Here is a 288,358-nt window from a genome sequence, read left to right as displayed (position 1 = left end):
TGGTACCACCGAGAACTGGAGTTATCTTCTCAGGTTTTTCCCATGCATAAAAAAGGCCGTTGGCGTTCGTTAGCTGGTGAGCGCTAAACTTTCCTATAACCGGTCTGAATTCCTCCTCCTGGCCGACCTGAGCGTTAAGATCACCGATGACGATTTTGACGTCATGGCTTGGGCAGCTGTCGTATTCCCGTTCCAGCTGCGCTTAAAAAGCGTATTTATCGTCAACGTCACTTGCTAAGTGAGGGCTGTGCACGTTGATTATGCTGACATTGAAGAAACGGCCTTTGATCCTCAACTTGCACATTCTGCTATCGATTGGCCACTACCCAATCACGCGCTTCTGCATTTCGCCCATCACGATGAAAGCTGTACCCCGCTCATGTGTATCGCCGCAGTTCTGGTAGATGGTATAACCATTAGACTGATGCAAAATTTGAAATTTTCGCTCCACAGTGCTCAAACGGTTTCAATTCAGTTCCTGATTAGCCTCCCAAAATTTAATCTCATTTGGTAAGAAACTGACTTGGCACAAACTATTCGAAGTTTATATGGAAATTAGTATGGGAAAACCAAACTTTTTGTTCATTGTCTTCTGCCCATTTTGAATATTGCTTTTTCGAAAATTTCTATGACTATTCTTACGGGAAATATTCTAAGCTACAACTTTACGGAACATCGTTTTTCAGCCAAATGTCAAATTAAATTGTTATTAATTGTTTAAGAGATTGATAATGTTATGGCATGATCAAGCAGCTGTTGTGTGGACAACACTGTATTCTGCAGTGTGACATAGTAGCCATGATATTTGTGATCTTTTCTTCGCACCAGAAACACCAATGTTGCCTGTTGGTCCCGGCGCGCATGTTTGCAACCAGGGTTCTGCATTTTCGAAACAAAGAGAAGAAAATGAACTATCCGCAGAATCGCTTCATTTCGAGCAATATCATTTTCGTGTAAGTCATCGTGTTTCTTGCTATCGAGTCACGATGAACATTCCTCTTTTCAAACATGACTGGACTATCACTTGTTTCGTTCGCCAAGTGCTTCAGTTCATTTCATTTAAAGCCAAGACCTGTTTCAATGGACGCAATGAATGACTCGAAAATTGCTTCCTTCGTTTTTTCCACTTTCACTTCAATTCGGGGCTCATTCGACTTGTCACGACCTGACGACGCAGGCATCAAAATATAGTATCCGGATTATATGTAGTAATAATATATTATTTTATATTAAACGAAAATTTAATTAACGAGGCCATTCTGGAGTCCAATATGGCAGCCCTCGGGGTCAGGAAATGTCTCAAATACGGGTATTTTCAGAACGGGGACGACGCAAGGTGCCGAAACTCGATATTCGACGTTATTTTGGAATCCAATATGGCGGCCATCAGGATTCAAAAAGTATCAACTATCCTACAATATGGGTATTTTCAGAACGGGGATGCCGACAATCGATATTCGACACCATTTTGGAATCCAAGATGGTAGCCATCAAGTTTCATAAAACGTGTCAAATACCCTAAGATATGGGAATTTTCGGAACGGAGACAACGCGTGGCTGCCGAAAATCGATATCCGATGCTATGTTGAACTCCAATATGACGGCCATAGGGTTTCAGAAAAAGTGTCAAATACCCTACAATATGGTTATTTTTGGGACAGATAATCGATATCAGATACCATTTTTGAATCCAATATGGCGACCATCAGCAGAGAGTGTCAAATATCGATTTTTGGCCTCTAGACGCCATCGTCGTCATCGACGTCGCATATAAATTTTCGATCTGTAGACATCATACCGATTGAGAAAATATCAATATTGATATCGAAGATGGCGGCTTCCGATTTGCAAAAAAGTGGAAATACAGTCATTTCATTTTTTTCGTAAATCGGAAGCCGCCATCTTCGATTTCAAAATGGCGTCGATTATCGATTTTAATCCTCTAGACATCATCGCTATACCCAGAATACCTTTATTGATAAGTATTTGACAGCATTTATCATTTTTCTTAAACTGGAAGCAGTTATCTTGGATTTCAAAATTGCGTCGCATATTAATTTTCGATCTCTAGTTCTTCTTCTTCTTCTTCTTCTTCTTCTTCTTCGCATTTCAAGCTTATTGCGTATGGCATTATTAGCTTATTGCGTGCTCTCAACTTAGTGTTCTAGATGCACTTCCACAGTTATTAATGGAGAGCTTTCGATGCCTGTACCATTTTTGCATTAGTATAATTGTGTGGCAGGTACAATCATACTCTATTATGCCCAGGGAAGTCGAGAAATTTTCCAACCCGAAAAATTCCTAGACCGGACCGGGAATCGAACCCAGCCACCTCCAGCATGGTCTTGCTTTGTAGCTGCGCCTTTACCGACTGAGCTAAGGGAGGCCCCTCTAGATGTCTTCCCTATTTAAAAAAATATCCATATTGATGTACAGATCTATGCGAGGGGGGCGACTCTATCTACGATGAAGGACATTTTTTGTTTTGCTTTGGTTAGCTGCGTGCACGCTGAGTAGATAGAAAGAAGATTGATGACGATTCAGAAGATATCCTGCAAAAAGATGAAGTGCGGTGCAAGTACATGCGAAAATGAAATAATTTTTTTTCGAAGATTGATTGGCTAGTGTGAGATTTTTGAGCATCTAGAATTGAGATTTAGATGTGTCGCCCCCCTCGGATCTATGCGCATACGCTTAAATGAACCGAGTGAACAAGCGACAAAAGTCATAAAAACTGCACGAATTTGGATCGAACAGCTTCGTTTCAATGCAAAAGTACGTTCATTTGAAAATAAAATAAGAAATGAACACGAGTCAAGCCAAAACAAATAGCATAAAAAATTGATCGAAATTGATTCTGTTTATGTTGACGGGGATCTGCTCGAAGAGAAGACATAATGACTTTCAATTGAAAGTGATGGTTGACAGCTTCACCGTCGCTTGACGATTTTCGATTGAAAGTGAATTTGTGGGGCCCTGTTTGCAACAATTTGGCGCACATGTGTCGTGTGAGCAAGTCTAAGGGAGCAAGCATGACGTCACGCAAAATGTAGGGTAAATCAACGCCCCTCTCATTTCGTCACGTTTTTAATTTACCTACTAATGCATTGATAGTCGCATATCTGTGAACCGCCCTCTCCCGCTTAGAGCGTGACGTACTTAATAAATGCTTCCTAACTGGGTTACAACAGAACGATTTTTAACTTACAGCCAGAAGTCCACTGTTGTGGCGGAGGTGTGGCATCTGCTAGCATGTTAAAACATCATGTCAACGCGAAGCACACGCCATACGACTTCGGCATGATGTTTTGACATGTTGCACACATCACCGCCACGCCAGTGGGCGCCCATCGTCGACAAATAAAAAAAAATTGTATGGACTATTGTCTACGCAGGGGGAGGGGGAGTCAAGAGTCCAAAGAACTGTCTTCGTAGCTAATGAACAGCCCCTAAGAACAATTCTAGACAAACCACTCGCTGTCAGTAAATTGTAAACGAAAGACTGACATTTTTATGCAATTGCTCAAGCGTAACTTCTTCTTATGAGTAGTCTTCATGGTACAAAATGTGTGCCAGGAACTCGTTAGTTTTTGCTTGTTCCCCACATTCTACATTCGCTTCTTCTTGTGAGCATTTTCGCTTGCACATGAGTTTGAACATTAGTGCGAGCCGAGGCTCGAGCTGAAGTTTGTACTTGTTCATTGTACTTGCGTTCAAACTTGTGTACATATCGGCTTGAACATAGTCGAACATAGAATGCGGAGAACAAGCGAGTTCAAAAACTAACGTGCACATCACACTCATGTTGTACCGTGAAGACTGCTAATAACCATCCCTATACGTATGTACCGACGATCCCTTCCAGCAAACCTCCTGCAGCGCTACGCTGTCGAACTTGCGGACCCTCAATAAATCGGAAAGAATGCGGGTACTTCCCAAGAAATTGAGAGACTTGCAGTTCCATGTTCCGGGTTTCCAATTGTTAGTCCGTTTCCGTTGCTTGGGTCTATGCCGATTGTTCCGGTCCTTATTTACATTGGTTGCTTCCTGTACTTTTGTTTTTTTTTACGGCTGGCTTGTAGGGCCTGCACCAACCCCCATTGTCTCGCTGGGGGACCATCGAGCACAGCACTGTTTAGAGTCCCACGCTGGCACCAGGACGTTGATCAGCCGCTCCTAACATGGAGAACAGACGCTGTTTTTAGCCGCACCTCCATGGTGAACAGACGCTCGAAGACTGCACTCTCCGGAGAGAGGCGGGAAGGTAGGGATAGGAGTTACTGGACAAGAGGCTAAGGACCGCTAGTGGGGTCTATTTTATACCTGCAGATACGCGAAGTATCAATGGTACGCATTGTCTAGCCGTTTACCAGCCTTAGCCTTAACTTTTTAGTAGAAACGTTAATTTGCCAAAACAAGTCCCTTTAGTTTTATTTATTCAGTTGTTGATCACCAGTAAATACATCCACTTAGAGATGAACTAGCCTTCGGCTAAAAATCTCTTAAATAAAGAATTAAACAAAATACATCCACTTGTATAAATTAATGAGTAAATTTTGGTATTAACTTGTTTTAGTTAACATTAAATCACTCCTTACTAGAGAGTTGTATAGATTTTTTCTCCCTTACTTTACTTAAATCTTTGGTTTTTATTAGTTCCGACACATTGTAGTTTCACTTTTTTACCTAGGAGATGAGTACTTAAGGGGGTTAGATTTTGATAAGTTCTTTAGTTGGAATGACACTGATGAAGACTGCACATTGTAGTCGGAATTCGTATCTGTCATAGATACCTAAATTAATTAAGTGGAACTAAATGGAAGATAACCCTTTTTTGCTGTTTTATTAATTCATTGCTTGAAGCAATATTTATGGCAACGCTTGATACAAATTAGTGGAGTCAAAGTGCTTTTCTTGGTGTTTTATTTCATTCACCTACATATAAATTTGAGAAGCAGGTTTTTATTAATTTCATGTATTCGAATGCGTGAAATTGTGAAATGTTACGAAGAACACAAGTAAGTAAATACACTGAAAGTGTTTCAACTCGGAAATTATGCCTGTAAAACCAGGATATACTTGCTTTACATTTTCAGATGACTAGTTTGTGGATGTATGTGTATAATAATTATGATGATTGAAGAATGTTTCAAAAGGAAGAAGAATATTAATTGAGTGACGGTTATTAAATTTTAATAACAAGTGTAGCACCATTATGATTGGAAATAAAATGTATATTTAGTCAAAAACAAGTCCTAATCGTGCTGAAATTTAGGCAATACTATACTCGGTCAATCTGTGCTTAAGAAATGTTTTTAGCAACAAGAGATGATATGATATGAGTTAAGATAAAAAAAAATAGATATAGGTTGGTAAAAACCACTATGAACAGAACATAAAATTTTTCCTGATGAAAAAAAAAAAAACATCAGTAATGAGCACGTTCGGTGCCAGTAGTACATCACAAAACCTCCGAACCTGTCAGCACAGTTCCATTATTTTTACCACTTGCATATTAGCGTAATAATTTCCTAACCGAAGCCACGAGCAATGGGCAGCATGTCATGCGGTAACAACCCAACAATATACATGAAAAAAAAACTTTCGTCTTGCGTGATTTACAATTTATGAGTTATTGCTTTACGCTATAGAGCGAGAGACAGCAGCCAACCAACTGGCCGGGAACTGTGTGTTACGACGACTGCTAAGGACCATGCTAGCAACAAAAAAAAAGGACCCGTTCACCCAGATAACTTCAACTCCGCAGCACGAACGAAGAGGACCCATTTTCGCGTTGGCTCGTTTTTATTTTCCGGAGATTTCTCCGGACGTGATTGTCCCTTTTTTATTTTGGATCCTGGCTCGACCAAGCAGGAGCGCGTGCCAGAAAAGTAGCGACATTATTATCCTTGCTTGTGGTGTTGTTTCATCTTTTACTGTGTATTCAGTCGAAAGTTCTTTTATTCGATTACACGATGGCATCACAACCGCGTATCATTGCAGCAAACTTTTGGACTTTGGAGACCTTACCGCAGATGATAATCGGTCATCAGCAGCACCAATCTCGTGTGATTCAATCTTGTCTTTTGTCCGACGTTAATAATTCCAATCACCAGCAGCAGAGCGAACACGGCGACACATTGCATCGCATCAGCATTATAGTAATTTGCTAAATTTCCATAATCAAACCGGGACTGTCCGCATCGCGACTGTGGTGGCCAGTCTCTCGGAGTCATACGGCATTAGTGTTGAATGTATTATGTATGTCCTCCGTGTGCGAGGAGTACACTGCGAAATCGCGTATCTTATCCGTTTTATTTATTGCATATCTTCAAACCGCATTTTATGTCGCATCGCTGAACAGACTTCAACGGCACTCAGAGCTCAGCTCGATGGACGGCGAGTTACATAACTACAGGGTGAGATATGTGTACGAACGCTAGTCGGAAAGGGGGTTGCAGCTGTTGGGGAATTGCTGATGACACTGCCTATTCGTGCTTTGATCAGCTTATGTGGCCCCTTTCCGTCACGCGAAAGGGTTGCTGGTTGGTCATCCGGCAGTGGCGACAGTTTCTGCGGGGTGTGAGGATGCCCCGCGAGGAACTGCCGTTGAAGTGCAGCAATTCCCTACTGTGCGCGGACGTTAGCGTGCATATGAACTGCGAAGAGTGCCATTGGCAGGGCAGGATTGACTCCAAAGCAGAAGGGGCATTCGAACTCGAGCAGGAGAATAGAATTAACTTATTAATTCCATATTTAGGGATGAAAATAGCAAAATTGGCAACCTAATACCCCGTACAGAAAATGGCTTATATCATGTAATATAGGCTGTCTTGCAATGAGCACTCATACATCTAGTTTTCACTGGAAATCCTATATATCTCACGTAACATTTGAAAAGGGCCTATGTCCAAAATGTAAACAATCCAGAAAATGAATTGTAAATTTATCCGCCAGTATTTAATTTCTATATAAATAAATTGAAGTATTTTAGGCATTTATATTGTTCACAATAACAATAGTAACTATATCTCAGTACACAACATCCAAAACATGCGAAACGTTTTCAAAAATACATGAAAATCGATGAAAATTTAATATCACAGTAATAAGCCTTTTTGTGAATCTTTAAATGGGTAGGCCCTTTTTGTTAGGCTGTTGTGCTTGTCATCATAAATTGTAGGCCCTTTGCTAAGCCTTTTCTTAACTTCAAATAAATCATCGGCCCTGCCTCAAGCAGTAAGGCCTAGTTTTGATTTGAAATTTTTCAATCATCGGCCCTTCTACGTCGCTAGGCTTATGAATGGAACCTCATCGAACGAAAAAAATATATGTTAGGCTCGAGGTTAGGCCGTTTTAGCATGAATGATTGGAAAAATTTCGTGGATCGGCCGTTTTTAAAATCAAGTTATTTTTAATGATTTTTATCGATAATGCGGAACATTCCTATACGACTGGTAGCTAATTACCAGTGCTACAGAATGGTATCAAAAATCGATTTGTTTACATTTTGATCATAGGCCCTATTCAAACGTTACGCGAGATATGTGCTTACATGATATAAGCCATTGTCTGTACGGGGTATAAGCACAAACGAAGTGACAGACGACTAACTGGCAAAGAAAACAATTAAAATAATGTGGTTCTCTGTAATAGAATTTTCTTAGAAGCTTGTGTCATCAGCCACCAGATGGGCTAGTATTTTTGGTTTGATTGAACAAAGTTGATTTTGTGTGCAATCAATCTTTGACAAGTGTGCAAAGAGTGTATCATTTTGTCATTTGGTTAATGCATTTCAGTTTTGAGTAGAGTGAAAGAGATAGAACCAAAACATTCTAGTACATTTGGTGATAATGCTAGTACTATCCAGTAGTAGTGTTGCCAACAATCAATACGAAACTAACGATTTTAAATTGGCTCACTACTTGACTAGCCTATTGGTCCCAAGCAAATCGATTAACGTACCCCATTCTAGTCAAAATTCTAGTACTACACAATGTTTGTTTTGATTAGCTATGAAAGTTTGACAGGAAAAATGAGGGGTTATCGTATTTTCCTATGTTTCGAGGGGTGAATCGATTAGCTTGGGACCGAAGATAGTACCAGAGCTGAGCCAAAAAATTGAGCACGTTTCTTCGGGACCTACTAGTCTTAGAGTTACCTCTATGGTGTTGCCGTGTGGTACAATCCAGTTTTAGTGGTGTTGCCTTGTGGTATGAAAAAAATGCAATAGCAGGTTCGTCACCAAAGTTTTCGAGCCGCTCCGTCTGTCACTTCGTTTGTGGTATAAGCAACAATCAATACGAAACTAACGATTTTAAATTGGCTCACCACTTTAGTAGCCTATTGGTCCCAAGCAAACGATTAACGTACCCTATTCTAGTTGAAATTCTATTACTACACTATGTTTGTTTTGATTCGCTATGAAAGTTTGACAGATAACATCAGGGGTGTGTGGATTCATGCAGAACATGCAGGGGTGAGTGAAATAGCTTGGGACTGCTTGGGAACGTTGTTCTGGTACTGAGTGAGCCAAAAATAATAATGATTTTCTTCCCTTAACCCTTCTTAGAGTTACCTCTATGGTGTTATTGTCTAAAAGCTGGAAGATCGCGTTTTGTTATTTTGAAAATCTTTTGGCGTGTTCTACGAAACTTATGTGCTTTTTTAGTGGTTTTATCGCACCAAAGATTACCTTAATCATCCAGCTTGAGGATTCATGAGAAATATTTGGAATTATGGTTATGTGAATAGGCGAATCCAATAGACATTAAGCAATCGTGTCATCCTCTGGTGGTGAATAGGGGAACCCTCAAAATAGTGATGGGGACTGTAAATTTCGCCTTGAAGTATTGGCAAATCAAAGTTGGCACTCGTGGAGAATAGATGAACTAAGAGTGTGATGATGGTTTCCAAATTTTACACGGTGAGGTATACGAGTGCAATCTTAAAATGCTTTTATTTTACAAATGAGGCATTTTATTTTAATCTGGTTATTGCTACGTCAGTAGAAAACTTAAGGACTACTCAAAAGACATATAATATAGAAAAAAATAATTTCAATTCAGATTTTTAGGTGTATACATAGATTTTAGCTTTTCTACCACTGTAGCAGCAACCAGAATTAAATAAAATGATTCATTTGCTAAATAAAAACATTTTAAGATTGAATTCGTATACCTCGCCGTGGAAAATTTTGAAACCATCATCACTTTCATAGTTCTTCTATTCTCCACAAGTGCCAACTTTGATTTGCCAAAAGGAATCCTCCTGATTAATTCATCCACTGCAGGTGCTAGAAATCGTCATCCACGTGGAATATTTTGTATTCTGTATCGATTTTGCTGGAGCTTCCACTTTGCTTTGTTGAGAAAAATGAAGATTTATTAAACTGTTCCTGCGGTTATGAACTTCTGGATTTTTATTGTGTGATTATTTGTCAGATCTGCAGATAATAGTTAAATGAAAATTTGCAAGATGTGCAATAACATATTCAATATTTTGAGTTATGAAATCCGTCATAGGCCTTTTTAATGCACCACCAACGTAAAGTGCGCCACGCGAGTTCGAGAAGAAACGTCAACCAAACCGTTTGTTTACATCAGAATAATTATTTTTCACAACGCAAATTAAGCATTTTTCATTCAACATCTTGCCAATTTCCATCGGTAATTGTCTTATTGTACGATTTTCCACAGATCTGAACTGATCTGTACCTTAACTATTCACACACAAGAAATCCGGAAGATCATAACCACTAAGGCACTTTTCTAACTATCCATTTTTCTCAACAAAAATGTTGCTGAACACCAGCAGGATCTTTGCAAAAACGATACAGAATTAAATTTTTCAACTGTAGATTAAGTTTTGAAGCATCTCAGATGAATAAATTTATAATGAAAAGTGAAGATGTTTTTTTTTATATCTTTATTAAGGAGACTTTCAGCCCTGCGCTGTCTCCGAAAAAGTTAAAAAGTGTGCCTCTTCCTATGGCTCACGGAAAAAAAAATCTGCTCACAACACTCTTTTTGACGTTGACCACCAGATGTTGATTCGATCGCTTGGTTTCTATTAAAAGGCCTATTATATTATAGGCGAATCAAATAGAAACTAAGCGATCGTTTCAGCCTGGTGTTCAATAGGAAAACCCTCAAAAGATTTATTAGGGTAGAAAATTTCACCATGAAGCATAGGAAGAGGACAATATTTTCACCTTTCCTGTTTAATTTATCTATAGCAGGTGCTTGAAATCGTCATCCACGTGGAATATTTTGTTTTCTGTATTGGTTTTACAGTGATCCGGTTGTTACATCCACTTATTTTTGTTTAGAAAAATGGATGACATTTCCTCTCAAAATCACATAGCGTACTCTACTTAAATGGTGCATCTAAAGAGCTTATTAATATATTCATATGTTACTAACTGAGTGTGCCCGGCCTTGCTCGGGATTCAATATAAGCTTGAGTTTACGAACCAATTAAAAAAAAAAGCTGTATTGTACGTAGCCTTCCTCCCCCTCTTATCTAAGGGGCTACCCCTTATGACCTGCACATGCTAAATTTTGTTCCATTTGCTTGATTAGTTCTCGAGTTATGCAGAAATTTCTGTTTCATTTGTATGGGAGCCCCCCTCCCTATAGGGGGGGAGGGGTCTTGAACCATCATAATAACCTTTTCCTGCCACAAAAACTCCTGCACACAAATTTTCACGCCGATCGGTCCAGTAATCCGAGTCAGACAGACAGACAGACAGACAGACAGACAGACAGACAGACAGACAGACAGACAGACAGACAGACAGACAGACAGACAGACAGACAGACAGACAGACAGACAGACAGACAGACAGACAGACAGACAGACAGACAGACAGACAGACAGACAGACAGACAAACAGACAGACAGACAGACAGACAGACAGACAGACAGACAGACAGACAGACAGACAGACAGACAGACAGACAGACAGACAGACAGACAGACAGACAGACAGACAGACAGACAGACAGACAGACAGACAGACAGACAGACAGACAGACAGACAGACAGACAGACAGACAGACAGACAGACAGACAGACAGACAGACAGACAGACAGACAGACAGACAGACAGACAGACAGACAGACAGACAGACAGACAGACAGACAGACAGACAGACAGACAGACAGACAGACAGACAGACAGACAGACAGACAGACAGACAGACAGACAGACAGACAGACAGACAGACAGACAGACAGACAGACAGACAGACAGACAGACAGACAGACAGACAGACAGACAGACAGACAGACAGACAGACAGACAGACAGACAGACAGACAGACAGACAGACAGACAGACAGACAGACAGACAGACAGACAGACAGACAGACAGACAGACAGACAGACAGACAGACAGACAGACAGACAGACAGACAGACAGACAGACAGACAGACAGACAGACAGACAGACAGACAGACAGACAGACAGACAGACAGACAGACAGACAGACAGACAGACAGACAGACAGACAGACAGACAGACAGACAGACAGACAGACAGACAGACAGACAGACAGACAGACAGACAGACAGACAGACAGACAGACAGACAGACAGACAGACAGACAGACAGACAGACAGACAGACAGACAGACAGACAGACAGACAGACAGACAGACAGACAGACAGACAGACAGACAGACAGACAGACAGACAGACAGACAGACAGACAGACAGACAGACAGACAGACAGACAGACAGACAGACAGACAGACAGACAGACAGACAGACAGACAGACAGACAGACAGACAGACAGACAGACAGACAGACAGACAGACAGACAGACAGACAGACAGACAGACAGACAGACAGACAGACAGACAGACAGACAGACAGACAGACAGACAGACAGACAGACAGACAGACAGACAGACAGACAGACAGACAGACAGACAGACAGACAGACAGACAGACAGACAGACAGACAGACAGACAGACAGACAGACAGACAGACAGACAGACAGACAGACAGACAGACAGACAGACAGACAGACAGACAGACAGACAGACAGACAGACAGACAGACAGACAGACAGACAGACAGACAGACAGACAGACAGACAGACAGACAGACAGCGAATCAAAACAAACATTGTGTAGTGCTAGAATTTTGACTAGAATGGGGTACGTTAATCGATTTACTTGGGACCAATAGGCTAGTCAAGTAGTGAGCCAATTTAAAATCGTTAATTGCCATCGGTTGATATAACTGTGCATTGGCGTAGCTAATGAGGGTGCCAGTCCCCTCCTGAATGATCTAGGTCCCCTCCAGAATTTTGTGAAGATTTATATAATTTAAATATTCGGTACACTCAGGTCTTTTTTTACACGGGGAATACGTACCGTGTAAAAAAAAAACGGTGTAAAAAAACCTACAAGATTTTGATTTTTCGCATTCTTAAATGTTTTTAAAAAATTGGATTTTGATGCCATTTGTAATAAAAGCATGATATGGTCCATATAGACATATTTAAAAAAATTCTGTATTTACACCAAAAATTGTGATTTTTTTAAGTATGCCATTCGCTTACTTATAGTTTGAAACGAATAATGTGATTGGAATCAAGTCGATAGATTGTATCGTTGTCGAGAAATCGTTAAAAACGTACCGTGTAAATCGTGCAAAACCGTGTAAAAAAAAACTGCGTAAAAAAAAACGTGTAAAAAAGACTTCAGTGTATTATAATCTCCAAAACAATCTGAAGGGGGCTTGGACCATTCTGGAGTGGGCCATGCACCCTAAGCATCCCCATGAAAGGGTGTCCACAGTTAAATTGCATCACTTAGAAGCAGTGGCGTTTCCTTAACCTCAATCAATCTGTGCACCAACTCTCGAAACATAAACAATTATCAAAATATTGCTTGCAATGGATAGATATCGTGTAAACTAGAAGATTAAGTGTATTTTTTTTAACAGATTCGAGTATGGTAAGTGAGGCTACTGGACGCCAATGCATAGAATTACTCGCCAAAAATAAGTCTCTCAACCGATTGGCATGAAATTTTAACGAAATGTAAAGGGTGTCCCACATCAAATTACATCACGAAAAAAACGCTGTAGAAAATTACCCATTGGGTATTTTCCATTGAAAATTTGGGTAGAAGTTGTTTAGGGTGTATTGTTTACACTGTATTTTTATCGTTGTCAGTTTTTGGAAAGTTGGAAAAAATGGCGTCACCCGAAAAACAACGTCACGAATTGATTTTGCACAAGCACCTGGAAAATCTTCAACTCTCTCATCGGGACATTGGAAAACAACTCGGAATCGTGCAGACAACGGTGAGTCGTGTGATTGAACGTTACTACGAAACTTTGAGCATCGAACGGAAGGATAAAGCGGTCAGAATGGATGTTCTATTAGTGATTAGGATCATAAGCGTGTCGTGAAAGCGTTTAAACGGAATCCCAATGCTTCGGTCAGGGATGTGGGCAAAAAGTTGAATCTATCCAAGTCTTTCGTTCAGAGAGCCAAGGACCGGGAGGGACTGCCGAAGGCTCCAAATCGTGACGAACGGCAAAATACGGTGGGAAAGTCACGGGCCCGGAAATTGTACATCCAGATGCTGACGAAGTCTTATTGTCCCATCATGGATGATGATACTTACGTCAAGGTGGACTTCCGGCAGCTTCCGGGGCTCCTGTTCTTCACCGCCCAGCACAAGTTTGATGTTCCGGAGGATGCAAGGAAGCAGCAACTTACAAAGTTTGCCAACAAATACATGATTCGGCAAGCGGTCTGCTCATGTGGCAAACGGAGTGCGCCGTTCGTGACTACCGGCACTGTAAACGGGGAGACCTACCTCAAGGAGTGTCTACAGGGCGTATACTTCCTCTGTTGAAGCAACACGAGGGCCCTACGATCTTCTGGCCAGATCTAGCTTCGTGCCACTATTCAAATGTTGTCCTGGAGTGGTACGAAGCCAACGGGGTCACTTTAGTACCCAAGGACATGAACCCCCCCAACGCACCGGAACTAAGGCCCATCGAAAAATACTGGGCTATTATGAAGCCCAAGGAGGTCAAATCTGAGGAAGACATGAAGAAAAAGTGGGTTTCCGTACAGAATAAGCTGCAGCCAGATGTTGTACAGAACCTAATGAGTGGAGTTAAGCGTAAGGTGCGAGCGTACGATCAACCGGTGGAAACTAACGGTTTTAAATTGGCTCACTACTTGACTAGCCTATTGGTCCCAAGCAAATCGATTAACATATCCCCAAGGTTGCAAATACTCATTTCAGCTAAAACAATGTTTTATGTGCCATATTTCGAATTGGTAGGATACAAGAAGAGGTTGCAAAGAATGTGTTTGACTTATTAAAACTGTTTATTTCACTTCATGAGAGTCACAAACAGCGATTTTTCACACACTCACTCACTCACTCAGCGATCAGAAAATCGCTGATTGTGACTCATAGAAAGCAAAATTTACAGGTTTTATGTTTCAAACGCATAGTTTGTAACTTCTTCTTGTAAGTTAAAGGTAAAACATGCCATCATGCCGTCTTTTGGTTTTATTATTCCGAAAAACATTATTTTAGCTGAAATGAGTATTTGCAATTTTGCATATCCCATTCTAGTTCGAAATTCTAGTACTACACTATGTTTTTTTTTTTTTTTTTTTTTTTTTATTAAAGAGACTTTTAGCCTTGGGCTGGTTTGTCTCTGGTGCTATACTATGTTTGTTTTGATTTGCTATGAAAGTTTCACAGATAAAATGAGGGGTTAGTGGATTTTCCTATGTTTCGCGGGGTGCATCGATTAGTTTGGGACCGAAGATAGTACCAGAGCTGAGCCACAAAGTTGAGCACGTTTCTTCGGGACCTTCTAGTCTTAGAGTTGCCTCTATGGTACGGTTATGATATTGAAGTTGGATGAAATAAATATGCCAAAAGCTTACTAATGGGTTATATTTTATTGTCTGAAAGTTTAAAAAGAATCGGTCAACTAAGTAATTTTCAACAGCGTTTTTTTCCGTGATGCAATTTGATGTGGGACACCCTTTTATACTGTATATATATAAGCTTGGTTTACGTAACTTTATTTCACTCTATTTCTTTACCAAATCCTTCTGCCCGAACTTTCTTCTTAATTCCACCCACAAGGTTTTGTACAACGGCTGGATCGACATTTTTTCTGCCTCCAATCATGATTTTAACATTTCCTGCTCCGTAGTAACAACATAAGGATGCTTACGGAGTTCGTGCTTCATTATAGCCCAGTATCTTTCGATCGGCCCTAACTCCGGTGGGGATAGTGATCCTCCGGCACGAAATTGACCCCATTCGTCTTGTACCACTCTAGAACGTCCTTGGAGTAATAACAAGAGGCTGGATCCGGCCAAAAAATGTAGGAATATTGAGTGATTTGAGAATCGGAAGCATTCCTTTCTTCATGCACTAATTTAGGCCATTTACGGTTGTAGTTAAATCATGAATTTCTTGGGGAACTTCGACACTTGCTGGGACTCTGAAACATCGAACTTGTCTTTCGCAGTCACATACTGGTCTCCCTGAATTTGTTTGAAGTTCGCTTTTACGTAGGGTAAATTATGGCTTCGGCACCCATTGACTGTTTTCGGCAACCGAAATTGAAACGTTAATTTCACTGTATTTTCCCATCAAAACTCTTCGCTGAATGTATAAAGTCGATTCCTTACCTTTTCAGCTTCAACTTGATTACATTTTTACGACTGTGCAATCCTGTTATGCCATATTTTTCTTTAAATGAAATATACACACTACAAAATACGGCTGATTTCGAGTTGCCGATAATAGAACAGCTGGTTAACACGCAGTTCAAATGGAAAGGGTGCCGAAGAAAAAGAGACTGCCGACAATAGTCTCACTCACCTGAGAAGTTTGGAGCGTTGTAAAAACATGTTCAACCCGTTTTGATCAATTCTGTCGATTGGAATTGGTAGAACAGAAAGCAGCAGATAAATGTCAACAAACAAACCTGTCATGTATGTGTGTGACGCTGAGAAATCGCTAATAGAAGTTCGGACGCTGCTTAGATTGACGAGAATACGTAAATTCCCCTATGTTTCATCGTCCCATGATACAGCAGTGTGGTTTTGTCAACATTTGGGTGTACAATTTACATGACCGCGTTCTAGCTTTCCTATTCCGTCATTCATTGCGGTTTGGTGCTTTCTGAACTTTGAATGAACGTAGTCCTGCTCTTTTCTTGACTTTCTGTACGAAACTTTTGGTCAGAGGCAGTTTTTTTCATGACATCCCGAACGGAATAGTTGGGTTTGAATTTGAAGGCAGAAACCACTCGCTGCCCTTCATCCAGTCACATGATAGTCCGGCGACATGTTGACCGGATCTTGCGAGTTGTCACTACAGTCGGGAAGTACAACAATCGTACAATGACAACAGAGTCCAGTTAGTTCTGAAAACCCTCAATCCGCCCAATTGTCGCCAATTTAGGCCCATAGAAAACTACTGGCAATTATGACGAATTGAAGGTAAAAGGTACAGTCATCAAAACGGCAGCTCAGATGAAAAATTGGTGGGATAAAATCGCCAAACCAGTAGACGAGACCGTTGAGCGCCGCTTGATGGGTCGTATTAAGGGAAAAGTTCGAGAATTCCTCCAAAACCGTGACGAATAATTCGTTTCGTATTTTTTTTTTCTTAAAATGTAAGGAATTGTATGCGCTTGAGTGAAAACCGTTTTAAAATCCATTAATTCAAATCCGAAATAAACCCAAATGATGCTGTTCCAGTACTATTTGGGCCATACTTTATGTGGTAGCAATACGAACTAATCAGAAACCACCAAACGCAGGCTCTTTGTAAACTAAACAACTTTGTCGAAGACTGCAAATCTGTATAATGCATACCAACCACGCTATAGTTTTTGGTCACGCTACCGGAATCTTTGCCCCACTGTGCATTGGTCGAATGCCGGATTTGTTGACCAGTTGACTGTCCTGGAAGATTACGTAGGTATTGCAGGCACATTGGATGTTTCCTCGTTTGAAATGTTGTTAATGAGTCAATCAATTATCGGCCGTGTGGCCTAATGGAGAAGGCGTCGGACTTCGGATCCGAAGATTGCAGGTTCGAGTCCTGTCACGGTCGACCAGGTTTTTTTTTTGTAGCGTTAATAAAGGAACTTAACGATGTTACTTATGGTTTGGCTTGAGATTTTTTTTAAATTTATTCTAAATAATCGTAAGTAGTGGAATGATGCATTAGGGTCTAATCTTATCTAATCTCTCACTAAGGCCTTCGTTACTTCAAAGCATTTCAAAAATGACACCATCATTTAATTGTAAATTTAATTCCCAGGTAACAAATTGATGCTTAACAAGTGTTCTTTCAACGATTTTAATTCAGTCTTAGTTTGAATAATTATTGTACATAGACCACTTTAACCTTTGTTCAGCTTTTAAACATCTAAATCTGGTGATTTTAATCAGCCCAAAGCTTTGCAACAATCTAAATTATAAGCTTTTCAATGCATTAACCAACAGTCTTTTCCAACCCTTGTTCAGCCTTAATTTTTTTTATTAAAAAAAATATAATGGAAGACCGCTTCTTATCTTATATTTTTTTATGAGACTGCTTTAGAATGTGTTTACTGGATTACAATAATTAGGATTTACATATTTATATTGTTATTATATGTCTAAAAATTACCTTTACATTTCGGGATTCGAACCGGCAGTCGCTGATTCACAGGCGTCAACTATACCCACTCGACCACATAAGCATATTTGAGGCTAAAGGTATGATCATTAACATGAAGCACGTCAAAATTAAGTTGAATAATAGCAACCGGAAGAGTATTATACAGCAATGCCGAATTATAAACAATAAATTGTGACAGTAAAACATTCCTCTCATTTCAAGTGCAGTAAACACAATGTGGACACAAGTGCGCGATGTATTTCGATGCTATTTTAGTGCTATTATTGAATTCTTTTTTTGAAATGCGGTATGAAAATTAAGTGCAATATAAAGTGGTGAACAGACAAAACACAGGAATACTAATGTTAATACTTCCGACGTCATCGCAGTCCACTTCTAGGTGGAACTATTCTTAAAAAGCTCGTCTTCCTTGTCAATTGTCTCTACTGCTGGTGCTGCTTGGGATTAGAAAGGTAGGCAGTGAATTTAGAATGACTAAAATGTCGGAAATGCAACTGACGACATTTAACAATATTGTGCAATAAATTCATATTATTCTATCAAGCTATCAGAATATTTGTAGCGTATTGCTGGTTTGTGGAGTAGTATTAAGCTTAAATTAGTCTTGTTCAGTCTTTATATCAGCTAACTTACTGAGGTTGAATTATGGGGATACAATTCGCTTCATGCACTACTAATCAACCGTATATTCAGCCTGGTGTTAATCAGCTTCGTACACCTTAAATCAACCAATAATCAACCTTTGTTCTTACAATTCAGCTTGAATTGTTACTTGGGTTGTTAACAGCCATGTCTATGCGACGATGATATTTGCGACGAAACTGTTGAGTGTAGCATTTTGATGTCTACTAGAATGTTTCTTCATTTTTAGAGTACTTTATTTGAGTAGTTCACTCAGCTAAAAAAAAACTTTTTAAGTCTTGTTCAAATTGATGGAAATCTATTGAAACATTGTAGAAGTAATTTTAAGGAACTTTGTCGAAAACGAAAATTTTCTATCGCTCAAGTGGACGATGTCATAGGGTGAAAATGGGGTACAAACGGTAGTACCAACCGGTGGAAACTAACGATTTTAAATTGGCTCACTACTTGACTAGCCTATTGGTCCCAAGCAAATCGATTAACGTACCCCATTCTAGTATAAACTCCAGTACTACACTATGTTTGTTTTAATTCGCTATGAAAGTTTGACAAATAAAATGAGGGGTTCGTGGATTTTCCTATGTTTCGAGGGGTGCATCGATTAGCTTGGGACCGAAGATAGTACCAGAGCTGAGCCAAAAAATTGAGCACATTTCTCCAGGACCTTCTGGTCTTAGAGTTACCTCTATGGTAGTTCCCTCTTAAAAACGTTTTTAACATAACTTTTTTGGATTGAATTTTACCATTTTTTCAACAAATTTTGAACGTGAAAATCCAATGCCGTTGAATGACAAGAAATTACTCAGAAAAATGTCTCGTTGTGGATGATGCAATTAACTTTCCTCTCACAAAATCTCACATTCCTGGAAATGGATGTGTGTGTGTGTGTGTGTGTGTGTGTGTGTATGTCTTTGTGTGTGTGTGTGTGTGTGTGTGTGTGTGTGTGTGTGTGTGTGTGTGTGTGTGTGTGTGTGTGTGTGTGTGTGTGTGTGTGTGTGTGTGTGTGTGTGTGTGTGTGTGTGTGTGTGTGTGTGTGTATATATTCCCTCTAACCCTCACTGGCCGGCAGTGTTATTATGGAAGAACTCTCTGATCTAAAGAACTCTCTTTATAATGTCGCGTTTATGGTCATTGTAGACAGCTTTAGTCCGGGAGTTGGAAGGTGATAGCTCTATTGCACATCCAGCCACCCATTTTAGAATGTCTAGTGAGTCACGCCCATTCCGAGGTTACTTTCACTAACAATAAGCCCCGCATGTATGTATCACCGTTATCAAATGAATATTGGTTATACACACTTCCAGGTTCGAAAATATTATTTTCAACCCTGGCTTTAGTTTAATTTTGATATTTAATTTGCCCAATAATTTGGACAGCTCTCCCCATATTCTGCTCTTCCGCCGCCGTTAATTGCTTCCTTTGGAATCCCTTGAACTTTTTCTCTAACGTGCTTCCGTTCATTCCGTGCTCACCGGCAATTTCCTTCCGTAGATCGTCCTTGGTTGGTTCTAACATGATTCCGCCTTTTCCGGGGTTTTCTTGTCTCGCTAGTTGGTGTGGTCGGTTTCATGTCAACTATCTGTCACTGAATTGCCATAGTGATCTGGGACGAGGCTCACGTCCAAGGTCGCTGGTCTATCGAGCGCTCCGAGTGTGAAAAGACAATGAAAGAAATACGAAAGGGATCAGTTTCAATAAGTGACAGTTTCATCAGATTCCCCAACTAACCATACTCAAGCAAAGTAAGAATATACAAGCTATGTTGCGACTATATGGTTATTTGGGTACTCATGTGGCTGTCAGAATGGTTAATCGGTTGCGAAGGGAAGTATTTCTGAAAGTGATGCGTTATATTTCTCAATGTTTTGATTTTATCCTAACGTTACCTCTTTTTTATATCACAGACAAACCCTACCGGCATCTGTTGTATACACTGTGATGGGCAATACACTCAACAGATGGCTGTAGTGTGTGAACGTTAAACGCAAGGGAATTGATTGTGTGCGCCACAAGTGGCGGTACTGCCAACTAAGAAACATTTAAATTGACCGTTAAAAGCGATTTTGATGAACATTTTAAGAGTGTACTGTCTGCTTGTATGTGATCATACCTTCACTATCGCAACTTCGGGTAATCCGCGAAAGTACTTGCATTTTTCTCAGGCACTTTTGATCTGAATGCAGTCACTTCTTCATACTCTAAATGTGCCACGACCAAATTGGCAGAACGACGCCCTAACCGCTCTCTGACCGAAGCACAGGGAAAAATCAAAATATCCTTTATGTACCAAAAAACCGCAATCCAACAAACTTGCCTCAGTGTCGGCCAATTGAAGATTATTTTTGAAATATGAGTTCGTTGGTGTACAAAAACAATTGGAAGGCCAATAATTGTAATCAGCTGATAAACCGAATTAAAAGTTGCATTCGTAAAATCGCAATAGTATAGCAGACAAGGAGTAGCAATTTCAAATTTGTATGTTTTGTGGAAGCTGACATTTGTGCCTGCAATGTTTCACGCTAAGGCTTCCTTAGAGTATCACTTTAAGGTGATACGATACGTCACGCTTTTTTTGCTTTTTTTCTCTAGTTTTTTTTTCGCGTTTTTTACGATGCAAATGATATTATTTAAGTAAATACCTATCATCTTTAAGAGTGAATTAACTTGAAAGTGCTTGTAGAAGTACGTGTCGTAAATGTTTTTAGTGTGGTTCTGAGAAGTGAATGCTAGTGAAAACAGTTATTTAAATTACATGCCCAGAGCAGAACAAAATGCGTGAATGAATTGGTAATATTTTGGTGGGAAAGTGTACAAATATGTATCCAGATCTTATTTATACAATTTTGGCCCATTTTTTAAGGTATGTAATTAGTAATTTACTATTTTGTAGGAAGATGTCTTTCGTACGCATACCAAAACACATTTATTTAATGATTGTGGGGACAGCCATTGTTGCATGACGTGCCGTATCACTTTAAATGCTGTACATCATTCATGTTCTCACATCATGACAAAGCTAGGTCAAAGGACCTTTTTCAAATGTTCATTAATTTTTTTTGTAGCAACGTGTCGTAGCTTCATTTGAAATAAATCGCTTTTTTTTCTCAAAAATGTATTTTTTCGTGAGCCCAAATGAAAATTCACATTTTTTAGTTATCACTCGTTATTGACGCAAAATCAAAAAAGTTGGATTTCATGTTTCAATATTTCCCCTCATTTTCCCCGTCTTATTGCCTATAGCAGCAGATGGGACCTGTTTCTCGGCAACTTCTGTCAAGGTGGTTGTGATTTTACTCGTATTATTGCATCGGATACAACAATGTTAGTGAAGACCTGGTATTGATGACCTTTCAAAAGTATTGGCATAACTATATTCACAGAAATATTGCTGAAACTTCTATCAAGTGGGGTGCACTTAAGGACTCGTATCATTTAAAATTTACTTCCTCTTATGAGAATTTGTTCCGAGTATTTTTGCATTGTTTGGAGGCCTTGTTCCATGGTTTTAGAAGTCTTTAATACTTTAGTAGATGCTATTTGTCGGTGAAGCAAAGAATTGTATATTTGACTATGGTGTTCCTTTTTAAAGTAGTTAACAGTTTGCTGCTTCGATATTTGTGTGATCGAACTGAAAGAGGAAGTGACTTTCATAGATATAATACCAGGAACGCGATTGAATAACAATAAGAACATCACATTTCTTGACTTGTGATCCACAAAATTCATTATATTTTAACGGAATAAATGTTTTCAATTCGTAATACTTATGAATATTTTAGGTGGACACAAAGGCGAACTAAGAGGTGGACGCCTGAGCTTTTCCACATTTTTATCGCTGTGAAGCAACTGTAAACTCTAGAGGGAATTTACATCTGTAACTGTAACCAGTTCTAAGAGATGAACTAGCCTCAGGCTAAAAATCTCTAAAATAAAGAAAAAAAAAAAAAAAAAAATGTAACCAGTTCATTCTTGTTTGTAAACCTAGTTAAATTGTCATTTTCAATTACCTTAAAGATACATCGTCCAGCTCAAACCTTTGTAGGGGTAAGAGGTAGGACGATCATCATCATCCATTTCGAAGCAAACATTTGTTTATAACTTATTTTCAATACAGTTCTTAAATATGTACCGATCTTTTTTTTGTTTGGGAGGGGAGTAAAACCACTGCGTCCATTATTTGAACTTTTGTGGTACCCCTATTTGCTGTTTGTATCATGCAAACCGACCACTATTTAACAAGTGGACGGGTAATTTCTTGGAGACATCTTTTCCCAGTCCGGTATAATATGGTTTATAAAACCAACTACCTTTCCAGGATTTGCAGGCCAAATATCACTAGGTTGTAAGCTAATACTTCCAAGAAATTTAGATGTACGCTTGTGAATGCACCACAACTGCAGAGCAGATGTTCTGAGGTTTCACGTTTCAAATTACAGAAACGACAGACTTTGATAATCACAGAATCAAGCTGAGCATTCCAATTCAACTTGGCGTCCAAAACTTCTAGGTATTTGACCTCCGTACCGATCATTTTGACTCCAGTAAATGAATGTGTAAACATCATTTATTCTTCCAAAAATAGAGCAAACATAGCCTTTTGTTCACCATATGTTTGATCTCAAATCCAATATTAGCACATTCGTAGGACATGACATATAATAAACGAAGACTTTTACTGACAGTCGTTGTTTGTATTTCGTTTCACTTTCGAGCATTCGATTATTTTCAATACCAGCACAATGGTAAACACAAAGATTAGCGACTCAGTTTTCAATTATCTATCATTGTGAACTAGAGTTAAACATTACCACACAAACTTTATAGTGACCAACACTACTATCGGCCGCCTTCGGATGATTCCATCGATGACGATGACTAGCTGATGGTTGCCGGTCGTTGAACTCCCGAAAATTTCGCGATTGAATTCCACGCTCGTAGCATGCACGCACACCAAAACATTGCCCACCGCCCGCGATCGATGCCGTTTGTCTGTCTTATTCGCTTTTGGCTAAGCATAGGCCATGGTTTATAGAGGTGGTAGTCGCGACACAGTGGACCACTTACTACTTCAAACCTGATCAAAATTATGTTGATATATTCTTCCATCACAAATGACCAAAGCATTTTTAACACATAAAATAGAACGATTTTAAAAGATTATTTGTACCGATTAATCCACCCCAGGTCCGCCGCGTTTAAACGCTTCCACAAACACGGTAAGGTCGGGGATTTCGAGCGGTACACCGACCTCGAGAAAACTTTTAAGGACTTGATTAAGGCCAAAAAACGCGGCTCCTGGCGTCGGTTCGTCGATGGTTTGTCGCGAGAGACTTCCATGAGAACACTCTGGAAAGTCGACCGGAGACTGCGAAACGCGTCATCTCCGGTTAACCTTTGCGTGCCTAACGTCTAAATTTGCATAAATTTCAAAATTCAATTAGCTCTAAAAACATAATTGCTCAATATTTTTCTTCACAACATTTTTTTGAGAGTCCATGGTCACACTAGCCCACTATCAGATATCAGGTGGTCAAAAATCAAAAAATTGACTTTCACTAATCCTTATTTCGTTATTTTTGGTCGATATTAAAAATTTCAACTAAGAGAATCTGAAAGTTTCAAACTTCTAGCAGTGTTAGTTTCTGAGATATCGGATGTCGAAGTCAAAAAAGAGTAAGAAAAGTACAAATTTTGCCGCAAAAATACACTACCACTAAAAAAAAATTTCATCCACTATTTATCATATAACTACCACATCATTATACATCGTTGGAAAGGTAATTTAATACGCTTTTCGAAAATAAAATTCATTTAGAAATTTGATGATGACAAAAAAATTTAAAAAAAAAAATTGAAAATTAATGAAAAAAATTAACTTTATTGATCACAAACTTTCGAGTCTCGAACATTCCCAGGCTAATTCTCAGCTCTGGATGAAGTTTTGAGTGTACTCTAACAAGTACTGAAGAGCTTGCCTGCCTCAACCTGCCCCATTGGAAATATAAGCGATTTGAAAATTTTCGGTTATTACATATGGGAGATTTCAAATTGTACAAGAGCCGGCTTGGAAACAAACTTTTTCAACAATTATTTTGCAACTTTTGGAGTTATATTCGGTTGGTATAGTCAAAATATATTGTTAAAGAACATTTTCTAATATTTCATGACGAACTTTTAAAAAGGGCTTAAGCTTTTGTACAAAAAGAAGTCATCATTATCATAAAGTTCACTGTTGGATGAACGTAAAAATACATTCGTTTATGCTTTATTCTAAAGTAAGTACCTGGGTTATGACGACTATAGAAGCATATGCGTAAGTATGTACCTACGCATATGCGCGGATGAGTTTAATTTATACCTAAGTCTGTACTTAACCTACTGTAGTGTCAATTTGAAGCCATAGTGTATTTTGTGTAGCTTTTATTTAAACTACTACAGTGTCATTCAAATTTACGGTTGAGACCAAGTGTGAGCATGGATAATAGAACCATTATTAATCTATTAGACGCAAAATCAAGCCATAGTGACAATGTTCACAGAACCATTGAATTCATTTGTGAAAATTATAACATCTCGGTGGAAAAACGTAAACGTCTCGATGAAAAGATCCATAAAATCGTTACTAAATACATCAACAAATGGCATGAAGCTAATCGCACGAAAGAGCGATTTGAGTCGTATTTTCGGAATTGGCTTGATGGAGAATTTGGCATCGAGGAATTTATAGAACAGGAGCAATGTGTTGCCTCAACCTCGGTCTCGGGAACAAAACGTGGACGACCTTCAAAACCTTTCTTGGATTTGAGTGAAAGAGGAAAACGTCGCGTCATCGATAAAGAAGCAGTTGATCCAAAATTCGATACCATCGAGAAAGCTTTGTTATTTGCAAAACGGACCGCTTATAATCGAAAGGATTTTAATTTAGTTAAAGTTATTGGGCATATTTTAAAAAACCAAAAAAGCTCTAAAACCATGCTGGCTCAACTAACTGATCAACGAGGAATGATGTCACCAGAAGAGGCTTTTAGTGTACTTATCGAGGCTGGATTGAGTAGATTTCAATACGAAGTAATACATAGTGAATCACCTTCAAGATTTCCACCTTACTATGTGATCGGAGCAGTGAAAAAAAAATATGCGCCCCTCCTAGTGAATTCATCGAAGAAAGTGCATTGAAAATAAGAGTGAAACTCCAGGCGCTGATGGAAAATACAGTGAAACGAATCGTCCAAATAATTGATGCAGAGCTCAACGAGTATATGGATAGCAACGATCTAGTTTCTACGGAACTGGTTCTTCTATGTAGCTGGGGTATGGACGGATCAACTGGATATTCGCAATATCATGAAGTGCTACCAGAAGGATGTCAGGACGATTCAGATGTATTTTCGTCCACTTTAACACCAATTCAGTTGTTCATGTACAATGATCGAAAGGAAATTATGTGGTTTAATCCCATGCCTCAAAGTATTCGATTTTGTAGGCCATTCATCCTTGAATTCATTAAAGAGAGTAAAGAAGTTATTCTGGCTAAAAAACAGGATGTAGAAAAAGAAATGAGTGAACTAACGCCAGTGAAAATTGAACTCTCAAACGACAAGTTTATTCTTGTTGATTTTGATTTTGTCCTCAGTATGATAGACGAAAAAGTCTTAACTTATATCACTGGAAATTCGTCGATGCAGAATTGTCCAATATGTGGGGCAACACCAAATGTAATGAATGATGCAGAGAAATTCGAGGAAGGATTTATATCAAACGAAGAAGCCTTGCATTACGGCATATCTCCACTTCATGCTTGGATAAGATTTTTCGAATGCCTTTTGCATATTGCATACAGAATGGATATCAAAAAAATGAAAGGTAACGAAACCGTTCAAAGAACTATATGAACAAAGAAAAAAACATGTGACGACACAGCTTTACGAAAAATTTGGAGTAAGAGTAGACCAACCACGATCGGGTGGAGCAAGTACCAGTACTACAGGAAACGTTTGTCGAAGAGCATTTGGAAATCCCAAGCTTTTAAGCTCCGTGCTGAACATTGATGAAGAGTTAATTTTCAGATTCCGGAATATATTAATTGCTATTAACTGCCAAGAGCCAATAAACCCGGAAAAATTTGATGCATATTGCAAGGAAACATATAGGCTCTATCTTAAATTGTATGATTGGTACAAAATTCCTGCAACCGTGCATAAAGTTCTCGCTCATGCCGGAGAAATAATCATACATTCACCAGCACCACTTGGTTCATTAGCGGAAGAGGCAGCAGAAAGTCAACATAAACAATTGAAAAAATATCGAACCCATCATGCAAGACAACGATCAAGAGTAGAAAATTTACATGATGTCTTTATTCGTGTCATTAATGAATCGGACCCACTGATCAGTTCCATTTGGATGGCAAAAAGACGACAGAAAAAAGTATCCCTGGATTATCCCGACATCGTGAAAAGTTTCATGATAATTGAAAATTCTGTAAGTGATTCAGTAGTCGATACTAATAACTTCAATGCCTTGGAGGAACTTATGAAAGCAGTCGATGAAATTGAAGAAGAATTTGTTCATGATGATATTGTAACAGAAGAATAAAAAGAAATTCGTTGAAACATATTTGATTTTGATTATTGTATCATGGCTTTTTGTATTTTTTTTACAGAAGATTTGTTGAGAAAAATAAACATATTTCCAAAAAAAAAGGTTTATTTTTTATTTTTTACGGTTTTCCCCCCAATAAAACCATGGTAGGTTGTCTTTGTTCAATAGATTTTATTCTCTGAAAACAAGCTTGAAACTGTAACCGTTATAAAATCGTAAAAATTAAATTTTAATTAATCAAAAGTTAGGCCCTTTTCGAAAGTTGGTCGTGAAAATGTTGAAAAGTGATAACGCACACCTTATATTGATGAAACAATGCAAGAATAATAGCAGAAATTGTGAAATTTTGGCCAGTAATGGCCTTATTGAGAGTCCATGAACACGTCAAAGAACGAATAGAAAGAACAGGATTGACAAATAATACAGTGGAAAAATCTAAAATATTTATATCCAGTTGCAAACGAATGTATGAAGAAGAGATTGCATTGACCAAAAGTTGCATTGAATGTTTGAGCAAATCTGGGGGCAGTGGAACATGTCTGGAAGGGCCAATTTAATGGGACTGTGGACTGACTGCGACCATTACTGGCCGTGCAAAATCATAAAGTTTGATATGTTGCACGACGGATTTTGGTTCTTGTCGATAATTGAAAATATACCCGGGGACACTGGATTGTGTGCTCTCAATAAGGCCATTACTGGCCTAGTTCAGCAGAATCATAAAGTTTGATATGTCACATGACGTGTTTTGGTTCTTGTGGAGAATCAGCCACTTGCCCGGGGGCAACAGAACATGCCTGGGAGGGCTAGTGTGACCATTGACTATCAATAAGGCCATTAATGGCCAATAGACTGATGCAATTTGACTTTTTCGCTCCACAGTGCTTACATGGTTTAAAATCGGGTCCTGATTAGCCTCTCAAAGTTACAACTCATTTGGTTAGAAACAGACTTCGCACAAGCCATTTGAAGTTTACATGTAAATTACTAGGGGAAATCTCAACTTTTTGTTCATTGCCTTCTAGTGTTTTTACATATTGAGCTGTGAAACAGTTCGATAGCCATTCTTATAGAAAATTTTCTCAGCTGCTGAAGACCGTTTCTATGTAAAACGAGACAGGAAAAAGTTATTAATTATTTAAGATTTGCTAAACTTATGACATGATCAAGCAGCTGCTCTGTAGGCAACACTGTATTTTGCAGTGTGACATAGTAGCCATGATTTGTGTGTCCTATTCAACGCCCCAGAAACACCAATGTTGCCTGCTGAGCAGTTGATTGAGCATGATCATAAGACATCAGCGCATTGAACCATTAATAACTTTCGATCCTTGCATTTAATCAAAAAGCGGTCTTGAGCAAAGTTGTAGCTGGAAAAATTTCTTACAAGTGAAGTTGAAAGTTTTTGAAACAGACCGATATGATGAATTATTAGATAGACATGAACAAAAATCTTGGTTTTACCATAGTAATTCCCATACAAACTTCAAATTGTTTGTGCCATCTCAGTTTCTCACCAAATGGGTTCAAATTTTGAGAGGTTAGTCAGGATCCGATTTAGAATCGTTTAAGTATTGTGGAGCGAAAATTTCTAATTTTGCATCACTCTAATGGCCAACATTTGTCAAATCATGAAGTTTGATATGTCGCACGATGGGTTTTAGTTTGTGTAGAGAATTGGCCCCTTCCCCGGTGGCACCGGAACATGTCTGGGAGGGCTAGTGTGACCATGGACTCTCAATAAGGCCATAACTGGCCAACATTTGTCAAATCTTGAAGACATATCATATATATCTTGCGACATATGATGGGTTCTGGTTCTTGTTGAGAATTGGCCACTACCCCGGTGGCACCAAAACATTTCTGGGATGCCCAATGTGATCGTGGACCGTCGGTATAGCTGCCATTGGTGCAATTACATTGTTTGAGAGAAAAAACATGATGTTCATCGTGTGTATACTTATTACAGAACAGCCGACTGCCGACCAAAAGTGAACCCAACGGGAACCGGAATAGCTCCGGAAACATGTTTTGATCTAAATATTTTCAGATGGATTCAAAAACTTCATAAGATTTTCGACAAAATGCAATTTGTTGTGAAGAAAAAGATTGAGAAATTATGTTTTTAGAGCTAATTGAATTTTGAAATCTATGCAAATTTAGACGTTAGGCACGCAAAGGTGAAAGAAGACAATGAGTACTCAGACAGTTGGATATTCAGCTTCGCACGGAAAGTTTGCCCGGATTAGGTGTCGTTTCAAACCAACGTTTGTTTTCGTCCGTCGGGTAGTTCCCCGTTTTCGATGGTGAAATTCTCACTGGCTCTCCTCTCATTTAACAACTCAGCTCCAGGAATGGATAGAATCAAGTTCAACTTCCTTAAAAATCTCCCAGATGTCTCGAAGAGACGCTTGTTGAACTTATTCAATCAGTTTCTGGAGCTCAACTGGAGGCAAGTAAGAGTTATCGCCATTCGAAAACTTGTTGTTTGAGAAATATATGAGCTTTTCTCATGGAAACTCGAAAACTTCACGAATTAGTTACATGGGTCTACCCCAGGGCTCATGTTTAAGCCCTCTTCTTTATAAATTTTCTGTAAAAGACATTGAAGGTAAGTTTTCAATCTAAACAATAAATATCGGCTCCGAAAAGCTAGGACAAATGAGCCTGGTGCATTATATAAATAAAAAAAATCCACCCCATAGCGATATAATTCGTTTTATCATCGAATTTATCATCCATTGAAATTTCAGAACTTTCCTCTATCTATTGACAACAATGCACCGTTGATACTAAGGCCGTAACTCTACCAAAATCTAATAAAAACCTATAATCGGAAATTTGCCCGCTTATATTGAAAAGTTTTTCTTTCTCTCTTTGTAACCAGAAAGAATCGCACTTCCATTGTATTTTTTAACCGGAAATGACCGGAAAGTAACCTTATCCCATTATTAGTCAATTGGTAAATATTTCATTGATAAATTGTATGCGAATGTTCAGACATTGTTTGGCAAATCAGATTACCTCATTTAACCATCTTCAACTATCTCCATATCAGAAGACAGCACATTGAAGAATTGACGTTCAATCACGATGATATGCGAGCGTTTCGTTAACACACAAACAAATGCTCCAATATAGTTGATTCCAACCACTTGCAATGAGAGCAAACAAAACTTTTGAATCACATTACGCTGTCAAACGATGAGATAAGCATCGCACTCTAAAATAAAACGGTGCACAACGAAATAAACTCATTTTATAAATTTGTACTTCTGAGCAGGTTTTTGTTTTATTTACTCCACTCTGAGTCGGTGGAAGACGCAGAGTTGATGATCTAAATTCTTTCAACATGCGCGTGCCCCAGGCCCATCTGACCAACCAAATGTCGTGTTTATGTTTTGATGTTGTTGTTGTTGTTGTTGTTACTGTTGGTGGTGGTGTCGTTAGTTTTCTGATTTTTTTTTTCACGCAACATTTTTCTCCCGCATAAAATATCGCTGTTCCGCATCGCGATCGTAACGACGACATGCACAGCAGATGGCGTGGCAAGAAAGATAGAGGGCTCTTCCGTACGGGTCAACCGATGACGAATGTTGTTGGTGTTGAGCTGGGGTGTTTATTTTTGCGTGTTCTGTGCAAATTTTTGAGTTTTCAAGGTTCTTTCGTTAACTATTGCCGTATGCGGGGGAGTGGACTGGGTGCGTATGCGTTGGGTGAACCGTTAGTCGGTGGAGCTGGTGGGAGGTTGTAGTAGTGGTGTAAGATGTACATACATAGATGGAAGATGGGATGGGAACTGGGAGGGACGAAGCGGGAGGGGGGGGGGGGGAGAAGGCGAAATAGAAAACGGGAATAGGCGAAAATAAACAGAGTGAACGCGTAGTATCTTGTCAAGGGCGTGCATTGAACTTCGTGGTCAAAGTGATGAGGATATTTATTGAGAGCAGCGTAGTTGTTCTTTTTTATTCGACGATGAGATGCGAAAAGAAGTTTTGATGGATGAAGTTTGATTTGAAATGATTCGTGGTGAGGGTATTTATTATGTTGATATCGCTGATTGGGTTGCGCATAAATTAAGCTTGCGAAAAAATGGTGAAGTCGGCCTTAGGGTTTATTGAAAGCGATTTATTACAATTTGTAGCACAATTCGGAATGACAAATTTGGAAAACGGAGGGAGTGCGTGATGTTGTGTACAATAAACATGATTGATAAACCTTGGACTGGAAAAAAAATCCATCTTAAAAACTGCGTGGTCTTAGGACATGAATTCTTTTCAATATAGGTACTGTACCAAAGTAAATTTTGAAGATTCTGATCCGAAAGGCGATTTTCCTTAGATCAGTGGTGCCCAAAAAGCGACCCGCCAACCCTCGGGCTTCTTCTTACACATGAAGAAAAAGGTGATGTTTATTGAAGAAATTGCTGTCAAGTTAACCCACACGACAGAAAAATTGTCAACATTTCCATCAATATTTTTACGTTCATATTATCAACAATAATTTTGGTGGGTCATCAATACATGGCTGGGTTTAAACAACTCAACATTTGCGTTGTTTTGTTTTTCTGTGTATGTTTGCGAGGAACTTCAAAATCTTGTTTACACTTTGAAGTATAGAGACTCATGTAATAGATTTGTAACATATTTTGTATTTCAATGAGCATATCCATACCATCCATACCACGACATCTGTAAAATCTATTACATGAGTATCTATACTTCGAATAAGCTGCTGTGTTTACCTTAATAGCATATTTTGCGATTTTTTCAAGTTTATTGTATTACTTACAGGATTTCCTGTCACCATAATCAATTCGGTTCCTCTGCAGCAGACGTCCACTGCTGACTCTTTTCTTCATCGAGCAGTAACCCATTCGCAAAATATCATTACTGTAGTTCCAACTTTAACAGATACATTAGAAACATCTTTACTGAGTGCAGGAACAGTTCCAAACATGGTTGATGAAGATCAAAACTACCATTCAGAAGATGTTCTGACTTCCCATGATGAGGAAAGTATGTCGTACGCTGAGGACCCGATTGACGAAATCGAAATCAAGCCTACTGAAGTGCAAGAAGAGAAAACAGAAGAATTTCTACTCTGCGAGCAACATCACAACGGATCTGAAGAACAACAGGAGAACACTTCCCCAAACATTGATTCAAAAAGGAAAATATCCGAGGATCTGGCATTACAAAAGAGCACGAAGAAGCATGCTTCTACTGAAATGAAATTTCGATCGTTCAAAGTGAACTGGTCAAAAATTAGTGATGGTTTACTTAAACGTTTGTCTGACCTTCAAAATTTTCGTGACAATAATCCGGCTCTGACTGTTCCGCGTTCGATTCAACTTTCAAAGTCCGATATGAGCAACCTTTGCAATGCAGTTGTCGACCAGCTTAGGTTAATCGATACTCGTATCAGTGCGTGCGTTATAGAAGTAGTAGCCAAACAAATCATAGCGAAGTTCCCATGTTTGAATTTTGTCGATGATGACGGCTACGGGAACGGTCAGAGTTTCGTTTTATGGAAGCATAAAATGATTAACAGAAGCACGTACCTGAATCGGTTCAAGGATCCAGATGTACCAGTACCATCTACTTCTGAAGTGAAAAGAAATCGGAACGTGAGAGCCGGAACATTGAAAGAGTATTGGGAGCATTCATCGAAGGAATGTGCCAAGGAGCTGATGTCTAAACTAATTCGGGACGAAGGATTTTTGGAACAATCACAATCCTACGTCCGCTTCCGATTTGATCAAGGAACCCTAAAGACGACACTTGATGGACTTCCCGTTCTCAGACGGCGACAATTGCTAAGCTTTCATTTTGAAAAAGCTACCGGCGTTGTAGCAGACTCTTTGGGAACGTTTTGCTGCAAAAAACGGAACAAGTTGATTGACTATTCAAGAAGTACATGTAAAAATCTACACTTGGAAGATGCAACCTCAGACTACGAGATCCTGAAATGTCTGTGTTCACTGTTGGGTGAAATCCTTTTGGATTTGATCGAACAGAAAGGGGTAATTTTGTGAAAATGTGTATATTGTAAAATAGTATATTAAAACAATGATTATTCGACAGATAGGAACTCCTCTGCTCCAAATCAGCACCAAAGGTCCAGGACCAGCAATCGTTGCCGTAGGTAAGGAATAGAAAAGATTTAGTTTTGAAGCCAACATTGGTTAAAATCGATACACATCAGATCAAGACTCGGATCAAGATTAGAGTAAAGTGGGACAAGATGGGCCGGTTTGTAATTTATTTTTTATTTTTTTTTCTTTGTCGATATCTACAGGTTTAATGCTTTCTCAAACCAGCATTGGGGTTATAAAGATCCTGTTGATGTTGACAAACAAAATAAACAAATAAAATGTATGATCCATCTTGCCCCGTGACCCATCCTACTCCACCTTACCCCACTAGTTATATGCTGTTTCAGGCGTAACATTTGATAACGGCACAAAAGCTTTTGTAAACAAAAGTTGTAACACCCTTTCCACGCGCACCGAATAACGCCCACGCAAACCAATACCACTATCGGTAAAGGGAGAAATTCCCCTACCCAATGATGTTGTTGGTTTGCCTGGGCGTACTTAGATTTGCATGTAAAAGGCCTTACAACATTTGTTTACAACAGCTTTTGTGTCGTTTTCAAATGTTACGCTAGATTTCATAGTTGACCCACCCTAATATACACGTTCCTTTTGTCAATTTAATTGAACGATTTTTGTTTCTTTACAATTGTTTGCAGATATAGGTAATGAGAAACTAATGTACTACGTCTTTGCCGAGCAAGTACGATTGACTGAAGGTACCGAGCGCATAATTATTGCCATCACCGATCTTATGTGTGTTCATTACGTGCATAACTTCATGTACATGAAATATTTATCCAAATTTCTGGAATTCGTGCAAGAGTATTTTTTGAAAATACTACCACTAACTGGGTCGAAGTCCAGAGCAACGCGAAAGAACCATCAGCAGCGAGTTGTCACCAGAGTCATCACAGCAATCGCCAATCATAATGTGAAGGAACTCAATCAATGACAATCATTTTAAACAAGATGTGCAATTAAATACTATTTTACCTTACGTCTAATTGATTACATGAATATATTTAATTTCATATGTAATAAAGTTATCTCTATACTCTACATGAGTTCAATAAAGAAAAGGCTAAAAGAAAATAACTTGAAGCATATTTTTTTTTTTGTGACAAAATTGAAACCGAAATGGAATATTACACACAGAGATTATTTTACTGCACACTAAAAAAATCTGAATTTTACTGGTGATGTAAACATCCATGCATGCAAACACTCATGCATGTAAACTTCCTTTTCACGTAAACTAGCAGCTTGCAAGAAATGTTGCAAACAAAGGTGGAAAGTTGCATACAATATATGGAATATTGCATGACATGTCTCATAAATTTACACGATTTATAATGTAAATTTGTATGATTTATGACGCTCCATTTATGTGCATCATAGTAACGGAAATTTACACTACTTTTTTTTAGCTGTGTGGGGTCAGTAATTTTTTACTGGGTTTTCAAACAGCTGAAAAAGTCAGTAAACTGAAAATAACGGTCACACGTAATGCAACGAACAATTTTAACATATTTTATTTTTATCATCAAATAAATGTAATAAGAACACAGTCTGTATAAATTTCAAGAAAAAATCACTTTTATACAATTTTTTACAATTTTTTTAAGTTTACTGACTTTTTCAGCTGTTCAAAAACCCAGTAAAAAATTACCGAACAGGGAGGCCGTGATTTTGTGTGTACATTTGCTTTGGCTCACAATGGGTATTAAATGGACAAAAATTACGTCAAAATGGAAATTACGATAGGATTTAAACTTACATCTATTAGTTTACGTTCGTTTTAAATTTACATAATATGTTTTAAAGGCCATGTAAATTTATAGCGTAACTGAATATTAAATACATTCAGCCGCTCCATTTGTGTGCATCTGATTAATCGTAAATTTACATGATTTTTTGTTAGTGTGTGGATTTAAGCTGTCTTTTGCACATTTCGATTTGTACATTTCGTAGGGGAATTTACGTATTCTCGGCAACCTAAGCAGCGACCTTCTTTCTATACACACTACCAAAAAGTCATATAAATTTCCGTGCCCTGAGACCGACACATGCAAGCAGCCCAAATGATATAAGAATAAGTTGAAAGAAACGAGAAAATAAATTCAATCAATCGTGTTTTCCGTCGAGTTGCGTATGTTTTTGTTTGGGAACACTTTATTTTACATGACATGTTTGTTTACGTTCCATAATATCCGCCAAAGATGGATTACTTTTCGTGTAAAAATAGCTATTTTTAAGAGTGTAGCCTTTTTCTCTATGGAACGCACACATATGTAGTATTGGTTTGTTTACAATCTTTTGCTGCCAGCTGCTCTAACAATTTCAATCGAAAGAATTGTCAAAAACTGTTTTGAAACGCTTTTACAAAGCTCCAATCTTCTCTAGTGAGAGCGAGTATTGTCGGCAACCAGTTTTTCTTCGGCAACCGTTCCATTTGAACTGCATGTAAATCTGCTGTTCTATTACCGGCAACTCGAAATCAGCTACAATTTGTACTGCGTGTGTTGCATTTCAAGAAAACCCTGCTAGATTGCTTTTTCTCAGTGGTAAAAATATAGTCAAATTGAAGCTGAAAGCATAAAGAATCGTTTGCATGCATTCAGCGAAGTGTTTTCGTAAGAAAATCCAGTGAAAATAGTGTTTCAATTTGGGTTGCCGAAAATAGTCTGTCATGCCGAAGCCGTCATTTCCCCTACATCTTTTCCACGTTCAGGTCACTTGACAAATACAGCTTTGATGACTTTTGCCTGCTGTAGTGGGACGTATAGGCTGGACATGATAGAATATGATACTCGATGTATGGCTTGGCTTCGATGCTGATCGGATTTCTATTACTATTATCACCTCGCTTATCGTCGGCACTGACTCCCGAGCCATCCAATTTCTTCATGTGGCCAAAAACTTCCCCTTGCACACTCGTACCATCCCACCGACTCCTGGAAGAAAATATCTTTCAGTGTATTCTCTTTTCGAATTGACAACCTAAAATAAAATGCAGAATAAAATTTAAAGCATAAAGGGTGATACGGTCAAAATTTGGTCAAGGGAAAACGCGTGTAAATCGGTGAAATCGTTTATTTAAAAAATCAAATTAAATTTCTTTTTCAAGTTCAATTAGTATAAAATTCAGGAAAAATATTCAGTTAGGCTTCCGCTTTTCCAAATCCGAATTGCCGGGCCTTACGCTTGACCCCTGCCATCAGATTTTGTACAGCCACCTTGTCCACCTTCTTCGCCGCAGAAAGCCAGTTTGCCTTGAACTGCTGCTTGCCCTTAGCAGTTTTTTTGGTCTTCTTTAGGTTCCACTTGACAATAGCCCAGTATTTCTCAATTGGGCGGAGCTCTGGCGTGTTGGGAGGGTTCTTGTCCTTGGGAACCACCTGCACGTTGTTGGCGGCGTACCACTCCATGGCCTTTTTACCGTAATGGCAAGATGCCAAATCCGGCCAAAACAGTACGGAACAACCGCGTTTCTTCAGGAAAGGCAGCAGACGTTTATTCAAACACTCTTTCACGTAAATTTCTTGGTTGACAGTCCCGGAAGCTATGAAAATGCTGCTTTTCAAGCCACAGGTACAGATGGCTTGCCAAACCAGATATTTCTTTGCGAACTTTGACAGTTTCATGTGCTTGAAAACATCTGCTACCTTTCCCCTTCCTTTTGCCGTATAAAACTCCTGTCCCGGAAGCTGCTTGTAGTCGGCTTTGACGTAGGTTTCGTCGTCCATTACCACGCAGTCAAACTTCGTCAGCATCGTCGTGTACAGCCTCCGGGATCGCGCTTTGGCCGTCGTATTTTGTTTATCATCGCGATTTGGAGTCACTACCTTCTTGTAAGTCGATAGTCCGGCTCGTTTTTTGGCTCGATGCACGGTTGTAGACGATACACCCAGCTTATTTGCGGCATCTCGGAGAGAGAGGTTAGGGTTTCGCTTGAAACTACTGGCAACTCTCTTTGTCGTCTCAGCGGCTTCCGGTTTTCGATTTCCCCCCGATCCAGACTTTAACATAATTTCGCCAATCCAGGGTTGAAGCCCAGATGGATCAGCAAAATAAAAAAAAAGGCGTTTGTTCAGAATGCCAAAATAAGCGTTTTGGCCAATTTTGACTCAAATCGGTGACATCGACCACAGGTGGTATATCCACATGAGCTGGAATGACCCATATTCATAACCAAAATTTAGTTTGAATAAAACATTAATAAATACCTGCGGAGTAATCAAACTGCTCGCATTTCTTTGGATCGTCAAAAGATTTTACATCAACGATATCTTCATCTTCGTTCCCAATCACCGATTATTTATTTATTCGTCAATCAAAAACGTCGACTACATAATAACATTATAACTTATGATCTAGGATTTCGCAGTGTTTGGAAATATTTTTTCAGTTTTAGGGGCGACATATTAAGGTCTATCATTTCACAGTGTAGATTATAAACACACATCATCCGATTTATCGGTCCATATTTCGCGTAGTTAGTGCGGTGACGATCTACCGCGAACAAACGTCGATTACGCAATTGACGAGAAGGTAAATAAAAATTGAGTCTTGATAATAAATAAGCTGAGTCAATGCGTTGCGATGCAATATTTTTCACGGAAGAGACCATAGCATAATCTCGACGCTCTTTCAATGACTGAATGTTGATTAACAATCAACGAGCTTCATAAGACGGGAGAGGAAATTCTGTCCATCCCAATTTACGTTGTGCATAAAATAAAAATTGCTTTTGGATTGACTCTATTCGTTCTTCATGCCTTTTCATATAAGGAGACCAAACAACACTTCAATATTCTAATATTGGCTTCACATAGGCAACATATAGTGTTTTAATTGTGCAAGGATCTTTAAAGTGTAAACCAAAACGCTTTATACAATTAACCTTATTGCCTGCTCTATGAATAATTGTGTTATAATGATCCACAAATGTTAGTTTAGCATTTAGAATAACTCCTAAATCTCTTATTTTATCACAACTTTGAACAATTGGTTACGATACGGCTCAAAGTATTCCTGTATCGAAAAATCATTCAGAAGATCAACGTCACCCACTTGTCCATCGCCATCTTCATCAAATCCAGGGGTCGCATTGCGCATCTCGAAACGAATTTTTTTCTTCATACAAGCGTTCGTACAAGATGTCTTTCGTTTCGAGATGCGCAATGTGCCCCCAGGAATTCAGTCCTCATCTGTGATTAGCGGAGCTTCCTTCTTCTGATGTGTTTCCGCTGATTTATTTGGACACAAATGAATACTATGAATGAAGTACCTGCACGACTGTTATCGTAAGTATCCGTGTTTCGAATTTGTTTATTTATCAATACGACAGACAAACAGACATAACTCTTAGAAGAAAATTCTTCAAAAAATATCTTCAAGCGTATTTTACATGCACACTAGCACCATCTATCATCCACATTCCCAAGCAATGTTTTGCAACTGGAGCATCCCTCGTGCATGTAATTTTTTCACTTGTTGCTTTTCCCTCGTTCTATCAACGCGTCAGCTGCGTTGAATAAAAACAAAACAGATGGAAATCAGTGATGTCGGTTCTATGAATTTTTCAGAAGATCTATAGAATTGATTGAATTCTGCAGAAATACGGATCTGTAGGAAAAAATCTCAGAAGCTAAGACTTTTTTGTTAGGGATTTGTTTTGTTTTCTTAGTGTGCTTTTTCTTTTGCAGGAACAAAGTTTTTAAATGAGGTAATGCATCACTTATTAGTGCCCTTTCTACCACCGCTCATCACTTGTACACAGAAGAAAAAAAATAATATGTATCAATCAATGATATTTAACGGCGCCGGTGGTGTAGTGGTAAGCGTGATTACCTCTCACCCCAGCAGGCCTGGGTTCAATCCCAGTCGGCGCCGCCGGGATGTTCTGAGGCATAACATCTCTGATCACGCCTTCCTTCGGATGGGAAGTAAAGCCGTTGGTCCCCGGTTCATGAGTTGATGGGTCGATAGGTAGGGTCCAGGTGTGGGAGCTGCCTTCCTGGCACGTCGGTAGCATTGGTGCTCAGCACGGAAAACAAGATCGACGGAAAAAACAAAACAAAGGAAAAAAAAAATCAATGATATTCATGGTGAAGTATTAACCATCAATAACTGATAAAATTTGATAGAATATTACAGTCATCAACATGATTTGTTCTCGAATGCTGTGTACAACGTAATGAATGATTAATGTGCAGTAGTTTTGATGTAATATTCAACAATTTTTTTTCTGTTTTCGTCAGATGTGGTATGTGAGACACATACTGGAGACCAGTGGGATGCCTTGACCACTTATCATTTTCAAGAGCTGAAATCTACTAACTAGACGTGAAAAAGAACTGGCATCACTGATAAGTTCGAAATGTGGTGGCTTGCTCAATGCTTCAGCCACCATGACAAATGCAAGCACATTCCCAACTAAAACATTATTTGCGATGAATGTGATTGGGAGTGTTATGTCTGTTTGTCTGTGTCAATACTGTGTGAGAACTGGTGATTGAAAGCCGAAGTATCGTGCATTGTATGCATTGGTTGGACCCGATACTGCCAGATATTCCCAGACTTGATGCCGTAGCGGTACAATGTGATGTGTTCATGTCCAGAGAGCGAGAGGACTACGAGCATATGCTTGCTGGATTCTGTTAACCGATTGATAGCATGTACTAGGCAATCTAGGAACGATTTTATTAACAGGAGCCAAATTTAGTGGAGCACAGTCATTCAGTGCCACAGATGTAGTACGTTCGTCACGACTGACAGGACCTAAGTCCAGTGGGGTGTAGAGTACACTACACGTCTCATTTCTCCTGAATGATAAATTGAGTGGTGCTTCTTCTATAAAGGACAGGGAAAGGTCTAGAGCTGGAAATATCACTGAGTCTCCAAATTCCCTAATTGGAGTTGAAGCAGCAATATTGGCGAAAGAGACACTCGAAGAATTTCCAGATGCCAGAAAACCTGTGAAAGTCACTTCCTCATACTGCGCTACGGTTGGTGTTTCACAAACAACACCGATATTGACATCACTGTCTTCCTTGAAGACAACTTCTGCCGCTTCTGGAATTGAATATTTTTACATGATGATATTCCAGAATTAAAAGTTGAAGGGTCTGTGCCACGAACGGAAGTTTGACGTAGGACCGCTAGTAGACGGAACAAACTTGTTCATTATTTAGTTCTTGACTGTTTCCGTTTTTGAATTGGTGGCCCTGAAAAGGGCCGGTTGTTTCTCAAATGGTGGCCAAACCAGTGCAAGTTGATACCGACCTGATGACGGCGGCCTAGTCATGCGGTCGGGAAGCATTTCCTCTGGTCGATGTGGGTGTTTTCGTCGTCGTCGTCGTCGATGCGTGCTGTTCCACTCATACGAAGAGCCCTCTAGTTAAAGTATGGACGACTGTCACAACAAAACTGAAAAAAGTTGTTCCAATCGAGCAAAGCGGTGTATTTTGACGGTTCGATTGGAACAACTTTTGACAGACGTCCATACTTTTACTGTAGGGCTTACTCATACGTCGTGTCCGATGCTTATCCGTCCGTTGCCAGAAAGCAAATGACGAAGAAAGCTTTTTTTTTGACTTTAAATGATCTTTATTTCTTGTGTTTGTGTGATTTACATGTATGAATTTTTCAAGTGACACAGATTCGTCTTTTCAACTTTAGTACATTTGAGATTTTAATTATTATTTACAGTTCCTAGTCCTATCAGGCCTATTTTAAAGTATGACCACCTTGGTGGGATTGGTTTGTTTTAAATTTGAAAAAGGAGACTACTTATAACTACTATTTACAACTACAACTAACCTACAACTACTATATACACCTAATCTACTATATACAAATTGCTTATCAAAGCATGTTCTGATAAAATACATTTTTGTGTACATTTAGTGCTAATTTCGTTAATTTTGGAATCTATTTTGGCAATGCCTGCCTCTTCGTGTAAATTTGTTATTCTAGTGTCGAAAGGACGATCAAGTACCATCCTCAGCACTCTATTCTGAGCGACCTGGATTTTGTTCCTGTGAGTCTGTGCACATGATTCCCACACCGGAGCTGCGTAGAGGATCGCAGGTGCTATGATTTGTTTGTAGACGGCCAGTTTGTTCACCCTTGAGAGGCGGGATCTGCGGCAAATCAGCGGATACAGACATCTAGCCAAGACAGAACACTTGACTACTGTTTTCTCCACATGCGAACGGAAGAGGAGCTTTTCATCGAACAACATCCCGAGATAGGTTACTTCGGCGGACCACTCAACCCTTGTGCCATCCATGATTACAGTTCAAGAGGGAGCCGGTTTTAGTTTGGGTGATTGTCGATGGAGGAACATGATTGTTTGTGTGTTGGAAGCATTGATTTTGATTTTCCACGTGGTGGCATAATCAGCAAAGGCGTTAAGGCATCGTTGAAGTTTGTTCGTTATTTCGTGAGGCATCCTTCCTTTGACGGTTATTGCGGTATCATCTGCGAACAGGAAAATCACGCAACCGTCTCCAAGGGGAGGAATGTCGGAAGTGTAAATGCTGTAAAGCAAGGGGCCCAGCAGACTGCCTTGCGGGACTCCTGCTGGGATGGAAAACGTGTCGGAAAGACAACCATTCAACGATACCTTAAACGACCTTTGCTGGAGGTAGTTACGGGTGATTTTAATAAGATGTAAAGGAAAGTTGAAGTTACAAAGCTTGTATACAAGCCCATTGTGCCAGACATTATCAAACGCTTTCTCAACGTCTAACAATGCCATGGCTGTGGACTTGGATACAGCTTTGTTACTTCGGATGTTATTCATCACCCGCACTAGCTGGTGATTGGTGGAGTGCCCCTTTTTGAACACAAACTGTTCCCGAAGGAGAATTTTATTTTCCTCGACAAACTTGAGCAAACGATTGAGAATGAGTTTCTCGAATAATTTGCTCAGCGCTGAAAGGAGGCTGATTGGTCTGTACCTTAAAGGCAATGTTGGATCCTTACCGGGCTTGCGGATTGGTATAATTTTTGCTACTTTCCAGATGCTTGGAAAGTAGTGCAGTTCCAAACATCTGTTGAAGATAGCGGTTAGAAGAGACTGCACTTTCATGCTGAGTCTCTTCAAGATCAAATTAAATATACCGTCAAACCCGGGAGCCTTCATGTTCTTGGTGCATTTCAGCGCTGAGCAAATCTGTTGTACTGTAATCATATCCGCCGGAGGCACGACACAAGGGGAGGCATCTAGGTTTTGAACGCATTGCTCAACCTGATCGTCGAGCGGACTTTGGAGTCCATTCTTGAAGCAATCTGCCTGTTCAGATCGGCCATTTCACGTTTTTTGCCCAGGTCTCCAGTCCTCCGAAACTGGCGTCTACGCACATTTCTCAATCGAATCAATAATTGGGTGTGGGAATCAATAGCAACAAACTTACCCCTCACAGGAACTCGTCGAACGCATGTCTCGTCAGCCTCGGATATGGCCTGTTGGAGTCCTTCCAACGCCCGGTCGATGTCATCTACGGTGTCGAGCAGTGGATTTTCATCGATGTTGCTGTCCACCATTCGACCGTACTGCACCCAGTTGATATGGTGCTAGTCTTTACGCAGGCAGCTTCTAGCAGGAACCACGTTGACACCGACTTCAGTCACCACCGGTTGGTGGTCGGAGCTGAGATCGTTGTGCGCCTCCGGCTTGGATAGTCCGATGTTCGACAGGAAGAAGTCCAGCGTGGAGGGATTTCCCGTCGGAGAGATGAAAGTTGGTTCGTCCGGAAATTGCACAGTGTACAGTCCATGTTGTGCGTGGTCGAACAATAGATATCCGTTCCGGTTCCGCTGGTAGTTCCGCCAAGCTTCATGGCGGGCGTTCAGGTCGCCCCCAACGATGAATCGGGAGCTAGTACGAGTGATGGCGGTCAGGTCGTTCTTGAATTGGATGTCTAGGCCGTTGCTTGTGGTACACTGACGAGGGCAGTAAACTGCTATAAACTGGACGTTTCCAGTTGGTGTTTCCACCTCCACACTAATGGCTTCGATGATAGAAGTGCGGATGTGGGGCAGAGTGCAAAACTTGATTCCCTTTTTGACGATGACCGCTACACCACCCCCCCTGGAGCTGGTGCGATCAAGCCGGATAATGTTGTGGTCAGGCAACCAGAAGCTGTCACCGGACTTTAGGTGGGTCTCGGTTAGAAGGCCCACGTCGATGCTATGCTTGCGGAGGAAGTCGGCAAGCTCAATCTGTTTAGCTCTTACAGAGCAAGCGTTCCAGGTAGCGATGGTTAGCGGTTTAGACACCATATTGGATGATGAACTTACCGAGCACTTGGATCTGTTCGGGCTTATTGCGGCACTTACGTAGAGCACCGGTCATGTTGATAAAAATCTCCATCAGTTCGTCTGCTGAGAACAGATCGGGATTGTTTGTTTGAGCTGTTGGTTGCCTCCAGAATCCAGGGGGGGATGGAGAGCTTTGTCCAGCAGAGGATCCAGACGTTTCTTGAGGGGGCGCGGATCGCACCCTGGGATTCGCTTGTCCACGAAGAGGTGGAAAGTCCTCTGTCCTGAAAGCCGGGGCCTTATCCTTCCTTCGTGCTGGTTGATTGTTGGTGGACGCTTGATTTCGGATGCGCTTGAAATCCTCGCGTTTAGGGTACTGCTTGTTGGATCCTTGGTGAGCACCACCACAGTTGGCGCATTTGAAAGGCCACAGCTTCATCCGCAGCACATTCGGAGGTGGCATGGTCTTGAGCGCAATTTCCGCAGCGTGGCTTAATGTTGCAGTTGCGGGTACCGTGTCCGAAGTTCAGACACCGCTGGCACTGCGTCACATCGCGATGGCCACCACGGTATGGCTCCCAGCGAACGATGATGGAATTGATGGACCGGATGGCTTTCAGTGCATTGAGCGTCACCGTTCCCTTCTGGAAGTGTACCAGGAAAAGGCTATCCGGGTACGCCTCCACATTCTCGTCTCTTCTTGTCATTCGGTACACGGCACTTGGGGCCAGCTTGTACCTGTCCCTGATTTCATGTTCGATAAACTTCGGGTCGAAATTTGGTAGGCCCCTGATGACGACCTTGAACGGTTTTTCACCGGGAATGTCGTGGGTGAAGAATTCCACCTTGGAAGTCCTCAGGTGGGCGATGACCAAGTCATACTCCGCTTTGGTACGGAGCACCACCTTGGTGCCGACTCTGCCCAATTTGAATTCGGCTTTGACGCCCAGCGACGCCAGATCCGCGATGAGCTCGTTGAGATGGGCATTTTTCACCACCAGCGGAGGTAGCTTCACTCTTGCCGCGCTCATGTCAGCAGCATTTTCTTTATCGGCAGCGTCACCGAAATCTCCGTTCGTCGCAGAGGCATCGTCTCGACCAATCGTGCCATCAGACTGGCCTCGGTTCTTCTTCCTTTTCTTGCTGCGTTTTTCCAACACAGCCGGCTGGATATTAACATCCATGGGGAGAGAGCGAGCTAACACCGAACTGAACTGCTTGACGATCAAGCAGAGAATGATCCGCGCGTTGAAGAAGAAAGCGATATGGCAAGCGTTTTTATTATCGCTGCTTTTCGCCTCCATCCTTTCATTGGTGAAATGGTGAGTGGTCAACCTAGCATTAAGCTCGCTCATGAGATCATGCGGAATGTATCATGTGTTCGATTTGCGCTCTATCGTTGCGTCTGTGTTTGGGATTTTTCGTTACATGTCTGAATTTTGAGTTTTTTAATGTGACCCCCAGGATAGAAATTAAAGACGACTTGCAATTAATTAGAAAAAATGCTGAAAGAAATGCAACAATAAAGCTGGGTTTAGATAGGGCAAGTCAATTGATCAAGTCAGTTGAATTCAACTGACTTGAACGCGAATTGAACGTGTAAACCATGCCATTCAACTGACTTGATCAACTCACTTGAATTGAAAAAAGTTGAACCAGGCTCAACTTTTCAAGCCAATTGAATTCAACTGAGTTGATCATTTGACTTGCCCTATCTAAACCCAGCTTAAGAGAAACCATATAAACAAATACTTTTAACATAAAAGCTTATCTCGTGAAAAGTTCCGATTCTAATTAGACAATTTTGCACTAAGGCCTTTTGTTTCAAAATAATTTTAATGTGTTTTTATGTATTTTAGTTTTTTTTTTTATTAATGGAAGCGTAAGATGCCTACGTTATCAAGCGAAATTCAAAAAAAGTTAGTTTACATTTTCGAGTTAGGCTCTTCTGACATGTTACTCCAGAATTGCTCACGTGAGCTTTCTAAGTCTGTACCAGTCGAGCATTTTTTTAAACCCGAAATATTCCTAAGCCAGATCGGGGGAAGTCGAACTCAGCCGCCTCCAGCATGGTCTTACTTTATAGCTGCGCCTTTACCGACTGAGCTAAGGGCCCCCATTAGCTACGCCAATGCAAACATAAACAACATTGCACACCAAACCGTCATCATGATCATGGTACTGCAATGCTTCGTGACTTATGATTCGACACCACCAACCAGCAACAGTAGCAGCAGCAGCACCAGTTAATAGGACTCAGTTCCTTCCTTACCCGGGGGAAAAATGACAAACGTCGTAGTGCCGGTAGGACATGCGAAGAAGAAATGTATTTGCGTTTGCTTTTAATTATTAACACCAACCACTGCAAGTATGATTCCCTCCCTTCCTTCCGTTCTTCACAGTTGTAACCATCCGACAGGCTTCCTTACATCACGCCAAATTTTTACGATCGTAACATTGCTGTAGGGAACGTTGGGCCTCACCGGAGCGAAGAAGATTTTTCTGCGAAATTGCAGACCAAGTTGCCCTAAAATCAACTACTGGGTTGGGGCTTTCTTCAATTGGCTCTCGTCGCACCAGCAGCAGTCTCGCATAGCAGCAGCTAATTACTTGAGATAAGACCGCATTTTTAGAATTTTATGGAGCATATTTTTTTTTGCTCCTGCACGACGTCCGCCATTCGTCCGTGCCAGTCGTCTTCTTTTTCACTCGTGATTTGTTCTCTGGCTCACCGACTGGCTGATAGCTCCTATTTTTTATGCCAGCTGGAAATTCATCACGTTCCAGTCGCTTTATGATTTGTACACCACCGACCACCTCTTTCACCACCCCAATTCTCGTCCAACAACCGGCGCGGTTCGGCGAGTGATGATGCTTTCCAATTCGATTCTGGTATGGATGGAGACGGCTTCTGCTGGTCTTGTTTGTGAAGTCTCAGAATTTATTGGTCCGTTAAGAGTCGAATAGAAATTAGTGCTTGCCGGTTCTGTGCAGGAGCAGACACATTTCGCCGAGAACAACGCCAACGGTTGACTCATCCCTCGGAATCCGATTGCTATCGGCTGCTGGTGATCTCTGAAAATTCAATGAATACAAATTTCTGTTAATTATATCAGCACTCTAATCAACTTTGAGTCACGAGTTTCTGCAGTCGCTGTAGGATATAGAGGACAATGCTGGCTGCGCTTTTCAACCTTGCCTGATTGATGCATATTTCTGAAGATTTAAAAAAAATCTAGATCATGTACATTGATAATTTATGTAGGTTTGAAACTTTCCTTTCAATTACAGATATGTCAAAAAAGAAACTTTAACTTATAGCAGCAATTTGAAACGACTAACCGAAAAACTTGTATCACTGCATTGCACTGACCGCGAACCGTTGCTGCTGCAGGCTTTTTGTAACTTCCGCGGAACGAATGCTTATTATTTGTTTTCCGTGTGTAATGGCACTTTTTAGCCCGTCCTAAGCCAACTTCTTCCCGTTTCCCATTTAGCCACGGCAATCGCTCCAAACACGAAAGTTCTGAAATTTCTCAAGTCTAAAACTTTTCCCCAGCGAGAGAGAGGCGCACCAGAGTGAGTAATTTAGTTCCTACACACAAAACAGCCCCATGGCCCTACCCACTGTCCGTCCGATGCCAATGTCATATACTCTGGCTGGCTGGCGAGATTGGCTCACCGCCACGCCACGGAAAAGAAAACACATTAAAAAGAAATTTTAATTGTGTACTTTTCGTGCGGCTTACTTTACAACTTTTACCACGTTAATGTGTGTTTGGTTCGAGGATATCTATCCGCTCTCATACCTATAGTTTTCCCTTATTAAATCACGTTAGTCACCGGTTGTCGTGCGAAGACGGCTCCCAAGGTCCTTAGCATATTTTCGCTTCCCTCATTGCGTACGATCGACGATGGCATTGTGGTAGGTTCCATTCCGGTCGTAAACTTTTACTGCGGTGTATCATTTAGGTATGTGTACAGCTGATGATTTACCTGGAAAGCATATGAATCCGAGCGAAACGGCAAATTAAATCTAGTCAGCTATCGTGGAAAGTGTAATCAATCTTTCTGTTTATGATTTGTCGTGGTGTTTGTTTGCTGTTATAGTTAAATTAATAGCTTACTAATTTATTTGATGCTCCGCATAATTGGTACTACTGGCGTACGCGATTTGGACTAACTGGTTCGTGGAAAAAGTCCATACTCTTAAAGGGAAACCATCCGAAATGCCAGAATAGTTTTCCTAGCAGCGGCTAAAGTTGCTAGAATTGAAAACGTGAGATCCTTTGCTCTCGAACGAAATGCAATAAAACCAAGCACTTGATTTACGACTTTTCCGTAGTGCTTTTCTTTGCTACCCAGTTTGTGGTACAGCACCAAAAAGAAAGAAAAAACAGCGAAAATCTTTTTGTTGCTGTCGTGCTTTTTCGGGAGATGTACTTACCACCATACGCACACAAACATCCGTAGGAAGTACAAACGTACCCAAATTCATATGTTGTAAAACAACCACCCATCGCCGCCTCACTCCTTTTGCGTCTATGAATAAGTGCTTCTAAACAAAAAGCTGTTTAACTCCGCCGCCGCCGCACAGTGGCACGAATATGAATAAAGACGGTCAAAAATATTTTCTACCCTTTTTCGACGTTTTAGAGACTGGGTGTATTGGGAGAAGTTGCTCAAAATTATAACTCGCATCTTTTGAAATACACACCTGAATAATCTTTAAGCTAGTATTACACATCCAAATTCTAACTTTTTCCAGTTACGAGATAATGGTTCCATGTCTTGGACAAAGTTGCAGAGCAGTTGATTTCATGAACATTTGCTAAAGACACCAAATTTCTACATCATAACTCTGTAGAGCTATAATTGATTTTCTTTTAAGACTACCTTAAAATTGGTTTTTTAAGTTAATTAGTGCTTTTTTCAAATTTGATCAATTTATCATGTTCTAAGAAATTGTTGGCATCACTAAAATATACAACTTTGCTGAATACACCAATGCTTTTCATTGACATCAATGTGATATACAGCCCATCAAGCGTTTTAGTGACGTCATATTCAACGGCTCTAAAAGAGAGTGGGCGGGCCCTGGCGGGGTCTAAAACTGGTTGTATTTTGAAGATTACCTTATAAAATAGTACTTCTGAAAATTTCAGCGTTGGGTACTGAGGGGTACCTAGCCAAATCTCGATTCGAAAATGTCAATATTATACACAGCCCATCGGACGGTTTTGTGACGCCTTATTGAACGGCCCGAAAAGATGGTAGGTGGCCCCTGGCAGGGTTTAAAACCGATTGAATTTCGAAGATTACATTATAAAATAGTGCTCCTGCAAAATTCAGCGTTGGGTATTGAGCTATGAATCAATGATTTTAACCTACACATGTTTGAACTTGCAAATTATTTAAATTATTAAGCTTAATCTGGAGATGTATTTAATGGGTTTGTTCTAAATGTGTTTGTTCTTCAGTGTACCTACACTGATATGTACATTCATTGCAATATTGATACTCATATGTTGATAGTTGGAAATATTATAATGCAAGCTAATAATATTGGTATATTCTTTGCCCTTTATTATATACAATATGGACTAAAATATCGGTATAACTTTCAAGAAAACTAGAATAAATGATAAAATTCTGACAACGGCTCTAAATGGTTCCAACTTTGGACCCACCCACCCCACCCTCTTTTCAGAACATGGAACGTGACTTCACAACAGATGTTTGAAACTTCCGCGTGCACATCGCTGAACACTGCTGCAGATGACTATTTTGCGCTTGACGTTTTGGCGATAGCAAAGAGCGATAGAGGTTATTTAATTATCTAGGTGTGATTTTTTTCACGAACAGTTGTGGTTCAAAATGAATTCATTCAATCTTTGTCGGATGGAATTGTTTAAAGTGTGGGCGGAGCAGATTCATGGAAATCGTCATGTCAAATATTATCGAAGATAGTCAGGTAAGGAGTAATTAAACCATATTTTTTTCAATATTGGCATACTCAAAGTATCAAAGTTCAGAATATGCAGTTGATGAACAAACCCATTGATTACATTTCAAGATAATGCATTTTTATATAGTTGTAAATTTTATCATAAGTAAGTAGCACACTCGTAGCACACATTGGTTTATAACTTGTACTAAATATATATAAACGAGATTTGACTAGGTACCCCTCGGTACCCAACGCTCAAATTTTTAGGAGTACTATTTTATAAGGTGATCTTCCAAATACAATCAGTTTTCGACTACATCAGGGCCCGCCTACCCTATTTTCGAGCCATTGAATATGACGCCACAAAAACGCATGATGGGGTACATATAACATTGACTATTTCGACTCGAGATTTGACTAGATACACCTGGAAACCCAGCACTGAACTTTTCAGGAGTACTGTTTTATAATGTAATCTTCGAAATTCAATCGGTTTTAAACCCTGCCAGGGGCCACCTACCATCTTTTCGGGCCGTTCAATATGGCGTCACAAAACCGTCCGATGGGCTGTATATGATATTGACATTTTCGAATCGAGATTTGGCTAGGTACCCCTCAATACCCAACGCTGAAATTTTCAGAAGTACTATTTTATAAGGTGATCTTTAAAATACAACCAGTTTTAGACCCCGCCAGGGCCCGCCCACCCTCTTTTCGAGCCGTTGAATATGACGTCACAAAAACGCTTGATGGGCTGTATATCACATTGATTTCAATGAAAAGCATTGGTGTATTCAGCAAAGTTGTATATTTTAATTATGCCAACAATTTCTTAGAACATGATAAATTGATCAAATTTGAAAAAAGCACTAATTAACTTAAAAAACCAATTTTAAGGTAGTCTTAAAAGAAAATCAATTATAGCTCTACAGAGTTATGATGTAGAAATTTGGTGTCTTTAGCAAATGTTCATGAAATCAACTGCTCTGCAACTTTGTCCAAGACATGGAACCATTATCTCGTAACTGGAAAAAGTTAGAATTTGGATGTGTAATACTAGCTTAAAGATTATTCAGGTGTGTATTTCAAAAGATGCGAGTTATAATTTTGAGCAACTTCTCCCAATACACCCAGTCTCTAAAACGTCGAAAAAGGGTAGAAAATATTTTTGACTGTCTTTATTCATATTCGTGCCACTGTGCGCCGCCGCCCTCCCTTGTCCTTCTTCCTTCTTTGGACCTTACCTTACCAGTCGAACATGCGCGCCCCAAGAGCCAAAGATCGCGAGGATAAAGTCTTTAACTTTGTAATAGTAAATTTGGGCTGCCATTTGAATAGCTGCCAAAAAAGCGTTTTGTTTCTGCCGTTGCCGGCCAAGTTTCGTTAAAGCACACACACACACACATACACACGCGCGCGTCAGAGGATCGAGATGAAGTGAACCAGAAGAAATGGTTCAGGGCGCATCGTGAGAGAACTTGTGCCGACTCCCGGTGGTGCTAAATAGATGGGATGGTCGAAGTTGTAAACTTTTTGTTTTGGGGTTTTATTTCCGTAATATAAGGGTTCACTCGCTTCCCTCTATGCTACGTTAAAATAGTTCGACAAATATTTGGCGATAAATTCCATACATGGGGCTTTAGAGAGAATCAGTTTTTTATTGAATATTTGGTTCCAACTAATGACCTTATACGGAAAGGAGGAAATTAAGAATTTATGACACAAACAGGTTTTCCAGATGATCCGGATTATCCATAAAAGTGGTCAACCACGCTTGCAACAACGTATGAAAAATCCGTGAATGGGTGTCTTCGGGAAAGTTTTCATATATTGTGTGGACAACTTTGCAGTGAACAGTTAGGAAGAACAAGCTGAACCTAAGTGCGTGAACTGTGATTCCAACCATCTGGGCAACGATAGGAGATGTCCCAAGCGAGCGGCCTTCATCCAGATTCGACAACAGGCTTCCACGAGGAACCAACATGGTCGCCACCGCAATAATCGTGCTCCTATTGTCGACAAGGACACGTTTCCTGTACTTCCGGCTCGTCGTATGGTCCCAAACCTAGCACCGCTTCCACTAAACCCGTCCCCCCCCCCCCCCCCCGTTGCGAATCCAACATCAGATCAAGCGGGTCCCAGCCACCGTTCAGTTCAGCATCGCCTCACTGATACTGCGGCCCAGCCGAGCCATGCCTCTACTGCCCCGGGATTATCGTACGCCCGTGCTGTGTCAGGTGAGTCAGAAGAAAATTCTCCACTCACAAGTGACGAATTAGTGATCCTCGTGACTGAGGTGATCATAATCTTGCGCACCACCAAGACACTACCTGAACAGCTTCGTGCAGTTATAACCCTCGTACAAAAATATGGACCGTGAAGCTATCAAAATAGCCAACTGGAACCAGAGTTGCGACCTATCACAATCACCATCATCAAACAGCTGATGGTAGTAACGTTTTTTTGCATTACTATCAATGTGCTCGTCGAAGCTCTCTCCATGACCATCCATCAAGTTGACGAAAGAAGTAAAAAGCAACTGGTGAATGTCGTCTTCTGTTGTGATCCATCACCGATCTGGTCATTCCCGACAATCACGACACTCATCTGTGCTCGTTTTGAAGCAGTTGCTGCTTTGCTTGCTTATTTGAGTGTGTTGGTGAGTGAGCCCAATAGCTTCCGTTTCATGTTGCCTGGTTTGTTTGTAACTCACACAGTCGCGCCTGCCGAGAGAAACTTGGAATGCGTAGGCATTGTTTTCATTTTCTTCTGTCGTTTCGCTTTTTCTCATGATCGTACTGCAGAAGTCTTCACTGCTTTCGTTGTGTTTTTCATTATCAGCAGCGAGTGTAACGTTTTGCTTGTGAGCAGCGACCATTACTGGTGATTGTTGTTTGCCATGGCTCTAACTCTCACTGAATAACAAAACAATCTGTCACCGATAGTCGGTTGATGCGAAGACGAGTGTCACGTGAGTGTCATGATATTTTGCATCTCTGACTGGAACGCTTGCTCGCTCAAGAGCAAAATCATTGAGTTAGTTGATTTCCTCAATGAACATAGCATAGACTTCACTGTCATCACCGAAACACACATGAAGCCGGAGATAAATGTTCACCTCCCCGATTTTCGGCTCGTAAGGCTAGACCGGACCAGCTCCTGCGGAGGAGGAGTGGCTATCGCATTAAGGAGAAATATTGGCTGTTGGCTGCTACCGAGTTTCCAGCTGAAGATGATCGAAGCGGTGGGTGTGGAAGTCGGCCCTATGACTATCATTGCGGCCTACTCTCCCAAACAAGTCACCATCAGGGACGGGTCGGCAGCAGACCTGCGGAGAGACATCATCAAACTAACTCGACGCCGTGAGAAGTACATCATCGCTGGCGACCTGAACGCCAAACACCAGGCTTGGGGCAACAGTCGACGCAACCAAAACGGCACAATCCTGAACGACGACCTGCAAGAGGCTCACTACACTATAATAGCGCTGGACTCTCCCACCCGCTTGAGCCGGTCTGGCGTTCACTCCACCATCGACATCTTCGTCAGTAACATGGCAGACAACATCTCACAACCTGTGACACACCAGGAGCTGAGTTCGGACCACTATCCGGTGGTGGCCGATGTGGGCTCATCCGTCAACCGTTTCCGAGCTTCCCGACGCAACTACCATCGCGTCAGCTGGGATCAGTTCCAATACTGTGTCGACTCCACTGTCGACTACGGTGTCCTTCCGGAGACGCCCGAAGACGTTGACCGGTGTCTGCATTCCATCAAGGAGGCGATATTCCGGGCCAGGGAACAACACGTGCTAGTATCCAGACAGTGAGCAATACTTTGAACCTTGACAGATCCACCAAATACCTTATAAGACTCCGTAACACCATCCGAAGGCAGTACCAACGCTCTGGTCTGCCTGTCCTTAAGACCCACTGTAATCGCCTAACAAAAATCATCTAAGCGAGGATGGTGGACCTCAGAAATCAGGACTTTGCTAACAGGATCCGCTTTCTCCCAGATTGTGCAAAGGCCTTTTGGAAACTTACCAAAATTCTTAAAAATAAGCCAAGACCCATTCCACCAGCCCCGGAATAGTCCCGGCGACTCAGTGGTTCATCTGATAACTCCTGAAAAGAAGGTTGCCGCGATAGGTCAACACTTCGTCAGCTCTCATAATCTCGGACAAAACATCGTCAACCCTCACGAAGCTGAGGTTGTTGAAAACGCAACCAACCTCCATCAGATTCCCAATATTTTTCCGAGGAATCCGAGATCACGGCTGACAAACTGTTGGCCTATATTAAATCATCTAAAAACATGAAGGCCCCAAGTTTCGACAGCATCCTGAATCTGGAACTCAAACACTTGAGTTCCAGATTCTACAACCATCTGGCACTGATTTTTAATCTGCGCCTCGGTCATAAAGTCATACCCATCCTCTCTTTCAAGTTATGGACCAATCAGCCTTCTCTCAGGGTTATCAAAACTGTTCGAAAGAGCAGGCTACCACCGGCTCCTAAAACATCTGCCGAAGAAAACAACTTGTTACTCGAGAAACAGTTTGGTTTTCGGAAAGGTCGTTCGACCGTCCACCAGCTGAATCGAGGAACAAACGTTCTCTGATGGAACAAATCTGTTTTTTTTATCTAGTTCGTTTATTTTTAAGGCTCAATTGCGTTAGCTTTACGGAGCCGATTGCCATGGCGTTGTTGGACGTTGAAAAAGCGTTCGACAATGTCTGGCATGATGGATTGGTGCTCAAATTGCAGCACTATGGTCTTCCAATCTTCAACAATAATTAACAACTACCTATTGAACTGTTTCAAACACACAGTTGGTACTTGAGCGGGTCGGTTTTCATCTCTTTTTGCCAGTGGTGGCGGGGGGGGGGGACACCCCTCACCATCCCTCTCCAAAGGGGGAGTTTGGTAAAGAGAGATGAAACAACCGATTTTTACCTTCTTTAAAAGTTGTCCTAGCTCGCTATTCTAATATCTATATGCAATCTTCACACTGCCGTACTCTAACGGAACTATCAACTCTATGCTTTCATCTACTCAATCTATCGTATAAAAATTACCACTACAGTCTGTTATTTGAAATTAGCATCTTCTACTATACTCAAATTAATTTCATCAGAAGGGGGATCAAGAGTTTGCCCCTTTCTTTTGCGTTTAGGCGCCATGGCGGCAGTAAATTTTTATCCAAATCGACTTCCAAGCAGATTACTATAAGAATCTGAAGGATCGAAGAGGAATTTTCCAAATCCAAGAAGGATTACCTCGGGTAGGGTCCAAACAAGGATCGAAGAGGAATAAAAGTTGAAAAAGGTAGACATTTTGTACAGGTTGAGCACCGAAAAGTGCTGTTTAAATTTGTTGTAGCTTTATGTAGTAGTAACACTTCCTTCAGCAAAAAGCAAATAGATCCGCACGGCAAGAGAGCACGATGCCGACTGAAAGCTTGTGTTTTATTTCTGTGTAGAAAGGAAGATAGAAACATTTATTTCAACTTCTCATCCAAATCGCTTCAATCGCTGGAACACGGCAGCTGATACCCTTAGGTGCTTCTTTATCATATCCGGATTTGAGTTCAATATCTATGTCATAACCCTGGATCCTGGAAATTTCACAGCGATTTTTAACCTTCTCTCATGGAGCTACAATGCATCTACATTTCCGCTCGGGCTTGTAGAAATAATAAAACTACCCATCTGTGAAAATCAATCATAATTAATAACTTTCGATGTGTCAAATTTCAATCAAAAGTTTAAAAAAAAATCTGCCAATTTGTTCATTGCTTGAGTACAGATCTCAACAGGTTCTCCACGCGGACGTATATTTTCAATTGAAGCTAAATTTAAAGGCCTTGAAATTTGGCAAGGTATGTCGCGAAGACGTCCAAACAAGAGGTAGTGTTAGCATGCAGAAGAGACGACAGACGTGATGGGATGGCGTAGAGAGGGCCAATCAGGGAGGCTCGACCACCAAATGTTGTACACACAAATTCTTCTTCAATGTATAGGTAATACACATAAGACTGAGCGTAGATATTCTATCGGTCTATCACGCACCGTTTACTCGAAAGAAACGAAAAAAACCCTGAATTTATCCACCTATGGTGAGATCTGACCCTTCCTACGTATTGATTTCATGAGTCGTATAATGGGTTTTAGCCCTTGAAAGGAACTGGTGTATTCGGGTGTGTCTAATGTGATCCTGGGCTCTTGATATAACCACTAGACCAATGCTACCGACGCCAGGGAGGCAGCTCCCACACCTAGACCCTACCTATCGACTCATCAACTCATGAACCGGGGACCAACGGCTTTACTTCCCTTCCGAAGGAAGACGTGATCGGAGATGTTATGCCTCAGAACATCCCGACAGCGCCAACTGGGATTGAAACCAGGCCTGCTGGGGTGAGAGGTAATCACGCTTACCAGTACACCACAGGCGCCGCTATTGGGTCCTGATTAGCCTCCCAAAATTTGAACTATTTTGGTAAGAAACTGAATGGCACAAACCATTTGTAGTTTATATGGAAATTACTATGGAAAGACCAAACTTTTTGTTCATTGTCTTCTAGCCTTTTTCCATATTGCACTGTTCAAAAATTCTATAGCTCTTCTTATGGAGTATTTTCTCAGCTACAATTTTACAGAAAATAGTTTTTAAACCAAAAGACAATTAAAATAGTTATTAATTGTTTAAGAGCTTGATAATCTTATAGCATGATCAAGCAGCTGTTTTGTGGGCAACACTGTATACTGCAGTGTGACATAGTAGCCGTGATGTTTGTGCTGTATTCTACGTGCCAGACACACCAATGTAGCCTACTGAACAGTTGATTGAGCATGGTCACAAGACATCAGTGGAATCATAAATGTTGATGCTTACATTCTATCGAAAAGTTAGGGCAGTTTCGAACCGCTTTGGATACGGGTTTGTTCTAAGTTTGCTCTCTGTTTTGTGCGTGCGTTCGCTTTCATAGTTTTCGGCTGCATTTGCCTGATTAGCTCTGGAGCTCTGCCTCCCGGACGGTTATATGTACGTGTGTAATTGGTGGTTTTCTCGCTTTCCGGGAAGTTTTAGAATCGAGAAAGAAAACGTTATTCATCATGTCACTATCTGCGTTGTTTGATTTTTCTCCCGGACTAGTGGAAACATTGGATTTATATGGTGAGACCTTTCCAATATTAACATCTGTTAACTTTATTGCTTCCATTAAAATAATTATTTATTATCTAAATTTGTAATTGATTATGATTCAAGTTGAAAAGACATAGAGGTTTTGTTTAAAATTATGTTCACTTACGCGGGTTTTCCCCTCAATCAATAAAAAAAAAATAAAACACAACATATTCCTTCCTTTTAATAAGCTATGAGTGTGACAACGATGGGGAGTTCACCAGGTTATATCTTCATTTTATTTCAGCAACCTTATCTTCCAGCAGACGCTATGGACTGCAATTTCAACATCTATAAAACAATCTACATTTGCCAGCAACTCTGACTGTGTGTATCCTATGGCTTACCTTCCCTACTAACATAATTCCTAAATTCCCGAGACATTTATGAGGGGTCGTAGAGTTCTCTGCATCTCTCTTAAGTAAATGGGACTAACATACCTTTCCTATCCCTACCAGTTGTAAGGACGTGACCAGGACAATCCTTAACTGTTGGAGCGGGATATGTCTTTATCTGGAAGATAGTAATTATTTCCTACTTACTATCTGTCCAGTAATAGATATCCGTCTTACTCTTAATAGTTTTGAATTCGTACCACCTGCAATTCGATATTGTGCAACTTGTTCGATGCTAATGCTAATGCTTACATTCGATCGAAAAGTAGTCTTGAACAAAGCTGTAGCTGAGAAAATTTGCTACGAGCTCAGTTATGATTTTTAAAACCAAAGCGATATAGTGAACTGTTGGATGGATATGAACAAAGTATTTGGTTTTTGCATAGCAATTTCCATATACACTTTAAACAAATGAATGATTTCAACGTTTGGGAGGGTAATCAGGACCCGATTTGAAACAGTTTGAGCACTGTGGAGCGAAAATGTTAAATTTTGCATCACTCCAATTACCACTATTGCACTTGTTTTTATTTGTATATGATTTTAGGAGCCGCATGACAGGTGTTGGCCCATGTCAGAAACTGGCCACTTCCATTTAACGGTTGTTGCGTCCAATTCGGTCCAGTGGTTGCTGAGAAACACGACTTACTTTATTTCGTCATATACACGCACACAAACACACAGATATTTTCCGATCTCGTCTAATTGAGTCGATTGGTATATGACACTCGGCCATCCGGGACTTGGATCATAAATCGGTTTTCAAAGTGGTATGTATACCCTTCTTTGTTAGAAGGGTAAAAAGAATTCCTAAAGTGGTATACTACAAACATAACACAGATATAGCACTCACTAGTCTGTAGGTGCGCTCGTCTCTTCACACTTGAATGGAGAAGTGCCTCGCGAAAGAGCACACTACCTAATAACAGCACACAACCCGCACCCGTGTAGCGTAGCGATTTGCCAAAACAACGACAGACGCGGGTTCATAAATTTAAAGACCTTGAAGTAGAACCGAATTTCTCGATGCGATTTTTTTTGTTTTGTTCAGTATCTCACTGTGACGTTTGTCTATACATTCACAATAATGCGAAGGTCTCTCCAAGCAACAAACTGTATGCAGATAGTCACCCAGTTGGAAGCGATTGTGAATTCTCTACTGCGGAAAAGAGGAACTTTTTTTTCGAATCTAAGGAACGCTATTTGAAACTTTGGATGATTAATTTGAAAAGCTTGAAATGTTTGTCGTTTTGATTAACATTTACGGGGTAGCTACTATTAAAAACATTAAGCTCAAAATAATCAGCCCTAACATCACCCGTCGTAAATTGCTATTTTTCTAGTCAAAACGAAATTGGCCTCGTTTCGGGAGCAGCACATGCGGTCACATGCCAGAGCTTACACAACCTGTGTCAGCTGGTCTGGTCAAGAAGAGGTTTGCTTAAAACATGATGGCATGTGTCGAGTTGGGGGACCGCGGCTTAACAACGGCTTACTTCACATTCCCAATCCATCAACGCTCTTCCTCCGTCTCGAACTACCTCGGGTTCGAACTACTTAGCAAGTCTGTCAACGTGCGAGCAACAAATGCCGTCCAATACCAATAGGGGGCTGTTCATAAGCTACGTAGACCGGTTTTGAGAGGATTTAGACAATTGTCCATACGCACTCGCCAAACACTCCCCGCCGTACCATAAAGTGTCAACGTACTTTTTGAATAGCCCCTAGGAGTAACGGATCTTCTGCATAGGTATGGCATATATGACGCACGTCCATCATCATCGTGGTTACCGTGGCTTTGGCACCGAATAGGGAAGGAATCAGTGCAGAAACCGTGAGAACGATCTCTTTTGTTTTTTCTAGGTGTTATCGTCGACTAAATAGGGTGACAACCGAACCAAGCTAACGAAAACAAACAATTGCAATTCTAATACTTTTGGAGAAAGATTTTTTTTTCGGAAATCGAAATAAAAACGTTAAGACGTTGCATCTGTTTTTGCTTGTTTTTTTGACAGTTTTTTTTTCCTGTAACTGAAAAAAAAATTAAAAGTAACCCTCACATATTATTGGAGTTTTAGAAATTACGATAAATTTCCAACACAGTCAGCAATTATATTATCGTGTTCGGTATTTTTTTTATCGAATTCTGAACGTTTGGTCTGAACAGCTAATCGTATGGTTGAACTTAATTGTAATTCCTTTTTTCTCAAAAATAATTTCAAAACACCTTCAACATTTTTTCGTATTGTAGTATTTAGCTTTGATACAATTTAATTGAACTGGCTAAATTTTACCGAATAGTTCAGCTCTCGGGATTTCGGTAAAAATTCGGAGATAATCTCTACGTGTGCGAATTGAATGTGAAAGAATTAACCAAGATTTCATGATTTGAGTAGATAAAAATGAGATCCTGAACAATTGTTATCAGAAATCTACCGCATTTTCTAGATCTGCAAAAATATTTTTTTCAGTTACAGTACAAAACCTATAAAAAACTCGACCTTCTCCGATTTGTATAACGCTTTGCATATTTGTGTGAAATGTGAAATCATTCACATTTTTGCAAAAATTCGGCCATTTTGGATCTACTGTTTTTTTTTTTCAAAATTACATGTTTGTCAATTTTCAATCTATTTTAGCATGAAACCATCACTTTTGATTGACATGACAAATTCTAAAGAGAAAAATAAAGTTTTACTGCGAAAGTAATACTCGTTTTTTTTTGTAGAATTTTTTCAAAGCTTTGTTAGCGACATTTAAATTGTGTTGTAATGATTTTGTATAAAAATTACAAAAATGTTTAAACAACTCAAAAAAACTATACCTTGAATTTAATTAATAAAAAAGTACATGAAACATGCAAACTTTTCCAGTATTTAAAACCATGGATACTTGAAAATTGACAAAAATTTCAGAATAAGAACTTTTGGTAAAGTTTTTGAAGTTTTTGTTAGTAGGCTTTTTTTATGAAATTGTGTATATAATATCTGAGATATTCTTAATCCTTTCCTAAGCAAAGATTATTTAAATAGGCTTGCTAACAACAAGTTTAAAAATATGACCTTAAGTTCTTGTTCTACAATTTTTGTCAATTTTAAAGTGCACAGGGTTTTGAATATTGCATTTTCCATGAAATTTTTTGTAAATAATTATAAATAAATAAGGTATACTTTTTGAGATATGTAAGTTTTTTTTTTCTCAAAATTACAAAAAAAAAAGATACATTCCTTTTCACTGCAAGTTTGTCTCAGACGTCATTTCGATCAAAAGTGACGTTTTCATGCTACAATTTATTGAAAAATGTCTAAGACTCCATTTGGGGAAAAACAAAATGGCCGATTTTTTGCTTAAATGTAAACGATTGCCTATAACACAATTACGCAGTGATTTATGTATATTGGAGAAGTTCGAGTGCATTTATTTTAATTTTTTGCTTTTTAAAGTGGAACTAGTTACGTATCAATATATTCACAATAATCGTATTGTCGATGTGTAACGGGAGTAGGAGAAGGAAAGGGTGGGTGCCGAATACAACCTTCACTTAAGCGCCAGGCAAGTGTCTTTTCCTTGCCGTGAAGGAGCGTGTATAGAATCTCTCTTTGAATCCCGTGCCCAGCTGGGAGACCTCAAGGCGAGTCCAAATCCTCAACCGTCGACCCACGACCGAAACTTTCCACACCAAACTTACGGAAGGAGTTACCGAAACAAAGCGGAACTTACAACAACTTAAGGGTAGACCCGGTTTCCTTTGAAGGTTTTCCAAGTCTAGAGCCTATACTAAAATAGCGAAACAAAAACCGTATCTGCATAAACCGATCTCATACATTTAAGCTAGGAAGTTACCTAGCGATCAAGAAAAACTATCATAATTTGATTTTCTACTTAATAGCGCTATTTGGTTTATTCTGCCCATGGACGGCATTTACGGAAATTCAGAACAGTGTATACGGGCAATTAATGCATTTTCTTACATGTTTTGTGCTTAACGTTAGGGTTAGTTTTGTACACATGGTTCGATTGTTTTTTTCAATTGTTTCTACTTGCTCTACTGCAACTCGTCGGTGGAGGCGTCCCTCGTAATCCCTCGCAGTCCAACGATGCGTCGACGTAAGTGCACTTGCTTGTGGGGGTGGCATGCGCGCTGATTCACCTAACACGTGTTTGCTTCGCTAGTGGTGGCCCTCTAGAGCCGAGCGAGGGTCCTACTATGGATAAAGCGAACAGTCAGCTAGTCCGCTGGGTGGTTCATCACTTGGCTACCGGAATTGATCGTTTCCACCAGTTGGCGCACACGTGTCACACAGCTCATGCAGACGTCGCACACGTGTCGCCCCGTTTCGTCGGATGTTGCACACGGCCAAAACGGTATGTTTCGGGAATGTATCCTGCTGTCGCACGTGGGTATCACTTCGACGTGTCCCGTGGAAGGTTTAACCTAGGGGTGGCACCTTCGTTTGAAGGAGTTCTTCGAACGAATTTCAAACAAAATTAGGTTCTGATATATATATATATATGTTGTCGCAGACCAGTTATAATTACCTGTAGTAATATAATTTGAGAACCACTGTTAATTCATATCAATCCACACCAAACATAAAAATAAACAGTCATAGAGGCCAACCGCCTTAAAAATGCATAGCACACGAAATAGGAAATTAATCAATTGCAACCATATCCGGAGTGATTTGAGATTTGGGCGTAATTGTATTTGTAAGCAAACAGGTCAATCGCCAATTTCTCGTGAATAAAAGCTCAATCTTATAAACAAACTATACCAAATGATAGAGGAATCATACCTCTTCCTCAAAGTGTTATTAGTTTTCAAAATTGAGCTTTTATTTGCGATAAATCGGCGATTGACTTGTTTGTTTACAAATACAATTACGCCCAAATCTCAAATCACTCCGGATATGTGTCAAAGGCAACATCATACACCGATAAGCGTTTCTTTTCCTTCTCTCCTTTCCACCCCGTGTGTGGCCGTACCGAAGAGCCCTCGATAGAGTGGCATCAAATTGCATAGCTCAATAATTCCAACAGTCCACCAAAATTCTGACGCAGCAGTCAAGAACCTTTTTGCCTGTCGGCACTCCAGTCGTCTCGCTCACCCATATGCAAACCATAGATTAAGAATCATTGTAAAACCATATATAAAAGAATGACTTTTGTGAATAAACCAATCTTTTGACCGAGAGCCAACTTGGGTAGTCGCTTGGTCCGAACCGGAGGTTACTCCTCAGAGCCCTCCCTAGTTCGGATACCATCTAGACTGAAAAGAAAGCCTTCTCCATACAAAAGACTCGGCGCCTCCCGTCACATACCTCTGCTTACAACTGTGTAGCTTTACAATTTTTATTGTTCTTCACAATGCCAACCGACACTCAGTCTTGGCGTAATTCTGTCTAGTCGAGGAAACAATAGTTGGTTGGGTAATTGTTCGCACAACTTCACAATGGCACTTACTTTTCAAAGGTATCACCTTCTGTATACACCACTGACCTACTCCACCTACTAGTACTTTTTTACCACTAACTTTAACTGCTGACTATTTATTCCTCACTTTAAAATAGCGTACGACCTGTTTGCTGAACAAATTAATAAAGAACGGCTCATGCAGATGAGGGTATGCTTTAACCTCAAGAACGAACCCAACGACCACTCATTCGGTAGTTTTCGTGTTTTAAATTGCGAGAAGAGTCATCTATGGACGACCCCTCCTTTTATCGAAAATCGAAAATCGCTGACAAAACCCCTTTGGCGTTTCGCAGCTTGGGTGGATTAGAGACTAAGAATGCGGACTCTTGCATGCAAGTGAAGGTTCTTTTCCAATTAGATATTTTTAGGGTAATATCGGAAATCTGTAGCCATGTTACAGATGTCACCTTCATTTTTTTTTCAATACATACAGTGTATATAAAAATTGGGCTACAAAATGGTGGGTTGACAACCTGGAAGGAGCGGAATACCTAGCCCTGGTCCTACTTCACGCCTCCTCGAGTCATATGATAACAAAAGACTACCAGCTGAAACATGGACACAGCTGGGTGGCGTAGCCTGGGCAATGTTGCCAGTCCGGCAATAGCAAAGTGAAGAGGTGCGACGCGAACACTGGCGCGGTAACCATAGTACGGTGATAGAGGAAATGCTTCACCGAACCCGAGCGTCTGTTCACCATGGAGGTGCGGCTCAAAACGGCGTCTGTTCTCCATGTTAGGAGTGGCTGATCACCGTCCTAGTGCCAGCGTGGGACTCTAAACAGAGCTGTGCACGATGGTCCACCGGCGACACAGGGGATTGGGGCAGGCCCAACAAGCCGCTCTGGAAAAAAACAAAGTTGCAAATACTGAAGAAAGAAATACGGATCGGAACAATCGGCACAGACCTACGCGACGAAATAAGGACTACGATTGGAAACTCGGAACATGGAACTGCAAATCGCTCGGCTTCCCGGGTTGCGATAGGTTAATCTATGACGAACTTCAACCACGCAACTTCGAAGTCGTAGCACTGCAGGAACTTTGCTGGACGGGACAAACGGTATGGAGAGCGACTATCGAGCGGCTACTTTCTACCAGAGCTGTGACACCACCAAAGAGCTGGGAAACGGCTTTGTAGTGCTGGGTAAGATGCGCCAACTCATGATTAGTTGGCAGCCGATCAACGCGAGGATGTGCAAGTTGAGGATTAAGGGCCGTTTCTTCAACTACAGCATCATCAACGTGCACTGCCCATACGAAGGGAGACCCGACGACGAGAAAGAAGCGTTCTATGCGCAGCTGGAGCAGGTGTACGACGGCTGTTCGCAACGGGACGTCAAAATCGTCATCGGTGACATGAACGCTCAGGTAGGACGGGAGGCAATGTATAGACCGGCAATCGGGCCAAACAGCCTGCATGCCGTATCAAACGACAACGGCCAACGATGCGTGAACTTTGCAGCCTCTCGGGGTATGGTAGTTCGAAGTACCTTTTTCCCCCGCAAGGATATCCACAAAGCCACCTGGAGATCACCTGACCAATACACAGAAAACCAAATCGATCACGTTCTAATCGACGGGAAATTCTTCTCCGACATTATCAACGTCCGCACGTACCGCAGTGCGAACATAGATTCGGACCACTACCTAGTTGCAGTATGCATGCGCTCAAAACTCTCAACGGGGCATAACACACGTCGAAGTCGAACGCCGCGACCCAACATTGAGCAACTACGGGACGCCGGAGTTGCCCAGGACTACGCGCAGCAGCTGGAAGTTGCACTACCCACGGAAGAGCAGCTTGGCGCAGCTTCTCTTGAAGATGGCTGGAGGGACATCCGTTCAGCAATAGGTAGTACTGCTGCAGCGGCACTAGGTACTGCAATCCCGGACCGAAGAAATGACTGGTTTGACGGCGAATGCAAACTGTTAGTAGAGGAGAAGAATGCAGCACGGGCGAGAATGCTGCAACACCGCACGAGATTGAATGTGGTGCGATACACACAAGCGCGGAACAGACAAAACTCGGTTTTCCGAAGGAAGAAGCGTCAGCAAGAAGACCGAGATCGTGAGACGATGGAAAATCTGTACCGCGTAAACGACACACGGAAGTTCTATGAGAAGCTAAATAGTTCACGCAAAGGCTACGTGCCGCAAGCCGATATGAGCAAGGACTTGCACGGTAACCTTCTCACGAACGAGTGTGAGGTAATTGAGAGGTGGAAGCAGTCCTATGACGAGCAACGGTGATACAGCAGAAAACGAAGGTGGCACGGCAACAGACCTTGGAGCACGCGCAGAAGACGACAGGCTACCGGCCCCTGATCCACCGACAAACCGACATGAATGACCATAGCAAAAGCAATAAAATTTCTGACCAAAGCACACTACTGACATCTGGCTCCGTGTTCGCGGGAAACATTTAGCTAAGCCATGAACCCGCATGCAAAAATCATGAATTGGTTCGTGTCTGATCTATTCTGAACAAATTATTTTTATCTAGATCAAAAAATCCTATGGTTTTGACAGTTTGGATCACTGCACATTTAGAACGACCGTTTAAGAATTTCGGGCATAAGTCAAAATTAAGTGTCATGTCGGTATGTCGGTGCCTGATCTTCAAGAAGTTGAGGAGGAGATCGGTCGGCTGAAGAACAACAAAGCAACTGGTGTAGATCAACTACCAAGTGAGCTATTAAAATACTGTGGTGAAGCACTGGCTAGAGCGCTGCACTGGGTGATTGCCAAGATTTGGGAGGAGGAGATATTACCGGAGGAGTGGATGGAAGGTGTCGTATGCCCAATCTACAAAAAGGGCGAAAAGTTGGATTGCTGCAACTACCGCGCGATCACACCGCCTACAAGGTACTCTCCCAAATTCTATGCCGCCGTCTGTCACCATTTGCAAGAGAGTTCGTGGGGCAATACCAGGCGGGATTCATGGGTGCCCGCGCTACCACGGACCAAATTTTCGCGATTCGGCAGGTTCTGCAGAAATGCCGCGAATACAACGTGCCCACACATCATTTGTTCATCGATTTCAAATTCGCATACGACACAATCGATCGAGATCAGTTATGGCAGATTATGGACGAGTACGGATTTCCGGATAAACTTACGCGATTGGTCAAGGCGACGATGGATCGAGTGATGTGCGTTGTTCGAGTATCGGGGACACTCTCGAGTCCCTTTGAATCTCGAAGGGGGCTACGGCAAGGTGATGGACTTTCGCGTCTGCTATTCAACATCGCTTTAGAAGGTGTGATCAGAAGAGCTGGGATAGACACGAGTGGCACGATCTTCAGGAAGTCCATCCAGCTTCTTGGCTTCGCCGATGACATTGACATCATGGCACGGAACTTTGAGACGATGGCGGAAACGTACATCAGGCTGAAGGCTGAAGCTAGGCGGATTGGACTTGCCATCAACGCATCAAAGACAAAATACATGAAAGGAAGAGGTTCTAGGAAAGATAATGTTAGCCTCCCACCCTGAGTTCAGATTGACGGTGACGAAATCGAGGTGCTCGATGAGTTCGTGTATTAGAGCTCACTGGTGACCGCCGAAAATGATACCAGCAGAGAAATTCAAAGACGCATTATGGCAGGGAATCGTGCCTACTTTGGACTCCGGAGGACGCTCCGGTCGAATAAAATTCGCCGCCGCACGAAGTTGACTGTCTACAAGACGCTGATTAGACCGGTGGTGCTCTAAGGCCACGAGACCTGGACTATGCTCGTGGAGGACCAACGCGCCCTTGGATGACGGAACGTGGAGGAGGCGAATGAACCACGAATTGCACCATCTGCTGGGAGAACCATCCATAGTCCACATTGCAAAAATTGGGCGACTACGGTGGGCTGGGCACGTCGTAAGAATGCCGCACGACGACCCAGTGAAAATGGTTCTAGAAAGCGACCCAACAGGAACAAGAAGAAAAGGCGCGCAGCGGGCAAGGTGGATCGACCAAGTAGAAGGCGACTTGCGGACCCTTCGCAGACTACGAGGTTGGCGAAGTGTGGCCATGGATCGAGTAGAGTGGAGACGACTTCTTCGGACAGCAGAGGACAACAAGGCCTTAGTCTGATTGGTAAGGTAAGTTTACTTACTCTACACGTCATCTCCTTTCCGAAAATACCCATATTGTAGCGTATTTGACAGTTTTTCTTGAACTGATGGCCGCCATCTTGGATTCAAAATGACGTCTGGCATCGATTTCCGGACTTTACACGTCAATTTTTTACCTAGTGGACGAATTTTAGTAAAATTAGTAGCAATTGATCTTTATTACGACTAAAAATGAGTAAAATTTCAAGAAGTAATGTTCTTTTCATTTCAAGAAAATAAGGTTTTTCAAGGAAAAGGCGTTTTTCTTAAATTGCTCTAACTTTCTGTAAACTCAACCAAATATGCCCAACACTGAGCCAATAATTGATAAATGTATACTGATTCAGTTGTCGAAAATTCAGAGACGTATCTTTTAAACTTGTGCTGTTGGAGTCGCTTTTCGAAAATTTAAGTACTGCTGTATGATTTATTTTGAGATACTACAATACTTAAATTAAATAACTAAGTTTGAAAAAAATGTATATATTGATGAGATTGAATTTTCCATTTTTTTCAGCAATGTTGCTTGAAATAAAATTATCTACAACTTTGTAGAAGCGAGTATTCCTTCAAACTTTAAAATTAAAAGTTATAAATTTTAATATTCAAAAAAGAGGACCACCCTAGTTACTACCTACACCAAAAGAAAGATCTGAAATCGTGAAATTTAGCGTTTTCGACCATAGCCAAGAAACAATTTTGGTTTTATTAGGGTCCTGTAAACCATGATTTAGACTTGTAGAATGCTTTAAAACCTCGATACAACATGCAATGTTACTTGGGTAGTGCATGTTTGAGCTCGGAGAGGGCCAGTTTACAAGAAAGGTTTCACGCACCGCCCCATAGCTGTGGTGAATCGATCTGCAATCTTTTACCACCATTAGAAGCGGAATTATTTTTTTCTAGCTCAGGCTTTGGTTAACCGATTCTGGAGTTTGAGATTTTTGGGTTTTTAATTTTACAAGGTCCAAAATGGCTGACCAATCACGGTCCTACGTCAACCTTCCGTTCATGTCCCCAGGCAGAGAGTAAGTTAATTTATCTGAATAGGCTCAATTGAATGAACTATTCAGAGCCAAGTTATCATTTGAAACAGTTTAGTTACAATGTCCTAGGTTTTAATTTGTGCATTTGTTTTAGGAAACTGTAGTGTTTTTTTTTAAAGTGTCAGTGTTGGGTTAGTAGGATTCTTAGGATTGTTGCTAAAATTTCTGTTAATTGAAAAATGTATAAATTTGTGTTAGTAGGATTAGATTGAAATTGATATTCTTATAAACTTAATTGGACGAGACAGTATCAAAAGGGTGTTGTGATCAACTGTGGTAGAAAAACTGAATAGGCGAAGGAGATGATATGGATGGGTGGTGATAAGCTACAAGGAAGGAAAATGGAGGAAATAAGGAACGAATTGAAAACTGGATGGGAAAAGGAGGGCTTTTAATAGCTGGGATGGTCAACTATTGCCCAGAAGTATACCGGCATTCGTAAATACAAGCCGTGAGTGGAGTCAATACTATAGTGAACCGAACAAAGTGCTTCAAAGTGCACTGAATAACCTCCACACTTAAAAATAACTATTTTTACACGAGACGTAATCCATCTTTGACGTAAATTATGGAACGTAAACAAACATGTCATGTAAAATTAAGTGTTCCCAAACCGAAACATACGCAACTCGACGAAAAGTACGATTGATTGAATTTATTTTCTCGTTTCTTTCAACTGATTCTTGTGTCATTTGGGCCACTTGCATGTGTCGTTCTCAGGGCACCGAAATTTACATGTATTTTTGGTAGTGTGTCCTTCTGTTCCGTTCAGGTAACTTAGTTTGACTAAATTTTATTTTGGCTTGATTTTAAACAACCATTTGTCCTTCAGGACCTTTTTTATTTGTTCCACGAATATCCTCACGATCAGCACGTTTCGACCAAGTCAGTCTCGACTGTCTTGGTCTAAGACTCAAGGACATTCCACTCTCTGGCTTGTAATTGCCAGAAAGGAGAGCATCCTCGGACTCGGAAGTCCTAATCGTTAAGGAGAAAGACCCTTCTCGGCTCGACAAAGGTGGCCTTGTCACGGTCAGCTGATATTTGCCAACGAAGGGAGACGCCGTTGCCAACAGAAAAGGCTGCTTCGGTAGCTGCACAGGGATCGCTACATTCCCTGGATGCGAAAAGTCATCGCAACGCTCAAACACAAGCCTCCGATCCGCCATTGTCGTGACCACAGCTCCAGTCACCAGGCGTCATCTTCCAGACCAGTTGAAGCCATCGATCCGCCATTGTCAACGTAGTGATCAAGCCACGGACCGCCATCGGCCTCAACACAATCACCACCCAGCGCCACGTCCAGCAAACACCACCGGTACACAGGAAAAAAAAATTGTTGAATATTACATCCAAACTGCTGCAACCAGGTCAATCCATCGGTTGTGTAATATAACGTTGTATACATCGATTTTGCGAACAAAATTACATCCATTGATGTAATATTGTATCTGCTTTTTGCTATTACATCATTATTTCATACGTCAGCTTGAATTACATTGATCGATATTCCATTTTTTTTTGCTGTGTACGTACCTAAGAAGCAAAAACCCAAAGAACACACCCCACAATAGCTCAATAAAACCATCCGCTCCAAAATACCATTTTAATAAATTTCTAGACTTTCAATTAATTTCACCATCACTAGAGAAATCCCACAGTTTTTGCATGCTTTGTTCTGCGTAGTCCCTCCAAATTACCCAGTAGCATGCCGGCCCTGTGACACAGTTCAGGGGTCTCATGCTACTGAGCTAGTTATCCGGGAGTCTTGGTTGAGCCACTAGGGTGAGTCTCATATAGTCTTACATTTGAGTTATACATAAATAATCTTAATCTTAAATCTATAGTTACACGAATTAAATCGACTACTCGCGGTCGTTTCAAAGTTATTCTTGGTGTGACGCTTAAACACCGATTCTAGTAAAACCAAGTTTCATCAACTGAGTGAAAAGTTATTAACAAAAGAGCAATTTGTGTGAAAAATGAGCATACCAACTCTTATCCGTCAGCAAATATTATACACTTTCATACAAAAAGGCACTTGCCAGCGGTAGGTGCATTAATCAGGGTTTGTTTATCAGTGTGAGAACTTTCTTATCAGTAAAGGTCAATCGATTCTAAATTATAAAACTTAATAAACAACACAGCTTACCTAACTTGGCTAGAATCCCAAATCAAGGCAAAAAAAAATGCAAATTCTCGTTTGAATAGGGTTTTTGATTTTTTTTTCCGTCCTACTAAGGACAACCACTGATTAACTTTTCGTTTTTGAACGGGTTTGAACAAAAAATGGAATATTTCAGTCGAAGATGACGTCTAAATTTATTCAGCTTTCCATACGTACCGTTGGATTTGATAAAGAGACACAAATTGTTGAGCTATTGTTTAAAACTCTAATACTGCTTCTTGATTCTAAATTCTTCCTACGAGTTTTAATTCCGTCCTAATGCATTGAAACGCCCTTAGATTTTCTTCGTCCTACGGATAAACGTTTCGGGGATTCGCAAGGAGCGCTTCTTTTGTTTTGAGAACAATGCTCGTTAATATTCATACAATGCGCTCTAACAGGATTTATGTTGTAGCTAATGAACAAACCTATTATTAATTGGTGCACGGTGCAAACATTGATATTATTGATCTTTTCAGCTCGATAGAACGGAAATGGGCGGTTACGACGAAGTAGCGCTCTACCCTACGAATATGTTTGAACTATTTTATTCAACCAGAGCAGGATCTTAATCATTAGCAACAATGTCGCAGTCAGTGGCAGACATTTCCAAACCAACAATTGACTTGGCTTCATGAACTATTGTAAACAAACGCCAACTATTCTCGAATCGAAGTGCACGAGGCGATGTATGGCTTTGCTGATCTCGTGATTCGAGCACCAATTTGTGAAAAATCCGAGTTGATAGTGTTATTTACAAAAGCTGTTAGGGCCATTTCAATTCAAGAACTCATCACTTCTTGGAAGCGTTAATTACATACATTGATATTCCGATTGAGCGTGCGATTTTTTGACGCATGCAATGCAAGGTTATAGCTGCACGAAATGATTTATGCTGTACGTCTACTGTGGGAACGAATAGTCGTTGACATGAATATTTAATCAATGTCTCCTCGCGTGAAACCTGGGTATACGAGCATAGAAGATTCTCACAGCCAGTGTTGCGACATTTACAGAGTACATATTCTGTTATGGTACAGCTTTTTAGACAATTTTCGATACAGAAATGTGCATTTCAAATTACAGATTTTTATAAACAATATATAGATTTACTCAGATTTTGGCATGTTTTAGTAGCTGTAAATTGAAAAATATTTGTGGAAATTTAAATATGGATGAAAAATGTGGCATCACTGCTCACAACTCACAAACGATGCAGGGTAAAACAGCGTGCTGCTGAGGCATTTTGATAAACACCTTGGGCTGAAAGTCTCCTTAATAAAGAAACAACAACAACAACAACAGCTTCGATAAACGCCCTATCAAGTGGGCTATAAAAACCTAATTCCGTTCGTATTTTTATCGCTTTCCAACGACTTAACCACAAACGAATTAATTTCATAAACCCTCCCCCGTCAACAGCATCTATTCTCGCACTTTGCTACGCATTTTTATTGAAAACAAAACGATCAATATAGACAAATTCCGCAGAAATCAACCTAAATTAGAGGCATTCATGTCAAAGTTCGTTGGAAAAACTGTTCGCCGCCTGTGACGGTGACTCCACCCCCATTAGGCTGCAAAATGCTTTGAAAGTCTCAGGCACGTAATTTTCCGCTGGTGACGATACGAAGTCACGTCTGAGTTGGCATGAGAATGTCTTCAAATCGCTTGTTGGTGGCAGGAATGCGCCAAGGAGAGCTGCACTTTTCTCTTTGGCAGAAAACAAAACGACTCAAGAAAGCATGTTCTCGAGTTTGAAAACATAACCGATATGGTATTGCTGATTGCATTTGAAACTGAACTGCCCCAAAAAATGCAAGAAGTGTGATAAAAGTGCACGTTTCCGTCAAATCGATTTGCTGTCTTCGATTGTATCATTAGGAATAAGTGCACCGAAGGCACCAAGACGATTAGACGAAAACGCGGTTTGGTGTTGAATGCACAACACCGCAATTCCGCACTCGAAGGAAGTGATCTTCTGCGCAGTAATTAGAATGCGAATCGAGTAAAAAATGAAACCGATCTATGCTGCCAAAGTAAAAAAGGCAGCTGTTTCGCGCCACTCCGATCAATTCCAAAGCAACGTCAACGCAACACACACTATTACCACCAAAGATCATGACGGTGCTGCTGATGATGATGGTCGATTATGGCAAAAATGTGTGCGAAATGGTCCGATGAGGGAAGCACTAAACAACCACCAAAAAGAAAAAAATCTAGCTAGGGTAAACATTTACTTCGGCCTATTCGCCCATTTTTGGTCTACCGAGCAGAAAAATTGATATGTATCAGTTAAAAAAAACCAGTGCGAATTTATGAGAAATATTATGCATATTAAAGGAGCGGCATATATCATCTATTTTTACATTAAAGATCGCGCAAAGTTATGGATCCTGCCCTTTAGTTCAATGAGTGTTAGGGCGCGTTCTGCTAGGTTGGACGAGGCAGATTTCATGTGTGAGTAAGTGATAAACATTGTTATGTGCAATTCATTTTAAAAGGTGCGCTTCATATTTCATCACATGTAGTTCCAAAGAGCTTGAACGAAATGTGGCGCTTGCGAAGGTTACTTGAAGACACGATATGACAGAACATTGATATTAATTGTATAAAACACAAGTAAATTCTTCCAGAAATTAGTTAAGATAACATGTTGAAAAATGTGTTAATTGCTAGTGAACAAATATAATGTTGCATTGAAATCTAGGGGGGTCTCATTTTAAGAATGCTCATTCAATTTGCATCTAATTAAAAAAGTGCATTTATTTTCATCGTTCGCGTTTAACTTAAACATTCATGGTGGTAAGCTTCGACTGGTGTTGTCCACGGATTAAATCACGATCAAGAATTCCCGGTTGCTTTGATGTCATCATCAGAGTTGATCAACATAACTTCAAGCAAACATTTTACAGGTCATCCAATCAGGGACGGTATTAGATATTAATACGATTTGAGGCTTATCAGTGGGAGCAAAACGTCAAAATAAAGCATGCACAGTTTACACCTATGCATATACACGATTTGTCTTAACTGCTAGCTTACCCATGCAATCTTACACCACCATAAGTTAGGGGATTTTCCCCTCTACCAGCTGGTGTTGTTAGATTGTGTGAGTGAGTTAGCATTTGCCACACATCGTCGATTGGAGTGATTGTTTACAAAATCAGATGCGATGATTTGAAAAGTTACACTTGAAGTGCGGATGATATTTGTTAGTTCCAAAGCTTGTTCCATCGAAAGTTTCTGTTATTTGCTGACTTTTAATTCAGAAATGGAAAATTCAGAAAGAAATCAAGTTATTGTAAGTTGGAGCAGGTTTTTTATCTGCTTGATCTTTAACGAAAATAATTATAAAGCTAGTAAGTACAACAAACACTTTACAGGAGCGGTTCTGGTCGCGCATTGAAGTGACGATTGGGTTGATACCATCTCTTGTGCAGAATATTCTCGACCTGCAGCAACGAGCTGGCTAGGTGACCTGACCGTTGCAGATATTGATACCCTGGAACTTGAATTAAAAACTAGGGGCGAGAACATTGTGGAGCGAGCAATTCTGGAGAACAACGAAGTGAAAGAGGACTATTTTGGTGACTTTGTTGATAATACGAAAGAATTCAGATTTTCTATGGCAGAGAAGAAATGCATTCAAGCTATAATATCAACAGTAAAACGTTTTGGTATCCACTAATTCATTGGAGAAAATAATACCACCATACAGAATAGCAATGAAAATGTTGAGAAAAATGAATCTCCTGCTGATAACACTGAAGAAAACGCTGTATTGGCTAGTAGAATAAGTAAATACTACGGCAAGTAAGACGACGACATGACAATAATTGTATACAAATGAACTACTCAATTTCATTCACTATTTCGGTTTTAGATCAAATCTTCTGGCAAGTTGTCTTTCAAGAGTCTCTTTGGTTGACATGCGAATTCGGAGCACAACAGATCCCGTTAAATTAATAGCCTTTGTCACGTGTCCGATTTGTGAAAAGGAAATAAAAGTAGTAAAATATTTGCCTCATTCGTGGCCGGTTTCAAATTTCATTCAGCACATGAATACACATGGAAGTAGTACGCGGAAATCACAGGATAAGAAACGACATACTTCTCGCTCATCACCGTCCAATTTTCCAAATGGTAGTTAGACTGCATTTCTATTAATTCTGATTGTTCACCTATTTGATTGGCACTTTAGAATCGTCAGAAATTTATACCGAAACATGCTACCAGCAACATGAAGACTCAGCTTGTATATTTTTGAATTCTGATGCAGGTACAGGTATGCATAAACATTATGGGCTATGCAAATTTACAATTTAAAATAAAGTTTGCTAAAAGCTTTGAAAATAATATTTTTAGATCACAATAGCGAAGAAGATATGAAGATCCGTCGCTCAATTTTGATGTATATAGGGTTTTTTTTTATCTAATTTCCGTCCTACTAAGCACAACCCGTGCTTTACTTCTCTTTTCTGCACGAGTTTAAACAAAAAATGGAATATTTCTGTCAAAGATGACTTGCAAATTTATTCACCTTCCCATAAGTACCGTTGGATTTGATAAAGTGTCACAAATTGATGAGATATTGTCTAAAATCTAACACTGCTTCTTGATTCTAAATTCGTTCTACGAGTTTCAATTCCGTCCTAACGCATTGAAATGCCATTAGATTTTCTTCGTCCTACAGATAAACGTAGAAAAAAAGGGATTCGCTAGGAGCGCTTCTTTTGTTTTGAGAACAATGAGCGTAACTGTTCAATGCGCTCTAACAGGATTTATGTTGTAGCTAATGAACAAACGCTTCGGAACAAACCTACTATTGATTTGTGCACGGTGAAATCATTGATATTATTGATCTTTTCTGATCGATAGAACGGAAATGGGCGATTAGGACGAAGTAGCGCTCTACCCTACGGATATAGAATCCGAAGAGTTGTCCGGACAAGAATCTAACCAAGGAAACTGTACAAATGGAACGATGCGGCCAATGGCCATACGTTCCATTCCATTTCATTCGGCCAATCATCCTTTATTGAACCAGTATAACAATATTCAAATCAACAACGCTAAAAGAAAAAAAAAATGTGGCGAGAGGTACACCAATGTACAAAAGGATATCGCCACTTATGAGCTTATTTCGACTGGAAATGCATGTCATTCATTTAAAAAAAAAGCCAAAATGCCCATTGCCAGCAGTACTACAATTTTGCGGCATATCTTCTCAAATACACGTAATGTACAAGAAGGTAACATTGAATAGATTTAAGGATACTGTAAAATATATTGCCAAACATTTGTCTAAACCAACAGGTGTAATCGATGTGACCGGTTTGAAAAACTTCCAGAGAATAACTACCCATTAGTAGTAACGTTGGTAGAAGATGGTACACGGGTTTTGCAGCAGGTGCAGTACGATGCAAGATCGGATTCGCTTACGGGATGTGTCCCTCCGTTAAGTGAGAATGTAGTGACATTCAACGTTTTTTTTGATGCCGCGGATGCATACATGTAGCAGATCATCTGAAATATTGTAAATTAGCTGACACAGCATATGTACAATTAGCATTACCAATGGCTGTAGGCGCAGCTCCATTTGTTTTATATTACGTTGGATAATACTTTTCGATTTACTGATGTTGTAAATCGCTGGAAATGTACGGAAAGACTTCTTGGAACCGAAGGTATCGCCGTGCTTGGCTACATCTCCGATGGAGATCCCAAACTAGTCAAAGCCATGATGTCACGAACACTTTTTTGTCACGTATGGAAATATCGAGATGGGGACAATGGTTCATAGTACGCAATGAAAACGAACCAATTTATGTGCCGTCGAACCGTCCACTTGTGTAACAAATCTCGAAACTGCATGCTCAAAAGAGACATGATGACTGGTTAGTTTGACTGTATTATTTTTCAGTATTTAGATTGGTTATCAAAATTTGCAATATCTTTATTCAGGTAACTCCTTAATCACCAAAACTTACTTGAATGATCTATTGGTATATTCAAAACACAAGCATGGTCTGACTGTTACAGATCTGAACCCACAAGACAAAATGAAATTCTCTCCGACTGGAAAAATTATGAATGAGACATTAGTTCAATTTATGGAGGCAAACGTTCCTGAAAGCAGTGGCACTGCATCGATACTGAAATGTATGCAAAATATTCACCAAGTATTTCCAGATGTCAACCTATCTCCATTAGAAAGAATTTTCAAAATTTGGTATGAGATTTATTTTGATGTTCTTCTTTTTTAAATTTTTGAACTCCATTCATATCATATTATGTACCTTATCTTCATAAGCTGTAATTGAACGAGGTATTAAGGCTTAGGTACAATGAATATAGCTTAGTATTTATGTTACGCTTTTTTTATTCGTGGTTGTCGGAACTGGGCTAAATCTTCACATGGGAATCTGAAGAACTGGAGATCTGTAATACATACGCTTTAATTTTACTGATGGTTAGATGCAAAGCACGCAATGCTCCAGAGCAGTTTTTAATATTAAATTTTTCGAGTCAACCTTCAGAAGAATTATTTCGAGAACTGAACAATGACTACAACACAGAATACGCAAGTAGATTTCACTTTGAAAGAGTTTGGAGAAAAACTTCGTCGAGTGCAAATGAAATTACGAGTAGCATATGGTAACAAAGATGTACTAAAGTTTCCTACATATGTCCGAATGGAATCAAAATATACACAAATTTTCCAATTACCATCAGACCAAGAAATAGTGGATACAATTGAGGACGCACTTGCATCTGCTTCAGACATGCGCGTTAGCGTTAGCGTTAGCGTTGTTATGATATACTCACGTCTCTTCTGAAATTCTCAGTTAGACTACTTTCAGGAATAATGCTGGGGAGTAAACATTGGTTCCAATCTAAACAAGAGTAACAGAGGCATGACTGTCGCTATTCCCGGCCACGCCCATCTTTACCATAACTAGGGATAGGGAAGGAAATATTGATGTAGTACTTACTTAACGAGAGGCCACCGACTTAGCGACACCCTCATAAGTTCTACGGAGTTGGAGAGTTGGGTAGGGTATTCGGTTAGGATTCACCTCAAGTTGGCGATGCAACCAAAAGTATGTATTGTTTATTTGTTGTTTATTTAATCTCTCGAAAGCCGGCTATCGAAAGAACATATTCATTTTGTTTAGTGATCATGAATTTTAAGAGTCATGACGGAGAGCCATGATTTTATGCTCAGTAAGCAAAAACGATCCCTCCAGGGTCATCGAGCATCTCAGAACTATAACGCTTCGCGACAATACAGGACTACGTTTTCGCTTGATATGCAAATAGTTTCCGAGGTTAATATTCAATATCAAATATACAAATGATGGTGGCGATTTATTGTGCTGTGGAAGAGGTTGGGGTTAAATCCATGATTTTTTGCTCAGTAAGCAAAATCGATCCCTCGAGCATCTCATAATCCACAGCGCTTCGCGTAAAAGTACGAATATATGGATGAACTATCTATTATTGAATAACTATTATTTAAGATAATTACATGCAAGAAATAAAATATAAACTACAAACAAAACGTCACTGCTATAATCTCAAAAAGATATTCTCACCAGGAACTTTAAAACCATTAGACGCTAAAATGATGCTCTGCACATGTTAGACACAAGAAGAGGCCAAAAAGCAAGCGTCTGACACACAAAACCCGCCAAATCCACTTGCAGTTATAATCAACGATTCTACGAATCGCGAGCGCTCACGAATCATAAAACCGCCGACTGCGGCACTCTGAAATCGAAATTGACAGGCTCTATGCGTCAAACACCCGCCCTACAATCTTCTCCCGCATCCAACAACACAAATCTCCATTACAACATCTAACGAATTCAAAACTCCGAAAATCACTCATCTATAGCAAGTGAGTGGAAGCAACCCTGCATGCAACCATTCTTCATGATACACTTTTTCTACCTATCTTTGTATTAGGCCTGTGGACATGCGTTAGCTTCGAAACTTCTAACCAAACTGGAAAAAATTTCAGATCACAAAAACAAACCTGAAAAAAAAACTTTCAATCACCAAGTAAAATACATATTGATTATTTTACGCAAAAACGAGGAACTAATATTGAATCTCTTTTATCGTATGCTAATGCTAATTGAGTGCAACAAAAATAATATGCTTGGATAAAATAAAATTTTAATAAAATGATTTGTAAAATTTACTAGGAAATCATTACTTTATTGGTGAGATGTTCCAATTCCTCTGTAAACAGAACAAATCTGATACTATAATCAGAATTGCTCAGTCTGCATGAAGCAGCCGATTTCATCAAGGAAGTTCTATTAACAACCAATAATTAATCGTTTGAGGCATACTGAAGCATTAACAAGGTGATATGTGTGACTATAGGAAATTAGCATCGTTGCAAATATAAAGAAATTAAACATAACCCTTTGCTTCAGTACCGTCAACCTCCATGTCCATGGGGAGGCGGTATGCAATTTCGGCCTCAGCGTTCTCAACTAAAACTCTTCAGACCCACCATGATCACAGATAAAGGGAACTTTAAAGTACAAAAACATCACTGAAGACATCAATAGTCTAAAACCAGAAACAAAAGCACTTGGATGACTATCTTGACGTTCCCACTCGATCTCAACATGTGAAAATTGTGCGCTCGACAAATTACAGCATGAACGTGGCTCTTTGAAAAGATGTCCAAGACAAAATTCTAGAAAACTGATAGATGGTATCGAAACAAGTGAACAAATAAACAGGAACGAACTCACCAAATGAACGATGGTTTGCACGTGAAGCCAATACTTGAAACACTGTTACATCTCCTAATTCTAGCTAAACATTTCACAACATTCCATCGGATCTTCAAAGAAGCTCTTGCAACTGCCTCCAATCAGAATCATCGGGCCAGATTGCCAATCGCCTAATAAAAGTTCTGATGAAAAGGATTATGATAAACGAAAACACTTTCGAATGCATTTCCAAACGATCACTTTCACTTTCTTGCACTAAAATTAGAAAACGCCAAGAAAAAATAAACCGTAAATTTGACACTCGGAAATTTTTCGCGTCCGTACAGAAGCAGAGCACACTTCGATCTCCAGGAGCAAAGTTCGATCTCTTCCATTCTGCATAATTAATGAACAATAACTTACCACCGACTCAAACTAGCGAAAGCTGTCGAAAGCATACTTGTGCGAAGCAACTATATGTGAAAAATGAAATTGTCGAACTCGAATAGGCAAAACATAATAACAAGATTATGAAAAAGTGGACCAAAAAGTGTTAAGCTGGAATAAATTGATGGAACAAAAGCGTACCTTTCCTGCGGTCTGTACAAATTACAATATAAGTGGTAGACGGGATGAAAAGAAAAAGATAAAATATTGTGTACTAAACATCAAAATAATATTGTTATCATCTGTAATATTGGTGTCGTGCCGTTTGTTTGGTGCTATATTATTAAGAAAAAAGGGTAGAGAACTAATTCGGCCTAATCGCCCATTTTGGGCCTATCGAGCAGAAAACTTCAAATAAATCCTTGATTTCAGAGTTAACAACTCAATTATGCATTTGGTATGATACTTTAGTTAATAAGCTACGGAACGAAGTCAATGGTAACGCGTGATATGAAGGTTTGCACCGATTATTCCCAAAAAGAAAAGAAGCGCTCCGACCGAATCAATTTTTATCTCCATCCGATAGGCCGAAGTGAATTCATTGGCGTTTCAATGCATTAGGCCGAGTTTAGAATCCGTAGGCCGAGTTTGGCGTCAAGAAGTAGTGTTAGACTTTTGACAATATTTCAACGATTGATTTTTCTTTATCAAATCTTACCGTACATACGGAAAGGTAAATAAATTTGAAAGCCATCAGTAATAATAACATTCTGTTTGATGCTAAACTGCGCTAGATTAAGAAAGACTAAGTGCGGGTTGTGCTTAATAGGCCGGAAATGGGGTAGTTAACCCTAATGTCCTGAATTTTGTGGTTGTAGCGCCCCCCTTTTGTCAGTCAAAATTGGATTCCTTAGCAACAAAATTAAAGAATGACACAGATAGTGACCATGCATCAGAAACCCTAGTCTTAACCACTTCAAACTAGGTAACAACGAATAGAAGATTAGGAATCACATAGGTGAAGCCTAACTAACTCATTTTTTCCTTGTTTCAAGATCATCTTCGGTCTAGGCAACCAGAGAACTTATCACTATCAACAAGGCATAAAAAGTAACAAGGACTAAGATGCGTTCCTTTGATTACTGAAAAATCCTGTTCCCCTAGATTGAAGTAGTCAAATCGGTGGTAGATCTTACATCCCGTAACGTACCACGAAAAGGTGATCTACCCACGTTACGGGGTACTTGCATCTGCTTCAGACATGCTGCAGAAACTAGGGTAGTTATATCACATCATTGCTAATAATGTAAACATCTATATCTTTTCCGGTACCATGGAGTCATCGAAATAAAAGAGAAAAAAGAGCTGCAAAATGGAGCACATGCGATACGACAATGGAGTGATGCTCGTTAAGAAAATACACGAAGACACTGTCCAGTTTCAGCATTGGTGTGACGTTTTTATAAGACGCAACTAGGAACTCAAGATCATCATACAAAGATAATGGACGTCGAAATATCGTAGAACACATAAGAAATAACATATGGGAGACTTTCGGGTGACTAGTAGCGACTAGCAGTTATGCAGAGAAGGACAACGAGTTCACAAATAGAAATTTTCCGTTTTCGGAAAAGTTGTTCAGTATGTCAAATACTGTCATTTAATATTATAAGATTAGTTCCATATCATGTGATCATCGGTGTAGTCTATCTTCACTAAATGAAATTTTAGAGAGTCGCCGTCTTCGGCAAAGTGGTTCAGTATTCAAATATTGTCATTTTACATTATCAGATTAGTTCCAGTTCATGCCACAAAGATAACAGTGTAGTCTACTGTGTGTGATGTTCTAGAGAGTTTTTGTTTTGGGCAATGTTGTTCAGTACATTCATTACTGACATTATCAGATTAGATCCAGATACGGATATTGTTTCAAGTTTTCAAAGTTTTAGTATACGATACAAATACAAAACTAACTGTTTTCGCAGCATATTCGGGTGCACGAAATATACAAAAGAAGTGGATTAAAACATAAAGTACCGTAAGACGGGGTTACATTGGGTCTAGAGGGTGACTTTGGGCCAAATTTTTTAAATATATGTTATTGATGCAAATATCTTGAATATACAGAAAATGATGACTAGAATATGTTCCTTCAACTTCTGGAGTAAAGGGTACAAAACATTAACCAGTTATTTTATTTAAATAGTGCTGTAAAAAAAATACGTTTTAAAAATGTCCACAGGCAAACAAAAGTTTGAACACACATTTATGAGAATCGATGAGGGTTACATGCGATCTTCAGCCATACATACGAAGTACATTGTACTCGTAACGAAGTTTACTCCTAATAAAGATTGTACCCGAACAAAATGCAACACTTTCTTTTGTGTATAACTTTTTATTGCATGGGTAAAAATTGATGAAATTTTGAACAAAACTAGTTTAAAGTGTAATTTTACATGTTCAAAATCTCGGCACAATCTGTCAAGTGGTTATCGAGATGACTTCCAAGCAAGAAGTGCTTCGACAAAAAAATATTGGAGCGGTCGTGGAAAATCTAGGCCAGTCACACAAGTGGATCGCGAAACAGTTTGGAATCCTTTCGATTCGAGACGTAGCCAAGAAGGTCAATTCTCACGTCTGGTTCGTCCAGCAGACAATGAAGCGGGCCGGATTTCATGTCTCCAAGGTAAGGAAGGCGCCTAATCGAACCGATAAACAGAATACGGTGGCCAGGAAGCTGCAGCCGAAATGCATCGTAATGGACGACGAAACGTACATTAAAGCGGACGCCAAGCAGATCCCCGGCCTGGAGTTTTCCGTCGGCAAGTCCTGCCTGGATGTTCCGGAAGAAGAAGGTCGACAAATTTGCCAAGAAGTACTTAGTGTGGCAGGTGATCTGTGGGTGCGGCAAATTCAGTAAGCCGTACATAACGATCGGCACCATCAACAGCCAAATATATAAAGAAAAATACCTCCAAAAGCGCCTGTTGTCCTTCCTCCGGTCAAGAAGGTGACACTTTGTTTTGGGCGGATCTGGCATCGTGCCATTACGTGAAACCGGTGATGAAGTGGTACAAAGCCAACTATATTGTTTTTGTGCCGAAGGAGGCAAATCTGCCAAACTCGCCAGAACTACGCCCAATAGAAAAATTCTGGGCGACTATGAAGGACAAGGTCCGGAAAACAGGAAAGATCTTCAAAAACGACAAGGATTTGAAGAAACAGAGTACGAAAGGGTGTAAGAAAGATAGCGCAAATGTTGCACAGGACTTGATGAGTAGCGTTAATACCAAGGTGTGAGCATTTAGCCTAGGTATGGAAGTTTAATAAACCAACTTTGCAAAAACATAACTAATATGTGTTTGTTTATTCCCTGAGATTTTCAAAAATATCCGACTTAAAATGAATTTTTGGGAATCATTTTTGTCTGTTGCATTCTTTTCGAGTACAGTCTTTAGATAATTTAAAATATTTTAACCAAGTTTGTGTTTTGACACAATGTCACTCCCCATGAGGTTTTTAATTGGTCAATTATTTATTTATTGTAGTAAAATGAGATATCAATTTCAATCAACCATTTCCATGACAGTCCTAAATATATCATTGATTAATATATTCACATGGTTAAAATTGTTGTCTTGCTAAAATATGAATATTGTAAGGTATGGAACGAAAGTTTTTGATTTTTTGGCCCATTGTCACTGTCACTTACATTGAATTGTATAACACCACATACGCGCAATTGCACTCACCCTTTAATACATCACATCCACACAAGAAGTGTAACCGATAACAACCCGTTGATTGAATTTGGAATCAAGAATCAGTAGGGCTTCCCTTAGCTCAGTCGGTAAAGGCGCAGCTACATAGCAAGACCATGCTGGAGGTGGCTGGGTTCAATTTCCCGGTCCGGTCTAGGAATTTTTCGGGTTGGAAAATTTCTCGACTTCGCCGGGCATAAAAGTATGATTGGACTTTTCACACAATTATACCAATGCAAAAATGGTACAGGCATCGAAAGCTTTCAATTAATAACTGTGGAAGTGCATCTAGAATACTAAGTTGAGAGCACGCAATAAGCTTAATATACGATATGCAATAAGCTTGAAATGCGAAGAAGAAGAAGAATGTGTATGTATTTGAAATAAAATATAAAGAATTTGTGAGTCTTTACCAAATACAACATATGGAAAGATAAATAAAATTAAAAGCCACCTCGGTAGTACAAACATTCCATTTTGTGTAGAACAAAATCCGTTCGAAAAAGAAGGATAAAGTGCGGGCTGTGCTTAATAGGCCAAAAATTAGATCTAAACCCTATTCGCAAATCTAGTTCTCTTCTTGTTTGCTTGTTTGTCTGTACGCGAATTTTGGTGCGAGCCTTTGCGTTCCAAGGTGGGGACCGAGCGACGGGGGGTTCGGGGTGACTTGAACTTCAACGTCAATGATAGATTCGCTGCCTCCATTTGGCCTTCACGGAGGTCTCACTAACGCAAACTGGCAACAGCACCAACCACCAGCCAACCAACCAACCAGCAGTCGTAGATAGTTGGGAATGGATGCGAGTGTGCAAGCGTGTGAGAATTGGTGGATTTGCGATTTTTTGCGTTGCTGCCTTTTTTTTTCACAAATAGATCCGGTCAGTTTGCTTCTATGAAATCGAACGACGGTGATGGTGGTGGCGTGCGTTCAGAAAGGTAGGTGGTAGAAGCAGGTAAGGAGCAGAAATCGGGGTCATTTTTTTTTTCGTGGGGATTTGATCGCGCTCTGGCAAAGGTATTTCAATGAAGTTTCAACTAGATCGGGGGTTGATCGATTGAGTTGATTCGGTCTAGAGTATGTGGTGAAAACATGTTTCCTTGTGTGGTTTCAAAGTTTGAGAAGCTGTATAAAAACTATATATTAAACATAGCTCAAGAAGCAAAAGAAAATATACAATAGATAACTAATTAATACTCCCCCCTACTATTTAGACAAATGATATGGGAAATGGATGTAATGTAGGCCTTATGCCCCTAAATTGGGCCCATACATAAATGCAGCAGTCGACTAAATTTTCAATAGCGACCAAAAATATCCATTAGTACCGTCTCAATGACGCGTTCATCTAGATAAAATTGATAAATAGCAGATTTTTAGCGATGGGCCCAATCTTAGATCCGTAGACTAACATTAGAGCCATTTCCCCTGTGTAATATATTATCATTTAAAGAGTGCCACCAAAATAAATGTGATGGCCTACGTTGGCAAGTTGATTAATTTAGATATTCTACTGACTTACTACTGAGCTTTGTATCAAATTAGTTAATTTAACGGATGTATCAATCAATTCAAGATTTCGCAACCGTACCGAACAAATTCTATACTACATAAGCTCTACCGAATTGAAAAATCACTTCTGTGAAAGCTCCCTAGACGTAGGCGCGTTGAATCCGACAGCCGCAAAAAGTTAAACATGCATCAATACCACATAAGGAAAGATCGATTTTACAGTCACGTAGGGTTTAGTTCATGGATTAACATTGACTGCTGTTTACAAATGTGAGTACTGGAACACAAAGAAGTTATTAGTTATCACATACATCTAATTTTACTTATTTCATTAAGTATTCCTCTCCTTGTTAATCTGCTTATTGCTATTGGTCTGCTTGCGTTTTCTTATTAAAGTTCCAGACTAAATAGGAAGCTTTATTCTACAAATTTAAAGGTTAGTTGGTTAAGTGGACCCCCGCATCCTAATTATTTTGTTAATCTACTTAATGTTATTAGAGCTTCTGAAGTTTCTTATTTAAGTTCATTTGATGATTATGATATCTCATTAGTCTAATTTAATAAATTATTGAAATCTATAATTCACCTAATCAAACAAAACCCATGCTTTATTAAGTACCTGAACTTGTGCTTGTAATCTAAAATTAAACGTGTTTCAAGTACTTTTGAATTTGACCTATATTTATTATGACTTACTTCGATCAATGTGACACCTTCAAGTGACTAAAATGCTTCACTTTGAAGTTAGTTTCCTAGCTGATTTTTAAATTATATAGGATATATGCTCCAACTATGCTCACACGCTTCCACTATGTCACACCACAAAAATACGTATGGGTATGTCGCAATAGAAGCCACAGTGGAAATCCCGAGCCATAGTTCAAACACTTATCCCAAATCAAAATGAAGCACATATAAGATTAGTTACAATACCATGTACAAAAATGGTGTTTAACATTGTTCCCTGAGTAATACTTCAATGAAAACAACAAAGAAAGCTTGTCATGCAAATAGAAGGAGCACTGTTGGGTACTTTCTGAAATATTTCTAAAGTATAATTCCCTTGCAAACCCAAATAAATCAATCTGCGTAAACATGAATAAAATAAGAGTGATTTGCGGCAAACCCCGCCAGTATCACACCCAACGTCAGTGCCTATACGTAAGCGTACTGCAACGCGGCTCTCAAACAAAGGAGTAACAAGTGTGATACTATCACTGCTAGCCTAGATCTTTGGTTCTCTCATGCAGTGGTTCATCAGGGGAGGGGAGGCTTAGTAATCCCCATTGCCTGTCCATGGCACCATTCTATCGCGGCATGAGCCAGCAACGCTGGCTATAAACCTACCGTCTCCAACACTCCATGAAATTAAGCCCGCCCACCAGCAGCAAGGTGCAAAAACCTGAACAATTTCTGATTGAAATGTAGGTCTTTAAAATAATTATACTTGAAGACATTGTCAATAATCTGGAATGAAGATAAATAATCATGATGTTGGGAATTGAACATTCACCAAGATCACAGATTTGAAAACAAAAATCAACCTACCAAGACAAATGTTCATGGAATTTGATTCGAATTTCTAAGGAACTCATTCCAAGGGATTTCTGGGAAGAATGTGAGAAAAATATCAAGTGAAATCTGCTTTTTAGGTATTTATGAGGTACTCCAGATTGCATGTGAAACCATTGGAGAATACCAAGGTAGTTCTGATCTCATCATCACAGTCGAGCCTCTGTGTTTGACTCCGGAAACGGGGTCTTCCAAAATCCAACCACAGGCAAGTATGATCGCTTTCTGAATAATTCCGTCCCTGAAACGATTATCACTTCTTGTCGAACTTCAACAATGAACTCCTTCGTGATTGACCCAAGTTGGACACCGGGACGCACGCCTGCCATATGTGTTATGGAACCCCTAATTCATCCATCACAGTCGAGTTATTCCAGCCGTCCCTGTCCTGTGTTTGGATTTGAAGAAGGGGTCTTCTAAAACCCTATCTCAGGCAAGTACGACTTTATTTCGAACAATCCACTTCCTGAAATGTATTATCCCTACAGCAGATCATTTCCGATAAAAGCACAACCTGCTTTATTCAACTGGACACTCGGACGCACACTTGAAACTAGCCTTGTGGAAGCCCCTGATCTTATCATCGCAGTCGAGCCTATGCTTCCAGCATTCAACAGTCGTCCCAGCCCTGCGTTTGAGTTAGGAGAGGGGGTCTTCCAAACTCCAACTGTAGGCAAGTACAATCAGCAAGCAGCAACTGCTCTTTCTGAAAAATTCTTGGTTTCCAGAGTGCCATTGTATATGTCTGCTCCTCTACAATTGTGGTCTGAAGATGACATTAACAGTATACCAGCCCCTCCATACCAGAAGCCGAGACGCTCCACAGAAAATTCACCGGAAGAAGCATCCAGATCCTCTGATTTAGTCCTGCCGAAGATTGACGACTTACTCGATTATGATGAATCAACTTCTGTTTGTTTACTGGGACGCACTGCCGTTGGCATCATGGAAGCCCCCGAGCCCCCCGCCATAGTCGAGCCATTCCCGCCAGCGACCTGCAGCCGTCCTGGCCCTGTGTGCGGGCCTGGTGAAAGGGTCTTCCAACCACTCGTTTACGGCAAGTATGAACTCGTCCATGTGAATTCAACTATTGATCCGCCACTTAGTTTCAGTTCATCTTCGGTTATGGCCACCACTTTGAGCCTTTCTACGCCAGGTGATCTTTCGCTGCCTGATAGTTCACCGTTCTCTCGTTTGGATCCTGGACAAGTTACCATTGACACGGCTCGCACCGAAACCTCTAGCGGTTTACGAGTCTACTATCAGAACACCAGGGGGTTCATGACTAAATTGGACGATGTTTATCTGGCTGCGCTTGACGGGGAATATGACGTTTATGTATTCACGGAAACTTGGCTCGATGGGAGGATCAATTCAGTGCAACTGTTTGGTGCAAAGGGCCAACGTGAAAAACTTCCATCCTGGGCGGCTGCTCGCTTTTGCCTTGACCTGGGCCCAGGTCAGATTCCTATCGACTTGCTTAATTTCCTTATTGAGGCTCCGCCGCCATGAGCCCCTGGGTATGGATCTGCTGCGATGTCCTGCCGTATTCCAATCCAGCGCTTGCTTGCAGATTTCGTTTCCGCCCCGTCGAAGTGTGTGGCCGACCCACCTCTACTTTCGCTCTCAAATTTCTGTTGCTATCGGCTTCTGATGACATCGACGATGGAGCTCGGCATTCGAGATCCAGTTGTGAGGCCACTAGGCATGAATTATATACCGCAGGCATCGGTTGATGAAGACCTGCAGCTTTTGAGTGTTCTCCGCTGATACACACCACGTCTCGCTGGCGTATAACAACACAGGTTTCACGATCGAGTTGAAAATTCGGATTTTGGTGCGTTGACTTAGCTTGTTGGATCTCCATACGTTTTGTAAACTCGCCATGGCAGCCCTAGCCTTCTTGATTCGAGCACCTTGGTCCCGGCTCCTGATGCTATTTGGCTGCCAAGATATTGGAAACTTTCGACCTTCTCCACTGCTGCCCCGATACCGTAAAGTTGGAAGGGTTGCCCGTGTTGATATCCAACGATTTGGTCTTGTTGACGTTGATGGAGAGAGGCTAGGTCATTGAGCTTACTCTGCATATCAGAGCGCCGTTGTGCTAGTAGAGCAACATCATCAGTCAAATCGAAGTCGTTGAGATGCTCCATGGTGATAGGCTGCCAAAGTAGCCCACGGTTCGGTACACAGTCAATTGCACCTACCATGATCTCGTCGATTACGATGAGAAACAGTAGCGGTGATAGTATACATCCTTGTCTCACACCAGCGACTACCCGGATAGGGTCGGACAAGGCTCCGTTACGCAGAACTCTGCACGTGAATGCCTCATACTGCGCTTCGATGAGGTTGACGATTTTATCTGGGACTCCCTTGCGTTTCAGGGCGTCCCACAGATTCTCGTGATTGAGACGGTTGAAAGCTTTTTCGTAATCAAAGAATACCAAATAAATCCTGCGTTATCGCCAACGAACTATTTACTACAATTGAAGCGGTTTGGGTTAAGGTCAGCCTCACTTCGCGGAACATCAGGCCAGGGTTATGCGTTTCCAGATCCGATTGCATCTTCAACTACTCCTGCCAGCCGCTTGCTTGTTGACGGCACGGCTTTTCATGGACTGAGCCAGATAAACCTTGTTCCCAATTTCCAGTTCTCATTTTTGTTAGCGAAAGTGCACTTCTGGACTGTGTCGTCGCTGAAGCGCCTGACGTCATCGTTCCTCTTGACAATTTCCACCCTGCTTTGGATATATCTATCGCGAACGGAACTCAAATTCGTTTTGATGAAACCATGACTACCACTCGGCTCAATTTCCGGAAGACCATTTTCCGTTTACTGAGGCGTCCCGGATTAACTGGAACGTGTTGAATGACCTTGATATCGATACAGTAGTCGCTCGCTATAATAGCCTTTTGCGCGACTGTGTTTGTGCTTCAGTACCGAAGTGCCTGCCTCCAAGAAAACCGCCTTGGTCTAACGTTACTCTCCGCAACCTGAAACGAGTGCGATCTGGAGCTCTCCGTGTTCTCACTCATCGACGATGTACCCTTACCAAGCGAAATTTTTCAATTACCAGCAATGATTATCGCCACTACAACAAGCTTCGTACTCAACATAATCTGCAATGCCACCCCAAGGGATTCTGGTCGTTTGTGAATACGAAGAGGAAGAAAACTGGGCTGCCGTTAAAAATGTTTCTCGGCATAGCATTGACAATTGAGGACAAATGCAGCCTATTTGCTAAGACACTTCTTAAGCGTCTTCTCGAATGACTCCCCATCGCAAGCAGAAATTGAGTGAGCCGTCCGTGATGTGCCAACCGACGTCGTAAACATGGATGTTTTTGCCGTAGATGTACAAATGGTTCTCTCTGTGATGAGTAAAACCAAATCATCATTTTCACCAGGTCCGAGTGTTATTCCATCTGCTGTCCTAAAAACTACAACGGAAAGCCCTATGGGGTAGTAAGCAATGGTGACGTAGGGCTACATGTCTTATATAAAGGGTGATACGGTCAAAATTTGGTCAATATCAACTTGACGTATTTCTTTCAATTTTGCATTTAAAAAACCTGAACACCCCTCATTTTGAAGGTGTGTGTGTGTAGAATGTTGCTCCTATTTTGATTTTGGAATTCACTCTTCAGTTGTCAAAATGCCGTCCAAGCAAGAAGAGCAACGTATCAAAATTTTGCTCGCGCTTCGCGAAAATCCGAGCTACTCGCACGCAAAGTTGGCAAAATCGCTAAAAGTTGCCAAATCAACCGTTACAAATGTAATTAAAGTGTTTGGGGAACGTTTGTCGACAGCCAGGAAGTCTGGATCGGAGGGAAATCGAAAACCGGAAGCCGCTGAGACGACAAAGAGAGTTGCCGGTAGTTTCAAGCGAAACCCTAACCTCTCTCTCCGAGATGCCGCAAATAAGCTGGGTGTATCGTCTACAACCGTGCATCGAGCCAAAAAACGAGCCGGACTATCGACTTACAAGAAGGTAGTGAAAATACGACGGCCAAAGCGCGATCCCGGAGGCTGTACACGACGATGCTGACGAAGTTTGACTGCGTGGTAATGGACGACGAAACCTACGTCAAAGCCGACTACAAGCAGCTTCCGGGACAGGAGTTTTATACGGCAAAAGGAAGGGGAAAGGTAGAAGATGTTTTCAAGCACATGAAACTGTCAAAGTTCGCAAAGAAATATCTGGTTTGGCAAGCCATCTGTACCTGTGGCTTGAAAAGCAGCATTTTCATAGCTTCCGGGACTGTCAACCAAGAAATTTACGTGAAAGAGTGTTTGAATAAACGTCTGCTGCCTTTCCTGAAGAAACACGGTTGTTCCGTACTGTTTTGGCCGGATTTGGCATCTTGCCATTACGGTAAAAAGGCCATGGAGTGGTACGCCGCCAACAACGTGCAGGTGGTTCCCAAGGAACCCTCCCAACACGCCAGAGCTCCGCCCAATTGAGAAATACTGGGCTATTGTCAAGCGGAACCTAAAGAAGACCAAAAAAACTGCTAAGGGCGAGCAGCAGTTCAAGGCAAACTGGCTTTCTGCGGCGAAGAAGGTGGACAAGGTGGCTGTACAAAATCTGATGGCAGGGGTCAAGCGTAAGGCCCGGCAATTCGGATTTGGAAAAGCGGAAGCCTAACTGAATATTTTTCCTGAATTTTATACTAATTGAACTTGAAAAAGAAATTTAATTTGATTTTTTAAATAAACGATTTCACCGATTTACACGCGTTTTCCCTTGACCAAATTTTGACCGTATCACCCTTTAATAAATCTTATTTGTTAACTACAGCAGGAGCTTGTGTTTTGTGTAGGAATTGGAATTTGAGCGGGGTTCTTTTTGTTTATATAACTCTTGAGTATGACCCGCTTGACATAGATGGCCCACAGCAACTCACGAAGAGCTTCTGATTCCGATCAATAGCGGTACGACTTCTTCCTCCTTCTATGGATACTTGCTGCTGTTCCAGCTGCTGCCGAAAACCACACACCACCACACACGGTGATTGGAACTGAATCCGATCAGCGGTTGAGACCAGCCTTGGTAGCTAGCTGCTTGTGGGGAGCCTTTCGTTGTGTACTGGAGAACACCACCACTCATCACGCGGTGATTGAATAACCGAATGGAATTCAACTTTGAAATCTGTGTTAGGGAAAAGTCTTAAATTTAAAAGATGCGTCGAAATATATCTGATCGATTGATGATAAAATTATTTAAATTGGTCCAGGGTCAGCTGAGTTATTAGTGTTCAAAACCTTTCATAATTTTGTTACATGTTCCATTTTCGGTTTTCACAAAGTGTACCCCTATATATAAATCACAGACGTAGTCCTACGTCAAAAAATGCTCCAATATCTTAGCTGCTCCGTAGTCCTTGCTCTTCAACCTGTCACTTCGTCGACAGAAATTTCCCGCGCTATGGAAACGCTCTACTATGTTCCCTGTTTTCAAGAAAGGATACAAACGCAATGTAGAAAACTATTGAATCTAAGTTGTTTGAGTCGCTGATAAATGAGAGATTGTTTGCTCCCTGCAAGCATTACATAAGTACATGTCAACATGGTTTCTTTCCTGGCCGCTCCGTGGAAACTAATCTCGTCAGCTTTACGTCGTTCTGTGTGGAAAATGTATGCAGGAAACTTCAAGTGGATGCCATCTACACTGATTTTAAAGCTGCGTTTGATAGAGTTGTGCACGACGTTCTTCTATCAAAGCTTGAAAAAATTGGATGTTCTGTTTCCTTCTGCAGCTGGCTTAAATCGATGTTACTGTATGCATTGGAAACTACTCATCGTACTGTTTCTCGAACAGATCAGGAGTTCCACAGGGTAGCACTTTGGGACCACTGCTCTTCGCTTTAAATATTTGTGAACGATGTAACGTTTATTCTACTACGTGGAGGTAAATTGTTTTTTGCCGATGACTTGAAGATTTATCTAGTCGTTCGAGGCTATGCCAACTGTTTAGAATTACAAAACCTTCTTGAAATCTTTAATGATTGATGTGAACGTAGTTTTATGGTCCAGTGCGTCACAAAGTGCTGCGTAATTAGTTTTCGTCGAACTAGGACTGCCGTTTTGTTTGATTATAACGTTGCTGGGACTGCAGTTCAACGTGTCGTTTACGTTAAAGACCTCGGTGTCATGTTGGATTAAAAGCTCACATACACTCGCCACTTCTCAAGCAAGATCGACAAAGCTAATCGTCAGCTTGGATTCATGTTCAAGATATCTAAGGAATTTCGTGATCCTCTCTGTTTCAAAGCCCTTTACTGTTCATTGGTACGCTCACTACTGGAATTCGCGTGTGTTGTCTGGAATCCCTACCAAGCAGTATGAAGTGGTCGATTCGAAGCTGTTCAACGCAAATTCGTCAGATATGCATTGCGCTATCTTCCATGGAGTGACCCGCTGAATTTACCACCGTATGCTGACCGCTGTCGTTTACTGGGTTGGATACTCTTGCTATACGACGAAACATATCGCAGGTCGTCTTCGTTGCTAAAGTTTTGCTCGCAGAATATGATGTTCCTGAGCTACTGGCCAAAATTAATCTGTATGCTCCTGCCCGAACACTCCACTCCATCCGAGAACCTTGCTACATGAAGTAGTACATGCAACCAACTATGCTGCAAACAGTTCCTTTGTCGCCATGATTCATCAATTCAACGAAGCCACTGACCAATTTGACTTTGACATCAATGCCTCCAGGTTTCGTCATCGTTTGCCGCCGGCCAATTTTTAATTTTTAATGAGTGACTACATTTAGATTTAAGTGTTTCATTGAGACTATCAAGTTAGATGGACTATAATAATAATAAACCGCCATTGAACACACACTAAGAAATAACTTATTTTACACGTGACGGAATCCATCTTTGACATAAAGGATGAGACGTAAACAAACATGTCATGTAAAATTAAGTGTTCCGAGACTGAAAAGCTCGAAAGTACGTTTGATTGAGCTGATTTTTGCGTATATTATGACTCAATTTTATGTCAAAATTGACGCTCGTATATGTCAGTCTCAGAGCACGTAATTTTACATCAGCTTTTCTAAGTGTGTAGAATTCTATGGATATTATAAATTGGATTCAATGGAAATTTTAACTAAGGTATTTTGAGAAAATTTGGAAGAGAATTCTGAAGATTGTTTTACGATAATTCTGATGAGAAATTCAAGGCAATTCAAAGGAGAAATCCACGAAAATTCTTCGAATAATTTGGAGATGTTATTAGATAAGAGACTAATAATCCAGAGCATAATGGTATGATAATTTTCGAAGAATACTAAGAGGATATGCAAAAAGAATGATAGTTATTGAATCTGAGAACAATTCAAATTAAATTTCAAAGGAATTCCAAGATAGTTCTGACATAACTGACAAACAAACATAGAGGAGAAACCTTTGAAAAATTGAGAGGTAATTTCTATAAAAATTCCAAATTCCGAGAATAGTTCCAATACAATTCTGATGAACATTTCTTAGAGGTTGATGTCACTATTTGGAACTTTACCCACAACGGCATTCAGTTGACTGAAAATTCTCCATGTCCTGTAGCTCGACAGCATCGATTGGCGCATTCAATTGGAATATGGGAAAAGGTTTCGAACCTGTGTTCTAAACCTGGCAACGATTATCCTCTCATTGAAAAATCAGCCAAAAAGGCTTGATTAAAATAACCTTAAGCGCCAAAATTGCTCTTTCTCCAACCAGCCTTCGAAACACAAAAATGGTTTCAAAAAGCCAGACCGCAAACGTAAAGGTGAATTCCGTTCTGTGCGATATTTCACGCGTGGGACGAGATTTTGTTATGGTACGAGAGAGAGAGAGAGAGAGAGAGAGATAGAGAGAGAGAGAAAAATACTAGTTCTCTCTCTCAAGCAAACGCAAATTTTGTTCCGCTCCGCCAATGCACGCTCAGATCTGAATACACCATAAATGATCGCCAACTAAGAAAAAACCTCTACATCTAAGGCTCCGCTGACATTCGTTTCTCTGTGCAGTTTGTTCAAATTCTTCAAAGTTAGGGTCAAACTTCAACTTCAATTGCTGTCTACATTACACGAAAAGAAGAAATATGATCAATTTCCTTTCCCCTCATTTTGGCAATAGATTCGCTAACCTAATGCCCGGTTTGCACTTGTGCTGGTAAGCTCACAATAATGGCTATTCGCATGAGGTAAACAGTTTTTCGAAGTTGATTACTACGAATTTTGCCGGTATACAAATAATGGTTATTCATCATCATGAACCAGCACTAGTGTAAACCGGGCTTAAATCCGAGCTGCCTGTGCTGATGGTGCTAGTGTTGCGTTGCGGCGTTCGTCGGTCGATGGTCAACGGAAGCGCAAATTGGTTTGGTTTTTATTTATGGATTTATTGATACCTTCGGTTGAGCTTCCATCGTTGCATTGAACAGCAATGGTGTGATTGCATAATAGGGTAGGAAAAAAAAAACATACGAAGATGATAGCCGAGCGTCCGATGTAAGCAACGGAATCCGAAAGCCTGTGCATGATATAGCCGGTAATCAGCATTGCTAACATTGTTTGTCCTTCAAAAATGGCTGTGGTCCGATCCAGAGACAACTTCGCGATTGAGGTGAGCTCGGATTGTTTTATTCAGCAATAGTTCATTTGGAAATCGTCTGATCCAGCAGCTTACCGTTTTGTATGAATATCCTGGATAGTTTAGCGACGAATCTGTTTGCATATATTCATACGATGGTCCGTTTCAAGGGCAGAGTTGAATAAATTAGCATGTTCATAGTGGAATTTGGCAAGAAGTTACTTTCATTTGACAAATTGATTCAAATTATAGGACATTCTCGTAAGCTTCAACTTCAACTGCTGCATTGCCATAAAGCAAAGTCATACTCTCGATGACCGATAGTGATCTACATTCATGTCTTCGCGCTAAGTGTCTTACGTTCCTACCTACAGATGCAGCACAGCTTGGCTCGATGATCTCATCCCCATCGACGATGGCGAGTAGAGCAGCCAGCCGCCATATGGGAGGCACTCACCGTCGTCTTGTAGTGGCGCCGCGTGAGTACCCACCCCATCGGTGAATGCGGAATAGGCCCTCTTTCTCTCTGAGTGCTCGCTCTTCCCCCAGCACACGGAATGGTTGTAGATGCATGAATGAAACTCGAATGGAGAAAGGTTGAATGCCTATCCCAGTAGGTAACCATGAAGGGTGATTATGACAAGAGATGCAAAGAAAGGCGCCAATGATCATACACGATAACGCCTATAATGGGTGTACTTAATCGGAAGGGTCCTCTTCTTGTTTCATTTACGAGACGAGTGTCCAGTTTAAGGGTTGCAAGAATGCAACTTGTCGTCTTTTGAAGGAAAATGTAAGGCAATTTTCTTTCAGTAAACAGAAGATTTCCTTCCAAATACCAGCGTGACATTCCATCTTCCAGATTGTTAATCCTTTTTGCTCGAACGTCCCCACCATGGCCTGGCTTTTTTTTTAAGTTGTACCTGATGGTATTTCAGGAATTTCGGCATACCTATACCTTCCACAGTTTGCCTGTCCGTTTGGCTGCTAAAAATTCAACTCGCACCAAATTTTGACTGTGGTCACGAATTGTTCAGTTCAGGTTTCTTCGTCTTAACTAAATCGTCGTTGTCGTTGTCGTTGTTCAAGCCGGTATATGCCGTACCGGTTAGAAAAGTGATGATTGTTGCCGGTTAGGTGATGGAAGGTGACGAAGAGCGTTTGACTGATTTGGCGCAGGTTAGCGTGTATGAGTTTTGAGCGCTGTTTGTTATTTTTTTGCCATTCTTGAACAGCGTGAATGTCACCCGCAGCGGTTATCTCATGCCACAAAAGTGTTCGATATTTGACCGTTTCTTGACGTAAGCTATCGTGATGATAATGAGGATGATAATGAGGATGATAATGGAGGTGATTGGTGGAGAGCATTTTAAATTAAGACCAGTTGAAAGTGGTGGTTAATACCGCTTCGATAAATCTATCGCTGGAAATGTAAATTGAAAATACGATAGCAATACATCAAAAGTAATGGTACTTTTTCGTTTTCATTGTCATTTTGCAGCATTTGGTGAGGCAATGGGAGCGCAATTCAATCCAAATCCTACTATAGGGTAGGGTTAATAGCTGTATAGTCTATGCCGGCCTCTTGAGCACCATTGGAAAATGAAGGGATTGAAGTGGTAGGCTATTGGGGGGTTTTTGAGGACATGACGCAGAGCAGGGCCGTCTTTACGGTAGTGCTAAGGTGTGCCCTGGTCCACCGACATCTATCTTAACATTCTCAATAATAATGTTCAAGAATTCAATTGTTGGCTAGTTTTGTTTTTCCGTGCATGGAACAAGGATGATTTGAAATATTTAAACAGTACATGGATGAATTTTCGATATGGTAGTCCAAAGTACCGTACCCCTGCCAGAATATCCATAAAGCCACCTGGAGATCATCCGACCAACGCACAGAAATCGATCACGTTCTAATCGACGGGAAATTCTTCTCCGACATTACCAACAGTGCTGTGTTCCCAAATTTTGAGCTAAGTAGTCGTTCCCAAAATTGACCTGCGCCCTTAAAATATAAATCTGCCTAAAATAACGATGCGCCCGCCTCTGACGTTGATGGCGTTGTTTCAAATAGTGTATTATCTAGCTTATATGGTACGTTGCAAAACATTTGCACTTTATCGAGCCATACCGTACTCTACAGGTGGCGAAAGTGGCATTTGCTACACAACAAAAACCCGAGGGGCGAAACATCTCTTTAATGTTCCTTGAATATTGTAACTTAAGAAGACTTCCCACCGTATTTGGTACGGACGTCTTCACTAGTCAGCCAGGCTAACTCACCTCTTTAATAATTCTCAGGCTCGACCAAACGCACTAGTTGAAACTCACCTGTCCCTTTTGCTGCCGAAAGCGAACCAAGCTGAAATCTATTTTCGGTGCACACAAGAAAACTATTTAAGGTGATACTCTAAGAAAGCCTTAGCGTGAAACTTTAAAGGCACAAATGTCAGCTTCCACAAAACATACAAATTTGAAATTGCTACTACTGCTTCCGGTTCCGACTTCGGTCGGAGGTGATCTTCACGGTGGATGGCCGTATGTTGACGGACGACCTTTGGCAAACCTGGACAGCGTTCATGTGCACACTTTCTTCAAGAGGAATTATTTTCGGTTTAGTTCACACTCGCGACAACTTGCAATTCCGGTCGGCTAACTTCACGGATAGTCTATGTGCCGACTTCTAGCGTCTCGACCCGTTTGCGACCTCTCACTCCACTACTGGCCTCAACGTTGGCGATATGGAGGACCAGGGCCACGTGGTAGCCTTACAAGTTACGCCGAAATCACTTTCCGCGAACCGTATTAACTGTTCGTGAACCAAACCACTATTTTCTAAAGCAAATCTTATTATCTTTAAACACGTGAATTTGAAAACGAAGTTTAGACTTTGCCAGCACAATTTACCTCAATTCACGCCTTGTCAAATATTCACCGACTTGATCTTCTCGCTATTCCAGGTATAAGAGACCGTCCCTGTGGGCCGGACGATCTTATATAGCATTCCTGGTCCCATGCTTACAAAAGGGATCGTACGATATATCACCAGGTCACATATAACGGATCACGTTCAGGGTGAATTGCGCCTTTTGTAGTAAAGTAGCCGCTGTAATAGTATTGGTCTTGCCTACTTAGACCAATTTCGTAGAGATGCGAGCAGAGACAATCCCTACGATAGCTATGTTCGAATTTCGAAGTCTACCTATGCTACTCTAGCTCCTGATTGGCCAACCGATTTGAGAGGGGTCTCATTTGACGACACATCGATGCTTTTTGTCGTGCTGCAAGCTTTCCGATTTATATTTTTTTCGGAAATTTGCGTGACAATCCAACTCAACACCGGCTGCCAGAAAATTAATATGTTTAAATTCAATAGGCGAAATTTGATTTCAATTCATTTGAATAATTATAGTTTATATAATTCGATCATTCTCTTGTGTTAAAATTTACATTTCCTCATCATATTTCAGGTTTAACTTATTATTAATTTCAAAACTATCACCAAGCATTAAATTTCAGCTTGTAAAATTTGGAAAAGGTTAAAATATCTACAAAGTCCCTTTCTCCTTTCTCCTTGAAATTATGATTAGTTTCTAAAATTGTCGTCAACATTTTCCAAGCACCATAATTTGTGTTGTCTTATTTATCTCATATCATACTTGACTTTTTCCTAATTTCAGGAAAAAAACCTTGAACAATTTCTAGAATTTTCCTAAACATTCGTGGGCAAAACAAAGTTCCCCAAACTACCAGTATGTTATCAAATCAAAACCTCCGCAGTATGAAGCCCTTACTGCGCTAACCAAAGCAATGGCGCAACGGACTTTTGTTTCGGTCCCCCTTGTTAAGTCACAAATAATAGGCTAAATAAGGGGAAGAATATGGATAAGATGATAGTTAAAATCAAAACACAAAACAATAAAGATACATAAATATGGATTCGCTTTATGCGTCTTACTCAGAATACCTCTGACGTTTTTCAAACCACTACCAATTTGGTTTCTACGATGCTGTTCAATTTATGCTGTAGGTGTTGGATTTGCGATATCTTGAGTAGTAATAAATTATGACTACTGTTAAGATAGCATATATCAATCGCCAGCATAAAAGAACAGCAACCATAAAAATATATGCAGAATAATGCAAAATGGCACATCCCATGTGGCTCTCGTACAAGAAACCTTACTTTCGTTAAGGAAAATTTTATTTAGGAAACCTCGTGAACCCAACCTTTGCTACGTTTAGCAACAGTGGAAGTGCCAATAACGCAATCGTCACTAGGCAAATCTTTGAAATAAGAACCAGAGATGATTGTGCTGTTATAGTTGATGTTACCTTTGGAAACCTTAATAGGCAATACGTTTACTGTTTCAGTGCCAGGTTTTTACGTAGATATCAGATTCTTGTTTTAGACGTTCCCAAGAACTCATGACATTACTGCCGAAAGTGTTAAATCAGTCCAGAACATTTAATACTTTCGGAAGTGAGTCTATTTTTGAGTGATTCAACATTTTGCCTACTGAACTCAAGATTTTCTGAAGTCATTGAATACGTTATTAGCAGACTACACGGATCCAAAGTTTCCAACTTTTCCGAAGTGATTTAAAACTTTTGTCAAGTTCAGTACTGTTCGAAGTTATTCTGTACGTGCTATTTTTTTTTCTGAAATGATCCAGTATTTTTCAAAGTGATATTAAGCATTTCTCAAGTTATTCAGTACTTTCTGAAGTGATTCTGATCTTTTCCAAACTTTCCTAATGTAATGCAATGTCAGTATTGACAGATCTCGTTTTTGGAAACGTGTAACTACAGTGCACTCGCTACAACTCGAGTTATAGAATTACCGAGTTATAGAATAACAATCCCATACAAATTCGCTATCGCAGTAGCCATGACACTTATTTTTATTATGGTTACATATCTCGATATGGAGCTAGTGGACATCGAGTTGTGGAGAGTTGGCTGTACTTCATCGATGTAGTCAAAATCGAGACCTTTTTCGATTTGTCACAATTGAGTGGCTTAGCGATAAGAATCAATACTCTCTTAAGTGAATCCTGTTGAAAACTATTGAAAATTTTGTGGAAATGAACAGGATATCTAGGTTTTTGGCGGTCTAATTGACCTACATTTGGAAGGGTTCGGCGCTATTATTGCCTATCTCAAAGTATGAGATCACCAGTTTTTACACATTGCAGATGCATGCTAGTCCAACGCATCGTTTGTTGCTTCTCTGTTAGGTGATCTGGTAATAACGGAGTAGCAACCGCGAGCGGTAAATCAATGCTCAATTATGTCTATACTATCAGTATGTGATTCAGTATTTTCTGAAGTTTTACTGCAGTAATTCAATACTTTTCAGACTGATTCCGAGATTTTCTTAAGTGATTCAGTACTTTCAGAAGAAATTTTGATCTTTTTTTAAATGTTTAAATCTTCTCCGTTACGGGGAAAGGAATGATATTGTTGATGTAACATCTACTTAACGGAAGGCCAGCGACTCACCGACGCCCCCATAGATACTACGGAGTTGGATAATTGGGTAGGAGATGGGTCAGGATTCGCTTAAGCAGGCGATGCGACCATAGTCATTGTTTTGTTTTGGTGAAGCTTGGGAATAAACCCACGATCTTATAATCAGTAAGCAAAAGCGGTAGCCATCAAGCTAGCTGAGCTCCTCAATTTTAATTCCAATCCAATAAAATAAAATGTAAACAAACGAAAAGGAAGGGTCTCACCCGAATGATCGAATTTACGGCAACTTGCAACTCCTTGACGCGAACACGAAGCGACCGCTCATAAAATCATACAAATCCGGCAAATGCAGCCGAATACTATGAAAGCGAACGCACGCACGAAACAAACTTACAACACAATCGTATCCAAAGGCGTTTGAAACTACACTCCGTGATTCAGAACTTTCGGAAGTGATTGCAAACTATCTGAAATGTTTCAGTAATTTTCGGAGTGATTCCAAACATTTCTGAAGTGATTCAGTACTTACAGGAGTGATTTCGAATTTTTCTGAAGTGATTCAGTACTTTCTGAAATGATTCAGTGCTTTCCGAAATGATTATGAACATTATGAAGCGATTCAGTTTTTGATTGATTGATTTTAAACGTTCCTAAAGTGATTCATGCATTTTTAACTGATTCAATTATTTTCGAAGTGATTCCGTTCTTGCGGAAATGATTACAAACTTTCTGGGATGATTCAATACTTTCCAAAGTGAATACGAAATTTTCTGAAGTGATTCAATATTATCCGAAGAGATTCAGAGCTTAAAGTGATTCAATACTTTCAGAAGTGATTCAGTGCTTTCTGAAATAATTCAGTACATTCCGAAGTGATCATGAACTTTTCCAAAGTGATTCCGAACATTCCTGAAGATATTCATTCGAACATTTCTGAAGTGATTCAGTGCATTTCTAAGTGATTTAATTATTCTCAAAGTGAACTTTCCGCAATGATTCAGTACTTTTCAAAGTGATTTATTAAGTGTTTCCAATCTTTTCTGAACTTATTTAATACTTTGTGAAGTGGCTCTTAACATTTCTGAAGTCATTCAGTACTTTCTGAAGTGATTCCAAACTGTTCTGAATCAATTCAGTACGTTCAGAAGTGATTCCGAACATTTCCAAAGTGATACAATACATTCCTAAGTGATTCAGTAGTTTCCGAAGTGATTGAAAACATTTCTGAAGTGATTCAGCACTTCTGAAGTGAGTTCAAACTTTTCTGAAGTTATTCAGTGCTTTCCGAAGTGATTATGATTTTTTTATAAAGTGATTAACTACCGAAGTGATTCAATTATTTTCTTTAGTGATTCAATACTTTTCGAAGTGATTCTTACGCCACTAAGTAGCGCTAAGTGTTTTCTGCCAATCAGGATTTGCACCGCTAGTGGTTACCTTCAATCAGATGAATTTTTTTATAGTTCAATGGTATTATTTAACTTTTTTTTTAAATTTTTCCCCGATCACGTTAGGTTAGGTTATCATTATTAGTGACACTTTCAGCCAGAGGCTAGTTCATCTCTCCCGATCAGGGGCACAGGTCACTTCAATTTTACCATTTTTAATTGATTGTCTCCGTAATATGTTTATCAGGGGTGCAAGCCATTTCAAGTTTAAGATTGTGTCAATTTTCTCCGAACATGTTTACCAGAGATGGAAGCCATTTCAAATTCAATATTAAAAAAAATATTTCTGAACACTACTACTACTAGCTAACTACTTCAAATTTTAAGTTTTTTCATCAATTTTAAAGAATAATTTTTTCGCTGAACATGTCTACCAGGAGGGGCGCTATCATAATATTTTTTTTTATTTTTCCTTGATGATATTTCCAAGGGGCGCAATATTCCGATAGTTATTAAGCCGATTGTTGAGAAATACAGTCAAGATTCCTATAGTACGGTTAATAGGGACCGCACTATAGGAACCGGCATTAACGAATACACGTAGCATATGGGAGTAGATTATTATTATTATTTAGCTTTATTAAGGAGGCTTTCAGCCTTGGGCTGGTTCGCCTCCAAGTATGGGAGTAGAGCTAATTGGGACCAAACACTGATTGTACGCCAATTTGAAGAGATAACTTCCTGATGTCTTTTGAGAAGTTGTTAAGCAGAAAGTTGGCCACCTTTTGGGATGATTCAGTTTCCAGTAGGACACAAGTCTGGTCCTGTGGAAGATCCGGAACATCCGTAAAAGTGGTCAATTCATGAAACTGATCCTAGAGCTACGCGGGTTTTGTCGAAACCACTCATAGACACCTTATCAGAATGAATTCGGAGTGTTGACCAGAATATGGACCCTGGGGACTACAGAATGGCCTACCGGAAGATCCAGAACATCCTTAAAAGAGGTCATTTCATGAAACTGATGCTAGGGCTCCACGGTCTTTTAGAAACCACTCATAGACTTCTTACCACAATAAAATCGGAGTTAGTTTTGACCAGACATTTTATACTGGGGACCTCGGGATAGTCTTTTAAAACATCCGGAACATCCGTAAAAGTGGTCAATTCATTTAACTGATCCTCGAGCTACGCGGGTTTTGTCGAAACCACTCATAGACATCTTAGGGGCTGTTCATAAACTACAGTTTAGTCACGGCCCATACAAATTTAAATTTTTTTTGTATGGATAATTGTCTACGCAGGGGGAGGGGGGATCAAGAATCCAAAAAATACGTCTACATAGTTATTGAACAGCCCCTTATCAGAACTCTCGGAGACGAACCAGCCCAGGGCTGAATGTCTCCTTACTAATGAATCTTATCAGCATGAATTCGGAGTTGAGTTCAGAATATGGATTCTGGAGACTACGGGATGGCCATCAAAAGATCCGGAACGTCCCTAAAAGTGCTCAATTCATGAAATTGATCCTAGAGCTCCACGATTTTTTAGAAAGCACTCATAGACATCTTATCACAATCAAATCGGAGTTTTGACCAGACAATTTATACTGGGGACCCCGGGATGGTCCATTAAAAGACCCGGAAGATTCTTAAAAGTGCTTAATTCATGTAACTGATCCTAGAGCTCCACGGTTGTTTTTTTTTTTCAAAACCACTGATAAATTAATATTAATAATAACTCACTAAGACGATGTTTTCAAATGGTTAATTAATTAAATTTTGATGTGATGAATTAAAAATATATACATTGAAGCAAGTCCCTCGTTAACTTGTAACTCTAAAGAAAGATCTCCAAGAAGTCAAGGGAAATAAGTCCATGAAATACAAGGAATAATATTCAAAAATTCCGTTAAAAGTGTCTAGAAGTTATTAAATACTTAAACACCACCTAAAAATCATCCATGATAATAAATAAAAAAAATATGTCTATGAGCAGTTCTAAAAAACCACAGAGCGCTTAGATCACTTTTCTTGAACTATCCACTTTAACGGATGTTCCGGATATTCCGGAGGACCATCCAATGGACCCTGTGGTCCATTTTCTAGTCACAACTCCGAGTTCATTCTGATGAGTTGTCTATTATTTTCCAGAGGAACGTTCATGGTCTCCAGGGTCTATTTTCTGATCATAACTCAGAATTCATAATTATAAGACGTCTATGAAAGCTTACGAAAAAAAAATCGGAGCTCTTGGATCAGTTCCATGAAATGACCTCTTTTACAAATGTTTCGGATTTTTCGGAGGTCCATCCACTGCAAAATGGTCCCAAAGCCGTATTTAGGAAGACAACAATGTCTACGCCCAAACCGTCAGTTTTAGGTATATAGTGTCTTCGGGAAAGTTTCTTCATATTGTTTGGCCGATATTTTTATGTTAGTGAAATTAGGATGGTCCACAAAATTGGAGATTTGAAAACACAAACTTTTTTTTTTTTATTATTTGAGATAGACCCATGCAGTGTTCTAAAAGTTGTAGAACAATCAATTTGAAGCAACTTTGCTCAATGTGTGTGTGTGTGTCATCCTCTATCCCTCACCCAGTCGGGGGCGTTGGACAAGTAGAACTGCGAATAATTTGATCAAATCTCATGCTCCGTAATGGTGCCCTTTATGTTGTGAAGACTAGTACTTCAAAAAGGGTAACTTTTGAGGCAAGACAGGGTGTCATCAACAAGTTAAGGGAACAGGATGCAGTAAATGTCCACAACAGGTACAGCAAAACATCACATAGACGCCCTTATTCACACTAACTACTCCGGGGGTAGAAGGTCAAGAAGAGCCACCGCCGCCAACTAAAGCTTGAACCGGGTACCTGGGACTCCCACGATATACCCGCGGCAATGGTCAGCAGACGATGCCCTGTGCGTATTTAGTATGTAATATGTTTTATTTGGATACACAAAATGTTTGAAGCCATGCGTCATCTAAACCATAATTTGCATCACCACAAATACACTTGTCAACAATCTTCAACTGGAACGTACTCACCAAATCACTTCACCCGGGAGCGCATTCCCGATGCTTCCACGCATATTTTTTTTTCCTCCACTCCAACCACACAACAACCAAATATCACTTTTCTTCACTTTTCTTTTTCAAGTCACTCCGTGCACAAAAGCAATGCACATCGCAAAACCCTGACAATAGATCAGCGCACTTCTCATCACCGCGTAAATAAACAGAAATTAAAATTTTCACTCGCGATGCCACAAATTTCTGGTCCGGGAGAAACAATCAAACCACGCCAATTTTGCAAACATGATGAATCATGTTTTCTTTCTTGATTCTAAAACTTCTCAGAAATCGAGAAACCTACACTCACACACGTATAACCGTCCGGGAGGCAGAGTGCCAGCGCTAATCCGGCAAATGCAGCCGAAAACTATGAAAGCGAATGCACGCACAAAACAGAGAACGAACTTAACACACAACCGTATCCAAAGGCGTTAGAAACTCGACTCAATTTGAAGCTCAAGACACTAAATTTCTATCTCTTATGGTTCATGAAAACAGATTTCTTCGAATATCTTTTCATATGTTCTTTTCTCGTAAAAACCTTGTTATGGTTACATTTAGAACTTATGATGACGCATATTTTTGCTGAAGCAACCAGGCTGCTATCTTTCTTATAATTCGAAAATTAATGGAGATTTTCTTCGAAAAAATTGTTCTATTAAAATGAGAATGGCTCTAAATGGAGCAAACCGATTTTCAAACTTTTGATTTCATTCAAAGGATTGTGTTTTTTAATTATTGGTGAAAAAACTATGAGAGCGTTTTTTGTTTACAGTATTTAATTTAATTTAATTTTTTTTATAATCAAAAACTAGCCATAACTATTAAAATAAAGGAGATATCAAATTAGTGACTTGCACAAACATATGCGTCATAAAAAGTTCTAAAAGTATGTAGAACAAAGTTCTTACGAGAGATTAGGGTGGCCCCTAGAAAATCGGCTTTCTTTAAATATTTTTTATACGTTGATCACCAATAAAAATATTAAAAGAAAGTCGATTTACTAGGGGCCACTCTAACCTACTCGTTTTAAATTATCATTAGTCATGAACCAAAGGAGATAAAAATTTGATGCCATCAGCAAAGTTGGTTCAAATTGATTGTTCTACAACTTTTTAGAACACTGTATTTGTCTATCTCAAGTAATAAAAAAGGTTGAATTTTCAATTAACCAATTTGAAGGACCACCCTAATTTCAAATTGTCAAAAAAGTACGAAGAAACTTTCCCCAAGACACCATATACCTAAAAGTGATGGTTTGGGTGCTAATATTTTTGTCTTCATATATACGGCTTTGGGACCATTGTGCATTGGTCCCCAGGGTCAATTTTCTGGTCATAACTCTAAATAATTCTGATAAGACGCCAATGGGTGGTTTCGAAAAAAGCGGACCTCTAAGCTCAGTCTCAAGAACTGAATTGTTTATAGGATGTTCAGGATCTTCCTGGTGAACCATCTTGTGGTCCCAATTTTTCGTCTAAGTGTTCATAGTCCGGTCACAACTCTAAATTCATTCTGATAAAACTTTTATGAGTAGTTTCGCAAAATTCGCGGAGCTCTATGATCAGTCTCATGAATCGACTACGGATGTTCCGGATCTTTCGGTGAACCATCCTGTAGTCCCCAGAGTCCAAATTCCAGTCAAAATTCCGAAATAATTGTAATAAGACGTCTGTGAACGGATTAGAAAAAAAAAACATGGAGCTCTAGGATCAGTTTCATGAATTGGCGGATGTTCCGGATCTTCTATTGAACCATCCTGTAGTCCCCAGGGTCCATATTCAGGTCACAACTCTGAATTCATTCTGAGCTCTAGTATCAGTCTCATGAATTGACCACTTTTACGGATGTTCCGGATCTTCCGGTGGACCATTTTGTAGTCCCTTGAGTCCATATTCCAGTCAAAGCTCCGAATTAATTGTTATAAGACGTCTTCGAGCGGTTTCGAAAAAACACGGATCTAGGATCCGTTTCATGAATTGACCACTTTTACGGATGTTCAGGATCTTCCACAGGACCAGACTTGTGTCCTACCGGAAACTGAATCGTCGCAAAAGGTGGCCAACTTTCTGCTTAACAACTTCTCAAAAGACATCAGGAAGTTATCTCTTCAAATTGGCGTACAATCAGTGTTTGATCCCAATTAGCTCTAATCCCATATTTATGCTACGTGTATTCGTTAATGCCGGATCGACCGTACTATAGGAATCCAGTGGCATCAGTACTATAGGAATCCGGAAAGAACGAATCCGCACTGTAGGAATCTTGAATGTAGTTACATCTGCTTCTAGCAGTGGGCATCATTGAGCACGTAACGGACGATATGGACGATGCATTTTATTCGGCGATTCTGGCCATACCTAATGGAAAGGACGATATTAGGCTAGTGATCGACCTTAGAGGTCCTAATAGCTACATTGAAAGATCTCCATTTGCCATGCCATCGAAATTTTTCTTCTTCAAAAAGCGGTACAGAGGAAAATCCTTGTATGCTGTAAGGACTTGAAGAACTATTTGGACGATCTGCTCATTTTCTCAAGACCCGACAAAAATCTAGATACAGTGATTACCTACCTACGTGAACACAACGTGAAAATCAATGCTTCCAAGTGCACCTTCAAGTGTCAATCCGTCAAGTTCTTAGGATTCAGGCTCACTTCGGATGGGTGGCAAATCGACGAAGCGAAAATAAGTGCCTATAGACGGGAAGCGGAACAAAAACGGATTTGAGGAACCATGAGAAGGCCAGATCTTTCGGTAAGTACTGTTGCTCGTAAAATAAAAATATCGCCAACTTTCGTGCATACCTCGAAGCATCGACAAAGAATGACGGTGAAAACTGTGCCATATCGCAATGATAAGCAGAATGTGATGGCCTAAGTACGTGCTCGTAACTTGTATTGCGAATATTTGACGAATTTGAATATTTGACGAAATGAAGCGAATGGAGTCCATGTTGTACCGATGGAGATTAATCCACCTAACTGCCAGGAGTTACGTGGTGTAGTGGTAAGCATGATTACCTTTCACCCCAGCAGGGCTGGGTTCAATCCCAGTCGGCGCCGCTGGGATGTTCTGAGGCATAACATCTCTGATCACGCCTTCCTTCGGAAGGGAAGTAAAGCCGTTGGTCCTTGGTTCATGAGCTGATGGGTCAATAGGTAGGGTCCAGGTGTGGGAGCTGCCTCCCTGGCGTCGGTAGCATTGGTGCTCAGCACGGAAAACAAATCAACGAAAAAAAATTGTTAATTAATTCCCTGAGAGTTTTAAAAAATCCGTCTTAAAATTAATGTTTGGTGATCATTTTTGCCTGTTGCATTTTTTTCGAGTACAGTCTTTAGATAACCCCGAGAGAAGGGTGATGGGTTGGTAACTTGAATAAGAGGACGGATCTTTCCCAGGCTTCCGGATGGGGATGACTTTAGCTGACTTCCAGCACGAGGGGAAGTAGCCAAGTCCAAGGCACTGTTTAGAAATCAGTGCCAGTTGGATGAAGAATCTTGAACTCAAGTGCTTTAGTTCCAGATTCAAAATTTGGTCGAAACATGGGGCCTTCATGTTTTTAGATGATTTGATATAGGCCAACAGCTTGTCAACCGTAATCTCGGTTTCCGCAGGAAAATTTTTAGGAATTTGATGGAGGTTGGTTGCATTTTCAGCAACCGCAGTATCATATGGACTAGCCATGTTCAGTCCGAGATTATGGGAGCTGACGAAGTGGTGAACTATAGCATCAGTTTTCTCTTCAGAGGTTATCAAATGGGCGACTGAATCATTGGGTTGATTCAACGGTACAAGTGGTGGAATGGTCCTGGCTTATTTTTTAGGGTTTTTGTTAGTTTCCAGAAGGGCTTTGCACAAATTGGGAGAAAACGGATCTTTTTGGAAAATCGGCCTGAATGATCTTTGTAAATCGATTACAATTGGTATTCCAGTTAGGCAGACCAGAACGCTGGTACTGCCTACGAATGGTGTTACGGAGTCTAATGAGGTCTTTAGTAGAGCTGTCAAGGTTCAGAGTGCTACTCACCTGTCTGGAAACTGGCACGTGTTGTTCCCTGGCCCGGGAAATCGCCTCCTCGATGGTATGTAGACACCGGTCAACATTTGCGGACGTCTATGGTTGGACATCGTAGTCGATGGTTGTGTCGACGCAGTGTTGATATTGATCCCAGTTGACACGATGATTGTTGCACCTGGAAGCTTCGAATCAGTTCACCGAGGAACCAACTAGTGGCCCGAGCTGAGTTCCTGGTAGGTGATCCGACTCAACTGAGTGGGAGTGTCCGGACTCAAGATGTTGTACTGCGCTTCCTGCAGGTCGTTGTTCAGGATGGTGCCGTTTTGATTGCGTCGACTGTTGCCCCAAGCTTCATGTTTGGCGTTCAGGTCGCCAGCGATGATGTATTTTTGCCGCCGAGTCAGCTTGATGACATCTCGTCGAAGGTCCGCTGCCGCCCCATCCCTGTTGTTGACATGTCTGGGGCAGTAAGCCTCACAGCAACGGCTACTACCCCTCCTCTCGTACTGGTTCTGTCGAGTATCAAGAGCCGAAACTCCGATAGGTAGATGTTCATTTCCGGCTTTCGATGGGTTTCGCTGATGATTACAATGTCGATCTCCTTGGCGTTGAGGAAGTCAAGCAGTTCGATATGCTTGTTCTTCAGCAAACAAGCGTTCCAATTCGCAATCTTTATAACTTCACGGTCCATACTTAGTGACAAGGGACAGGGCAGCATGAAGCTGTTCAGATCGGGTCTTGCAAGTGCGTGATGATGACCTCTGCCACGAGTGTCACAGGTTCTTCCGAGGTAAACGGGGAATCATCAACGGACTCACCTGACACAGCACTGGCATACGATAAACCACGATCTGTTGGAGAATACCCAGTGGGGGTGTTAAGGACTCGTTAATTGTTGAGGGGAGGCGGTGTTAGGTTCAGGACCAGTCGACGGGGCGGGAGTGCAGGGTACAGATCATCAGTGTTGGCTGGGGCGTACGATTGTTGCGGTGGTGACCGGTCTGGTTGACTGTTGCCGCGTTTTGCCGAATATGAATGAATTCCGCTCGCTTGGGGCAGTCACGAGTTGAGGCACGGTGGTTTTCATTGGCACGTTCGGTTTGACCACGGGACGCTGTCATATCGTGGCTTCATATGGTAATTTTTCATGCCTTGGCCGTAAGCGAGGCAGTTCGTGGACAGCGGAACATCACGGTGTTGAAGTCCGTATGACTGCCAATAGATGATGACCTGGAACAGATCCCGGATGTTGTCCTTCATCCCGGTAAGTGTGGTGGAGCCCTTCGTAAAGTGAACCAGGAATAACTGGTCCCGGTAGCTGGTGTTCGGCAAGGGTAACGGATTCTTCGGATACACTGCCTCTGGTCGTAGACCAAGCCGCTCCAACTCGACCTTAACAATGGCCGTCTCGAATGACGGCAAACCTCGCAAAACCATCTTCAGTGGCTTCAGCGACGGTAAACCATAGGTGTTAAAATCCACGTTGTTGTCCTTCAGGCTGGAGCACTTATTTTCGTACCGACGCTGCATAGCTAGAACCGAGGTTGTAGGTTGTGATCTTCCAACACAGTCCTAAGCTGGTCGACATACTTCATCGGAGCGAAGAGCGGGGGAATCCACTCTTTTTGACGTAGGACTACGTCTTTGATTTCTATATGGGGGTACACTTTGTGAAAACCGAAAATGGAACATGTAACGAAATTATGAAAGATTTTGAACGTTAATAACTCAGCTACCTCTCAACCAATTTCAATAATTTTATCACCAATCGATAAGAAATATTTCTATACATCGATAGCAATGCTGTCGACTGTTGATTCTTAACAAGGAACTATTGAACAAGTGGTAAATGTCAAGCATTGTCCAAAAGCGTTGAAATAACTAACAAATCCACCAATGCATATGCTGCTTCCCCAACACAGTCATCAGAGAATCATTTCTAGACGAAACATGGCGATGTAGTATTGCTGCTTCCCCAACACTGTCGTCAGAGAGTCGTTAGTAGACGAAACAATTCGAAGTGGCATTCGCCTCCGATCTTCGGGTGTGTGCGAATAGGTAGGCATTCAGCTTCAATTTGATTATATGTTTACCACTGAGAAAAGACAATCTAGCAGGGTTTTCTTGAAATGAAACACACGCACTACAAAATAGTCGTTCTCACTAGAGAAGATTGGAGCTATGTACAAGCGTTTCAAAACAGTTTTAACAATTCTTTCGACTGAAATTGTTAGAGCAGCTGGCAGCAAAAGATTGTAAACAAACCAATACTGCATATGTGTGCGTTCCTTAGATGGTGGCTATAGAAAGATGGTCACTGCTTAGGATGCCGAGAATACGTAAATTCCCCTATGCCTACAATTTAAAAACGGGAAGAGTTAAGATAATAGATGATCGATCAATTAAAAGAACTAAATGCTCTTCACATTTATTCCGTCCACTAGCGGTCCTGCGTCAAGCTTCCGTTCGTGCCCCTAGGCACAAACTTTTCTACTTTTTACCCTTCTTACAAAGAAGGGTATAGATATCACTTGAAAAACCGACTATCGATCCGAGGCCCGGAGGGCCGAGTGTCATATTCCATTCGACTCAGCTCGACGAGATCGGAAAATGTCTGTGTGTGTGTGTGTATGTGTGTGTGTGTGTATGTAACGAAATGAATGCGCTCACGTTTCTCAGCAACCGCTCAACCGATTTGGACAAACTCGGCGCCAAATGATAGGTCTTGGGGTCCCATTGAACGCTATTGAACGGTTTTGGAATCGGTGAACCGGTTCCGGAGATATGGCCGGAATAAGATCCGGTGAATATGGACCTTCACGCTGGATTTAACGGAAAACGTATCAAAACCATCATGCGACACATCAAATTACTACAGAATTCAAAAATAAGATCAATGCAAGTCGTGTTAAGTGTTCCAGACCACATTGGACACACTTGGACATGTTCCGGGTACCCCGGGGAAGTTGCTTGAATATGAAATGAATTAAAACCCATTAAATCGCATTAAAATACGATGATAAGGTGATGGATAGCCTCACCAAATAGACTACACCCGGATATATTCCGGGTACCCCCAGGCAGTGGCGTAGCGTCACTGGATGACACGGGGGTGGGGGGCTTGGTCACTGATAACGACAATAAAATAAATAAACTTGAATAAGTAAGAAGGGTCTGATCACACCATAGGTGGATAAATTCGGGTTTTTTGTGATGGCAACGGTCATCCCTGGCACTTACACTGGTGCTTTTTCATTGCTCATTTCGCTTTTTTTATTGATGATTAATTGTGCTGCCGTTTTGAATATTTCCTCCAATCTTCCTGAAGTGATCCCACTTCACTCGGACATAGAGCATAAGACTAGCTTTTTCTAAGGCCTTAAGGTTGTTTAGTTCACTACACTTGAAGTGAACTAAATAAAAATCATTAGAAATCCCGTTGCGTGAATCGCCAGGACAGGATTTCGTTCTCATTTCATGGCTGATTTCACAAGGCAAATTTTGCCTTGTAAAATCAGCCATGATAGCGGCCATTTGTGGATTCAATCAATCTTGTCCTTAAAAGTCACATTCAGTCTAACGAGCTTTTAGTCCATCGCCTCAGAGCTCTTTCCGTGAGGGGGGTCAACACAAGCAGCAGCAGCAGCAAGCCGGTCGGTCGGAGAAATTTTCACTCACCTTCTTACTCACACTCCTCACTCCCTTTCTCTCCTCTCTCTCTCTCTGGCGCTACGTTGCTGAACCTAGCTTCGCAGAGGAACGTAACCTACAACAGTAGGTAGGCAGAAGAAGCACGCGTCGCTCAAAAGTCATAAATCTTTCGCTTTTCGCTGCAGATATCGGACCCGGTTGGTCTACCGCCCCAAAATGTCCATATGCCAAGTCCCAACTCCACGCTCCACCGTCGTCGTCCGTACGGGGTGAGAGCGGTGAGATCCACCGGTGCGGTACTCTTTCTCTCGAAAAGAACGTGAAAAATAGTGGCGCACGCTCGCTCGCCAGTGGGGTAGGTTGGGGAGCACGTGGTGGCGAGTGGGAGGAAAACGCCGCATGTGCGCACGATCATCATCGTCATCGGAGTCACACACCAACAAAAGGCGAAGTGCAAACGAACTCCGGACGAACCAGAGCCGAATATTTCGCAAATCTTCGTCGGACCGCGAAACGAAGCACACAGTTGATTTTCGCAAGCTCCCGTTTTCGATGCTCATGGAGGGATTTCGATTGCTTTGCTGCAGCCAGAGACATGTGTGACTCGTTCGAGTGAGTATGGAAGTGGTGTTAGAAATTCGATCGAGTGTGACTGCTGCTGCTGCTGGAGAAGAGCAGGATTAGGTTTCTTCTTGTCGATGAGTGGAAAAATGCCGGTTGGTGATGGCGCTCACGGGATGTGCGCGAATTTTGGCGAGGTTTGGGCGCGCGTCGGCCGAATTTGGCGAGTACCGAGCTTCGTCGTCGGCGTCCTCGGATGTGTGGTCAGATTGTGCAAAGTGCCGAATTCGTTCGTTCGGGGGCTCTGTGTGTAGTGTGGGTCTACCAGCGTCAGTGGCTGGTTCATCACCGGCAGTCGCGCTCAGTCCGTGGAACAGTGTGGTGTTGACTCCTGCTCTCTTCCCAGAGACATTTTCCTGACAGGCATCAAGAGGTGAAGAGTGATGAAGAAGAGTACTGAGGAACAAAATTAAACCAAATTAGGAGGCCAAGTCCAAAAGTGCTGGTGTGTATGTTCATAAACAGTTGCTCCGGACAAGTGTAGACAGGCCCGATCTAAATAGCCTTCAGTTCTTGTGTTGTGTTTAGTGTGCGTTTGCGTGCTTGTTATGTTCAGTTCGGTTGGTTTGCGTTTTTTGGGTTGAGTTTTTTTTTTTTTTTTTGGGAGAAACAGACACGACCGGCTTGATATATTAGAACGAGTCAACGTGTGGAGTGGCGGCAACTCAAGTGTGGCAGAAGGAAGGCACAAATAATATATGTAATCTAATACTGGCGAACCCGGAACTGCGGCCGCTTTTAGCGAATTGACTTTTGCAAACGCTTGGAACGTCTGAAGGCCGAATCGAATCCGTGCGAGACTCAACCGTTTCACGCTGGCTGATTAAATTTATTGATCGAGTAATCTCCGCTTCTAATCCCATTACCCACGAGGACGGGTGGGTAGAGCTAATCCAGTACGCAGTGGCATTGCAGGTTCCATATTTAGACTGAACGTTCGAGTATAGCCATTTCCTGTCGTTCCTGATAAGCAATGCATACAGAGAAATGAAGTGGTACAAAGTACGCGGATTTTCCCCCCAGCAACAGCTGATTTCACCGCAAACTTCAGAAGCAATTAGACCGCCCTAATGAGTCTTGAGGGAAAGCCACTAAGCAGCACGGTGAATCAAATTTTCAACTAGACCTTCAACCCAGAGAACACCACCATTTTTTTTTTGCTGTTAAAAAACGAAGAGAACACACAGTAGATGAGCTAATATTTGCAAATGATTATCAACACCAACACACAACCGACGATGAAAGCAATCATCTGAATTTCGCAAACCTGCCACTGCCGGCCCGCCTGCCTGCTTGCCGATTTAGATTAGTTCGACGAATGAGCAGAAGCCTGGAGGAGGTGGCCAAGAAGTATGAGGAATCCCACAACTACCAGTGGAGCGAATCCGAAGCGATAAGTGTGCGACTCTTAGCTCATCTGTTTGGCAAAAGTCCTCTTGGTCTTCTTACCGTTGCTGCTTGCCTTGGCGAATGTGATCACACCAGCCGTATTATAACTTCCTATCAATTGCCTTACCCGGGAATGGAACTCGAAAAAATAGCGACCAACACACATCCAGAGAAAAGTTACCATCTTCAGAGCAAAAGTTTTCCGTTGTTTCATTATGTTTGCCATAAGTTCGGTTATGTCCTGCTGCCACGGAAAAAAGTGGAAAGTTTTGTGTTGTTTTTCAGTTTCCCAACAGCTGCCACATATTCTTGCGGCAGGAAAAGAAACTTCAAACTAGAAAACATTGTTGATTTTCATTATTCCGTTTCACACTCGTGACTTTTGAGTTTGAGGACTGCAGCGGCGAAAAAACCTCCGCACGAAATAATGGAGAAAAATCGGAAAAGTTCTTTCGTTGAAAGTAGTAGTTTAGTTTAGTTTTTTTTTATTCTGTTCCGTCCTATTCTGTTCTGTTTATTGTTTTTCGAGAAGAAAATGAGCAAAGTTTCGCCCCCGCCGGTGGAAACGAAAGACATATCCTCAAAACCCAAGTGACGGTTAAGAAGAACACACAATGATTGATCGTTAGTTTCGTAGCGGGGGTGGCAGGATATCGATGAAATCGATTCGAGCGCACGCATTTCGGTTCGGTTCGGTGGATTTAGCCGTAATTGGACAGCTGGTGGCTGGCGCTGACGACGATGATGACGATGATGATGATGTCAAACTCTGCGTGGTTCAGTGACTGCGGAACAAGCGACTACAAACCGAGAGTAGAAGGCGCCGAATGGCGCGCGATGAGGTAAGCGAAAACTTTTGGGAAAGTGAATTCGATCTCAATAATGTTACTCCTACGATCCTGTTTATAGGCCCACTGGGGGTGCTTGGGGGAAAGTTTTCACGTAATCAGTTGAATAATATGAGTCAGTTTCCAAGTTCAAAATTTTATCCGCACCCCGAAGGAAACTACTATCATCAATCATATATTTATCTGCAATGCTGAGAGTCATTGACCTTTCGCAACACGGACGGAAGGGAAGGGGGCTATTGGTTCTTAAGCTCTGGTGAACCAGTTTTTGCCGGACATGCGCAGTGCGTTGGCAAGCCTCGGCAGTCACACGATGGGAATAGTGCTTGGCGCACCGGTATGAGTCCTTGCTGGCTTTCTTGTGGCAGGGTGGCCAGCGAACCGGTAACACCGGAAATTTGTGAAGTAGCTGGGACTACCGGGAATTTGATGGGATATTCGGGAACAATCAGTAAACCTTATATCCGGTCACTTAATTGCTGGTTTTAGTTTTATTTCTTATGGATGTACAAGTTAAATCTACACAAACGTAGAGTTATGAGAATTATATTTAATGATTCGTAATGATTTCTGAATCAAACAGATTTCAACTTTATCTACTTACGAGTCCCATTTCCTATTGATTGTTTAATAGGAACCTTATTTTGAGATTTAATAAGCTCCCAACCTTTCAATATGGGTCATTCCAGCTCAAGTGGGTACACCACCTATGGTCGATGTCACCTATATGAGCCAAACTTGGCCTAAACGCTTATTTTGGCTCTCCGAACAAACGCCTTTTTTTGATTTCACTCTGAAGTGCCTAGATCCCTCTCGGCTACAACCCTGGATCATCTTTCAGAAGAGATTATTCAACATCCAAATAAGCTATTTGTGATCTTAAAACGTCAATTTGAAGGTTTTTTTTAATTTTAATTCTTATAAGTGAACCCACATTTTGTTTTTGTCATAGTAACTACAGTCAACATCACTGGCGTGCACAGGGTGGGGAAAGGTGGGACAATTGCCCCACCTTTAATAAATAAGATTTTAATTTTCACATTTACATGATAAAAAATATCTAGATTTCTTGATAACTTGATTTGAAGGTAAAATTGAAACCCTTTTATTGCGTCAATTCCTTTGAGGTGGTGCCTGAAAATTGGATGTAACAAGCTTCAATGAAATTTTTTGGTCAAAAAATTGCACCACATTGGTGAATACAAAAAAAAACTGGTGTAATTTTTTTTTAAAGATTGATCATGGAGGGTTAAAAGAAAAGGGTAAATTTTAGGGTTAAAACAATTCACCTTCGTGGTGGTAAATCGAAGAAAAAAGCTTTTTCTAAAATTGAATTGCACTAAAAATTTGGAGGTGCACATTTAACTGAAAATGTCTTGTGGAAAGTTCGCTACGCTGTGGTGAATGTAGAAGCAAGGTTTACTAATTTTTCTGGTGTATAATTCTGACGAATGCAAGCTTCATCGAAAATTTATGGTGGAAAATTTGCACCATTCTGCATGAGGAGGCACAGCCTGAAAATTGCACCCCAAAGGTGCATGGTGAAACAAACTTCACTGACAATTTTTGATGCACCGTTCTGGTGAATGGAGGAGCATGTTCTATTGAAAATTTCTGGTGCAAAATTTGCAGCGCTATGATAAATGAAATGAATAGAAAATTTCTGGTGGAAAACTTGCACTAGTCTGGTTAATGAAGGCACAAGCTTTATTTGAAATTAAACTAAACTTAAAACTTTTGGTGGGAAATCTGCACCGTTCTGGTGAACGGATGGGCAAGCTTTTCGGATTTTTGGTCTTAAATTATCTGAATAGCGAAACAAATTTTAATAGTAATTTCTGGTGTAAAATTTGCACCATTCTGATGATTGGACGGAAGCTGAGTACTGCGGAGTAAATCGATTGTATTTTGCAAGCCAATGGAAAACTGCTTGAAAATTTGTTCAAGTTTATTTTTTTTTGTTCTTTCTCAGTTGATTCCCGCCAAAAGCTCTGAGCCAGGAGTGCTCGAGCTCCCATGACTCTATCAAAGTTTGTTTAGATAAATGTTTCACCAAAGTATGTTTTACTGATATTGAAAACGCAGCTGAGTCATAAAAACTATGCTGGTTTTTATACTTTCATCATTGAGCCTGTTGGTTTTTGTCTTTGAGCTTACAATTAAGAATGTGTTATGAAAAAGTTTGAATCATTTTTATGAGATTGCAATGCTTGACGAGAGGTAAGAACAGTAACTGAGTTTGTTGCTTCTGAATGTTTGGCTCCCGTTTGACAGTTCTGACTGGCTCCCAAGTGAAGCACATTGAGTGAGTCCGCAGTACCCAGGAGGGAAGCTGCTTTACTCAAAGTTTATGATAAAAATAAAGCAATAGGAGCAAACGTTTATTTGAAAATTTCTGGTGGAAAATGGAAACAGGAGTTCGGCACCACTCAGAAGATTGGAGAAGAAATTTTAATTGAACATTAACGGTTGAAAATTTGCATCGTTCTGGTCAATTCAAATTTTCTGGTGTAAAATTTTCTGGGGGCAAGTTTGTATTTAAAATTTCTGGTGTATGATTTGCAACATACTGCTGCATGGAGGGGCAAGCTGAATTGAATATTCCTGATCTAAAAATTGCACAGTTCTCGTGAATGGAGGGGCAAGCTTTATTGAACATTTCTGGTAGAAAAACTACAACGTTTTGGTGAATGGACGGACAAATTAAACTTGATTTCCGAGAAGAACCTAAAGGGTATTAAGTTCTGAGAACAGTTCCAAAAGAAAAAAAATCTGAGGATGATTTCACGAAAATTCTGCGAATAATTTCTAGTGAATCCTGCAGATAGTTCCAAGATAATTTCGAAAAGAATACCGAGAAAATCAAATTTTGGATGAAATTTCAAATGGATTTTGAGGAAAATGTAAAGGGGATTACGAGAATAATTTCAAGCTAATTCTGGGAAGAATTTATGGAGAATACAGAGAAAATTCTTCTGTAACTTCAGGGGAATTTCAGTTCCAAGCTGTTCTGAGAAAAAAAAGTTCCAAAATATTCCGAAAAGAGCCTCAAGGATATTGAATTTTTAGGACAGTTCCAAAATATATCTGGGAAGAATTCAAAGAAAATTCTGCGGAAAATTTCTAGTGCATCCTACAGATAGTTCCAAGATAATTTCGAATAGAATACCGAGAAAATCAAATTTTGAGTGAAATTCCAAAGGGATTTTAAGCAAAATTTCAAGAGAATTCCGAGGATAATTTCTAGCTCATTCCAGGAAAAATTTCTGAAACTCTAAAGGAATTTCAGTTCCAAGGTTTTCTGAGAAAAAAAATATGAAGAGTTCTAAATATAGTTCCAGTGGACTTCTGAGAAGAATTTCAATATAGCTCTTTAGAGAGTTTTTAAAAAATCAGAGAAGAACCTCAAGAATATTGAATTCTGATGACAGTTCCAAAAGATTTCTGGGGAGTATTCCAAGAAAATTCTGCGAATAATTTTTAGTGAATCCTACAGATAGTTTCAAGATAATTCCGAAAAGAATACCGAGAAAATTAAATTTTGAGTGAATTCCAAAGGGATTTTGAGGAAAATTTCAAGGGAGTACCGATAATTTCTAGCTCATTCCGCGAATAATTTCTGGATAATACTGAGGAAATTCTTCTGAAACTCTAAGGGAATTTCAGTTCCAAGATGTTCTGAGTAAAAGTCAAGAAGAGTTCTAAAAATAATTCCAGAGGACTTCTGAGAAGAATTTCAAAAGAACTCATAGAGTTCTAAAAATTTCGAAAAGAACCTCAAGGAATTCTGAGGTTGGAATTTTTTTGCAACTATACAAAGTTTTAAGACAGCTTTTGAATTCCCTAATTGAAAAGTGGGTATTAGTTTGCCATTGAACCTTGGTCTATTGTTGTCGTACTAAAAATTCATCTAAGAATCTTCTCTGAAAATTTAAAGTCATCTGTTACCGCAATAAAAACATCTTTAAAACATGTTGAATGTTTGGCATCATTTTCTGTCACCCAGACTGGCGGTACTTTGGGACAGGGTTGAAATGCTCATTATTTCGCACAAGTCGTCATTCCGTTAACAATCCTGTACCCGCTTATCAAAATAGTTTTGTGCGCATTTGTTTGAATCGTTACAATTTTTTTAAACCTTTTTAATGATCTTGGCATTTAGGTCAAAATTTAAAAAAAAAATAGCACTTATTTCCATTGGCTGTCTGAAAGCAGTTTTCATTGAAGAAGATCAACCACCCCCGGAGCAAAAAATAAATTAAATTTTCTAAATAGAACAGTAGAAAAACAGTGGTGGGTGGACAGCACCATCCACCATGCACTTTGGAGTACTCCCCCATGCCCAGATTAAATGCATCAAAGAAAAAAAAATTGCCCCTCCTTAACGAGATTCCTGTACACGCTAGTGGTAAACATACTGATTACCGGCCCATTGTCAAAAATTGCATATTTTCATCATGGGCGGGATTCTTTATTTCTTCATATTTTGGGTTTTAATTTTCACCACACTTTGGAAAACTCCTCTACTAGATGTGTTTCCAAGGGCAAATGATTTGGACAAATAGTTTTTGAGATATGACCAGATGAGTAAGTACTTGTTTTGAGCTTTTCTGGTGGAAAATCAATGCTATTTAATTTATTTTTTATTTTTCTTGAATTTCTTCACACCGATGAATTTTTTCATCGCGATGTACAGTTTGGCTTTTTGCCGTTTTCGTACGCTTTTTTAATAGCTTCTCAAAAATTAATTTTAGGTATCTCAAAAACTATTTGTTCATATCATTTGCCCTTAAAAAATATCTTGTAGAGTTTTCCAAAGTGTTGTGCATATACATATGAGCCCAAAATATTAATAAATTAAAAAATCATGCCCATAGGTATGCCCATGCCATAGACCATTTTTGACAATTTGGATACCTTCCGGTAATCAGTCTGTTTACTGTAGTTACTATAACAAAAACAAAATGTGGGTACACCTATAATAATTAACATAAAAAAAAAACCTTCAAATTGACGTTCTAATATCACAAATAGCTTATTTGGTTTTGGAGTAATCTCTTCTGAAAATTGATTTTTTTTTTTTAAATCTCGGAAATCCAGGGTTGTAGCCGAGAAGACTCTAGGCACTTTAGAGCAAAATCAAAAAAAGGCGTTTGGTCAGAAAGCCAAAACAAGCCAAGTTTGGCTCAAATCGGTGACATCGACCACAACTTTTTCAAATTATGTACCCACTTGAGCTGGAATGACCCATATTGAATACAGATGTTGTATATGTATATAATATGATGTTGTATGTGTATGCATATAAAAATAGATTGACATTGAATCGGCTTGAAAAACATAAAATTCCCACAGTGGGTCGCGACTCACCAGATAGATAGAGATTGAGAAAAGCTGCTGTCATGTTCATGGTACTAAATGGTGAGGAGAGCAACTTTAAAGCTTCCTAGCCTAAACACAAAGTGGCCGCTGAACCGGGAAAACCGGGAATGCACCGAGAATCGAGCACAACCGGGAAAAATTGGGGAATAAACGAGAATTTGATTGAAACACAAACATAAATTTTTAACATGCAAAAATTAAATCTGAGATGGAAAAAATAGCTTTAATAACTTTAATAACTTTTTCTAAACCTAAGACAGGTAAATTTTTGTAAATTTTTGAAATTTTCAAATGTTTTTCGATGTCAGAATCTCTTGAATGCCTCTCAGATTTTTGACGTAGGACTACGTCTGTGATTTCTATATGGGGGTACGCTTTGTGAAAACCGAAAATGGAACATGAAACAAAATTGTGAAAGATTTTGAAAGTTAATAACTCAGTTGCCCCTGGTCCAATTTCAATAATTTTTTCACCAATCGATCAGAAATATGGCTACGCATCGATAACAATGCTTTCGAATGTCGATTTTCAACAAAAAAAACTATTGAAAAACTGGTAAATGTCCAGCATTGTCAAAAAGCGTCGAATTAACTAACAAATCCACCAATTACGTACATGCATATGCTGCTTCCACAACACAGTCATCAGAGAATCATTCCTAGACGAAACATGTCGATGTAGCATTACGACGAGGTTCGGTAGTTCAGTGGTTACCGTTTCTGCCTACTGAGCAAAAGGTAGGGAGTTCAATCCCAGGCCTGTCCCCTTCCATGCAATTTTTCACTTCGCCTTATTCTATCCCCACTAGATTTTAATAAAAACAAATTCTGCTTTAACCGATCGCATCACTTACCACAGTGAATCCTGATCTAAAAATAACCTACCTCACTAGCACAACTATCCTTCCCGAGACAGCCGTGGAGATGTAGAGGTATTCTCGGTCTCTAGTAACAACCGAACGTCGAACTAATCATCCTTCCCTCCCCAAAAGACCGTGAGGACGTGGCCGGCGCTGTGAATTGATCTATATATTGAATTAATGTGCTTGTACATTGAAGATGGGAAGCTTATCCCATGCACCATCTATGTAGTTCTTTGTGCAAGTGGATTAGTTCTGATCATTCACAGAGGAGCAACTACGAATTGGGGCCTCCCTTAGCTCAGTCGGTAAAGGCGCAGCTACAAAGCAAGACCATGCTGGAGGTGGCTGGGTTCAATTCCCGGTCCGGTCTAGGAATTTTTCGGATTTGGAAAATTTCTCGACTTCCCTGGGCATAGAAGTATGATTGGACTTGCCACACAATTATACCAATGCAAAAATGGTACAGGCATCGAAAGCTCTCAATTAATAACTGTGGAAGTGCATCTAGAACACTAAGTTGAGAGCACGCAATAAGCTAATTTGCGATATGCAATAAGCTTGAAATGCGAAGAAGAAGAAGAAGAAGAACTACGAATTGCACGGTCAGATAACGTTAACTCGACGGCAAATACATTCATTGATACGTTTGTTGTTGTAAATGATAGAAGAGCATAGCAGAAATAGTGCGAAATAGGAAGCCATGGTCTTCATAACAGAAGAAATCGATAAAAAGAATTGGCTTTCACCCTTTTGCTTCTAAGCCCCTTACAGTCATCGTCATAGCTTCGCACCGCTTTTGGTTCTAGGGCACTTGCTGGTTGTAATGTTTAGATCAGGATTCACTGTGATGCGATCAGTTGTAAGCAGCAGACATTTCCTTCCTTAGTGGCTTTGAAAAGGGCCGGTTTTGTTAGATTTCGACGGAGAAATTAAGAGCGTTCACCACAAATACGAAGAGCCAGCTGAATGTCCTTTGGCATAATTGTGACACGCTTGGTGTGGATGGCAAACAGACCGACCAGGTGGGCCTCGCTGGATTCCTGTAGGGTCATTAACGACTGAGCTCTGGAAGCGCAGGTCGATCTTGAAGTCCTGGGCGATTTCACGGACTAGATGCTGGAAAGGCAACTTACAGAAAATTGGAATTTCTTGTCGCATTCGTTTCAACCTTACCCGAAGAAACATCAACAGCATAAACAATGACTGGACGTGGCAAGTGAGGCAAAGGACTCGGCAAAGGAGGAGTCAGTTGTGTTGCATGATAACTTACAGGGTATTACCAAGTCCGCCGTCCATCGTCTGGCTCGTCGTGGTGATGTCAAGCGAATCTCCGGTCTGATCTAAACCCGAGTGTGCTCAAGGTACGGTGATGCTGGAAAACGTCATTCGTGGCGCTGTTACCTGAAGCGTCAGGGACGCACCTGAGGTTAAGCTTCATTAATTTTCCCTATCCGAAACGGCCCTGTTCAGGGCCACTAACTAATTTGAAAAGAGATTGTTTAGAAATTCTACTAATCTTCTAATCCTGAAGCAACTGGGCTCTCTGAGTGCCCATTTCTCGTAGCGATGAAGGCTAGCGCTACCTTTCCAACCACCGGGTCAACCCGTGTCCAGCGTAGCCGTACAAAGAAGTATTTATGGTGATTTTATTTGATTGACACCGAACTGCCTTATTGCATTGAGAAGATAGAAATTGAAATAGCCAGAAAATTTTTGTGACCCTGAAAAGGGCCGTTTGATTTGTCAGATAAGTTCTGATGAACACAGCATGGCTTTGCTGTTGGCTCACACTCCGGTACGGTGCAGATTGGCAACGATGATAAACGCCCTGAGTTAAGAGCCTAGAACTCGAAAAGTGGCAAATTTGATTTAACGTGTAAGAGTTTTACTTTTTACTGTCAAGGCGGACGTTGCGAACGAAAATTAAGTCCACTCACGATCCATGTCCAGTAGACTGATGCAAAATTTGAAATTTTCGCTCCACAGTGCTCAAACGGTTTCAAATCAGGTCCTGATTTGCCTACCAAAATTTAAACTCATTTGGTAAGAAACTGATTTAGCACAAACTATTCGAAGTTTATATGGAAATTACTATGGGGAAACCAAACTTTTTGTTCATTGTCTTCTACCCATTTTCTATATCGGTTTTTCGAAAATTTATTATAAATTATCTTACGGGAAATTTTCTAAGCTACAACTTTGCCGAATTTTGTTTTTCAGCCAAATGTCAAATTAAATTGTTATTAATTGTTTAAGAGATTGATAATCTTATGGCATGATCAAGCAGCTGTTCTGTGGGCAACACTGTATTCTGCAGTGTGACATAGTAGCCATGATATTTGTGCTCTATTCTATGCACCAGAAACACCAATGTTGCCTGCTGAACAGTTGAATGAGCATAATCATAAGACATCAGTGGCTTGAATCATTAATAATTTTTGTTCCTTACATTTGATTGAAAAGTGGTTTTCAACAAAGTTGTAGGTGAGAACATTTGCTACAATCACTGTTATAATTTTCAAAAACATAATGATTTGGTGAATTGTTAGATATATATGAACAAAAACATAAGTTTTCCCATAGTAATTCCCATATAAACTTGAAATGGTTTGTGCCAAGTCAGTTTTTTTACTAAAGTAGTTCAAATCTTGGGAAGCTAAGCAGCCGTTTGAACACTGTGGAGCGAAAATTTCAAATTTTGCATCAATCTAATGTCCAGGTGCAAATATTTCTTCATGAACTGGACGAGGTTCAAGTTCCCTTCGTTCATGAGGTCCATGTTAAAATTACCCAGCACTTTCATGGGCATTGGCTCCAAGCAGTATTTCGTCAGCTTCCGAGCACAAAAGTATTGCTTCTGCTTGTACGACAAATCTGTACGATAGTAAATAGAACAGAAAATCAAAATATAAAAATGAGGCAAGGAAAATAATTAAAATATGGTTCAGATTAATACCTGGCTCAATAAAGATACACATTACCATTTATTATATAAGACCACGTAGTCCTACGTCATCATTGCGTACAACCCCATAGGGCTGTCCCTTGTAGTTTTTTTTTTGGAAATAATGCTAAAAATTCGGTCTGAAGTATCTCTTTGAAAGCCTCCCAGAAATAGATTTAAATTCTCTCAAAATCCTTGTGAACTATCTTAGCAATTCCCTCGCAGCTTGAAATCATGCAAATTGTATTCGGCCTTAGATTTTCTTAGATTTATCCTCGATGTTCTCTTGGAGCTCTCTCCAGAAATCTCTTTGAATAATTGATGGATTAACATTTAAGATATTTTCCAGATGATCATTAGAGGTATGGATGTATTTGTATCTCATATCCTGGCACTAGAATTATGGATAAAATCTCCCAGCAATCGTGCCCTAGGACTGCAAGAAGCTTGAATCCGGGAGTTAGAAGGTGACAGCTCTACTGAAGATCCAACAACCCATTTCAGGAACGCAAGCATTTCGAAGCTATTTCTTCAAGTGATATTTCCTGTCGCAATACATTATCGATGCTAATACCCCGTTCACATTACAGCGTATATCACGTGATATACGCGGTCTTGCAATGGGCACTCCTACATCTAGTTTTCACTGGAAATCCAATGTATGAGTGCTCATTGCAAGACATCCTATATTACGTGATATAGGCTGTAATGTGAACGGGGTATAATAAACCATTGATAATGTATTGAAACTTTCAATCAAGCAGATGGGCCATTCTTGATTGACGTGTATTTAACGAACATCAGTTAATTGGTTGTTTTTTATTTGATATAACTTAGCTGGGCTTGGAACAAATTACTGACTTCCAAAACATCACTATTCGCCAGCAACTGAAAGGAATCGGACTCCTTGTGGTAACTGTCCAGCAATCCACTTTCAATTCCACTAAACAGTGTTTACAATTCCGCCTGATCGCGCACGGATAGGACCCGATTTGTACGTTGTGTGATAATTAATTTAAACGAGAACTATTATTTGACCGTCCTGCCATGGCGGAGGTATGAGAACTATAAACGTTTATTTATTGTAACATAACAAGGAAACTACATAAGCAATGACAATGATACGGGGACAAGTGGTGACATCTATGAGTAGGTACAGTAGTTACTTTATGTTAAGGGTAGAGGCAGTAGTAGTCGCCTGCACGAACACCGCCTGATAGGGGAAATGGATGTAATGTCGGCCTAAATGCCCCTAATTTGGGCCCATACAAAAATTCAGCAATCGACTAAATTTTCAATAGCCTGCAGTTCTTTTCTGGACGAAAATAGTTTGCACCTATTTTTATACATAGGTATTGTTATGGTATTGCATTATCATAATTTGGAATTTGAATGGTATTATGGGAACATTTTTTTTTGGTATTTTACCTCTTATGTCAGGCTCATCCATACCAATTTAAGGTATCGAGATATTCGTTCCTGCTCAGGAGGTTATAGCTCTATCCCGAGCAGGAACGAATATCGCGATACCTTAAATTGGTATGGATGAGCCTGACATAATCTAATCTAATCTAATCTAATCTAATACAAACGCAGCCAGTGCGAGAAAGCATCCTGGAAAATGATTTGATTAGATGAGGTCTAATCATTTTTCTTGTCTAATTGATGTTTACAGCATATCTGAGATATGATATAAACATCAATACGGCCAGGCCTACTGCGTTGTATTTGCCGCAAAGATGATTCTTGGAAATGAATGGGAACGTTTCTTGAATCTACAGGGGTGGAAGGATACGTGGACATACCGTACCAAACGCTCAAACCTAAAAGAGTTATTGAATTGGTATTAGAAAACCTTCAAAATAACAAACTATGGTATTCTGGCGTCTAAAAAAGCGACTGTTATCCGTCTGTTATTGCAATAACTAAATTATTTATTCGTTCGTTATTCATAGATCATTTTTGAGGTACTATTTTTGGTATTTTACCTCTTATGTCAGCCTCACTTATACCATATTTAGGTTGCCAGTTATGCTATTTCCATACCTGAATTTGGTATTAATAAGTTATTTTTTCCTGCTCGATAAAACCTGCCATGTTACTTGGGTTGCGAATTTCTTTCTTTGTATCCAGCCCATAGAAGGGTTTTCATTTTCTTTGATCATTTTACCAGCGGTTGAGCATAACATCGATAGTATCGATATTTTACGAAAGCTCCAGGAGTTTCTGTTGCTTCGAATGCTCTTTACTGCAGTAATGAAAGTTTCCAAAGCTTCGAGAGTGTTCAACGTTCTGGATGTTCTGAACGCTTCTAAGTTTACTGGAGTATCGAAAGTTTATGAAGTTGCCCGGAGTCCCAAGAGCTAATAAAATATCGACAAGTGTCCGGTTAAGCTTTCTCAACAGATAGTGCTCGAAATTCCTATGGTTTCTGAACTTCCAATAGCTTTATGGGGAGTTGTTCGAGTTGTTGAAGCGTCTAGGAATACCAGCAATCTCGGTAACAGGTTTTACGAGAATTCCTATAATTTCTAGTTGATATGCTTGCAGACTTGTGTGCTTTTGTTCGTAGTGCGCTGAATGATGGCTTTTAAACTCCTCTCGATATTTCTAAAACTGCTAGAGCATTCAGAAATCCGAAGATTTTTTCTTCAATTAATCTTGTTACCATGCTTCTGCGTTAATTTTCCTTCGAAAGTCACTGCTGTTCTTAATTGTGACATGTATCGGGTGTTACGCATACACTTAGTTCCGCTAATTGGTAAAAGAGGGCGGTGTGGTTAAAACATGTATGGTACCTCTATACATGCATCTAGAATAACATCTGGAGTCCCTCCTTTTTACACAGTCTCCGAAAAAACGTTTGCCAGGCTCAGATTTAAACATTTTGTCGGGGCTGGGTACTATATTTTGTAGTCTGTGAAAGGGAAATCACGTATCGTGTGGTATTTATAAGCAATGGCCTACTATTTTTTAGTAATCTTTATAATTTATTTATAATCTGCTGATTTTTAAATGTTGAATGTTTAAATGAAACTTTGCGGAGCCTAAAGATTTTAAAACAATTCCGGACCGGTGTCGGATGGGGGTCGTAAGGAAATCTTCTGATGATTCCTGTTTGGTGATTTACCATGTACTTCCTCCTGTGCCCACATCTTTATTTCTTCCATCCATTTGTCCTTCAGCAATGTGAGCCGCTCGGTCTCGTTCCATTATTTTCTCCGACTTTTCTGTCCAGTACATACATACATTTATTTGTACAATACCACATTTAAGATAATACATAATCAACAATAGTACGCCACAATACTCGGTTTGCGGCTGCCGCTCTCCATCCTCGGTCATGCCCAATGCTCGCTAGATCACGCTCTACCTGGTCCGTCCATCGTGCTCTCTGCGCTCCACGCCTTCTTGTGCCAACCGGATCAGTAGCGAACACCAACTTTGCAGGATTGTTGTCCGGCATTCTTGCAACATGCCCTGCTCACCGCATCCTTCCGTCTTTGGCCACCTTCCGGATGCTGGGTTCGCCGTAGAGTGCAGCGAGCTCGTGGTTCATTCTTCGCCGCCACTCACCGTTCTCCTGCACACCGCCGAAGATCGTCCTTAGCACACGTCGCTCGAAAACTCCGAGTGCTTGCAGGTCCTCCTTGAGCATAGTCCATGTCTCGTGTCCATAGAGGACCACCGGTCTTATTAGCGTTCTGTACATGGTACATTTGGTGCGGGGGTGAATCTTTTTTGACTCTAGTTTCTTCTGGAGCCTTCGTATTTCACGACTCACATTGTTGTCAGCCGTCAGTAAGGATCCAAGGTAAACGAATTCCTCCACTACCTTAAAAAGTATCCCCGTCTATTGTGTCATTACTTCCTAGACGAATCCTGTTATGATTGGTTCCGCCTACTAGCATGTACTTTGTTTTTGACGCACTCACCACCAGTACGACCTTTGCTGCTTCGTGTTTCAGGCGGGTGTGTAGTTCTGCCACCGTTCCACATGTTCTTGCGATAATGTCCATGTCGTCCGAAAAGCACACAAATTGACCGGATTTCGTGAAAATCGTACCCCGGCTGTTGAACCCGGCTCGTCGCATTACACCTTCTAGAGCGATGTTGAAGAGTAGGCATGAGAGCCCGTCACCTTGTCGCAGTCCCCGGCGAGATTCGAATGAACTGGATAATTCACTCGAAACCCTTACGCAGTTTTGCACACCGTCCATCGCTGCTTTGATCAGTCTGATCAGCTTCCCAGGAAAGTCGTTCTCGCCCATGATTTTCCATAGCTTTGTGCGGTGTATACTGTCGTATGCCGCCTTAAAGTCGATGAACAAATGATGCGTTGGGACCTGGTATTCACGGCATTTCTGGAGGATTCGCCGTACGGTGAAGATCTGGTCCGTTGTCGATCGGCCGTCGATGAAGCCGGCTTGACAACTTCCCACGAACTCGGTCATTTTAGGTGATAGACGACGGAAGATGATCTGGGATAGCACTTTGTAGGCGGCATTCCAAATGGTCGCCTTTCTTGTGAATGGGGCAGATTACCCCCTTCTCCGGTAGCTGTTCTGTTTCCCAGATCCTGACTATCATCCGGTGCAGGCAGGTGGCCAATTTTTCTGGGCCCATCTTGATGAGTTCGGCTGCGATACCATCCTTACCAGCTGCTTTGTTGTTTTTGAGCTGCTGAATGGTATCCTTAATTTTCCTCAGCGTGGGAGTTGGGTCAGTTCCGCCCTCTGCTGCACTGACGTAGTCGTTTCCTCCATTGCGCTGGTCTCCCGTGCCTACGTTTGTGCTGCTTCCACCTTTCAATCACCTCACGTCCGTCCATCAAGAGGCTCCCATCCTTATCCTTGCACATTTCAGCTCGCGGCACGAAGCCGTTACGGGATGCGTTGAGCTTCTGGTAGAACTTCCGTGTTTCTTGGGAACGACACAGCAGTTCCATTTCCTCGTACTCCGCTTCTTCCAGGCGGCGTTTTTTTCTCCCGTAAGATGCGGGTCTGCTGTTTCCGCTTCAGTTTATACCGTTCCACGTTCTGTCGGGTTCCATGCTACAGCATTACCGCCCGCGCTGCGTTCTTCTCCTCCAAAATCGCTCTGCACTCCTCGTCAAACCATTCATTCCGTCGACTTCTTTCCACGTACCCGATGGTACTCTCGGCTGCGTCGGTGATGGCTGCTTTTACTGCACTCCAGCAGTCCTCTTGAGGGGGCACATCGAGCTCGCCCTCCTCTGGCAACGCTGCCTCGAGATTCTACACGTATGCTAAGGCTACATCCGGTTGCTTCAGTCGCTCTAGGTTGTACCGTGGCGGGCGTCGGTACCGTACATTGTTGATGACGGAAAATTTTGGGCGCAGTTTGACCATCACCAGGTAGTGATCAGAGTCGATGTTAGCGCAACGATAGGTCCTGACGTAGATAATGTCGGAGAAGTGCCATCCATCAATCAGAACGTGGTCGATTTGCGATTCCGTCTGCTGTGGTGATCTCCAGGTGTAACGATAGGGGAGGTGGTGTTGGAAGAAGGTGCTACGTATGGCCATGTTCTTGGAGGCGGCGAAATCGATGAGTCGTAGGCCGTTCCCACTCGTCAGCTGGTGGGCGCTGAACTTTCCAATCGTCGGTCTGAAATCCTCCTCCTGGCCTACCTGAACGTTTAGGTTTCCTATGATGATCTTGACGTCGTGGTTTGGGCAGCGATCGTACTCGCGGTCGAGCTGCGCGTAAAATGCGTCCTTGTCATCATCAGTGGTTCCGGAGTGAGGGCTGTGCACGTTGATTATGCTAATGTTGAAGAATCGGCCCTTGATCCTCAACCTGCACATTCTTTCGTCGATCGGCCACCAACCGATCACGCGCTTCTGCATTTTGCCCATCACGATGAAAGCTGTTCCCAGCTCGCGTGTGTTGCCGCAACTCTGGTAGATGGTATAATTACCTCTAAACGTTCGCACCATGGATCCTGTTCTACACACCTCCTGCAGCGCTTAGATGCCGAATCCGCGGTCCTTCAGTAGATTGGCGAGTATTCGGGTGCTCCCGATGAAATTGAGAGATCGACAGTTCCACGTGCCGAGTTTCCAATCGCAAATCCTATTTCGTCACTGGAGTTGCCGTTGGTCTCCGTTCGTATTCCTCTGTTGCTGATTTTCCGTTGCTATGCTTTTTTTACGGCTGGCTGGGCCTGACACCAACCCCCTAACTTTCCGGAGGACCAGGGAGCACAGTTGTGCTTAGAGTCCTTAACAGTTCACGGCCGGTACCACCGGGAGGTAGGGATAGGAATTGCTGGGAAGAGGCTAGTGATCTCAATGGGATCTGTATTGCGCATTACCCAGCATTTAACGACCTTTTCTGTCCAGTATATGATTCCAAACTTGTAGAAGCGAAACGCATTCTTTGGGTCCTTGAATATCGGTGGCTACTGTTCTGGGAATCGCTCACTTTCATTTCACAGTTCTTCTTGGCATCCGGGGTTTTCACGACTATTTTCAATACTTTTTCATCAAGCACTTCTATCTCTTCCTTTGTTACATTATCGTTGATGTCCGCCGATCCTCCACTTGCCACTATACCAGCGTACGTACTGCTACGGGTGTGATTTTCGTCCTGTCTTTGTTTTGCCTCTTCCAGCTGCTTCTGGACCTTCCACTTGAGGAATGCAATTCATTCGGTACCCCTCCATCTTGTACAAGAAACACTTGTTTTTAAACCCAAAGGCGACATGCGTACCTCCATTACCGGCAGCATTGGCTCTTCAGACTTGAATTTTAATGAAAAGTGCTTTCTCCTCTGCAATCCGATAAGTTGCTTCCATCTGAACGGGATTCGCATTCGATAACTTTACGAAATGCTCGATTTTGCCCATGGTGTGTTTCTCACTTCCATTTATGAAACTCTACTTGATGGCAACGAAAAAGCTTATTTTTCCTTATATGAACCGTATATGAAGTCAATCAAGCACCTCACCGCAGAAATATATTGATAACTTACCCGGCTTCGATATTCGTCTGCTGCAGCTCAATTTCAGTTATTTTGCCGCCATTTGAAAAATCACCTTTTCTGCTGACACTTTGAAATTTCATCAGGAATTGTGCAGCCTCGTTGGCCGCTTCCGTTATGTCTATCTTCTGGATGGTGTCGGCTCCTGGAAGCTTGCATCAATTACAGGACACACCAAAACTCTTTTTGATAGGTTTAAGACCCCCCCCCCTCCTGCGTGTACAATCGTTCATATACATTTTTGTAAACTGCAAGTGTAAGTGTCTACGTGGTTATGAACAACCCCGACCCCAAAGATAATGTTGCATACTGACAAAGTTTCTACTAGCTTTCACATTTTCGCCGTTAGGCAAGGTTAAGGAATTAACCATAAACTATTCCTACGAACCTGAATTATGGCTTCGAAAAATCATGTACCTTTCAAATAAATTGCTAGTTCAGTCCTGTTTTCATGATTAGATCGAGCCCGTCAGTCCTGAACCTGAAGACATGAAAAACCAAAAGAACGATGCTCGACGGTCACGCTTTAACAATTATGTGCTAAACCCTACTGCTGCTCCCGCCTAGCTGTCGTCTAAATATAAAAAAAATACCAAGCCATGATGGGTTGGCTGAATTAATTTACGATACGAACGCGCGTGCCTCTAATTGGCGACCATAAAATCGCGCCGATCCTACTGTTAAAAATGCTACGGTTTCTGATTCGGAGATTTTCGTTACGAATTCTGAAGAGTCATTACTGGACATTCGGTCCTTGTTGTCACATTCACGGATAATACGATTTAGATGGCATAATTAAGGGTGTGTTCCTACCCACCCAATTTGCCTGCGAGCTAATTTCATGAACCATGGACCAGCAGGGTGGGGTAAGCACTTTTCTGTAATTAACACATTCCAGTTCAATGAGTTTCAAAATTTACACATTGCTTTTTTTCTCGCATTTTCCCGTATGGTAACTTCATCATCTAAGCTGTACGTGTATGTGTTGTTTGGAATCTGTGTATAATTTAGCGTAAGCTTTTTTCCTGGTCCACTCCCACACACGTTTGATAACAGCTTCGTCTCCCACTCATTGGGTCGCAACAAGCAATTACCAATTCAACGAGAGCTTATTTGATGTTAATTAAATTTATGTTTCAAGCTGTTAATGGCGGGGGGAACCCGGCGAGGGTTAGGGTAAGTACAAATTAGGAGATCATTCTGCCTACCCTGATTATGAGCTACGATAACGAAAGATGCTAGGTACATACCTTGCGGCTAATCAGCAGCGAAGTGAATCACAATTAATTATACTTTAAATGGAATGGAAATTGGTTCAGCGATTTTCGATGACCATAGATGGGGCGTTTATCAATTTATTCCGGGGTAATATTTCTCTATGCATGGGTGGTAATCCACTTTTGCCGATGATGGCACTATCGAAAGCGGCTGTAACCTGCACCTTTGCGATACCGATTGGGTAATCAAATGGTCATTATTTTGGTTATTGGCATGTTCTCAAAACACACAATTCTGATTGTTGGTTTATCTCGGATTAAGCGAAATTGAAACAAGTCAGATGGACAGTTGAGTTGTTTCAATGTCAAAGTTATCACGTCGGTTCTAGGAGAGTAATTAAAAGGTGGTTAAGATGGACGTGGGCTAGCTCGGCATTCACAAAATAAGCGGTGCTAGATATTTTGATATAATATTTATCTCGAGAGTCCGATTAGTGAGTATTTGCTTAATTCAGCTTTTTCAATTGATTTATTGGATGGTAAAATATCTCTTAGAAACCATAAGCAGTTCAAAACCATAAATCACCATCAATACAGCACTGCTAAGGAAGGCTATAATCATCACTGTTGATACCGTAGGTTATTTTTCCTAGTGCAACGTCATTCGATAAGACTTTCCTTCGATTATGATGTAACATTTGTTATCTACACTACGAACACGATGCCTCCGGTAAAATGTGTTACGGTAAATTGGCAATGTTTGAAAAATCATCGCATCATTGATCGTATCCAAGACATGACCATAGATTTAACGTAGGATTACGTGCTCGGTATCAATATTCAGCGACTGTGTTAGGGAAATCTATTTTTCTCATCACGGAAACGCCTCATTTTCTGATGACAAAATTACGCATTTTCGTGCACAAACCGCACGGAATTTTGGTTTATTCAATAGATAGTAAAAAAGCGAACATTGATTTCTTGCTAAGATTTTGCAATCACGAGATATTCGCTTTTGCTTTTTTTCTAGCGTCCTGGAGAAAACCTTGCCTTAATTCGAAGTGTTTCTGGTTAAAAGTTAAGGTCATGTGGTATTCGGTCATTGCATGAATTTTGATATACCACTTCAATACTGTAATGCATTTGACCACATACGTTTGGTTAGTGAGTAAATCATCAAAGAGCTTCGGGTGATGCGGCGAGCGAACGTTCAATGAACATTAACTGTTAAATAACAATAATTTATGGTGATCCTGAAAATAACCGCTTTGTCGTGAGTAATGCTGAGCTTTTAGGGTGTTCAACACGGATGAGGCTGGCGAGCTGTATGTTGTTTGAATCGAGGGTGACGCGCTTGGCATAGATGGTCCACAGCGACTCACGACGAGCTACTGGATCCGATCAGTAGAGGTGTGGCTTCTTCCTTCTTCTTCCGTGAATGAAGGGCTCTTGAGGGCAGCCTTTATAGCTGGCTGCTTACCTGGAGCCTTTCGTTGTGTACTGGAGAAAAGTGTACAACGTCACGCGCCGAAAGCACTGGTGTTGCCACATTCAAATCTGTATTGTCAAGACAACAAATTTTTTCCATCGGTAAATCAAAATCAAAAATCTGTATTTTGAATTAAAGATCTAGATATGGAGAGAATAATGATTAATGAAAAACTAGAAGCATTTTATGAATGTGGAATGATTAGAAAGTTGTCAGTCCTTTTCCATTGGTCGTCAAATTGGTGGTGATTGCGTGGCTGGGCGTTTCTAGTGGTTACGATTACAGAGATTTCCGTTCCAGGTGTTTCAACTTTCATTTCGAAATTGATTGCTTCGCTTCTGGTCGCAGATTGCACCACGTATGCCGCATCGTGGCCAAAGGTACGTGTGGCTTTTGCAAGTTCATGGTTACCCTTGAGCAACTGGGATCTTACGAACTGGGTTTGATCTTCGACACTGTACTTACATAGATTCAGCTTTTTTCGTATAAAAGCCATCCGTAAATTTATTATTCCGTGACCCCGTGATAAATTAGCTTCCTTGAAGCATATTCGTTCGTGTGAAAATCAGTTTATGAGTGTTTAGTGATACATTTCGAACGTTTTTGGTTTTCGTCATGCGTGGTGATTGTTTCCATTGTACTACTGTACTACCGTGACACTTTCGAAATCTGCATCTACTTAGCTGGTTACCGCCCAAGCTTTTTGCTCGTCGATCAACTTGAAAGCATATCATACGGTCTAAGCAAAGGCGCATTACCATGGCAAAACACTGCGCTAAGTGCTCTGATGCTATTACGGGCATCGATTCGTAACATCGTAGTCTACCGTGGCTACTGTGGAGCGATGTTTCATATGAACGCTTGTTCAGGAGTAACACGTGCGTTGCAATCGTACTTCACGTCCACAAAAAAAAAACCTTTTCTAGATGTGTGACAAATGTGCTAAGTTATTCGAAAACTCTCATTTCCGTGCGATCTCGTGTCAGGCCGATGATAAATCTCCTCTTTGCACGCTTACGACTGCAATTACTGAACTGCGGTCCGAGATAAAGCAAATGAACTCAAAGCCCGTAGCCCAGTTTTCACCAGCTGCAAACATTCGCTGGCCTGCGGCTGACCAACGTAGAGCTACTAAGCGACCTCGTGAGTTCAATGTCGGTGCACGGGACCCTGAAAATTGCCGAGTGGGAAGTAAAAAGGCACTGGGAAACGTTGTTGCGATCCCAATTTGTAGCAATGACACAGATCAAAAGTTTTGGCTATACCTGTCGAGAATTCGCCCTGATATCGCCGCAGAATCCGTATCTGCTATGGTCAAAGCCAATCTGGAGATTGACAGTGATCTTGCCGTGGTGAAGCTCGACCCGAAAGGCAAGGAATTGGATTTCCTTTCTTTCGTGTCTTTCAAAATTGGGCTCGACCCCTCGCTTAAAGGAAAACCACTGGATCTATCAACATGGCCTGAGGGATGCGGTTTCGGGAATTTGAGGACTACGGATCTCAAAAATTTCGGGTTCCACTGAAAGTAAAGAAGCTAGTGACACCGCTGCTCCCACCAGAAGCTTTGTCATCCCCAATTACGCCTGTTATGGATTTGAGTTAAACTCTTCCAGCCCGGGACGCATCAGGTTAAGCCATTTGGAAGCCCCTTATCGCCCCATCACAGTCGTGTCTTTCCCGCCAGCGCACAGCAGTCGTCCCGGACCTGTGTTTGGGTATGGAAACGGGGTCTTCCAGTCCGTCCCTACAGACAAGTACAGTTCCTTTGAATACAATTACGTACCTGATACTCGATACGTTTCTAGCCAAATTTCGTCACCAAACAATTCACCATCATATAGTCATCACCTATCCGGTCATCAAAGTTTGCAGATAACGGAATGCACGTTAAACAGCATGATGGAAGCCTCTAAGCCACCCGACACAGTCGCGAACTGCTGCTTTTCTGCTGACTATTCCTGCCATCCAAGCCGTTCCGTTCCTGTGTTCGGAGTTGGTGAGGGGGTCTTCCAAGTTGCTAACCTAGGCAAGTACGATAATATTACCGCTTTGTCGCTTCCTGAAATCTGTCTCATTGACAGCGCCGCTTTTATGAATGGAGTGGTTGATACTGTACCACGCTCAGATGCTCAGTCGTTACCAGTCATCGAACCAGAGCAAACAGCATCAGCATTCCTTCCAGCCAGTTGACCCAATGCCACTGCTTGCGCATCCTTCCTGACTTCTTACTCCGTTACTGATTTCGATGGCATTCCAGATCTTCGTCCAGGTAACGCTAGAAATAGTATATATCCAGCCGACGCTGTGAATGGTACTACACGACAATCAAGTAGATCAAATTTCCAGAACGATTCTTCTGTGCCTACTCCCGTTACCCTTGCTTGCAACGAACCGGTCTCAGATACTAATAACAAACTAAGGGTGTACTCCCAGAATGTTCGAGGAGTGCGTACGAAAATTGACGACGTTTTCTTGGCTGTTTCGTCATGTCATTATGACGCTATAGTGCTTACGGAAACATGGCTTGATGACAAAATATTTTCACCACAGCTTTTCGGAGATTCCTACACCGTTTACAGAACAGATCGCAGCAATATTAACAGTCATAAATCACGTGGCGGTGGAGTGTTGATCGCTATGTCAACTAATTTCAACGGGTTCATTGATCCCACTCCGGTAAATGTATCTCTAGAACAGCTTTGGGTTAAGTTGAAACTGCAGCAATGTTCAGTTATTATTGGTGTAATTTAGTTTCCACCTGATCGCAAGAAGGATTTACTTAGCGTGAATAACCATATCGAGTCTATCGAAGCGATACATTCACACCTTGGGAATAACGATCATGCTATTCTTCTTGGCGATTATAATCAATCGGGACTTGTCTGGAACACACCAAGCATATGATCGCCCTTCCGTAGATGCATTGCAGTCTCACATCTTTGTTGCTTGCGCCTCGTTACTCGTTGGCTTCAATCTGCATGGTCTGTATCAAGTTAACTATATTACTAATCAGAACATGCGAATCTTGGATTTCGCTTTGGTGAATAAAGCAACGCTCTCTCGATGCCACATTGAAGCAGCTGTAGATCCACTCTCTTTTCTTGATGCCGATCATCCCGCTTTTGAAGTAACTATTAGTCTCGCACAGCCTACTGAATTTGAGAGTTTCCCGGACGAACCTGGACTTGACTTTCACCGCGCTGATTTTCGAGGATTACTTGAAGCGCATCGCCAAACTAACTGGCACATCCTTGAATCCGCTGAAAATATTGACATTGCTGTAGAGTACTTCACCAGTGTGTTGAAGAGTTACTTGGTTGATTTTGTTCCACTGCGCAGGCCATCTTCGAAACCACCTTGGTGAAATATACATTTACTACGACTCAAACGTCTAAGATCCAAAGCACTCCGAACCTACTGCCAGTCTCGTTGTCCTTTTTCCAAGCAACATTTCGCACGTGCTAGTAACAATTATCACACGTATAACCGTTATCTGTACAAACGCTACTGCAAACGAACTCAGGAAAATCTACGCAGACATCCACGACATTTTTGGAAATTTGTCGACTCTAAACGGAAGGAGAATGGGTTACTCGTTGAGATGTTTCTGGGCGATGAAGTCGCCACCTCCGCTTTGGAAAAGTGCAATTTGTTTGCCACTAACTTTAGAAGGGCATTTAATGATTCTATGTCGTCTGCACGTCAAATCACAGAAGCTAGTGGGGTCTGTTCTCTGAGAAGCTTTGCGATCACGTCGAATCAGGTGGACTCCGCAATAAACAAATTGAAATACTCTGTGTCCAGTCTAGATGGCATACCGTCATGCATCCTGAAAAAAAATGCGGCGAAGAGTTGATTTTCCCTCTTACGACACTTTTCAACATATCATTACGGAAGCGTAGTTTTCCCACAAGCTGGAAAACATCGGTCAAGTTCCCCGTGTTTAAAAAGGGGGATCGACAGAACATCGAGTATTACAGAGGAATAACTTCGTTGTGTGCTTGTTCGAAGGTTTTCGAAATCATAATAAATGATGTACTTTTCGACTCCTGCAAGAATTATATTTCTACGGATCAGCACGGTTTCTACCCTAAAAGATTAACATCTACCAATCTCGTCCAGTTTACTTCGTTTTGCATACGCAACATTGATGCTGGTGCTCAGATCGACACCGCATACACTGATTTGAAATCAGCTTTAGATAGAGTTGACCACGGAATATTACTGAAACGTCTAGGAAGAATTGGTGTCTCTGCGGATTTGTTAGCTGGTTTGGATCATACCTTACGGATCGTGGCCTCACTGTTAATATCGGATTTGAATCTTCGGAACAATTTTCATACTTATCTGGCGTGCCACAGGGTAGCAACCTGGGTCCTTTGTTATTCTCACTCTTCATCAACGAGCTTGCTCTCGTACTACCATCTGGCTGCCGTGTGTTTTACGCTGATGACGTCAACATATACATGATCATTAAAGGTATCGAGGGCTGCTATGCTCTACAATTGCTGCTGAATAGTTTTGCTGATTGGTGCACCAGGAACATGCTGACGTTGAGCATCCACACAAATGTAACGTTATATCGTTTCATCGCAAGCTCAACCCGATTACGTATGATTATTCAATTAATGGTCAGTCCCTTGAGCGTTGTCTTCAAGTTCGTGATCTTGGTGTCATCCTGGTCAGCGCTGACCTTCCGATCGCACTACAACGATATAATCTGTAGAGCCAACCGACAGCTGGGATTTATGTTCAAAATATCCTGCGAATTTACCGATCCTCTCTGCCTCCGGTCTCTGTACTGCGCACGAACGATTCTGGAATCCAACTCTGTAGTATGGTGCCCGTACTAGTCAACCTGGACTGGTAGGATCGAAGCAATTCAGAAAAAATGTGAGATATGCCCTACGACGCCTTCCGTGGCGAGATCCGTTAAACCTACCACAATATGGAGATCGATGCAGATTATTGGGACTGCAGACGCTTGAGCAGAGACGGAATGATGCCCAAGCGGTGTGTGTAGCTAAACTTCTCACTGGAGAAACTGACGCACCGGAGTTACTAGGTCAACTTAACCTTTACGTTCCTGAACGATTACTTCGTCAACGGAACTTTTTGCTACTTGAGCCCCGCAACTCCTGGTACGGCCTTCATGATCCTGTCCGTTTTATGTCGACTAGGTTTAACGAAGTCTACATCCTCTTCGACTTCAACTCTACTGTGGCAACATTTAAGCGTAGACTGACTGAATTGCATTAATGGATCGAGTGAGATTCGTTATTGTGAAAGATGATGGATGTCCAATGGAGCTGATAGAATTATATTTTTTTTATGTTTTTGACTACAGTTGATATTTGAAGCCATGTTCACTTTATGTTATGTTCACGGATGTGCTTGTTTTGTAATGTTTGTACTGTATTGTGAAAAGATATGGGGTTTTTATGCCATTTAAATTGGCTTTTCCCCATCAAATTCATTAAGACGACAAAAAGTCAGATGAATAAATGAAAATAAATAAATAGCTCCATTTTGGTGCGCATGAAAGTCTACCGTTGATTCACCTGGTCCTTGCTTCATATTCCAAAAGTGTTCAGGCTCGACAGCCGTGTCCGTCCGGAGATATTGGAAACCATTCTACGATAGCAACCTTCTTCTTGAAGACTTGATCGAAGTCCTGCTGCATGAACGATGGACTGTAGATCGTCCCCGATTGCGAGGTAGAGCTGCTTACCTTATCTGGCAGGTTCCATGATGTTGTTTAGCGACATGGCAATCTCGAACATTTCAATGAAGCGACTGAATGCCTCCGACACTTCGCTTGCAGGAATATGCTTCGGAAAAGCCGGGATACTTTCGAGACGGAGCATCGACGGGGCTTCGGTTCCTGGCGTCAGAACACTTAACCCGCCCAAGCGGTTGAGTCTTTAGCAGGCGATGACTCGCCTGTCGGCATCTCCCCTGATTTTCTCAAGATCGCTTGCTCCAGGTCTGCTATTGTCCTCTCCAATACTGCGCGTCTATCGTCAGCAGCGGTTGATGCATATTCGACAACCTCCATCATGACCTTGGGTACGAAAGTAACCCCGTTGGCTAAGTCCCACTCCAGGACAACAATTGAATAGTGGCACGAAGCTAAATTCGGCCAGAAGATCGTAGGGCCCTCGTGTTGCTTCAACAGAGGAAGTAGACGCCCTGTAGACACTCCTTGAGGTAGATCTCCCCGTTTACAGTCCCGGTAGTCACGAACGGCGCACTTCGTTTGCCGCATGAGCAGATCGTTTGCCAAATCATCTATTTCTTGGCCAACTTTGGCCTCCGGAACATCAAACTTGTGCTGGGCGGTGAAGAACAGCAGCTCTGGAAGCTGCCGGAGGTCCGCCTTGACGTAAGTCTCTTCATCCATGATGAGATAATGAGGCTTCAAAAGCATCTGGGTGTACAGTTTCCTAGCTCGTGACTTTCCCACCGTATTTTGCCGTTCGTCACGATTTGGAGCCTCCTGCACTTTGAACGAAAGGCTTGGACAGATTCAACTTTTTGGCCACATCCCTGACCGAAGCATTGGGATTCCGCGTAAACGCTTTCACGACACGCTTGTGATCCTGATCACTAATAGAACATCCATTGTGACCGCATTTCTCCTTCCGTTCCATGTTCAGAGTTTCGTAGTAACGTTTAATCACACGACACACCGTTGACTGAACGATTCCGAGTTGTTCTCCGATGTCCCGATGAGAGAGTTGAGGATTTTCCAGGTGCTTGCGCTAAATCAATTCGCGACGTTGCTTTTCGGGTGACGCCATTTTTTTCCAACTTTCGAAAAACAATAAAAATACAGTGTCAACAATACACTCTTAACTACTTCTACACAAATTTTCAAGAGAAAATACCCAATTGCTAATTTTTAACAGCGTTTTTTTTTGTGATACAATTTGATGTGGGACACTCTTTAGGAGCAGAGGACGCTGATCAGTGTTTGAATTTGTTGCTATTAGATAGATGACAAACATTCCTGACATGTCAAGTGGGAGGAAATGGCGTAAAACATGCCAGTGGGGTAATATGACCAGCAGAAATTTTTCATGAACTTTCCAAACAAAATTTAATGGTTTTTCAACCAGAACTGCTAAGAGGGCTGCTGATGTAGCATTTGGTGAAATCTTCATGTAAATTTATGCTTTAACAGTAGTTTAATAAAAATATCGATGTTCATATTCAACCGCTGAAGCATATTACATCCAGTCTCTCCAAGACCTAAAAAAAATGGGCTAGAACAAAATTAAGGATAGAACTTTCGTTAGATCTGACGACGACGACCGACTCTGCAAAGGCACTGGGTGGTACCGATGACTGCCAGTCAGTTGGTGACGGTGCCTACAACTTTGGTTATTGCTGCAGTAATTTAAAGTAGATAAAAAACAAAGAACTAAAACCAGAGACCAGAGATAGAGAAAGAACAATAAAATAACGTCAGCAGCACAACCATGGTGGAGTTTGAGTTTCGCAGTAAATGGCTGTCAGTTGTGGTTAGTGGGTTGGGTCGTTCGCTTTCAAAGAGCTCCGTGCTCTATTCAATGCACAGTGGGTCAGGAATGAGATCTATCAGGAAAAAAATAATACCGCTCTGGGATTGCATCCAATTGAGTTGATATTTTCAGGGAAGTTTCTTTAATTAGTTAGGACTACAATATGGTGATTAAACGTAGTCCAAATTTTGGCCGCAAAGATGGCGCAGCGATACAATTTTTTGTTTTGCAAGATAGAGGTTTGCTGTCTTTAGCAAAGCTGTACATCTCTAAAAAAAATGGGATATACGACAAGGGATGTTCAACTCTGCACATCGCAATCTGTGCCGAGTACTTTATCTGTGCCGAAAGCTAGGTCAACCGATGTGCCGAACGTGCCAAAGTGTGGCAATCAAGCTATCAGTCTCAGTAACCCATGAGTTTGGCAACCCTCCACTTATGACTTTTGAGATTGTGTGTTCACATTTTCAAGTCAAGGACGGAAAAAAGTCGTGAAACTTAATCCCAAGATAATATTCAACGAGCTGGTTACCGGTCATCTGGTTCAAGGAAGTGGCCCTCGAAGATTAACCCCTCCGCGAGAAGGAGAAGGGTAGTTACCTTCACAATTCTGTTAGCAGCATCTTTCTTAATGTTGCTGCTGCCATCGGTGATATGAACAGTTGCGAAACAGCGTCAACACAGTCAATCGAATCCGAGTTCAGTCCATAGAATGAGCTGTACGGCTGACTGATTGGTGAACCATCAATCGAACCGGGGTGTTCTGCGGGAAAACAGCTGTGATTGCAGATACATCTGAAGAATGGTAGGATCGTTCGGCACTGGGGTGTTGATAACACCGTACATTATCGCTTTAATGCTTCTTATCCATACAATTGACTCTTGGTCCGGATCCTATGGCCATCAAGTTAATACTTGATTTTAATTAATTCTGGCCTATTCTGCGGGGCGTGATGACTCTGACAAGTTCGTTTGGACTTCCCTGAAACTATAGACATCTCTCAAAAACTGTGTGGACTTTTTGTAGAGGTTCAACCCTCAGAAGGCATGAGGACAAAGAGAGTCTCGTCAATTATGCAATCTCTTATTATGATTGGGGACAATTTCGCTGGAAAATGGCACTGACAAAATAATCCCTTTCCCCCTTGTCGTATCCGCCGTCCATTTTATCAAGCAAGCGAATCTTTCAGAACTGAAAGCTGAAAGAGAACGCAAAGTACGTCCGTTCTCGTCTACGTACGTCCAAAAACTGACCCGTTTTCCTGCTCGTTTCGGATAAATTGTGAAGGAAGCCGTGTCTCGATACTCTCTCTCCCTCTCTCTCTCTCTCTCTCTCTCTCTCTCTCTCTCTCTCTCTCTCTCTCTCTCTCATAAGTATCATGGATTCTCTCAGATCATACAATGCAACGATCAGCTCGACAGCGGATCGGTTCTACACTCTCACCAACTTGCACGCATCTCATAAGCCGGTCATCTGGTTCGTGCTGAAAGATGAACGATCACTAATACATACTCGTATTGTATTGCATCTCTACGGTTGGAACAGCCATGCCATCACGTCTGATTTTCTCACTCACATCCAAAAGGCATTCTCACACGCAGACCAACGAATAAGCGCTATGTATCGATACTGTCGTACAGCAGAGAAAGGAACTGAACCGTTATGATTCTACTGTTGTAGTTTAGATTACACTGAAGCAAACGATTTATTTCAATTCAATTTATTTTCTGATCAATCCACCTAATCTGTCCTATTCCCTACATTCACCCCCTCTCCTACTCTACCGATAAATGTGGTACAAAAACATATTCCTCAGTCTCTCTGGTTTTCTGATTGTTCTTCTGGGTCTCTCGTCACTACTTCCTGGTATTTCATCCCCTGGAGGAGCAGAATCTTCTTCTTCGGGGTCTTTTGCACTGGATGTTGACACCTTTTCCAACGACAAGCCCGGGTTTAAAGCACGTTTAACATCGGCGACATTTCGGGCATATTGTACGCCCTGCTCATTCTGAATGACAACCTTTGCTCCTTGACGTGTTAGTACTGTGTACTGTTCAGTGGAAAAAACTGCATCCGTCTTATTTTTCTTTGGGATCATAAGTACCACTTTATCACCCACAGCGATGTCAGAGTCTTTTGCCCCTCGGCGATGGTCTGCGTATTTCTTACTCACCAATTTCGCAACCGCATCCTGATCTCGCACATCAGATCTATCCAATTCCTTGGTTAGCTTAGACTCCCACAAACTCGGAAAGAAGCCACGGTATCGCCACCCCACCAATAACTCGAAGGGCGTAATGCCAAGGCGTGCATGTGGCTTGATAGTGTTGTGTGCATGTACATATGCTTGTAGCGAATCCTTCCAGTTACAACCGTCTTGTTTGGCACCAGCCAAGGCTTTAATGATGCCCTGATTTTGACGTTCGACGGCACCGTTGGACTGCGGGTTCAGAGGGATCGATTTGTTGACCTTCACGCCCTTTTCTTCCCATCTTTCGATAAACTCACTGCTTTGAAATGGTGGTCCATTGTCGCTCTGTATGGTCAACGGCAATCCCCAGGTCAAAAGGATTCGATTGAGTGCCATGTTAGTACTCTTTGCATCAGTACTTTTCATCTCCACGACAGCGATATACCTTGAATAGGTATCGACCACGACTAAAAATTCCCCTGATCCACAACCTGGTACGGACAAAAAGTCAATCTGTAGCACTTGCCATGGTCCATCGGGCAAAGAGCGATTCGTTAGAGGTACTGGTGGATTCTTTCTCGAGATAGCCAGACATGTTGCGCAGCCCTTTACAAACAACTCCACATCCTTACTCATATTTGGCCACCAAAAGTACTCTCTCATAATGCGTTTCATCGCCGCGCATCCAATATGGCCTTGATGAGCCGTCGTCAATACCTTTGTACGAAGAACAGTAGCAGGTACAATCTTATCATCCTTGAAAATTATTGATCCCAACAAACGCAGAGATTTCGATTCGGCCTCATATCTTCGGAGATTGTCTGGCCAACACCGAGATCCTATGGACATTTTTACTGCGAGAAGCTCTGTGTCACTTTCCGAGGTCTGCTCTATATCCTTCCAAGTGACACTCATCAGTCCGCCATCCAACGTATATAGAAGGTGCTTTTCATCATCTTCATCAAACGGTTCGTCTTGGCGAGTTTGAGCTATCAAACGCGATAGGACATCTGCCACGTTTAGATGACCCGGTATACGCTTTACGACGAAATCAAATGCCTGTAGCCTTAAGGCCCACGACTCAGCCCGAGTAACCGCCCGTTTACTTGTTCTGTGTCCGTCACCGAAAATGAACTCGTTTGCCTCAGAGTCAGTCCGGATGGCAAACGATTTTCCTGTCAAGTAAAACGCAAAACGTTCCACTCCCCATACGATCGCCAGTGCTTCTCTCTGGGTTTGCGGGTACTTTTTTTCTGTCTGCGTCAAAGCCTTCGAAGCGCATGAAATAATTCGGGGTGCTCCCTCCGGGTCAAATTGAACCAAAACCGCACCTAGGCCAACGGGAGATGCATCCACGTAAAGTTCGGTCTCGTTCTCGTAATTAAAATAGCCTAGCCGGGAAATCGACTTCAGGGCTTCGTGCTTTAGAAACATGAACTCATCTTCTTCTTCCCGGGACCAGTAAAACAAGTCGGACTTTGCTAGCTCCCTCAAGTGCTTGGTTTTGTCTGCCCGCATATAAATGAACCGCTCCGAAAAATTCATAAACCCCAAAAAACTCTTTACTTCATGCACGGTCTCTGGTCTACGGAAGTTCTTAATTGCTTTCAATTTCTCATCTTCGACGCGCAGGCCTTCATTGGAAATTGAAAACCCTATGAACTTAACTTTCTGCAGACCGATCACGCACTTGTCCATATTGATCCGCACATTATGTTCGTGAAGCCGACAGAGCACAGCGTTCAGGTTTTCGTCGTGTTCCTCTTTTGTTGCACCGTGCACTATAACATCGTCTAGATAGCACTTCTGACCTCGGCATCCTGCTAGTACCTTCGTCTGCAATATTTCCTGAAATATATCAGGAGCATTGCAGAGTCCAAAAGGTAATCGTTTGAAACGGTACGTAGCGTCACCCGCAAAGAAATTGGTCAAATGCCGCGACTGTTCAGCAACTTCCACGTGGAAGAAGGCACTGGTCAAATCGATAGTGGAAAACCACTTGGCGCCATGGAGATCAGAAAGAATTTCTTCCAGCGTAGGCATTCTGAAAGGCGTTCGTATGATGCACTTATTGGGCCCTCTGAGGTCCACCACGAGTCGAATATCGTCTTTGCCCTTAGGCACAACTAACAACGATGAGCAGAAAGACCTATCCATGGAATCCGTAACATGTTCTATTATGCCAGATGCCAAGAGATCTCCCAGTCTTCGCTGTGCTTCTGCTCGAAATGGCAAGGGGATATTCGTGAAAACGTTGCGAGACGCGGGTCTGCTTGCATCATACATTAATACCACCGGTGGAACATTAAACTTAGGGAACTCGTCAGATGTCGTTACAGCAAGAATCTCACCAGGGAACCATCTGAAGGAGTTACTGCAAGATAACGTCCTCTCAACGGGTACGCCCAGCCCAATCTGTAAGACACTGTATCGGAGTGCGGTATCCTTGCCCAGCAACGGTCTAGCATTTTTTATGACGTAATTTTTTTCGAAAGAACAAGGTCGGTCCTCGGAAACGAACAACTCAGAAACGAATGGAGTGGTTTGTCTGTACCTCTCGAAACACTGAACAGTTGCTCCTTGGAACGCTCGTCGCTCATAAGTGTATTGAAAATATCCTCGTCAACCGTATTGACTTCTGCACCGGAATCAATTAAAAAAACCACGGTTACGTTCGCAATACGACCGAGAATGCTTCCTTCCTGGTTATCCAAATCGTAGCATCTATTAACGGATACCGACTCTTGTGTCACGCTCTGTAAATAACCATCAATAAATTTAGCTACCACCAGCATACTTGCAAATTTAGCTACCACAGCTCGAGCAACAGTTTTCAGCTGGTGTTAATTTAAAGTCTAGGGAAATTTTGAACTCACAATTAAAACAAGATAATCAAAACAATCCTGTTATTTATTCAAGTTCAGTTTCCAACAGGTAGTCAAAATTAACATAGAGAAAAAAATTGCAGCTTAGCCGTCAGATCGCTGCTTTTAGTTTATGTCGAATAATTACTTACATCGCTCGTTTCCTCATTTTTGTCCTCTTCCTTTGACACGATAGCAATTTTCTTGGGCTTGGTCGAACTCTCTCCTTCATCACTGATCCGGCGTTTGGGTGCAATCGGTGTTGGCATCTTACGACAGGCACGTTCGATATGACCAACGGTCTGGCAGTTACGGCACACTTTCTCCATTGCATGGCAGTTGGTTGGAGAATGAAAGCGGCTGGTACATCTCCAGCATGGTACACCCTCGGTGCCAGCTCTTGCGTCGTTCCGGCGACGGTAACCGCTAGTACCTCCAAAATTCTGCCAGTTTCCTACTCGTCCTGGATAGCTATGGTTCCTTCCTCGTAATCCTTTAGACGGTCCACTTTGGTACTGTGAACGCTGATGATAGCTTGTTCCTGCCTGCCCATGCGTAATAGCTGCTACAATGGCTTCTACGGTGGGGGGGTGCGTCTTCGCAAAAATTTCCTCGTTTGTCTTGTCCAACTCATACCCGCGAATTTTATCGACGAACTCTGTCAACGATCCTCCCTTACGAAGTATCTTACGACCAGCTTCTCGCACCTTAATGTTGAATGCGTGCAACTGTACTACTTCCGCTACACTTTCCGTTAACTTGTCGCCATCAAAGTCACACAATTTAGCCGCCGCAATTACTCGCTTCACGTATTTCGTATCGGATTCATCCGGTACCTGTACCATCGCTCTTAACTTCTGTCGTTGCATAAGGCTGTACTCGCGAGATCCAAAGAACTCCTTCAATCGTTTCATAGCGTTCGAGTAAGGTTCGTTCACTACATCCGGTGACGTTTGCGGGGGAGTGCCCTCAAGAACTTCCAACAGTTTGAATCCGGCCTTCACCTTCAGTACGTTCATCTTAGTGACTTCGTCGGTTATGCCAACCAGATCCATTGACGCTTCTAGTAATCCCTTCCAGGTCTCGAATGATTTTCGGTCGATTTCATCATCATTCTCTGCCGGTTTGCATTCCGGTATGTTTAGCGAAGCGACTGAAAGTGTGTTCATGGATGTCATTAGCAGTGAATTGCTTTGATTGCTCGCAAAATCATCGTGCATTGTTGAGTGTCCAGGCATAGCAGCAGTGTCCTCGTTGAATCGCGACCTGAGTTCACGAAGCTGCTTGTTGTCGGCTCGTACGTGTTTCAATTTTACGGACAAATTAGAACTTCGCTTCATCTCGGCTGCCAGAGCCTTTTCCAGTTCCTTTTTTGTAGGCCGCATGGTTTTCCTAAAAAGACCACATGTACGGAATGGCATTATTTCAATGCAAATACTCTTTTAACTGTGATATAAGTACAAATCAAATAAATCACCAAATCGCATCAAGCGTCTTATTTTTTCTCTTCAAGGGCTTTCCCAAAAGGCGCTAAACACATGAACGTATTTAAAACGTCCCTCTTTGGGCAGCTAGACGAAAAAATGCAGCTTTCTCAGAAGCACTTGAAAAAAAAAAATCAAACACACACAAGCGTTTTTTTTAGCTCCCCAGGCTCTCTCAAACCACGCACACGAGCGTATTTTTATATTTGCCATTAGATCTTATTCTGCACGCACACTGGCATACTGAAAATCAACCTTCGCAGAGGCACATTAGTTGACGAAACAGAGGCACACAAGCGTATTCTTCTTGCTCTACTAGGGTCTTCCCAAAGCCGCTAAACACATGAACATATCGAAAACGTCCCTCTTAAGGGAGCTAGATGAAAAATACAGCTTTCCCAGAAGCACTTGAAAAAGTCAAAACGCACACAAGCGTTTTTAGGGCCTCCTCAGGCTCTCTCGAATCACGCACGCAAGCTGATTTTTATATTTTTCTTTTGATCTTATCCTGCACGCATACTGGCGTACTGATAACCAACCTTCGCAGAGGCACATGCAAAGAAACAGACGCACTCGATTCATATTCTTCATCTTTCTCTACTAGACCTTCAGAAAGGCGTTAAACCGACGAATGTTAAAAAAAACAGATTTATCAGAAGCACATGCAAAAATCAACGCACACAATCGCTATATTCGCAAGTCTTTCGCACAAAAGCTTTTTTCTAAGCAAGCACAAAAATTAGGCGCTCTCAAACGTGCAGATTTAAGACCGTACATGACCCAATCATTATTAATCACTGCAATGGATTGCCAAATTTCACTTTATTCACATTCAAATTAACCCCTCTTCAACAGAACACACCGCCATTTTGTTTTCAATAGCTACCACTGACTACCAGCGCTATTTTTCTTTTTTTATATTATCACATCTATTATCAAAACACGTTTAAAATTTCTAATTTAGCATAGATCGAGCTTTCCATTTTTTATTTCGACCACTATACTTACATTTTGGGAGCGCGATTTGCGCCATTGTCGTATCCGCCGTCCATTTTATCAAGCAAGCGAATCTTTCAGAGCTGAAAGAGAACGCAAAGTACGTCCGTTCTCGTCTACGTACGTCCAAAAACTGACCCGTTTTCCTGCTCGTTTCGGATAAATTGTGAAGGAAGCCGTGTCTCGATACTCTCTCTCCCTCTCTCTCTCTCTCTCTCTCTCTCTCTCTCTCTCTCTCTCTCTCTCTCTCTCTCTCTCTCTCTCTCTCTCTCTCTCTCTCTCTCTCTCTCTCTCTCTCTCTCTCTCTCTCTCTCTCTCTCTCTCTCTCTCTCTCTCTCTCTCTCTCTCTCTCTCTCTCTCTCTCTCTCTCTCTCTCTCTCTCTCTCTCTCTCTCTCTCTCTCTCTCTCTCTCTCTCTCTCTCTCTCTCTCTCTCTCTCTCTCTCTCTCTCTCTCTCTCTCATAAGTATCATGGATTCTCTCAGCAGTGATGTCACATTTTTTCGAAGTTCAATCTGTATTTTCATCGCAAAAAAATCTTTTTAATCTGTATCTGGCTGACAAAAATCTGTAAAAAATCTGTATAATTTCTACATTATGGTCTCAGTGCGGATTTACGCAAATCTCTATTGAGCAAATTCATAGTTTAGAAGGAGTTTGTTCAATGTTTAGAATCATGCAAAATTACTAAAGTTTGCTTTCTAAAGAATTTGTCTATTTTAAAAATCATGAAATCCTACAATCTTGATTTTTTAAAGTATTTTGTATCTCTTCTACTGTCTGAAAACACGAAACATTACGTACCAGTTATAAGAGACAAATCTGTTTCCGACTGAACATTTTCTTAATGAAGTAACTATCACAATTCCCTAGAATTTGATTTATTTATGTCTCAGATTACGCAAACCTTTATCTGGAAATTGGACATAACACAGATCTTTTACATGAAGTTTAGTCCAATTGCATACAATATTCTTTGTTTCTGTAATTACGCTTTTTAAATATAAAAATATCCAGTTGATTCTTCGACTCACAAACTGTAATCAACCACGTTGTGGGTTTTCTAAAATGGCTTGTTTACCGGGTTGGCAAAAATATATTTCATTAACCTTCATATCTGTCACCATGTGACAAAGGTAATTAAACAAATAGAAAGGAAAACTAATATTCCTTCCAACGAACATCTGTACATCAGAAGTCCATTCGAAAGATTCCAAGTCCATTCGAAGCTAAAACAATAATAATTTATGTAGTTAAAAATACTATTTGGGTTTGATGTGAGGGGGGCGACGCATCTAAATCTTAATTTTAGATGCTCAATAAATCTCACACTAGCGAATAAATCTTCGAAAAATCTTCTTTCATTTCTCGCATCTACTTGCATCGCGCATCATTTTTTTGCAGGAAATCTTCAAAATCGTGATAAATCTAATTTCTATCTACTCAGCGTACGCGCAGCTAGCCACAGCAAAACACAATATTTCCTGCATCGTAGATAGAGTCGCCCCCCTCGGTTTGATGCTCAGATTGAATTCAAGCTGCTCAAAAGGAAGAAACGATTTATTACCGGAATCAATAAATATAAAAAAAAAACAATACAAAATATATTCCCTTTATTTGAAAAATCTGAAAAATCTGTATATTTTTCAAAAATCTGTAATCTGTATATACAGATATCTGTATCAAAATATTAAAAAAAATCTGTATGATTACAGATAAATCTGTATATGTGGCATCACTGTCTCTCAGATCATACAATGCAACGATCAGCTCGACAGCGGATCGGTTCTACACTCTCACCAACTTGCACGCATCTCATAAGCCGGTCATCTGGTTCGTGCTGAAAGATGAACGATCACTAATACATACTCGTATTGTATTGCATCTCTACGGTTGGAACAGCCATGCCATCCAGAGATGCCAGATTTTTTTTCTATGCAATTCCGTAGACTTATTAAAATCTACGGATTTCTACGGATTTTTTTTTTGTCGAAGCTGTTATTTTTTTAGCTCTAATGTGATACTTTACGTTAAATGATAAATCGATGAAAGAACTTTTGAAAAAAAAATACTAGAGGTAGCCCTCTGGGGTTGTACGAATGGTGACGTCGGACTACGTAGTCTCTATATAAAAAATGTTATTTGTTAACTGCAGCAGAACTTGTGTTTTGTGTAGGAATAGGAATTTGAGTGGGGTTCTCTCTGTTTATACTCTTTAGTATGAATATGATTGTCCTGAAAAGAAGCTTTTGATATGAATTTAAGTTGGGACATGTTCAGAAATTTAGCTCTTTTGGGAAATCTTGGTGGCCCTGAAAAGGGCCGATAGTAGTACTGGCATGAATAGCATGATACTGTTGCACCTGTAGTTTTTGGCATACTTTTACTGATTGCTTCCCGGGGATCCTTGTTCAGCCATAGCAAGATGTGCGCGTGAGGACTTCCACGGTGCTGAAATTCAATCGTGTCAACCAGCTTGTTGAATTACACGCAGCACGTGACTGGATCATCATTCATCAGAGTTGCTCTTTGTAGTGCAGTCAATTCCTGGATAGGATCTATTAAGTCATTGCCATTGTGTCCTTCTGACAATCGATGTAGGAGATTCAACAAATGGGGCCACTTCATCTCACTTGCACTGAGTGTGATGAAGATCGTAGGCTTTCCCAATTGTCGTATCATGGTGAACAAATTTCTCTTCCTTTGTTGCCAATACTGTACTGAATTCGGTATTGATTTGAGGACGGATAGATTTCGCTAAATGCACTGCTCCATGAATAAGGCGGTCCTTAAGGTCCACGTGTAATGTTTGCGGTTGCCGTGCATTTAAAAGTACATTGCAAGCCTTCGGAAACTCTAAGCCGGAGAACTTTCATTGTCATACACAACAAATGTGGTTTGGCCACACGCCTGTCTTGACGACGAGTTTCACTGGATGCCATCATGAAATATGTCACCCGAACCACTGGCTTGAATTTCCGTAGATGGCCGAAACAAATGGCAGGAAAAGCTATCTTTTCGCCGTGCTCGTCATAAATTAAAGACAGAGGAACCCTGTTTTGCGCGCGAGCGATCTCCAGGCATGTGTTCTCATTCTAAAGGAGCGTTTCCTGTTGCCCAAGCAGCGATTCTGTCTCATTATCCACGGCAATGGTTTCCAGCTCAATTTGAGGATCCACTACAGGGGGGTTTCAAGACCATCTATGGCGATCTGATCAATTGTGATCCCGTAGCGGTGGTACAGTGCTGTCGTACTCTAATAAGAAAGCCACGCTTTAATCGTAGTTTCCTTTATAAAGCCGGACAAGTACGACGACTTATGGATTACATGCTTTTTGATGAACACGTTGAAGGCCTGATCATCATCGAGCTGACGGGGAAGAGAGCGTCGTCTCTCTTACATAACGCAAACGGTAGAACAACATTCGAGCAAAAAGAAAATTATCAAATGACTATTCTATGACATATACGATTTCGTTCTAATTCCTCAATTTGGTGTAAATTAAACCATTTCTGATCAAAAAAGGTTATTACTATGACATCGTTGCTTGCACAAGCAAAACATCAGCAGCTCTTATTATGAGAAAAACTAAAATACTTACATCCGTGATGGTCTTCGGCGACAGTGTCGTATGACATTTTAGTTTGGTACTGTAATTTGAAAGCTTGTTTTGCAAGTGTCGGAAGCAAAGGCAGTCGATTATCACAGAAAATGTGTCGACTACGGTGACCGCTTACAAGACTGGTCTCGACATGACTTTTATTCGCCTTCACACGGCACCGTCGAAAATGTTTCTCTTCATGCAAAGATTGACTGTATATTACAGGCCAGTGACAAGGCCTATATCAACAGCAGCGTTTGACAGTAGGCAGCATGTCCCGGGCTCAAATAATTTATTTTGCTGTTTTGGGCCCGCTGTCACGGTATAACATGCTGCCTACGCGCCTGCCACTGGGCTGGTATATTATGAGAACTTTCGACGGAGTGAAGAGATAGTACGAAGGCCGCCATGTTTCACGCACAGTCTGACGTTTGTTTACTCAAAAAGCGGATAAGTGACTTCTCGACGCAACATCTCACTTATACAACCTAGCTAGCGCAGCCCTGTAAATCGGTTTGTTTATTATTTTCAACCACGAAATCAGCTGTCAAAGTGTTCGACTGACAGCGGATTGTTTTTTTATTTTCAACCAGTAAAATGCATGTATTAGTGAAACTTCTCACTAATACTAACGGAGGTAGAGAACTCTAGTGAGCAAGAAAACGGTTGACAAGTTGTAGGGTTTATATTATTTTATGCTTCTTTGCCTTCAGAATCAGATTGTAAAATTCGATTCTGAAGGGAAACGTACACTGAAGAAAAAATCCGTAGAAACTGTACCGAATTCCGTAGATTTTACCTACGGATCCGTATTTCCGCAAAAAATTGTAAAATCCGTAGATCTACGGAGATTTCCGTAGATCTGGCATCTCTGATGCCATCACGTCTGATTTTCTCACTCACATCCAAAAGGCATTCTCACACGCAGACCAACGAATAAGCGCTATGTATCGATACTGTCGTACAGCAGAGAAAGGAACTGAACCGTTATGATTCTACTGTTGTAGTTTAGATTACACTGAAGCAAACGATTTATTTCAATTCAATTTATTTTCTGATCAATCCACCTAATCTGTCCTATTCCCTACACCCCTTACTTTGAAGTAAACAAAGAAGTAAACCTTAGCAACCATTGGAAAAATGTCAACACAAAACAGTGATGCCATTTTATATTATATTTTGTGTCATACTTGTCGTCGTGTGCCACGATGTGTTTCGGCACAATGTGCAGAGTTGATTACCCCTTGATATACGAAGTATTATTAAATTTGCCTAAAATTCACGTTTTAGTATTGTATTATTAAGTATTATATCACATTAAATTTAAAAAAATACATAACTTTATGAATGATTTTCCTGAAAAATGCGCAAGTGAACGCAAAATGTCACCAGTTATCCAAAATATAAATCAAACAGACTTTAATTCTTCAATATATCTCAGAGGTATATTGAGATATATTTAAAAATAATCCAAATATATCCAATTCATCTCAATATATCTTTGATACATTTTGAAGAATTGAAGTCTATTTGATGAGCATTTTGAAAAATTTATGATATTTTGCAGTCACTTGCGGATGCTTTTGAAAACTTATTATAGGAAAGCGTGTATTTTTTTTTAAATTCATGTGATATAGGTATATATTGTTCAGTGCTCTAAAAATTTGATCTGGAAAAGATGTGACTGATCAGTACCTGTCGAGGAAAAATGATAAAAGTATTCTTTTGAACGACTGATTTCAAGCAAATTTTATAAAATTTCGTTTATCGCAGTTGTTTGAAGATGTGCAGCTTTTATGTGTTGTTCATCTTTTCACAAAACTTTTTGGTCTACAGCAAACCTCTATCTTGCGAAATAATAAAAGTTGTCTCGCTGCGCCATATTTGCGGCCTAAACATGAACTATTTTTATTCACAAAATTGGATGCAGTCCCAGAGCGTTATAATTACTATTTTTTTTTAATTTGATATCATTCCTGGCCCACTGTGCAATGTTCCAAAATATGTGCATTGCATCCTGCCCGGAAAGTCGTGTAGGAGTGTAGGAGTCAAAATATTCAGAAAGCACCCAGAAAAAAATCTGTTGTTTTGCGCCCGAATGGATCCAATTTAAAAATTTTAGTCATGTTCGCCTTGTTCGATCGCATGACACGAATTCAATATATTTTTTTTTTTCGGGAGTGTCAGATCACAAACAGTGTTCAGAACAGGGTTGAAAAAATCATGAAAAAATCACCAGCATTCACTATGAAATGAATTTTTCATCCATAGTGAACTTTGATGAATTTTAGTGATTTTTTTCAGCCCTGGTTCAGAATAGGCAACCACTTTTTGAAGATTCGACCGGGACTTTCGACGGGTGTGGGTGGGATGGGTTTGCCACGCCAATCTACTGCTAGTTATCTGAATGATTTTTTTGGTGTGTCCTCATCATCATCATCATCATCTTCCTTCAATTTAATCAAATGCAATCGCAAACTCACAAAACACGTCGCACGCGGGTGGTGGGCGTCATTTGATTGATTTGGATTGAACCAATTTGCATTGGCCTCGGAGGGAGTAACTCGATTGTGCTTCCAATTACTGGTGGCATATTTGAGCAGGTTCGCGAATATTTGAGCGGTATGTCGAGTGAATAGTTGGAATAATGCTAGCCAGTCACTAGGGCTAGCATTATGAATGGGAAGATAATTAAACAAAGCTATTGTTCATATTTGTAATCCTTTACTATGCAGTTACCGGATGATATATAGCCGTTAATAGGCCTGGTGCAGTTCTGCAATAAAAACAAATTCATCAATCCCGTCATTCTTCCGCTCCGAACAGGACGACTTCAACCTCCAAACACGGGAAGCGATAATATGATTTCCGCAGTTTTATCCCAACACTGCTCGCACAAATCACTCGACATCCTGAAGATTGATTCTGCTTCCCGAGCAATTTATCGCCTTTGCACCCATGTTCCTTTATGTGAGAGTGTGTGTGTTAGTACGATCCCAATAAAGCCACTTCTGCTTCTTCCACTGCTATTTGGAGCCCCCAATTTGACAGCTTCATCCACTGTACACACCGTGCAGCGAGCAGCAGAAGCGAAAAAAGACCCGGAGTGGATCAAAATGATTACCACCGTGGAAACTTTTCCGAAGGCAATAAATTTTATTGATGGATCGTCAAGCAGCAGCACACTTCGTTCATCTTGGTGGAACTTTTTTCAGTTCAGGGTAAAAGAAGCAAACTAAACAAATATGCAAACACTTGTTCAAATTATTTCTGCACCAATGCGCGTAAGTCCACTTCCTGAAGAGGAGGAGGAGGAGGGAGGGGGAAAGAAGTTTGCTCTTGGTTGTTTGCCTTGATGTTATTTTTTCGCCGATTTACGTAGGCGGACAGGTCTATCAAGCTATTAGCAACATTGGGTAATACAATTTGCCAAAGTTTTATTATCGTAAAAAAAAAACAAATCGTGGGGTCCCAGTTGGAGTTGGCGAGGGGTTTGAGGCGACTTCAGTGGAGGGCACTTAAATTGGTGCTTTGATTTGGTTGTGGTTCATAAAATGGGGCTTCATCTGATCTTTTGTGTTGCCTGGTATGTACGTCAAATATACCGAAGGTAAATTTTCTAAGAAGCATAATTATGGATTTAGGGAGAACAGCATGGAGGGTTGCATATACACTCCCGATAAGTTTAAGGACACCCCCAAAAAAACATGACAAATTTGTTATGTTCATATCTCTGTCATGTTACGTCCAATTTTTGTTCTCTTTAGATCACTTGAAAGCAAATTGTTCAATTAAATTTTCAAATTTTGTGTGCTAAAAGTTCACCCAAAGTTACAATTTTTTTGAAAATTTACTCTGAAGAATCGTGACTGATTTTCTCAGAATTGGGTTGGCCAAATTTTGAAATAAAAGTAGTAGTAGTAGTAGTAGAGCACTTATGCTATACCATTCATACCAGTCAAATAACCTTTGGAAATCGAAAATAGAACGTAAAATTAGAGAACATTGAACAAAACATATATGCATGGTTTTTTGGGGTATCCTTAAACTTATGATCGGTAGTGTATGAAAATAAGAAACTCCAAAATAACTACATATTTTTTTGGTCATGCACTTTTCTTGGTGTGTAGTTGTTGTATGTCTCGTTATGTTAGTCAGGACAAACTACTGAAGGATTCGTTTGGGTTCTAGCTCATATTATTACTCTACATTTTTCAAGGCTAATGCAGCTTGATCCTTATTTTATCTATTCTTGTATTTCATAAACAAAATCTTGTACTCTCGCAGGAATGAACTTGTCATACTTTAAGCAGCAAAACTAGTTATAAAGAAATTCAAAATACTGTTTAATGACGAATATCATTAATATAGTTGAAGATGCTAGAGTGGCAATTTGTATTCAATAAATGAGGAAATGAAAGTAGAGAGTTGATAGCTTGGTTGATAGTTCCGTTAGAGCACGGCAGTGTGAAAATTGTATAGAGAGAGAGAGTAGAAAGCGAGAGAGGACAACTTTTTAGGAAGGTACAAATCGGTTGATCATCTCTCTTTACCAAACTCTCCCGTTGGAGAGGGATGGTGAGGGGTATTCCCCCTGCCACCACTGGCAAAAAGAGATGATCGCCGACTCACTAAACTCACCGACCTGAGTGCGGTAAAAATCGATAGAACTGATCGGATTCTACTGAATTTTTTGCGAGTAAATAAAACACACGCGGCTGCGAGACTGCACTTTCATTTACAAATAGACGTGAAAGAGCATTTTAAATCGTGCAGCACATTTCATTCTTCTTGTGTTGGAGAGCTGCCGCTCCAACGGTGTTAAGTCTCTTACTCTCTCTCGTTTTGTTTCTCCGACAGTGTACTTTCTCTATAACCACAGACAAACAGACGTAACTCTTTGAAAAAGTTTTTCTTGAAAACATAGTATCTCAAAACATAGGACCTCAGTAGCGACATCTTTCAGGCTTCTCGCGGAAAACAAGCTTGCTCGCTAACTCGCAAACAATATTGCATAAAAGTTCTATAGAATGTATAGAAACGTCAAAGTGATCCGATGCCAGCGCTGCGGCGAGTAGTTCGCGGAACTGATAATATTCAAATCAACCGTTAAATGCGTGAACGAAGATACACAATGAAGAGTTACGTCTGTTTGTCTGTGCTATAACTGTAGCGTTGTAGGAAAGCTAGCATCAGTGCAGTTAATTTTCATATCATTTGATTGAAGATGAACCAATACAACTTTTCAATTGATTTTGTGAAAAAAATTCTCTCGTGCCCATCATTTGAAGAGCCTCTTTCTCATTCGAACCTCATCGTCACTGTCAATTGAGTTACTCACTTTCATTTCAATGTCGGGTTGATCTCGGGTCAATGTTGGGTGTATGTCGGATCAAAATTGGTTTGCGGTTTGATAGAAGTCAGGTTAGGGTCGGGTTGGCTTAGATTTTTCGCCGAAATGTCGACCAGCGCCAACCCCCTTGTGAAGAAAATTACACATCGATCTGAAAAAAAAATCTCTTTAGGAGAAGTATCAAAATTTGCATTTTTCTACGCTTTTTAATACCATACAGTCACTGCAACATATATTATATGAGTGTCAGAATATTATGCACCCAGCCTCAAATATGCAGTCTTTCATGTAAATTTCTAAGCCACGTCTCTCCTGATTGAAAAGTGCTATTCCCGTCATAACACCGTGCACTACTCGATTGTGTTATGCGCAAGTAGCACCTGAGCTGTCCAACTACTCTCTCCTAAATATGAAATCTCTCTCTTTAGTCTCTTTCTCCTTCCAAATGTAAAGGACGCGCTCCCTCATTTTAGAGTAGCACCAATGTTTTTTGTACCACTCTGAGTTTTTAGTCGATCACTGGGTAGGAACAACACATTCTCCTGCAACAGTCAGTTCGTCATAAAGAGGTTTTGACAAACAGTAGAAGCGCAAGCTTAAAGGCACAATGTAACTTGATAGAACTTTCAACACCTTCATATCAACTTGCACTTTTCATTTCTAGAAATAAATACAAAATCACACACTTAAAAGGCGCAAGTGGCGGAGCTTATAAAACTGATGGTAGTGTTAGCATGCGTTGGCGAGCTACCAGTTACGATCAAATGCATTGTTTACAACAGCTGATTGAAAAAGTAGTCGAGAATTAACTAAATTAATGGGGCTTGGAGTAGGCAATAAATTCATATGAATCAGCATTTTTCAGATCAATAGCGGCCTTGGCCACGTCCTTACGATCATCTGGGAAGAGAAATATTGTTAGTATGAGACCACTAGGGAGCATGAACACCTCGGAAAGGTAGTAGATAAGGGCTCACCATGAGAAGTGATGTGATCGTTTGATTGCATTGTGACCCTAACCACTCTACATGACGAAGGAGGGAATGAACCCATGATCTTCTGCTCAGTAAGCAAAAACGGTCACCACCAGAACACCCAGCTCCTTGATATTTACACATGGTTGGCGTTAAGTCAGAGGAGACAGTAATTTTCCATAATCATAAAATGAGAACAGAGGGTTACAGGGAGAATGCAACCCCTACTACAGTAGCTTCATACATTTTCAGAATGTTCATACATTTTGGAAGCTTTTGAAACATTTTATAACTTTAGGTACCTACTAGAATTTTCATCTTTTTATGTTCGCGATCTCCAAAGTCCAGAGACTTTCATTGAAATTGTTCGAAGTCTGTGAACGCTACTGGGATAAATGCGTGCCATAAACATCAATTTTACTTAAAAAAGGAATATAGTTTGAAATTGAATTAATTGAATTAATCCGTGACAAATTTGTATGTTTTGATTGATTGAATAATCTTCAAGACTATGAGATTTAATGCAAATTTCAAATTCATGAGTTAGATTTCTCAGATTCTGAATAGAGATAATTTTATCGGGCTGAGGAAAATTTTCAATTCCTGGAACTTAGAAAAAGAATAATCCAAGCTTGATTATATTTTCAAGATTTTGAAACGAAGATTCAGATTTCGGATCTTGAAATGTTTTCCAAGATCCCAGATTTGAAAAAAAAAATAGGGGAAATGGATGTAATGTCGTCCTAAATAACTTGGGCCCACACAAAAATTCAGCAATCGACTAAATTTTCAATAGCGACCAAAAATATGCATTAGTACCGTCCCAATGACGGGTTCGTCTAGATAAAATTGATAAATAGCAGATTCTTAGCGATGGACCCAATTTTAGATCCATAGGCCAACATTAGAGTCATTCCCCCTATTAATATAATTGATCTTAGAAAATTTACAAGGCTCATGGGCTTGTGTAAAATATTAATGATTCTGGAATTTTGAAGCGAACTTAAATGGAATTCTAATGACTATTCTAACTCTGGAATACCATTTTAGTTTTGAGGAGAACTTCAAGCAAAATGTATGGAATGCTTCCAAGATAATTCTGAGGACCTCTTGATTCATATTCCTGGTAAATACACAGGAGGTTTCCAAGGAAGTTCTGAGAAGAATTCAAATGAGAAGAGCTTCAATTTTGTTCTAAGTATAATACCTAAGTGTTAAACATAATTACTAAGCTGATGTGAGAATAATTTCAAGGGGATTCTCAGATGATACCAATTGAATGCTGAAGAGAAATTCAACGGATGAACGAAGCATTATTCCACGAAAAAAGAGGAGAAAACTTAATTAATGCCGTGGAATATTGGCTAGGAATTGTGTTGGGTAATACCTCGTTTTGCACTACGTTCGCGAATAGCTAGTTCGGATTATGCACTTTAACAACTGTGTAACACCGGTGTGATACGATCACTAACTAACAAGTTTATTCTACGCACCACTAAACGCATTTATTATTCTAAACAAGTGGACTGTATTTAAACAACGCAATCGAACTAAATCGATACCGATACCGTCGGCGGTCGGGAGCTAACTATCCTATCTCTATTTACAAGTGGTGCTGCGAGAGCACATCACTGATAGCCTATCGAGCCTATCTCTCGTGTAGGTAGGTAGAGTGTGATCTGCATACAGGCAGACGATCGTGGTCATTCATTTCTCCTGGATTCCAAGATCTACAGTGATGCACACAATTATGTATCCTAGTTTCCCTAACAAATTGCGAGGAATTTTACAGGTGAATTTTAGCAAGACTTTTCAAATAATTCCGAAGAGAATTCCAAGGAAGTTCTGGCTATAATTTAATGAGATTTATTAGAAAAATTCTATGGAAGTTCTGAGGATAAATCCAGATTTATTTCAAGGGGTTGCTCATTAACTGCATGGACAATTATTTTATATTCTTGACCCTCCCCCTCCCCCTGCGTAGACAATTGTCCATACACAATTTTTAAAATTTGTATGGGTCGTGTATAATTGTCAACCCCCCCCCCTCCCCCTTTGTCTGTCTACGTAGTTAATTAAAATCCCCTAAGGTGTAATTCTAAGGAACTCTGAGGAGATTTCCAAGGTAATTCTCAGGAAAGCCTGAAAGGAATTCCATGAAGTATTCCAATGCAATCCCTTTGAGTATTTCATAGAAAATAAAAGTGAAATTCCAAGAGCGTTATGAAGCATATTTTGAGGAATTCCTGAGCAATTTAATGAATAATTCTTTCGAAGTTTTACAGGAATACTAACAAAATGGACTAATTTAAAATAAATCACATGTCTCAGGCTTCTGAGATTTTGAAATTGGCACACATTTTAAATTTCAGACCTTTTATTCGAGACTCGGATACTATGAATCCGAATCCATTCGAAGCAGATTTCTATACATTTGAAATTTATTTGATCTCTTCATTCGAGATTTTGTCCCCTCTATTTTGAAACCTGATTACCGCCTTGCTCATAATAACGATTTTTAGAAGATGTTTAGATATGGAGCAAACATCTACTTCATTGTACTTTAATCTCCAAGTGTCTTCATATGACTTCAAAAGTCTTCATTAGACATGAAATGTCTTCATATGATGGAATAATTTGGGATTAGCCTTAAACATAATCACGATTTTTTTTTAAATTATATAACTCGAGTCCCTTATATATCGAGTTATGGAGAGTTGGCTGTGTTTCCAAAATGGAGCCTTTGAAATTTTTCAATTAAAAAAAATGCTACAATTTGAGGAAACATTTCAATTCCCCTCTCTAATCATGTGAGCTATGCAACGGAGTGCGTATTTGATTAGTATTGTAGCATCAATGACTTTTCGCTCAATTTAAACTTCTGTTCAATGTTCATACTGTCGTACTCTAGCGGAACTATCAATCTATTCTCTTCAGAACTTTCTCTAGCTAATAAATTATCGCACTAAAGATTAATATTTATAGCATTTCCACCCAACTCTGAAAATCATAAATTTCACGTTCGACGTAACAACACACTTGAATGAATTGAGTTGTTAAACAGCATTTGAAACATTCCATGTTTCCTAATTGTCATGACCGTCAATATGACCCTATATGGTATATGTCACATACGTACTCATAGACTATCAGAAATTTACACTGGTTACTTTGAATTGTACCGGTTTATGACTCATTGATGAGCCCGAATACAGCCCCAACTTTATTCCCAAAAAGGAAGTCATCCACTGTGGATAACTCGTAAACCTTATCACTTTCCTCGTTAAACCGCGAAAAACTTTTAAAATTAAGAAAACTCACACGAAAAGCCAAGCTTGGTTCAATTTTCATGGTGCTTTCTTTCAACCAGCCAACCAACCATCGCAAAACGTACCAAGTTCCCAGCTGACGAACAAGAAGACAGCCTTCATAACGAATAGAAGAAGATCGTCGGGGGAAAAAGTCCCGCAACGAATGAAAATTTTTCCCCAAATAACTATAATTAAGTTATGAAAACGTTGTTTCATTCATAAAAACAACCAGTTGAGGGAAGCCTCAGGGGGAAAAGTTTAGCGCTACGCCCTGCCTTCTCGAGCATCACATTCTAGAGGTCCTCGAAGAGAGCCTCGGTTTCTACTGTTTTTTTCTTCTTCTTGCGAGCCACTTGTGCGGAGATATTTTCCAGTGGGAAAAGTGTAAATTGATCTTAAATACAGACGGCAAAATTAGATTTAGATAGAAATTCCAAAATTTTCTATACCATTCTACTCCGAATTCGCTGCGGCACGTTTAAAGAAAAACTACTAACAATCTCAACTCTTTCAACTGTTTGCTCTCGGTCTGTCTTCGATCTCGTTTCATTTTCGCCTCCGTCACACAGTGGAGCAAGTAGGTCAAAAACCTGGCCAAAATGGGTAAATGTTGTTTTGAGTGATATTATGGCATCAATATTATAGGTATCAATTGATGTTGAGTGAAATAGTGAAATTTTCCAAACATGTTCCAAAATGGTGAAAAACACACAGTCTCCAAATGGAGGTTTGTAGTCATTACGAACTGTTTATATTTAAACTCACAGAGCGACCACACGATCAACTTTTTCAAGTATTTGAATTTTGACCAAGTTTTTGCTCTAATTACTCCTCTGTGCGCATCGTCATCATCATCGCCATCGCGAAAGTAGGATTTAATTTTGGAAATTAAATTAAAAATCTGTCCTCAGCTCTGCGGCATGCAGCAGTCCGGGTGTCGTGTCTGTGTTCTTCCCGATTCCTGTTCCTGTTCTTGGGGTTCTTTTTTTTTTATTCCCGTGGAAAAAGGCCACCACTGACTGCTGTGAAGTGATACATGATAGTTTTGTCGTTTTATTTCACCGGACCGGAATAATGCCGTTTCCGGGATTCCGTTTTATGGGGCCTTATGTTTGCCTGCTGTCCCGTTTATGTTCGTGATAAAAAAAAAACAGAACCGAACTGCGCCTCCTACCTAGCTACGGCTACGACTGCAACGCTACGGCGGGTGATAATTTTGCGGAAGTTTTCGCTATCTTGCTTTTGTTGGCCCGGCGTTATGAGTGCGCGGGGAAAGCTGCTGCACGGAAACGGGTTGGAAAATGTTTCCACTCGGGAAAGATTTTCTTGGCTGTAGTTTGAACTCATTATCCGCTGACACTTGCAGTTGAGTTTAAATATTTGTTTGTTGAAACGAAGTTACGCGCTGTGTGTTGGAAATGTTGCGAATGTTGAACTTGACAGTAGTATTTAATCGGATATTTTTCTCTTGTTTCTTTCAGATTGTGAACCGGTTGTGAAATGAGAATCTACTGCCTAGGTAATTATGCGACTACAGTTTTACTCACAATTCATAATGATTTCTTGAGGTGAAAATAGTATGAATAGTGGGGGAAGGAGGGGACTTCGGCTTGTGTGTGTGTGTGTGTGTGTATATGTATTCAATCTAACCCCCACTGGTCAGCAGTGGTGGAAGAAATTTGCTTAAACAATCCTTGATGTAATAAGTTAAAGCAAGTTTAGTCCGAGTTAGAGTTAGAAAGCGATAGCTCTACTTCAGATTTAGTAACCCATTTTAGAATGTCTGGTAATTCACATCCATTCCGAGGTTACTTTAACATACAATAAGCCCAGGGGTGATAGCGATCAATGCTGACACAAATAGTGTTTTTAGTGACCATGTTGAAGAAATAAGTGACCAAATAGTGACTTATAGTTGTAAAAAAGTGACTAAAACGTGACCTAAGGGAAGCATAGCAAATAAATGTCTAATTCTAATAATTATGCAATTAGATTCTCATAAACACTTTGTAAATAGATCGTAAATGATAGCACTCCATAAATCTGATTTTCTGGTTGGTTCGTTGCTAAAAACAGATTTGAGATTTTTGCTGCTCCATTTAGTAAAACATTAGTTACAAAATAAATGATTATTTAATTGAACGCTTAAATGAACAATTCATTATTATTATATATTTTTTTAATTGGGCGGCTATTGTATAAATCCTCCAATTAAGATTCAATTTTTAAAATTAGAAAGTCAGTTCCTTTAATATCCATATTAGGGTCCAAACAAGTTGACTCAACTATTGGAAACTTACTTATTCTAGTCATGGCAAAACAACTTCAGAAATCCTCACCTGGCATCACAAATCTTTATGTTGCAGATTTATGACAGACAAGTGGCTTTCAACTAACACTTATTAAATTTACTTAAATTCAGTTTATCTTTACGTGTGTTAGTTTTCATAACTGTCCTATTTTCTTTCCAGAACGATAGGAACCTTTAAAGCGAAAGATTCAATTGAAATTTTATGACTAAACCTCCAAGCTGCTACTACCTGGAAAACATTGAAAACCGAGAATTCGCAGGGAATCTTATTTTTCCTGAAAATACCTCAGGAAATTTAATAATTTTCTTATAAGAATGCATTTTAAAATAAAAACATTTAATATTTCTAATTATTTTCATTCATTTATTGAACTTTATAGATTCAGAATGGATTAATCTTCAGTAACAAATAGGAGAAAATAAATTTATAAATTCTGAACTGAAAAGTTATAATACTTCAAGAAATTTTCAAGAATCTGGAGTAAAATTCCTTGCAAAATTTTAAGGCTAAGTTCCCAAAATATTCCAGAATTTAATTAAACTGCCTTGAATTTCTTTTGTAGTTTGAGAAACTAACCTGATGCTCACAATATTTCTTATCATTTCTTTTACCTTCTCTAAACTTTTTCAGACTTCCTAAAGTTTCCACAATTTTCCTAACGATCATGAATCTTCTCTAAAGTGTTAACAACTCACTGAATTTCTCGAAACTTTTTTAAAAGTTATGTAATTTCCCTGCTCTGGAATATTTTTCCTCTGATGATATCCGTCCTTTCTTGAAGTTTTTTTTTTTGTTTAGAGCTTTATTAGCGAGATCAATATCTTTCTCCAAGTTCTCGAAACTTCTCTTAAGTGTTTGCAGTTCTCATGAAGCTTGTTATACTACCATGAATTTAATTGAACCTCAATAATTTTCTTAACATCTCTAAAATTCTCTGAAAAGCTGGGAACTTCTTGAAATTTCCCGATTTTTTAGTGAAACTAATGGAACTGAACTCCCCTGAAATTCCCTTTGTTTTTGGAGCTTTACTAAACTTATTTGAGATGCTCGCGAAATATCCATAAAAGTTCTCGGATCTTCCCTTAGGATCCATAGACTTTTATGAAGTTCTCGAAATGTTTCTGAAGATCTCTGTACTTCTGTGAAATTTTTGAAGTTATTCTTAAATTTCAGAAACTTCTTTAGACTTCCGCTCCTCAACGAAATAATTAATATATTTCTATGATTTCCACTGAAGTTCTCAAGATTTGTCTGCAGTTTAACTTAACATAACTTCGTCAATAGTCTAGAGTTTCCTGATGTTTTTAAAACTAATAAAATATTTCTCAATTTCCTTAAAATTTTCTAGACTGCCCTGCCTTAGTATTTTTTTAAAAGAACCCACCATTTTACTGGAATTGATTTAATTGCCTTTGAGTTCTACAATTTTCCTTAAGTTTTATAAAGTTTATAAACGCTCACGGAACTTTGCATTAAATCACTCATTTTCCCTGCTAAAAGTTTTCTTAATTTGAATCAATAATTAATTTATCTTAATTCATCAAATGTTCCGGTAAATTTTCTGATATATATTTATAATTCCCTGAAGCTTCTAAAGTTTTCGGAATCATAAAATTCTCGGAATATCTCATAATTCTAAGGAGCTCCTTGTAAGTCGCTGCAAATTTTCCTAAATTAATGGGATTTTTCTGATGTTATCTAATCGTCCTCGAAGTAGTCGGAACTTCACTGAATATAATGAACAATCAAAAATATCTAAATTTCTTAGAAGTTCTCTGGAATTTCTTGAAAATATCGGTGCTTGTTAAAAGCTCTCACCTTTTTTCTAATTAACGCTACTTCGTTGATGTTCTCTAATCAACTTAGTTAAATTTTCGAATTTTCTATAGATCTTGAAATTTTCGTGATATAACACCATTGAAATACTCTCACGTTTTCCGGATGTTCAAATAATTTTTATTACGTTCCAAAAAAATTCTCTGAGCAAATTCCGGTTTCTGCAATTTCCTTGTTTTTTTTTAACTTCCCTATAATTATCTGATCTATCTTCATGTTCCCGGAGCTTCCCTTAAACTCTCAAGTCTAATGAAGATCTCAGTTCTGCTTTAAAATAAATTGAATTCTCGTAAACACCTTTAATCTTCTCTGGAATTCTCTGGATTTCTGTGAAGTTCCTGAAACGTTTTCATACATTCTGAAGGTCTCTATACTGAATCTCTCGGAACATATTAAGGGTTCTCGATTTTATTTCAGCACCTCATGGAACTATCCTGAATTTGGCTAAACTCGAGTTTATAGATTTTTAAACCAATTCAATAGTCTGGGCTAAAATTTCGGGAACTCTATGGAATTCCCCCAAAGATCTCTAGATCTAGCTTTTCTAAGATCAAAAGAACTTCATTAAAGTCTCCACTTTTTTGATAGTACGAAACGTCAAGACATTAAAAATGTTATGATCTTAGAATTACTAAAATGAAGTAAGTGTTCTAGGTCAATATTTAATGGATTTTAGCTAAAGTTTCTTTAAAACTTAAAAACGTTTGCGGTAGAAACATATTTTTAACGCATTTCATAAATAGCATTCTCATTATAATCCTTTAAGTTATGAAAAAACCTGAAAAACTCAGGGAAATTGATTTAGCCACCCTGTAGATAGAGAAGAACGATTAAACGTAAGAAAAAACTCTATACCAGGTCGTCAACACAAGGCTTATCCAGAAGAATGATCAATCTTGAAACAAATTCACGTTTAAAAAAGTTTGAAATAGTGACTTATTACAAGAAAAAGTGACTTTAGTGACTTGGCCTTGAAAAAAGAGACTTTTTAGTGACTGGCTTGAAAAAAGTGACCAAGTTACTAAAAAGTGACTCGCTACCAGCCCTGTAAGCTCCGCGTGTAAACACTACCGTTGTCATATGAATAATAGTACTGCAACACACACTTTTGTTTCGAAATCTGGCGCGTATTTAGTAATATTTGGAAATATGTATTTATGATTGATTTATAATCAGATGGATCTCGCCAAATTCTGCCTCCGAAAATGCACCGGTTTGTTCACTCGCGGTAATCGAAAAAAATTATCCGCGTTGTTTTTACTACCGAACTCAACATTTTGAATCACATGCGAAGTTTTTCATTTGCACTAAATTTTTGCCTAACACCTCATTCGCATGCATCCTCCGGAAGGCAGAACGCAAGCAACCTGGTCTATACAAGGTGTGGAATTGTAGACCTGAATCAGCGTTGCCAGAATGTTTTAAAGCACTCGGTATTTTCTGTATTAATTAATTTTATATTTTTGCCGTTGTTGAAACCGAAAATTTTAACTTTTGGACTATGATCGGAAAATTCCGGAAAAAAAACTCCGAGGAATGCTTGAATAAGCTTCTGCAGGAAGCTGAAAACAACATCCAGAGAAAGAAGAAAGAAGCTCTTCTGGAGAAAATTTGAGGAAAGTTCTGAGAGAAGTCGGAAAAACATCCGCGGAATTTCACATTCAAAGGAAGACAGAAAAGATTTGGAAATCTGATATAAATTCCAGAAGTAGCCATTTCCAGGGGAAGCCAGAAGAAACTCGGACAAACTTTCCAAAGGAAGTAAAAAAACCAACTGGACAAAATTCCAGAATTAGACGAATGAAATTTCTGGGAGAAGTTTAATTGAACTTCCTGGATAAGACCGAAGAAACATCCTGGAGACGCTGACAGAAACTTCCTAAAACAGATTGGAAAAAAAAATCTGGAGAAAGGCGGAAGCCAGAGCGCTTACGGAACAGGCGAAAGAAACAAGGACATAATTCCGGAAGAAACAGCTCTTGGGGGATGTTCTAATGATCTAGAAAATTTTCCAAATGGTCATAAAACATCCCTGAAGACCCCGCAATGCCCCTGAAGTTTTTGGAACATTCCTGAAATGTACTTAGGAATATTCCATATTTCCTCGGGATGTTTTGGAGTACTCTGATCATCTTTGAAATATTTGGAACTTCCCTGATTATAATGAAACTACCGGAATATCTCTAATCAACTTTGAAGGTTTCTAGAGTTTCTTGAAGATTACGAAATTTCTTAAGTGCTCTCACAATTTTCTTGAATTTATTGTAACATCAGCATTGAAGTTCTCTGATCTTCCCGATTTTTCTAATTTTTAAAAGTGATCGACAATGCCATTGATAAGCACGAAACTTCCTATAAAATGTTCTCACAATGTGCTAATGTTCGTGTAACTTCCCTTACGTTTCTTAAATTTGCATGAGCCCCTCGGAACATTGCTGAAGTTTTCGGAAATTGCCTGAGTTTCTCAGAACTCCTTTAAAATTTACGATTTCCTTGAAATTTATTGATCTGATCTGATTGTCCTGTTGTTCTCGGAGCTTTCTAAAGTTCTCTTAATTCTCCTGAAAATAATGGAACTGTTCTGAAAACCATTAAATTTTCCAGAAGTTCTTTGCACTTGTGAAGTATCCAACATATTTATGATGTTTCCTTAAGTTCACAGTTACTCAAAAGTCTGGACTTTTCTGAAGTTTCCGCAGTGGATCCGCAATCAAAATCTAGAAGCATCCCTAAAGTTCCGGGAAGAATCATTCGAGCGAAGGCTTAAGAAGCTTCCAAAGGAAGTCGAAATAAGTTTCCGAGAAGAATCGTAAATAGAAAATTCCAGAGGAAAGTTGGAAGAAAATCCAGGAAGTTTAATAATGTTTAAAAAGTATTTCTCGATTCCCCCGAAATTACCATAAAGAGTCATCGACTATTTATCGATTCACGGAAGAGTATCCATTAGACTGATGCAAAGTTTGAAATTTTCGCTCCACAGTATTCAAACGGCTTCAAATCGGGTCCTGATTAGCCTCCGAAAGTTTAAACTCATTTGATAAGAAACTGACTTGGCACAAACCATTTGAAGTTTATATGGAAATTACTATGGGAAAACAAAACTTTTTGATCATTGTCTTCAAGCCTTTTCACATATTAACAAATTCTATTACTATTCTTATGGGAATTTTTATCAGCTACAACTTTGCAGAAAATCGTTTTTCAGCCAAACGTCAAATGAAATAGTTATTAATTGTTTAAGAGATTGATAATCTTATGGCAAGATCAAGCAACTGAATCGTGGGCAACATTGTATTCTGCAGTGTGACGTAGTAGCCATGATTTTTGTCCTCTCCAAGTCAGTTTCTCACTAAATGAGTTCAAATTTTGGGAGGATAATCAGGCCCAATTTGGATTCGTTTGAGCACTGTGGAGCGACAATTTCAAATTTTGCATCAGTCTAGTATTCGTACGACATTTTTGAAAATGATTTTTTTTTTTATTTGAAAGACTCAAAAAATTTGAGATATTCAAAAAGATACAAGTCTCACACAATAATTTTCTCCCAAATTCTTAGCGCTGGCAGGCAATAATCATTTTGATTATTTATAAAAAAAATCGGTGGAACATCTCAAAAATCGGGATTCTGAGGAACCTTTTCTGTATATCGGTATCTGGTTCGGAAATCGGTATAAATACCGATAAATCGGTATATCTGGCAACGCTGGCCTGAATGGTGGGTGCACTTCGTTTTTCACTCGGCTTTCATTCCGCTTAGCACGATTCGTTTCTTTCGTTCACTCATTACCCTTGTAGTGACGTCATAACGTTGGTTTCGATCGGCGCTTGCATAGGAAATTTAATATGGATTATAGAATTTATATATTTTACCAAAATTTATGAATGGTCTGCCACTAAATGTTGAGATAATTTAATGATTATTGAATTATCATACTGTATACCATAAAAAAGCAGCCTGTTTGTGAGTTTTTGGCTGTTTTCAAGTAAGGAGTTATGATAAAAAACAAATTGCCAACTGATCACGCTATGTCTGAAGGCACTTTTTTGTAACATTCATGTACCTCATATTTTTCTTAACAAGATGTTAGCATTCATCCTAACAATCAAATCTGTGTTGGTTTTAAAATATTTCATCTTGGGTTTTTAGAAAAAAAGGTGTTTTGAAGTATACTTAGTCGTTTACAAAGGCGTATACGAACTATTGATTATACAAAACTGTTACGGATCGAAACAAATTCCGCTGAAAATGATTCAAAATGGGACTAAAGTTGTCAAAATACTGGTAAAGTAAGATTTCCTTTTCGGTACCGTAAGATATCGTAAAATAAAATACTTAAACAATTGTGTAGTCTCTAAATTTACTATTATTCAGCCATTCTATTGCAAAACGATATAGTGATTCTCAGAATTTGGTAAAAAAATGTAATTTTATTCCTTATCGCAAAATATTTTTATTTTATTTAATGTCATCAGGGGGACCATTTCAACGTTAGAGTAGTCCAAAAAATCGTTTATTTTTTATTTTATTTTTTAAATGCCTCTTTTTTAAATTTATAACTTTTGAACTATTGGGCTGATTTTTAAGATCAAAAAGGTAATTAAAAATTCGTGTAAATAATGTTATTAAAAAACTGGGATTTTATATTGAAAAACATTGATTGTATTCGTTTATTATAGTTTTCATGGTTTCAATAAGTTTTTTTTTATATTTTTCCTTAAAGATTGGGTTTTTTTACACAACATATCAAAAAATCAGCACCTACAATGGCGACCAGCGAATCCAAATTGCGTATGCCGAGTCGGCAGTCACGCAATTGCGTTGTCTTTCCTCATAGCTGATTTGAGGCAAGGCTGGATTGTTTGACAGCCGGTATATCTCATACGTTTAGCCATTTTTTAGCGTCTGTAATATAACAAAAGTATAGTGTAAAGTTTTGTAAAATATAAAGTTATAAAGATAACTGTTACACACTGAACCTATTAGCACTCAGATTAAGATCTTTCTTAAAGCTGAGTAAATCTTCGTGAGAAACCTTAGATTTTTTTCCCGACTGTTTCAAATGTAAACCTATTGGTGAATTTTTTTTTCCTGCGGTTTTTTTTCTAACAAATATCTACAAACTCGCACATATTTGACTGTCGAGTTTGGTTTGAACTTCTTGTTAACATCTTGCTTCTGGATATTTGTGAACCTCAATTTTCATAAACTGCTCCCTTTTTATACCGGTAAACGGCAATGTAACATGCGTGAGTCGTACTCACGATATTTTTTTAGGTGGCGAACTCGCATTTTTACCCTGTTCATGTCCTCGATCACATTTCATAATGGAAGCGTAAAAGAGAACGAGAGATCACAAGCAATTCTTTCTACTATACTTCTTTTCTAAGACATAGAGTTGGAGTTGTTCAACCAACGACCCGATGAAACAGCTTATAGAAGTTACATTCAAATTCAAAGCCCTGTTTTTCCTTGACTTCCTTCGAACTTTCTTGATGTTCTTTGGCCATCTCTGAGTTTGGTTTTTTTCCCTGAAATTCTCAGATATTTCTTAAAGTTCACAGTACTTTCCTAATGTTATTAAATTTTTTCAGTGGTTCACATACCATCCTAAAGTTTGCCAAAATTTCTTCACGGTTAAAAAGCTTTTTGCAGAGCATCATTGAAATTCATATAATGTTGCTATAGTTCACAGTTATAGTTGCTCTTTTGAAGTTCGTAGAATGAACATTGAACTTCCCAGAAGCTCACAAAACAAATCTATTAATTTTTAAAAATCCAAGCAATTTTTCCGCCCCTCAGGATGATTTAGTGGTAAATACCACCTTCGCCAGCTGCTGATTACAAGACACAAAACTTTCGGATACCTACTATCTCCTTTACTGAACTCCGGTAAAAATCTTTCAACGATCGTCGCTACTAAAGTGGCTTCATTTTTTTACAGAGTCGCTTTTCGAAGCACGACAAGCGAGCTCTCTATTTTCTTCATGAGATTTTTTGTATTTTTTCCAGATTTTCTACACGATACATTCATAAAAAAATACTCGAAATAGGACGAAAATCAATGCCTACTATGACTACGTGGCTGTCTCGGACAGTCCTGCTCGCTTCTTTCTCTTTTGCTATTATGAGGGAAGCGAAATTAAGCAGGATATTGTGCTACGAACAAATATTAATTGATTTATCACAAAGTCGACAAAATCAATATGGATCTTACTTGAGAGTCAAAGAAAACTTCTTTAATGCCATTTGGATATATGCAATCATCTTTTGAACCTTATATGACTGCATTTGTTCAATTCGTAACAGTTGTATCACAGACAAACAAACGTAACTCTTCATTGTGTATCTTCGTTCATGCATTTAACGGTTGATTTGAATATTATCAGTTCCGCGAACTACTCGCCGCAGCGCTGGCATCAGATCACTTTGACGTTTCTATATATTCTATAGAAATTTCATGCAACATTGTTTACGAGTTAGCGAGCAAGCTTGTTTTCCACGAGAAGCCAGATAGATGTCGTTACTGAGGTTATATGTTTTGAGATACTATGTTTTCAAGAACAAGTTTTTCAAAGAGTTACGTCTGTTTGTCTGTGGTTGTATCGTCAATAGTCCATATACGCCTTCATAATCGGCTTTGTAAACTTCAAAACGCTTGTTCTCAAAAAACCCAAGATGAAATATTTTAAAACCATCACAGATTTGATTGTTAGGATCAATACTAACATCCTGTGAAGAAAAATCTGAGGTACATGAATGTTGCAAAAAAAGTGCCTTCAGACATAGCGTGGATATTTCTCGGCGACTTTACAAAAATAATATAATCAAGCAAAATCATCATGCAAAAATATCTAAGATTTGTTTTACTTCTTATTTCGCAAGTTAGAGTGTTATGACGTCGCCACCATCGTCTACCGCAAAGTTTACATTTTTTCCTCTACCAACACATACGTCAGGGCTAGATCTCCATACCTTGTATAGACCAGGTTGGAACGCAAACACCAAGAAAAGAATAAAATACCAAGTGAAACTCTTCCTGGGAGGGAGGCAAAGCATCAAAAACAAGCGAAAAGAGAAACCGACCTACGCGACACCACAGCTACTCAAAACAAATTATTGTCCCACGTTGATAACAATATCACTAAAAGCTTATTAAAACGTGATTTACGCTTATGCACTTGCGTAAACTAATATTTTATGACTTGATACAATTAAAAAATATTCGGAAAACCGATGAAATCAGCGCCAGCGAAAACAAACCCAACCGTTCGCGGGCAGAGCCTACTGCGTTCTTCGGGAAGGAGGGGACTTCGGCTTGTATATTTAAAATATGTAAAACAAAAATTGGAAACTGGTACAAACGAATGCATTTGGAGTCCTCAAAGATGTGTCCTAAGTGACCATTTGTAGAGTGACCTCACGGACAAACCCAAAGCACTTCGTGAGAAGGTGCTGTTGGAATTTTTAGGAAATGGAAACTTTTAAACTGTTTAAATTAATAATGACGAATATAACCGAAAATCACGCCAAACAGACACCAAAGCCCTTATCGTTGAAGCGCTTAAATTTGAATCTGTACCCCAAATCAATATCAAACTTCCAAAATTCCCGGCCGCAAACTCATCTCGCACAGGATCGCTATTTAACTCAGTGAAACTGTTTTTGTTTGCGTATTAAATAACAGTATAAACAGACCCGTCGCGGTTGGAGGCAGAAGCGACACACTCCTCCCATGGCAAGATAGATAACCCACGCTAGACAGCGTCAACAAAGCGACTACCAACCGTCCTACCACGGTTATATACATAGTCTCATCAGTTCGCTATCATCATCGCCACGCAGCACGGTCTGAAAGGTGCCATAATTTGTCTTTCATTTGAATCGAAATTAATTGGACGGGGACATTCGTGGCAGTGGCAGCCCAACTTCCCAACCGAACCATTCATCACGCTACTATCACCGAGGTTTGGTTTTGGTCAACCAACTAACCTTTCTCGTCTTTGTAGACCCGGTGAAGCCAAACTGCTGTGGAGGGATGTTGTTTGATGACACGTGAATCCTTTCTGAATTTGAGAGCTTGCCCTGAACCAGTCTAACTCACACGCAAACGGAGTGCTACTGGAAATGACAATCGAAAGAACTGGAAGAACTTCACCCACCAGTTGGTGGATTGCCCCGTGTGGGCCGGGGGTTATCAGCCGTCATTATTGTTTGGTGATTTTTCCACTTGATGTCAAAGTCGAAACCAACGACGGTGACCGTTAGCAGCCGGCGGACCGGCTGAACTGAATGAATGATTAATTATAGCAATTTTCCGCCCATTTTCGACACCCCCGTGGGCCAGGACGGACCGTCGGGGTCGGTAGGGCAGGGTGGTGGTTTATTTCACTTCTGATTTGGGGTCGTTCACGACGCTTGATTGCCCATTATTCGATAGGAGAACAAATTGGTGACGAGGTCGTAAACATTTTTATGCCGGCAAAGCAAGGGGAGTGAGATCGGGAAGGTCTTGAAAATTTGGTTAGTTCAAGATCATGAAAATGTGCTATGTGCAATTTCTAAAATTTAACGAGTCAAGCATTGTTTATGGCGTTTATGGCGTTCTTAGATTTCAATCAGTGAAAGCATTATTGGTCATTTGACCAATTCTACACTGAACGCCTCCAGAAATGCTGCTGGTTCAAAATTGACATAAAATATATATTCCAGTGTCTCACTATTTCTCAGTCTCAGTATAAACGCTTTTAAATCTCCCGCAAGCTAGGCCCTGCATGGTCCATAAAGTCCAATCTTGCCTTTGAGTGCATCTTTTATGGAATTTTAACTGCTGACTGAAAATTACAAAACAAACCAACCATCTTTGCATTCGAGTGATAAACTTGAGGCTCAACAAAAATGCCAGTCATGTACCCCCTGAACTGATAACGGGATTCAACCTTGAACCTCAATTGCCAAGATTTTTGCCAAATTCGTCTGTCAACCCTCACCGTTGTTGTTGAAAAATGGGTCAAATATGAATGTCCCACTGGCACACTGATAAGGCAAGCAGAGTACAAATTATTGCCATCACGACTCGGCAAAGACATTGGACAACCTTGTACCAAGAAAAGACACTCGCAAACAGCAACACCTAATGTTACTATTATTGTTATTATAAGTACGATGATTATTTTTTATTCCTGTCCCACCACCGATTGCTACAAAGTGCTCCGTAGATAAGGCTGCTCACTTTCCAAACAACTTTCTTGAGCTAATCTAATTCCTATACACTTGCAGGAATGAGTGTAGGTACACATGTCCCATTGATAAAGCATGCCGCTTGAAGTGGAAGTATGGAACCTGCCAACCCCCCGCCCCGCCTCCCCCGGGGGGAAATGAAATTAAATTAGCACATTTACATTCGCGAAATAATGCGATGATAACTACGTTCGCAGAGACACACCCACACAGACAAAGAGACACGGTATACATTTTAATATGTGCTCAAAATTGCGGAACATTGCGGGGGTGCACAAGAAGGTTTGGGCCATATTTTCCGTTCGTGCTACCTTGGCATGAACTTTGCACCGGGTCGGTCGAGGTGGAAACACCAGAGCCACTCGGTTCCTTCACAGTTCTCTCCGGTTCGGTTATCTCATTTATTACCTCGAGTATCGCGCGAGTGGCTTTGAAACAGAAGAAGCACCTTCGGTTCACGAATGGGACAGACCACCACCGGAGGGTGGGCTGGAATGTTCCCGTTTGTTCATTCGTGGCAATTTTGCTGCATAAACCCCGACCGATTTGAACGAAGAATTAACAGACTCGTCGCTGGCGGTGGGAAATATTGAAGCGACGACGACGACGACGACGACTATCATCACCTAGTTCGAATCACTTAAGAGACAAACGGTGCGGTGCTCGGTGGTTGAAGCATTTGGAAGTGTAATAGTTGGAAACTGAGTTGGAATATGTAATCGAGGGGAAATTTCTCGAAAAAGAAGAATTAATTTTCAAGATTCGCTAGCGTTCAATGTTGGGAAGTTTTTACAAGATCCAGCAGTTCTCTATTTTGGTTACATCCAACAGTGTTTGAAATTGATATTGATGAACCGATCACCAATTGACTGATGTTTTGGTTATGCATAGACCAAGGGTTGTCATCTGATCATTCAATGAGCGCAATGCGCTGATTTTCTGAAATCCACTAGGTTAGAATCAAATAAATCCTCTCACCCCAGCAGGTTCTTCGAAATTAAATCGGTTTTAAACCCTGCCAGGGGCCGCCTACCATCTTTTCGGGTCGTTCAATATGGCGTCACAAAACCGTCCGATGGGCTGTATTGACATTTTCGAATCGAGATTTGGCTAGGTACCCCTCAGTACCCAACGCTGAAATTTTCAGAAGTACTATTTTATAAGGTAATCTTCAAAATACAACCAGTTTTAGACCCCGCCAAGGCCCGCCCACCCTCTTTTCGAGCCGTTGAATATGACGTCACAAAAACGCTTGATGGGCTGTATATCACATTGATGTCAATGAAAAGCATTGGTGTATTCAGCAAAGTGGTATATTTTAATGATGCCAACAATTTCTTAGAATATGAAAAATTGATCAAATTTGAAAAAAAGCACTGATAAACTCAAAAAACCAATATTAAGGTAGTCTTAAAAGAAAATCTATTATAGCTCTACAGAGTTATGATGTAGAAATTTGGTGTCTTCAGCAAATGTTCATAAAATCAACTGCTTTGTAACTTTGTATAAAACATGGAACCATTATCTCGTAACTGAAAAAAGTTAGAATTTGGATGTGTAATACTAGCTTAAAGATTATTCAGGTGTGTATTTCAAAAGATGCGCGATATAATTTGTAGCAACTTCTCCCAAGACACCCAGTCTCTAAAACGTCGAAAAAGGGTAGAAAATATTTTTTACCGTCTTTATTCATATTTGTGCCACTGTGCGTCGGTAGCATTGGTGGTCAGCACGTAAAACAAAATCAACGGAAAACAAATCAAGGAAAAAAAAAAAAGAATAAAATAAACACAAAGTTAGCTAGTCTGCGTATTTATAGAGCAGCGGAGAAGAGAAGAAAGACACATACCCATAAATAAAAAAATACATTCATATACGGAACGTTCATAAAAGTTTTCAGTTCATGAAACTGATCCTAAAGTTCCGCGAATTTTTAGAAACCACTTTTAAAAGTTTTATCAGAATTAATTCGGAGCTGTGAACGAAATATGGACTCTGGGGACTACGGGATGGTATACAGGAAGATCCGGAACATCCGTAAAAGTGGTCAATTCATGAAAATGATCCTAGAGCGCCATGTTTTGACGTAGACTACGTCTTACGGGAAGGTACTGGGGGTAAATCGAAAATCTAAAATTGCGGCCGTCACGAAAAGGTGTAATTTTTTGAACGCTATAAGCTTTGTCATTTATAGATGAAATTAAAATCCGAATACACCAATCGATAGGAAATACCTTTCGTAAGGCCTGTACTCGAAAAAAATGCACCAGACAAAAGTGTTCGCCAAAATTTTTTTTTAACGTCGGATTTTCTTAAAACTTTGAGGGAATGAACTAATACATATGAATTATGTTTCGGCATAATTACTTTATTCAATTTCCTTTCCATTGCTGGAATTGTCCACTTTCTTCTTCCTTATGTCTTCCGGAACATCAAACCGTGATTTGGCAACGTAAAACTCCAGCCCCGGTATCTGCTTTGCGTCTGCCTTGATGTAGGTTTCGTCATCCATAACCACACATATCGGTTTCGTTAACCACTCTCTATACAGCTTCCTTGCGCGGGATTTGGCCGCCGTGTTTTATTGATCACGCCGGTTCGGTGCCTTCCGGACCTTGAATACACGAAGCCCAGCTCATTTCATGGTTTGCTGAACGAACCAGGTGGAACACTTTGCCTTCAGAGCCGCGTCGCGAATCGAAAGGTTTGGATTACGCTTGAAATAATCCAACACCTTCCGGGCCTTCACAGGGTCAGCTGTCTTCGATCTTCTTCCACTTTCAGCCCGCCGCTCGGTCGTCTGGGACTCCTTAAACGATTTTACCGACCGAGACACAGTTGTATGGGTGATTCCGAGTTGTCTTCCGATCCATCTCATGGTCGCAGTCGGATTTTCCATGACGGCGCGCAAAATTCTCCGGAGATTTTCTTCATGTTTCGATGACATCTCAATAACCACAGAACCGATTGTTATGAAATTTTACACATATAAACAATTCACAACAAAATAGTTATACCCAGATTTTCATCAATTTTTTTGAAGTACAAGCCTAAAGCTGTTGCAATAAACTTTTTTTCAATTTTCATAAAAAAAAAAGTTTTAAATATGGACAAATAAAAAGAGATGCCTTGAACTTTGCGCGTCGTTCCCGTCGAGATCATTGGCTGCTGGTAGCGGCGTCGCCTCGATGGCGCAAGCACTCCTTGCCTGAATGATAGCTACAAATCTCGATTACTTTTCGGAAGGACATATCAGCTTTTGTAAACAACGCATTTTATCGTCGGTTTGGAATAACTAATAGCTCGCCCCACATACTAACACCGCTAACAGGTTGGGAAAGTTTTCCCCTATCTGATGGTAGTACTAGTATGCGTGGGCGAGCTACCAGTTACGCCAAATCGACGATCAAATGCGTTGTTTACAAAAGCTGATACGTTCCTTCGAAAAAGTAATCGAGAAATACTTCTTGGGCTGTGTACCAATTGCCGAGTTAAATTTAACTCATGGTTAAACGTGACATTTCGTGAGTTATTTTCAATGTTCGAAAATGCCGGAAATTGATCAGTTTTCACACAGAACTCAGCCACGGTTATTCGATAAATCATCTGTCACTTTTAACCACGAGTTAAATCAAACTCACCCATTACGACACAGCCTTGGAAGTAATCCATAAGTTAATTAAAAACACGATCTTTCAAATGAAATCAAAAATTTTAAAATCGGTTTGCGCCTTTTATAGATATTGAGAATTAAAACATTTTTTTTTAAATTAAATCTCCATTAACTTTTTATTAATAAACAAAATATCAACCTGGTTGCTCAAGCCAAAATATGCGTCATCGCGTCATCATAAGCTATAAATGTGTACAAAACAATTACAAGAAATGATCCTATGAAAAGATATTCAACGAAATCTGTTTTTTAGGGGCCACATCAACAAGTAGGTTACTTGTTTAAAAAAATCATAGCTCGTGAACCATAAGAGATACAAATTTAGTGTCTTAATCAATTTGATTCGAATTGATTGTTCTACAACTTTTTAGAACATTGCATTGAGCTATCTCAAATATTTTTTTATTATTATTATTATTATTATAGTCACTTTAACACTCTTGGGTCATTAGTGACTTGTCCGGGGTGAGATTTGAACTCTTGACTTTGGCGTGAGAGGTATGGATGCTAATCACTACGCCGAGGTCGCCCCCAGTATCTCAAATAATGAAAAGTTTGTATTTTAAAATCACCAATTTTGTGGACCACTGTAATTTCACTAACATAAAAAGATTGACCAACAAATATGAAGAAACTTTCCCGGAGACACTATTTACCTAAAACTGGCGGTTTGGGCGCAAACATTTTTGTCTTCCTAAATACGGCTTTGGACCATTGTGCAGTGGATGGTTCTCCAAAAGATTCGAAACATTGTTAAAGTGGTCAATTTATTAAACTGATTCAAGAACTCCGTATTTTTTTTCTTTCGAAAACACTCATGGACGCCTTATAATTATGAATTCGAAGAAGATATCTATTACTGGACAGATAGTAAGTAGGAAATAATAACTATCTTCCAGATAAGACATATCCCGCTACAACAGTTAAGGATTGTCCTGGCCACGTCCTTACAACTGGTAGGGATAGGAAAGGTATGTTAATCCAACATTTACTATAGAGAGATGCAGAGAACTCTACGACCCCTCATAAATGTCTCGGGAATTTAGGAATTATGTTAGTAGGGAAGGTAAGCCATAGGATGCACCCAGTGAGTGTTGCTGACAAATTTAAATTTTTTGTTATAAATGTTGAAATTGCTGTCCAGAGCGTCTGCTGGAAGATAAGGTTGCTGAAATAAGCTAAATATATAACATATCACACCCGTAGCTAATTAAAAGGAAGGAATTATGTGTTTTATCATTTTTTTTATTGATTGAAGGCAAAAACCGCAGGAGTGAAAATAAATTTACTACCTCTTCTCCCGTTGGCCCAAAACCTCTTTGTTTTTTTTTTTCAATTTGAATCATAATCAATTAAGGTTCAAATTACTTTCATGCTTTTTGGAAAATTTCAAAAGCAGCCTTTTCCGACGCATCACTTCAGATTGCAAAAAGCTCGCACTATTCGATTCCTTTTGATATTGTACACAAAATGACACGAGCTTTTTGCAATCTAAAACAACGCGTCGAAAAAAACTGCTTTTGAACTTTAAAAAAAATGCATCAAAGTATATTGTGATGTATTCAAATTATACGAAATCTATGTCGTTTTTGTTTTTGCGGTGTAGGTACCGGTGCAACTCTGCCGTACACCGAAATAATTTAGGGTTTAGATATAGGATACACCTTTGCTTAAAAACAAATGATGTTGAGCTGTCAAAGACTCGCGCTTATTCCTGCTTACACTACACCGGTGCTACACTGCAAAAACGAAAACGATACAACTGGAACAAGCTCACCAAATACAATAACCATGGCAGAGCCAATACAACCAAGTTTTGTAAAATTTCTAAAAGAAAAGGGGGGAAACAGCATACACGGGGAAAAATACTACCCAAAATTTGAGTTCTTTTACTCAATATTGAGTTCAGCCTCTCACTTGCACTCTTTATTGTTGTCAAAAAAGGAACGATATAGTTCAACCCTATAAGTTACTTAGTCTAAGATTTTGTGACAAGCAATGTATAAGGTATAGGAAAAACGTCACGATAGGGGGGGGGGGGAGGTACCTGACCGACCTGACCGAGGTTTCTGGCCATGGCTACACGAACAAGCGATGCAGGTCCCACGGCTGCGGCTGCTTCCAATGCTGCTGCTGGTCCGTTTTTCTGACGAATTTTAGAGGAGACGGACCAGCAGAAGGAACAGCAGCAGCATTGGAAGTAGAAGCAGCCGTGGGAGCTGCATTGCTAATTCGTGTAGCCGCGGCTGACGCTGGAAATCTTAGGCCGGTCACGGCCGGAAAATCAACAATCAAACAAAAACTATACCATCCGACCATTCGATGCTCAAATACATACGGTGGCTGCTACACCAACCATTCCATCCTCCAATATATAATGTTGGAGGACCGTCTTGGCAAAATCTCAAATAGTTCTGCAAATTATTTTTACTCTCCTGCCTTTTTGCACTTCCAACTAACACAATAAGAAATTAAAATTACGAATCATAACATTAACTACACAGAAAAAAGGAAAACCCTTTCTTTCTTTTCTCAGAAAAAGAAGCTTCCGCTCTTTGCTTCTTTCCTTTATTTAACGTCGGTCTCTGTTCCGCAATCTAGTGCCAATCACCGACGGACATCGATTGCCTTCCATTGACGGAAATCGAATGTGAAGGAAGGCAGCTTCCACACCTGCGTAGGATATCGCACCCATTCAACAACACACATGGGCCGGGACCAACGGCTTTACTTCCCTTCCGATGGAAGACGTGACCAGAGATTTTTATGCCTCAGAAAAATCCCACCGACCTCGACTAGGATTGAACCCAGACCCATTGGGGTGAGAAAGCAGTCACGCTGACCACTACACCACCGGCGTCGGCCTTTCGCTCTTTCCAAGCTTACGGGTTTTTGATGTTCTCGTTGCTCCACGTACCGTTCCTAGGCTTGGAAGAGGAAAAGCACAGCTTCATAATGAACGGGAATTTTGTGCCTTTGTGATCGATCGCGCTGTGGCTGCACTTCATGATGACGTACACCACCAGGGCTTCACTCGGGAACTCGATCAATCCGAAGGAGGAACATTCTGATTTCAGCGGGAACATTCGCAATTGCGATGGTTGGTAGTCCTTGGTGGTGAATGCAGTCAGAAGCAGATCCTCGGACATACCGGGTGGGGTATTGAAGAAGTGGAGAAGTGGAGAAGCTTGCTCGAGAATGGAAGCGATTATTCTTGGAGGTGCAGCACACCTTGAAGATGATCGAATTGTCCGGCAGAGTGTACTCTGACAAGTAGTTCTGCTTGGAACATGCAATTTGAATTTTTTCTACCATCATTTCCATTAATTCAATGTTGTTCAAGTGCTGGATGCTGCGTTCGACTGGTTCGACTGCGATGGCGTCTCCCATCTGGACCATGGCGGTACCGAGTCCGTAGACCATCATAACTACGCCCTGTTGCTGTGTCGGTTGGCTGGTTCGTTTCGGGTCATCGGGTCGGGCCCTTCATCAGTCCGACGTGTGGTCCGGCCGGTGTTGGTTTCCAGTTTTCCGACGGATGATACTCGGGCGGTAAAAAAATCGGTGCAAATCCGTTTCCTTATCCGGCTCCCAGAAGGGCTGGTTGAATAATGATTGACGTTAGTTGTGCGGGGTCGGCATTCCGCCGAAGATGGAAGAATCGTGTAGCAACAGAGCTCGTCCGTTGCAGGCATCCTTGGAGACGGATGCATCCAGTGTGTAGTCCCAACTGGAGTCCGTGTCGTTTTTGAAAACATTGAAAAACAAAACAAAAACAAGAGCTGTTAAAATACCGGGTTGCCAAACAAGGCATTATTCACAAGCAAATAAAAGTCAGATCAATGGCTTCTTGGCACTGCCTGTACCTGGGGGGGGGGGGGGTCAAATAAGCCTACTGATCATTCTTGTATGAAACTGGTTCCAAACGTAAAAAAACGCTGTAGGTTTCTTATGGCTTGTTTACGTTTGGAACCAGCTATGCGAGGTAGGCGACGATTGTTCGTATTTGACAGCCACCTCTCCCCCTTGGCCTGTACAGTTGCGGCACACTGAGGTACACTGAGAAAAATGTTGGCACAAAATAAGTGTGTAGAGAGACCACCCCTTGATCAATCACTAATACTTGTTTTCTTTTGTTTTCATTACAGATCAAGCAAAGATTAATAGGTATGTATTCTTATATCCGTCATATGTATACTGGTAATCATTGAAGCGCAACCGCTTGAAAAAAAAATTAAAGAGTTGTGTCCTAGACACGACCGCAGTATGACGTAGAACTACGCAAAATTGATGTATGTCATGCATTTTAAAATTTTCAAGTATTTGCATGCATTAAATTTTTCAAGTATTTCAATGTTTCCGTTATGGTTCAAAACTTGCGACAATTCATGTTAGCATAATCAGACCACGGTTCATCTTACGCATGAGATAATGTATTTCAATTTAATGTAATGGTTAAGAATTGACAGAATTTCCCCTACATAATTACCTTGGGTTGATCAATGTTGAGTTATTTTGCTGTGATCAATGTACACTAAATTTGACATCGACATCGACTACAATAGGAACTGACACTATATCGTCACACATTTTTTTGTTGATTTGCACCTCAGTATAGTACACAAAAACGCTATGCATGTTGTGGGATAAAACAATTGCCAAAAATGCATTATTTTTTTTCAGTAGCTCCATCATTATTTTAAAATTAGGTTTCTGAAGCAGAGAAGAAAGTGAAGATTGCATTTTATGATAACGCAACAGGCAGAGTTGTTTTACCTGTCAGAAGACGGTACTTTAAATATTGAACACAATGTTGGTTCATATGTCAACGAAGTAGGGGAGGAAGGGGTATAACGATCATACGGGGTTTAAACACCTCTTTGTTCTTCAATTTGGAGAACAACCCTAACATAAAATTACCATGCATCATAATTCTGTACTTTACAGTGTGTTCGTAGAATGATTGCAAAATAGAATACTGTGACTTTTCTCAAATTAAACGTTTGGTTTCCAATAAGTAGGTGCTTAGTACAACATTTATTGAAAATTGGGGGATTCAGCTATTGAATTTTAAAGTCAGAGCAAAAGCTCGTATACAGGTTCTCCACCTGTTTAATGTTTTGATAGTAAACATCATAGTTAAGGTACGCCGATGCAAGTTGAAACAGTACGCACACTAATCGAGTCAGTACGGTTTTACTGAGTTTTTGAATTGCGGAACTGTTCGGTAAAAGTTTAAAAATTTGTGGGAAATTTATTAATGAGAAAATTTGTTCTGAACTTGTGCATACTTAGTTCTGTTAACCCCATTTAATTATAGAAAATAAAATTGGTCGATTTAATTGATTCCTTACGGATAACGGTCATTTGAATTTTTACCGACTTTTTCAGCAATTCAAAAACCCAGTAAAAAAATACTGACTCCTGTAAAAAAATCTTAGTGTGCGTGTATCTCTTAGTGGAAGTTTTTTATTATTTTTTTTATTATTATTATTATTATTATATTAACTTTAACACTCTCGGGTCATTCGTGACTTGTCTGGGGGTGAGATTTTAACTCGTAGCTTTGGCGTGAGAGGTATGGATGTCAACCACTACACCGGGGTCGCCCCCACCTCTTAGTGGAAGTGAATATTCACTGTAATTATTTTTGAGAGGCATTGTGTACTACCGCAAACTATATTAGAAATGATCTCAATGATTATTTACTTCCGCTTAAAGCTACATCTATCGTTTCAACTTCCCCACGCGTTTCTACACGGATAGAAATTTCCTTATACCTTTTGGCAAATTTCTATTGCTGATTATTCATAAAATGTATAAGTCAACTAATAAGCAGACGCCTTGCAAAAAGTTATTGAAGATCATGTGTCAAATGAAATGTATAAGCGGTCACACATACCATTTATGCATTATTATAGGACCTATGTGGTATGTCTTATGAAATGTATAAGGCTGTTGTTTTGGCAAAAATGTACAAGTGAAACATATGAATAAAATAATTGATTTTCGTTTCGTGTACTTGCCCAGGTGTAGGGTAATGGATTTTGGTTGGACCTATTCATGTCATTTTCGCACTGCGTGTCTAAATGTATGCCGTGTTTTTGTATGAATATTATATATGGACATGAAAAAGGTGTGTTTGGTGAAAAAGTCCAACTTTCTAGTTTCTAATAACACTAAAGAATGAACAATCTTATCAAAATAGGATTTTATTGAAACGCGGGTTCCTAATCACACAAGCATTCCTGAGTAATTTCGATAATTGGAAACAGCTTCTTTCTCTACGATGCACGGTATATGCATTTGGGTTAACATCCGACGTCCCTCCTCCTTTACATATTCTGCACAAAAAATACTTTCTAAGCCCCGCCCCTGGCAGGATTTCCCACCGTTTTTTTATGAATGGGGCGGGGCAGAAAGTATCTTTTGTGCACAATATGTAAAAAAGGATGGACTTCGGATGTTTATCTAATTGCATATATAGAGGTACCAGATATGTTTTACAGTCAGTTGGTGGTAAATAACCCACAGAATAACATCAAAATATTGTGAGCGTTTTTTTTTCTCAAATTCAAAACTCTCTGGGCAGTAGTTGGGTAAAAAAATTAACGGAATTAAAATTTTGTTTACTACATTGTAGTTCAGGCTCAGGTTGTCGTTATAGGGGAGGGGGTGGGGGTTTTTTTGCATGTTATTTTCCGCGTTTCGTATTAGGGGCTGTTCATTAACTACGTAGACAATTTTTGGGACTCTTGCCCACCTACCTCCCCCTCGTAGTTAATGAACAGCCTTTTAGTTGAACCGGACCCAAATCACCTTTAACCACTGACTTGCTCCTGCTTACTGCAGGACCAAGCGCCACGCCGTCCGAAGCGGTAATGAGCAGAAGCGTGACAGCAGCGCTGTTTTATATCTTCTCAGAACGATGTGCAACGAAGTGGTACTCGATTATGATGACTGGGTTTGGCGAAAACGCTTATTTCATGAAAACAGTGATGAAATAATCATTTGTACATTTTTCAAAAGTTTTATTACTAAAAATTTGAAAACAAATTATTTCAGCAGGTTTGTAATGTAATATCCTATCGATTGGTGTATTTGAATTTTAATTTCATCTATAAATGACAAAGTTACAAGCGTTCAAAACCTAACACTATTTCACCACACATATTTTTCGATTTGCACTCCAGTATAGTCGACAAAGACGTAGTTCTACGTCAAAAATGAAATCTGTATGTATGTATGTATTTACAATCCAACTTCCACTGTCCGGCAGTGTTTTGATGGATGAGAAATGTTTGCCATATATACTATTATTATGCTTTGTAGATGGCACGTATGTAGTATGATGCATTTTATATTTTTATATCTAGTTGTAATCAGTTAGATCTTCCCGGTTATGTATTGTGTCCTTGCTGTTGAATCTTTGTCATCTCGATTCTCGTTGAGTCCTGTTGAATAATCGGCATCTGTAGTTGAATCAAGGGGTAGGTCACTCCGCACACCAATTTTGGGTCATCTTTTTTGTCAGTGTGCCGCAAGTATGCTGATTGTGCCGGTATTAGAGCAAGCTGCGATTGTTTGTAAAATACCCCTCCCGGAGACCCAGTATTTCTGACACCTTGAATGTTTTGGTTTGAAATCGCAAGGATAAATCGGATTAAGGATGACACGGGAAGTGGCGGGTGTGCGAAACTTCGATGTTTTGTGTTCCATAGGGTAATAAAAGTCCTGTGTTTTAGTGTTTTATAATGCCATCAAAGGCCGACCAGAAACCTAGTCGGAAAGAGTTGGAACCGGTGGGGAGCATTGTTGGAGACCGACTATAGAGGGTGATGAATAGACTTCTTTAGTTTGTTTTGTGTGAGTTGCAGCAGTATTTGAATTAAGGGTACTAATGAGGTCTGATTAACTGCCTCTTTCTCTTGAGTTCACTCTAGAAACTAAATTTCGTATTTAGATCTATAAGTGAACTGCTGGTCTGAGTTTCTCTGGTATATTCAATTAGAAGATGTTCCTGAACATACAGTCAAACAGCACGTAATGTTCTGAACAACTTCAATGACAGTTGTCCAGCAGTACTCCCATTTTATTTACACCAATCTAATGCCTACGAGATTGTGCCGAAGGTATGCCGAAAATGTGCCGATTGATGTGCCCAAGCTGTGTAGAATATAATTCCGGTACAATGTGCTGAGTGACTTACCCCCTGAGTTGAATACTCTTCTCTCTCACTTTCTCTTTCACTTTTCGATGTTTTTCGTTTATCTTCTTGAATATTGTAACCTTATGGCTTCTAGTTGAGTCTCCTTTTGCTCCTTCATTATTCTCTTTTGGTTGTGTCTGTTTTGCTTAGTTATAATAGATTTGTATTTAAAATGCTTATATACAGCAAGAAGCATCTGTAATGCAAATATGGGGTTGATGTGTGTACCGTTCGAAAAATTCATGTAAATTTCTGCGAGATACAGCGCACATAAAATTAACGCTAGATTTGGCATAAATTTACACAATATTTCGTGTAAATTTAAGCGCAATATCACATAAATTAGCAATATTGTATGCAACCTTGTAAATTGTTTGAGAACCCCTGCTAGATAATTGCAAGTGCTTTTTTATTGTCCCACAATTTTTCGCACGTTTTAAGTGAAATCGCTATATAAATTCGCGAGTGACTGATAAACGGTGCGACTAAGTGGTGTACTATCTAGAAAGACTGCAATAAGGTAGGGTATGTATCATTTGATGTTAATCATCATTAATTAGTGCTAACAAAAGTACTCAGCAAGAGTACTTCCAACGAAAACAAAGAACAAGCGGACCAGATGGCATACCATATCTGGAAATAAAGCCCGCCTTGCATGCAAGCTCCCTCTTTTACTTGTCTCTGGTATAACGAGAAGCTGTGTGAGACTGTGTTCACTATTTATTGTATATACATTGATATGGGTACAGAATTGTAGAAACGTTCTTGCGACGCAAATGGTTTATTCTTGAGTCGTTTCACATATGCAAGAGTATAATAAGGAAATAAAAGTGTGCGGGAAATACCTAAAGAGGAATAAATCCCTGTGAAATGGTGTTAAACATTGCTTTGGAATCCTTCACTCATACGCAAATTGAATTGAATTACTGTTGATAAACAAGCCACTGCTCGTTGTAATGGTAAAGTGGGATGGTATGCAGTAGCGGAAAAAAGAGTTAAAGTTTAAGATTATTTAAGGCAATCCTGGTATAATTGCCGAATAAGTAGTTTAGTATTCAGCCTAACGTTAGATATCAAATATACTTATTTTCCTTCTCAACATAGATAATTAATTCTTCGCTTTGATAATATCATCATCATTACTGTAGATCTCTTAATAAATATCCTAGTGAAAGAAGCAACTATGATTTCTTTGATCTAAAACTAAAGGGAATCGAAACATGTTTTTCTCCCTGTTATTACAGAGCAAAAGTTCGTATCGAGATGGAGGTTGATAGAGAAATCAACGATGTAGAGGATCAGTTGCGAAATAATTCGCTGGAGGAAATAGAGTCATGTTCCCCGTCAATCCTCGATTCACCCAGGCGTGATGATGTCGACGATGTTTACGATGATGACGACGATTATGAGGACGGTATTAACGTTACTCTGTTGTCGGTATCTGCTGCTGCTAAGTCCCACGAGGAAATTTATGGAAGTAAGAAGATGCGAAAGGAGTTCAATGCTCCTACGGCAGTTGCTGCTGCTATTGATGCTAATGCTGCTACTGCTGCTAATGCTGTTACTGCTGACAATTCTGCTCAGCTCAATTCCAAGGGCCCTGGAACACCCACGGAGGTTGTGACCCTATCCGATAAAAAGGCTAAACGCCTTAATGGAGCCGGAAAAAAGAGGTTCAAATACTTGATATCTCATGGTCATAGCCATGATGAGGCTCGGGTACTGGCTGCGAAGCCTTTTAAAGTACCATATTCTGATCCGAACAAGCGTCGTAGAAATGCGGAGCTGAGCGAGTCTAACTCGAGCGAAACCAATCCACCGAAAAGGGTTGCTCTCGATTCTGATAGAGGAAATGCATCTCAAGCGAAGTCCTCGGTACAGTCAAGGCTGGACACAGCTAGAAGAGGAGATGTTAGACAATCGTCTACTCCTAAGCAGGCCACTAATGTCTCCAATAAAGCATCTTATAGCGAGGTATTAAACTCTATCAGGATTGGAATTTTGCCCGATGGTTATCCTCATGTAGAACTTACAACACAACAATTAGTTGCTACCCAAAAGGCAATACTAAGAAAAGTAGCAGAGCAAAGAAAGGAAAAAACCAAACCAAAGTTTGGCAATTGCTTTTTCAGACCAGGGCATATGATCATCATTTGTAAAAACCAGGATACGGTTGACTGGTTGAAGGCTACAACTCCCAGCATTAAGCCATGGGAAGAAGCATGCCTCATTGCCATTGAAGAAAAAGACATACCTAGGCCGGAAGTGTAGAGGACACAAATGAGGATATCCTTGCCTTCGTGGAAAGCCATTGAAGGATTTATGGTTGACGCTTGGAAGATCCTTAAAAGATATACAGTTAAACAGTATCACGTTGAACTTGTCTTGACTGTTGATGCTGTTTCCATGGAGACTTTAGAAAAATGCGATTTCACTTTGGATTATAAATTCGGAGTTGCTTATCTAAGAAAAAAATCCTCAAGGAAATCAGGAAATAATGAGGAATCACAACAACTCGGTGGCAAAAAGGAAAAGGGCGATTCAGAACAGTCCAATACAAGTTCTAGAATTCACAAAATTTTCGAGGATGCTGAGATGCGTGAGACAAATCAACGAGGTACAGAAGCTAGCGGCATCACTAACAGTGAACCTGATGAAAGCTGCAATGCTACTGCAAATGTTGAGGGATGTTTTCACAATGCTCATGAGTGTCCTCAAGAAAGTAGTGGAACAAAGAATATTGGAAATTCTGCGTTGCCCGCCTTATGCTCCGAATCAAATTCGAGTTTGAATAAAGATGATCGTCTTGGACATCGACCGAAACTAGAATAAAGGCAGTTAGAAATGCCCTTCAAGATATATCAAGCTCACAAAAATGACTGGAACAAGCATTAAGTTTATACAAGAAAACCTTCATCACGCAAAGGCAGCTTCAGCTATTCTCAGTAAAACATTTATCAAAGGAAAACTGGATGTAGCCTTACTTCAAGAGCCTTGGACTTATAAAAGCAGGATCTTAGGAATGCCTACACAACCGTGTAAGTTAATATATGACAATTCTCAGCTCATGCCAAGAGCTGCAATTCTTGTCAATATTAATGCCAAAATTACACCAATTACAGAATTCATCAATAGAGATATTGCTGCAGTTTCACTAGAGGTGCCAACGACAAAAGGAAAAACGATGCTCTACGTGGCATCCGCATATTTTCCTGGCGATATTGAAGATGCACCTCCTCCAGAAGTTGCAGCGTTTGTCTCTCATTGCAGAAACCAAAATAAGGCTTTTATCATCGGATGTGATGCAAACGCCCATCATACGATATGGAGCAGCTCCGGAATCAACAAAAGGGGTGAGTGTCTATTTGATTTCATTTCACAACATAATATTGACATATGTAACAAAGGGAACTCCCCGACATTTGTTAATGCGATAAGGGAAGAAGTTTTGGACCTTACTCTTTGTAGTTCAATACTTTCTGATCGAATAGTAAATTGGCATGTATCAGACGAAATTTCTTTATCTGATCATAAACAAATTATGTTTGAATTTAAGGCTAATGATATACTGAAGGAGGTTTATAAAGATCCTCGTAAAACAAATTGGGAACTATATAGCACAATTATGAAGAGTCAACATGAACCCATTTTCAATAATATTGATACCATTACAAAGCTAGAAAAAGTTGCTAATGACTTAATAACTAACATGAATCAGGCTTACAATGCCAGTTGTCCTACAAAGGAGCGCTCGACTAATAGAGATGTTTCCTGGTGGAATGATAGATTAGAAAAATTACGGAAAAAAGCTAGGAAACTATTCAACCGTGCAAAATTTACTTCAAACTGGTCTCAATATAAAGAGGCGTTAACTGAATATAACAGAGAAATAAGAAGATCCAAGCGGAAAGATTGGAGACACATGTGTGAAAACATAGAAAACACTTCTGAAACTGCAAGACTTCAAAAAGTTCTCTCAAAAGATCATTCTAACGGTCTTGGAACTCTCAAAAAGACTGACGGACATTTTACTGAAAACTCAAAAGAAACTCTGGAACTGATGATGCAAACCCATTATCCAGGGTCCCTTCCTACTGATGATCAACTACAAAATCATGATTGCACGCAAAATGCCACATCTTCAGACCGTGGTGAACGTGATAGATCTACCGAAACAAATGTCTCACTATGTGGGCTAGAAATGTCAAATGAAGAGGCTGAAAACTTTGCCATTAGAATATTTACAAACTCAAGAATTGAATGGGCGATAGATTCTTTTAGTTCTTTCAAATCGCCTGGCCCAGATGGAATTTTTCCAGCACATATTCAAAATTGTAAATCTTTAATAATTCCTGTTTTAGTTAAATTGTTCAAGTCTAGTTTCTTATTGAGATACATCCCAAAAAAATGGAGACAAGTCCGAGTGGTATTCATACCAAAGGCGAACAAAAGAGATAAATCTTCACCAAAATCATTTAGACCAATAAGCCTGTCATCAATATTTTTGAAATTAATGGAAAAACTCATAGATGAATATGTCAAATCAGAAATACTTCTTAATAAACCATTATGTAAGACACAATTTGCTTACCAGTCAGGCAAGTCAACAATAACAGCTCTTCATACTCTTATTAATAAAATAGAAAAATCCTTTGCGGCTAAGGACATTCTACTAGCAACGTTTCTTGATATTGAAGGTGCATTTGATAATGCATCTTTCACGTCGATGATAAGCGCCATGAGAAATCGTGGTTTTAATAAAAACATAATTCACTGGGTTGTAGAAATGCTATCCAAAAGAGAAATATCAGCCAATCTAGGAAATTCAGTAGTGAAAGTAACAGCTGTAAAAGGCTGTCCTCAAGGAGGTGTTCTTTCTCCCCTTCTGTGGTTCCTAGTTGTTGATGACCTTCTTATAAAACTAAAGCACCAAGGATTCGAAATAATTGGGTTTGCGGATGACATTGTCATTATAGTCCGTGGAAAATTCGATAAAGTTGTTTCCGAAAGAATGCGAAAAGCATTAAAATTCACGCTATCGTGGTGCAAAGATGAGGGATTGAATATCAATCCTACAAAAACAACTATTGTACCTTTTACTAAAAGACGTAAAATCTCTATCAATGATCTTAAACTAGGAGACGTAAAACTGTCACTATCTTTAGAAGTAAAATTTTTAGGAGTAACTTTAGATAGTAAACTCTGCTGGAACAAACATATTGATCAACAAATAGGAAAAGCAACAAATGCGTTTTGGACCTGCAAAAGAACGTTTGAAAAAAAAATGGGGTCTGAAGCCAAATATGATACACTGGATATACTCGGCTATAGTTAAACCCAGGATTACCTACGCCTCACTTATATGGTGGCCGAAAACTAAGCAACAAACGGCACAAGTCAAACTAAACAAGCTACAAAGGCTTGCTACTATTTCCATAACTGGAGCAATGCGTAGTACTCCCTCTACAGCCTTGGATGCTTTACTCAATATCCTTCCTCTTCATCAATTTATTCAACTGGATGCAGAGAAAAGTGCTCTAAGGCTCAAACGGTCCATGAATTTCTTCGATGGAGATCTTATTGGACATTTGAGCATTCTAAAAGAGTTTAAGATAAGTCCATTAATATTGATGAACGAAGATTGCATGCTAAAGCGACATTATTTCAACCATAATTTCCAAGTTCCAAGTTGTTGCTGCTTGTTTATCACATTCTAGACACACTGGCGGTGTTGCTATTTATGTCAAAGAATCAGTTCAATTCAACCTTCGTACCAACGAAGTTATTGATGGCAACTGGTTCTTGGGCATTACAGTTGTACGTGGCATGAAGATGGGTAATTATGGTGTTTTGTATCATTCTCCCAGTTCTAGTGACCAGCGTTTTGTTGAAGTTTTAGAGAACTGGTTTGAGACATTCCTTGATTCTAGTAAATTAAATATATTGGCTGGTGATTTTAATATTAATTGGCGTGATAACCATAATTCGAATCATTTGAAGCGTTTAGCTGAGTTTTTTAATTTAAAGCAAACGGTAAATGAGTATACGCGTATTTCCAGGCACAGTAGAACTTTAATTGACCACGTTTATTCCAATTTTGATTCCATTTGTTCAGTTACGGATACTGATTTGAAAATAACCGATCATGAGACTTTAGTGATTAATGTCTTAGACCATGTTAACGATAACGATAATTTTGTAAAATTGAAGTGCTGGAGGAAATATTCGAAGCAAGCTGTTTCGAATCTTGTTGAGAGAAGCCTGGATTTTCCATTCGCGGCCGGTAGCTTAGATGAATCTACAGCTGTTCTTAATAACGCTTTGAAAACGTGTACCAATCAACTAGTTGAGCAAAAGTTTGTTTCTTTGAAAAACTCGAACAGCTGGTACAATTTGGATCTTTTGCGTCTTAAACGGAAAAGGGACAAATTGTACAAAAAGTTTTGTAGATCTAATAATGACAATCATTGGACTAGGTACACAATCGCGCGTAATAAGTATTCACAATCGATAAAGAAAACTCGTTGTGAATATGTTCAAAGGAAGATTGATCAGCATCAAAACAACAGCAAAGAGTTATGGAAAATTTTGAAATCTTTATTAAAACCTAGTAATTGCAAACCGCGGTCCATAACTTTTAATGGCACATTAGAACAGTCAGAACAAGTAATTGCAGCTAAGTTTAATGATTATTTCGTAGATAGCGTTTCATTGATTAATCAATCTATTGAATTGGTCGATGAACCTGACGAAATAAAACAGCCAGTTAATAGTAGTTGTAGATTTGAAGTTTTTCACCCAATCACATTAGATGAACTTAGAGTTATTTGTTTTTCATTAGGAAAATCGGCTGGAGTAGATAATGTTAATGCTAGAGTTATTCAAGATTGCTTTCATGTCATTGGCCACATCTTGCTGGACCTTATTAATGAATCATTACAAACTGGACATGTGCCACAAATTTGGAAGGAATCCTTAGTGATTCCTATTCAAAAAGTTGCTGGAACGATTAAAGCCGAAGAGTTTCGTCCCATCAACATGTTGCACACATTAGAGAAAATTTTAGAACTTGTTGTTAAAGGCCAGCTGTTGGAGTATTTAAATAGTAATAGTTTGTTGATACCAGAACAATCGGGATATCGGGAAGGTCATTCTTGTGAAACCGCGTTGAATTTGGTATTAGCGAAGTGGAAAAATAACTTGGAGTGTAAAGATACGATTGTTGCTGTTTTTTTGGATCTTAAACGCGCTTTTGAAACAATTTCTAGGCCCTTATTGTTAAGATCAATCAAGCGCTTTGGAATTACGAGTACTGCATATAAATGGTTTGAAAGCTATTTGTCTGACAGAACTCAACGGACTGTTTTTAATGATTCTGTTTCCAGTCCCGTGGGGAATAACCTTGGAGTGCCCCAGGGAAGTGTATTAGGGCCCCTGTTATTTATTATGTATATTAATGACTTGCGACGTGTTTTACGATTTTGCGACATTAATCTTTTTGCAGATGATACTGTGTTATTCATTGCAGCTAAGGATTTAGATGATGCCGTTTTACACTTGAATGAAGATTTGCGTTCTCTAAGTAGATGGTTGAAGTATAAGCAGTTAAAATTGAATACAAGTAAAACTAAATTTATGGTAATTTCGCGGAATCGAGTAAATGAGAACGTCTCTGTTGTAATTGATGATGAGACTATTGATCGCGTTCGGGAGATTAAATATCTTGGCGTGATTATTGATGACACACTTAAGTTCAACTCTCACATTGACAATGTCATCAAGAAAATTGCCAAGAAGTATGGAATTCTATGTCGACTGAAAAACGATTTAACTATTGCCAGTAAAATACAGCTATACAAATCAATCATCTCTCCTCATCTTGACTTTTGCCCTTCCATTTTATTTCTGGCCAATGCAACACAAATATCGAGATTACAGCGCTTGCAGAATAAAATAATGCGTTTGATTTTGAGATGTAATAGATTCACTTCCTCAACTTTGATGTTAGACGCCTTACAATGGTTGTCGGTGAAGCAAAGAATTGTATATTTGACTATGGTGTTCATTTTTAAAGTAGTTAACGGTTTGCTGCCTCGATATTTGTGTGATCGAATTGAAAGAGGAAGTGACTTTCATAGATATAATACTAGAAACGCGGTTGAAATAAGAACACCACATTTCTTGACTTGTGCTTCACAAAATTCATTATATTATAAAGGAATAAATGTTTTCAATTCGATGCCTAGACATATCAAACGTTCAGCAACACTTACAGAATTTAAAAGACATTGCATTTCACACGTTAAAACTGTCTTTTGAACAGTTATCCAGTGATTTTTTTTATGAATTGACAAATTATGTATCTTGACGAAGTTATCTCTAACGGATTATTTTATATGGATAGCTGTCATAACGACTTTTTAATAATTATTGTAGCACTGCAAAAACAATTTCTGTTCGCCACGAGGGTGATGATGGATTTTTAATATATGATTTTATAGTAGATTAATTAAAAAAAAAAAGTAGTCTACAAAGGTCTGAGCCTCGCGCGCGTATTACGGATATAGAGGACTGAATTTAACATTTGATAAAAAAAAAATGCAATTTTGAAGCTTATTTGGAAGATACTTTGAGTTAGTAGTAAGTTTTCTGGCAAATGTTGGGGGTTCGTGAGCATTCCTGACATTGCTGAAAATTATGATAGCATCAGATTGCGGGGTTACTAGTGTAATAGGATGCTTTGTTGATTGTTCATTAACTCTTGATTGCTTGTAATACTTATGAATATTTTAGGTGGACAAAAAGGCGAACTAAGAGGTGGACGCCTGAGCTTTTCCACATTTATATCGCTGTGAAGCAACTGTAAACTTGAGAGGGAATCTATATCTGTAACTGAAACCAGTTCGATTTTGTTTGCCAACCTGGTTAAAATGTCATATTCAATTATCTTAAAGATAAATCGTCCAGCTCAAACCTTTGTAGGGGTAAGAGGTGGGGCCATCATCATCAATAAAAATGGAGCTAAAAAAGTGGGAAAAAACAAAGGTACAGTACAACTGGACCAGTACCTTAAATTCTCGGCAATCTAAACGTTTTATAAAGCCGAACGCTTTTCATACACAAAAGTTACTTAATCTTTCAAAAAAAGATTTGAGTACATACACTGGTTTAACAGGACACTGTCCTTGTAAATATCACCTGAAAATCATTGGTAAACTTCATGAGGATAAATGTCGCTTTTGTAACTTAAAGAGTGAAAGCTCTGAACATTTGCTGTGTGACTGTGTTGCACTATTTCATAAACGATGCAGATATCTTGATAAGGGTCTGATGAGACCTTGGGAAATCTGGGCTGCTGCTCCCAATCAGGTAATAAATTTCATAAGGAATGTATTACCTGCTTGGGATGATTGCTTACAACAGTAGTGGTAGTTACTCAAACAATAGTGGCTTACCGCTACGTTATGGCATAAATAAAAAGAGGATACACCACAATAGATCAAAGTAATGGTCGCGGTGGTATTATGTTCCCAACATAGGAAAAAAAAACCTTGTAAACGGTTTCGCTGATTATGCCAAGTATAGCTCAACAATAAACTAAGGGGGATTTTACGTGATAGTTAAAATTCAGAATTTTTTACTGTGTGTGTGGACTTAGAAGGTGAAAGCTCTACTGCTGATTCAGCAACCCATTTCAGAATGTCTGGAGAGTAACGCCCCCCCTTTCGTGGTTACTTTCATTTACAATAAGACCCGCATGTAAACACTGCCGTTATAATATGGATAATGGTACTGCAAACACACTTCCAGATTTTGAAACGTGAAGTTTCCAAATCTGGCACGTATTTAGTAGTATATGGAAATTAGATTTTAAATTAATTTATAATCAGATTGATCTCACCAAACTCTGCATCCGCAATACCACCAAGTGCTCGTGGTGATCGTAACAGCTATAGTAAACATTTCTTTCCGGCCACCATGCACTATTATCCGGAAGGTTCACTGTAAATTTGTCTTTGAATCATTCTCCTGCTTGTTCCCTCGGAAATCTCTCCTCACACCAAAGACATGTTTTTATTCTTCCTCTTTGTCTGCATTAACCTTCCACCGTTCAATCAGTAGCGCTCAACCACCCGGCAAAATCCGCGAGTCCTAATCAGAAACGCTGTCTATTCTCGCAAAGTTCCAATAAATCACACTATGACCACAGACAAACAGACGTAACTCTTCATTGTGTATCTTCGTTCACGCATTTAACTGTTGATTTGAATATTATCAGTTCCGCGAACTACTCGCCGCAGCGCTGGCATCGGATCACTTTGACGTTTCTATACATTCTATAGAACTTTTATACAATATTCTTTGCGAGTTAGCGAGCAAGCTTGTTTTCCGCGAGAAGCCAGAGAGATGTCGTTACTGAGGGCCTATGTTTTGAGATACTATGTTTTCAAGAACAACTTTTTCAAAGAGTTACGTCTGTTTGTCTGTGCTATGACGTAAACGACCACTCCCGAATCACCAATAATAACGACAAATTCTCATCACGCTTTTTGGAAAAGAAATAAAAATAATGGAACAAATTGACGTGAGAAAAAAAAACACATCCGTTTACGAGCACAGCACACTTGGATGTTTCTTTCGAAAATAATGAAATCTCATTCAAAATTCAGTTTGCAACACACAGTGCTAGGCAATATCAACTGATACCCGTCCACACGAAACTTAATCCCATCCAATCGAGATAAACGTGAGAAAATCTCATTACTTAAAACGTCCGATTAACTCGAAAAACTTTCCTCCTCTTCATAAAAGTATGAACTAGTATAGGTATAGCTATCGCAGCAGCAAAAACAGTCAAATTCCCATGCCGAGCGAGCGTGGCATCCCAGGAAGAAAAACCCATCCAAATCCGATAATCGAATCCAAATACAAATCAATTAGCGTCGAGCGATAGTATGGGAACTGAATCTCACGCTTCGAAAATGAGCTCCTTCTTCCGGAGTGCAAACCGCACACATCCGGCTAGGATCCACTCGGAAAACAAAGAACGCAAATACCGAAGCTCTTTCCCCGGTATTTTTTTCCAGCAACCCACCGCGCGCTAACTTAATTGGAACTAAATTGAAGAAAAATAATGATTCTAAGATATTGGCTGCAATTTCCCGCATGCCACCCGCAAAAACCGGCAAAATTGGAAATTGATTTCCATCCGAACGAAGCATTGTCTGTTTGTGCTCTGCGCCGTTCTGCGGTTCGTCGGTTGTTCGGGGCTAGGGGTTGGAAAAAAGGAAGCCTGTTTTTGCGGGTTTTGGTTTGGACACGGAACGCTTCGTTCGTCAATCTGTCTTGTCATTTCAATCAGTCGGAAAAGTGAACCCAGCCCTACCCCAAAACAGCAATTCAGTCCCATTCCCCTCGCACCGCTGTTTCTCCCTGTTTTTTGACGATATGTCACAGTGGGGACGTTGGTGCGGATTGTGGGAAGGGGTGGAGGTGGCTCGTTTTGGAAATGAAACACGGAAAAGCCTCGGCTCGGTTCTGGTCATTTGCGAGCTCGGCCACCGCCACCCGCTGCATGGAGTCTATTCTGTTTGTCGGTGGCGGTTCGCCGAAAGTTGGGTCGACGTGCTAATCAGCTTAAAATTTATTGACCAACATAAATCTGTCGGCACATGTTAGGTTGGGGGTTTTCCGGTTCGTCGTATAATATCGTATTTTTTGTCAAGACACATTCATTTTGATGTGATAGCATACGTTTCTTGTTTTAGGAGAGCCTGCCGGGCTGGGCAGCAAAGGTGGAGCAGGCTTTTATTCAGGAAAAATTAAGTTAAAGCGAGTAGAATAGCTTCGGCACTACTTCACTTTGAGTCATATTAAGGCAAGGCCCTTTTGGTCGTGGATTCTTCGCATTTCATCAGTGAGTTTATAACCTGAGATTTCACGCTGCTACACTGTATAATTAAGTTTTACTTTTTAAAGCGAAAAATAGGGGGTTAGAATTCTTGTGTAATCCATTCCTGGAATAATGGAAGGTTTCGTGTTCTTGTTTTGCAGTGATGTGGGAAATGGGGATCAAAAAATTCAAGGCTAGAGCGTGCAGTAACGTTATTCTAATTTGCATTTTTGTGAGTGATTACCACAGTTGCGATTACAGATCGTCCAGTTTGGTGTGCAGTTTGATTAGTAGGGGACAGAATTAAATGGTACAGAGTTTAGCTACGTGAAGTCTACGATGGGGAAAATAAAGATTAATATCTCAGTTTCAACCAGGGGATGTAAGATTTGCTTACGATAATGAGGGATTCACCATCGCAGGATGTTGGTGAAGATCGCTTGAACGGAGATATACCGAGCTGTGGTACAATGCAAGATGGAGATGGGCCCCTGGATGTTCTTAAAATTCAGCTACACATGCTATGCTCAACATTTGTGTTTTCGGCGCAACTTTCGAACTTCTTAGAGGAAAAAATATGACAGAAGAAGAAGAAGAAACCGCACCACCGGCTGACGGTGCAACGCTGAAGCTTGAAAACCTGGTTGAGGAGTGCAACCGCATTATCAACCCTAAGCAGGATACGAAGATGATCGAGAAAGGTTGCTCAGATAGATCTATCGTTAATGCAATATCTCGACATTCAGCCACACTCTGAACCTTGACAGCCCTACCAAAGATCTCATTAGACTCCGTAACACCATTCGTAGGCAGTACCAGCGTACTGGCCTGCCTAACTTGAAGTCCAATTGTAATCGATTAACAAAGATCATTCAGGCCAGGATGGTGGATCTCAGAAATAACGATTTTGCTAGTAAGATCCGCTCTCTCCCAGATTGTGCTAAGCCCTTCTGGAAACTTACAAAAAATCTTAAAAACAAGCCTAGGCCCATTCCACCACTGACCCCACTGGATCGCCCCGGCAACCCAGTGGTTCATCTGATAACTCCTGAAGAGAAGGCTGCCGCGATAGGTCAACACTTCGTCAGCTCCCATAATCTCGGACAAAACATCGTCAGCCCTCATGAATCTTAGGTTGCTGAGAATGCAACCAATCTTCTTCAGATTCCTAACATTTTTCCAGAGGAATCCGAGATTACGGCTGACGAACTGTTGGCCTATATAAAATCATCTAAAAACATGAAGGCCCCAGGTTTCGACAACATCCTGAATCTGGAACTCAAACACTTGAGTTCCAGGTTCTACAACCATCTGGCACTGATTTTTAATCAGACTTGGCTACTTCCCCTCGTGTTGGAAGTCAGCTAAAGTCATACCCATCCGGAAACCTGGGAAGGATCCGTCCTCTCCTTTAAGTTATCGACCAATCAGCCTTCTCTCAGGGTTATCAAAATTGTTCGAAAGAGCACTGTACCACCGGCTCCTAACATCTGCCGATGAAAACAACTTGTTACTAGAGGAACAGTTTGGTTTTCGGAAAGGTCGTTCGACCGCCCACCAGCTGACTCGAGTAACAAACATTCTCAGACGGAACAAGTCTGTTTCGAAAACATCTGCCATGGCGTTGTTGGACGTTGAAAAAGCATTCGACAATGTCTGGCAGTTGGTGTTCAAATTGCAGCAGTACGGTCTTCCAATCTTCCTAGTGAAGATCATAAACAACTATCTATCAGACAGGACATTGCGAGTCTCTCTGAATGGCATCTCATCGGATGCTTTCAACATCGGTGCCGGGGTTCCACAAGGAAGCATTCTTGGCCCCATCCTATTCAACCTGTTCACCTCCGATATGCCGGCTCTCCCTGATGTTGGATCGTTGTCTCTGTTCGCAGATGACACATCCATCGTCTACAAGGGTAGGGTCATCGGAGCTCTGACTGCCAAACTTCAGAGAGGCCTGGACGTTCTGTCTGAATATTTCAACAGCTGGAAGATCCGTATCAACGCAGCAAAGACCCAGGTCATTATCTTTCCACACTCTAAATCTCCTAGGCTTGTTCCGTCGGAGAATAACAAGATCTGCCTGAACGGCACAGTGGTGGATTGCCAAAGAGGTCGTGTACCTCGGGCTAACACTAGACAGCAAGCTTCTTTTCAGGGAGCACGTTGAAAAAACAAAAACCAAGTGCAACATCTTGATAAGATCGTTGTATCCACTTATCAACAGGAAGTCAACCCTGTCCCTGAAAAATAAGCTTGCTGTCTACAAACAAATCATCCTTCCTGTAATCGAGTACGGTATGCCAATCTGGGAGAGTTGCGCAAAATGCCATCACCTTAAACTCCAAAGGATCCATAACAAGATCCTTAGGATGGTCCTAAACAGTCCCCCGCGGACTAGAAATTCTGAGATCCACTTCCTGGCTGGAATTCAAACATTAGAAGAACGGAGAGTATTCATCCTGGAAAGGTTCAGAGACACCTGTCTGAGATCAAATCATCAGATCATACGTGATCTAGCACGTTAGGTTAAGTTATACTCGTAGCTAGGTAGGTTATCACTTTTTTCAATTCAAATAAAACACATCCCCAAAGGGATATTCTGTAAACTAGTTGAAAAACGCAAATATTAAATTAGAATATCAAATTAAACAAAGATGAAGAGCCAAGTAGGCTAATCAATTAAAATGATAAATCAATGTACTACCATAATCAACAGAAATAAACATAATTTTACTACTACTACTACAATCGATTGCCACCAGGAGTCAAATCTGCGCCTGGAGCGTTTCAGAGGATCATTGACAGTATCGTTGCTGGCATTCCAGGTGTCAAGCCATACCTGGACGACATCTTGATCGCTGGAAAAACTCAACAGGATCATGATCGCAGCCTGAACGCTGTGCTTCACCGGATTCGTGAGTATGGCTCTCTCTTCCGCAGATCAAGTTTCTGTGTCACATAATCGATAATGATGGTCTCCGCCCAGATCCTGCTAAACCAACGCTATGTCCGAGATGCCTCCACCGATGAATGTATCGCAACTACGTTCGTACCTTGGTGCGATCAACTATTACGGACGATTCGTTGGCCAAATGAAGGAACTTCGAGCGCCGCTTGACCGTCTACTAAAGAAGGATGCTCCTTGGATGCTTTCAAAATCATCCTGGTCTCCGATCTCCTGCTGACTCACTTCGACCCCAACAAGGAAATCATCGTCGCTGGAGACGCTTCCAAGAATGGTTTGGGTGCTGTAATCCTACATAGTTTCTCCAACGGCTCCGTCAAAGCCGTCGCTCACGTTTCAAGGTCGCTGACACCTGCAGAAGAAAACTATGGTCAAATTGAGAAGAAAGCGCTCGCGTTGGTATTTGCTGTCACCCGTTTTCACAAGATGATATTCGGACGAAAATTCGTGCAGCAGACCGACCACAAACCGCTCCTTAAAATTTTTGGCAGCAAGAACGGCATTCCCGTTTACACCGCCGATCGTCTTCAGCGTTGGGCGCTAACGATGCTGCTGTATGATTTCGACATCCACTTCATCCCAACGGCTAGTTTTGGACATGCCGACGTGTTGTCCCACCTGATGAGCTGTCACAGCAAACCAGACGAGGAATACGTGATTGCTGCTCTCCAAACGGAATCTGACGTGAAGGCAATTCTTGCAGACTCAATATCCAGCTTGCCGGTCACATCCGATATGATCTCCAAGGAAACGCAAGACAACCTGGTCCTACAAGAGGTAATCAACTATATCCGCAATGGCTGGCCAACAGCTGTTCGTCAGTTCTATTCCCGACGAGAGAGCCTCCAGGTCACCCAAGACTGCGTCATGTTCGCTGACAGAGTTGCAGTTCCAGAACGATTCCGCAAGCGTATCATCCGACAACTCCACCGTGGACACCCCGGAATAGACCGAATGAAGTCACTCGCAAGAAGTTTCGTATTCTGGCCCAACATTGACGACGATGATGACACGTTTGTGCGCCAGTGCAACCCTGTGCTCTTGCAGCAAAATCGCCCCGTAAGACTACCCTTGAATCGTGGCCGATACCAACGAAACCGTGGGAGAGGATCCACTTCGACTAAGCAGGTCCAGTTGATGGTTATCACGAAGTGGCCGGAAATCTTCAGGTCCCGTAGTACAACTACTACAGCGACATTGGAAATTCTGCAAGAAACTTTCGCAAGGTACGGCAACCCACACACCCTCGTTTCCAACACCGGTACCCAGTTTGTAAGTGCTCGATTCAAGCAATTCTGTGAAGAAAATGGGATCCACCACCTGACGACAGCCCTTACAACCCACAATCGAATGGACAAGCTGAACGCTTTGTCGATACCCTTAAGAGAGGACTGAAGAAACTCACCTAAGGGGAAACCATGGTAACATTCCAGCATCTCCAGACGTTCCTCTCAGTTTTCCGGTCAACTCCAAATAGAAGCGCTCTGGATGGTAAGACACCTGCCCATATATTTTTAGGAAGACCAATACGAACAACGCTGGACCTATTAACCTGTGTTCAGAGTCCAACCTTGGATAACAAGAAGCAGAACGCTGAATTCAACAGACGGCATGGCACAGTGAAGAAATCATTCGATCCGGATGATTTGATCTACGCTCAGGTCCATCGTCGCAACGCAATCGATTGGATTCCAGGACAGGTAATCCGCAGGCGCAAGGGCAAAGTGAACTACACTGTTTTGCTCTAACATGGATGCTTGATTCGAGCACACACCAACCAGCTAAAACAACGATATCCGGATGAAAATGATGCCGATCAATCTCCAAATCCACGCAATCAACTTCCCTTGGCCTTGCTAGTTGACGTTGGTCCCAGCAGTGTTGAATCAATTCCAGATGATGAACTGATTCCTGGTGATGACGAGCCCGATGATGTAATGACGGATGACGAATCTGTTGTTCCTGCTAACAGCGTGAATATTCAAGAACCAGTTCAACAGCGTGAAGAAAGAACCCGTAGACTTCCAGTTTGACTGGCACCCTACGGTGCCTTTAAAAAAAAAGGAGATGTACCATCGGCATACACATCAGAAGAATGTGTTGCCTGGTAGGCCATGATTTGTAGCCATGGTACGAAAGTAACAAACTGAAAATATTTTGTCAGTTTAGTTCCAACCACCGAAGAGACAAGTCGAAATATAATTAGCTCTTAAACCTAAAACTAGTTTCCTTCTCTTTGAGAACACAACACTAGGTAATTTCAAAGCAGCGACGTCGACGTAGCGGCGGGGCAGTCAAGGACATCCAGCAAATGCGGGCAAAATGAAAGAAATGCGCTGATTCCGTGTCCGTTTGCACTGTGCGGGCGGTGATGGGCTCCATTAAGAGAAAGGTTCAAGATTTCGTTCGAACTGGAGAAATGTAACCATCTAATGCTGTAACTTTGAAGTTTTAATAAAAGTACTGTAAAGCAACCGTTAATGAACTTCCGTTATTTCGACAATTTTGGACATTCCTTGTCATTTACCCCTTTTTTTCAACAGTTAACTTTCAAAATTCAACATTGCTATCGATTTGCAGAAATATTTATGATCGATTGGTGATAAAATTAAAGAAATTGGTCCAGGGGCAGCAGAGTTATTAACGTTCAAAATCTTTCATAATTTCGTTACAAGTTCCATTTTCGGTTTTCACAAAGAGTAAAGTGAAAATACAGACGTAATCCTACATCAAAAATTGCACAGTGTTTCCAGGCCAAAACTGTCCCCAATGCACTAGGAAGGTTAAAGAGGTTTTCAGGCTTGGGCTAGTTCACCTCAACTGCCGGTAAACTCAGAAAAAACTTTCCGTTGAAATTGGAAGACACAGGCACAGGGAATCTAGGAAGCCTGAAGAAATTTTCAGATGAATTCAAAATAATTTTCCGTGGGAAGTCAGAAGCAATTTCCGGGTGAAATTCCCCTTGGAAGAAACTTATCCCAAGCAACAATTTTTGTTTTATTTAAGTTTTATAGCAGTTGATATAACCAAATTATAAAACCTTCACTGACGACCACATTGCTTTAACAATCTCCTGAGAACCGCAATACAGCCATGTCATGGCCAATTGGCCCAGTTTTAATGCAGTCATTAAAACTTGATATGCGAACTACTTTAGGAGCATAGGATTTATGTCAGTTTTATCACACTCTAGACGTGATTGTTAAAAATGAAAACATAAAACCTCCTCCAGGTCAGAAAGTTTTAACAGCCTTCTAATGACTACCATAAAACTATATTACAACCGCATAAATCGCTCCTGAAGAAGTTGATAAAACATGATACGCAAAACATTTTGACAGCTTTGAAGGTTTTAAGTTGGGGTTTTTGGATGATAGTTAATATTGAGAAATATTTTATTGTGGTTTTATTCTTTCGATGTTTGATGTGAAATCATGATCCTTGTCAGTTGGTAATAATGGCTGATATTATTGTACATTGAAAATAAGACGACTTTATTATAATTTTAAACCAATCTGTATATGCTTCACAGGGGGTGACCCCGGCGTAGTGGTTAACATCCATACCTCTCACGCCAAAGTCACGAGTTCAAATCTCACCTCCGGACAAGTCACAAATAACCCAAGAGTGTTAAAATGACTATAAAAAAAAAAAAAAAAAAAAAAAAAAAAAAATATATATATATATATATATATATGCTTCACAGCATGCCGTGCAATATTTATGGTGATTATTATACCAAATAGGAGCATAAATTTAGTGCGCCATATGAATACTAAAATATAGGGATATTTTTAATTTGTCTGCATTAGCACCATGCATTAAAGAGTCATTCAAAGATTATCTATTTAGTACAAAACTGTTACTACTGTTGAGCAATAACCAGTCACATATTATTTAATTATACATAGATGTATGAAAGTGTTTTATTTTCTATCAATTAAAGCGTAATTATTCATACTGTGTGAAATTTGTTCATACGGCGACATTTTTTTTCGTTATAACTTGCTACTCCTTAAAAATACCTCAATATAATATATTCTCCTAGATTGGAATTCTATAGCATAACATAAACCTAATGGTTGTATCTTAGCATTTCGTAGTCCAAATTGAGAGCGTTAAGTTATATTTAAGCTATATAACTAGCTTGCTGGTTTTATTCGGTACAGCGAATCAAAACAAAACAAAAACCATGACCACCTGTCAAAAAGTCAACATTCCAAGCGATCCTCCTATTTTCGCTTGTAATCAAGATGTAAGAAATGCTTATTGGATCCACTAAAAGCTTTTTCAATATAAGGTTTAAAGCCGTGATGTCAATACTGGCCATCTCCAAACGGATTTAGTGAAACTGTCGGCGTTGCTTTAAGAAGGGTTCGTGGATCTTTAGGAAGTGTATCGGAAAGCCGCTTGTTCAATATTTTTAAGAGCTCCTTCACCGCACTGTGCCTTATGTAGGGATCGTATAACTGTAGTTCCTCCAGGAGTTTCATATTGTCGATCGTCTCATCTTCATCGTGTTCAGAAGCACTGAAGGGGTTTTCATTTCATATATCTGAATAGATTTGTTTTTTATAATGACAAAAAATTTCAGAGTATTTTTTGTTGTAGCAGTATATTTCTTATCTGTGAATCTTAGGCCTCTGATAAAGATGATAGTTGTAATGAAGCTTTAATGAAGGTCTAAGACTGCTTCAAGTTTTATATCGGTCATAAAAAGTGTACCATAAAACATAATTGTATGTTTTGTTTTGGTTTTATTCTTCAGTTATAAGTAGTGATGCAGAACCACCTTACAGCTACCGTTAAAACTATGAAGTCTGAGTTTTAATTTAGTAGTCATAAAACAGTTTTATAAATTTTTTTTTTTTTTTTCCTTTATTTACAAGGCTTTCAGCCATTGGCTGGTTCGCCTTGGGGATCGTTTTATAGATGACTTGACGGCCTGATTTTATGACAAGCACACAAAACCGTAATACAACCACAGGCTGTAAGGGATGCTATGATAAAACAATGATAAAATAAGAATAAATCTTCCAAGCATTTAGATTGTTACTTGGGATTATTACTGATGGCTTTCAAATTTATTTACCTTTCTGTATGTACCGTAAGATTTGATAAAGAGAAACCAATCGTTGAGATATTTTCAAAAGTCTGATATATTGTATTCTTGATGCCAAACTCGGCCTACGGATTCTAAACTCGGCCTAACGCATTGAAACGCCATTGGAACGCCAATGAATCCTCGGCCTATCGGATGAGGATAAAATTATGTCAGAGCGCTTCTTTTGTTTTTGTGAATTATGGGTGCAAACCTTCATATTACGCGTTCTCATTGACGTCGTTCGGTAGCTTCCCAAGTAACAATTTTGGTTTTATGAGGGTTCTGTAGACCATGATTTAAACTTGTAGCATACCTTAAAACCACTATAAACTTGCAATGCTACTTGGGTTATTAAGGGGAAGCTCACCGGCCCAAAAATAAAAAAAAATTTTCGGTACGTTTTTATTTTTCTAAAAATATTGGGAAAAATTATCAAAAATCCAAGAAAATCAGTTTCTTCCTTAGATTTTTGTCAAAAATTACATGCAAAAAAAAATTTTCTATCCCATCATGAAAAAAAATTGGACTCTCAGAAAAACCGAAAAGTTGATGTTTTGTGGTTTTTTGAGTCCAACTCTATGCCATAATGACTTATAAAACATGTTTTTGTACGTGAATTTTCTTTAAGAAATTAGAAAAAATGTGATTTTTTTAGATTGTTGATACTTTTTTTCAATATTTTTAGAAAAATTAAAACGTATTTTTTTTTTCGGAGCGGTCTGCTTTTCCTTAACTATAGTATTGTACCAAACGCATAATTGACTTGTTAACGCCGAAATCATGGATTTATTTGAAGTTTACTGCTCGATAGGCCCAAAATAGGCGATTAGGCCGAAATAGTTCTCTACCATAACACAATTTATTGAAACATGTTTTGTGCTTCATAAGTTCACCAGCAGAAGTTCTAATTGGAATAAATAATTATCGAAAATTATATCTGGTCCCTGAATAAGCATATTTCTCGATTCCCGGAAAGATCCATCAGCTGTTTCCAGACTCCCGGATAGCCTGAAATAGCCTAAGGGCCCATTCAAATATTACGTAACGCAAGAAAGAGTGGGGAGGGGGGCTAGTCTGGCAATTAGTTAAACGCCATGTATTTAATAACAATAATAATACTTAGTATAGGAAAAGTTATTGTGGTACGTAATATTTTAACGGACCCTAACCACTTCGAACTTTGAACAATTACTCGCCTCAGTTATAAAAGTTAGTTCCGTTTTGCCGGGGATAGATAACCAACTTTGCCACATAATCACATACCTCTCTACAATTGCGCCAGTTAATTGCATTTTCCCTGCACGGTCGTGAACTATGGTGACCACTAAACGACTAACTTTTAAGCCAAGTTAATCCAGCTTCCCTTCGTCACACGTGAACTACCCGGAGCAAATCAATTGATGATAACGACGGCAAAGAAGTTCCCGGTGTCGTGGCCCCATCTCGGGTCCAGTATCCACAGGAGACCGATGCCATCGGTGGTACCCAAAGTGAGATATGTATTGGTAAAAATTCGTTCCGAAGCTAATTTATGACTGCATCCGGTTGGATTCGATCTGTTGACGGTGATAACTTTTTCCCCTTCAGCAAAAATATGGACTCGTGGTCGATGGCAGATGTTTGCTCCTGATGTTGCCACCTTGTGTGCGATGCCGGTCGTCGGTGGTCATCATCGATTGTCTTTGAGTACTATGGGAGAGAGTGCCAACCGTAGAGGTGATTTGTCACAGGTTCAATTTTTAGATTCCGATGCTCTCTAGGAGGAGACACCGTTCCTAAAAACAGGACACAACCACCTTTGTGCGGGTGACACCGGCTGAGGCTAGTGTCCCTCAAGTTTGTTCCAAACCCAGTCCTGGCACAGTGTGTGTGTGTTTTTGTATGTGACAGACCCGTTTAAAGGGAAGACAAATGATCCCAGCAGCCGAAACAGTTCAAGTGGTACCATGATTTATCCCACACCAGAAGCCGGACCTCGTAGCCATCCGCAACGATTGGTGGTGGTGGTCATCGTCATCATCATCATCATTATCATCATCGATGAGCAACGAGGAACGGAGAAAAATTGCAAACCATGCGAGGCCATCAGGGGTCACTATAAATTAATTTCAAATTTTTGGTTTACCACTCTCGCCCTAGGAACGGGGGCAGTTTTCCTGAGCCAAGCCGGGAACATGTGTGTGAACATGATCCGGAAAAAGTTTCGGTTTTAGAGGGTTGGAAGCGAGCAGCGAGGCACTATATGCTGGAGGAGTTTCATAATGGAGATAACGAGAGGGAATTGTTTGACTATGCATAGGAAGGAGATGGCTGTTTTAACATTGAAAGTTTAATTGAATTCAATTTAAATTCTCTGCTCAGGGATTGCCATGCACAGGCCATGGTCCGATGGTGGTTGATTTATGGCTGCAGGCCTAGGGCTAGGAACAGTTTAATCAAATTGCTGGAGCAAATAGTTCGGAACTGTTGTAAACTTGTACCTTCAAAGCCAGTTGGAGTGTGCTCTACCACTGAACGAACTAGTTTCCGATGAATAAGTCAACACTCGTTTGCACTGCACGATTGAAGGTGTTAAAGCTTCTTCGAAGAAGCAGATTCACAAGACAAATAATTTCCTTGGGCATTCCCAATGTTTTCAATTGTCTCATAAGCTTGCAAATTATACAAAAAACAACAACACAATTCATGCAAGTTGACATAGCCACAAGCGTAAACATGTGTCCCAAGCTCTGCATGTACTCTCAGTCTGTAGCTGTCGTCCTGCAACTTTTTCTATTGCCCTCTTCAGACAGACGGCTACGGACTAACCCAAAAGTCCTTAAAAGAGTACCACAATGAGACACACACACGCACACACACACACACACACACACCAAGTGCGCACTAGCTCTGCCTCACCAATTTTTTGTTTGTCATTGCTGCTTCTACTTCTATGGCTGCTGCTGCTGCTGCTGCCTCTGCTCCAGTATTTATTATTCAATGAATAAATGAATTATTATGCAGCTTCTCGGCTTAGGGAAAAGTTGATCCTCTTTCCATTCCGGGTTTTCCCGGAGCCGGAGCTGAATGGATATTATTATTATTTTTTGCCTCAGCAGATTGCTTTATCGGCATCATTCCCTGCTGATGGTCTAGCCAAGCTTGGAAAGGTAGCTCGCACACATAGATACATAGACCAAAGCACTTTTATCGTCATCAACAACCGAGTGGGGTGGGTGGGACAATGCGCTATCTATGTGGTTGTCTCCATATGGGAGTGGTTTTCAAGGATCAGGTCTGTATCTGCTACTACCTGACAAAAAGGAGCATCATTGCCTTAAATCTCGTTTAGGATGTCACACAGATGGAGAAAGTGGAGGTGGCAATTAAAGTTCAATCATGATCAATTTCGACAGGTTATATTATTCAAAAAGTATAGATAAGGTGCCAGTGTTGCTTGCAATTAGGTTGGTCAAGATCTAAACAGTCAAAATTTATTCGGTGCAATCGTCAATATGGCACTTTGTTTAGACATGTATGTAGGATCTTAGTGCCTTTAAGAACTTATCCATGGTTCTTTATTTGAAAAAAAAAATCCAATACGTGGGAGCTATTTCAATAGCCGTTATCCGCTAGGTAAGTGGTAGCTACCCTAACTGCACTCTTGTCACTGAACCATAATGGTTACTTGTGTGCAACTTATTCCAGTCACAATGCTCTGCTGACGGCATTCCAGGTAATCTGCTCTCGACAAATTTCTTCGATGACATTCTCCGCGCTAAGGGCGAGCATCTCCTCTCGCACAGCATCATATCTAGGGCATTCAAAGACCACGTACTCTTGTGATTCTTCCAGATTACCACACTCCGGACAGAAGGATGACGTTGTGTGTCCGAACCGATGCAGGCACTTCCTGAAGTAGCCATGAGCAGACAGGAACTGCGTCAAGTGGAAGTTGACTTCTACGTGCTTTCTGTCGCATCAAATACCACGCGCAATTTGGTGCTGCTACTCGATGGCTTCAGGACGGAATGGTGAGGCAAATAATATGTCTGGATATCTGCTGGATCTTCGTCCTCTTTTATCTCGCGACAATGATCAAGGGTCTTATATTCTTCGATAAAGGCTGCGTATTGAGTTTTCAGATCAGGATTTCTCGCCAATTTCTTCTCCAATAGCACGAACCGTTTCAAGGCTAACGACCTGGAATTTCCTAGTTGGTTCACAGATTCACGAAAGGGTAGCTGGACTACAAATCGTCCATTTTCATTGCGACGGTAAGTTCGCTGATAATGTTCTTCGAAACGCTGTTCCTCGCTGGTCATAATAGCGGCTTCGGTAATTTCCTCCTGGTCGAAAAATCGTTGCATACACGCCTCCAAACCATCGGTCATAGCAATGTTAGCACACACTGGATTATGTTCCTCTGGCTCCTCGTATGAACCGGCTACAACCCAATCGAACTGAGTCTCGTACAACGTCGGCAATCGATTGGGCATCTTTATCTGGCCTTGCATTAGGATGTGGAAAAATAATTCAGCTCCAATCAGCATGTCTATTTCACCTGGACTGCAGAATGAAGCATCAGCCAGTAGAATACCGGGAGGGATGTTCCAAGAATCAATGTTCACACGTGCAGACGGAATGGGGCCTGTCACTCGGAGTAACGAGACATTCGACGTTGGTGGCAAAATCACTATAGCTGGATGTCATTCATACCACTACCTTGTGACGGATATGGGATCTGCTACCTCCAACACCGATAACAGGTACATTGGTCGAATACTTTGGAAGTTTCAGTCGTTGCACAACATGTTTAGCAAGTAGATTTATCTGCAATCCGGAATCCATTAATGCTCGTACTTGTTGAGTTTGTCCGTTATTCGATGTCAAACACACCATCGCTGTCATCAGGAACACTTGCTTGTGTGGATAACCGCTGCTAGAACAGGTTGCATGCACAGGTTGCTCAACCGTTGGCGCTTTGTTCTCCTCGGGTACCTTCAGTGTTTCACTGGAAATCAGTTCCGGCTTCTCACGCTGTTCAAAATGAACCAATGTGTGATGTTTCCTGGAGCACTTCGTACATGATTTGTTACTGGAACACACTGCACTGCGATGGCCTTTTCGATGGCCTCTGTTCTGTGGTCATCTTCTGGAATGTTGGACACTTATAGTTTTGATGTTGCTCTCAACAGAAGTCGCACGAATATAGTGATGTCACTGACGCTGGATGTGAAGCTTTGAATGGCATAACCTTAGGGAACGATGTCTTCTGGGCCATCATCTTAATACTTGACGACTCTGGAGTACTCTTCTCGCACCGTTCCAGGATAACGCAACGCTGCTTCAGAAAAACGATCGTTGGCTCGTATTCAGGGAGCTGTGTTTGATCGATGGAAGCTTCCCACAATTCACGGGTCTGGTCATCCAACGCTCGAGTCAACACAGTCACTACGAATAGCTCGGACATCCCAGTAAGCTGTTGGTTGAGCTTAACTAGATTCTCAACATGGCGGGAACACTCATCGACGAGGTTCCGGAGGTCCTTCGAAGACTTTTTCGTCATCTTTTTCAGATTCAGGAGGCCTAGAATATGCGATTCTAAGATCAGGCGTTGGTTGCCCAATCTTTCCTCCAGGATATCCCAGGCACGTTGGTAGTTATTGTTCTGCAAAGTTTCCAGGTCAACGGCACCAACTGCAATACCCTTCAAAGAATTCTCGAGATGATAGAGTTTCACTGCATCAGACTCCGTGGAATGACGCATTAGATCCTGAAACATAGCCTTGAATCTAGGCCATGCTTCGTACCGTCCATCAAACGTTGGTAAGGGTGTTCGGAAAGATTGCGGCTGAAGATAACAGGTTGATTCGCTATTTGGTTCACTACAGATGACGATGATGGCATGGGCATGGCTGCATTCGCTCGGTTCTCCTTCTCAATGACATCGATCAACGTCTCGATCATGATATAGGTTCCGTTGTACAGGTTCTCGAACTCTTCATACTTGTCTTCCTGGGTCTTGACACTATCTTCGGATACGGATGCGATGACCATATCGTGGTTATCGTTGTATTCCTTGTAGATTACTGCTAGGTTCTTGGCATGAACTCGGAGTTGAGGTAAAGATGGCCTTTCCCTGCTCTCCTTTGCTGCCGTTAACGCGTTGTGAATCCGTGTCAGCTTAGCCTTCACTTGGCCTCGCTTGTGGATCAGCAACTTCAATTCTTCCTGGATGCCCATCTTCTTGGTTGGTGGGTGGGGTAGCACAATGTTTCGAACTAAAAATCACTGTTACCCGACGGAATGATATTTCAGGTTTGTCGCGACGGTGGATAACGTTCGAAAGTGATTCTCCTGAATACAGCACCGCTGGATTCAGCTATTGCTGCTGCTAGTCTGCTTCCGGTTTCTTCTGTTTCTGCTTCTGATTTTAATGTCACTTATAGACTACTGGTTTACTAATAAACGATACGCGTGAACAGGCCCGGTATATATACACACTCGCGACCCGACCAAACACCAATCACACAAGCCGTCGTAAGGAAAAAATATTCTTCTTCTTCTTTGCATGGAATGTTCTAGAAACAAATTGCGTCGTAGGAAATTTTAGGATCGCGGACAATCACTTCTGTTTTGAGGTGGGCTATCTGCAGCTTCGCTCCTTGCATCCAGTTCCCAATCGTATCTATCGCCTCGGCCGCCAACTTTGCACTTCTTCCAGGATCTCACCTGTTACCGTCAAGACGACATCGTCCGCAAAGCCAACGATCTCGACTCTTTCGGGCAGCTTGAGCGTCAGCACGCCGTGGTACATCCCGTTCTACAGCGTGGGACCTAGAATAGGGCCTAGTGGAACTCCCGCCGTGATCCTAATCGATTTCTGCCTCGTGTCTGTCTCGTAGACCAGAATTCGGTTCTGAAAGTAACTACTTAGAATCCTGCAGAGGTAGTCTGGGACCCTCATTCAATGGAGCACCTCGGAGATGGCCTCCCAGCTAGCGCTATTGAATGTATTCTTCAGATCAATCGTAATCACGGCGCAGTAGCGATCTCCTCTTCACTTGTGTTGGGACGTCTTCTCGGCTCTTTCGACCACTGTCTGAATTGCATCCACCGTTGATCTCCCTTTCCGGAATCCGAACTGCTTCTCCGACAATCCATGTTCACTCTCGGTGTATTTCGTCAGCCTGTTCAGGACAATCAACTCCAAGAGTTTTCCGATTGTATCCAACTGGCATATAGGCCTATACGATGTTGGATCCCCCGGCGGTTTTTCTGGTTTCGTCAGCAACACTAGCTTCTGTATCTTCCACCTCTCAGAGAACTGACCCTCGTCCTGGCATTTCTGCAACACCGGGAACGCCTGGATCACCGCCTTCAACGCCACGTTGGGGATTCCATCCGGATCGGGAGCTTTCTTCACCTTCAATCCTTTTCTTCACTGCTACAAGTTCCTCGTTCGTGACTTCAACGCTATCTCCCTCTCCGTGCGGTGTAGCTGGTCAGGTCGTTGGATCGTGCTGCGGGAAAAGTCCCTCCAAGATTACTTTCAGCTTGTTGGACCTCTGATCTTCGCCATTGCGACTCGGTACGCGGCGCCCTAGGGGTTGGCATCGGCAAAGCTCTTCGAAACTGTTTGACTTGCTTAGCTGTATATTTCGTTTTAGTGCAGTCCAGCTCAATCACCCTGTCCAGTCCACCCTGCGCTCCTCTCTGTCTGCATCAGTTCTTGCTCTCTGAATGCGCCTTCTGGCCAGAAGACAACTAGGCGTCGCCTGTTCGTTGGCTCCAGTTTTCTCGGCATAGTTGTGTCACATGCCCTTGCTAACGATTCGGTCAACTCGTTTGCGCTTAGGCCCGGGACGCTGCTGTATATCCTTAGAGCTTCGATGAAGAGATCCTCATTGAATGCCTGCGTCCGTCGTCCTCTTCCGCTCGCTTACTTTCGTCCTCCGCATTTTTACTGGTGTCCGCTTGGTGATACTATACCGGATCGTCTGATGAGAACTATGGGTGTACTCCTCGCCCACTCTCCAGTCCATACTTGCCACTATCGACGGATTTCAGAAGTTGACGTCGATAATGGATTCCCTACCATCTGATGGTTCCTAAGCTGGCCAGACTGACGTTCAACTTTTCCAGAGCTTCCAGCAAGCTATACCCTCTTGCGTTGGTACATCTGCTCCCCCAATCCACTGCCCAAGCATTGAAATCTCCTGCGATGACGACTGGTCTCCATCCAATGAGCTCTCCGGTGAGCCCATCTAGCATCTGGTGGAACTGCTCAATTGTCCATCTCGGGCGTGCGTAGCAGCTACATAAAAAGTTTCCATTGACTTTGGTGATCACGAAACGTTCATATGAACCCGCCACCACTCGTTGAATGGGATACTTACCCATGACTTGTATTGCCACCATTCCTGCTCTATCCGCCACCCAGTTAACGTTATCGAGAGGGACTCGATACGGCTCTGCAATGATTGCAATGTTGCATTTCGTTGCCGTTGTCGACTGCCACAACAGTTGCTGCACTGTGTTGCAATGATTGAGATTTATTTGGGTTACCGTCATTACTGTTGGCCCACGATGCATCGCCTTTTTGAACTCTGGGCAGCTGAAACTTCCCGTCAAATGGCCGTTTCCGTTCTCGTTTTTGCAGCACATGCACCTCGGTTGCTTCGTACAGTCTTTTGCAACGTGCCCCTTCTCTCCGCATTTTTTGCACCGTTCATATTTGTCAGGGCCTTTGCAGTTTCTCGCCTGGGGACCGAAGCCCATGCATTTAAAGCATCTCAAGCATAGCTATTCAAATCGATGTATCTGATTTTGTAAATAAACACTTCAATCGACGATTTGTAGTACTGCTAGCTCACTCACAGAAACTAACAACACCAGCTTGTAGGGGAAAGATTCCCCTACCTGATGATGGTATTTGTTTGCCTGGGTGAGTTAACCGTCGATTGAAATGATTTACAAAAGCAGATACGTCGATTTGAATAATTACGCTTGAATCTCTCCATTTTCTTAGACACCGGAGGAATGGCTTTCAGTGGACACACTGACCACCCAACCTTAATTTGGCTTATCTTCAGCAGCTCGTTAGCGGCGTCCAAAGAAAATCGTATCGACGCCTAATCCGAATTGCCATCGGCACGTTTCCCAAGTTTCATTGCACCTTCAGCGCACTTTTCTGTTCGTCTTCTATTGGGATCTCGTCCAGATCCCTGCACTCGACCACTGACTCCTGTGATAAAACTCTTACGTTCGCCTTCTCGATAAGAGATTTTTTGATGAGCTTCTTAAAAGCTACGCTCTTAAACGTAGGGTCCCTTTTCAGCTCGAATAGCATCTCACCTTTCTGGGTTCGCCTGGTTTTCACCACGTTCTCGCCTAGTTGCTTCAACTCCGAATTCTCTCTCTCTTTCCGGAGGAGTGCTGCGTATGACGTTTTGTCCTACGAGGCTAGGCTTCTCCTTGTTCTTCCTGTCTTCCTTCTTCCTTCTGTTTATTCCTCTTCTCCTTCTGGATCTTCCTATCTACTTGATGCCTTCCTCGTCGTCCCTGCGTTTTTGGGCTCCTCCTCATCTCTTGGCGTGTGGATTTGTGGGTCCCTTCGGCGTCTCATGTGCTTCAGCCAGCCTTATGCTCTCCTTGGCCTCCAGCCGAGCCTTTTCGGCATTTTCGGCTCTTTTTCTCCACTCTTTGAATTTACGATCTGCCACTGTTATGCCGGATTTGTAACCGGTCACAAGTTGCTTGATCTCTATGTGTACGTTGTTTTTCTATTTTACGAATACATAGAGTTCACCGATCTTCTTCCTGACCTCCGTCGTTTTGGTTTTCCCAAGCTGCAGTTCTAGAGATTTGCTGCTGCTGGGCATCGGTATGAATGTCTGACTTAGTCCAGCGCCTGGCTGCTCTTCTTGGAAACCTTGGGGTCCTTGCTGCTCACCGTGGGGCTTACTGCTGCTGCTGAAACTCGCTGTGGCCACCAGGCTTAACACTAGTGATCTCTGCAACATCCCGCTCCTTGCGAACAAGTTCGCACCTCCGTTTTCATTGTTTGGCGTCTTGCCGTCGTCCTTCATATTTTTTTTTTTGTTTTTTCGTTTCCTTTATTTTTGTTTTCTTCTCCGTTTTTCTCCATTCTGTTGGGTCTCCCCTTCAGGCCGCTATCTCCACTTATTGTATGTAGTCGCCTATCGTGATCCCATGGTTATCTATGCAAGCAGGGAGGCCATGCTAGGGCGTAAGTCAGAAATGTTGCATCTAAGCCTACTATTCACCAACCATCAATTGGTGACGAGTTTTGAACGCATCTGGAGGCCTGCCAAGGTTTTACCGGGACGGGGGCAGTCACAACATTACCCCACTTGCCATTTCAAGAAGGTGTCAACCTTCTTTACTCTAGGAGCAGAATAGCACGTCTGTCAGCCCTGTAGCGTGGTATCCAATCTTCTGTGCCGTGTCGTGTCCATTATTCCAGTTCAGTATGCCGTAATTAAGATCTTACTGGCGTCGATCCCAATGTACAGGTTGACACTCCGCAGGGACAGAAAAATGCGTATCTGTCAAGTATAAGCAAATAAGGTAGTGGATTTAAATGGAAATTACTAATCCTTCTATCTTTCTTTATAACTTTGATGGTATTTTTCACTTCCACACTGCCACTAATCTTCATTTTTTGTAACAACAACAACCAAACATGACCGAGTTGCGGAAAGAGACAATGCGATTAACAACCAATGCCCTGTTTGAGAAAACATCTGTCGATAGCACTATCGATACCGATAACCAACTGCTGTTCACAGCTGATGCTGGAGCACCTAGGTTAAAATCCCGTTCTCATTACGCTCTAGATCACATGATTTAATGCGATTCGTGATATAGCAGCTGTATCACATTCTATATTACGTGATATCCCATTCAAACGACCTGTCAATCTATATCACGAAAAATGCATGATATAGCTCATTTCATGTTCTGTACATACTATAAACCCAAAAAGTAGCTGCTGGCAACCCGGCCGCAACAGAGCTGGTCGGAATTTTTCAGCTACAAATGTCACTTTCCGTAAAGTCCAAAACAAAAATGAAAATCATCGTTGTTTGTTTATTACCACTACATCACCAACAAAATCCTCCGCCAGAAGTACGACGATGCACCGTTGTTGGATTGTTTGTATTCTTCACTCCTGACCTTGCGGTTGTTCCTGAGATTCCCGAGAATTACTCTGCGTCTTCTTGAAGTTATTCCAGACGCTTTCAGTGACCATTCCTGCGAGGATTACAGATATGACCAATTTCGGTCGGAACAGTATTTTAAGGAGATACCAGGCATATCAGAACTATTCCCTGACAAAAATTTCCCACGCTCCTGGCTGCGATTCTGGATAATTCCCGACGAAAGTTGCAGCAGTTCCTGACCGCGCCCCTTGACATACCCGATGATTCTAACAGTTCCTGATTGACGATTTGCTATTAAATCTTTCAGTTACCCATTAATATTCTAGAGTTTAACGCTTCCAAAGTTATTTTTTAACTCTCTCGACGTGGATTCCAGATATTCTCAATGAGAACACTAGCTGTACCTGAAGGAGTTTTTCGTCGTTTCACGGGTCCCGAGCTACTTTTTCGGGAGAAGTGCTCTAACTCAGCCAGAACTAGTCCGATCTTCAATGATTTTGCACCAAATAATGCTAGAAAAATGTTAACTCTCAATCTGTATTTATTTTTTTTTTATGTTGAGCTGGTTTACGAGATACCGTAAGAAAAATTAGGAAAAGTGGGTCCCGGGTACCCCAAAACATGACATTCGAAAATCTCCCTAAGATCCAATAAGGGTCTTAGCGAGCTGAAACTCTGGTTGTAGGTAGAAACAAAATCCGAAATTTTTATATTTTTGAGTGAGGTTGGCCTCTGGGAGGGCTGATTTAAAATAAAGGTCTTACGTGGCGTGCCATAACTCGGGCCGTATTCAACCGATTTTTGATCCAATTACACAATTCAACGCGTAATTAACTTTTCTATCGACACTTTCCATGCGTCAAGTGACCAGTTGGTCATCCCTAGGTTCAATGGGCCACGTCAGAGGTTCTAGCTCTAGAACGATAAAAGTTTGTAAAGCCACCGAGGTATATGAACCGTGCAGAAAGAGTAGCGAGCTTTCCCTGAAATTATTCAGTACCTTCTATGCACATGTACCTAGAAGATGTTCAGGGAGAGGTAGAGGTAAGAGTTTTGACAATGCAGGCAAAATTTATACGAGGACATAATTCTGATGGAAATCTCCCCACTAGTCATGGGAAGTTTGCAACGCTCTTGAGAAGTCCAATGGGCTTTCCCGAGAATTCCAATCGATATCGCAAGCCGTATGAACTTCTGCTGGAAGTTCCAATCAGTTTGGTCTATTTTGGCTAGATCCATTCTATTTAGGCTAATCTATACATTTTGATGACTGTTAAACAATTTGATGGAATAGGATTTTTTTAAATTTCCGCAGGAGCTGTCCTGTCTTCGATTATTTGTTTTTAAATTAATATGAAATATGAATGCAGCCCACAAAGAAATCAAAGGAACTTGGCTGTCTTTGCAGTCTCAGTTCGAAATAAAAGCTGATAATGGAAAAAAAAGTCTTTCACATTGTCCATGTTGTCCCTATTCACTCAACGTGTCACAAAGATTATTCCATAGAGAAGTTATACTGGACACCTCACAGCATATTTGCGAAAAGATTTATTCAGATGTAAGTTATCGATTGAAATAAGCGATTAATTATCACTTATTGAATGAATTCCGAAGATTTAATTCTAGAAAATAATACATAAAAGTTCAAATTTACTTCATTTATGCTTTGGTTCAAATGAATCTGAAGCATGTTTGGTTTTAATTATGATCTGGCATAAACGTCATGCTATATCACGGCAGCGGACTGTGCGCACCTCCAGTTTATATCGATATTATCTCGCTATATCAAGTGATATAGAGCGGGGTATAAAACATGAATTTAGGGCTACGGGATGTCATGTCAGCCTAGCCCCTCACTTCGGCCTATCAAGCAAATAACTCATTAATTCGGCAAAAATACACAATAGTAATGAAAAACTAATACAACATCTGCTGTAAAGTTCTTCTTTCCTTTATTTAACGTCGGTCTCTGTTCCGCAATCTAGTGCCAATCACCGACGGACATCGATTGCCATCCATTGACGGCAATCGAATGTGCAGGAAGGCAGCTTCCACACCTGCGTAGGATATCGCTCCAAAAGAAGACGTGACCAGTGATTTTTATGTCTCTGAAAAATCCCACCGACCTCGGCTGGGATTGAACCCAGACCCATTGAGGTGAGAAAGCAGTCACGCTTACCACTACACCACCGGCGCTGGCCTGCTGTAAAATTGTAATCCGTATTGCTCTTTTTCAAAGGAAAGTTTAGCGAAATTTACTTGATTTTCGATTTCTAGGTGCCATGATCTTGCCGTATTATTGCACTAACAAAAGTCTACAGAGCTGTGGTCATCAAAAAACCTGATAATTTCATGAATCAATATCCCACTTTTCACTCTTACTACAAATATAAAAGATTTAACGCTTTTAGCGCTTTATAACTATGAACCGAACATTAGGGACGTAGTTTTGATGCTTGTTCCTAATTATGGCCTACGAACTTTATTTGATAATTTTGTTTTGGTATTGGTGAAACCATTCGCGTAGACGATGACTCTGCAACTCCATAAGCAAATGTCTAATTTCGTGAAACATAGCGGATCGTTTCCTATCCTTTCACTCCACTAAAAAATCCCGCAGGCAAAATGTTAATCTTTGCGTGAAAGGAGGGGTCAACACGGTACACACGCTATTTCTAAACAACCAAAATTTGAGAAGGATCTACTCATATTCGTCAAAATTAGGGTATCCCAAATTGAGTAAGCAAAGTTTAGACTAAGGGAGCATCCATAAATGACGTAGCATATTTTTGATCAATTTTAGACCCCTCCTCCCCCCCTCGTAGCGTATTTGGCTATATCCAATACATGGCCGGTCACAAATTCTGAAACCCCCACCTCTCCCCTCAAATGCTACGTCATTTATGCATCTTCCCTAACAAGATGACGAATGGAAAACATCGACCTGAATCCGAATGATGTTGTTCATTTGTCATCTTGTCAGTTGCAACTTTGTTTGCTCAATTTTCGATAGCCCTACTTTTGACGGATATGAGTAGATCCTACTCAAATTTGGATTGTTTTGAAATAGCGTACAGTCAATCTGACTCATATTTGAGTACCAATCACTCAAACTCGCAAAAGCGTAGATCACTCGTAGAATGAGTAAATTTTTATCAAATATAGCTGAGTGTGTCCAGTCTTGCTCGGGATTCAATATTAGCTTGAGTTTATGCGCTGATTTAAAAAAAAAAATGCTATATTGTACGTAGCCCCCCCCCCCTATTATCTAAGGGGCTACCCCCTATGATTATCTCCTTATACCCCCACACTCGCCCCCACATGCCTAATTTGGTTCCATTTGCTTGATTAGTTCTATCGGAGGCGAACCAGCCTAAGGCTGAAAGCCTCCTAAATAAAGCTAAATTAATTAATTGATTAGTTCTCGAGTTATGCAGAAATTTCTGTTTCATTTGTATGGGAGCCCCCCCCCCTTAAAGAAGGGGGAGGGGTCTCGAACCATCATAAGAACCTTCCACGGCCCCAAAAACCCATGTATACAAATGTTCACGCCAATCGGTTCAGTAGTTTCCGAGTCTATAAGGGTCAGACAGACAGACAGACAGACAGACAGAAATTCATTTTTATATATATAGAAGAAGAAGATAGAAGATGATTACATTTCACTCATATTTGATAACATTTAATCATATATGAGTGACATTTACTAATTCTAACAGTGACTTACGGTTTTGCGAATTTGAGTGATCGGGATTCAAATATGAGTCATAATCATTTACCGTATGGGGCCTTCGAAAAACTATCAAGCCAGACAATGCATTAGATCCTAAGTAACATTGATCGATTCTCCTCGTCCACATTCTTTTTCGTTAATATCTTGGCTACAAATCCGTTTCTTGCCGTGTTTGCTGTATTATATGTTGATATTAGCTTCTTTTATCGACCTATGTGTTGAAAATAGCTGGACGTTTCTATACATTGCGTTGGGGATGCAAAGAGAAAATCTACTAAGAGAATCTGACAATGTTACTTAAGAGCTAATGCATTGTTCGGCTCGCTATCAGTTGACTTGACAGTTCGTTATATTTGTGGTCGTGATATGATCTATTTGTCTCGTGATTTATGTTATCAGGATCAATGGAAAACACTATCTCTTTCATCCTCATCAGTTCTTACGCGAGAAGTTAAAGTGACGTCAACAATGTGGTTACGTATGAATGGAGGAGTAAACCGAGGTCGATGTGCGGTATAAGAGGTCAGGAGAAAGGAAACTAGTGGACTCTTTCGTACTCGCGTCTTCTTATGCAGCAACAGACGTGACGTCACGTCTGCTGTTGCATAAGAACACCGTCAGAATGAAAGAGTCCACTAGTTTCCTTTATCCTCACCTCTTTTACCGCACATCGAACCGAGGTGCGTCTTCGATAGTACGAAGTTGCATCCATTTATAGAGCTAATTTGAGTATAGTATACCGACATTATATCCCCGTACCTGTAGAGTTTTCATGTTAATCAATATCCAAATAATGAGAATATCTAAGATTACATGTTCACAGTGAAATATCGACTGCAGCTCAACCATTACATAAGATACGGCATAAAATGTAATTGAATCCTTCATATTAAACCGAGGTTAAGGACATATACCCTATTTGGAACAAATAAACAGTTAAACAAACAATTTTCTGGAGCATATTCTACATTTTGTTTGGATTTAAAAAAAAAATCTGTGAATTAATCAATCTTCAAGATTTCGGAACCCACCCAGCTTTTTAAATTTTTTGAACTTAGTTTAATTTTCACGATTCAGGATCTTGGAAAAATGTGATAAATTGCATTTAAAGGACTTGGCCTGATTTTAAAATGTCTTTGACTTCTTGGACCTATTTGCAAGATTTCTAAACTGATCTGACTTTTCAATTGTCTGGGTCGGTACCCATGCTTTCAAGCTCTCGGGACTTAGATCAATCTGAGATCTTTTAAAAGTATATAATTATTATGCTTATATCCCAGCTTTGTACAAGGTATGATTCCCATATTTCCGAGAACTTAATATTTTAGAATCTACAGTTGCATCACACAATACAATAACCGTTTCTCTTTTTTTTATTTCAGGTAGGCTGAATATCTAAAATAAGCGTAAGGCAATTTCTGAGTAAGTTGTTTAACAGATGTAAACATTTTGTGAGCATTTCAAGCTGAACATTGCATTAGGTCCTAAGTAACATTTACAGATTCTCTTCGTCGACTTTCTCTTTGTATCCCCACGGCCATGTAAAGACATTCCCAGGTATTTTCAGCACACATATCGATAAAAGAAGCTTTTATCTAGTATCTAATACAACAAACACAACAAGAAACGGTTATGTGTTCAAGTTATTACCGAAAGAGAAAGTCGACGAAGAGAATCGAAGAATGTTACTTAGGACCTAATGCAATGTTCAGCTTGATTTTTATTAAGAAACCCTTTACCTGACACTGCAGTGGTGCATTGCTCTTTCGGGACTTTTTGATTACATTTTATTATATGTAGAATGCTAACGTAAAATCCAGTTGAATTTTCTGTAAACCCATTGTTAAAGTGATAGTTTAATACTATCAATCTCCCTATCAAAATGCAAAATTTCCGCACCGTAGAGCCACACTCTGTGTTGTCACTGAAGGCGCACTCGAGAGTGCTCTCAAGTGCACCTTCAGTGAAAACACAGAGTGTATGTTTATGTGTGTATTTTGATAGGGATATAATAGCACTATTCTGTCTATAGTGATGGGTCGACTGAACATTCAATTGAAATTAATATATGCATTCCGACCTAAAAAGTAATGAAAAAGTCCCAGAAGAGCGATCCATCCCTGCCTGACAGTGTTATATGATTGATCATACAGATTGAATTACCTTCAACAATTAATATCCTATATAACAAAGCATATTACGCTCTGCCTCAAAATTCACTTTCAAGCATAGCCAAACTCTGTTGACAGGGTTTCCCATTTATGAGCCGTGAACATTTTGATGAATGAGTTTCCCCTTCCGTAGCCATAACAAATTCACACCGCTACTGTTGACTCGAAAACAAGCCTTGATTAACACCTACTCCCTACGAAAACCATGAACCTAACCCTTTGTAAAAATGTTTTAGCTGAGATAACCCACGTTTTCTCGGTTGGCCACAACCTGCCTACCAACCAAAGCGCGGTTAAACTGCTGATGATGCGCGCTAAGGAGAAGCTTAGAAGCCGTCGTCTCCGGCACAAACAAATAAATCTTCCGCCCGTGTAGACAAACAGTCGTTAAAACAGCCGCTCGTCCGTTCACATACTCCTCATCAAAAATCCCTGGAACGAGGCAACATTTTCGCCAAAAACGACAATCTTTCCTAGAGCTTGAGATCGTTACTCGACTTGACTGGGTAAACAATCTCGGGCTAGCGAAACCGCAACCGCCGACCGCACAAAGGACAGCCTTATTACATTGACGCTTCCTCGGGCCTCCCTCTTCCGCATAACTTAATTGTTAAGGAACGAAAATCCCCTCAGACCACCACCTTATCACGCACAAGCACTAAACTAGCCCAAGGATGTGCCTGTGACAGCCTGCACTATCATTCCAACAAACGCCACACACACACATCCTGCCAAAAGTCTCGGTCCGGCTGACTACAACTTTACACAAGAGCAATCGTCCCACATGCGGAAGAACAAACTACTGCCATCCAAGCTACCGCCATTATCACTTTACAACGATGACGACGGAGGCGCGACTTGGTTGTTTGTCTTGCCGTCCCGCGAGCCTCCTTCGTTTGCAGTAGAGTCATATTGGTACCTACGTAATAGTTTACATTTACAACGGTCGCTCGTTTGCCCACCGCACACTCTCGACCTGCATCATTGCACTATAGTCCAAGTGCGAGTCCTCTGGAATGGGGAGGGAAAGCGAAATTACTCCGGTCGGAAACATAAACAGAACGTAATTAGATCACTTGAAACTTGCTCTCCGGTTTTCCGGGAAGTGGATCGAAGCGAGAGGGTTCACCAGGGCCACTCTGATGAATTGTAACTTGATGGATGTTGAACGGTGTGTGTTTACATCCTGTTGATTGTTGGCACTTTGGGTGAGTGGTTTCAATTTAATTTGGTGGTTAAATTTTTGCTAGGTGCACTAAGTGAAGAAAGTTTCCGAACTTAATTGGGAGAGTAAAAGTAAACAGATGGTTTAAGGGAGTCATATTGTGGGTTCATGCCAAAACTGGTGGAGTAGGGAGTCGTTCAACTTCAATTTTTAAATAAGGAATACAGTTTATATTGGTCAACGGAAAATTGTTTTAAATAAATATGTGGCAGATATATGTTTAAACGATCTTTGTGAACGATAACTAAAATCATATTCTCCGATATTAATCCGCAGAATGAAGGAATCTTTCAAATTTTGAAACCAATTGGGAGAAATATTTCAAGAAATAAATTATATTCTATAGAAGCACAAGAGAGTGTTCCAAAAGTAATATTTGATATATATTTTTTGAAATAGTATAACAGATATTCTGTGAATCAGAAATGTGTGACAGAGAAGACACACGAGTCAAAGACTAGGGAGGAAAACGGATTCGAAACTCAAATGTGATTCTCTAAATACATTCGTAGACCATAGCACATAACATATGTGGAACTTCATGCAAAACTGCTGACTAAAAGTTGACCCCTTTTTTGTGTTTCCTCAGTGGTATAACTGGTATAGTTGGACATCGATCTGTCAAAATTAAATTTTCGTGATTTGACACTAAGTCTTCATATGGGCAAATGTAGGAAACTTAAGCAATGGTTTCTTTCGTAAATATCTTGTAATTCAAAGTCAATCCATGTAACCCAGCAATTCTATAAGCTATGGGGACTTTCCCTACACACAAGCATACTTGAGCGAGTTTTCATTCTCAGGCAATTCGTGAAAAGTCAGTGTGTACGTTTGTGAAATTGGCCCTTACGAAAGAAAACCATATATTTGGTTGCATGCTCAGTGCACGCTGTTTGAAAACTACCCAAATTCGAGTAAAACTGAAATTGTCAAAACTGAATCGATCAAAAAATGGGTCAACTATGTTGGGAGTGACAGGTTAACAATTGAACAACGTCGGTCGGATCCATGCCAATGTTGCTCATGTGTCAGCTTGTCACTCCCAACATAGTTTACCCATTTTTTAGTAGGTTCAGTTGTAATCGATCTGGGAGGATTCTACCCAAATTTGAGTAGTTTTGAAATAACGTGTAAGTATTGACGTTGACGGTGGCTTTTTAACTCTTTACTCCTATATCCTTCACTCGACCATGGTACCAGCGAGCCACCGTCTCTTCATGCAAATATTAAGGTGTTTCGCTGTGAGATCCTTATTCTCGTAGCCACTTCGAAACTTTAAGTGAACAAATATCAGCTTCTACGATACCTACCACAATGAAACTGTTACTCCACGTTTGCTGTACGGCAGAATATATGAAGTAGCAATTTCAGGTGAAATTGGGCATTCATTTGGGTATTACAGGTATCGATAAGCGCTCGATTTCGTTTGTCATCCTTCTTGCAAAATTCTTGTGAATGGAAAGATGCAAGGTCAGCTCAAAACACTGCATATTTTCCACAATATCAAGAGATGTATGACTGTTTTACGTATTAATTCCAAGAAGAAGAAGAAGTTCCACTACAGCTATCAAATGAACAAGGCTTGAAAGAATCGCCAGCAAATATACTTCAATTTCTCAATGCACACTATGTTTTTTTTTTCAGTATTCAGCTATTCAGCTTCTTAAGATTTTCAATATTTATATATAAACCAGGACACTTGTTGTAAAATGTTGCTGCTTGAAACTCTATTTATCACACTCCTAATTTGTGCGGTCGTATTTCTTTTCCTACGTTATGAAATGAATTCAAAGTTTGATGTTATTGGTTCCGACAAAAAAATAAAAAAAAATATGGGAAAAATGGTGCATACATTTGTTATCTACGTTTATCATTGAGAAAGCAAATGGGAAAAAAAATACCCACGCAAATTTAAAGAAATATACAAGTATTCGCTTAGAGTTTCTCAAATTTTTGGTCATAATTACAGAAAAGCAATACGTATCGCATTCAAAATTGAATTGTAAACAGACAGCTTAAAATTACGTTTTTTAGGTGGCAGGTCATCGCTTAAAACATCTTCGAAAAATGTTTCCTTTTTATGCAAACGATAATTCATAATTAAAAATAAAGCTATATAATTATAAATAAAGAACGTAAGTTATTATGGCAATACAAAGACATGAGTTCAAGAGCGCTAAGAAGACATAGCATTATAAACCACGTTAGAAATATTTTATTAGAATTGACTGCCCCCTTGATTTCCTTTCTCAATTTACAGCTGGTATAATCAGTTTGACAGATCGATGTCCTACTATACCACTTGAAATCACTGAAATGGGGTCGACTTTTTATGATCGAGTTCCACATATGTTATGTGACCATAGGTTGTATACTTGGCTATACACTTGTGTACTGAATGGAAATTGTGGGTTTGAATCTCACCAGAGCCCTTAGATGTTTTCGCAAATTTTCTCACACACGCACGTGTTTTACCGATGCTTACCTCTCAGTATCTTCTACCTTTCTCATAAAATAAATTCTAGAATTTATTTTAAGAGGCTCCTCCAGAGCGGCGCCGGTGGTGTAGTGGTAAGCGTGATTACCTCTCATCCCAGCAGGCCTGGGTTCAATCCCAGTCGGCGCCGCCGGGATGTTCTGAGGCATAACATCTCTGATCACGCCTTTCTTCGGAAGGAAAGTAAAGCCGTTGGTCCCCGGTTCATGAGTTGATGGGTCGATAGGTAGGGTCCAGGTGTGGGAGCTGCCTTCCTGGCACGTCGGTAGCATTGGTGCTCAGCACAGAAAACAAGATCGACGGAAAACAAATCATACACACTTAAACAGAGACCCTGAGTTCGGTAAAAAAAAATTACCGTCTTAGATCGGTAATGCTAAAAATTACAGATATTTCGGTATTTTCTCGCTTTATTGCTGAAAACTGTAAGTGAAATGACCGAATTTCGGTAATTTTATTTTAATTTACCGAAAACGGTAAACATTTTTACCGGCAGGTCTGTAAATAAGCTTCATCACTGACTTCGGTGAAATATTTTACTGAAGTTTCAGTAATCAAAGCGTTCCATTACTGAGTTCGGTAACGGTCTAGGTAAACGTCAAATCCACCATATTGTTATTTTCGATCGACATTAAAGGCGTTAATCTTCTTCCAATGCTTCCTTGTTATCAGTGTAGCGCCGAATCTTTCCGACAAAAACTTAAGTTTTCAGATCGTCGCCAACGGTTTTGTTCATTGGTGGTGCAATTTGCAACACTAACTTATTGATCACGACTGCAGCCAAATTTTTGCATGGGTTGCAGTGACCGCCACCTTGAAACAATACTAAAGCAAATAGCAGTTGAGTCGGTGACCTTTTTAAAAAATTACAGATCTCTCGGTAATTTCCGATTTGCATATCGTACTCAAAATTACAGTTCTCCGGTAAAGTCGACTACAAATCAAGCAATGCACATCGGTAAACGTTACCGATCTTTCGGTAAATTTGACAGCTAATTTTGCTGATCCAGTTTACAGATTTTTCGGTAATGTTCTCGATTACCGAAAACATTACCGACCGTTCAGCTGTTGAGAAATCGGTAAATGAATTACCGAAGTCGGTGATTTTTTCTAAGTGTGTAGGAAAAAAAATTGACATGAAGGAATATCGATGAATGATTAAACATTTCCTATTAAAAACTAATTTTATTCGCTATTCCGCTATATAAAAAAATGTCCAGCTTTCGCACACTAACCGACACATGAATGCACCACCACCATGAATATTGTTCACTTCCGGGCTGCAAAAGATGCGATGGTAATAACAGATTAGTCCACCTCCAACTGCCCCAATGTTACACTGTGACGCATACACATGTTGGCCTGCGAGCAGATTCGAGTACGCAAACATCACCCAGTCACCTTCCTCCTTTCGGGTGATCACCCCAAAATGCAAAACAACACTTTATTCGTGACGACGTTGGCCTCCGCTAGGAACAGGAAGGCAGGACCTCCGTTCGTCCGTCCGTCGTTCGTTGTTTTACATGTTACAACTACCGTGCACGGCGGAAGTTGTGCAGCACTCAACAATGCAGGTCGAGACCGAAAAATAAAACAAAAATTAATGTGGAACACAACTGCTGCACTTGTAAAATGCTAAAATCAAACCGGTAGCTGCATCGTTCCCGTTACAAGGTGTAACCCACATGAGAGGGCTTTAGTGAGTGCAGCAAAAAGCGAGACGGTAAGGATAATAAATTTAACGTCGAGGGATGTATCTTTGGCGCCGTTCCCGGAATGATACGGGTCAGGTTTTTGTTTTTGCAGAGTAACTAAATGGATAAATGTGTGGTTAGCTAAATTACTGTTTTTCATTCGGAAGGTTGGCGCTAATTTGCTACATCAGTCAGAAATAAGCTGACATTGAGTTTTGAGAATTTTCTAGATTAAGGTCGGCTACGTGAAACGTTTGCCAAAACTTTCCACTGCTAACTGGGCTACCTGGTTACTTGTACCTGAGCGGAGGGCAAATTCTTGGTTAGGTAGGTTTAAGTCATGCATGGTACCTGTCTGCAATACATATTGGTGCTTTCCTAAACACTAGGCAATCAGAAGCGATCGAGTGTCAGTTCAGTTAACCTCAAGAGGAAAGTGCAAAACCGATATGGGAACGCGAGTCTACGTAGGAAAACTACCGAGTGACGTTCGGGAGCGAGACGTGGAACGGTTCTTCAAAGGATTCGGCAGAATAAACGACATTCTGCTGAGGAAAGGCTACGGATTTGTGGAGTTTGATGACCATCGGGACGCAGAGGATGCAATCTACGAGTTGAACGGGGAGAAGCTTCTGGGACAACGAGTTGTTATCGAATCATCCAGGAAGCCCCAGCGCCAGACGCGTAGAGGCGATTCGCGGTACCGTTCGCCAACTAGGACGAGGCATCGTGTGATCGTGGAGAACGTCTCTTCCCGAATCAATTGGCGTGATCTGAAGGACTACATGCGAAGAGCAGGAGAGGTCACCTTTGCGGACGCCCACAGGGATCGACAGTATGAAGGCGTGGTGGAATTTGCTAGCAGGTATGAAATGAAGCGAGCCATCAAAATGTTGGATGATACGGAACTGAACGGAAGATTTATTCGGTTGGTAGAGGAACGTAGGAGTAGCAGTCGCAGTTCAAGGTCCCGGTCGTGCTCCGGTTCTCGCAGCCAATCTCGATCGGTGGAGAGCTACCGTCGTTCCAGGTCACGATCGCCTTCGGATAGTCGCAGTCGAACAAGATCCCGGTCCCGCTCTTCGAGTCGAAGCTATCGATCGCGAAAATCAAGTGAACGATCGGCGAACCGTTCGCGGTATGTTTCAACGAAGCGCCGCGGTGAAGAGTAGTGATACTTTTAATTTTATGTGTGATTTAAATTTTTTATAGTATTTGTAGTGTAGTAATTTTCAATAAATTTCAGAAATGTGTACAAATATTCATTGGATTTTTTGCGGGGTTAGCAACATTCCGTGAATCGATCAAGAACTACCCACTTCTATTGACAATTGGATGTCCTGTAACAATCTACAGACGACGCACACGTTAAATCCATTATCTAAATTCAATCAATTTTCCCTCGAAAAAAAAAACCTTGTCTCGCCACATTCACGTTTATGTTATATTTACCGTCCCGTAAATGGGCCAACCAAAACACAACTTTCGATCGTGAAAGGATGCCATTGCGGCACGTTGCTGTCTGACTCTTTCTCCTCGCAAGCCTCTCCTCACTCAGCGGTTCTACCTCGTAGAACCACCATCAACCTTTATTGACTGAGTCCGCATTTGGGTGGCACCCTTTCCTACCTACATATATGTTGATTGAAAGGCAGCTTCAGCTGTTCGCCCCATCCCCACGCGCTGATATTATGTGTGAATGGAGCCACATGTGGGTGTGCCGACTAGCTTGTCTTCCTCGAAGCCAAAAGTGAAATTCCAACAAACTCAAAGAGGTCAAAATTGGATTGCGAAACAGGGTTTTCCCCAATTTCCTATTCGCATGCCGAGCGGGCTCCTTTCCGTCCATACCAGGAAATAGGACACCTGTTATAGGGTTGCTCTTGGGGTTAGTGTAAATGTTGCAGAGTAGTAGTTCAATCCGAAAAAAGCAATCATCCCTAACAGTAGCCGGAACAGACAGCGGCGACCATCATCAGCCGAGGCGCACAGGCATTCGCAGTCAGTCAGTTGGGTTTTATCGGGTTTTCGGGGGTACAATACAAAGCAAATCGGAAGCAAGTGCCTTTTATGCGATTTTCTCCTCCCACACACACATGGTGGCAGGGGGGGGCTTACTGCTATTATCACGAAACGTTTAGATTATTTCGACAAACGCGAATCGTGAGGTTGATTTCCCGGGTAAGAGGCGTGAATTGCTACATGCATGGTCGCACTTTTACATATACATACATTCCGCGGTGGCTTTGCAGTTTTGCAGAACGAAGCGTGAGCAGGTTTTGATTTTGGCCGTTTGATTTATGACTGTTTAGATTTGATTTGAGGGATTTGTGGAAGTTTGGTGAGTTTGGACGTGCCCGAACTCTAGAACAGTGACGAATGGAAGCACGTTCGCGGCTTCGGATGGGTTTCTGTTTGTACGTAGGTAGTTCACACAGATTTGTGTTGGACTATAAACACCTGAATCAATCCACCTGTGTGGAACCTCGAATTGTGTAGAAGTTCATAGAAATTTGTCGAAATTCATTGAACTTTGTGGAAATGTAGTTCTTTGATGTTCAGGAATTTTTCTTTAACTTCAGGAACTACGTAGAAATCCTGGAAAATTTGTAAATCTCCATAGGAAGTTAAGGTAACAATGTGTAATTTCAGGGACCTTCTAATATTTTCAGGGCATTTTTTTAGGCTCCATGATCTCGGGATAGTTCAGTGAAATCCGTGCAGGTTCAGAAAATTTCTTGCTTAGTACTTCGTGAAAAAATAGCGGGAAGTGCAACAAACTTTCTAGAAGTTTTGAGAATTGCGTAAAACTTCATAGAAAGGGAATTTTGAAAAAGTTCTGGGAATTTGGTAGATCTAAAAATATGTAAATGTTAAGAAAATTTATAAGAACTTCAGAGATCTTCCATTTAGATTAGAGCACTTCGCCGTAGTTTGTCAGAGAACTTACTTCAAAAAAGCCCAATGAAGTTCCTGGAAGTCTTGGGAATTTTGATTTTTTTTCTCCTTGATTTGTTTTCCGTCGATCTTGTTTTCCGTACTGAGTACCAATGCTGCCGACGCGCCAAAGAGGCAGCTCCCATACCTTGACCCTACCTATCGATCTAACAACTTATAGACCGGGACCAACGGCTTTACTTCCTAGGCGTGATCAGAGATTTTATGGCTCAGAAAATCCTGGCGGTGCCGACTGGGATTGAACCAAGGCCTTTTGGGGTAAGAGGCAATCACGCTTAACACTACACCACCGGCGCCGCTTCCTGTGACATTTGTAGAAAATGCTGTATTTCTTTCCAGAAGTTCGGTGATTGACAGCAAGAAGTATTCAAAACATCTCCAGGTGGATGAAGGTATCAGTGAAGTTCAGGATATTTTTTCCAGACTTATGGTTGATCAAATATTATTCTGAAGATCTAAAACTGTTCAAAAACACAACGTAAATACGTCTCTCGAATATTTCTCCGTTGATAAGGAAGTTTTCAAAAGATCTCCAGCAAATTGAATATTTCAGTAAAGTGCAGATATTGATTTCAGAGCATTATATAGGGAAAATGGCTCTAATTTTGGCCTATGGATCTAAAGTTCAGCCCATCGCTAAAAATCTGCTACTAATCAATTTTATCTAGATGAACGCGTCATTGGGACGGTACTAATGGATATTGAAAATTTGAAAATTTAGCCGATTGCTGAATTTATTTATGGGCCCAAATTAGGGGCATTAAGGCCGACATTACATCCATTCCCCCTATATACATCATTCATAATTACACAGTTTAAAAAAGTAGCGTAAATTTCTGTTCAATATTATGCACATAAAAGGAGCGTAATATTTCATATCAGTTTACATTAAATATCATTTTTCAAATATCAGAAAAAAGCCACTTTTGTAAGCAAGCTCTTTTGCAAGTTGCTAGCTTGTGGAAAAAGAAATACAAGTTTACACGCATGGATGTTTATATCATCAGTAACATTTAGATTTTCTTCTGTATAACATCAAGAAGGATATTCAGTTCCACTCGAAAGAGTTAAGAGTGTGGTAGTAGTGTGGTGCATCGACTTCAGTTTTGCTTTGTTCGATACGGTAGCTGCAATTTCCAAACCTACGACTGGATGTCTTTCTTCAGATAACAACTTAAGTGCGGTAAAAATCGATAGAACTGTTTCAAACACATCGTCGGTAGTTGAGCGTGTCGGTGATCATCTCTTTTTGCCAGTGATGGCGTGGGCGGGGGGCTGGGGTATATTTTTATTTGAAATTTATCATGAAAGTCATCTTCTAGAGACTTTTAAAACTCTTTAAGACGATTGTTTTATTGCTGGATTTATTGCCTGTATATCTTCTAATAAAAAAGGTATAACCAAATAAAATAAAAAATATGAATAACTTCAAATTGATTTTATAACATACCTCCAATTGTTTCATATTATTGAGAATAACATACCGTTCCGATTCAAATTTCGGACGATTCAAATTTCGGACACTTTCATTTTTAATTAAATATTACATCCAGTTAGAAACAAAGTAATAATGTTAGATGATCGTGGAGGGCACCAGTCAAAAAAATTTAAAATTTACAAGACATGTGGATCATATTCGACCGAGATAATCAACTTTTAAAAGTGTCCGAAATTCGAGTTTAAGTGTCCGAAATTTGAATCGGCATGGTACGTCCTTTCAAATGTCGGAAAAAAAAATTTTTTTTTTGTTTGTCCCAACCAGAGATATTAGCATTTGAAAAGTGCATATTTTTAGTATAAAAACGTCAATAACTCTAGATCGACGAAAGATATTGACAACTTTTGTGCAGCAAAAATTTGCGCCTTCTTAAGATCTAAAAGTTATTTGAAGACACCTTTGCTGAGAAATTGGAAATAAGAAAACTAGAGCAAAACAACTGTTTTTTAAGAGCCACCCTAGCTCAATTCAAGGAAATTGCTCTAAATCGGCCAATTTAAGAGATATAAAAAAGTTATATCCAACAAAGTTGCTTGAAATTAGCTCAGCTATAACTTTGCCGAAAAATGTGTACCTTAATTTATTCAAACAAAAAAGTTAGATTTTTGATTTTAATGATAATAGGAACCACCCTAGAATTCATTGTCATAAAAATGAGGGCCTAACTATAAGGAACAACTTTGTAGAAGAGACTTTTAGTCTAAAGTTTCAATTTCAGACTCAAAACATATCATTCTACCTACATTTGCATTCTGGGCCACTGTGCAGTGTCACCAATTGGTCCGAGATGCCAAACGATCCAGTTGGACGGACTTCCTCGAAAGTATAAATGCCTCACAGTCTTCGGCGAAGCTCTGGGGTAAGGTCAACGCCCTCAGTGGCAAGCGCCGTACGGCCACACTGCATATACAGGTAGACGACACTGCAGTCTCCGACCCCGCAATCGTTGCAGATATGCTTGGCAACTATTTCGTTGACCTCTCTGCGATTTCCAAGTACGAGATGACCTTTCAACGGCTAGCAAACCCTTCAACTTCGTCCGTAAGCAGCTTTCGAGTTTCTTAGGACACGATCAACCTGAGGATCAACCACGATTTCTCCTGGCAGGAGCTTCAGTTCACGGTTAGTAGTAGCAACGGGAAATCAGCCGGCCCAGACGAGATTGGCTACCCGTTGCTCAAGAACCTGCCTACCCCGGGTTAAGTAAAAATGCTGGAACTCTTCAACCAGCTTTGGCAGACAGACTCGTATCCAGAGCATTGAAGGGAGAGCTTGGTTGTCTCCATCTCCAAAGCAAACGAGCCGACACAGGACGTGGCGAAGTTCTGACCCATTGCGCTCACCTGCTGAAGCAGTTTCTCGAGTCTGGCGGCCCTTCAAGACCATCGCCAACACGCATTCCGGCAAGGCCACGGTACATCCACGTATTTTGCGACACTAGGAGAGCTCCTCAAGGATGCCAAGGATAATGGTCTCCATACGGAGTTGGATTCCCTGGACGCCCGTGGTACTGAAGCAACTCGTGAGTTGGGACCTTAGCGGCCATATCATCTATTTCGTCCAAAATTTCCTGACTGGCAGATCCTTCCGAGTTTCGGTAGGTTATACCAAATTCCGCACTTTCTGCGAGGAAACTGGCGCTCCCCAAGTGATCGCTGTCACTTTATTCCTGGAAGGCATGAACAGTGTCTTTGAGCGTTTACCAGCGAACATCTACATTTTCGTGTACGCAGACGAAGTGCTAATCGTAGCCACAGTCACGTTTTCCATTACCGACATCGGGTCTGCGGACCTTCCATCAAGAAGGGTAATCACGATATCCCATTGAAGAAAACTGTGAAACTACTGGGGGTTGTCATTGACCGGTCACTGAGTTTTGGCCAGCACCTTCAAGGGGTCAAGGCCAGCTTTCGAAGCAGGATCAACCCCATCCGCACAATCTCCCATCCCCATCGGTCCAACAACAGAGAAGTACGTTTTCGAGTTGCCCGGGCCATCGTAGACAGCCGGCTGATATATGGACTCGAGCTGACCTGCATCGCCACCGACAAGGCAATTCAAATACTCGCTCCGGTGTACAATAGCTACACGCGCATCATCTACGGTCTCCTACCCTCGACGCCTGCCGATGCGAGCTGTGTTGAAGCCGGCACTCTCTCTTTCCGGTACCGTATCTACGCAAATACCGCCGGAAACGACAGAATCTGCCTCCTCAGCGAGGGGGACAGAGTTCTCCGTACAATCGCCAACGCAGAGCTCCCCGTAGTGGCCAAGATTTACTGGCACGGAGATAAGAGTTGGCAATCTCCCGCATCAAACATCGACAGCCGGATAAAGGAGAAGTTCAGAGCCGGGGACAATTCCGTAGCCCTTAGGAGATCGGTAGCAGAGCTGACCGGATTGTACCCAAATTACATGCATCGTTACACGGACGGGTCAAGATCGAGAGCTGGAGTCGGAATAGGAATCTCCGGTGACATTTCCCAACGAGCAGAAGTCTGCCAAAACAATGTTCGGTGTTCTCGGCAGAAGCAGCGGCTATTCATTCATGCCGTCATGGTTCCTGCGGATAGCCCAATCCTGATCCTGTCGGACTCCCACAGTGTTATTCAGGCCCTTTCGTTGGAGGGCATCCTGAAGGTTGCGCCACCAAACACTACCTACACATGGATTCCCGGACACTGCGGGATCCCAGGGAACATTGAGGCGGACAACTTAGCCCGGTCAGGCCCATCTGGTCCTCGGTACTCGCACAAGGTACCGTTACAGGACGTGAAGAGATGGATCACTTGCACAGTGCGGACAGCGTGGGCAACGGAATAGTCCAGTGCCAGACTTCCGTTTATTAAAAAAAAAATAAAGGTGACATCGGAAAGTGGACGGATCTTGCAAACCTGCGAGATCAGAGGATTGTTTCCAGACTCCAGAAGGGACACTCCCTAATCTCACGGGATTTCAGTGGAGGACCCTACAGGAAGACCTGTGAATTCTACCATATTCTTTCGACGGTGGAGCACGTGTCCACAATTCGAGCACCTTCGTTTCCTCCACGGTCTGCCTGCCAGCGTACGGGACACGCTAGCAGAGGTGCCCTCAACTCAAGCAGCTGTACGCTGGACGGGGCTTCAAGGACCTTCTATAGTGGACCTATGTTTTGGAGTGTACCCCATTAGGCATAAATACGTTAGGCATACGGACGTTAGGCATACGGACGCTAGGCATAATGGACGTTAGGCATAAAGTCATTAGGCATAATGGACGTTAGGCATAATATACGTTAGGCATAATGGACGTTAGGCATATAATACCTTGCTGCTGTGCAACTCTAGAAACCTGTTTCGAGCATGGTGAACAATGCTTAAATAAGGCTAAGCGTTGAATAAAAAATGATACAAGTTAAACAAGCATAGTTTCTTTAATAAGCACAGTATGGAATCCATTATTTATCATATCATAAGTGACGTAGCTACATATTTACTTAGATCCAAGATTAGTAGCGATAGCGGTTAAGTAATCTGGCAATGAAAACTCAGCATAGTTTTGAACTATAACTTGAAATAAAAAATCGCATCTAGAAATAAAAAAAATCACACATTTGATGTAATATATTCTTACACACATATTACAATTGTCAAAGAAGAAAAGGTTTTCCTCAAAGAACAGCTCATGAAATGAAGAAAGGTGAATTCTGTGATTTTTCATTCAATAACAAAAAGCAGCTAAGGTTGAATAAAATATGATGCAAAAGAACAGCTCATGAAATGAAGAATGGTGAATTCTGTGGTTTTTCATTCAATAACAAAAAAACATACCAGGTGCTGCTATACTTTTCAATACAATGGTTCTGTTTTTGTTGTCGGAGAGAGAAAAGGACAGTTGTTGTTATTAACATCGTCATGATTGTGCGCTGCTAAATTTGTCGATTTTTTATCACACGGGCTATCGTTATTCGTTTTTTTCCGTTCGGTATACCTGTAATATTGTACTGGTTGTTAGTGGAAAGTGCAGTTCGTTGCGATAATCATCTAATTAGAACATATTTTGTGTTGTGAAAACAGTGAAAAAGTTATCCAATCAGACACATTGTAGTGTATACTGTCTAGCATTGGGCGATCTTAAGAATCCAATTCCTCTTTGCGTATTAAAGCATCTCCACCGCTGTTTCTAAACCACTTTTGGAAACTGAGTCAGCATGACTTCCGGCTGTGACCAATGCGCTAAACCAGTTAAATGCGATGAAGAATCCGTCTCCTGCATGGCTTTTTTGCGACAGGATGATTAACCTAAAGTGCGGGTGCAGTTTCGAACGCCTTTGGATACGGTTGTGTTTTAAGTTTGTTCTCTGTTTTGTGCGTGCGTTCGCTCTCATAGTTTTCGGCTGCAATTGCCGGATTATCGCTGGCGCTCTACCTCCCGGACGTTTATACGTGTGTGATTGGTAGTTTTCTCACTTTCCGGGAAGTTTTAGAATAGAGAAAGAAAACGTGATTCAACATGTTTGCAAGCATCAGAAGAGATGTCACGATCTGCGTTGTTTGATTTTCTCCCGGACCAGAAATTAGTGGCATCGCGAGTGATAATTTTTAATTTCAGTTTATTTACGCCCTGCAAGGTGCGTGAAAGAGCTCGGCACATTCGGTGTTGATGTTGGCTCGCTTGTAACTTTTTTGGTTGTGTTTTCCAAAGAAATTGATCGAAATTGTACCAAAAGTGCTTCTGAACGTGTTTCGCAGTTGGGTGTGGTGAAATTCGTGAATTCGCGGTTTGTGGTCAGTGAAAATTCCGTGTCACAATTGCTCACCGAGTTTCCTTTTTTTGCCGTTTGATGACGACGGGTTTGCGAGAGAAAAATAAGCATCGGGAATTTGCTCCCGGATGTATTGATTTGGTGAGTACGTTCCAGTGAAAGATTGTTCTTATACATATCTCGATTGCATTTTTGAGGGGACGTTCGGAGAGCTTTGAGATTTAGGCGTTGTTGCATTTGCGGGCAGATGAGTTGGTCGCCGGTAAGGGCCAGCAAGTGTTGCCAGCAGATGAATCAAGAGGTATTCGAAACAAAATTGATAAGAAATGTCCATTCAAATCGATTTAATACAGTTGAACAAATTTAAAAACTATATACGTGCCAGATTAGGAAATAATATTTTTTTGAATCTGGAAGTGTGTTTATGATACCATTATCCATTTGATAAAGGTAGAGTAATCATGCGGGGCTTATTGTAAGTAAAAGTGACCTCGGAGTGGTCGTGAATTACTAGGCATTCTGAAATGGGTCACTGGAGCTGCAATAGAGCTAACACCTTCTAACTCCCGTACTAAACCTGCTTTAATTTAAGGGTAATAAAAAGCAGTTTTCTTCCATAATAACACTGCCAGACAGTGGGGGTTAGATTGTACACACAAACACACACAACGGTTCTGTTTTTGTTGTCATCAGAATGAAAACTAGCGGTACCGTCTGCTGATGATGTGATGTGAGCGATACTTCCATGAACAATGACGAGTTGCCGAAACAAACAAGGAACTGTGTCAAACGTACCATCTGTAACCCTTTGCCTGCCCAAGACGTCGCAAGTTTTCATGAGTTCCAAAAATTAAGGCTCTTTCATTATTGTCACCGAAGTCAGCAATCAATAGACGGTCCCCATTATCATCCTTCTGGAATTCATCGGGTAGATTATGCCTAACGTCCATTATGCCTAACGTCCGTATGCCTAACGACCGTATGCCTAACGTCGTGTACCCAGTGTTTTGTTATTGTTTTTTTTTTGTTCTTCTTAATTTGTATCTTTTTAGTCCTTCTTTTTCGTATGCTGTTTACTGTGTTATTGTACTAGCTGTTTATATTTTTAGCTAAGTAGATTATCAAAGGTAGAAGTAGCATGATACTCAAGCAATGTGGCTGGGGGACCTCTTTCTAAGGCTTCCCACCCTTTACGGAGATTAACTAGCCTACGGCTAAAAATCTCCAAAATAAAGAAAAAAATGTATAACATGTTGACTGAAACCGTTTCGCAGTCGAGATATTCAATTTTGTCGCGGTTTTGTCAACTTTTGAATACTGTGCAGCCCCAGAAATCATACATGAGAGACTCAAGCTCCATTTATTGAGTAGCTTTGCGCCATTATGTGGATTTATATTCCATTTGCTTTTATGCTGCAACCGCATGTGACTTTTGTTTAGTATAATATACATACCGGTAAACGGAATGGTTTTACGCAACTATACCTAATGCAGGTTATTTCTAATTAATGCAATCACCCTTTCAAACAGGAAAATTATAAGAAAAGGTGCTAATGCATTGACCAATATCTGGACGGAGTACATACAATGTAGCAAATGTAACGCAAACAAATCTATAGGAAACAAATGACCGGGGCATAAATTCCCTCGTTCGCCGGCAACGAACGGGTACGGTACAGGCGCTATGGTAAAGTCCCCCCAATAAAATACATCTCAGGCTCTTCCGCACCGTCACTCCCACTCAGCCAGCCTTCCGAGGAACGATCGAGAGTTTCGAAAAGCTTTTACGAAACGAAAGGCTCCCCTTTGGCCGGCGTGTAAAACGCTACACTTGTATTTTCTATTTGTTCCGTGTACACAAACATACACAAACACACACTCCGCGGCGAATGCACCGCGTGGACCGTACTGTAAATAGTTGGTAATGTTCAATTCTTTCCATTTTCGCTATAAATTTTATTGCCTGTATGCAAATAAATTTTAGTGGCGCAAAGCGCTCGTCTGCTGGCTGGCACCAATTGAAAAGTACGGCGGCGGAAAGAGGATCGAAATGGGGTGGTAACAGTGCAGCAGCAATAGCAAACATACACACACAATATAACATAGCACTTTAGTTTTATTCTAAATTTTACACAGCAGCGTAAAACGGTAGAAAAAGTGGTTCGAGAAAAAAAACCGCACACAACGACTCTGGACTCCATAGTTTCGGTTCAGGACAGGTTCAGCAGCTGTAGCCAACTCAAAATTGCATGTACCTACACTGGAAAAGCGAGCTGCTGCTGGGAAAATCCTGTTGTACAAATAGTGTGCCATCAGCCAAGCGCCACACACTTTTCGTCTAACTACCACCTACCTGAATCGGAACTGGAACTAAGGCTACAAAAGAGAAAAGTAGGCCTTCTAAAGCATACACAGAATTTTCCATTTTGCATTCCGTTGTTTGGCCACCGGTTCGCGCCGGTATTTGTATGCCTGGTGTGTTGCGTAGGTGTGTGCGACAATTATAGAGTCCAAAATAGCAAAAGCGAGTTTTGTATAATCCACCCATACCCAAACTGGCTTTGACAAAAAGAACCTTTCGGCAGGCAGTTTGGGCGATCGAACCAGAAAACATACATTCTTTAAATTCATATTCAATTCACCTTAGTTGCAATGAACGTCAACTAAGAGCTCAGAAGGTTGGAACTGAATAATAAACGAAATCGCTATAAGTTCAATTTGGGAATTTAGGAAAATATGGCGAAACATTAACAAGTTTCCCACCTTATAATTTATGATTGAGGAGTAAAGGGATGATTATGAAATATAGTGTCAATTAGCAACATACTTTGAAGCACTTCCACAGTTATTAATTGTGAGCTTTCGATGTCTTGACAAATGCATGAAATTGTATATCGTGCGGCAAGCTGACTAAATGTTTTTCAGAGTTGGTTGGAAATGCTATCTAACATGAAGCTTTAGTGTGATAATTTATTAGTTAGAGAATGGTCTTAGAAGAGGGTAGGTAGATAGTTCCGTTAGAGTAAGGCAGTATGGAAATTGAATAGAAGTCGAAAATGAGCGAAGGGCCATTAATGCGACAGTTTTTTGAAGATAGACGCACATCTTTTGCCTAACCCGTACGATGTACGCGGAGACTTGAAGTATGTCTCCAAGTCTACAGGCAAAAAATGTGCGTCCCTCTTTTGCTCATAAACTGACTGCGGCTGTGGAATAGTTCTAGCGACGTTTTCATCACTACCTAAAGCCCCACGTTGCGAGAGCATTTCCAATCGATGGTGTGTTATAATGCAATTCTTCTTTACCCAACTATTGTGTTGCTCCTCTCGTCATGACCAACTTGGTCATCTCAGAGAGAAGGCAGTAGGGTGGTTGTTGCGTGCTGTACCATCATCAGCATTGTTGACGGTTACTCCCGCCTTGAGTTGTTACATTCAAAGTGTTTTTATGTTACTTCATACGCGAAGTTAGCGATTTTCAGAGTTGGTTGGAAATGCTAACATGAAGCTTTAGTGTGATAATTTATTAGCTAGAGAATGATCTTTAGAAGAGGGTAGGTGGATAGTTCCGTTAGAGTACGGCAGTATGGAAATTGAATAGAAGTCGAAAATGAGCGAAGGGCCATTAATGCGACAGTACAACTAAATGATAGATCAATTTCATATCATCCTCTGTTCATCAACATCGCAGCGAATGTTAGAAGTTGGCCTTGCTGACGATGCAATGATTTTTTATATTTTTTATTCCGTGTTCTGTATATGCTTTCAACTACACAAACATCCTTGATTTTTATGTATAACATGAGAGAACAAGTATGCGAGGAAATGAACGCTTCTTCTTTGCTTTTAGCCTGTACATATTCCGAAGCATGGAGAGAGCAGTGGAGAAAGCACAGGTCTGATAACCGCCAACGTTCGTGGTTCGTGTCTCCCAGTCGTCAACTTTGTTTTTTCGGCATGATTAATTTCATTCACCAATACACTCTACATTTTTCTTTCTTCATTTTCTTGCATGGGATCGCTGCTCGGTATATCGCATCTTTAATTGGGCGATCTTGGATCGATTCTTGGTCCAAAATCGATCTATTCTTTCGATCTTTTCGATCTTCAAAAAAAAAAATAGGTGTTAAATTTGTTAAGTTTATTTACAGCGAAAAAACGATTTGTTCTCACCACATACTGCGTAGTTAATTTAACGAACATAATTACACATTCAACATCAGCATCGCTCCCTACAATGACGTCGCTAGTTGCGTTTCCGATATTCGCGAATACAGCAACATTTGAAGGTTTGTTCAACCTCCCTCCTGTGCTCATGGCTCCTTACCGTCACGACAGCATTTAATTGAATATCATAAAGGAAACAATTTTTTTGAGGTACCAACGTAAACAAGCGTATATTATTTAAAATAAAAATCAAAAGATCGATCTACCAAAGATCGATTCTTTGGTACCGATTTAATCAAAAGATCGATTGTAGAGCCAAATATAAGATCGATCTTTCTCTGAAGATTTCCCTATCCTAATCACATCCTCGGTTCATACGGTCTCCACTTACATCGTCCGATGATGAAGCCCAAATAATTGTAAGCGAATCTTACATCCCCCGGTTGGGTGTAGACTAACATAGTATGCCTCTTAGACTGATGCAAAATTTGAAATTTTCGCTCCACAGTGCTCAAACGGTTTCAAATCAGGTCCTGATTAGCCTCCCAAAATTTAAACTCATTTGGTAAGAAACTGACTTGGCACAAACTATTCGAAGTTTATATGGAAATTACTATGGGAAAACCAAACTTTTTGTTCATTATCTTCTACCCATTTTCGATATTGCTTTTTCGAAATTTTTCGTCTAATGCCCCTCCTACACGGAGAATTATGCTAAGGAACGGCTTGCTATGCCCTGTCAGAAAAAAATCCGGGAAATTAAAATTGCAAGCCGTTCCATAGCATAACTCTCCAACCAGAAGGGACTAACAATCTAATCTTAAAGTATAAATAGACATAGGGGAAATGTATGTTATGTCGAACTAAGTGTCCCTAATTAGGGCCCATACATAAATTCAGCAATCGACTAAATTTTCAAAAGCAACCAAAAATATCCATTAGTACCGTCCCAATGACGCGTTCATTTACATAGATGAAATTGATAAATAGCAGATTTTTAGCGATGGGCCCAATCTTAGATCCATAGGCCCACATTAGAGCCATTTCCCCTATTATCTGATTTTCAGTGTTTTTTTTTTCTCTTCAATTATAGTCACTTCAACACTCTTGGGTCATTCGTGATTTGTCCGGAGGTGAGATTTAAACTCGTGACATTGCCGTGAGAGGTATGGATGTTAACCGCTACGCTGGAGTCGCCCCCTATGTGTTTGGTATAGAAATTTGTAATCTCTGATAGGTAAATCAGTAATAGAAACGTGACCACCCAAATAACAATGCTGCAATCATTTGGCATCCACTCTGATTTATGATGGTTTTTTAATGGCAATGAACAATCCATTTAGTTTGAATACAGCATTTTACAATGTAAAACATTCATGCTTAGAAACCCACCTTTTCGCTGTTTCAAAAACCTTTTAAAGCTTGGCGTGGAGTCAAAAACTGTCTTGTTTTATAATAAAATTTAAAGCAGCTCTCAATCCCACCATAAAACTGTTCTATAAATTAATCATAAACCGCATTAGCGATTTTTTATTAATGTCTTGATGAAATACTCTATAATCGTGTTCTATCATTATACAAGCAACCATTAAACGCTTATGTTTTAAATGAGAGCAAAGACGATGTTTTGTTGCCTTTTAAGCTTTTTAAAGTGTATCATAAAATCTCCTCTGTTTACAAATTGAACTTTACAGATGGATCCTCAGAGTGAATAAAAGCCAAATTTATGACAAGGATATCTCGAAGGATAAACGAAGTCGGCGATTTCAGTAAATTCGACCGAAGGGAAATCGATTTCAGTAAAATTTAGTTCTTTAGAAGAACCAGCACATCTGGCTAAACGGGTACCATTACCGACTGGACATCTGGTGGAGAAGAGTGAAGTGGTCCTCGAATTCATAAAACATTGTCAAAACAGTCTGAAAACAGACCAGCCTTCTCCAGACCTTGCGAATAGACTTGCATCAGTACCGACAGCAAACCACTGAAACTGTCAGTTAGCGGACATTAGTTGGTTTCCGATCCATGCAGCGATTTTTTTTCGGCGAAAGGGTCATCTCTTCGAAAAAATTCATACAACCGTACTTTTCTGCATCGTTTGATGGTGCAGTTCCAGAACCATCCGGAAGTAGGGGATCTTTTTCGGGAATCATTGAGGTTGCAGCTGTGCGAAATGCAAAATGTTGTAAAACAGTATCGCACACTTTCTGAGTAACTGCTTCCAAGCCATTGGGAGGGAATCGCCTGCAATTATCGAAAAATAAACAAATTTTGACGTTTAACATTTTGTAGGCAACATTGCCTCCATAAATGCTGCTATAAATCTGAACGGGTTAGGATCAAGCAAAATGTAAAATGTAATAATTCGACGTTTTTCTAGGGCGTTCGATGTTTTCAGGCACATTTCACATCAAATTTTATATGGCACTTAAGGCCACTTCATGAGAACTATTTTATAATTTTGGAAATTCGACAGGATTTTTAAACGATCAGTTTTTATTTTCATTGTTTTTAAAGATCGGATGGTATTTCTGAATCCTTTTTTATCTTGAATAATGTTTATCTAGTGGATTTAGCTAGCGGCTAGGGTAAATGGCTCGGATAATGGTTTTAATTGTTGCCAAATAGTTTTTATCGTAGCTTAAATACGGTTTTGAAATGGTTCTCAATGCGTTTGTCATACAACCATTTTGCAGTAAATCAATCTTGAAGAGCTTCGAGAATACACCCTTCAGAACCCTCTCCAGGGTGGGCCAACTAGACAGATTCCAGCATCAATGAGGTTTTGGTGGATACAACAATGGCAAAGCAGTCTTGAGCAGGGTTTTATGAATGTTGTTTCATAGTAGCTTTGTAGTATTTCATAAAACTTAAAATGTTACTTGGGTAGTGAACCGGGAAATAGGGAAAACCGGGAAAAGCCCGTAAATTTCGATGATTAACTGGGAAAAAAGTTAAAATTCTGGACCAATTTAAAGACTCTTGGACTGGATTTTCAGGATACAGGCACTTTGATGAGCTTAATATTAAGATAATTTTAAAGAACTTTTAGAAATAAATCTGGAGATAACCACAATGCATTGCGTAGAACAATAAGAAGAGTTTTTTTTTAAAGTACTCTAAGAGAGTTTTCACTAGAACTTCAAGTCAATGGTGTGAGTTCAGAGTAGAATCTTTAGATAGTTCTGTGGAAAATTGCACGATGATTGTGAGGAGGATTCCAGGTCCATTTCTAATGAATATTCCAAATAAGTTATGAGAAGAATTTTAATTGTGATGACCACTCCAAGGTACTTCCGTGAGTATTGAATTCTTTGAAAATTTTAAAGATAATTTCAAGTTAATTCTATATGAACATCCAGCGATAAATACCAAGGGGTTTGAAATCCAAAGCAATTCAGATGAGAGTTTTATGAGAATTTCGAGAATAATTTCAAGGGCATATCGTGAAGAATTTCTCGAGAAGTCTAATTTTGTAATTTTGAATTTTTAAAAGTGCACCAGCATAATTATGAGCAGAATTGCAAGACAATTCTGAGGTGAACTGCATGTAAATTCTAATTTAGAATTCAAGCAGATTTCAAAAATAGCTATGAAAAAAAGCTTCAGTGAATTCTTTCGAAGCGAATCTAAGGGTGAATTTCTCGAAATTTCTAGAGTATTCTGAAATTTTATAAAGAATTATGTTCAAGGGGCTCTCAGAGAGAATCTGAAATTTATTTTAGAGAAACTCTGAAACGAATTCTTTGAGAGGAAATGATTCTAATGGAAATTTGAGAACATTTCATAACAATCCTGAACAGAGTTCTGAGCGAACTTTTTCAAGGTAGTTCAAACATTGATAAATTTGGACGATTTCGAACAAACAGTTTTTCCCAGAATTCTGATTGTTTTCCCGGTTAAGAGATAAACATTTAAATTAACTTTATATCCGAATGCGATAGGGTAAATGACGGCTTCGACAATACCTTGAGTGCTCAATTTTGGCATGTAGATATATTGTGTTTCAGAGCATCTATTGGCCAAATTTAAGTGCTCTAGGACTTTGCTTACTCCCCTGACGATAGTATTTAGGTTAAGTGATTTTATCCGAAGCCGACAAAAAATTTTTCTTTAATGATTTTTTTTTGGAAAATTACCAAAATTCCGGGAAATAATCAGGAAATTTTTAATCGGAATTTGCTGGTAAAAAATTCAATTTTTATAGGAGAAAGTTTTCCTGTTACAGAGGTGGGAGCGTGATTGAAATTTTTTACGATTCATTACAGGGGGTGGGTGTTTTATAAAAATGACATTTTCTGTGTTACGTAATATTTGAACGGGACCCAAGTGGGAAATAATATTAAAGTATCACTAAAACCCGGTCAATACTGTCAATTTATGACAAGAATTCAACTCTTTCTGTACAAATTGGTTGTCCTGAGAAGGACCGATTGTTCGATGCGAGGCTCCACCTCCTACCGTTGGAGATACTGCTGCTGCTAGTTGCTCAGGCAACAACATATTGAAGGTGCAATTTCAAAAAACTGGTCGGGTTTTGACCACTTATAACTCTGTCAATAGCGGATGGATTTTAATTCCAAACAAGCCAATCGATTGGAAATTTTTCTACAAATCTGCTGAAATGAACTTTTTATTAATATTCAATAGGTCACTATTGAAAATTAGACAAATGTCCAACTGCCCGCAAGCAGCGAGCTGCAGCCCACATGAGCGTCCATGCACCGAAGAAGGATAAAAAAGCCGCTTCAGTACCTCTTCGTGAGTCGCTGTGGGCTATGTATGCCAAGCGCGTCACCCTCGTTCCAAACAACATACAGCTCGCCAGCCTCATCTGTGTTGAATACCCTAATAGCTCAGCATTACTCAACCATCACGACAAAACGGTCCTTTTCAGGACCACCATAAATTTGTTAATGAGTATTTTCTGGACATTTGTCAAGGTTATCAATCGGACGTCAGTTCCCATGAGTTTAAATCTAACATACCATGTATTTGTAAGGCAACATTGGGGGTGAAATCTCAAAAACCAAAGACGGTCGTGGCATGAAAGTGGTCTGATTTTGATCTAGATATGATGGATTTTAATTCTTAATACGCCAATCGATAGGACATTTTTCTAAACAATTTTGTAAAATTAAGGCTTTATCAATTTTCAAAAGGCCACTATTGAAAATTGCACGAATGTGCAACAATTGCTATGATAATTAAAATGATCACCGATTGCCTGCGAAAAGCGCTTTCCCTAACGCAGATTCCAAAATCGAATTCCATCCAGTCTTGCCGAGCGGTGTTTATTCAATCACCGCGGGTGGTGAGTGGTGATGTCCAGATGTCATCATCATCAGCAGCAGCAGTGCTTTCATCGCGTGGCGTTGTACATTTTTTCCCAGTACACTACGAAAGGCTCCCCGTAAGCAGCTAGCTATCAAGGCTACCATCAAGATCCCTCGATTCACCGAAGAAGTAGGAAGAAGCCGCACCGCTACTGATCGGATTCAGTACCTCTTCGTGAGTCGCTGTGGGCTATCTATGCCAAGCGCGTCACCCTCGTTCCATACATACAGCTCGTCAGCCTCATCCGTGTTCAACACCTTAATAGCTCAGCATTACTCAACCATCACAACAAAACGATTATTTTCAGGAACACCATAAATTATTTTTGTTTAAGAGTTAATTTTTATTGATCGTTCGCTCGCCTTGCTGCCAGTCACATCACCCACTAAGCTCTTTGATAATGTATCCAGCAACCAAACATTTGTGCTCAAATGCTTTACAGTATTGAAGTGGTACATGCAAATTCTCGCAATGACCAAATACCACTTGACCTTGTCAATTAATCAGGATCACTTCGAATTAAGGTAAGGTTTTCTCCACGACGCTAGAAAAAAAAAAAACAAACAAAAAACAAAAACTCGAGTTTATATGACTGATTGCGGGCGGTTGGAAAATTGTAGCAAGATATTGCTCCAATCAATTTTTGCTTTTTTTTTTAATAATTGAATAAATCAAAAATTCCGTGCGTTTTGTGCACAAAATGCGTGATACGTCAAATCTTCGGTCGTGTCTTCGATACAACCTCTTACTTTTATCTGCACTTCGGCAGAGAGAAGGATTTTTTTTTTTTACATTTTACCACTGGCGATGATGTTGCTAGTGCTTGCCGCTGGTATCTTAAGAGATCCGCTCATCACGCCGTAAAATGCAAAAATGAGCGGTGGGCGCTTTTATTGCTACCTAAGTAACCTTAAGCATTAGTACAAAGCCATAAATCTGCTTTACTTCAGCATTACTAGTGCTTATAAGCCCCTATACAGCATTTGTAATGCTAAGAAGCTTTTAATCAACAATTCAAATGCTATAACCCTTTATTCAGCATTGCTAATGCTAAATGCCCTTAATCAGCATTATATGAGCATTAACAATGCTTGTTAACAATTTTGACAGGAAAACCAAGAGATCAGTATTTCTGTGTTATTGTGAGTTGAATGTCTCAAAAATTTTCACAAACACCAACATATAAGTTTGACAAAGATGATTGAGTAAATGGTTGGTGGATGTCTCTTCACATGCGATTTCTTTTGCCACTTCGTATTTTCTCATGCTCGTTACTCTTGAGCTACGTAATGTACGAAGAATAAAATAATACTCAGTGTTTGCAGCAGGGAAGTGATCATAGAAGAAATATTTCAGATTGGCGCAACTTCTGTATTATAAGATTAGAGCCCTGGAAAACATGAAGTGAATAACTTTCACCAACCGTGTGCTTAAATAAGCAAATTGTCAAAACAATTATCATCATCACCTATAGCCTAGGGGGCACAGGCACATGATTTTTGTTCCAGAAGGTCCCGATTCGAATCTCACTTCCAGTAATATTCATAACATCTTTCTCAGTATATGAAACACAAATATTGAAAATCGATACAAAAGGTGTTTGGACATAATAAAGAAATCATCAATTATTATATTTCATTCCTTTTGTTTTTGATCTGGGAATGACGGGTGGTGTTTGATTACTCAAACATCTCAATTTTTTGCAATAAAAAGGTAATTTTTTTCCCGGGAATGGATACGAAAATATTTGACGTTTCTCATACCAACCCTAAGTAAGTATTGGCAGTGCTAGTATCGGACTACCATAGTAGCACTATCAAGGCCCGCTATTTCACCTTTTTAGCATTATAGCAGCCCTATTTTAGCATATAGTGCAACGTTCAAATGTTTACTGGTTACTTGAGTATACACGTTGAAGTAGAACGATGCGCAACCAAATGGCACTCGATTATGACATCTGGGTTAGGTAAAACGTTTATATCATTAAAACAGTGATAAAATTATCACTATTTATCGGTACATTTTTCAAAACTTTGTTAATACAAAATTGTAGAAATACTTACTTCACCAGATTTGTAGAGTTTTATCCTATCGATTGGTGTATTTGGATTTTAATTTAATCTATAATTACGAGACGGTTCTCATGATGATAAAAAAAACTTTTATTGCACTAAACCATTTGATTACACTTCTCACTTAATGCTAAAACTGAACTGATTGAATTTTGCCTCAGCGGTCATACTTATGCCCTACTTCTGCTAGCACTGCATAATTCTAATTTCTGCTGACGCTTGATGTTCGATGAACTGGAGTGGTTGCGTGGTCCGATGTGTTGCTACGCGGTACATTGATGACACCGCTGGTTTATATGGAAATGTGTTCCGTGATTCTACAAATGACAAAGTTATAAGCATTGAAAACCTAACACCTTTTCGTGATGGTCGCAATTTTAGATTTTTGATTTACTGTACCTTCCCGTTAGACATAGTATACGTAAAAAAGTTGACGACAACCTAAAGAAATTACTCATGGACTTTGTCGTTCCCCTTTTTCCTGGAAATTATTGTAAAACAAGCTTCAATTATATAACAAAGGTTTTTTCCCATAACCGCTTCACTACCAGTCCCCAGAGAGCCAAAAAAAATCAAAATTGAAAGAGAAAGTTCTCTCTTACAAGCTCAGTCTCTCAACATGCCATGTATTTTGATTACACTCGATTTGTGATTTCCCTCTCGCAGACTGCAAAAAAAATGCCTGGTGCTCTTTATATATGAATTTAAATTAACATCCGATATGACCTGCTTTACCTACTTTTGGCTTCCTGCACTATAGATTTTGACCTTTTGTCTTTCGACCATTTGTCCTTCGATCTTTTGTCTTTCAACCTTCTGTCATAGATTCTGACTAAAGGGTGTCCACGATGAAATTGCCACACACAAAATTGATTCGCAAAATTCGAGTTTTCATCCGATTGCCATCAAATTTTCAGGGATTGAGAAATAACTATCAAACTTCATTTTACCATTTTACTCGTATTTTATTTACAGTCCATACGCAAATGCCCGCACCTTGGCCTTAACCCTGGCCATAAGATTCTGCACAACCTGTGAATCAACCGTTTTTTGCATGTAAACCCATACTTTCTTCAGTTCCTCGACTGTTTTCACTACCTTAGGTCGTTTAATAAGGTGCTGCTTCATAATCGCCCAGTACTTCTCGATGGGGCGGAGCTCCGGAGTGTTGGGAGGGTTGAACATTTTCGGCACGAAATTGACCTTATTGTCCGCATACCATTTCAGCACGTCCTTGGAGTAGTGGCATGAGGCCAAATCCGGCCAGAAGATTGTTGGGACGTTGTGGGCCTTCAGGAGAGGAAGCAGCCGCTTCTGGAGGCACTCTTTTATGTACACCTGTCCGTTCATCGTGTCCTGGATCACGAAAGGTGCACTCCGCTTCCCGCACGTGCAGATGGCTTGCCAAACTAGGAATTTCTTCGCAAATTTGGACATCTTCTGAGTGCGGACATGCTCCGGAACGCTGAACTTATCCTTGGCCGTGAAAAAACAGGTTGCCGGGGATCTGTTTGAAGTCGGCCTTCACATATGTTTCGTCATCCATGATGCAGCATTCAACTTTCGTCAGCATGTTGAGGTACAACTTCATGGCACGGGTTTTGGCGGACTTGTTCTGCTTCTCGTCGCGATTAGGGGCCTTTTGTACCTTGAACGTTCGAAGCCCAGCCTTAGTTTTGGCCTTCTGGACAAAACTTCGGCTTAGGTGCAGCTTCTTAGCCACATCCCTAACGGAGGCGTTCGGATTTCGGTTGAAGGCCCCAACTACGCGGTTGTGATTTTTGGTGTTGTACGGAATACTTTTTCCTTCACTTCTGGGCTTCCGATCGGTGGTCAACCGTTCCTCGAACCGCTTAATCACTCGCGACACTGCACAGAGGAGTAACTGGAACAAAAACCTGGCCAAAATAATAAAACAAGATTTTCTTGATTTTTCATGCTTCTATATTTTTTATATATATTTCAATATATGCAGCATAAAGTGGCAACGGAATAAAAACGTTACATTTTGTTTACAAATTTTGCGACGTGTTCAAAAACTGAATAAATTCGAAGCTTCTTGTTTTCTAAAAAGTAACCATGTAATAAATACGCCTACAAGATATAAACAATTTGATCAAGAGACAAGTGTTATAATAAAATGGGTACTTTGGGCTCTTTTCTAACAAGTTATGAGATGAAAACCTTTAAATTTAAATAATGTCTTATTTTTTCAACAATATGAAAGAAATGTATTTTTATGTTTTTTTGTGCTGTTTCAGACTTGAAAAAGTTGTAGAATCTTGCGCGATCAGATCATATAATCTATGGACGAATAAAAGTTCACGTTATTATGAACACATTGGCATTGGAATCTCGTCCGGAGTCGTCCGGATTGGCGATTGCGAGCCATTTGAAAATGGCATGTTTTGCATCATTTCGTGGCAAAATTTTATCCCTTTATAAGGTCATACTTCCAGAAAACTTCCGTAACACAACGGTTTTCTGCAGATACCTATAAAAAACTTACCGAGTACTACTTCTGTCCTTCTTTAATCTATTACATCAATTGTGGTACTAGATTAAAATTATACTTCAGTAAACTACTCTCGGTTTGATTCCCATGACCAGCATCATTTTACTAATGTTGCTAAGTTTTTAAATCTAGTACCTCAATTGATGTACTAGCATAAAGGAGTGTAACACTGGAAAAACCATGTGTCATTAGTCTTTTTTTATAATTTGTGTGTGTAGCAAGAGTAAGGTTTCTTTGCCTTGTAATTCAATGTTTATCACCAACCGTTTACCCCATAAAGTATTTCACTTTTCAGGTAGATACTGTAAATTTTGAAAATAAGCGAGTGCCATTTGGTTGTAATACTCTCTCACACACACACACACACACACACACACACACACACACACACACACACACACACACACACACACACACACACACACACACACACACACACACACACACACACACACACACACACACACACACACACACACACACACACACACACACACACACACACACACACACACACACACACACACACACACACACACACACACACACACACACACACACACACACACACACACACACACACACACACACACACACACACACACACACACACACACACACACACACACACACACACACAAACACACATTTACCCATTCGATTTTATATACACATAGGTTCGTTCACTAGGGGCAAGCCAGCTGTACTCAAAGTAAATATTTTTGCTCCGAGTAAATTTGAGTAACTCATAATTACTCAAGAATGATCAAAGTAGTCTGGCCTTATGTATTTTCATCAACAAATACAAACCACAGTGTGAATAAACATTATGTGTCAGAGGAGGAGGAGAATCAGAATTATTTTATTATATTCTTGATACAAATCCTTATTGAATCACTTGAATGCATTCACATTCACATGAAATCTAAGAATTTTGCTTTGAAGGAAAATAAGGTAAAAAATTCCATATCCGAAGATGGCCGAACATGAACAATGTATCCGTATCACCCAGCTAGACGTAATTTATGAGGCCTTCATGTGCTTGGCAAATCAGAGGTTCTGCACATCTACAATTGCAAATTTCATCATCTCAAATAGTTGAGAATTCAAGATGGATGGGAGCTTGATTTGGTTTTATGGAAACTTAAAATTTTAAATATGGCTATACGATGACAATGGATTGCTTTCTATTAATCTCGGGTCGAACCTAGTGGCAATAAGAAATGTTTGTGCCAACACAGAAAAAAAAGTTGTTGAATATTTCATCCAAACCGCTGCAACCAGGTCAATCCATCCGTTGTGTAATATAAAGATGTACGATGTACATCGATTTTGCGAACAAAATTACATCCATTGATGTAATATTGTATCTGCTTTTTGTTATTACATCATTATTTCATAGATCAGCTTGAATTACATTGTTCGATATTAATTTTTTTTTGCAGTGCAAGTATTAGTGCAGAACTAAGAAGTTCAGACAAAAGAGAATACTATTTCAAAGTAGTAGTCGTAACTTTGATGCATTTCGAATATTCAAACTGTGGTCAATTTAATACCCCCGACAGACTATGGCTTATATCATGTAATATAGGCTGTCTTGCAATGAGCACTCATACATCTACTTTTCACTGGAAATCCTATGTATGAGTGCTCATTGCAAGACAGCCTATATTACATGATATAAGCCATAGTCTGTCCGGGGTATAACCAAATTTATCATATTTTAAAATTTGCAAATGCTTCGGTCAACGTCGACCCATAACAGCCTGCACTAGATTTGAATGAAAACGGCTTAAAGGGTGATACGGTCAAAATTTGGTCAAGGGAAAACGCGTGTAAATCGGTGAAATCGTTTATTTAAAAAATCAAATTAAATTTCTTTTTCAAGTTCAATTAGTATAAAATTCAGGAAAAATATTCAGTTAGGCTTCCGCTTTTCCAAATCCGAATTTCCGGGCCTTACGCTTGACCCCTGCCATCAGATTTTGTACAGCCACCTTGTCCACCTTCTTCGCCGCAGAAAGCCAGTTTGCCTTGAACTGCTGCTCGCCCTTAGCAGTTTTTTTGGTCTTCTTTAGGTTCCGCTTAACAATAGCCCAGTATTTCTCAATTGGGCGGAGCTCTGGCGTGTTGAGAGGGTTCTTGTCCTTGGGAACCACCTGCACGTTGTTGGCGGCGTACCACTCCATGGCCTTTTTACCGTAATGGCAAGATGCCAAATCCGGCCAAAACAGTACGGAACAACCGTGTTTCTTCAGGAAAGGCAGCAGACGTTTATTCAAACACTCTATCACGTAAATTTCTTGGTTGACAGTCCCGGAAGCTATGAAAATGCTGCTTTTCAAGCCACAGGTACAGATGGCTTGCCAAACCAGATATTTCTTTGCGAACTTTGACAGTTTCATGTGCTTGAAAACATCTGATACCTTTCCCCTTCCTTTTGCCGTATAAAACTCCTGTCCCGGAAGCTGCTTGTAGTCGGCTTTGACGTAGGTTTCGTCGTCCATTACCACGCAGTCAAACTTCGTCAGCATCGTCGTGTACAGCCTCCGGGATCGCGCTTTGGCCGTCGTATTTTGTTTATCATCGCGATTTGGAGTCACTACCTTCTTGTAAGTCGATAGTCCGGCTCGTTTTTTGGCTCGATGCACGGTTGTAGACGATACACCCAGCTTATTTGCGGCATCTCGGAGAGAGAGGTTAGGGTTTCGCTTGAAACTACCGGCAACTCTCTTTGTCGTCTCAGCTGCTTCCGGTTTTCGATTTCCCCCCGATCCAGACTTCCTGGCTGTCGACAAACGTTCTCCAAACACTTTAATTACACTTGTAACGGTTGATTTGGCAACTTTTAGAGATTTTGCCAACTTTGCGTGCGAGTAGCTCGGATTTTCGCGATGCGCGAGCAAAATTTTGATACGCTGCTCTTCTTGCTTGGACGGCATTTTGACAACTGAAGAGTGAATTCTAAAATCAAAATAGGAGCAACATTCTACACACACACATCTTCAAAATGAGGGGTGTTCAGGTTTTTTAAATGCAAAATTGAAAGAAATACGTCAAGTTGATATTGACCAAATTTTGACCGTATCACCCTTTACAAAAGATTGGCACGAAGCAGTAGGAAGGTCATGGGATCTATTTATGGATAATTATCCAGTGTAAACCACCATTTGCTCTCTTTATTTATACAGCTATTCCACTTAGACGCCCACATTCATAAGGATTCACTTTTCGACAATGAGAAGCTGCAGAATTTAGGAAAATTTATCACCGTTGAACGTCTTTCTTTTACAGTTGGGGAATAAACGCAACAAGATTGCTGTGTTACCGTGCATTGCTTGTTGAGCAACTCGAGTTACTCAGAGTTGCTCAAAATTAACTCAAATTTTACTCATGATCAAAAGCTGTCTTGCCCCCAGTTCGTTCAAGCTAAACTAGCAGATCGTCATAGCTGGCGAAAACGAATGAACATAAAGCAGAATCTGGCACGGTAACCGAAAACTACTCAATATTGAATACAAAATACGCATTTTTGAGGGAAAGTGGGACTAACCAATAAATGAGTAAAATTTTACTCACAAATGAGTAATTATTACTACAAAAATGAGTAAAATTTATTCTATTTTGAGTCATAATTAATCAAAAATGGGTAAAATTTGTAAAGTGTCCCTTGAAAATGCCTAATTTTTAGTCAATATTGCGTGCTTTATAGTCCGCTTTCGTTATTTTTTATTATTTTCTTTTATTTCAGGGCAATGATTCTTAGATAATTTCTTTACTCTGTTTTGTTAAATAATCCTTATATTAAGCAGAAGAATAAAAAAAATCCCACTTTCAAAACTCATTATTTTTTTTATTCGTATGGATGATGAAAGGTCAGATATGCAGTGCTAAGTAGATGGATTTTAAAAGTTAAAGTTAACAGAAGTCTAAATACCTATAATTATTAAATATTTTAATATATGTTAGTAGAAAATTGCTCAAAACCAGTGAATATAATTTTGGCCAGGTTTTTGTTCCAGTTACTCCTCTGTGCACTGTGGAATTCGCGATTCCCAACGTTTTAGCGATGGAACGATGCGAGAGATCCTTGTTCCGTGATGAATGCGCAAGATTTTATCACGCACGAGCTGTTCTTTCGACTCCATTTCCGCGAGTTTTGATCACAGGACTTTAAAACTTGCAGGATGTAAATAATGCACTATGAACTAAATCCACCCAAATTTTCATTAAATTCTACCCAACGGTTAAAAAGTTAGAGCAATTTCATAGTGTGGCAATTTCATCGTGGACACCTTTTAGCCGGCTCAAAAGTTGAGACTTCCACGGTAGTTGGGACATTATAGCAAAGAATATCGAATTATGCCATACAACTTTCGCAAAGTCAGTTTATCCTGCGATGTTTGAAACTGTTTTGAATTCTGGAACTCATAAACTACTGACAAAAGCGCAAATTTACAACACATAAGCACTAGAAATACTATGACTATCAATTGCCACCGTAAACAGCACATCGGCAGATAATCTCACAGTACCATTCAATTAAATGTGTATTTTTATCTTCTCACAAATAACAGTCATCCACAGAGCAGAAGAAAAAAAGACGAAACCAGAACGACGTAAATCGTCGCCCGGATCTTATCCCCGTCGACTCTAATCTCCCGAAATGAGAACGAATCGACTAAACTGCACCGTTGTCGATCCACTCAAATTCAGTTTACCAAAGCTGCTGACTGGGGCGAAATCCCCAGTCCAGCCACTCGAGAAGACATCCGACCGACTCCAATTGCCGAAAAACCATCTTAAAGCGTGTTTTATGGGCCTCCCATTCTCATATTTACCAACTGCTTCACACTTCGTCCCGCCCCCCTCCCCCGGAAGCACTCCACCACCGTTCCAGCGAAAGGCCAAGAGATCATCGTGACTTTTGGCATCATTCCTCTGTTTTTTTGAAATGCTCTTTGAATTTGACACTCCCATGCCATCTCCGAATACAGGGATGAAAAAGATGCCTTCGTCAACAACGTCGTCGTCGTCGGTCGTCGTCGTCGTTTGCTCAATAACCGTATAATTTTACTCTAGCTGGTCCTTCCAGAGTGAATTAAATTTCCACGCGCAAAGAGGAGCAATTAATTAAGGATCTGCTGATGGGACGGGTGAGGGGCACTATTATCCAAAATGGAAAACGACCCACCAATGGAGCAGCGTGGTTGTTTGTGACATTTTCGGTATGATTAATCGCCAATGTCGTCGCCGTCTTGGCCGTCGTCATGACTGTTCATTAGCCTAATGCCATTTTTGTGACTGGCTATTTTCAGGTCGCTCTGCTGCTGATGGCGAAACGTGATGACCCCCCCCCCCTTACCCGGAATAAACTTCTTGGAAAGGTGCCTTCCCAGAACTGACACATCAGCAGCAGCAGATCCTTGGCCCCTCGAAGGTGCAGAGCCCTTGGCCAGTGTCCTTTTGGGCAATAAATTTCGGATCGCAGAAAAGCAGCAGCACGGTACGGTAAAAAAAAAAAAATGAAAAAATAATTCCTGGGCTTCAAAATGGAAATTACGTGATTGTGCCACGCTACGTGAGTCCCCCGGGGTGTGGGGAGCTGACTTTTTTTTTTCTTTTATTAAGAATACTCAATGCTGCTCTATGAATGAGCTAATTATGAATCGTCCGCATCGGGTGCGGTGGTGGAGTCGTTGAACTGGAGCCCCCCCCCCCCCCTCTTTCCATGGAGTGGGAATACAATAATGCGGTTGTGTGTGGGTGCTGCTGTTGCGTGACTATAGTGCCTCCTGTTTCGGCCATTATTGTGCTCAAGGAAAGTGTTCGGAAGTAGTTTCTCCTTTTGTTGGGACTGGTAATGTCCGTCGGTAATCGCTGATCAGTTGAATAAAACCTAGTCTGTGTTATGTACTAACAATTTTTTTTTTCTCTTTACCTTTTTTCAGATCGTGATAATGGACAGCTCATGGCTTTTTGGTGGATAAATGGTAAGTTACAGTACGCTTCTTAGAATGAAATAATCTACAACCGTATGCATCATACGTATAAAAAAGGTCATTAATCTTGTCACATGCTGCAGTTAGCTCATTTTAAGTCATGGTGCACTAGCGCCATTGTACAGAGTACATCTTTTTTGGGCAGGGAGTCAACAATTTAAGGCATCTTCCAAATAAGATTCAAATATCAATTTTTGTTTTTTTGCTGTTCTGTGGACTACTCCAAATTATTCTTTGTATTAACTAAAGGGTGTCCTTTGAAAATTACATTTGCCAGCCCTGGCCTACACACCAAAAAATTCTGAATGTTACTGGTAATGTAAACATTCATGCATGCAAACATTCATGCATGTAAACTCTCTTTACACGTAAACTAGCAGCTTGCAAGAAATGTGGACAGTTGCATACAATAATTCCACACATGTATCATACATTTACACGATCTATAATCTAAACTTGTATGAAATATGACGCTCCATTTATGTGAATCATAGTAACGGAAATTTACACTACTTTTTTTAGCTGTGTACATTCGCAAACCTAACACACAGTCGGGTAGACGAGAATTTCCCCTACCTGTTCATTTTGTTGGTTTGTGTTGGCGGACTTTGGTTTGTAAGAAAATGGCCTTACAATGTTTGTTTACAAAATGGAGTTGAGGCCATTTCAATTGTTGGTCTTGAATATGTAAGCGTATGTCCATATGCGGGAACATCGCTATGCCATATATCTCACGAACGAGCGAAGAAATTTTAAAACGTCCAAAATTTTTGCCAATGAGGGTCACAAACTCACGTGTTTACTTTAATAAGCAAATGTTTTATTTGAAACAGATCTTCGTTAGACAATACGGACTAAGACCGCTAGCCTCTAATGTCAACGAAAAAAGCTCAATTTTTGATATGTTGTTTAATTAGTCCCAATAATCATTTTCGATATGTAAAAACTTGTCCCGAACGATTTAAAAAAAGCCCCACCTTAGTGTCACATGATAGGTTTTATTCGTTTCAGGTCGGATTCACTCTCATTGCTTATACAATCCGGAACATGATCCGTTCATATCTTCATTTGGTGTTTTTTGCGACCAATTCTGTTCAGTGGTTGCCGAGAAACATGACTTCATTCCTCAGATCCATCCATCAGGTTGAAAGGAATTTGTTCGTTCTCAAACTCCGTGTTTTTTTTTTATCTTGTTCCGTCGATACCTCTGGAATCAAGTAACCGAATCTAAAATTATCCAGCAATATTCTATGGGACTCCAAACAGTTAGTTTTGCATTTGCCAACGTCGTCAACGTTCACCTCATCTAGTCCAGCTTTCGATGGCCCAAAATATCCGTTGTAAAGTGTAGTGTCGTATAGTGTCCCATGTTAATTAAAATCAAATTCAATGTCAGTACAGTAAAACTACCGCCAAATAGTACCATAATAACAACATTTAAAATACAAAAACCATACAGGAAGCTCGCCTCCAAGCAACACAGTCCCGTCTTGAAAAGTTGCGGCAACTTGATTGTGAGCGGAATAAGTCGCATAGGAGTTGCTAAAACCGTTTTGCGACAATTGTGCTGCTAGGGACCAAGCTAATCGTGACAACAAACAAAAAAATTAACGACAAACGGTAGACTGTGCATGTTCGTGTTATATCAATGTTTAATGTTAGTAGTAGTCTTTATAAATTGTAATATTTTTTAGTTTACCCTTGAAAAAGGCCACAATAAACGGCCGAAACGTCGGGAAATGCAAAACTAACTGTTTGGATTACCCTAGGCTGAGAAAGCCATAATCAAGGAATCTCCATACGTAGGATTACGGGATGTAATGTCAGCCTAGACCTTCACTTCGGCCTATCAAGCAAAAAACTCATTAATCAAGCAATAATACACAATAGTAATGAAAACTAATAACACATCTGCTGTAAAATTGTAGTCCATGAATTTGTTGCTTTTTTTTGCGACACATTTTGATCATTTATTGCTCTTTTTCAAAGAAAAATTTCAGTGAAATTTTCTTGATTTTCGATTTCTAGGCGCCATGATCTTGCCGTATTATTGCACTAACGAAAATCTACACTTCGGTGGTCATCAAAAAACCTGATATTTTCATGAATTGAAAGAACTTACCGTTTTGTAACATGCTAGCTTAATAAATCAATATCACACTTTTCACTCTTACTGCAAATTTTAAAGATATTTAACGCTTTTAGCGCTCTATAACTATGGACCGAACATTAGGGACGCAATTTTGGAGCTTGTTCCTATGGGATCGTCCATTAATTATGGCACACTGTAGGGGGTTTTGGAAACTGTGAGGAGCCATACGAAAAAAAAATAAGGTCCATAAAAAAAATGTGACAAAGGGGTCGGAGGGGGAGGGACCTTCTCTAATTATGGCCTACGAATTTTAATGTTTTGGTATTGGTGAAACCATGCGCGGTGACGACGACTCTGCAACTGATCACTCCTATACTGCCTATAGTCCCATATCAGTCCCATATGGAAAAAGTAGGCATTGAGAAAATGGCAGTCAAATTTACGAAGTGCAATTTCCATGTAAATATTCGATAAATAATAGTAAATTAGTTGATAATTTTTTCAAGTTGAAATTTATTGCTTGCATATTTTGTTATATCAGCGAAAAAGCAGACCTTTAATTTGAACTATGGGCGATTGAATTTCAGGATGGGACTGATATGCGACTATTTTGTTTGATGGGACAAACTGACCTGATGTTGTTTTCACATTTTTCATGATCAAAGTCCATAGTTTTATCACATAATATGAAAGTAGATGCCAATTTATAGTGGATAGCGTTGTTATCTCAAAATTGACGAAAATCTATATGGGACGGATATGCGATTATAGGCAGTGTAGGAAAACCCCATAAGCGAATGTCAAATTTCGTGAAACATAGCGGATCGGTTTTTCATTCTTTCACTCCACTGAAAAATCCCGTAAGCAAAATGTTAATCTTTTTATTTCTAAACAGCCCAAATTTGAGAAGGATCTACTCATATTCGTCAAAGTAGGGAACTCCAAATTGATTAAACAAAGTTTAGAAAGGAAAACATCGATTAGAATCCGAACGATGTTGTTCATTTCTCTTCTACTTTTTTACGGATATGAGTAGATTCTACTCAATTTTCGGTTGTTTAAAAATAGCGTGCAGTCAATCTTTCCTTCAAAACAAACTTCACGGCAAATTGACTCAAATTTGAGTACCGTTCACTTAAACTCGCAAAAGCGTAGATCACTCGTAGAAAGAGTAACTTTTTAAATATATGATTGAATGTCACTCATATTTGAGTGACATTTAATCATATATGAGTGACATTTTATCATATTTGAGTAAAAATTTACTTATTCTTACAGTGACTTACGTTTTTTGTGAATATCAGTGATTGGGATTCAAATATTTTTATCGTGTAGGCCCTTCGAAAAACTATGCCGAAGCTATTGTGACCTTCTGAAAGCAAAATTGACAAATTTTATATGTCATATACCGTTCCGATTCAAATTTCGGACGATTCAAATTTCGGACACTTTCATTTTTAATTATATATTACATCCAGTTAGAAACAAAGTAATAATGTTAGATGATCGTGGAGGGCACTAGTCAAAAAAATTTAAAATTTACAAGACATGTGGATCATATTCGACCGAGATAATCAACTTTTAAAAGTGTCCGAAATTCGAGTTTAAGTGTCCGAAATTTGAATCGGCACGGTACAAACTTTACCGCCTCTTCTTGTATCTTACAAATAAAAATTGTCATTATAGTATCCCATTGTTTCATAATAACGAAAAATAGCTTTTTAGCTGTAATGAGCAATTGCAAGCCTGAATCTTTCAATGATACTTAGGAGCTAATGGATTATTCGGCTTGCTATTACTTGACTTGACGCTTGACAGTTCGTTATATGTGTGGTCGTGATCTATTTGACTTTTATTTTTATAGAATTCTCCAGATGCACAAAAGTGTGCGTGAGACCGCGCGCTACCTTTTTAAGTAGTGGTGATATCGCGATACCTTTTTGGTTCTTCTTCTTCTTCCTTTTAATAAATGGATGTTGGATTTTAGTATTCGTGAGATTGTGCTATTCTAAAAGCATCGTGGTTGATGTTATCTGGATCAGCCGGAAAGAAAACACTGTATCTTTCTTCCTCATTAGTTCTTATGCTAGAAGTGAAACTGGCATCAACAAAGTGGTTACGTATGAATGCTAAGAAGTGTAAAAGAAGCGCGATTTCATATGCCAATCCTATGTAGATCGAATTTCATCTAGCTCATATCTAGAGATCTCCAAGCGCAATCTCACGAACACTAAAATCCAACATCGATATATAGAAATGGATAAGAAGAAGAACCAAAAAAGTATCGCGATTTCACAACTACCTAAAAAGGTAGCGCATGGTCTCACGTACACTTTTGTGCATCTGGAGAACTCTATAGACCCAATTTGAGTACACTAAAAAAACTACACACGTCTGATCGAAGTGTTTGAACACTTGATATTTCATATGATCAATCACATTTATTTTAAGTGTATTTCACCATGGTTCAATGTGTTCTACATGTTGATTTCTTGTGTTTTAAACTTTGAAATGTTGATAAACTTTCTCTATAAATTCAAGTGTATTGCACATTGAATCGCACTACTGTTCAAAACAAATGGATTTGAAATGTTTTGCATTTCAATGCGATTTGAAATGCTTGTTCTGCAAGGTAAACATTGAAAACATGAGTTGCGACTTCATACTTATCAACCAGTCTCATATATGAGAACAACCATGGGCCAGTGAGATCGAACGAAGACAACTGCAGCAGCACACCCCAACAGTCCAGGATCAATTCCCAAATCAGACCCATTAATTAAAAGGCATGTGTATGCTCTACCCTCTGACAGCTTTTTTTTTTATATATTTGCCGATTTAATTTTTGAGTCGGTAAAGTAGAAGTCGATAAAGTAGAATAATATAGAACATTGATGTGCAAAGCTATTGATATCATCAATTGAGGCATAGTTCAAAGCATAAGATTCACACATGAAATGGATGTGTTTCACAATAAGTGCAAAATTAAGAGGCACATGATGATGACGTGTGAAATTTTTTTAATGTACAGTAGATCGACATTACATCCACGTACCTGAAATGTTTTCTTCTAAAAATGATGAGATTAAACAATTTTCAGTCGTGCCTAATCAATATCCACATCATAAGAATATCTAAGATCACATGTCCAAAGTGAAATATCGATGGCAGCCTTCATACTAGACCGAGCCCAACAAACAATTCAGAGTCACAAATAAGCATGTTTATAGAATAAATGCTGTATTACAGTGTATAATACTGAATAAAACAAGTTGATGAATTATTTGCTGAAAAAAGCTCATTGATGTTGATAGATGCACATTTATTCCACTGTTTGCTCTGATCTGATTAATTTACTCTTTAAAAATAAAGCTGTATAAAAGTTGACTGTCTTCCCAATTCAACGCCAGAAGTTTGATCGAATAACAAACTGCATAAGTGTTATTTGCACATACATTCATACTTTAATTCGACTGTTTCAATTGATTTAATAACATGCTTTATTAGACGTCTAATAAATGTTTTCTAGCTCCATTGTTAGATTTAACTGCATTGCTTTACAATATTGTTGAATAAATGTGAATACAGTCAATATATTAGCTCTTATACCACTATGCGTCCATGTTTTAATCGCATGCTTATTAAATGCTTTTTAAACGACGCATTAGATTTATTATTCCACAACACTGGTTCAGCCTAACAACAAGACAAATCAGTAGAGTAGTGGTTACCGTTTCCGCTTTCCAAGTAGAAGGTCGTGAGTTCAATCCCAAGTTCAATCCTTGTTTTATTTATGTTCTACTTCTAATTCATTTAAATAGTAAACCTCATGACAATAAATGCATTGATCTAGTTTGTAAAATAACCGAGCATCCTTTTCTTGGAATTAGAGAGGTGAAAAGGTAACATTGGTCTCATGTAAAACAACGATGAATGTATTAATCATTCCCACAGGGCATAAAAGGAGCTATAGTTGCGATCGGGAGTGCTGATAGGTATTCACTTTCAAGCAAGATTTTATTGTTTATTGAGCTGCCTATATGATGAAATCTAGGATAGCTCAGATGACAAGGCAAGCGGCTAATGATCAGAAGATGCATGGTTCGAATCCCATGCAACGACATGTATATATGGGACAAAATTCAAATTCTAGTTTCAGTATGATTTCCGGGGGCCTTCTGGGTCCTAGAATAACTGTATAAAATTTCAGGTCGGTCGGTTGAACTATATTTTAGCGCCAGCGGTTTTAATTTTACATAGGATTTTCTATGGGAGAACTTACTTTTTCAAATAAAAATCTGGTGAGGTCACCCATTATCCTCTAAAAATAAACCAACCCAACTTTTCCCTAGAAAATTTTACAAGGAAACTTTTCATACAAGACCGCAAAACGATCTGACGCTTGTGGAAAAAGTTATTTAGCCATTACTGATTGCTAACCAAACGAACTGCTCATTATTCTTTTTTTCTAGCAGCACTGCCAGCTGCCGCCTGCTGCTGCCTGCGCGAGGCAGTCACGTTGCCGATATCATGCGCAAATAATCTTCGATTTTGAGGAAACTTTACACAGGTTTCCGGTAAAGTACAACAATTATGTTTCACTGGGGTCATTTGGAAACAAGCGTGATTTTTCACAAGGGTGTATTTGCTTTGGCGCACAATTTATTCAAACTTTATCAGGCGATGTGCTGCTGCTCAGACTTCAATATTTCATCGGCTTCATTTTTCGGTGGTACTCCACAACTTGCTGAAGTCTTCCATTCGTTACACGGCGAATGAGAGCGACTCGGGTTTGAGTTTGGTTCACTCATAGTCGCCGGGAGTGCGGGAGCTCGGCGACGGGTTAATTTGCCTCATGTTTTCCCAGGTTTTTCCAGGATTTTCCAGGGAAAAATTCCCGAATTTGAGAAAAGTAAAGATTGGATTCACTCAGTCTATTGGTACTACTCCGAGACTGAATAAAATTTTCGTCAATTTCCTCATTTTCCGGCAGATTTTTTAGGTTTTCCACAGGAAACCATGAGACAAATTTTACTCGTCGCTGAGTTCCTGCACTTTTGGCGGTTGTGGGTGAACTGGACTCAGATTTGAGTCGTTCTCATTCGCCGTGTAGTCATTTCAGGTGGATTAGAACAGGTTTAGGTTTAAGGTGGGCGTTGGCCAGATTTGGATTTTTCAGATGTAATCCTGCATAGGACCCTGTCATTGAACGTCGCGTGAAAGTGGAACTTAATGAAGGCCTAAGTACTTTTTCGTAGTTTTTAGTTTTCGGATTTGAAAGATCGTCGGTTACAGTGGCCTGCTTACTGAGCAGGAAAACGCGGTCCCAGGTCCTTACATATCAAAGAGATTTATGGTAAAATCGCTTGTGTATCGTGTATTTTGCGAAACTAGTTGTTGTCGTTGGTTCCGGGTTTGAATGGATACACAAATTTGAGCAACGGTATTATGTGATATGAGGGGCTCGGTGGCCTTAGAGCAACCGTTTTTGCTTACTGAGCAGAAAATCATGAGCCTAATCTCAGGCCCATCCACATTCAAGATTCGTCAATCGTTTTATTTGTTAATATGACTACATGGTAATAACAGCAACTCGGTGATTAAAAAGGTGCTCGTCTGCCTAGTGGCAAACGGTTTTGCTTACTGAGCAGAAGACCGTGGGTTAAGTCCCAAGCTCCTTCGCGTTATATGATCGTTAGGACATCAATTCAGCTTATCGTTTACCAAAACGAACCCTGCTGCAAACCCAACCCTCTTATCCAACATCCCAGTGATTCCTCGTGGAAGTGCAGAGGTGTTCTCGGCTTCCATCAAAGCGAGTGTCATGTCAACACAATCCTTCCCATTCCTTTCTTGACCTGTGTTCGGGCGCGGCCGGCGCTGGTATTGCCTAATTTAAGATCACCAGCTTTTACACATTGAGGATGATTGTAAGTCCCAAGCATCGTCTATTGGTTCTCTGTGTAATTACAGCTGATCTGGCAGTAACAGAGTAGCAACCGTGGGCGGTCAATCAAGCTCAAGCTCAAGCTCAAGGTACTCCACAACTTGCTGTAGGTATTCATGTTGTTTGGGATTCTTGGTTACCGAGTTGTTGAGGTCGGAAACAAGATTTACGGCCCTTTCCGCGACATCATTCACAACCCCAAGAGCTTGAACTCGCTGCTGCACTGTTAAGTAGAAAAGAACCGCCGTCACTTTCAATAATTTTGAAGCACTTTTTTTGTTCAAAATCGAAACAATGTTTATGAAAATATGTCACTCTCTGATTAAAAATTTTCCAGCTGAATCAAAGCTTTGATCCTGATGTACCTTTGGTAGTACACTGGGATGGAAAGATTCTGTCTGACATCAACGGAAAGTGCGTTGATCGGCTTCGCAATCTTGTTACTGGAGCAGGGGTGTCTAAACTTCTTTCGGTACCTTCCCTATCAAGTGGAACGGCGGATGCTGAATCAGCTGCGATAATGGAGACAATCAACGAGTGAGGTCTGCAAGAAAGAATGTTGAAATGAGCTTTGATACAACTAGTGTTAAATCTGCCGTAAAAAATGGTATTATAACCCGTCTTCCAGTTCTACTGAAAAGAGACTTCACGGCGAATTAGAACGACCAAAATTTGAGTTTAGTTCACTCATAATCGCCAAAAGTGCAGGAACTCAGCGATGAGTAAATTTGTCTCATGGTTTCCTGTGGAAAACCTAAAAAATCTGCCAGAAAATGAGGAAATTGACGAACAATTTGAAATTGTGATTAACAATTTCACAAAATAATTCAATGATCTATGATAACAAAAATATTTCGTTTGGTGGATGTTGCGTTCAATTCGGTTCAGTGGTTGACAAAAAACACGTCTTAACAAATTGATCGCTCTCAAATTCCATGTTTTTTCGAATCTTGCTCCGTCCATATCTCCGGAACGAGTGAACCGTTTCAAAAACTATTCAACAGTTCTATGGGACCATGAAAACTTTCATTTGGTTGTTGTTGCGTTCATTTCGGTTCAGTGGTTGCTGAGAAACACACACATACACATGTTCCGAACTCTTCGAGTTGAATCGATTGGTATATGACACTTGGCCCTCCCGGCCTCGGATCTAAACTCGGTCTAGCAAGCGATAGGTGTACTGTAAACCATGGGCAAATTGATCACGTTTTTTTAGAAAAGTGTATACCTATATTTTATTTGTTTGTAGATTATTTTATCTCAGAAGCTACGCAAATAACTATATGTCATTAAATGCTTCTAATGTAAAAAAAAAGATGAAACATGAGGGTGTCCTCAAGTTGAAAATTAAAATCCATTCATCTTAAGAAAAATGCGTTTAATGTTTTCAGTTGAAAATTAAAAATATTTAGAAACACTGCAAGAAAATAATAATTTCAAAATAAGATTTCTTGTCTAATTCTCGAATGAAAACAGTACCTATTACTATATGTAGCTTCATTTTTTTTCGAAGACATTAACGCAAGAAAGCAGTCACAAAAAGTATAAAATGCTCCCTTGGACCGAGTAAGTCTAAAATAAATAGTCATTTTGGTTCAAATTGGAAGAGATCAATTTCACTTTTGTAATTTTTCTCGGTCATTTGGCGCGAAGTAACCCATGTGGCGAACTTAATGTAAAACGGAACGGCAAATTTGCAAATTGTTACACTATTTGAACTTTGTATGTAACGCTTGCAAACGGGATTGTTCAATTAAAAACTTAAATTGCTTAGTAAATACAATTTAATTACATTATAAATTCAAATGAACCCAATTTCGAAAATCACCCTCGTGACATATGATCACAGAAACTATTCTCAATGCTGGAATTAGTTCGTTCCATCTTGAAGTTTTCCCACCCGGAGATAGCTTGCTTCCGATGATACTCCCAGGTGCTTTCCCAGAAACGAGTGAACAATCGTCAGGGATAAAACATGCCATTGTCACCGATACATCTACCTAGCACATACTCAATTTCAACACCGAGAAAACGACAGAGTACGACAATTTGAAGATTGAGCCGAGCGTGCCCGGGGGGAACGCTTGTGTTGCCAAAAATTCCCTCAATCTGTCAGGACGTCGCCAATGTTGTTATGTGTGAGATGTGTTGTTTGCCATCCGTTTGGGAATGAATGAACAGCCACACCAATTGGGCTGTCTGTAGCTTGGTAGCCCTTCTACCTGGAAGGGGTATGAAACACGTGCCTTCAATTTTGTTCAACATGGATGCGATGCTACCAGCTGAATCTTCCCATTTGTCAGGGTGATGAGTTTGTGGCTTTCGCGAATCCCATGATATGGTGATTTGATCTGTGTGCCTATCAAGTTTAAAAATAAATTCAAAAAAATTTCTGAAGAGTTTTAAACTTCCATTATGGAATTTGATCCAGTTAAGATAATGTTGAAAGAGTTTCGCTTGGTTCGCATGATCCCATAATCAGTCAGAGCCCATTGACTTTCAAATTAATCCTAAATTAGCTTCATGGCACATTTACCGACACCATTCGCCACTGGTATGGTAATTGTATCTTCCATATGCCTCAAAATGAAAACATATAAGTATATGCAATGCCCATCTTCAAGCTGGTCGTCACTGGCGTAGAAAATTCTTAAACTTGTCTCAGAAGGAAATTTTCTCGGTAGATCCCTTGGAACAGAATTGCTATAATTAAAACAAATACCAGTCTCCATTAAGCCGCCGTCTCGTTCCTCGTTGTGGATAATCCGCCCTATCGATACACGTTACTTTCAGTAGTTGTACTTTGGCAAAAGTTTCCTCTGCCGCATATCCTTTCTCGATATTGGATGATACGACACAAAGCCCTCGGTAAAAATGAGCTTATGCACAGGCATACGTGTGGAGTTGAAAGCTTACCGCAATGAATATTCAATCTTGCCTGGTAAGGAAACGAAAAATCCTTACAATAGCTCCCGGAAACAATGACATCCGGTAAGACGGGTGCTACCGAGATGGCGAGGACGACGACGAAGACGGTGCCGTTAAAGGCATTTGGATATGGTAATTGGGAAAGCCTATTGCTGCGTTTAGTATATATCAATGATGGGGTAATGAGTATTTGCCCTTAAATAGCATACCATCGAAATTGCGATGATTATAGCTCAATCGTAACCATTTTCACCACACAAAAGACTTTTTGTAACCATTTCCTTGTTGAAAATGGTTTCATAAGATCCCAAACTGGGATAAAGTTGGTTGGATTAAGGTTTTAAATAAATGCTAGACATTTTGGGATACCACCATTTAACTCGATCCAATAATATAAAAATACCTGAATAAACTAATCTGGGATGCCAGTGTCCACTCAGTGAGGTTCAATAAAATTTTGATTCCAAGAACAACCATGCGTCTCCACCTCTTTACTCGCTTTCATGTGGCCCAAGCTGCGTTATCTGCCAGCTACAAGTGGACAATTTACATCGTCGGGTCACCATATCCGTTGATAACATTAAACAACAATCCCTCAGGGCTCCGAGCAATAATCCTAACACTTGTAATTTTGTTATCACGAGCTTCAAAGTACCACCAACCAAACCCATTTTCCTGAGAATTTCGCCTTGGGTTATTGTTACGGTCAACAAACCAACAACCCAGCCGTAAGTCGGAAAGCAAACCCAAAGCAAAATAATAAAAGAATCACTTCACCTAGGTCGTCCTAGTCGCTTGAAGAAATGTTCTCCCATTTTCCCCATGTTTGCAGTGCTGACAGCACCACCATCACCACCCCCACATCGGAATGGATCAGCACAAATCGCAGCACCCGGTCAAACAAAACATTCAGTTGTTGCAAGAACCGTTGTTTGCCCAAGTCGGAACGTGCTTCTCGGACAATGGCAGCGAAGGCGACGGCGACGGCGGTAAAGCAAAACACCGCAATCTAAACAGTGAGATTTTTTTTCGTTCGTTCAAAGTTGGATTTTTCAGCTGATGCCACAATTCGTACGCTGAAGGCTGCATATCCGAATGAAGTAAGCGATACCACTTGTAACGTTCCCGTGTCACAGTATGTGCCCATTGAGATGATGGAAACTTTGCTTATGTTTGATGTAGTTTGTCCGGGAAAAGGTGAGAACGTCACGTAAATTTTACACTTTAGCCGAGCGTGGCAATAAAGGGTGATACGGTCAAAATTTGGTCAAGGGAAAACGCGTGTAAATCGGTGAAATCGTTTATTTAAAAAATCAAATTAAATTTCTTTATCAAGTTCAATTAGTATAAAATTCAGGAAAAATATTCAGTTAGGCTTCCGCTTTTCCAAATCCGAATTGCCGGGCCTTACGCTTGACCCCTGCCATCAGATTTTGTACAGCCACCTTGTCCACCTTCTTCGCCGCAGAAAGCCAGTTTGCCTTGAACTGCTGCTCGCCCTTAGCAGTTTTTTTGGTCTTCTTTAGGTTCCGCTTGACAATAGCCCAGTATTTCTCAATTGGGCGGAGCTCTGGCGTGTTGGGAGGGTTCTTGTCCTTGGGAACCACCTGCACGTTGTTGGCGGCGTACCACTTCATGGCCTTTTTACCGTAATGGCAAGATGCCAAATCCGGCCAAAACAGTACGGAACAACCGTGTTTCTTCAGGAAAGGCAGCAGACGTTTATTCAAACACTCTATCACGTAAATTTCTTGGTTGACAGTCCCGGAAGCTATGAAAATGCTGCTTTTCAAGCCACAGGTACAGATGGCTTGCCAAACCAGATATTTCTTTGCGAACTTTGACAGTTTCATGTGCTTGAAAACATCTGCTACCTTTCCCCTTCCTTTTGCCGTATAAAACTCCTGTCCCGGAAGCTGCTTGTAGTCGGCTTTGACGTAGGTTTCGTCGTCCATTACCACGCAGTCAAACTTCGTCAGCATCGTCGTGTACAGCCTCCGGGATCGCGCTTTGGCCGTCGTATTTTGTTTATCATCGCGATTTGGAGTCACTACCTTCTTGTAAGTCGATAGTCCGGCTCGTTTTTTGGCTCGATGCACGGTTGTAGACGATACACCCAGCTTATTTGCGGCTTCTCGGAGAGAGAGGTTAGGGTTTCGCTTGAAACTACCGGCAACTCTCTTTGTCGTCTCAGCGGCTTCCGGTTTTCGATTACCCCCCGATCCAGACTTCCTGGCTGTCGACAAACGTTCCCCAAACACTTTAATTACATTTGTAACGGTTGATTTGGCAACTTTTAGCGATTTTGCCAACTTTGCGTGCGAGTAGCTCGGATTTTCGCGATGCGCGAGCAAAATTTTGATACGCTGCTCTTCTTGCTTGGACGGCATTTTGACAACTGAAGAGTGAATTCCAAAATCAAAATAGGAGCAACATTCTACACACACACACCTTCAAAATGAGGGGTGTTCAGGTTTTTTAAATGCAAAATTGAAAGAAATACGTCAAGTTGATATTGACCAAATTTTGACCGTATCACCCTTTACGAGAGAAAATGGATTTACTTCCGGAAGCATCGAGTTTGCTTGCTCAACTGTGGAATAACAGTGCCTGGAAAGGAAGCGAAAAATGGTTGAGTGATTTTATTTTTTTCTACAAACGATGTGAATTATTCTTATGGGTGAGATTCAGGGACCTATATCTTTGCAATGTATTGGGGTATTTCCACAAAATGTCACGCGCCTCTATCAACATGATGCGCCTTGCTTTTTGCCCTAAGTTTACTCGATCTTTATGGGGAATAACATTATGGCACGGATGATAATTTCGAAAAGTAAATGCCGTGTTAAACTTTGTGCAAAGCCCCTTTCGAAAAACAAATGTGGTGTACCAAATCCATTCAATATATTAAGATGAAACGGCACGCCATGCACCATGGCTGCCCTCACAATCATTAAAAATTGTGCTCGAAAAAAAAAAACTACAAGGGACAGCCCTATGGGGTTATACGCAATGGTGACGTAGGACTACGTGGTCCTATATAATAAATCTTAGATAAAGATTACTATCGATTGGCGTATTAAAAATTGAAATCCATCATCTCTGGATCAAAATCAGACCACTTTCATGCCACGACCGACTTTGGTTTTTGAAATCGCACCCCCAATGTTGCCTTAAAAAACATGGTATGATAGATTTAAACATATCTAGATAAAGATCGAGATAGAGATGGAATTAAGCGTAACAGCTTTTGTAAACAACGACTTCTCTCGATGATTTTAGGAGCTGTTACGCCCTAATTCCAGCTCTATCTTGATATGGGAACGGATATCCGATTGATAACCTTGACAAATGTCAAAAAATACTCTTATACAAATGTACGGCGGACCGTTTTGTCGTGATGGTTGAGTAATGCTGAAATATTAGGGTGTTAAACACAGATGAGGCTGGTGAGCTGTACGTTGTTTGGAATGAGGGTGACGCGCTTGGCATAGATGACCCATAGCGACTCACGAAGAGCTACTGATTCCGATTAATAGCGGTGAGGCTTCTTCCTCCTTCTATGGATGCTCATGTGGGCTGCAGCTCACTTTCGTTGTGTACTGGAGAACTATGTTCAATGCCACGCGCCAGAGGCACTGCTGCAGCTGATGCCGACGACCGGATACCACCGCAAACGGTGATTGGAACTGAATTTGATCAGCGGTTGAGGCCAGCCTTGGTAGCTAGCTGCTTGCGGGGACCCTTTCGTTGTGTACTGGAGAATACCACCACGCGGTGATTGAATAAACACCATTTGGTGAGACTGGATGGAATTCAACTTTGAAATCTGTGTTCGGGAAATCACTTTTTTCAAGCAATGGGTGATAATTTTAATTATAAAAGCAACAGTTGCACATTCGTACAATTTTCAGCAGTGATATTAAAAAAAATGATAAATTTAACCGATGCGTAGAAATATATCTGATCGATTGGTGATAAAATTGTTCAAATTGGTCCAGGGGCAGCTGAGCTATTAACGATCAAAATCTTTCATAATTTTGTTACATGTTCCATTTTCGGTTTCCACAAAGTGTACCCCCATATAGGAATCACAGTCGTAGTCCCACGTCAAAAAATTCTACAGACACGAATGATTACTAGAAAGTCGGATATTTTTGAAACTGTCAGGGAATAAATAAATACATATTACCCAAGTAACAATTCAGTAACCATTTAGCATCCACTCTGATTTATGATGGTTTTATAACGGCAATGAACAATCCATTTAGTTCAAATATAGCATTTTAAAGTGTTAAACATTCCTGATTAGTAATTCAGCTTTTTGCTGTTTTAAAAACCTATTATAGTCTGGCAAGAAAGTCAAAAACTGTCTTGTTTTAAAAATAAATTTAAAACAGTTATCAATCCCTCCTTAAAACTGTTCTGTAATTCAAGCATAAACGTCATTAGCAATTGTTAATTAATGATAAAATACTTTATAAACGTGTTTTATCATTATATAAGCAACCATAAAACAATTAGGTTTTGCATTAGAGAAAAAAGCATTTATTGTTGCTTTTTAGTCTTTTTAAAGTGCATCATTAACTCCCCAATTACTTTGTTTACAAATTGAGCTTTAAAGATGGTTCCTCATAGTTAATAAATGCCAAATTTATGACAAGGAAATCTCAAAGGATAGACGAAGTAGGATGAAAAAACTAAAGTGAATTTCAGATAAATTTACTTCTTTCGAAGAATCAGCACACCACCAACGACTGACCATCTGTCGGAGAAGAGTAAAGTGAGCGGGGCCCTCGAACTCATAAAACATTGTCTAAAGTTGAAAAACATACCAGCCTTCTCCAGATTTTGCGATGGCAATCGAAATAACAACCGACAGCAAACCACTGAAACTGTTAGTTAGAGGAGATTAGCTGGTTTCCGATCCAAAGCAGCGATTTTATTCGGCGAAAGACTCTTCGAAAATTTCATTCAATCGTACATCTCTGCATCATTGGATGGTGCACTTCTGTAACCATCCAGAAGGGGATCTTTTTCGGGAACGATTGCGCTTCCAGCTGTTCGAAATGCGAAATGTTGTAAAACAGTATCGCAAACTATCTGAGTAACTGCTCCCAATCCTTTGGGAGAAAATCTCCTGGAAGAATCCTGGATCTCACAGCGCAACTATCGAAAGATAAACAAACTTTGACGTTTAACTTTTTGCAGGCAACTTTGCCTCCATAAATGCTGCCATAAATCTGAACGGGTTAAGATCAAGCAAATTGGCTTTAGATAAATACAATTCAGCCTGCAAGTTTTCTTCATAAAAACCATTTTAAAACCTTATTAATTTGTTAAGGAACAACTTTTTCACAAATGACCCATGAAAATCAACTTTTATGCCACCGCCATGTTACAATTAGTTTGCTTGTTTTTTTACAATCTTCGATTTTCAATCAATATTTCCTTAGGTATAACTATATTTTGGTAAATTTAGCAATAAGCAAACATTTAAATGCGAAAATAATAAAAAAAAATCTCGGCCAAGCTCGATCTGAAGAATATATATTGTTTTTTTTTTCAATGTTAAATAATTATTCAAATCGACGTTTTACGAGGGTGGGCTTAATTTTTTCGATGTTTTCACGTACATTTCACATAAAATTTGACATGGCACTTAAAACTAGGCCACTTAATGAGAACTATTGTAATAAATTTGGATATTCAACTAGATTTTTATACCATCAGTTTCTATTTTAATTATTTTGAAGGATTCATAAATCCTTTTCTATCTTGATTGATGCTTTCCTAGTGGATTCAGCATGCGGCTAGGGGAAATGGCTCGGAAAGGGTTTTTATTGTTGCTAAATCTCAAAAATCAAAATTATTGTAGCTTTCAAATGGTTTTCAATGCGTTCGTCGTACAACTTTTTGCAGTAAATCAATCTTGAAGAGCTTCAAGAATACACCCTTCAGAACCTTCTTCAGGGTGGGCCAACTAGACATATTCTAGTCTTAATGAGGTTTTGGTGGATGCATTAATGACAAAATAGCCTTGACCAGGGTTTTATGAATGTTGTTTTATAGTTGCTTTGTAGTATTTCATAAAACTTAAAATGTTACTTGGGTAGTTTATGCAATGTGGGTTTATTCAACCTCCTCTCTTAGGCTAAGTGCCCGCCCCTTGGACTTAACGCTATCCATCAAATCCTGTGCAACACTTGCGCCATCTTTCTTGCACACTTTCATCCACTCTTTCTTCAAATTTTTGTCGTTTTTGAAGACCTTCATTGTTTTCATGAGGTTGCCGCTCATAATCGCCCAGATTTTTTTCTATTGATAGAAGTTAAACGAGTTTGGCGGATTTGCCTCCTTCGGCACAAAAACAACATCATTGGCTTCGTACCACTCCATCACCGGTTTCGCGTAATGGCACGATGCCAGATCCGGCCAACACAGAGTGCCACCTTCGTGGGACCGGAGGAAGGACAACTGGCGCTTCTGGAGGCATTCTTCTTTATATATTTGGCCGATGATGGTGCCAGTCGTTAGGTACAGCTTGCTGATTAGCCGCACCCACAGATCGCCTGGAAATTTGTTGACCTTCTTGTTCCGAAACATCCAGGCGGGACTTGCCGACGAAAAACTCCAGGCTTGGCGTCCGCATTAATGTACGTCTCGTCGTCCATTACGATGCATTTCGGCTGCACCAACCACTCGTGCTACAGCTTCCTGGCGCGGGATTTGGCTACCGTATTCTGTTCATACATCCGAACCGAAAAATTAAAAAAAAAAAGTTTTGGTATGATTTCACAACGGGCACAATCAATGGTGAAAATTACAGAAAAGAATACATCAAAAAACTACTTCTATCCATATACCGAAAGCATGCGGATTCTTCATTTTTTTTGGCAGGATCTGGCATCTACTCACTATGCTTCTGCTACGTTGGAGATGCTCAAGAAGGAAAAAGTCGATCTTGTCGAAAAATTCCAAAATCCCCCAAACTGCTCTGAACTGCGTCCTATCGAAAGATACTGGGCAATAATTTAACGGCATCTTAAGAAAGATGGAAGAGAAGCAAGCTCTGTTGACTGCTTCAAGAAAATTTGGTCTGCAGCACAACGAAAAGTTAAGAAAGGAAAGTTGTGCAGGATCTAATGGGCGGTATCAAGAGAAAAGTCCGAGCGTTCTTCAGAAATGAGAAGTAAACATTCAAAATCACATGAAATCGGTCATATGTATGTTGATTTTCATTTATATAAAGTAAACTTATGAATTTAATCTTTTAAATTTGTCGAACCTCTTAACGGAATCCCTTTATGAAGAGCTTTGAGTGTGTTGGTTTATTTCCTTTTAATTCAGTGGGCCCTCCTCCCTGTTGAACTTGATCAAGCTTAATAACCTCTGATTGTCAAAACAAATGGATAGATTGATTGGCAATTCACCTATTAATTTCCTTGGGACAGTTAAGAATCTCCTTCCAACAATTTGATCAACCAATTGGTCAAAAAACGAGCCACCCAACAGGAAGATGCCCCAATCAATGGGGAAAAGAGTCCGTTGTTTGTCCACGGAATGATAGCAACAAGAAGTTGACATCTTCACTCTCCCTATTCCTCCTCATCCAGAATTTTTGATATATAGTAATATGTAATATAATAATCAAATAATCAGAAGCATAATGTCTACAAAAATGTGCAAGCAATTGAAATCTACCGAGGGCTAAGTTGATTATTTACATAGAAGCGTAGATGCATAAGTGAAGGATAAGAGAAAGCAGAGTCTACGGTGTTGACATGCAGAATCAGAAGTCGTCGAGATTAAATGCGCATGCTAAAATATCGTTGATCCAGTTATCTATTTTGCATTTTGCATTTAATCTACACGAAAACCAAAAATCTATTACATTGAATCATATTTGCATCTCCTACACGGGAACAAATCCAATCTCATAGCGTATTTACATGCTATGAAAACACACACCATATTCATGATATCATGAGCTATGTTTGCGTAACGCATCAAAGATTCCCGAAATCATGAATCATCCGAGTTGAAATCATGAACTTAACTTTTAGCTTTTAAACCAAAATATATAAAAAAAATTATAGTATCAGACTGGATTCGAACCAAGAACCTGATGATCATTAAACCCATACATTGACCAGTAAACTATCAATAATTGTATAAGATGGAAGGCAAAAGGCGAAGGGTAACACTTGAAGCAGTCATGATTCCACCGCGTTTTTTTTATTCAATCGAAGAGCCAAATTATCTTTTGCGTTATTCATTATCAATGTCTTTAATCTTAAGTTAAAATCTAAAGTTAAAGGAATTGAACCGAGTACTCGTCTCGAGCTTAGTGGAGATTTACAGTTTCATGGATGGGGAGAGGGAGAAGGAGGTTTGAAATATGATTTACGATACAAATATTTCATTATTCCTAAAACATGAACTTATTCCTATTCAACTTATATAAATATAAATACAAACTGAACACAAGGTTAATCAAACTTACAATCTAAGGGTAATATTCTTCAAGAAAACATAGATGAGTTTCATAAACTCCAGATCGCGTCCAGCCAAAAACATTCCGAACTGGAACATTAGGTTGTCAACCTCGAGCCCGAAGGGAATCATTGTAGCAGGTACACCAAGTGTACGTACATGTTGTAAATAGTAAATTAGCCAAAATTAAAATAAGAATGAAATAGATCTAATCCATACGCCAAAAACTATGCCAGTAGCAAAACGACACTGGTCGATTTACTATAAAAATAGAATGCCTCGTGAGTAAAGCCACTCGACCTTGTACAATTTCTCCCAAGGCCGAGTCCAGTGAAATCTTCGGGAAAGTTGGGAAAAGAGAGAGTGTGGCTACACTCGACTTTGAACGAAGAACCAGCGATCAGAATAATCTCTCGCATTACCGATCTCGCTCGAAGAAGTTCACGGGAAAATCGAACTTCCGTTAAGTTCGGCCGAGGTCACCTTCCCTAATCTGAGGTCACGGTTTCGCTTCACTTTCGTCCGAACCGCAGATTACAGTAGAAGTGTTTCATTTTGTTCGCGTGAAAGTTTCGTTTTGTAAAGTGAGTTAAAGCAACGTGGTTGTACTTTCAAACTTCAATTCTAGTTTCTCCTCGTCGTTTGTTTAGTTATAAATATAAACGTAGTGTGCGTCTTAGGCTAGACTTTGTGTGTGAGAAAAATAAGCTAGACCAGGTAATGTGCTCGTTAAAGAAAATCTGTGCATTGTGCTTAATGTTCTTTTCACCAGCTGACGGCTACGTTTACGTTTCATCATCTGCATCCCCGGGGCGAATAATCCCGGCAACCGTCACCTTGTCCGGTGGAAAGCGATCCACTGTAGAATTCTGGAAGCTTTGTTTACGGCATACGAGATGTGCTGCATGAAAGAGAGTTGTGTATCCAGAATCACACCTAGGTCCTTAATTTGGCTGACGCGCTCAATTTCAGTGCCTAACAATACATACTTGAGCACAATAGTCTCTTTCTTGTGCGAAAAAGAGATAACCGAGCATTTGGAAGGGTTAACCTCCAAACGATTCAGAATACACCAATCAGCAAAAGCATTTAGCTGACTTTGTAGGAAGCAACAGTCTTCAATTCTAGATAGAGCTGGAATTAGGGCGTAACAGCTTTTGTAAACAATGACTTCTCTCGTTGATTTCTAGGCATTAAAGGGAAGCCTACCTAAACAAACTGCACCATCGGGTAGGGGAACTCTTTCCCTAGTCGATTGTGACGTCGATTTGCCAGGGAGAGCCATGGCTTTCGAAACATTATCGAGAGAAGTCATTGTTTACAAAAGTTGATTCGCCCTAATTCCAGCTCTATCTAGAATTGAGTGAATTCGAAGGAAGAGTTTAAGGTCATCCGCGTAAGATAATCGTGGTCCCTGAATTACCAGATTCACGTCGTTGAACTAAATCAGGAAAATCAGCGGTCCCAGCTGACTAGCCTGGGGTATGCCGGACGTGACAGCGAACATACGGGACTGGTGATCACCAATAACAACGGTAAGATAGCGATCGGTGAGGTACGACTGAAACCATTGCAAAAGGCAGCTGTGGATACCAAGCCTGTCCAGTTTAGCGATTGATATGCGGTGATTCAATTTATCGAAGGCAGCAGATAAGTCAGTATAAATGACATCCGTCTGATCACGATCCAACATACTGTTAGAGATGCAGGAAGTAATGCACAGCAAGTTAGTGGCAGTGGAGTGACCAGCCATGAAACCATGCTGGTCGATACTAATATACGGTTTACAGTGAGCGAGTAAAGGTTCCATAACAACGAGTTCGAACAATTTAGCAACAGCGCTAAGCGAAGTGATGCCACGGTAGATGCCAACGTCCTGTTTGTTGCCCTTATTGTGTACTGGAAACATGTGTGCTAGCTTCCAACCGGATGGGAAAACTCTGACGTCCATGGACCGTTGAAAAACGTGCAGCAGTTAAGACAGCAAACTCCAAGTGCGTTTTGAGGAACTCCGATGGAATTCCGTCAGGACCCGGATTGTACGACGACTTGAGTTTTTAGAAAGTCCTGGAAAACATCTCGGGATTCATATCAATGCTCCAATAATAAATCTTAAATGTGTCAATATCAAAGATGAAATGATCCATAGAAACCGCTGAAGTTTATGACTCATTTCATATTCTTTATGGAACATTTGAATTTTTTTAGGGAACATTTAATATATTTTTTTGGGAATTATTCTGAGTTTCTTATTGATCTTTCCTCTTATATTATGGAGAATATTCATAACTTAACTGGTGAAATATAACTTATGGTGCCTCCACATTGAGTTATTGAGCATTTCAACTTAAATATTGACACGTCTGCTTGTTTTTAAGGGGTGGATTTTGAATTTTTATTGAACTTAATGATTAAAAAATGGGCATAAGAACATTTCCCCACAAACATTCAGCAGAATTTTCATAAAATTGAGGATGAGTTTTCTTAAAATCCTCATAGGAATTGCATTGAAATACTTCATGGAATTCCTTTCAAGCTCTCCCAAGAGACGAACCAGTTAAGGGCTAAAAGTCTCTTTATTAACTCTAATAAGAAGAAGAAGCTCTCCTAAGAATTTTCCTCAGAATTCGTTTGGAATACAACTTATAAATGCTTTTTGAACTATCCACAGAGCTTCTATTGAATTCTTCTTATAATTTTTTAAAAATCTAGGAAGACCTCCCTTGGAATCCTCTTCAGAATGGTTTCAAAACTCTCTTCAAAATTCACCTTTAATTTTCGTCACAATGTTTATTCAGTATTCCTTGGCATTACGTTTAAATAATATTTTGAATTTGTTTTCCACGATGGAATTTGGTTTTGAATTAAATAGAAGCTCTCCACGTTTGAATTCTCACCAGGGCTACCTAAGAATTCTTACCAGAACTTTCTTGGAGTTTTCTTGAGCATTTATCAGGAATCAAGATTTTACTAGAAATTCTCCTCTGAACTATGAAAATTCCTTGTGATCTTCATAAAACCAATTCTTATAACCTCTGTTCTCCTTTCCTTTCAAATCGGTAAAATTGGACATCTGGCTACAAAAGCACTGAGGTAACTACTTGTACCGATTTTGTTACTAAATTTGTAAAGGCTCTAGTATTTGTTTTGGGATGGTTGAACATCTTATTCCACCTTTGACAGCGTCTAGATCCTCAAAACTCGGATGGTGATCTGTTCTAGGATAAATGAAGGGAAATCCGATTTGTTTTACAAAGTATAAACCACTACATTAATTTAAGCTTGCGCTTATTCTAACTGTTAGCAAGGTGCAAGCAATTTCACTTATTATAGCAAAGGCTTTAATCCTAAAACATAACTTGGATCAATAAAAGCAAGCTTTTTACTGCATACTCACAATTCAGTGACTCTGGGACTCTGTTGAAATTTAATATAGTTTAAGCTACAAACATTTCCAAAGATACAAGTTCTTCGATTTTTGTCAAATGCCCTAGGGTCTTAAATTCGTCTATTTTTTTTCTTTTTTCATAAGCATTTTTTTTAACTAAAAATGTTGACCAATGACATTTTGAGTTTTTATCACTTTTCCGAATTTTTTCTCAAAATAAAATAAAAAATCCGCGAATATTTTCCAAAAAATTATTTATTTTCATCTACAACTCTGTCGTCATTTTGATTAGAAGTGACATTTTCATTCTACGAAAAAAAAAAATGTCAAATGCGCCATTTAAAAAAATAGCCGGATTTTAGCACAAATGTGAATGATTTCCCATACCAAATAAGTATGCAAATCGAAGAAAGTCGAGTTTTATCAATTTGTCATTTGGCATAAAACTACTCTAAACGGAACTTTGAATGAGATTCAACGGCCGTGTTACACTCATTTATGAAGAGAAGAATTAATTTTAAGTAGTCTAGAATGGTTTGAGCCTTATGAGCGCATTACAGATGTTGTCGTTACAGCTCTAAACTGAAAAATTACACTAGCGAAAATCGATCGATTACAGTACGTTTAGTATGTTTCTTGTCGTAACCAGAACGTCTGTTCTTCGTCATACACGGTGGGTATGAGAGTTGATGGATTAAATCGATGAGATACGACAAATTGATGTGAATCCTGAGATATGCGAGTCACGTGAATCGGTTACTTTTCACTGCTTGTTGAATGACATACCGCTTTTCCTCTTCCGATGATGAGCAAATCACTACGGCAAACTCTTAATAAATTGTTGATTGGATGAGTTTGAATTCATTTGCCGTTTTACTCCAGTAGCACGTGTTAAACCATACTACTCAATCGATTTCAAAAACTAAAATGCTTTCAATACTTTCTAGCTCTTAAGTCCTCCGAAATCCTTTTTAGCAGTAGAAACCTTTAACGCCGTCGACCTAAATTCCATCTCTGGCCAACCACTACAAACCTCCCATTTATGTCAGCAGTATTACACGCATTTCCGGTCCCCACTCTCAATCCCAATTTGACCAACGCCAATGTTGTTGGTTTAGGTCCAATGTTTTTGCATTATCCTGTTCCAGCCCCTCATTATCCCTTCATAAACCTGCCCCATTATTCCTGTCTACCCTTTTCCGTTTCATCGGTCCAGCTACCCATTGCGGATTACTACCCTATCGGTGACATAATCTGACTTTTAATGTTCTGCATACGCTTTCATGCCCGCCTCCATGTGCATATGGATACCTTTTTATTTTGTGCCCGGATCCGTCCCTTCCCGCCTCCTGGGACACTGGCCCTGCCAACCGGTGCCTTGTAACGGAGCGGATTACATTAGTGGTGACAGCGGAAACCACTTCGTTTGTATTGGTATGCGGTCCAATACACTGGCCTCCCAACCCCCTCCCCCTTGGCAAGGGCAGGGGCAGCCAGTTATCAGCAACCAGCGCAGGTCTCTGATGGTAGCTCGGTCGTGGCCATAATTCATTCATCCTGCTGATCCACGCGACAGTTCGCACGTTGCGGCATCACCCGGCAAGGTATGCAGCAGTCACTACACCCACACCGGAGTGAAACGTGTTGCCTACCATGGAGGAGGCGGATAAAATTTTCTGTAGGTCGGGGTGTTTTTAACTTTTTACATTCGTTTTTTTTTTTTTTTTTTTTTACCGTTGATAATGTTGTTTTGACTTTGCAACAAAGTTTGCGATTCAAGGTGTCGGTCGTAAAAGTCAACTTTTGACACCGGCTGTCTTTTAGGCGGTTGTAATAATGTTGAAGAGGGAAATGGTTATTGCGGATTTTGAAATGTAATTCAGATTTTGAAGGGTGCCCACTTTTTTGCATGAAAAGATCATTTAGAAAAGCTTTACATCTATCAAAACGAATTCATGAGTTTCATCCATTTTTATGATAATTCAAGAACTCAACTTAGGATGCAATCCAATTTGTGTCATCCTCTGTACAAGGTTGTTTCCCTGTAAGCTTTCAGCATTGCATACAAAGTTCAGTTTATCACCATCCATCACCGACAGCAGCAGAAGCAAACATCAAAAATTCAACTCGACGCCGATCTGCTCCGGAGTAATTCATCAAAAATATTGCTTTCCTTTCCAATATCTATCTCCATACGAGAGACATCACGGGTTGTGTACCCTTCACAGGGAAATGCTTTTACCATACGCTTTTCAGCTACAATCCATGAAATCCGACAACCGAAAGGATAAAACTGCACACATCAATCAGTCTAGTCTGCTGCTGCAGTGTGCGGTGAAGTACACAAACAGCTTTGAGAGGGCACAAAAAAAAAAGTTTGTTGAACTTATGAAAGTCCCATGATTCTTTTTGCACCAATGTTTTTTCCCCGCATTCTAAGCTCTCGACTTTGGCTAGGCCCTGGAGTCGAGCGTCACACCGAAACGAGCAAAATCGATAATAAGATAATACTATCTGCAATGCATCATTCATACATAAACACCGTCTGCCGGCTTTCCCCAAGCTGAGCACCCACTCATTTTTTTTCCAACAAAATAAAAAAAGGAAACGGAAAAACTGGCAACGAAAGAAAACTAGAAACGACATGTCTCATTCACAACCTCCGAGCCGACATGATTATGATTTTCCTTTTTGTTTCAGTAGCACTGTTTTCGGTATCTAGCAGTTGTTGTTGTTGTTATTGTTGTTATCGAGTCTAGAACTACACCACCCACGCTCAATGACGACGACAACGCTTCACTGCTAAGCTCAATAAAGCTTTTTTATCTGAAATTAAAATCGCATCTATTTTCGGGCGGTGATATAAATCTTCGCTTGCCCTGAGGGGGATGACGGGTTAGCTATTGCACATTGCCTGAATTATGTATGCATTATATGATGCATGTGTTGTTGTTTTTGTTGTCATCTCTATTGTTCGGTGCTTTACCTACTCTCGTGGAGGCATGATTGGAAAAGTAAGCTTTCATCATAATGCATTTTGTGAATGCTGCGTTTTCCTGATGGAAAGCTCCTTTGTCATTTGAAGCTTGAATAAAATACCATCTAGTTGGTACAATTATCCCAAGTGGAGCTTTTCATAGTCTGTAGATTACAGTCATCTGGAGTTGCAAAGTGTTCCAAAATTCCACCATTTTGTTTCACCAGGTGTATGAAGTATTTTCAAGACTGGTATCGATCAATGCTGTCCAAAATAGTGATTTTAGTGTTGAAGAAATAGGTGACCAAATAGTGACTTATAGTTGTAAAACAAATGATTAAAAAGTGACCTCACGTACCTTCTATGTTCAGAAAGAGTTCTATCGATTGTTTCACACTCACTCACTTCACTCTGCCGTACTCTAAAGGAAATATCAACTCTATACTTTCATCTCCTCATCTATCGTATAAAATGAACACTTTAAGTCTGATATTTGTCGTTAAGCATCTCCAACTATGTAAATCGTTAAGTTCAAGCATGGAGTAATACAAACATATAATGCGTTTATTTTTTCGAGCTCATTTGCCGTAGCTTTGCGGAGCCGATATTCATTGTTTAGATTACAAAATTACTTAAAACTAACGTTAGTAAAGCGGGGGCCGATTACTCGCGGCTATCTCGAGGTTAGGGGTAACAAATTGTAACAAATGGAATTAATGGTTAAAATGACTCAATAAAAAAGTCTGAAACAGAAGCTCCTGTAAATACAAGGAACAGTGAATCAGTCCGCATCGTGCTCTCTATTTGCTTTTTGCTGAAGGAAGTGCTACTACTACCTAAAGCTACAACAAATTTAAACAGCACTTTTCAGTGCTCAACATGTAAAATTTCTACCTTTTTCAACTCTTATTCCTCTTCGATCCTTGTTTGGACCCTACCCGAGGTAATCCTTCTTGGATATCGATTTGGAAAATTCCTCTTCGATCCTTCAGAATTTTATAGTAATCTGCTTGGAAGTCGATTTGGATAAAAATTTAATGCAAAAGAAAGGGGCAAACTCTTGATCCCCCTTCTGATGAAATTAATTTGAGCGATCAATTTGATTTGTTCCCGGATGATGAGAATGATCCATCATCCAAGAAAAATTCTAGTAAACTTTCCCGGCTTAATGCCAAGAAGGAAAAGATTCCCCCTATTGTGATAACCACTTCCGATTTCCATGCTCTTCGCACGGAACTTTTGAATTTCGTGAAAGTTAAGCTTTCACTACAAATTGGACGTCGGGGTGAATGCCGTGTATTGGCTGAAACCTTGGACGGATTTAAATGTCTTCTCAAGTATCTTACTGAGAAGAAGCACAATTTTTTTACTTACGACACCAAAACTGAACGTGTGTTCAAGGTTGTCATGAAAGTGGTGAATCCCTGGATCAGATCAAAGATGAACTGGCAAAATTACTTGGAGTTGTGCCACTCCAAGTAATCAAAATGAAAATGAAATCCCGTCCTGGCGATTCGCGCAACGGGATTTCTAATGATTTTCATTTAGTTCACAAGCTTATTTAGTAAACAAGCTTAAGGCCTTAGAAAAAGCTAGCCTTATGCTCCATGTCCGAGTGAAGTGGGAACACTTCAGGAAGACTGGAGAAAATTTCCTAAACCTCACTCAGTGCCGTAAGTGCCAGGGATGGGGTCACGGAACTAAAAATTGCTACATACCAGCTAAATGCATGAATTGTGGTGATTCCTCTCACGCAAAGGATGACTGTCCTGTGAAGGAAGATCCTAAGAAATTTAAATGTTCAAATTGTGGTGAAAACAACAAATCCAATTTTTGGGAATGTAAGACTCGCAAAGCGATCCTAAAATCTCGTTCTAACCGTCAGGTAGGAAACGCTCCACGTTTCCGACAAGGTACAAATTCCTCTGCTGTTAACAACGGTCAGCGAGGAACAAATTCTACATTCGTACCCGTAGGTACAAATATCACCCCTGCTTCAAATGTTGCATCTGTACCTACTCCCCTCGCTGCTAACAATGTTCAGCGAGTTAATGGAGCTACCTATGCTGCTATTGCAGCGGGTAGAAATCAAAATACTAACCAACGTTCTAACGGAAATTTTGACAATTTTGACTTAGGAAGCATTACTGCCCCTAAAATGGAATTTTTACAGAATTCATTAATTGACATGATTTCTGATATGCTTAAATCTAACTCCATGTTTGATGCTATTCAATCTGGAGTCAAATTTGCTAATAATATTGTCATGATTTTAAAATTCAGTAATGGATTTTAAAGCTTTAAATATTTTAAATTGGAATGCTCGATCTCTTAAAGATAATGAAAACGAGCTATTTAACTTTTTGAGAGTTCATAACGTGCATATTGCCGTTATAAATGAAACGTTCCTTAAACCTGGCCATAAGGTTAAGAAGGACTCAAATTATTTAATTTATAGAAATGATCGTCTTGATGGACCCTGTGGTGGCGTTGTCATCATTGTTCACCGACGAATCAAACATAATTTTTTTTCTTCATTTGAAACCAAAGTTTTTGAAACTTTGGGAGTTTCTGTTGAAACAAAGTTTGGACAACTTACGTTTATAGCTGCCTATTTGCCATTCCAATGCGTAGGCCAGAAAAAGAATTTTCTCAAAGGTGACCTCCAGAAACTTACCCGTCATAGGTCTAAATTCTTCATTATTGGTGATTTTAATGCAAAACACCGCTCATGGAATAATGCTCAAAGCAATTCCAATGGTAATATTCTGTTTGATGATTGTTCTGCAGGTTATTACACTATTCAATATCCAAACAGCCCAACATGTTTTTCTTCTGCAAGAAATCCCTCCACTATTGATTTGGTCTTAACTGATTCATGTCAACTTTGTAGCCAACTGGTTACCCATGCTGACTTTGGTTCTGATCACCTTCCAGTAACTTTTGAAATATCCCAAGAAATAATTTGTAATCCCAACAGCTCTACTTTCAATTACCATAGAGCTGATTGGGAGCAGTATCGAACATTTATGGAATATAACTTCGATCCAAACATTCCTTTGCAAACCAAAGATGAAATTAATTATGCTCTTGAATCTCTGACTACTTCTATAGTTGAAGCAAGAGCTGCCTCAGTACCAAAATTCGAGGTTAAATTCGATTCAATTATAATAGACGTCTTGATCCGTCTGAAAAATGTCCGTAGGAGACAATATCAAAGAACACGCGATCCTGTCATGAAAGTTATCCGACGGGATATGCAAAAACAAATTAAAAAGCGAGTCTCTGCCCTGAGGAACAAAATTTTTGAAAATAATGTTTCAAAATTAGACCCGAGTTCCAAACCCTTTTTGAAACTCACAAATTTTTTGAAAAAACCTCAAAAGCCTATTCCAGCGCTTAAAGAAGGTGGTAAAATTTTGATCACAAATTTGGAAAAAAGCTCAGAAGTTTGCTAAGCAATTCGAGAGTTCCCATAATTTTAGTTTGGGTCCTACTAGTCCTATTGAGAATCAGGTTGCTCGGGATTATCTGAATATTTTCTCTCGGGAAAATATTTTTGATGATTCCTGGGACACTTATTTGGACGAAGTAAGATCTATAACCAAAAAGTTTCAAAATAT

General features: G+C 40.3%; 2 protein-coding genes, 1 long non-coding RNA gene and 1 other non-coding gene across 4 annotated transcripts; all 4 read left to right on the top strand.

Moving 5' to 3' along the window:
* Window positions 1-17,064: 17,064 nt before the first annotated feature.
* On the top strand, window positions 17,065-17,137 carry TRNAR-UCG (transfer RNA arginine (anticodon UCG)). Its single transcript has one exon. It is a non-coding gene; the product is annotated as a tRNA-Arg (tRNA).
* A 14,773-nt stretch (window positions 17,138-31,910) lies between these two features.
* On the top strand, window positions 31,911-34,005 carry LOC135702364 (uncharacterized). The gene is made up of 3 exons (XM_065223385.1): window positions 31,911-32,978; window positions 33,040-33,100; window positions 33,710-34,005. Exons 1-3 carry the CDS (start codon window positions 31,911-31,913, stop codon window positions 34,003-34,005), a joined length of 1,425 nt encoding a protein of 474 aa, XP_065079457.1.
* A 78,337-nt stretch (window positions 34,006-112,342) lies between these two features.
* LOC135702393 (uncharacterized) lies at window positions 112,343-259,067 on the top strand. The gene is made up of 4 exons (XR_010517697.1): window positions 112,343-114,680; window positions 163,370-163,407; window positions 183,096-183,114; window positions 258,857-259,067. It is a non-coding gene; the product is annotated as an uncharacterized LOC135702393 (long non-coding RNA).
* Window positions 229,821-230,814, top strand: LOC135702343 (serine-arginine protein 55-like). Its single transcript, XM_065223368.1, has one exon. The coding sequence runs from the start codon at window positions 230,062-230,064 to the stop codon at window positions 230,782-230,784; it is 723 nt and encodes a 240-aa protein (XP_065079440.1). The 5' UTR covers window positions 229,821-230,061; the 3' UTR covers window positions 230,785-230,814.
* Window positions 259,068-288,358: the final 29,291 nt, after the last annotated feature.

Source organism: Ochlerotatus camptorhynchus, unplaced genomic scaffold (genome assembly GCF_037179485.1).
Source record: "Ochlerotatus camptorhynchus isolate MF236.1 unplaced genomic scaffold, CSIRO-AGI_Acam_v1.1 ptg000192l, whole genome shotgun sequence".
Taxonomy (NCBI): domain Eukaryota; kingdom Metazoa; phylum Arthropoda; class Insecta; order Diptera; family Culicidae; genus Ochlerotatus; species Ochlerotatus camptorhynchus.
The sequence above is the reverse complement of the archived record's forward strand: the minus strand, read 5'-3'. Positions and strand labels throughout refer to the sequence as shown.

Coding starts and splice junctions, on each gene's coding strand:
- LOC135702343 (XM_065223368.1), top strand. CDS start 230,062: ATGGGAACGCGAGTCTACGTAGGAAAACTACCGAGTGACGTTCGGGAG.
- LOC135702364 (XM_065223385.1), top strand. CDS start 31,911: ATGGTTGATGAAGATCAAAACTACCATTCAGAAGATGTTCTGACTTCC. Junction 32,979..33,039: donor ATTTGATCGAACAGAAAGGG/GTAATTTTGTGA, acceptor ATTATTCGACAG/ATAGGAACTCCTCTGCTCCA. Junction 33,101..33,709: donor ACCAGCAATCGTTGCCGTAG/GTAAGGAATAGA, acceptor AATTGTTTGCAG/ATATAGGTAATGAGAAACTA.